This window comes from Mustela putorius, unplaced genomic scaffold, assembly GCF_011764305.1.
Source record: "Mustela putorius furo isolate JIRA1106 unplaced genomic scaffold, ASM1176430v1.1 tig00003983_pilon_pilon_pilon, whole genome shotgun sequence".
Classification (NCBI taxonomy): Eukaryota; Metazoa; Chordata; class Mammalia; order Carnivora; family Mustelidae; genus Mustela; species Mustela putorius.
This window is the reverse complement of record NW_025422123.1, coordinates 21279032-21567389: the sequence shown is the minus strand read 5'-3', so window position 1 is coordinate 21567389 and position 288358 is coordinate 21279032. Positions and strand designations below refer to the sequence as shown.

The 288358-nt window shown below is 37.0% G+C and overlaps 1 protein-coding gene across 3 annotated transcripts; it reads left to right on the top strand.

Annotated features, from left to right (window-relative positions):
* Positions 1-68216: 68216 nt before the first annotated feature.
* HMGCLL1 (3-hydroxymethyl-3-methylglutaryl-CoA lyase like 1) lies at positions 68217-280186 on the top strand. Of its 3 annotated transcripts, none has more exons than XM_004772407.3 (9): positions 68217-68683; positions 116043-116123; positions 116356-116463; positions 154146-154241; positions 159146-159294; positions 174208-174271; positions 177905-178093; positions 274363-274488; positions 278838-280186. In XM_004772407.3, the coding sequence occupies exons 1-9, from the start codon at positions 68576-68578 to the stop codon at positions 278937-278939; spliced, it is 1023 nt and encodes a 340-aa protein (XP_004772464.1). In that variant the 5' UTR covers positions 68217-68575; the 3' UTR covers positions 278940-280186. The 3 variants fall into 3 exon arrangements, with proteins under 3 accessions (XP_004772464.1, XP_044926968.1, XP_012901337.1); XM_013045883.2 differs by lacking the exon at positions 68217-68683 and adding an exon at positions 111086-111417; XM_045071033.1 differs by lacking the exons at positions 274363-274488; positions 278838-280186 and adding an exon at positions 213599-217673.
* The last annotated feature ends 8172 nt before the right edge of the window (positions 280187-288358 follow it).

The window sequence follows — 288358 nt, the reverse complement described above, 5'->3', positions numbered from 1 at the left end:
GGAGACTTTGATATGTAAATGGGAATTATCATGTTACTGACAATTCTAAAATGACCAATAAAATAAAAACGCTTTTTTTAAAAGATTTTTATTTATTTATTTACTTATTTGACAGAACAGAGATCACAAGTAGGCAGAGAGGCAGGCAGAGAGAGAGAGGGAAGCAGGCTCCCTGCTGAGCAGAGAGCACGACACGGGGCTCGATCCCAGGGTCCTGGGATCAAGACTGGGATCAAGACCTGAGCCGAAGGCAGAGACTTTAACCCGCTGAGCCACCCAGGTGCCCCAAATAAAAACATTTTATTTTATATTCAGATACAATAAAAATTAGGACACATGCACACACACACAAAAGACCTAAGTTATATCAATCAATCTTAAGAGTTTCAAAAAGAGTGATGCATGGCAGAAGAAAGGGCCAGTGACCTTTGCTACTATGTTTCCTGCCTAAATTCATTGACTACTTACTATTTCATATGATGGCTCTTTCAAATGTCTTAAGAGCATAAGATTCCAAGATAAGAAAGCTAGTCCTGACAGCCCTTAGAAAATGAGGGGTCGTTGATATTTCAGTCAATTTGAGCATTGCCACGGACACCTGAGAAGATTCATAATTTATTCTAAGATTAGAAAACGTTTTATTGTCATAGGCAGTGTTAGTATACTCAGAAAGGCTAAGAATAGGCCAGATAAAAGTGTATGTTTCCCTAGCATTTTTTTCTGTCTCTTTATAAGCCTAAAACTTATTCCTGAAACTTCCTTTAAATAGTATTCTGTATATCTTGTACTAATTCCAGTGCTTAAGTTCTACTTTATGCCTATGTTTACATGGGACTTTTGATTTTAATACTTTGATCAAAAGTACTTACTTACTTAGTGTATTATCAGATAATGTAATAAAAAATACTTGTTAGGCACAAGTAAATGTTTTTGTTCCCTTCCTGCAGAATGTATTGGCGTGATTGGATTTTCAACTTTTATGAAATTGTCTTAAGAATATTTTCACATACTAACTCATGGATTTCTTTTTTTTTTTTTCTATTTCGCAAAAAGGAGGTCATTATGTCAACTCAGCAGATGTCAAGTCTAAATTTCTCTTGCCACCATTGAAGCCTGTCTCCTCTTCCACTTGAATGACTAGAAAAAATGAACAGCTGCTGGATGTCACCCCCTTACAATAATAAGTCCTTCCTTAACTTTCTCATTTTCAGTTCAATTTAAAAACCCAGTTTTTCCTCATAGGTCCTATTATCCTTGCTAAAATTGTTGGACGCAAGCCTCCAGTCATATTACCGCTGCCCCATGTGTGTGGAGCTCCAAGTTGGGAAGAGGAGTCTCACAAGACCATACTCTATTGCGAAGGTATGATTGCCAGGCTCATCTGCATAATATTTCAGTAATTATGATAAAACATGAAGTAATAGTAACCTTATAGATTCTGTGTGATCCTTTCATTCTTTTTCATGACTTAGTAATTTTGTATTGCATATGGTTAAAATAGTTATTCTTTCCTGAGTTAACTAATATTTTTCAAAGCATTCCTGCTATTTTAGATTAGGAATCTCTTTTGTAAGTAGAGGTCAGAATTATCATAAAAAATCTTGATTTTCCCTTCATGTAGCATAACAACACTCCTTACTGATCCATTAAACTCATGGTAGCAGTCAGTATGTACAAAACATGGCCTTTAGAGATTAATTTGATAATGGTGACATGCAGCTACAGCATTTTCATCTATAGACATCATGAAATGCTAGTAACTTCTGAAGTAATCTCCTTTTCCTTCCTAACTCTCAAATTCTCAAAATTCAGGATTTCACTCTTATTCTATTTGTATTTACAGATGTAAATAGATAGATATAGATAGATACAGTATAGTCGTTAAGAGGACGGGTTTTGGGGGCGCCTGAGTGGCTCAGTGGGTTAAGCCACTGCCTTTGGCTCGGGTCATGATCTCAGGGTCCTGGGATCGAGTCCTGCATCGGGCTCTCTGCTCAGCAGGGAGCCTGCTTCCCTCTCTCTCTCTCTGCCTGCCTCTCTGTCTACTTGTGATTTCTCTCTGTCAAATAAATAAATAAAATCTTAAAAAAAAAAAAAAAGAGGACGGGTTTTGAGTTTTACCGTTGGAATTTATTTCCTCTCTGATCCATGTGAAAGTTCTGAATACTTTTAAACTTCAGTTTCTTCATCTATCAAATGGCCAACTATCGATGTCTCTCTCTATATATATAATGGAACATTACTCGGCCATCAACAAGAATGAAATCTTGCCATTTCCAACAACATGGATGGAACTAGAGGGTATTCTGCTAAGTGAAACGAGTCAGCCAGAGAAAGACAAATACCATATGATCTCACTCATATGTGGCATTTAAGAACCAAAACAGATGAACATAGAGGAAGGGAAAAACATAAAAGAGAGGGAGACAAACCATGAAACTTGTAAAGAGAACAAACGGAAGGTTGCAGGGGGAGAGGTGAGTGGGGAGATGGGGCACTTGCTGTGAGGAGCACTGAATAGTATATGTAACTGATGAATCACTATATTCTACTTCTCAAACCAATATTATACTATATGTTAACTAACTGGAATTTAAATAAAAACTTGAAACCAAAAAACAAAACAAAACAAATACCTGACCACATCATCAGAGGGTGATTGTGAGAATTAAACAGGATGATACATTGGATATACTTTGTAAAATGGGTGACCCACAGAAGCTTACAATAAATACTATCACTAGCTCTAAAATATATATTTTTTATTATTTTCACCATCTCTTAAGTGGTATCACCACCAAAACAGAGTTCTCTGGTACACACTACTTATCTCCAATTTGTAGCATATTATTAACCTTGGGAATATTTTAAAATGATTACTTTCTAATCCTATCTTCTTGTTGTTGTTGTTCATTTGCTTGTTTAATTCTCTTAATGGCTGGTTACTATTTTCCCACAAGCAATTTATTTGTACTGTATAAAGATTTGAAACATTTCTGGCTCGAGTGAACACTTTTGTGTCACATTGCATGATTTAACTTTATGTGGGTCATTTTGGATTTGTTTCCTTCTTTTTTTTCCCCTTTAAGTTTTATAATTGTGGAACATAGGGAGACGATGATCACCATATAAAACACATAATACAGGCTCAATGAACCTTGCAGGCACAAGCTGGCAGGATGCACAGATCTCTCCACAAAATATCTACTTTGCTTCTAAATAATACACTGGGGTTACATAAAGATGGGTTCCCCACTAAGCGGGGGACCCAGTTTCCTGCCTCCTTTGATATTTATATTGGAGCTGTGAGGAGGCAGATCCTCACCCAACCAAACTGGAAAACTCTGAACTTTTAAGTTGACTTTAAGGTCTTTCTGGCATGAGAATTTCTTTCTATTTGGAAAGTGACTCCCTAAAGGAATTTTGCATCTTAACATTTATATCAGCTGGGGACCTTGAAACCCACCCTGCTAAACCACCTTTCTCTCCTAGATCTCTGAGGAAGAGCCTGTGGGGTCATCTAGTAGATAAACTAAGTTGTCAATAATGATTGCCAGTTGGGAAAATTGGAAATGTTAGCCCTGCAGAAATTTTTTTTTTTTAATTCCCATGTTAGTGTGCCTGGAAGTGTTCCAGGCTAATGTGCTATATGCATTTGTGATCAACTAGCTCTTAGAGCTAAGTCAATTATTTTACTTTTAATATGCAAAGATACTAATTATTAACCCTAAGTGGAAAATTGATATAAGCTCCTATAAGGAGGTTTTACAGACAGTTGTAGTACTATACAGTTACATATGATAGCAGTTTTAGTGAGGTATTCATATGTTTCAATAGTATTCCTCATATTCAAGGCCAATGTTCAATAAGAAGACACTTAGGTAGAAGTTAATTGTGAAGTGTCTACATCTCAACTTGGTTTTGTTGTTCTTTTTTTAAATCATAAACCCTTGAACTCTGAATGAAACAGGTTTTTTTTTGTGAGGAGCAGTCTATTTGAGCCCTTTGACAGTAAAATGCAAAATGTGTTCAAGGAAAGAAAGTTTTTCGATTTGGTTAAATAAACTGATGAAGGGGGTGGTAGTGTAGGTCAGCAAGGTAGATTAAGTATAAATGATGGGGAATCTGGAATGCCAAGACAAGGCACTAAAATTTATTCTTTAGGGTAAGAATTTGAACATAAGGGGCGGCTGGGAGGCTCAGTCAGTTAAACATCTGCCTTGGGCTCAGGTCAGTCTGATGGTCCTGGGATGGAGCCCTGCTTCGGGCTCTCTGCTCAGAAAGGAGTCTGCTTCCCCCTCACACTCTCCCTTTGTGTTCTTTCTCTGTCAAATAAATAAATGAAATCTTTTTTAAAAATCTGAATAAAACAAATAAGTTTTATTTAATAAAGCAAATACATAAAATTAATTTATATTTATTCTAAAAAACATATGAAAGACCAAACTATGGAGTCTAAATTTTAGGGTATCAGAACACTTAAAAAGTAGTATGTTAGCTTATTTCTCTTTACTCTTTTCTATAAGCATATTTAAACATGACTGAGATCATATAGATTTTTTAAATTTAAGATTAATTATTGATATTTGAAAAGATAATACATCCTTAAGGTTTGAAATTCAAAACATACACTGAAAATCTCCCTCTCAACTCAACTCTCTGGCACCCAGTTCTGTCTCCCAAAGTAGTCAGGCAGGATTATCAGTTTTTGAAACCTCCTGAGCTAATCAAGAGCGCATGTCCACACAAGTACTCAGCCACACAAAATCCACATATTTCACTTTTTTCTCCACCATATCTTTTTCAACAAACACTGTATCTTAGAGATCATTCCATATCCTACGTTGAAAGCATTCTCATTTATATAGCATTCATGTGGGATTTTATTATGTGATTGTTTGTAACATATTTATGTATGTGTGTGTGTATATATATGTATGTGTGTGTATATATATATATATATATATATATGTAGTGCATATTACATATATATGTGTATATACATGTACACACCCTGTTGATAGATTGTATTGCCCAGAAGAAGTTAGTTATTGCTGCAGCTATCACTGTAGCAACAATCCGAGGTCTCAACTTCTTATGTAACAAAAGTTTAGTTTTCACTCATGCTCTGTTTATTGTTTGTTCTCTGGCTACCTAACTCCATATAGTTCTTCCTCCAAGGCTGGGGATGAAAGGCTCCCCCATTTAAATATAAATAAGTGAAAAATGTCTAGATCAAGTTTGGATATCTTCGTTGGTTTTCTGTCTACTAGCTTTATCTATTACTGAGAGAGGAGTGTTGAAGTTTTCAGCTTTCAACTACAGATTAAAGTTTCCAATTCTCCTTCCAGTTCTGTCCATTTTTGCTTTATGCCAAAGCTCTTTTGTTATGTGTTTGTAGGGGTTTTGTATTGCTGCACAACAAAGTACCGCAAACTTAGTAGCTTAAATCAGCCTCCATTTGTTACCTTGAAGTTTGTAGGTCAGGAGTCTAGGAGGGTCCCCCCCCCCCCCCTTGGTTCAAAAGAGAAGGAAAACAATTGTAATTCACCACAGGTTTGGTGATGCTTTGAATTTTCATGCATTTCCTCTACCCACATGTTGCTCTCTACTTTTCAGAATCCTCAAACTATGGTATGGCACATGCGGTTCGTCCAGATTTTCTAGTTTTGGCCAGTGATAAAGACAGAGTGGTCTGTCTATGCTTACTCCCACTTTACCCAGACCCAGAATTTGGATCTTAAATTTGGAGTTTTTAAATATATGCAATAGACGCTGACTTGGGCTGATAAAGAAGAAAAACAGGTTTTTTTGGTTTTGTTCTTAAAAATTATTGGATAAGCTACAGAATTATTGAGAATATTGAATCAGGATAGAGGCCATGCTTCGGGGATAGTGCTGCTAATCCTGTCCTAGAACCTTCTTCACCAGGGAAAAGCTGCCATAACCACAAGAGTTAATACTTACCCGGAAACTCACATTTTCCATAATTGCTACCACTGTCAGGAGGGAGTCTCCAAACTGGAGCTCAAACTAACCGGTATTCATCATGGCACCCAATGCTTTCTTGTACATTACTCACCTTGAAAGCTGTCTTGCACAGGTGAATCTAATTTATGCAAATAAAACCACATGCCTGTTTTTTTTTTTTAAAGATTTATTTATTTATTTATTTATTTGACAGAGAGAGAGATCACAAGTAGGCAGAGAGGCAGGCACAGAGAGAGAGGAAGGGAAGCAGGCTCCCTGCTGAGCAGAGAGCCCAACACGGGACTTGATCCCAGGACCCTGAGATCAAGACTTGAGCCGAAGGCAGCAGCTTAACCCACTGAGCCACCCAGGCGCCCACACATGCCTGTATTTTTAACACTGAAAAGCCAGAGAAGTGAGTTGTATGGGTAGTAACTTATTGAGGGAAACCACCTCCCCACCCCAAGCATGACTAGGATGTTTAAAGGGTGCTGGGCAACCAGAAAATGTGACTATGTTCATTGTATTTAGAGAAATTTGTAGAAGACAAAAGAAATATTGGTCTTGCTTTATTTACTAATAATATATAATGAATTGTGCTAGTAAAAGTACTAATTTGTTTTATATACCTAAAAGGTGTAATGAAATCAACTCCTATTTTTATGTGTTTTTACTATGGCAGTGAACAAAGGTGGATAAGGAAAATATACAGACACTGGTGTCTGTACTTGCCTTAGAATTCATAATACCATATATATTTTCTTTTTAGGATTCTGTGCTACAAACATACCAACAAGCTATAAGAACAAAATACAAACTGAATTCTTGCCCTCTGAAGTATTTATGTGTTAACCTGGGATGCATGTTAAGAATGCAAACTCTGAGGGCGCCTGGGTGGCTCAGTGGGTTAAGCCTCTGCCTTCAGCTCAGGTCATGATCTCAGGGTCCTGGGATGGAGCCCCATATTGGGCTCTCTGCTCAGCAGAGAGCCTACTTCCCTTCCTCTCTCTCTCTGCCTCTCTCTCTCTCTGCCTGCCTCTCTGCCTACTTGTGATCTCTGTCAAATGGATAAAATCTTAAAAAAAAAAAAAAAAGAATGCAAACTCTGAAGTAAAAAAGCCTTCTCTGTATCCTTTCTTATCACTTAAAAGCTGAGTAGCTTTAGACAAGTACTTGGCTTCTCTATGTTCAGGCTTCTTGTCCATAACATGAGGGTGATGATTTGGGTTCCAGGCTCATGAATTACTGAGGATTGTACAAGGTAAAAGCAAAGCCTGGTACATAGTAAATGCTCAGTAAATTTTAGTTTTGTTTAGTATTAGTGATGTTCATTCTTTACTATGATAGTAGCATTTATTCACATTATCTTCTGAGACACTTGAAGATATCTTCAGTGTTGACTGAAATGAAACCTTCCTGTTTGCAGCTAGGGAATATTGTGTTACTTAAGATGCACTCTGGTAAGTGATTAGTAAATTTAAAGGCTTCTCATTGTTAAACATGCCCACCTTCTTGCATGTGGTGGTTTTCGCTGGTGACTAGAAACAGGAATATCTCTACTAGAAGCCTGCTTATGTCTATCTTCAAACACAAGTCACAAAACTCTTTGAAGTTAAGAAGACAGGGCAAAGGTCAATGGAAACCCTGCTTGTGATTTTTATAACCTAGTCTGTGTAAGCACATGATATACAGAAGTCCAAAGTTTTGGCAGATGATGTTTCCAAAAATTTTGAAATGTTTAACTGGTGCAGCTTTCTCAATTGGCTGCTACCCATGCAGTAGGATTTGTTTCCTTTTGGTATAAATCAAACTTTAAGATGATAGCTCAGAGAAAATAATTTGCGTTTTATTGCTTTGGAAAGAATATCTGTGTGAGTCCTTCATGCTCCGTTAGTTAGAAAATATTAAAGTAAAATGAATGAGTCCTGTTGTGCATCTATGATAATTTGTGGCCTGGTCTCCCATAATAAAAAAATAAAAACTTGAATCTTTACAAGGCTTTAACATGTAATATTAGATGCAATAACATGTAGGGGGTTTTTTTTTTTTTTTGGGTTTTTTTTCCCCCTCTTCTTCCTTCGCATGGCAAGGAGTGAGAAAAGAGAATGTAGCTGTTTTTGCTTAAAGGTGGCCGCCCTGAGTAACTCAGGCACTTCCCAAAGTACAATAACTGATTTCTGATACTTTGAGTGGATAAAAATGTGGTTTTCCATGAAGAGGGTTAACTTATTACTGAGTACCCTGTGGGTTAATTCTTGAAAGGGGATCCTATTTCTGGCATATTGTACATTTTCAGTTAATGCTGTTTTTAGGCCTTATTTGCAAAAAGTTATTTGCATGGCTGGGTCATGTTGATTCCATTACTTTTTAGCGTACAATTGGGACTGCACAGTCTACGCTTGATTCAGAACCAAAACAGAGGGTTTATAAAAGTGCATTTCTATAGGGAGAAAGCTTGTGAGCTGAAAAGTTATGAGCATAGGGACTTTTTCCCCTCTGCCTCTTTATGTTGCTTTATTCTCAGAAGCTTACATTCTAGTCAAGGGAGCAGTAGTTTCTTGTGTGGTTATTGTGAAGCAAACTGTAGTCCTTCCTGTAGGTTTCAGTTGTATAACTAATAATTTACCAGTTTCTCCAACTTTATAATAGGTATATTGTATATACCTATTGTATCATAACAAAATAGACTTATAGCTCAGAAAAGAAACATTTCAACAACATACATCTATTTACCTTGAGAAATTTTAGAATAGGCTACAATGAGGACTTTTTAACAGCAATTTAGAAAATCTCCTCGTGTAACTAGTTCATTTAACATGAAGAGCTTTTTGCACCACAGCCGAGATTTGAGACAGATGACTTTTCAATAATGTTTTAATTCCAGTTAAAAGCCCAAGAGTCTTTCTCAACCAGAATAAAAGGAAAGGTTTCAAACTGGCCTTGGATGAGGAAGTAACTTCAACAGCTGTGACGCTGTCACGTGGGGGAATGAAGCAGATAATGTGCTAGAGAAATTACCAAGAGAGGGGGCGCTGCTTGTTTGAACACTGGAAACTCCTCCTAAATCTTATATTACCCAGTCAACTCTAATCTAACCTGTCCCTGTCCAAAATAGAAAGGAACAATCTAATTAAGAAAACGTGGGTACTTGAAAATCATCTTGTGTCTACTCTGATGAATGAAAACTCATAAATTACTCAAAGGGGTGTGTATTTTCACTTCACTGTTACACCCTTATTTTCAATAAATCCAATAACCTGACTAGAGTATATGCCCTAGTCTTCAGATATTACTTAAAAAGATACTTAACTGTTTTCAAATAGCAAACCAAAAAGAGCAAAAATATTGTGAAGGCAAAATTAACATTTTCCTGTGCAATTGAGACAAATGTCTATCCCTTAAGATAAATATTTAAAATATGTAGCAGGCAACTTCTAAGAAGCCCCCAATGAGTCCCATTTCTTTGTATTCACTCTGATATACCACCCCTCCCAGCCCCATGAGGATGTTCTGAATCTATTACCTCACTTCTAGAGAATTGCATATGGAGGAAGTGATAGATATCAATTCTTACTGTGTCATATGAAAAGACCATGGCTTTTTCTCTCTTGTTTTATCACTCTGACTCTCTCTCTCTCTTTGACACTCTTTTTCCACATCTGATCACTTAGTCAGTGAGAAGTTGCTATGTATATGGAGAGGGAGCTTGGAAGTGGATCCTTTCATTCTAGTGAAATTGTGGGATGAATCCAGGCTGGCTACAATTTGTACACATTTCATAAAAAGCCTTGAGCCACAGGTACTTAGCTAAGCCTCATCTAGATTCCTGACCCACAGAAATTATTAAATAAATGGTTGTTGTTTTAAGGTCCTGAGTTTTAAGGTAAATTGTTACATGGCAATGTATAACAAATCAGAATACTTTAATTGGTTGGGACACCTAGGTGGCTCAGTTGGTTGAGCGTCTGCCTTGGGTTCAGGTTAGGGTCTTGGGATGGAGCTCCTGAGCAGGGACCCTGCTTTTCCCCTTCCCCTCTCTCTCTGCTGCTCCCGCAGTGTGTGTTTTCTCTCTCAGTCACATAATTAGATAAAAAAATCTTTAAAAGAAATACTTAAGTTGATTGTTTAAAGATTAAACATTTTATTTTATAGACATAGTTTTAATCATATATTCATTAGTACATATATACATAATTATATATATTTTATTTTTTCTGTATATATTTGAAAAATAAGTTTCTCTCTCATCCATGCTCCCCACTGTCCTGTCCCCTTTCCCAGGGGTAACCACTGTTACTGTGTCATGTCTCTCAATAGAGACAGTCAATACATATACAAGTAGATATGATTAAATATCATTAAAAAAACACACATAGCCATCCATGTAACTATTACACATGTTGCAGTTTTAATTTACTGACATGTTTTTGAATCAAGTTATTAGGCACCTTGTTGTTTTAATGGCTACATGCCATCATTATCCATCAAATACCCAACTGATGAACATTTGATTTATAATATTTTGTTGTCACAAATGAGGCTAAAACAAGTATCTTGTATACATACCTATAGGATAACTTTGATGGAAGTGCTGTCTCCAGATATTTTCTTTAATTTTAATTAAGATATTGCTCAGCTTTCCTCTATAAACTTTGTTTCAATTTACAGAACAAGTTAAGATAGTATTCACTTCCCCACACTTTTATTAACATGGTTTTCAAACTTTTTTTTATCTTTGCTAATCTCATATGCTAATAAATAAATAGTTCATTCAGGCCTTGATATTCCTTAGGTATAATGTTACTTAGAGCTGCGGTTGACCATTTCCTAGGATATTTAAAAGCCATTTGTATTTCCTTTCCTATGAACTGTGTATATGTACCCTTCAGCCTTTTTGTTTTATTGGATCATTGATCATTTCCTTGTGATTTATAGAAACATTTCACAGATTAAAAAAAATTACATTTTGTCTACTACATATGTTCAAAAGTTTTATCCAAGTTGGTCCTTTGTTTTATATTTTATGGGCATATAGACATAGAATACTGAGGGAAATAGATCAATCATCAATAATTGGTTAATGGAAGTTAAGCTGTGCTTAGATGAGTTAACATTTATTAAGTATCTGCAAAAAGGATACACCAATGAGTAAGGATTGCTTGTTTTCTTTTGGTAATATCACTATGTACAGCTTGAGGAAAGACTTCATGCAGGTGCTGTAGTTAGTATTTAATTTTGAGAAATAATAACAACGATTACAAAGATTAAAATGTTCAGTAGAGGGTGAGGAAGGCAACCGATAGTACATTAAAAAGTAGAAAAAAGAAAAGCTAAGAGTTCGTTAAGTATACCTGGCTTTGACCCTGACTTTCTGAAACTGTGGAAACCCCTGAACTGCTTGTTAATTATGTAACAAAACTTACATAACTACTTACTAAATATTTGTTAGCCATACAGGGTATCAGGTGCATTAAAGAGATAATTCAAGTCACTAAACAATTATTTAATTGACTCTTTCCTGAACTGGGGGAGGATTTAGCCTGGATGAAAATGCTAATGGATACATTTATTTTTGAAGGAGAATTGCTCTTTCCCATGCTATTGGGCACTACAATAACCATTGAAAGTAGTGAATTAAAGGAATTACTAATTTTGCAGTCCTCTGGCATGTGGTCAGAGAGTGGTATTTCTAAAATGTGAAGGAGATTAGAGGAGATTAGTAACTATTTGATCTTGCAGCTATGTTATAAATGCCACCTCTGGGGGAAATGCTTTGGTAACTCTCTGTTTAGAGGCTATTACAGGGTAATTTACTTCCCAGCTGTATTGAAGAAGGGATTATCTGGCATAAAGTGAATGAAAAATATGTCTGTGGAACTTCAGGATAATTCCCTGTTACACAAGGAAATCAACATCTCAGAAAATGTGAAGAATTTAAATATACAAGTAAACTCATCAATGAAAAATTATACTTCACGTATACCTCTTGAACAGACAAAGGAAGATATGATAGATATTTGAGAGGTCTGGAAAAATCACCTATTTCTAATTTCATTTCCTTCCCTCTTCAATTACTTGACAACTACCAATTAAGCAATTACACTAGCTATTTTCTTCAGCATTCATTTTGACATCTAAGACATATGTTTCTGATTCTATCTCTGTAGAGTGGATTGGGAAAGGGGACGGAGGGGGAGCATGCCTGCAAGTGTGGGGGTGGGGGGAGGGGGGCAGGGAAGGAGAGGAAAGGGGAAGGGAAAGGAAGGAAAGAGAGAAAGAGAGGAAATAAACTTGCTTTTCCAGCTCTTAGAGTCATGGAGACTATAACTGAAACAATATCTTGTGAAGTCATAAACTGTTTGATTTAGGAGCTGTGTCATCTAATTCCATTATATTATTCATTTAACAAATAGTCATTTGTTCTTCCTTGCCTTTTTTCCCCCTGATTTTCTCTCTCAAGGAATGACATCCCTATTCACTCAATTAAATAAGCCAAAATCTAGAATTAACCTTATTCTCTCTCACACACAACCTATATACACCACATATGATAGATGATTTCTTCCAAATATTTTTTGTATTTGTCCAACTCATTTCTCCTGGTATCACTCAAGATCGAACTACCATTAACCTCTGCTTATTCCATTGCCTATATCTGTATTCCATAGCTTGGTTATTGTGGGTAATTCTGCAATGAATATGGGAATACAAACATCTTTTCAAAATTGTGATTTATTTTCCGTTGTGTATATATCCAGAAGAGAGATCGCTGGATCATATGGCAGTTCCACTTTTAGTTTCTTGATGAAAATCCATACTTTTCTCCATAATGTCTGTGCCAATGTACCTTTCCACCAACCGTATAAAATTTCCCTTTTGTCACATCCTCTTCAATGTTTATCATTTTTCTCTTGGGTGATAATCATTCTAACAGACGGGAGGTGATGTCTTATTGTGGTTTTGATTTGCATTTCTCTGATCATTAGTGATACTGTGATTTTTCATATACCTATTGGTGCTCGATGTGTCTTGTTTGTTGAGAAGTGTCTATTCAAGTCCTTTGCCCATTCTTTAGTCAAGTTGTTTTATTGCTATTGAGTCATTTAACTTCTTTGTATATTTTGGATATTAACCTCATCAGATATATGACTAACCTCCTCAGATACATATTTTCTCCTGTTTCGTTGGTTGTTTCTTAACTCTGTTGATTGTTTCCTTTGCTGTGCAAAAGTTTTTTCATTTAGTGCAATCTCCCTTGTCTATTTAGCTTTTTGTTTTCTGTGCTTCAGGGGTCATTTCCAAAAATTCATTGCCCAGACCAATGTCAAGGAAATTTTCCCCTATACTTTCCTGTAGTCGTTTTATAGTTTCAGGTCCTGCATTTAAGTCTCTAATCCATTTTGAATTGGTTTTTGTAAATGATGTGTGATAAGGATCCAATTTCATTCTTCTGCATGTGGACATTCACTTATTTGGGATTTATATGTATTAGGATAGGAATTGAAATCAAGAGCGTACATGAGACTAAGAAGATTAAGAAGAATGATGTCTAGAACTGAACTAAGTAACAGCAAAATTTAAGAGGTGGCCAAAGAATAACCAGGAGAAAGTTAACAGGAGTTTAACCAGGACAGGGTGGTGTAATAGGAATAGATCGTTCTGAAAAAAAGAAATTGTAAAAAATTTCAAATGTGGTTGAGAGGTCACCTAAAATGACAACTGAGAATAATTCAATGATGTAGCAAAATTGGCTGTTGACAACTTTTTAACGAGCATATTGTGGGGTAACTATTGATAATTCTTCAAGTAGCAGATTGAGGAAAAAATTGAGGTAACTGGAAAAAGCATTATGATATATTTTTTCGAATATGTTAGGATGATATTTATCAGGAAACGTGAGGTCTAGAGAGGAAATCATCTATACCCTATCGATATATGGATCATTTATCTATTTTGACAAAAAAATATTGCAGCATATGTAAATACTGGTAGGAAGAAGCCAGTAGAAACAGACTATAAAAGAGAGGACATGAGATCCAGGGTGGTGAAGGGATTTAGCTTAGAATGAGAAATTTCTCTAGTCATAACTGGAATAAAGTGAAAAGATGCATACTTATTAAGGTAAATTGTATTGGTTTTGTGAGTAAATTGTTTCGACCTCTGATTGGGTGAATTATATTTTCTCTGATTAGTAGGAGAAAAGTGTATCAACTAATTTATCAACTTATTTACTTTCCATAAATAAGTGGAAAGTAAAAATATACTGATAAAAGTATAGTAGGTTGAAAATATGTCATAAGAATTGAAAATATAGCTTATTAGGGAAATATGGAAATATCAATTAGCACAATTGATAACTCAATTTAGGCTTGGAGAGTGTAAATTTATAATAAACCTAATCTATGTGGTTTTGAAAATTTCCCTAAAAAGTGCTCAGCAGTTACGTGTGCAGATGGAAACATGTTGAACCATTTGATTCAAGGTTGGCATTTGCATATTGGACCAATGCAAGGCCTGATTTAAGGTTATGAGGACAAGAGGAGTTGATGTGGGGGCACCTGGGTGGCTCAGTGGATTAAGCCACTGCCTGTGGCTCAGGTCATGATCGCAGTGTCCTGGGATTGAGCCCCACATCGGGCTCTTTCCTTAGCAGGGAGCCTGCTTCTCTCTCTCTCTGCCTGACTCTCTGCCTACTTGTGATCTCTCTCTCTGTCAAATAAGTAAATAAAATCTTTAAAAAAAAAAAAAAAAAAAAAAGGAGTTGATGTGATTAGCCATAGAGTCTGAAGTTGGTATTGCAGGAAGTGAATCCTGAGATGAGTTGATAGGAAGAAATTTGAGGTGTTAAAAACATTTGAGATTATAAAGAATTTTAAAACAAAATAATAGGAGCAAGCCAGAGGATGGGAAGTTGTGATGATCAAAATAGATGTTTAATATTTCAGAGATGGAGCTGTCCTGGGTATTTCTGAGATAATCAGTTTTGACCATAAGGTTAAATAGAATATGGTCAAGACTCCTGGCAATGTGGAAGTCAGAGAACTAGGAAGCTGTGCTGTTGTTGATGTTGTTGATCATCCTCATTGACACTGAGATGATCTAATGGTGGGAGAACATTCAGCAAAGAGAAAGATATTGAACCCTGTGCTAAAGTCTTCAAGTTAATAGATGGCATCACAGCGGACACATGCTCATAGCCAACTTATTCTGTTGTGCAAAACACAATATATATTTATAAATAAATTGAAGGTTTAACTTTAAGACTCTACGTATTTTGAATCATACAATTTAATATTATGATAATAAATTATGATATACATTATATAATTATTATGAAACAAACACAGTTAAACAAGTGGCTATTGAAACATTTTTATTATAAACTAAGTCAATTCAAACTTCTGTCTCTTCTTTTCCTCTTCTCCTTCATAGGTTTGTGCATTGTGTGGTATTGGGGAAAGATAATTCCTAGTACTTGGTTACTAGAACTTTTTCATGTAGGATTTTGCCAAAATGTACAACCTGGGTGGGTGGCTTTATGCTGTTGTGTTGTTGGCATTTGTCCTCTCTATCTTACATGGAAATGACCAACCGTAGTGCTGCCATGCTCACTATTAAGATACTGGCCATCAGGAACCTTCATAGTTGCTGGCTATCTCTGTCAATTCAATGTAACTCTTTTGAGATGTGAAAAAATCTCAAATGTTCCTTTACAGTAAGTTTTCAGGGTACTCAGCTGATACATCTCTTGCTTAAATATGTTGTGTTTCATTTCTAATTATAACCTTTGGTGCCATGTTGAAAATGGAACCTCCCTAAGAGGTCAGGTCTTCCTAATGGGCTTCCCAGATACCCACTGAGAAGGTGTGCTCTGCTCTGGGTTTCCTTCAGCTTCATTTTGATCCTACTGGTTTGCTCTGCCTGTATCTGAGATTTGATATGAGGTACCTACCTTATATAGAGACCCTCAACAATGTTTACTTAATTTTAGTTTTCATCTTTCCTGACATTTTTTTCTTTCCGCAAGCTGAATCTTTATCTATTTCAGGTGTTCTGTGTTTTCGTCGTCCTGTTTTCATTACTTAAATTCCACCCTAAGAGAGAACCCTTTGAGCTTTTCATCATTATTTGAAGATACGTTTTTTAGTAATAAGAAAAAAAAAAACTTTCCTCTCTAAAATCCAGCTCTTAAAAGTCCACACTCTTGCAAATTCCAAATTCCAAAAAGGTTGTTTCTGCTCTGGACTTAATAAAATCTATTTAAAATTCACTTGTTTTATTAAAATTCTTTGAGTTCCATTGTTTGCTCTTATCCTACAGTAAAAGGGCCTTTAGCTTAGGGGTGTATATTGCTATACAACAAGAAAAATTCAGGGGACAAAAATCTTTATTAGCTAAAAATTTATTTTGCCCAATAGAAATGAAGAAGCTAAGGAGTATGAGCTTTAGGAAGAGAGATTCCTTCTTTTCCTTTCCTCTCCTTTCCTCTCCTTTCCTTTCTTTCTTTATTTTTCCTTCTTTCCTTCTTTTCTTCTTTACTCCCTCCCTTCCTTCATTGTTTCAAACAGGAATGGAAAAGTAATAGTATAGAATGAACTTCAGAAAACAAGTTGAATATGAATGTCATTCTTTCCCCTAGAATCATGAGTTTTTCTCCACAAAAGACTTGTTGAGAAAATGGAGATTTCAGAATAAAGCCATGGTTACTTAAAGTAAGTAAGAAAGAAATAAGGAATGTGCTAGTTGGGTTTTTTTTTTTTCATGTTTTTTAAAATATATTTTTTAATTTTTTTTTAATTTTTTATTTTTTATAATCATATATTTTTATCCCCAGGGGTACAGGTCTGTGAATCACCAGGTTTACACACTTCACAGCACTCACCAAAGCACATACCCTCCCCAATGTCCATAATACCACCCCCTTCTTCCAAACCCCTCCCCCCAGTAACCCCAGTTTGTTCTGTGAGATTAAGAGTCACTTATGGTTTGTCTCCCTCCCAATCCCATCTTGTTTCATTTATTCTTCTCGTACCCACTTAAGCCCCCATGTTGCAACACCACTTCCTCATATCAGGGAGATCATATGATAGTTGTCTTTCTCCGCTTGACTTATTTCGCTAAGCATGATACGCTCTAGTTCCATCCATGTTGTCGCAAATGGCAAGATTTCATTTCTTTTGATGGCTGCATAGTATTCCATTGTGTATATATACCACATCTTCTTGATCCATTCATCTGTTGATGGACATCTAGGTTCTTTCCATAGTTTGCCTATTGTGGACATTGCTGCTATAAACATTCGGGTACACGTGCCCCTTTGGATCACTACGTTTCTATCTTTAAGGTAAATACCCAGTAATGCAATTGCTGGGTCATAGAGCAGTTCTATTTTCAACATTTTGAGGAACCTCCATGCTGTTTTCCAGAGTGGTTGCACCAACAGTGTAGGAGGGTTCCCCTTTCTCCACATCCTCACCAGGATCTGTCATTTCCTGACTTGATTTTAGCCATTCTGACTGGTGTGAGGTGATATCTCATTATGGTTTTGATTTGTATTTCCCTGATGCATGAACAACAATAACAAATTTGCACACAAATAAATGGAAGAAGCTATTTAAGAAAATAAGTGTGAGATCTGTTTTGGAATGTCATGATCCAAGATCTACTCTTAATTTTTGTTCCCATAGCCATTTGTTCATGGATATTTCCTTGTTTTTAGGATAGTTACAGAATGTTTAGGAAGACAAAGACATTCTCTACTTCCCCAAACAGGCAGGGTTTGCAGAAAAGACTGACTTAAGTATAATTTCTGAAGGCCATAAGATTCCCCTGACCATCAACATCAACTCTATGAGTTCAAATTCTGTAAGACAGAAACAATGACAGACAAACTGCAGACCATGGTCGTCCTTGACAAACCTAATTTCGGAAACACCTGCTGAACCATTCAAGATCCTTCACCGCAAAACCTTAATACCTGTTTTCTATCTGGTGAAGAACATTGTATTCTTTATTCTTATAATGGCTTATTTTCTTAAATTTTCTTTTCTTAAATTTTTTTCTGCATAATGAACTGAAGTGTCTAAATTTTGTGTAAATCTGGAATTTTTAATGTCAAGGCATTATGATTCAAAGTCAGCTTTTTTTTCACCCTCAAATGCCTACCAGGCCTCCACTGAGTTTTGACAATGATGTCCTAATACTGATATGACAACATGGAGGGCTTCTTCTCTAAAAGAGATTCCATATGAGATAGAAAAAAAAAAAAATACACACAATGGACATTCTGTTAGAAGCATCAGAAATCTGACTGATCAAAAATTCATGCAGATTATCTTTAAAAAAAATTCATGCAGATTGACCATCAGTTTTATATTACCTATTGTTAACCAACTCATTAAGAATACTGTATCTTTTTCTTGTTCTGATATAATTTTCTTTTCTTAAGAAAATGATAGTTGAATGCGAATGCATTTTTTTTTTAAAATTACAAAGAGTTACTTTAGTCATTGTAACAGAAATGTAATTGCAAGTGAAACAAATCCTTTTTTTCTTTTGAGAAATATCACATTTTTCCATTTGGTGGTTTTTAAGTTATAGAACGGTGCATATTTATTATACTAGGTTAAATTATTCAAAGATGTACAAAAATATATTTAGTCATATGTCCCCTTCCTCTCTAATCCCTATCCCAATTCTATTTTTTCTCGGGTAACCAAGATTAACCACAGGGGTTATTCTATTATTTCAACCTCCTTGATTGAGAAAGCATATATAGTATGAGAATGCAAATTGTGTATACACACACACACACACAAACATTGTATATGTATTATACACACATATATAAAACATTTTCATCATTTGTTATTATTTATAGATATTACGTTTAATATATCTGCTATTCTGCCACTTGCTTTTCAGTTGTATATTGGTCCTTCCTGTATATCAATAGATCTAACTTCATTGTTTTGACATTCTAACTTATTAATGCATATAAATACACAAAAATAATTATACATAAGTAATGATACCTCAAGTGCTAGCTTTAAAGACATATTGAGTCTTTCTGTTTATTGTTTGCTTCCCCTCTTTCCTTCCCGTCTTCTCAATAATGAAACGTACACCAGTATGTGTATAGATTTTTCATTGTTTTTTAACCAAAAGCTTCTCAAGCTTTTTTTCTCTTTAGCTTGTTTTCTGCTCAATAATATCTTATGAAAACCTCTCCAAATAAATTGGTATAGCTCTAATTTATTTTTAATGGCTTTAGGATACTTCACAATATAGATATTCTTTAATTCTTTCAACCGTTCCTCCATTAATAAGAATTCATTTATTCTTGTCTTGCTTTATAAATAATGATAAAAAGGATATAACATAAATGTTACTTCTTTAACATTACTTAACTGCACCTAAAAAAAAAATCTTTTTTCTTTTTTTTTTTTTTTTTAGTCAGTTGAGTATCTACCTTTGACTCAGATTGTGGTCCTATGGTCCTGGGTTCATGTCCTGCATTGGGCTCCCTGCTCATTGGGAAGCCTTCTTTTCCCTCTCCTCCCTGCTCATGCTCTCTCTTGCTATTTCTGTCTCTTTCTCTCAAATAAATAAGTAAAGCCTTTTAAAAAATTGTTTAATCATAACTTTTATTCATAACTTTGTTTTTGATCATAACTTTGGATTAGGATTCCCATTATATAACCAAAAGATAAACAAAGTGTACTCATGGGAGTAAAATTTAAAATTATTTTATTCAATAATGTGTGTAATATATAAAATGTAAATTATGTGATATGATGTATTATTGTGAAATATATAATGCATAATACAGATATAATATACAAAAATATATATGATAAAGACTTAAAGAGTAGTATGTGCTTACCATTTGTTGACACAAATCACCAAAGCACAGGAGAGCTCTTCTCTACTCCTGATTGTAGTTTACATCTTTCTTTCTTCCACCTCCTCACAGTATTAGTGAAAGTTATAATCTGAGTGCAAAGTTTTTCATTTTTCTTAATTAATTTATATCTATCTTTAAATAGCCCAAGATTGGGGCGCCTGGGTGGCTCAGTGGGTAAAGCCACTGCCTTCGGCTCAGGTCATGATCTCAGGGTCCTGGGATCGAGTCCCGCATCGGGCTCTCTGCTCAGTGGGGAGCCTGCTTCCTCCTCTTTCTCTCTCTGCCTGCCTCTCTGCCTACTGGTGATCTCTCTCTGTCAAATAAATAAATAAATAATCTTAAAAAAAAATTAAAAAAATTTAAATAGCCCATGATTTATGGCTTTATATGCAAGAATAGTGCTCTATACACTCTTCTCTGCCTTGCTCTTTTGTTATACATTACATTTATACAACTCATGTTCATAGGCATTCAGTTTTAGTTTTTGGCATAGTATTCCATTGAGTAATATACAGTATGATAAATTGACCTACTCTCCTGCTGATGCAAATTTATATTCTTTACTACTTATATGTACCAAAGAGGGAAGCTGCCTGACTACATGGTATGAGTATCTTCAGTTTCGTGAGATACTGTACAGTTGCTCCTCTTTCTTTCCTCCTGCCTCTTTCTTTTCCTTCTCTTTCTTCTCCATTGTGGGTGTTGCCATTGTTTTCCTTTAACCTGACTTAGACAACTAGAGATGGAAAACTGGAAGGAAAAATAGAGCAGGGAAAGATTTTGTGATAATCTTTAACTTCACTGAATTTGTGTTCGTAATTCCTTCAATGACTAAATCTTAAAACATTTAAACCATTCTTAAAAATGAGCATGTACCACTTCACATTTCTGCCAACACTAAAAAAAAAAAAAAAAATGAGCATGAACTCTATGGGCTTATGTGTAGAAAGCCGTAAATCTGAGTTTGAGATCTGCTCTGCCATCCTTTGCTATGTATTTTTGTATGAGTTGTTGATCCCCTTTTCCCTATCAGTAAATTAGAAAAATCTAATTTTGCCTATCTCCTCCAGCAGAACTTTAGCTCTAGAAAAAAACAAAAACAAAGAACAAAAAACAGAAATGTGAGAGTTGGTTCACCACTATATTTTCGGTGTCTGGAATACTGTGCTCTCATCTAGGAGCTACTCAATAAATATTTACAGAATGAATTAAATAATTTAACAACATAGCAACTGGAAAAATCTAAGCAAGGTGCCTGGCATAGGCAAATGCCTATTAAATATTTGCTAGTCATTCTCCCACTGCTGTTGACGGTGGTGGTAGGAGTAGTAGTAGTAGTAGTAGTAGTAGTATAGTAATAGTAGTAGCAGTAGCAGTAGCAGTAGTAGTAGTAGTAAAAATATTATCAGTAAAGTAGAGGTGGTGGTAGGGCCCATGTTAATAATAGCGATGTTGCTATTGTAATAATAGTAGCTAACACTTACTGAAATTGTACTATATTCACACACATGAATAATCTGATCACTGAACAACTTTTGCACTACATATAATTTCCTTTTCAGGAATAGAAAAACTGAAGCAAAGAATGTTTTAATAATTATTACTAATTAGAATTTACAGAGTGAGGGAGCCTGGTGATGGGTATTATGGAGGGCACATATTGCATGGAGCATTGGGTATGGTACATAAACAATGCATTTTGGGACACTGAAATGAAATAAAATGAAATAAAATGGAAAAAATTTAAAAAAATAAAAAGAGCAAACACTTTGAAAATCTAAAAAAAAAAGAATTTACAGAGTGATTACATATTAATTTTAAAAACTGGTCTATCTTTCAGGTGTTGCATATACTGTCATTCTCCACAGTCTTGGGGTGCTAGAAAACATAGATTTAACATCACAGCTTACCTTAACAATACTTAGGACCATATGGTATAAATTTAATATTTATTTTGCTCCTGGCTTTGTTGCCCTGTTCCTGCTTTCCATTTATCCTAATTCCCTAAGCTATTTAATTTATCTCTTTTATTGTACATAATTTTGAAAACTACCAAGCTACCTAAAACCAAACAAAGTCAGGGACACATCAAAATAAATTTTCCTCTTGTACTATTTCCTGCTATTTGTACAAGAACCTTTCAAGTTAGGCAGACTTATCATCTACATTTTACAAATGAAGAAATAGGGTTTTCAAATGGTAATGTGAATTTCACAAGATAGTGAAGAGTGAAAATGAAAAATCCAGAGCTCAATTCACATTGAGTTTTTTTTTCTTTCTCATTTTGTTTTTGAGTTTATTTTTCAGTATCAAACTGCTTTTTGTCATTTAAGGTAGTTTGGGAAACCAAGTATCGGTAAACTTTTTTAATATGGAAAAGTTCCTATTTGGTTATTAATTTTTGTTTCTAATTTCTAGTATCACTCTGCCCTACTCTGATGTTTTTGTCTATAGTTTAGCAAAAAGGAAGTAAAAATATCAAGATCGCAATAATGACAAAATTATATCACTTTTAAGTATTGAGTTCTATGTTAAAGTTATATAGAACACGTATAAGGTGAGTTTTATCATTTCGACTTTTGGCAGTAGTATGGATAAAACAAATTATGCTTTGCAGACTTAAGCCACTGTGTACTCTTCCCTGCATGCCTTTTCACTGACTGCCCTTTGCCTCGGATTCACAAAGCCACTGTCATAACAAATGATGTAGTCCCATTTCTCTACTAGATAATTAGGACAATTATGTTGTATATATGTGTGTGCGCATGCACATGTACACCCACATCAAATTGCACAAGAAAGCCAAGGGGACAAATGTGTCTTTTGATATTCGTTCTGAGCATTCATTATTCTAGGAAGAAGACAGGAAACTGTATGATCAAATATGGTCGCTACTCAGAGGGATGTATACTAGTTCTTTGGCTGAAGCATTTAAGTGAGTATTAACAAGGAAGCTCAGAAAATAAGAACAATTTTAAAAATATGCATATTTTAAAACGAGAATGATCTTTTTATTTTTCAATTCACTTTCTTAAAGTCAATTTTCGATGTGTTTTTGTGAGAGAAGTCATTTTATTGCCACACTTCTATCAGCTATTAGGAGCAACTGAATCAGGGTTTTAAAGTTTGTATCCCTGCAGGAAACGCCTATATCGCTCTTCACCCCACGTGGGTCTGTCAAAAGTAAATAATGATATGAGGGACCCTTTTCAAGCCACTTGTTTTACAGAGCTTGTTCCCTTTTATTAAATTTGTGAAATAACTCATTACTTTGGTCTTTAAACTTTTTTTCCCCCTTATTGCTGTCCAGATTTTAAAATGATACTATTCTGTCTGTAATCGTAATGAGAAAAATACATGGGGGACCCGGTGTGACTGCAAGGTACCTCCTTTGTTTGAACTCTCTGGACGCATATTACTCCTATGTTAGTTTAACACATCCCCACAGGCAACAACTCATTGCTTAAAGTTAAGAAATATGAATCCTTACACTAAGCCATAAGCTATTTAGCTTACCAGCAATTGAATTTAAAAGATTTAGGTTGTGAGTACAGCTGTAACACTGGAAACAAAGCATTTATAGTAAGAAGGACATATGGAAATATGAATGAGCTACTACTGGCACAGTCAGGACACTGGGACCCTTTGTTCTTAGTGAGAACATGTTACTGTACAGTTTTCTTTTATTTGTATTATCCTTCAGAGTTCCACTAAGTTCTATCATTATTCCTATCTGGGTGTTTATGAATATCCTGAGCATAATATGCATAGAATTTTTTTTGACACTTCAATGTTTAAAAATGCTTAAAAGTGTTTATTTTTAATTTAAAATGTTTTCAATCTCTCTTGTCTCGCAGTCCCCCTTGAGATGGTCTAGGTCTTATCAAAGTGTGAGTGGACTCTGTGTAACGTCCTGGGTCACATCACTGATAATGTTGTGTTGTGAAAATGAAACAAGTGACCTAAAGGCAAGTGCTGTACTTGACCGTGAGATCTGCAGTCTTAGTGTTTCTGAGTGGAGTCGTCGTTCTGTCCAGGGGTGCAGTGCACTGTTGGAGGATGTCTGATTGCCTCCTATTAGACCTGTGTTTGCGTTAACTTGTAGACAGTGCTAGCAAACAAGCTGGGTTCCCACAGTAGCATCTGTGATCACTTCTCTTGACTGTTAGCAATTCCCCAGACTTTATCTCTACTTCTCTGGTTTTTATTAAACATCACCATTCTTTGTGTTCAGCAATGGCCAGGGTCAATAAGGCTAGGACAAATAATTTTTTTTTCAGAGTTTTTTCTGTCCTAGCCCTTGAACTCCCTTAAATCTCCCCCTGCCCCATTCCTCTAGTGGTATAGTAAGAAGGAAATCCTGCTGTAGCTCCTTGGCAAAAAAAGTCAAAATGATGTACCTTTTCCCTAAACTTAAGCAAAAGTGAAAACTGACTCTCTGCAGGGATGATATCTAAGTGACAACCAGCATGCATTTTGGGAAAGAAATACTTAGTCTTAGTAATTTGAGACAGTCATCAATTCAACCACAGTAAATTGAATATAATACAATACATAAAATTTAGTTCTCTGTTTTCAGCTGTATATTCCACTAAAATGAAGAGGTTTTGTTTTTTGGTTTTTTTTTTTTTTTTTTTTCTCACCCAGGACTCTTGGCTGGGCTTCGTAACAGTCAGGTCTTCGTCATCTCTAACTTGACAGTCTCTCGTTCTGTGATGTTTCAGACTAATGGATTGGCTCTACCTTGTCAACATTTCCCTTAGCTATATAATTATGTATGATTCAAAGCTAGGTCTCAGTTGTCTGTTTACTCTACTCTTAGACATGGACAGAGAGATAAATTTTACTAGAAAAAAATTCCATATATATTTCAACTTTTCTATTTTTGTTGTCATGGGCATATGATTTTATTTTATTTTTTTCTGTAAAGTGCTCACAGGTCTTGAGAATGACATGGAGACACATCTATTAGAATCAGATTATTTTGTCTATTCAGACAATATAGTGTTAGCTGTTTTGTCTAGGTCATTTTATTTCCACTTTGTAGGCACATCTAATTCTCCCTTAGGGAAGGTTTTGAGTTTTTATATTCAGAGGTTTGTTTACTTGGAGACTCAGGATGTGTGTGCCTTCCCAGATAATAAACTGTCTCAGTTATTTTTAGAATATTTAGAAATCCTCATCTTCAATTTGCCTATGTAGAATGCATTTTTCCACCCTCACATTAAGCAGTGTTTGATTTTATTCACAAAAGGCCCAATTAGGTGGTGAGCAAGGGAAGTAAAACATGTTCCAGGGACTAAAATTCTCCTCTGAGGACTCTTCCCTTTCCAGGATATGAATAATGTACCACATATGGATGAGTAATTTACTCAGTGTGCCATGAGGGTTCTCATTATTTCAACCAAGTAAGGTTTTAGAATTTGGGAAAGGTATCAACAGATTGATCTACTTGGAAAAGAGATGTGACGTGTTTACATTCATCATCATGGGCATTCAACTACTGGAATGTTGGGAAGAAGCATTTTGGTCATTTTAGAAATGTCATTTATTACTTCTGGCTACATGGATTAAGATGTTCCAAATCATTTCCCCAATTCCTCCTTGTCTTAAATTCCTGCTGGGTTCACAGTAGTAATCTTAAAGGCAGAGTGCTAAAGTCAAGTAGCAAAAGCTTACTTAAACATTCTGAGGTTTCAGAAGCATAGTTTCTCTTTTATGTCCCTTTCCTTTTCATTATTTCTGTTACCCTTGCTAGAGGTGGCCGAGCAGATGTTTTAGCAAACACTGTACACACAAGCACATTTTCAGTAAAGGTCTAAATTAATCAACTTGATTAATATCTTCTCCCTACTCTCAAGTGCCGGATGACACTTTGAATCAGGGGCACCATTTGGAATCATTTCTATTCTTGACACATTTACTTTGCTTTCTATCCTTCAGATCGGGCTTTGGTGTTATTTTTAACAACAAATTCATCTTTCAGCTAATAAAGAAAGATGGTAAAAGTATGACCAAAATGTTCAAATATAATTCTTAAATAAGCATGAAAGGGTTGACAGTAATAAGATATGAGAATATAGAATTGATTTGAGTGGAATATTTGCTAAAAGACAGGCTGAAGCAGATCTTAAAATGAGACGTGTCAATATGTGCAAATTTACTCAGAAGACATTGCCCACACCTGAGGAAACTAGCTTAAACACAAAACTTTTTTTTTTTCACTTTTATTCCTCCTTCTTAATATCCAGTCACCAAAGTTTTGGCTCTAATATCATTTCAATTTCTTTTTGATTTGTACATTCCTCTTCACTTCTTACTGTCCACAGCTTATTTTTCTTTTTAAGTTTTATTTTGTTTCAGATTTTATTTATTTATTTGTCAGGAAGAAAGAAATACAGAGAGAGCACAAGCAGGGGTGGGCAACAGGCAGAGGTAAAAGCAGGCTCCCCACTGAGCAAGGAGCCCAATGTGGGACTTGATCCCAGTGTCCTGGGATCATGATCTGAGCTGAAAGCAGACACTTAACCAACTGAGCCACCCAGGCATCCTGTGTTAATTAGTCATTTCTGAGCTTCCTAAAGATTATTGCTGTTGTACATTTTTAATCTTTTTAGTCTAAAATATCATTTGCCCAAATCACTTTATCTTCCTGGAAAACCAATTATTCCCTGATGTCTACTGTATCAAGGTTGAATTTCTCACATTACCTTTAATGTGTTGTTTTTGTCTTGCTTTTGCATGCTACACTTCCTCTACATCTGAGAAACAAATGTTTTCTGATCTTATTTTCCATTTTCTTCATATATCTACTTTCTATTTGCATAATTGGTTTCTCCATTGTTCCATGAATACAGCATTCTCATTTCCATCTTTATTTCTGAATTATGCTACTTTATTTACTTGAAATGCTCTCTTTGCCTATTCAAACACACCCTTCTTCTGAGGCTACTGAACATACATCTCTTCCATGAGCAATAAATGACTAGACCAGTTTAACCGATACTGGTTTACCTCTTTTTTTGATTCCTGTAACTCAAGGGCACACTTGGCCATATATTAGACCATAAACATTTTCATATTTACATTTGTGGTTTTGACCTTTACAAGATCAAAGAAATCCATGTAATTTCTCTATGTAATTTGGTGAGGCATAACTTTGAATCACACATGCCTTGAGGCTGGTGTAGGCTAGTGAGTCATATACTAGTGAGCAAACTGACCAACACTGTTGTCTCCTGCTTTACATTCACATTTACAGTCTTTTGTTAAGTACTACAATTTTTATTTTATGTGAAGAATAACATCCACCACAAATGCAAATCCTTGCCAATAAAGTGAGTCAGACAGGATGCTAGATGACTCTCAGAGATTTCAAAAGCCTATGTGCTTTATGTTTCTTCATTGCTTTATGTATAACTTTGTGGTCTTTCCTGCTAGTCAATAACATTCACAGGAGAACTATGAATTCATTGAGATTCTCTATCCTAACAATTTTCTAGCAGAGCCCAAAGAAGACTATATTTATGCCTTTATAATCAATCCCATATAATCAAATTATATGATCACCCATTAGGCATCCTACTTGTTATTATAAATTTTTTGTGCCCCTCTCAAGAGCTCACTATCCATTAGAATATAATAGATACTATAACATAAATATGTACAAAACTCTTTTTCTCAACTGATGTGATAGATAGGTTTCCTTAAAAGGATGAGTACTTCCCAAAAAGTTGAATGATATGATTTTGTTTAAAAAGTTGAAACAACAAGAAATTCAGGTCAAATCAAAATGGATAGGCTTGCTCATTTTTTAATATTTTTATATGCAAGAATAATAAATTTTAAACTATAAGCAAATTATATATATTAAGTGGCACATAACTTTCTATGAAATTTAAATAATTATTATTAATAATCAACTCTGTTGTAACAAAAATGTATTAAAATATGTTCATTCAATGAATAAAAATGCCGTACCATGCACAGATTATTTTAGCTTATTTTGGTTAGATGTATTATTCTCTCACTATCAGAATTCTTAAAAATAACTGACTAGAAGTTTATTTAGTCTGTTTTGAATTGCCAGTATATTCTATTGCTTTTACTAAGGTGAAATGTGAGGCAACTGGAAATGGTCCTCTAGGCTTTTTTTAAAAATTATTGTTTTAAGTGCATCCTTTCATATTATTCTTGGCTCAAATTTGTTAGGCTTTCACTGCTTTTTTATCTGGGGGTCCTCTGGGAGGTATTGATCTATTTTACTCATGTTTTGGTTAAAAATTTTAAAAACAAACAAAACCTCAATGCTTTGGGAACACAAGAGATCATAAAGGCTAATCTCAGTGGACCTGTAGCAGATTATGATAAAATAGGTGAAGAGTATGATAAACTAGGTAAGGTTAGTAGCATACTTTTCCTTAAAGTGTCCTGCCCTTTTCCTTTGTGACTCTTCCAAGCTTCCAAATTGCACAGTCAGCATCAGACCTAACATAGGAGGGTGTGGCCTGTAAACATTATTATACCAAAATTAATTTATGTATATTTTGCAACGCATTCATTTATTTATCATGCTATAATGAGAACACATGAAACAATCCCGAAGTGAATTATGAGGTGGTGCCTAGTAATGCTACAGTAATGGAAATCAATAAATTGGTACATTTTTAAATTTATAGAACAGTTTTTTGAGAGAGAGCGCATGAGTGGGGGAGGGGCAGTGAGAGAATCTTTTTTTTTTTTTTAAAGATTTTATTTATTTATTTAACAGAGGGAGATCACAAGTAGATGGAGAGGCAGGCGAGAGAGAGAAAGAGAGAGAGAGGGAAGCAGGCTCCCTGCTGAGCAGAGAGCCCAATGCGGGACTCGATCCCAGGACCCTGAGATCATGACCTGAGCCGAAGGCAGTGGCTTAACCCACTGAGCCCCCCAGGGCCCCCCCCACTTTTTTTTTTAAGATTTATTTATTTATTTAGAGAGAGAGGGAGAGAGAACATGCTTGTGTGGGGGGAGGGGCAGAAGGACAGGGAGAGAGAGAATCTCAAACAGAATCCCCACTCAGTGTGGAACCGAATATGGGGCTCAATCTCATGACCTTGAAATCATGACCTCGGCCCTAGAGTTGGATGCTGAGCCAACTAAGCCATGCAGGCACCCCTAAAACGATTGCTCTAACAACAGTCTCAAGTTGTAGTTTGAATCAGGGACTTAATGGGAAATGCACTATGCTGAGGTGTTGGAGAGGAGTGCATACGAAAGCAGGGTTCCTGGATCCCTGGAAGAGCACAGCTTCTGAAAGGCTGTCCTAACATTTTGGCCTTTTTTTTTTTTTTTTAAGATTTTTTAAATTTCTGTATTTTATAGAGAGCAACAGAGAGTGCGAGAGAGAACAAGCAGGGAAAGGCGCAGAGGGAGAGGGAAAGAACTACAAGTTGACTCACGCTGAGTCCAAGGCAGGGCTCATTCTCATGACCCTGAGATCATGACTCCAGCCAAAACCAAGAGTTGGGCGCTCAACTGACTGAGCCACCCAGGCACTCTCTAATACCTTGGCTTTTGGCAGACAACCATGACCTTAGTCCTGACAACTTTATTTTTTCCTGGGGAAAATGCTCATGTTTATAGTAGTATGAATAATTCATTATGAAGTGTCTATAAATTCCATGATTCATGGAGGAATCAAATGCATGTAACTGACCAAGTGTAAATACAGATAGCTTACAGAAACCCCCACCCTTTCCATTTTGTTTTGAATTTGAAAACAAATTTTGTATTAGAAACAAAAATCACTTTTTTGGAGATACCATTTTATAGGAAGTGTGCCTATAACACCTTTGAGCACAATCCTCTGATACTTAAATACTTTTCGTTACGAATGCTCTGTGTGATCAGCCTCATGAGATGTAAGTACAAAAGCAAGCATGGAGGTTCCTTACCAGGCCCCTCCACATGTTCTAAATGCACCCAGGATTCTTCCAGTCTCATCTTCTTGCCACAGCCCTCTCCACATCCTCCGTCCTCCTACGACACTTCGTCAGCTTGCTCTGAAGACTGCGATGGTCTCCCTCATCCCGGAATCTGCTGTTTTCTACCATTTCCTGGAATCCATATTCCCCCTCTTTTTGCTCTATCTTCTCTTTGGAGGAAATGTCTCATCTGGTAGTTTCCTGAGAGAAGTTGCATGGGCAATAAAAACTTTAAAACCTTGCACACCTGATAATGTCATTAGCTTCTTCTCACACTTGACGTAAATTCACTGGGTGTAGCATTCTAGTTAAGAATTATGTCCTGTCAGCATTTTTAAGGGGGTTAGCTTTCGGTGCTTTTTAACTTTCAGTGATCTTCAGCTTTTTAATCTCCAGTAAATTAAAAAACTACTTTAGTTACTAAAATTATGAAAAAAGTAACTAAGAAGTTACTGATTTAGCAGTTCTATAACATTCTTACTCTAGATTCTTTGCATATGAACTCTTTTTTATTTTCCTTCTCCTCTGTATTTCTACACAGTCTTTATTTCTAGAGTGGTAAGATTTCAAATTATATGCCCTATATCCATCCCTTTAAAATTATTGTACAGTAATCTGGAATATTAAGGTGCTTAACTTGTACAAAATAATCTGATATCATTTCTTTTATAATATATTCTCTTTTTTCTCTTCTCCCTTAAATGTGTATTGTTCATATTCAGATTTTAAGCTGATTCATATTTTGTTATCCTTTTCCTCCTATTTTTTAATCTCATTTTTTTTTATTCTGGCAGATTTTCTCAGTTTTTCATCTAGTGTTTCTATTCAGTTTTCTGTTTCTGCTCTCATATTTCAAATTTCCAATAACGTCTCCATTAAGATTCCGTTTCCATAAACGGAACATTTATGGATTAAAGATTATTAACTTATTTGTCAGAGGGAAAGAGAGTACAAGCAGGGGGAGCTGCAGGCAGAGGGAGAAGCAAGGGTTCCTTGGTGAGCAAGGAGACCGATTTGGGACTGGATCCAAGGACCCAGGATCATGACTCAAGCCAAATGCTCATGCTCAATCGACTGAGCCACCCAGGTGTCCCTAGAGGAAGAGGCTGAAAATCTTAATTAGGCCCTATGCCCAGCATAGAGCCTGGTGTGGTGCTCCCTCTCACAACCCTGAGAGCATGACCTGAGCCAAAATTAAGAGTCAGATATTTAACCAATTGAGCCATTCAGTGCCCCTAAAATCTTTTTAAGATTTCCCCCAAACCTCAGCTCCTCTCTACCTGTATGCAAACTTTCTAGAGGTACCAGATGCCTTACTATTTTTTGCAATCCTGCTCCAAACCTGGATTTGGATTTACTTTTCATGGTGTGGTGATCTGTATGCTTTTCAGATTTCAACACTTTTTGCTATCATGTTCTTTCTTATTTATGTGGGCTTAACTAAATTGTAATTTTTTTAGGAGGGAGTGGAGGAGGTAAACATGGTTCTCTTTTTCTTTCTTCTTTTACAACTATGTAAAAACTAAACATTTACGTATAATCTGGTGTTAGAAAACCACCATCTGTTTCTACCAAGAGCCAATCCTAAATGAAATGTGGTCTTAGTAAATGGCAAGAAAATATCGTTCATGATTATTATTTCTTTTTTTTTCATGATTATTTTTCTATTAGTAAGTTTATTCATTAGAATTTATCATAAATTTTTCCATCTAGCATTTAATAGAGAAATTGACCACATGTGGGGATATTTATTGCTGTTGCTTAGACTGAAGTATATAGATTTTATTATAAGTATCCTGAAGGTTTGTAGTTATACTTTTAAGATTAAATGCTAAGTCTATACTTATATTTTTAAGATTAAATGCATTTATGCTTATTAATCTGTAGAAATGGAAAGTAATAAAACCCACACATATTTTAGGCCAAAATGGTTTAACAACAACAACAACAATAAAAAAACCCATAATCTCCAAATCTCAAATTAATCAGAAGAAGGAACTTTAACAAAATAGAAAGATTATTAGATGGCATATAATTAAAGTTAGTTCATACCATAAAATATTTTGAAATTATGGTGTCTTAGTCAACTTCAACAGCTGTAACAAAATAACATAGACTGGGTGTTATAAGCAACAGACATTTATTTTTCATAGTTCTGGAGGCTGGTAAGTCCAGGATCAAGATACTAGCAGATTTGGTGTAGGGTGAAGGTAGTTTTCCTGGTTTGCAGGCCAGCTGCCTTCTTACCAGATCCTAGGCATATATCAGAAAGAAGGAAAGAGAGAGACAGAGGGGGATGGAGGGGAGGAAATATCTTATCTCTTCTTATAAGGGCACTGATAGCACCACAAAAATAATTTAAAAAATAGCAAGGAGGAATGTGGATATTTGAAAAACTATGACTTATTAAGGCCATATCAATATTTATCAATACTCACTATTTGTCAGAATATATTGTTTTGTTCACTAAAACAGAAACATTAGTACTTTTTGCCATGCTTAAATACAACTTTAAGAAACAGATTTATAATACTCCAGGGTTACCACAGTGTAAATTTCAGAAATGATTTTAGGTGAGACTGGAAGGAAGACAGTTATTTTTCCTTTATTTACACAGACACATTGAATTTTTTAAAAAATAAGAAAAGAGGCATTATCTTACCACGATGATTTTTTTTCTTTTTCTTTTTCTTCTTTATTTCAGTGCAATTATTTGACTGGTCTTCCTGGCTGACCTAAAATAAATTTTCTTGGGTCTGAGTTAGCTTGGAGTCCTCGTTTAAATTATTTTTCATTTTCATTACCTTTATCTGAAGAATGTTGGATTCTCTAGCAGAAATGCATAAGTGTCAGTAGGGTTTCCTTTCAGTCTGGAATGGGACAAGGGAGAAACTAAACATCCACAAACTTCTCTGGAGCCCCTGACTTATTCATCAATAAACTTAGAATTTACCTCTGACAAGGGCAGGGTGTTGACTTTCTTTGAAGATGATATATGTAACTGTACATGTAATGGTGTCCCATGAAGGAAATATTACAAGATATACTGTAAGTGTTTTGAAGGAGGATCAGAAGTTAAGTGGTAGCAGCAGATTCTAGTTGACCCAGGAAATGGTGTAGAGTAGGACGAACTCTGTAGTAATTCAAAAAACTGGGAGAATGCCAAGATTTGTATCCTCAGATGTTTACTAAGATGAATGTAAATTAATGTATACTAAGTAGGTAGAAAATGGTCTTGATGTAGCAGGAAGGGGGAATAGTATTAGCTGCTTTTCTTTTTCTTTCTTTTTTTCTTTATTTTTAAGATTTTATTTATTTATTTGACAGAGAGAGATCACAAACAGGCCGAGAGGCAGGCAGAGAGAGAGGAGGAAGCAGGCTCCCTGCTGAGCAGAGAGCCCGATGTGGGGCTCGATCCCAGGACCCTGGGATCATGACCTGAGCCGAAGGCAGCGGCTTAACCCACTGAGCCACCCAAGCGCCCCTATTAGCTGCTTTTAAAATAGCAAGTATTTTTTTTAAATATTAGTTTTCATGTGTGTGTAGAAGTCTGAATTAGGGGGCAGAAATTAATATTTCATCTCCTAAATATTAAATGACAGAGGTAGAGCTAGATTTCAGAGACTCTTATCTCTGCAGGTTGGGTACTAAATAAAGCTGATTTTTGAGGTGGAGTTTAGAATGCAGGATATTTTTTTTTTTTTTAAATATTTATTTTGGGATCAAGCAACAGGAGAAGAGTGGAAGGCAAAGAGGGAGAAGCATGAGTAGAAGGAAAAATGTGGGTCAGGCTTAGGGATGACAGAAAGCCACCCAGGCGTCCCATGCAGGATATTTTTTAAGAAATATTCTTGGGATCAACAACTGAGAAAGAAAGCAAGCATGAGTAGAAGGAAAAGTCAGGCTTAGTGACAGTTACAGCTGACCCCACAGACAGCTCTGGTACCAGATTGACCTTTGACATTATCCCCAAATGAGCTGAGAAGCTAGGCCTTTATACCCATCTTTCGAGATAGAAATATACATCATCCTTTTTTAGGACATTCTTTTAAAAATTCTTAGAAAAATCTGTGTAGCGATTAGTTTGTACTGTAGAGAAGATAAAATGAAGGACTGTGGGTTAGGAAGACCATGAAACACTGATTGGGTAATGGGAGAATATTGGACTGGAAGTCCAGGATACCTGGGTTTGCATCATGTCTCTGCCACTAACTGATTGTGAAAGCTCATGGCTCTTAGTTTCTTTTTATAAATATGAGGTGATCCATTAGATATAGAAAATATAAAAATGACTTTTTTCTACATAACTTTAATGGGTTATTTGTCCCAATATTGGAGATGTGTTACATGTATGAAAAAAATCACCAGGCTCTCTCATTTTTGCTCTAATTGTAGTATCTTTCAACCAAAGCTTTAATCAGAGAAATAAAGTTTATTCAGTACCTTGAATTCTAGTTTCTTATTTCCCTATTCCTTTCTTAACTTTCCATGAAACCTCAGCTTTACAGAGCAATAAAATATTCAAAAAGCAGCAACAGAAGTACCTGGAAAAATGACCTTTGTACTAGATGACTGGCCCTTTAATAACCTGTACCTTTTCAATCTACCCAACAAGAAAATTATAAAATGAAGACCTGATATTATTTCATCTGTTTCAGAAAAAGTAAACAGTAAAAAGGTATTTTGCTAGAGGAAAATTGCAAAGTACATATGATATTGATGAAAACATAATCCCAAGTTTTATATAATAGGAATGATTTATGAAAAAAATAGTACACTTGGAATGGATTTTTAAATCAGGAGCTTGGGGAAGTGATTGAGAGGATTGCTGCAGTGAGACCCCGGGGCACTCATTACTGCAGAAGCTGGCACTGTACAAAATTGATAAGGAGATCACCTGCCTTAAAAGATTTACTGTTAGAGTTGGTGGGAAGATTTACAATTAGAGAGTGATTGTGACCTTTTTTTTTTTTTTTAAGATTTTATTTATTTCCTTGACACAGAGTGAGAAGCAGCAAGAGAGGGAATATAAGCAGGGAGAGTGGGAAAGAGAGAAGCAGGCTTCCCGACCAGCAGGGAGCCAGATGTGGGGCTCGATCCCAGGACCCTGGGATCATGACATGAGCTGAAGGCAGATACTTAAATGACTGAACCATCCAGGCACCCCTTATTGTGACTTTTCTAAATCAAGATGGCATAATAAGTCTGTAAGATAGAATATGAAACTGAAGCAAAATTAATGCTCAAATAAAAAATAATTCTATCCATCCGAATATGAATTTTTGCCAATACTTACACAAATGTATGTGAGGTACCTACAAAGGATGTTTATTGAATATTATACTGAATAAACAGACATGTATATCCTAGACACAAGTGTGTTTAATTATGGTGCAGATACAGTGTTCCGTGTTCTGTTCTCTCTTGAATGAGAAGTGGATCTTGAGATGAAGCTGAGGGCACGTGATATTTATTGGTAAGTGTCCTTGCAATCAGTATCTGTGGAAGGAAAGGAAGGCAAGCAGGACCGAGTGGACAGGGTGCAATGGAAGCCTGACAATAACCTCTGGAGCTAATATGGCCTGTCAGAGATGACCCATCTTGGATGGGATGGCTAAGTCTTTCAACAACATCTCCACTGGCCACTGGAGATGGGCCGCCCTGGGGAGACGGGGTCAGCTCTCTCTCATAGAGGCAGTTTTTGCAAACTCTGTCAGCTGAAGGCTTTCTGCCAACAGAGTTTCTAGCAGCTGAGTCTATAACTCTTCACTGGGAGAACTGGTGTGGCAGATCTCCTTGTTTACAGCGAATATAGCGTTTTATGAGTTTAAATAGCAACACACCAATAGAAACAACAGTACCATCTTTGGCCAAATGACCTCCAAGAGGTTTAGTTTCTTCATTTTTTAAAATGATCACATCTATATACAGGATTGCTGAAAATCAATACATATAAAAGTGCTTAGAATACTCAGTGTATTGTAGCGCCTGCTGCATGAATATTCATGATTGTAAAATAGTCATGTTTATCCTTGCTTTTGGAGAGGGTAAAATCTTCATAGCTTGTATCATCCTAATAATTGTTCTATACATCTAGGTTTTCTGCCAGTTGGAATGTTTTTAAGGAAACTGTTTCATATATTATTAATTTTAAAACCGAAAAAAAGAAAAACCCTTAAAACTGCAAGCTTTCGATGTCAGTAGCCCTTGAAAATTTCATTGGTTTTTCATTTATGTTTTCAAAACATCCCTCGGGGATACATATTGCTATTTCTCCACTAATATTTTAAAACTTCCTTTGTCTCAATCAAAAGCTTTAGGAAACCAAATGCACAATCTTTGAAAATGTGGTTTTAAAATTACAAAATATAAACCTAGAAAACTTGAGCAACCCAAACATGAATTGAAACTGATCTAGAACTATAAATTCGATCTTAAGGCCTAAAATGTAGCTAGTTACATGTGTTTGCCCCGCACTTTGGCAGAGAAAGGAGGGGTATGTTTTGTTTCAAAATAGCTAAAGAAGTTAAAGAATGTGTATGATTTTCTTTTCCTCAAAGTAATTTATATGTAATATTTGTTTTCTGATGAATTGACTTAAAGGTTCCCATTTCAGGGCTTTCTTTGTCCTCAGAAAGTTTGGCAAAGAGCCCTACAGATGGAACATTCCCTGGGGGTGAAGCATGCTGCCCCTGGGTCAGCCTCCTGCTGCCCTTGACTTTTTTTTCTCCTTTAAAGAAAAAAGGGAAAAAGGTAAATTTTGGATGAGACCATTTTATTAATGACCTTTCTCCTCACCAAACACTCCAGACATCCAACAAACTACTTCTCTGTGGGAATAGATAGCAAACCCATGTAACTTCCGTATGCATTTACAGAATCAAATCAACTTAATTTTTCAAACATTGTCACTGAGAAAACCAACTTTGATACAGGAGATGATCAGGAAGCTTCTTATGCTTCAGCTCTTCAGTTTGTCCCTATTAGGAAAAAGTAGAACATTCTTGCTGGAGAAATCATAAGCTACATAAGAAATCACTAATTTTTTTTAAATAAATTTCAGACAAACATAAACATGCCATATAACTTGTGATTTTTTGAAGTCGAGCAAGCTCCTGTCCTAGTAACTTTCAGACTGGTTAGACATAATGAAAGACTGAGTTACTGATGGGCTGTAGAAAGGATACCACCAATTTTTCTGCAAGAAGACCTGTCATGGTGACAGATTTTACTAAGCTTGGCGGCATGGGCATTTTCTTTCCCCCAAATCATGAAATGAATGAGTCAAATACCGAGACCACTAGAAGAGTCTAATATTCAAAAACTCTACAATTCTATGTTGAGTAAACACAAGATAAAACAGCAAACTATCATACTTCTACCAAATTGAGAAATGAGAACCCCCAGTATGAATAGATATACACAGATAGCAAGAGTGCTCACAAATATCTCTTTATATCTTATTTATTTTTATTTTTTCTAAAGATTTACTTATTTATTTTAGAAAGAGAGAAAACGGGATGGGACAGAGGGAGAGGGAGAAGCAGATTCACCTCTGAGCAAGGAGCCTGACTCTAGACTCCATCCCAGGACCCTGAGATCATGACCTGATCAGAAATCCAGAGTTGGCTGCTCAACCAACTGACCCACCCAGGTGTCCCTCTTTATACTGTATTTAAAAATAGAGTTTATTAACTAAAATTAAAACCTAAAATACATTGTAACTTAAATGACCTGTAAATAAAGGAGTTCAAAGGACAGTCCAAGTATACTGTCAACTAGGAATGAGGGACATGATTTCAACACTTGATGCAGGAAAAGTGTAAACTTTTTTTAGTTATATAATCCTTAATTGCAACATTTGTCCTCAGATCAGCATGACTGATAACTAGTTTTATCAAGGTTTATCTAGAAAAATAGAACAATTTGCCCAAAGAAGTGGTAGACTGGAGAGTCAAGAATAATGAGTAATTAATTTTTATACTGTTTCTTCAGTCCATCTGGAATCAGCAATTTTCAGAGTTTGGTTTCTGGATCAGCAGCATCACCATTACTTGGAAATCTGTTAAAAATGCAAATTTCAAGCATACCCCCTAATCAAAAAACTGGGGTAACACCTAGCAATCAGTGTTTCAGCAGGTTCTCCATGTGCTTCTGATTCAGGCTAAAGATTTGGAACTGTTGTTTTATAGGAAATTATATGCCTTTCTAAAGAAATGCCATTCTACTAAGTTATATGCATATCTTAATTTTCATGTTTGTATTTTAGATAAAATGTACTTAGATATTAGCTGACTCATATGGTGATGCCAACCATTCATCTTTTTTCAGGATCATTTCCTAAACTATATATAAGTATTTGCTTGCTTGACCAGTTGTTGGATTTCTTTTTACTTGCTTTTATACAGAAAGAGTGCAAAACATAAACACTGAAGTACTCACACTACTTATTGAAACAGAATTCTCATAATTGTATGTGAGTGAAATAAAACCTGAAACTGAGTGCATCATAAATTGCAGATTTTTAGTCTCTGTTGGATGCTTATGGGGCCTAATCTTATTGATATTGCGTGTAGTTGTGGAAGAAAATACAAACGAGCTAAGACAATGTGTGGAATGCTGGAAATGTATCATCAAAGATTGTGATTTAAAAGAAAAGGCAATTGCAAGTTGTGTAACTTTATTAATTTATTTATTTTTTGCTTTTGGGGACTGGAAATGCTCATAAAATATATAGAAAAAGTTTTATTTTCCTTATAATTTTAGTCATTAATTATTTTTGTGTGCATGTGAATAATATTCAATCAGTTATTCTCAAACTAAATGATCTATGAAACTTTCTTGCTACCAGAGAATCAAATATAAAAGGCCAGCTTTATATTACTCTATGCTCCGCATACTTACTTTATGCTAATTTCATTATTTGACAAAGGATATTCTTTTCATGTAATTTTTGTGTATTTATATAGCAAGCCAAGACACCTAGAGACAAATGAAACACTTCTAAAGAGATGATGTATTTTATTAATAATATATTATTATTTATATTTATCCTATCTTAAAATAGAGAAACTTTCATGGAAGCCAAAAGGAAAGGTCCATAAAGGAAAAACATGAGGATTGGATTTATCTAGATTGAAAAATGTATATGGGAAAATAATTGCTAAAAGAATAACAAACATATTAAACTTAAATCATATTACTTCGGGTTTAAGACTTATTTATTTATTTTAGAAAGTGAGAGAAAGAAAGAACAAAGGTAGAGGGAGACAATCAGATTCCTGAGGGGGGATCCTGGACTGGGACCAACAAGGGGCTCAATCCCAGGCCCCTGAGATCATGACTTGAGCCGAAATCAAGAGTCAGATGCTTAACTGACTGAGCCACCCAGGTGCCCCATATTACTTACAGTGAAAATATTTATATTGTTTAATCTTTATATAAAATAAGAAATTAATAATAAAAACATCCTAGTTAAGAAATTTGGTCAAAATCAATGATTTATAGTCGTCAATTTTCTTAAATGCTAATTTATATCCAATTCACCTATTAAATCAAGAACATCTAAAAATTAGCAAACATGCTGACTTACTAAGAAAAAGAAAACAGTTTTTAGAGCTACACAGCTTGAATTTCTGTGTGGTAAACTTATTGCAAAAATGGCCACAATTCTCCATTTATTCCTATATTTACATCCTTTACAATATAATTCAGTAGGTTCAAGGAGTAAAGTCTATATTCTTACTCTATGAGTTTGTATTAAACTTAGGTCTTGGTTTGCCCGGTACAATGCAATAGAATCAATAGTATGTCAGTAACGAGACCATGTGTTTCCACCATTTCTCTTTGAAACCTTTGCAGCTACTGAGAACAAGTCAAGGCTATGCTACAGAATGGTCAGAGTCATGTGTCCCAGCCACCCCAATAGCTTCCATCAACAGTTAGCAAACCACTAATTAGACGAATGAGTGAGGCTATCCTCTAACAGCCACACCTTAGCCTTTCCATCAGCTGAATATCAATACTGAGGAAAGCCCACTTTAGATTAGCCAAGTCTGGCCAAGATCAGTAGCACCATCCAACTGACCTACAAACTCACAATTCACAACACAATTCACATTCACAAATGCACAGCACTGAGGTTTTGTTATTTATGGACATTTGGATTAATAAAAATACAAGATGCTGGGTCACCTGGGTGGCTCAATTTGTTAAGCATCTGCCTTAGGCTCAGGTCATTATCCAGCTCCACATCAGGCTCCCAGCTTAGCAAGGAGCCTGCTTCTCCCTTTCCCTCTCCCCTTCCCTGCTTGTGTATTCTGTCTTTCTCTCAAATAAATAAAATCTTTAAAAATAATGCAAGGTGCTTGGTTAAGTAGTGAATTATTTCTAACCAGCTTTGAGTATTACATTGACATAAAAGAAAATTTGTGAGAGGCATATCTATACTAAAAATTATTTCTGATTTATCTGTAATAAATTATAAGTATTTAAATTGCATACTTCTTTCTTCAACTCTCTTTCACTGATGATTTGGCTTTATTTAACAGTTTCTGGTTTTGCATAATTTGCTTTTCAGATTCCATTGAAACACAGCTCCTACAATCATAATAGCCAACTTCTTTTGTTTTTTGGTCCATTGAACATTCATTAATGGGAAAACATACTGAGCATTAGCATTATACACTGGTATACCAAACACTTGCTAGCATAAAGTTAACTCAGAGTTGATTTTCAGTTTGATTTGTTGAAGCACATACTATTTTTGGGGGGAATTACAGTTGACACACAAAGTTACATTAGTTTCAAGTATACATAGTAATTCAGCGAGTTTATACATTGTGCTATGCTCAGCCGAAGTGTAGGTACTGTATGACATCTGATGCTCTTTCAATGAGGCAACTTGCTTTTGCCTTTTTCAGGATTGTGTTACATATCCTGATAAGCAATTTTTTAAAATGTTGCCCACTAATAAGAAAAGAGTATTGCTATTATCTTCTATTCCGTTCTTCTTCAGCACTACACATAATGATTTCATATTCTCATGCTGGAAGAATATTTACTAACATCCATATAGAAGAATCAAATTCTTTAAGGGGTGAAGTCTATTTAAAAAAATAGGACAAGTACCTTAACAATTATACACTTCAAATCAGAATTTATTTTCCTATTTATAAATGATGTCTCTCTTTTAAGAAGAGCCTTGATACCTAACAGGATACATTTTTTCATTGATTCTTTCTTTAACAAATCTGAAAATTTCCTTGAAACAAGGCAGTATTTCAATAACACTGTTAACTCTTCTTTTAATTTACATAATCCTAATGTTAAAGAGAAAGTATAAGCTTCACTCAATGTCAACATTCTTGTCAACAAGAATCTAGGGGGACTTGGGACACCTGGGTGGTTCAGTCAGTTAAGCATCTGCCTTCAGCTCAGATCATGATCCCAAGGTCCTGGGATTGAGCCCTGCATTAGGCTTCCTGCTCAGTGGGGAGTCTGTTTCTCTGTCTCCTTCTGCACCCCCCACTTGTGCTCGCTTGTGTGCTCTCTCCCTCTCTATCTCAAATGAATAAATAACATTAAAAAAATAATTTGGGGGTCCTTTTCTTTAGAATTAGAACAGATTTCAGAGCTTCAAATAAATTGAGGATTCTCTCAACTGTTAAAAGAGCGCCACTAGGGTTTTGAATGTGAAGGAAGTTGATATTGAATGTCAAAATCATCATAAAAATTCTTTAATCTTTCAGTTTGAATAGAACAAATGAAATAAAAGAATAATTTTATAACATTTATTTCAATAGAATGGACATCCAATGATACTTGAGGAACATTATTAGAATATGGACAAGACAGCCCCTACTTGCCATAGGACCATTGATGTTTTGCTTCAACTTCAAATAAACACTGTCTTCACGTTATACTAACATTTACCAAATTTCTGTTTGTTTGACCTCCATTAAAAGCAGTTTTTTTCTCCATTAACTACTAAATAAGAGAACCTTCAAAGTTTTCTATTGTTTCTCAAGTCTCATTTTATAAGCAAGACATTTTCTCACACACAAAGAATATTGCTTGGGCTAAGGGAAATTTTTTTTCAGCATTATGATTGCGTATCTTTGGTTTATGCAAGTTATAGTTTAAAAAGTGAGACATATTTTTATCTCTGTAGTAGTAATTGGAGTTAGTACTTTAAAAAATTATTGCAATAGATTTTGTTTTGGTGCTTGACAATCTGCTTGCAATTTTGGAATCAGAAAATTCTTTTGATAGGAGTATGTCTAGTTCTTTGAGCTGAAAAAAGATTAACAAAAATATACAGTGGATGGCCATTTCAACTTGTTTTGTTTATCTGAATTCCTTTTCATATGAATGTTTGTTATCTCTTTCTTTGGTACTAGTTTGTTGGGGTTAATGAAGAGCATGAAATCATCCCTAATACCAGACTTCCTAAAATGTATCACAAAGCTTAGGAGGGGCTAGGGAAGGTTTCTAAAAAGGGCGAAGGCCTTTGGAATGCCTAGGCCTGCTTGACCACTCTGCCTTAGGAATGTGGTGTGATCTAAGAGATATATACTTTTTCCCTTAGGCTATGTTTAGCAAAACTGGTAGAACATGCAGATTAGCATATCGTATCTTTCCCTTAAACAGATCCTCTCAGTTCCCATAAGACCCCTTGTCACACATCAGGTGCTTGAGAAACAGTGATAAAGATTTGTGATTATCCTGAAGAACCAATAAAGGCAGGAGCAAAGAAGAGCAAAGGCTCTCATATCTGAGTATTGACCCTTGCCTTCTCTCTTTCACAGTAAAGTCTGGAGTAATCTTTCATCCGTAGGTCCAGGGATTGCTGGCCATTTCCGGCACTAGTTGAGGATCCTAACTGGAAAATATTGCTTTGTATCTGATTTTCCATCGTTATTACTATTTTTTTTTTTAGAGTTTATTTATTTATTTGACAGAGAGACAGGGGACACGGGCTGCCTGCTGAGCAGAGAGCCCAATGTGGGACTCGATTCCAGGACCTTGAGGTTCATGACCTGAGCCGAAGGCAGAGGCTTAACCCACTGAGCCACCCAGGCACCCTCATTATTAGTATTGAATTAACAAATTCATATTGTTTGAAGAGCCTCAAGTGTTCTTTTTCTTTGTTTAATAAGTGTTCACTATTCAGAAAATGTATCACAAAATTTTCTTTTTCATTTTGGGGTACAAATATATACAGATAAAAAATAGATAAGCGAGCTCTGGGCATTAGTGACATCTTCCTGGAAATCTCGGAACCATGACAGCCAAGTGGAGGCAAAAGCACTCACAGGCTGAAGTGAGAAACGATGAGGCAGAGATCCAAGGAAACCTCTAGCTTGTGCACCCACGGAAGCCACAGAAGCAGAACCACGGAAAGGTGGAGGCCAGGGATGCTGGTACAAATTGGACTGCTTGCTTACTTTCTAGAACTTGATTCAGTGGACTGCAAGGACCGCCTTTGAAAGACCCATTTGACTCACACCAAAACAATCCCTTTTGGTCCTTTGCCCTGGATGTGTGACTTTGGGATTCATTCTGTTTTCATTTGTGGCTGAGTGTACAATACATCATCACTTCTGCTGTCTTAGCTGGGAAAAAGAAGATAGATAATAGAAACCACTGCAGGAATCAAAAAGATTCCATATGATAATCTCACAGCCACACCCAATGGGTCTGTTTTTTACACGTGCAAACTCATAACCAACTAGTTAGAGTTGGAATTCCTGAGAGAGTTGCAAACTAACAATATGCGTCTTTGGTATCTGATGGAAAAAATGTTAATTTCCTATTTGCCTGCAAGAGATAGCTGTATTTTAAGATATGAATACAAAGCTAGAGTTGTGATCCTCTGTAAGGTTTAGGAAAGCCTGAGTTCAAGAACTAGTGGACTTCCAGAAGCATATATGGTTTCGATGGACTTTCAGGTGTGTTACTTCGGGTCTTAGAAGGAAGTCTGCTGTTGACTGGCTGACTGCCACATTCACCAGAATGAGGCACTGGCTGATTGGCTGTGGTCTAGACCTGTCACTGATGAGGTTGCTGACTTTCAAATGCACGGGCTATCATTCATTTGCTCACTTTCCAAAGTGAGACTGTTGGTGAGTGGCTGATTTGAGAGCATGTGAACAGATTTGAAGTTGTTGCTACTTAATGGTGGTTACTTGTCATGACTTAGAACTCTGGTCAAAACAGTCTTTTTCTTTCTTTCCTATGAGAAGAGAAAAATTCTCAGCCCTCACTCTTCATTTTCCCTTGGTTATAACTTCAGGAGAAACCATAAGGGATCATTCAGATCTTTATTAGTAAATGAAGGTATGGCTTCAACTAATCTTGGCATGTAATTTATTTAAGGACCAGTTACTGTGGCAGAAAAATAGATCTGAAATATTTTTATAGTTTTTTGACAAAAGCCAAAAGACATTAAATGTATCCTTTCAAAGTTACTCCAGGACACAGAGCAAAATCATTCAACACAAGGACATGTTCAGTTCATATGGGACACTTGGCAACCATAATGACAGTAGATAACAGACCCTTCTGCACAAGTGGGGTTTTGTTTTTGTTCTGGGGTGGTGTTTGTTTGTTTTCAGCCCTTAATTTGAACACTTCCAGTGATGACCTTACATATCCTGAATATGTAGTCTAGTTGACCACATTCTTCTTGTGGGATACCTAGCCTTCAGTACACTGAGCCTTTGTTTTCACCCACTGATCCAAATCCTAATCTTTGTAATCATGCAGAACCAGTCTAATCCTTCTTCCAGAATGGATTTCCTCAAACATTTTCTTTTAGTCATCATGACCCTTTCTGAGTTTAGTCTTATTAAGGTGAAATACCCAGATACTAAGCTCCATTTCTTTATCTTACAAGGTTAAGTCTGTAAAAAAAGAAAAAAATTTAGTTTAAAATGACTTATTTTTGTGAAGTTGTGTGGACCATAATGATTAATATTTCTATTTTCTGTACTTACAACCTGTCCCATTTATAATTTCAGCTAGCATCTCACCCTGAATTAATATTTTAAGCTTTTTATCTTGAAAATAATTACTTCATTTTACCATTACCATTGATAGTTCCTTTATGCCATTTCTCAAAGATAATGGCATAATGCAGGCAGTTTTTATTATTTTTTTTTAATTTTTTTTAATTTCCATAGAATCCAGACATGTAATTTTCTGGACCATGAGACCTGAGCTCTTACAACTTCTTCCCTTTACAACTTCTTAATATGTCTTGTATTTCAATTCCCTCTTAACAACTTCTGTATCCTTTTCAATGGCAGCTTTGAAAATCTGGGATTAATTCTTATATAAGTACTGTACTGTTATGGAAGAAACTAGGTCTTCATAGATAAAAAAAAGGCTTTAAATCATGTTTAAACATTTATTTTAATATGCCTTTAGTATTCTTGTGTTGAAAGGGAAAGTCTTATAAAGGCATTATATTTTGAACTTCATAAAAGTATGTATAATTACATTTTTTTAGAATTTCTTTATTAAAGTATTATTAACTTTATTGACATGGTGTTTGTAATGAAAGCCAAAAGTAAAAATATTTATGTTAGGTTCCAAAGATCTTACCTTATTCATAACATCTGATTGCTGTAACCTGACCTTGAGATAAAACCCAAATGAAATGTGGAAAAACAAATGATACCAACATTTTGTTGCTGATCAAGAATCATTGCATTTCACACATAACATTTTACTTTTTTTATACATGACATGTTATTTTAATATATTTTTCATTTAGCTGATAGTATATAATTTAAATATTTTCCATGTTGATAAGCCAACAACTGGCTTTAGTTACAAGCCAAGTGTATTTTAGTATTTGTCATTGATTTTCAATATCTACATAGTAAATAGAATTATTACAGTGGTTTTAAATGTTAAATGCTTAACTTGGCAGACAGTAGTTTAAAATGATGATATAAACTTTATAGTGATATAAAGTTCATGACCTAATTGCTAATAACAGATTTGAAAGAAAAATATTAAATATGTGCGTAATTTAAATACATAATGAAATGTACCTGAGATTTTACAATGCAAATCTATGAAATTTCTAAACTTTCACTGTCTTTTTATTCATACTTTTGCTAGAGACATTTTGAGTTATATCAAGTTTTCTGAACCCATGATTTTAAATAAAAATTGCACATAGGTTCTCAATATATATTCTAGTTACTATTGCCATGTAACAAGCCACCTTGAACTTAGATTTAGTTGTAAGCAACAACCATTTTATTACACTCACTGATTCTGTGGGTCAGGAATTAGGAAATGGCACAGAGGACAAATATTCCCTGTTCTACAATGTCTGGAGCCTTAGCTGGGAAGACTGAGCAATGGCTATAGCCTTGAGAAGTTGGAGCTGGGGAATTTACTTCCAAGATGGCTTCTTTTCTCACATTCTGGCAGCTGGGCTAGATCTGTTGACTGGATCACCTACACATGACCTCTCTATGTGATATGGATTCCTCAGAGATTGGAGGCTGGATTCTGAAAGGATGTTCCCAAGAGAGGCCTCCAAAGAGTAAGTGATAGAAACAAGTGAGTGATAGAATAAGAGCTGCATGGCCTTTTCTGACCAAGTCTCAGAAGTCACAACAGTTCACTGCCATTGGGTTCTATCTTCTAAAAAAAAAAAAAAGTCAAGTAAGGTTGGCTCTGAGTCAAGAGGACATAGACACCACCTCTCAGGGTAGGGTTATCAAAGAACTTATGGACAGATCTTAAAACCAGTGTTTTAAGTGTGCTCATTTTTTAAAGATTTTGAAATATCTAATGTTTGCAACAAAAAAAGTCCTAAATTGAACCCAGTGATCCCCACCTCCTGGGGTTTACATCTTTGTGTAATACTCTTTTTGTGAGTGTGGGCAGAATTTTGAACTTGCTTTTAACTGGTAAAATAAGCTGATGGAATGTCCTTCTTGCAATTATATTATATCACATGAGGTATCATCTTAGCTGACTAGAGCTAGAGATTCTGTGTGTTCAGTGAAGGATGTAGCCATGTTGGAGAAGTTCCCACATGGAAAGGAACTGTGGGTGGTCTCTAAGACATGAGAGCAGCCAGCAAAAAGCCAGGGCTTAACAATCATATAGCCTCAGAGAAATGGAGTCTACCAACAACTTAGATGAACTTGGGAGTGGATTCTTCCCCTGCTGAATATTTTGTTGAGAATATAATCCATCTACATTGATTGCATCCTTGTGAGACCCTGAGGAGAGTATGCTCTTAAGTTATGCCCAGATTCATATGGATCTGTGAGATAATAAATATGTATTGCTTTAAGTTGCTTAGTTTGTGGTAATTTGTTACACAGTGACAAAACACCAATACAATCTTATTATAGGTTTTAATCATATAGAGTAACTACATGAATTTATTGTCCAAACTGAGACTCTTTTAAATTTAAAAAATGCATTAAGGTAATTAAAATTATGTAAATTCTGAAATATTTATTTATTCACAGTATATTGATACACCTATAAAATGGCAATACTTTTAATTTTCTTTAAAGAATATATACCTATATAAAAAGAAAATGGATTTTATTCTAGTAATTATCTGAACATTTTTTAAAAAGCACTGCATTTATCCATGAACTTAATCCACTTGTTAGTCATATCTTTGCTTAATAGCATGTCCCTGATATTTTCTAAAATGTGTTTGGGAATATGCTTTTTCAACATGGACTTAACATCAAAGTTTTCCATAATATTTCTTTGTTCTTTCCTAAGTTATATGTTTTGTATAATAAAACTGAAATTTTATTGCTGTACTGGACTCTTTCATCCAAATTTTGTTTTCTTTTTTTTTTTTTTTAAGATTTTATTTATTTATTTGACAGAGAGATATCACAAGTAGGAGAGAGACAGGCAGAGAGAGAGAGGAGGAAGCAGGCTCCCCGCTGAGCCGAGAGCCCAATGCAGGACTCGATCCCAGGACCCTGAGATCATGACCTGAGCCGAAGGCAGCGGCTTAACCCACTGAGCCACCCAGGCGCCCCCCAAATTTTGTTTTCTATAATTATAATTTGCTTAAATTTTCAGAAGTTGGAGTCTTGGGCATTCCATTAATTGAACATATATATTAAAGGTTTCCAACCCATTCCAAATAAAAGGCCATCAGTTTAGAGGAATCCTTTGCAAAAAATGTTCAGTACATATTAGAAACTGAGACTGATTTGCAAAGTTGTTCACAAAGGCTCTAATATTCTAAAATAAGATCAAAGATAATCAGTGAAGAAGGTATACTTTACCATGAAGCTATGGTATTTTTTTTCAACATCAGTTCATCACAAAAGATTGTAGTTCAATGATATATTCCCTAATATGTGTAAATTTTGACATCTAGATCTTCAATTTTGATTAGTAGAATATTTCTCTAGTTTGGCTACATTCATGAATTACTGTGACATTATAGCCAATCCCAAGTACATTTTTTTTCTTTATAGGTTTTTTGTTTGTTTTTTAAAGATTTTATTTTATTTTTATTTATTTATTTGACAGAGAGAGAGAAATCACAAGTAGGCAGAGAGGCAGGCAGAGAGAGAGGGGGAAACAGGCTCCTTGCTGAGCAGAGAGCCGGATGTGGGGCTTGATCCCAGGACCCTGAGATCATGACTTGAGCTGAAGGCAGAGGTTCAACCCACTGAGCTACCCAGGTGCCCCCCACACTTTTTTTTTTTTTTTAAGTAGGAATGGTGCTTTTATTATATTGGTATGTCACACCAAAGTTTTATTTGTATTATCACAATCATAACAAAAATTATCTTCTGTGTTAGACTTTTCACAGAACTGGCAATAGCATTCACAGTCAAGTCAAATCTTACCTTGGTGGAATACATTTCAACATCTTTGCTTTGATTCCATGAATCAGATGGGAAACAAAACTTTTGCAGTAATTAACTAAGCTGTTCTTCCATTGAAATTTCTGAACACTAATAAACAGGTATGACTTACAAGTTCTCTTTCTCATGGATGAATATATTAACAACCCGATCTTTACTATTTACATGTACACACACACACACACACACACACACACACACACACACACACACACACAAATATACAGAAACAAAAGACCCAGAGTCTTAGGAAGTAAATTGGAAGATTAACTTAGGGTAGTTACTTAACTAAATGAAAAGTCATGCTTTATATATTAATATATGCCCCACCTCTACTTGTTTATGTGTTTAGAAGTTGTCTTTGGGTACAGTCTTCTTAAAATCTTGATGTTTCTGTTGTAGATTTATCTTTAGATTTTAATGTGATCAGTACAACTCCCAGGGTAGATGGTAAATAGTGAAATACATTTTGTTTTAATTAGAAGCGCATCATCAACTTTCTTGAGAAATGGAAATTCGGAACCTATTACTCTAAACCCACACTGCCGTTTTCTCATGAGATTACTATCAGAGATTTTATTACAAAATAAAAAGTATAAGTGTAAGTAAAAATCCAATGAACACTTGTAGATTTATGTTGTACAATTTTTTAAAACTCTGCAATATCCAGAGCATTCACTATAATCTATACTCTAGCAGGACTGCTCAGCCCCTGTTCCCTCAGCCTCTATTCATGTATGTTTAGCTTATGATTTTCAATATTTCCCGCTGGCCCAGAGGATTGGTATTCTGTCAGTCTCAGATATCTCACAAGACCAGGAAGGGGTCATGGAAAAACGAGCCAGCTGGGGAGACCAAGGGACCAGCAGGGGCTGGTGGGGAGATTTCTTTTTTGACCAACACCACCCAAGATCACATAGAATTAGCTGTCCCTAGCTGCTTCTCACAAAGCACATTTTATTTGATCAGCTGGCACCCTGCATGCTGTCCTTGAAAAGGAGATAATAGTTACATGTTGCATCTGGAAAAGATCAAATAAAGAAAGAGTCTTGATGCTCGTCCCCTTACAGATTTAACCACGTGTTAAAGTGAGAACTCCATTCTCAGAACAAATGTCTCACACTCTGAAAGATGAGATTATGGTTTAAGATGAGAAGCTGGAAGTCAATATAACCCATCCTAGCTTATTCTAATACAATTATTAAATAAAATTCTTTGTTAAAAATGAGAAATTCAGGAAATTCTTAATACTATATAGGTCACCAGAACAAGTATAATCTGGGACTGACCCAAGCAAACTGGAAAAGCTGTCTCACTGACAGGTGATATGAAAGACGTAGAGGACTCAGATATTTGAACTAATGAGAGGGGGAAGAAAGGAAAGAAATTAACTGTCTATATAATAGTTTACAATCATTGAATTCAGAAGCATTTTTATAATTATGAATTCATTTCTTCATAAGATGAAATTCATACCCTCTGCTGTCAAGAATTTTTTATAGATGGTACAGTTTTTAAGAGACCAAGTACATTTTCCCTACTTGTGTCAGTGCAAGATAGGTGTTCTAATTTAATTACGCTACCAAAATGATGACTAATAAAATATGTGATGATAATTCTCCCACTTTAGGAGGGTAGTATACATAAGCGATTCCATTACAGCTTTGGTGCCAAACTGCGTGGATTTAACTAAACCCACCAAACTAAATTATGTGACTTTGTCAAGTTCTTTACTCTCTCTATGGTTCTAATTCTTTGCTTCCACAATGGGGATATTAAAGATACCTACATAATGGGGTTGTTATTAAGATTAAATGAGTTAATATATAAAGTGTGGCATATAGTGTGTGGCATATAGAAATCAGTTAATAAATACAAGTTAAGCTGATTGGGAGCTGGTCCCAGGAATTCAGCTAGATAGTTATCAAACCATTCTAAATACCTACAAACTCAAGAAGAGATCGAAGAATAGCAGGAATTCTATGCACAGAAATGTGACCACGTTCTAGAAGTGGTCATTCAGAGAAGTGAATCTGAGGTGATATTTGGGAAGATAGACTGCGGGGGAGGGAGCCTCCCTCAGCTGGCTACCAGCAAGTGATTTAGGAGAGGAGCACAAAATCAGAACATTTAGAAGTCTGCTCTGCTGAGGGACATAAACTGTGATCCCTGGCACAGTTGGGCCACTACTCTTTGAGCAGGGACCCAACAAGTGACAGATATGGGGAGATTCCCCTTCCTCCCATGGAAAGAGTGACTTGGGAGCACACTGCATGAATCTGCTGGATTTGGAAACTCTAAATGGGGTTGTGTGCGAGAGACAGGAACATTCAGTCACAGGCCAGGTGAGCATGGAGTGTGGCCAGAGACCAAGAAGAGATGAGTAGTTGACTGCTTTTCTCTGAGGACTCACTGAGGAGTTGGGCCCCAAGCTCTCGATTCCTCCACACCCAGAGATTGGGAGGCCTCCATTTTCATCCTTGTCCTCTAGATCTGTACCTAAAGTTTCAAGGAACAAAAGCTGCCAAGAGCAAACCAGAGCAGATTACCTAGCCTGGCCCCTGGCAAGTGGGGTGCAATTCCACCTGGGGCAAAGACGTTTGAGAATCCCTGCAATGGACCCCACCCCCAGAAGCCAGCAAGAACACCCAGCCAGGACCATGTTTACTGATCAATGACAACAGTAAAATGTCAGCAGTAGGGGAATACAGCACATAGAATGCATGGTTTTTTTCCCCATGATTCTTTAGAATTGTAAAGTTGATTTTTAAAATTTTCATTTTTTTCTTTTTCTATTTTTTGAATTTTTTTTGTTCCTTTTTTAACCAACATCTTATCAATTCCTTTTTAATTTTTTAAAAATTTTCTTCTAACAGACCAAAATATACCATAAATCTAGTATATGGCTTTGTATTAGTCTCATACCACCTGATCATATTCTTTTTATTTCTTTCTTTCTTTTTTCAACCAACTTCTTATCTTAACAATTCCTTTTTTTAACATCCTTTTTATTTTTCATCTTTACAGTCATATACCATCCCTTCATCATATTTACCCTTATTTTTTTTTTTTACATATATGAGTTTTTCTTTCTTTAAAAGTGTGTCTCTGCTCTATTCACCAGCCTGATCATATTTTTTCCCCTTTTTTTTCCCCCTGGTTTTGCATCTCTTCTGATTTCTTCAGTGTATATTTTTCTGGGGCCATTTTTACCCTTTTAGCATTTTGTTCTCTTATGTATCTATTCTTCTCTGGACAAAATGGCAAAATGGGAAAACTCACCTCAAAAAAAATAATAATAACAAGAGGCGGTGCTGACTTCCAGGGATCTAATAATATGGACATTAGTAAAATGTCAGAACTAGAGTCAGAATGACGATTATAAAGATAAGGGCTAGGGTTAAAAAAACATAGAAGATACTAGAAAATCCCTTCCTGGAGAAATAGAAGAACTGAAATCTAACCAAGTCAAAATCAAAAAGTCTATTAATGAGGTGCAATAAAAAATGGAGGCTATAACTGTTAGGATAAATGAGGCAGAAGAGAGAATTAGTGATATGGAAGACAAAATGATGCTAAGTAAAGAAGCTGAGAAAAAGAGATAAACAACTACTAGATCACGAGGGGAGAATCTGAGAGATAAATGATACTATTGATGAAACTATTAGAATAATTGGGATGCCAGAAGAAGAAGAGAGAGAGGAGCAGAAGGTATATTAGAGCAAATCATAGCAGAGAACTTCCCTAATTTGGGGGAAGGAAACAGGCCTCAAAATCCAGAGGGACAGTGGACCCCCTTCAAAATCAATAAATTAATGTCAACACCCCATCATCTAATAGTAAAGCTTACAAGTCTCAGAGACAAAGAGAAAATCCTGAAAGTAGCTCCAGCCAAGAGGTGTGTAACCTACAATGGCAGGAACATTGATTGGCAGCAGGCCCATCCACAGAGACCTGGAAGGTGAGAAAGGACTGGCATGATATACTAAAAAAATAAAGTGGGAAACATATGCAGCCAAGATTACTGTATCCAGGAAGGCTGTCACGAAAATAGAAGGAGAAATAAAAAGCTTCCAGGACAGACAAAAACTAAAAGAAATTATGAATACCAAATGAGCCCTACAGGAAATATGCTCAGGGATCCTCTAAGCAGAGAGAACCTAAAAGTAACATAGAGCAGAAAGGAATAGAGACAATATACAGCAGCAGTCAATCTACAGGCAATACAGTGGCACTAAATTCATATCTTTCAATAGTTTCCCTGAATGTTAATGAGCTAAATGGCCTAATCAAAAGACAGAGGATATCAGATTGGATAAAAAAAAAAAAGACCCATTGATATGCTGTCTTCAAGAGACTCATTTTAGATCCAAAGACACCTCCAGATTTAAAGTGAGGTTGTAGAAAACAATTTACTATGCTAATGGTCATCAAAAGAAAGGTGGGGTGGCAATCCTTATATCACATAAATTAGATTTTAAAACAAAGACTGTAATAAGAGATGAGGAAAGACACTATATCATACTTAAGATGTCTATCCAACATCTTAAGAATCTAACAATTTTAATTGAAGATCTAACAATTTTAAATATCTATGACCCTAATGTGGGAGCAGCCAATTATATATGCCAGTTAATAACAAACTCAAAGAAAAACATCAACAATAATACAATAATAGTAGGGGACTTTAACACCCACCTTCACTGAAATGGACAGATCATCTAAGCAAAAGATCAACAAGGAAATAAAGGCTTTAAATGACACACTGGATCAGATGACTTCATAGATATACTCAGAACATTTCATCCCAAAGCCATAGAATAAATGTTCTCCTCTAGTTCACATGGAACATTCTCTAGAATAGATCATATCCTGGGTCGCAAATCAGGTCTCAACTGGTACCAAAAGATTGGGGTCATTCCCTGCATATTTTTATGACCACAATGCTTTGAAACAAGAACTCAATCACAAGAGAAAAGTTGGGAAGAACTCAAATACATGGAGGCTAAAGAGCATCTTACTAAAGAATGAATGGGTCAAACAGGAAATTAAAGAAGAATTTTTAAAAAATCATGGAAACAAATGAAAATGAAAACACAACTGTTCAAAATCCTTGGGATACAGCAAAGGCAATCCTAAGTGGAAAGTACATAGCAATATGAGACTTTTTCAAGAAACAAGAGAGGTCTCAAATACACAACCTAACCCTACACCTAAAGGAGTTGAAGAAAGAACAGCAAATAAAGCCTAAACCCAGTAGGAGAAGAGAAATAATAAAGAACAGAGCAGAAATCAATGAAATGGAAACCAAAATAACAGTAGAAGAGATCAACAAAAGTTGGAACTGATTGTTTGAAAGAATTAATAAGATTGATAAACTCCCTGGGCCAGACTTATCAAATATAGAAGAAAAAGAACCCAAATTAATGAAATCATGAATGAAAGAGGAGAGATCACAACCAACACCAAAGAAATACAAACAATCATAAGAACATATTACAAGCAAGCATATGCCAGCAAATCAGACAATCTGGAAGAAATGGATGCATTCCTAGAGACATAAAAACTGCAAAACTGAACCAGGAAGAAACAGAAAACCTGAACAGACCCATAACCAGTAAGCAATTGAAGCAGTAATCAAAAATCTCCCAACAAACAAGAACCCAGTGGCAGATGGCTTCCCAGGGAAACTCTACCAAACATTTAGAAAAGAATTAATACCTGTTCTGAAACTGTTCCAAAAAATTGAAATGAAAGGAAAACTTCCAAACTCATTTTATGAGGCTAGCATTACATTGATCCCAAAACCAGACAAAGACCCCAACAAAAAGGAGAATCACTGACCAATATTCCTGATGAACATGGATGCAAAAATCTCACCAAAGTACTAGCCAATAGGATCCAACTGTACATTACAACAATTATTCACCATGACCAAGTGTGATTTATTCCTGGACTGCAAGGGTGGTTCAACATTCACAAATCAATCAGTGTGATACAATACATTAATAAAAGGAAGAACAAGAACCTTATGACAGTCTCAAGAAATGCAGAAAAAGCATATGACAAAGTACAGTATCCTTTCTTGATCAAAACTCTTCACAGTGTAGGGATAGAGGGCATGTGCCTCAATATTATAAAAGCCATCTATGAAAATCCCACATCAAATATCATTCTCAATGGAGAAAAATTGAGAGCTTTTCCCCTAAGGTCAGGAACACCCCAGAGCTGTCCACTATCACCACTGCTATTCAACATAGTACTATAAGTCCTAGCCTCAGCAATAAAACAACAAAAAGAAATAAAAGGCATCCAAATTGGCAAAGAAGAAGTCAAACTCTCACTCTTCGCAGATGATATGATACTTTATGTGGATAAACCAAAAGATTTCAGGCCAAAACTGCTAGAACTCATACAGAAATTCAGTAAAAAAAAGTGTCAGGATATAAAATCAATGCACAGAAATCAGTTGCATTTCTATACACCAACAAGAAAGAAGAAAGAGAAATTAAGGAGTTGATTCCATTTACAATTGCACCCAAAACAATAAGATACCTAGGAATAAATCTAACCAAAGAAACAAAGAATCTGTACTCAGAAAACTATAGAATATTCATGAAAGAAATCAAGGAAGACAAAAAGAAATGGAAAAATTTTCCATGCTCATGAATTGGAAGAGTAAATATTGTGAAGATGTCTATGCTACCTAGAGCAATCTACACATTTAACGCAATCCCTATAAAAATACCATCAACACTTTTCAAAGAAATGAAACAAATAATCCTAAAATTTATATGGAACCAGAAAAGGCCCTGGATAGCCAGAGGAATGTTGGAAAAGAAAACCAAAGCTGGTGGCATCACAATTCCAGTCTTCAAGCTCTATTACAGTGCTGTCATCATCTAGACATTATGGTACTGGCACAAAAACAGATACCTGGAACAGAATAGAGAGCCCAGAAATGAACCCTCAAATCCATGGTTAACTAATCTTCAACAAAGCATAAAAGAATGTCCAATGGAAAAAGGGCCGTCTCTTCAACAAGTGGTATTGGGAAAATTGGACAGCCACATGCAGAAGAATGAAACTGGATAATTCCTTTATGCCACACACAAAAATAGACTCAAAATTAATGAAAGACCTCAATGTGAGACATGAATCCATCAAAATCTTTGAGGAGAACACAGGCAGCAACCTCTTTGACCTCAGCTGCAGCAACTTTTCCTAGAAACATTGACAAAGGCATGGGAAGCAAGGGCAAAAATGAACTATTGGGACTTCATCAAGATGTAAAGGTTTTGCACAGCAAAGGAAACAGTCAACAAAACCAAAGATGACTGACAGAATGGGAGGAGGTATTCACAAATGACATATCAGATAAAGGGCTAGTGTCCAAAAATATAAAGAACTTATCAAACTCAACACACAAAGAACAAATGATCCAATCAAGAAATGGGCAGGTGATATGAACAGGCATGTCTGCAGAGAGGGCATCCAAATGGTCAACAGACAAATGAAAAAGTGCTCAACATCACTTGGCATAAGGGAAATACAAATCCAAACGTCAATGAGCTACCACCTCACACCAATCAGAATGGCTAAAATTAACAAGTCAGGAAATGACAGGAGCCGGTGAGGATGTGGAGAAAGGGGAACCCTCCTACACTGTTGGTGGGAATGCAAGCTGGTGCAGCCACTCTGGATAACAGCATGCCTATTCTTCAAAAAGTTAAAAATAGAGCTACCCTATGAATCAGCAATTGCACTACTGGGTATTCACCCTAAAGATAACAAATGTAGTAATCTGAAGGGGCATATGCACCTGAATGTTTATAGCAGCAATGTCCACAATAGCCAAACTATAGAAAGAACTGTGATGTCCATTGGCAGATGAATAGATAAAGAATGGTATATATATATATATATATATATAATGGAATATTACACTGCTATCAAAAATTGAAATCTTGCCATTTTGCAATGGCATGGATGGAACGAGAGGGTATTATGCTGAAAGAAATAAGTCAATCAGAGAAAGACAATTATCACATGATCTCACTGATATGAGGAATTTGAGAAACAAGACTGAGGATCATAGGGGAAGGGAGGGAAAAATGAAACAAGTTGAAACCAGAAAGGGAGACAAACTATAAGAGTCTCTTAATGTCAGGAAACAAACTGATGGGTGCTACAGAGAAGGCAGGTGGGAGGGATGGGGTGGCTGGGTGATGGACACTGGGGAGAGTATGTGCTATGTTGAGCACTGTTGAGCACTGTGAATTGTATAAGACTGATGAATCACAGACCTGTACCCCTGAAACAAATAATACATTATATGTTAATATATGTTAATAAAAAAATTAAAAACATAAATGAACACAAGTTAAGTTAATGTTTTCTTACTACAGTTAACTTCCTTAGAAGCTTGGAAGGAGGGAATGCTTATCAGGTATTTAATAATAAACTAACCGTGCTTAAAACTTCGATTATTAGACTCAACTCTTTACAACATTTTATAGTCAGCATGAAACAAAACAAGGTTTTAGATCAAGAGATATCCTATTTTTTTGAAGACATGGTACTTATAGAAGCAAAACCATTATAAGTTATGCTGTATGATAGTCTTTATTTTGTGTGAAAATGTCACATCTGCCACACACAGTTAAGATAGGTACCAAAAGACATCATATTTTTGTGCACTATTATTTAGGAGAAGATAATATTTGAATGCTAAGAGACAAAGGATTCATAAAATAATTTTAAAGATTTTGTTTCACACTAATGCTAATAAAAATATATAGGACCTCAATATTTGAGTGATTATAAAGTAAAACACTCATAACTGTGGTTCTGTCAGGATGTAATCTCAGGAATCTAGTTCCTTGGACTGAGCTTTAAATCTCTGCATGGGAAATCTGGTCTTTTTTTTTTTTTTTTTTTTTTTTTAATTTATTTAAGTGGTAGAGTAGAACTTCATTAGTTCAGGAAAAAAAAAATACCATACAATATGTGGGGGAATATACTAGGTACTTCAGGGGACAGAGAAGGAAAAATAAAAAGTCACCAGAAACTGAAAAATCACAATTTCTTTGAATAGATACTTTGATAAACTTAATAGCCTGGACATAAGTTCATGGCTTAAATAACTTCTACAAAGAGAAATACTACCAATCACCACCACATGTGTCGTGCTCTCCCTGCCCGCAGAGATGACACAACACACACACACAGGTCGATGCACAAGCTCTTGTTTATTCCCTGATCGATCTTTCTCCTCCCCTTTTTCCTTCTCCTTCCCCTGCAGGGAAGTTCCCTTGCCTTATATAGGGCATAGCAGCCAATCACAGGGGTGTTCACGTGAACAGGGAGTATACAGCCAATCACAGGGGTGTTCACGTGAACAGGAGGTATCTGGGGCTCGTAGGCAGTGGTGGCATACGGTGCTCATGTGACGAGCACGAGGTCACGTCTGGCCAGGGCGGATATTTTTTAGGCTGTCCCTACTGCTCCAGCACCATCTTAGGGGCGCGTCTGGCGCCATCTTGGGGGTGTGACCCCGACAGCTCCCTCTTCTTTATTTATTTGTATGGATAAGGGACCATGCCTGTCTTAGGTTGGGACGATCAACTTGCGCCCTTACCCGTCATCAAATACTGCAGAGCATGCTGCAGCTTCTGTCTTAGGTTTGTACACCGTTATTGTCCTCATTACCTGTCATTGACTACCGGTCCAGCATGCTAAGCCATACTTGGGGTGAGCTACCATGCTCTATGGCTACCAAGGCTTGATGTACAGCCTGCCGGTCTCTGGCTAATGTGCGTTGGAGGGCCCTTATCCAACGCAGCGCCAGGAGGAGGACGAGGAGCACAATATAGCTGAGTGCAATAGTCCCAAACCAGGATTTCCCAAAAGCCACCACTGCCTGCATAGTTTGTAGGAATTGGGAGGCCGTGAGAGGGTTTACTCTCATGGCATTGATCTGCAGAATCTCCATCCGGAGGGAGGCTGTCAGATTGTGGAATTTGGCTGACCAGGTGCCGTTGAGCATCTGAGATAATTCTTGGGAGAGGTTTGCTGCTCAGGAGAGATTAGAATACAAGTTAGATGTGATGCATATGCCCGATAAGGGCTGGATACAACTGGTGGAGAGAATTTGCGACATTAGATTCATTTGTTCCTGGAGGAGATATACCCTTTGATTGAGGATCATTACGAGTGATATACAAGAGGGTTGAAAGGAAGAAGAATAGTTAAAACGAACAAAGAAGCAAAGGCTCCCAGGAAGGAGTAAGGAAGTGATGTTGTAAGCTGCTTCGGAGATGTTGGGTAGTCCCTCAGTTCTGGATACTGGTTAGCAGCGCAATATCAAATGAGCAATGACAGACAGCAACTATCCTAATCTAGGTCAGTACAACATCCAAAATACTTTGTAAACTCTTTCTTTGGTTCTTTCTGAAGATCAAATCAACACTCTTCTGATTAAACAGCATGTGAGGAGCTTAAGAGCAACTGAAGTGTTTAACAATATTTACTTATCTAACATCTTTTACCAAAAAATTGTACTAAAAATAATATTAATCATAACTCATAACTGAGAAAAGTACTAACATGAACTGGTACTAACATAAACTGAAAAGGCCAAGAACAGAAATTAGGAGTTGTGTGATACTGAATAGTAATGTGAACTGAAGACTCTGCTGCGTTGTATGGCACCAAGTATACTTTCCTTTAATAAACCCAAACTTAGGCACAAGAACTCAGTGTTAACAGGATTTCACCTTTTCTTACTATGTTTTATTTGTATTTGTACCTAATTTTTACTGAAACATAATTTATTGAAATTTAATTTTTAAAAGATACTATTTAGAAAATGGCCTTACCCAGAGAAAATTATAGTGACACATATTTTAGATATTACATTATTATGTTTAATTTAAATATTAGATTAAAAGTCTATAGTATCACATATACCAATTATTTAAGCTGTCTTTCCATTTGAGATGAAAGGCTTATGCTAAGCTATACTCCTCACCTTCCCTGTGACTAAGAGCTGAATTGTGGCAATCTGTAGCTATGAAGAGTTCTGTGTAAGTGTGTAAAGTTAAGGGACCTATAAAAGGATTGAACTCCCATCCTTAGCCACATTAGCACCGTGCTCCAACTGAGTTAACTGGTTCAAAGTGTTAGATAAGACAGTGATAACTAAAGAAATAGGAACAAAGAAAGGTTCTATTTCATCATCTTAAGGTTTCACAGAGATGATGCAGGTTTACTATTCAAATTCCCACCTCCTGAAAAACAACTTCTTAAATAACTCTCAAGAGGGGTTCCGTTAGCTTTCAAAAGTGCCCGCAAGGGGCTCTCCATTCGGAGTCTAGAAATTTCCGACCCCATTATCTTTACCTTTACAGTCGCGATCCGCGAACATACAGCTGCTGTCCCTTTGTGGTTGCTCTTCAGCAAACTTCTAACCTTTCCTTTGTGGTCGTCCTAGTGACGAATGTGCAATCCCTTTGTGGTTGCTCTTCAGCAAACTTCTAACCTTTCCTTTGTGGTCGTCCTAGTGACGAACGTGCATTATGACGAGGGGGAAAAGTACTCATGTATTGCCTTCTCTCACCTTCTCTCTAAAACGCTAAGTTTAAAAAGCTGTGCAACTTCTATTCCATGAAATCTTCCTGTTAGAACTACCACTTCTAAAAATCAAGTAAACAAAATGGAAACATTGTATTTCACTCTGACAAAACTGTTCAATGTGAGATCAATGCACATAAAATTAAAAAGTTAAATATACCTTAATATTATCAGTAAATCAGAACATATCTCAACCAGTATCAGAATTTCTACCTTCACTGTATCTTTGCTATTTTTAAATATACTCACAGTTCCCAGGTTTTGGCACCAAATGTCGCGCTCTCCCTGCCCGCAGAGATGACGCAACACACACACAGGTCGATGCACAAGCTCTTGTTTATTCCCTGGTCGATCTTTCTCCTCCCCTTTTTCCTTCTCCTTCCCCTGCGGGGAAGTTCCTTTGCCTTATATAGGGCATAACAGCCAAACACAGGGGTGTTCACGTGAACAGGAGGTATCTGGGGCTCATAGGCAGTGGTGGCATACGGTGCTCATATGAGGAGCACGAGGTCACGTGTGGCCAGGGCAGATATTTTTTAGGCTGTCCCTACTGCTCCGGCGCCATCTTGGGGGCGTGACTCCGACATACATGTGATTATCAAGATGAAGTACCCTCCTCTGCAAGTTTTCTTGAGGACCTAGAGCTTAGTCTTACACCCTGAAATAAGGCAGAGAAGATACAGATGCTGAAGTTATGAAGAGAGTTCTTTAACCTTATGTTAGCATCACGGAAAGTACTTTTAATGTCATCAAGCCTGAAAAGGCCCTCGAATTTCATACTTATGATAAGATTGATTCCTCCATACATTGTGGTAATCTCATAGAAATCAGAATTAGAAGACTGAGCCCTACAGTAAACATTATAACCTCTCTGAGCAAAGGTTTCCTTTTTTAGAAAGGGTTATGAGCAACACAATGACTATGTGTGTATGAAGAATGTCTGTTTATATTTATTCTTGAAAACCATGACATGAAAAAGGTAAGGCAAAGGGTTTGAGAGACACAAATTTGAACCCACTTCTCATACTTTCTTTTAAAAAAAATTTTTTTTTTTAAATTTGAGAGAGAGCGCACGTGCGCGCATGAGAGGAGAGAGGTCAGCAGGAGAAGCAGACTCCCTGCCGAGCAGGGAGTCTTATGTGGGACTCGATCCCAGGACTCCAGGATCCTGACCTGTGCAGAGGCAAGTCGCTTAACCAACTGAGCCACCCAGATGCCCTCTCATGCTTCCTTTTGATTTTGGTGAAGTTGTTCAAGATCGCTGAGCCTCAGTTTCTGCAGCAATTAAATGGAGATGAGAATTCATGCATATTATTAAAGTATCCAGTGGAGTGCATTGTAGGTCTTGTCACTTAATAAATACAGCCTTTCCTCCCCTGCTCATGAGAACAGGTATGACACACTTTAAAAATTCTAAATCTGTATATAAAAGCCTGACTTGCAAAATAAACACTTTAAAATTATTCTCCTTAACACCTCCAGTGGATGTATGTGTTTATGTTCATCTGTGGCAAAGCTGAAAAGGATCATTTTATCTATAATTTCCATCCTGAAGGAATCATGAACATAAAAATATCATTATATCAGGTTCTTTTATGAAGATTTCTATTTGAAGTGATTTCCATGTCTTGATAGTTCTTGGTAGTAACGTAGCCTGTTATCAATTATCTTCCGTTTGCCATCCTGCTGCCTTCACCATGATGGGCTTGGTCTGTCCAATCCTCTCAATGTGCCCTTTTTCTTTGTGCCTACTCTTATGTTCCTAACTGAAAATGGAATGTGCTCTGCTCCAATTATCAACTTACATTATTATTTGGCACTTACCAAAGACTTTTTGTTGTAGATATTTGAGTGGCATATTTCACTAGAAAATTAGAAGTCTGTGTTAAAGACTGCTTGTTCATCATTACTCCCCACACAGGTATAGTGCCCTATACTTATGCAATTAAATACTTAATGCACACTTAATGAATATGCAAATTATACTATAATTTTTTTAAATCTAGATTCTATAACTGTGGCATTTAATGTCTTACATTCATCTAATTAAAATACATCTGTTACTATATGATATTATATATGTATACATTTTAATTTTTGTTTTCTTTGGATGTCACCACTAGAATAGGAGACCCTTAAAGCCAAGAGGATATGTCACATATGTTTGTCCAAATTTGTTTTCCCACTAACTACTAAGCATCAAAAAGATCTCTTTAGTGAATTAAACTAATGTTCTATAGAAGTTGTTATATTCAGGCTTTATAGATTCCCTCCAACTGGGGCAATATCACATATTCTTAACAGTAAATTGATTTGATTTGAAAAGAGGAGAAAAGATAGAAGGTGAAGATGTATTATTGAACACATACTCTGTGCAAAGCAAAATACCAAGTGATTTGTATGTGTAATTGATATTGACTTGTTTTCTCATTCAATTCTGCTTGATAACAGATTCAAAAAATGATACTGTTCATGGGTAAGAGTTAATATAGTTTACCTGTTAAGGTCACATTTACTATGAACCATCAAAATACATCAAGTGATTGATACAAACATTTTTCAAATAGAGTCTGAGTTTGTAGGTAATGGAGTGGAAAGATACTTTATTGGCAAAAAAATTGGCAAAAATAATGGCTGCACTGTAGCCATTAATGAACTAATAATAGTCAATAAACAGTCACTGCATGTACCTTTTATTTTACAACATATCTGCAAAGGTAATGCTTTTGGATCCTTCTGAATTAGTGAAAGAAGAAAAATAGACTCCTGCATCTGGAGAAATGTGGTTTGCAGCTTTGTTCCGATTTCTGTATCTGGTGCCAGGTATTCATCACCTGGGTGGGGTGTTATTTTGGTAAAATAGATCTCATTACTTACTCTCAAAAAATGCTCTATTTCAAAACAATGCTATTGTTCATGGAACTTTGATTTTAGGGACGAAATGCCAAGAATGTTTTTAAACACACTGTTATCCTTCCCATCAGTTTAGATCAGCCAGACATAACATATGTGAGAAGTTATCTAAATTTTTCAGCAATAAAACTGAGATGATGAAAGCTTTGCTTCCCCTTAGGTATCATCCAGTGTTGGTAACGAAGTTGTTTTCATTCTTTCTTTTTTATTGTTTAAGGCTGGAGCACATTAGCCTTGTGATACTTGCCAAAGTTCTACAGCATCATTGTTTGAGACTCACCATATGTGTCTTTGATCCCTGCCCAGTAGGTACCTTGGCTACATGCCAGTTTGGCACTTATTACTATTACTATTTTGATTTTTTCACTTGCTTCTGATTTTATTCATGCTGTCATCATACAAACCCTTAAACAACCATCTTTGGGACCAAAGGGACTCACAGAATAACCTTTTTTAACTAGACCTTTCTCCCCCAAGAACTTACCATTCAAGAGGATTGATAGTGGTCAGTCTACCCCATTTTGGGTTGACTGGCCTCTGGAATACAAACCCATCCCCATTCTATTTTTGAGAGGATATATCCTTTGTTTAGGATATAGCCAATGTACAGCTATGTAATTTATTGTTGTTATTTTATATGGAGAAGAGATAGGGAGAGGGATGGGAGTGTATAAAGAGAGCATATGGCTTCTGTCTAGTTTTCTTTTTTGCAGATGCATCAAAATATAGGAACTCTACCATGAGTTTTGCAGGTTCTCCAAGTTAATGTTTTCAGTTCATTTCACCATCTCCTAGATTCTACTTTTGCATTCCTAGAGGTGAGAGGAATTCCAGGAACTGAAAAATATGTGCAAACAAAGTAATCATAAAGAAAAAAAAAATTCCAGTTAGAATTCTGGTAAGTATGGAAGACTTAGCTGATGTGAGAGATGCTGGTCCCTCCCCTCAGATACTGATACCCAGGATATACCTAGGGACTAAATATTGCCAAGAAGCCCACAAAAGGGTAGAGGTCTTTAAAGCCAGAGGTTGGGACTTTTATCGCATAGGAATGGAATATCCAATGACCATCTGAGAAAGGGAGCTAACTGAGCCAAGATCATGAGCCGTTGGGTCTCCAAAGTCAGTTCCATTTATATGAGATGGAAAAGGTTCACCTGAGCATGTGAGTGGGACGTGAAATCCCTGTTAAGAAAACTGAAGCTGAATTCCATTGTGCATGGTTTTTAAGTTTCAGGTTCATAATGTTCTTATGGTACCCTAAGCTAAGATTTTAACAAAAAATATATCCCAGAACTGTCATACCAAACTCATTGTAAATCCCCACCAAGCCAGAGTGAAGTCATTCTGTAGGGATGTATAAGTAACCCAGACAAGATACCCATTGAGGCGGGGAGCCTTGGGATACCTGGGTGGCTCAGTTGGTTAAGGCTCTGCCTTCTGCTCAGGTCATGATCCCAGGGTCCTGGGATTGAACCCCACATTGGGTTCCTTACTCAGCAAGAAGCCTACCTTTCCTTCTCCCTCTGCCTTTGTCTGCTGCTCCCTGTTTGTGTGCTTTCTCTCTCTCTGTGTGTCAAATAAATAAATAAAATCTTTTTAAAAAAGCCTTCACCAAGGATCAACTTATATTAGTAAATTACTAACAACATGAGGAAAGGCTTATATATGAAACAAAACTTTGTTAAAAACAGAAATAGAAATGGACAGAAATAAAACCATTGTGGAAGATTTCCACCAGTGGTTTGTTTTTGGAAGATTAATTAGATAATTTTTTATATAAACATTCACATGATTGTATTCTAGTTATCTACCTCCCTTTCAAAAATAAGTAAAAGGCTATGCTTTAGAAGATTATTAAAAATGATTTTGATTATATGTGCATGTAGGAATATTGCATAGCCAGTAGCATAATAGTTTGAAAGAATTTAATTCAATGTTAAATGAAAAGGACGGAATAAAAAGCAGAGACAGAAGAATGTTAATTTATTTTCTTTCTGAGAGAAAATATGTTAAAATATTTCTAGCATTAGAGCAATGGTTGAATTCATTGACATCTTCATGAATCTTTTGTGTTTCCCAAAATGTGTATAATATGGAACAAGATTCAAATGAAAGTACAGCACGGGAGAGCCCTGGAATTTTGAGAATGCAAATACTTTGAGATTTCTGCAGTTAGCAAGTTTGGAAATAGGAGATAGGACTGGAAAGATAACTAAGAGCATTCTCAAGAAAACTTGAGTGTCATTTTAATGAACTTCTCAGCAAAATTATTAGAAATCTCTAAGAATTTTAAGCTTAGAAATAGTGATCATATATATATTTTCAAAAATTGCTCCAGCTATACAATGTGATTTTAGGAATGCAAAATAAAGCAGAGAGCCAGAACCACCGTAGTGATAATAGCTAAAATTTATTGGGCACCTACTCTGTGCCAGAGACCATGTGTTCATAACATTATATATTGTAGCTCATTTAATCTTTGCAATAGCTATGTCAGGTAGGAGACTTTATCATTGCCCTCCTATACATAAGGAAACAGAAACCAAAGAACTTGCTGAAGGTCACTCAGTTTATAAGTGGTGGAACCATGCTCCCATCTCTGGTGATCTAAAACCATAGTGAGGGCTCTTTCCCTCACTGTGCTACGGTGGTGTCTTTCAAAGAGAAATGTGGCAGAAAGAAGTCAACAGGAGAATACAGAGAGACAATGGAGGGGACCAAGATGTTAATTAACATCTCTTCTTGAGAGATTGGATTTTTGGTAGCAGTTTAAGGAGTGAAGTGAGTCAAGAACAATTCAGGAAAGACAGATACATGTCAATGTTTTGAATGGGAAGTTATTTATACTCACTAGAGGAAACAGGAACTTAAACTGCTTTTAATTTGCAATGATTTTTTAGATCTTCTTACATGTGAAAGACTGAACAGCAATGAAACAGAAATAGCTTAGTTCTGATGCACAGTGATCATGAAACACCACACACTTTGTGATTTTTAGGAAGTATTTCCTATACTGCTCTGAAGAGCTCAAGTTTCTTAACCTGCATATGGGGAGAAAGAGCTACATTGCCCACCACAGGGATTTTCTGTATCTACTTTCATTTCATCCAGAGCTTTCCTGATTTGCGCTAACAGGAGTACATATTGAAATTTCATTCTAATGATAAAAAGAAAGATGTACACTAATGTAACTGTAAAAGTTTATACATTTTCAGCATTCATAATTAACTTTAATATCAAACTGTACCTTCCAGCAAAAGCCCATCTATTTTCATGCTCTTTCATTTGTGAGAGTTAACATTCTTAAGATATTTGGTCCTTATTATTGCTAATGATTTTGGTAATTACAGGAATTATAGGTTACATTTTTGATATTACAGCATTTCCATATTAAAGGCATTCAGTCTATGTCAACAAATATTTTCATATTTTAAAGGCTTTTCTGAAAACAAAACAAAACAAAACAAAAAACAAAAATAAAAACGCCCAAAACCCCACTATATTACTTCGGTGAACTATTTGGGATATGCCATTTTCTGAAGACCTTCCTATTTAGAAAACTATTCAGCAGTAAAGTTTACTTCTAGGTGTTCATAGCAAGGGAACATATAATTTTGGCTAATCTCAGAAGTCATATTTTCCAAAAATTTAAAGTTCACTATTAACTGTCAGAACTATTTCAAGTTTTAAAGGATTGACTCCATTCTGAAAGTTACCTTGTTTACTGTTGCTCAAATTGGTCCTTTTAAATTCTTTCAGAAACAATGTTTCCTATTATAGTATTACAACAGGGACAGAAAAAAAAAAAAAAAAAAGGTAATAGGCATTGGTGCAACCAGAATGCATTCATTAAGCTCTGCTAAAGACAACTTAGAATAGATTTAGCTCTGTGAATATACTCCTATAAAATAGTAACTTTCAGGAAAATAATAATTGGATTTTTTTTTTTTTTTTTATACTTTAAGAGTTTTAAAGTCATCCAGTAATTGGGCGACTTCATTTTAGCAGCTCAGGGCATGTTCTCCAAGTTAACCCTCTTGGTCAAAGCTGTGAGGTGTAAGATTCCCTTCTCCTCTTTGCCTTTTCCAGTGCTGTTCCACTAAGAAACTACATGGCTCTACATAAATACCTCTTATTCTTTGACTGCTTTATTTCTATTGCCTGCGGAAGGTGGAAGTCTCACCACTCTCCCAAGTAGTAATGATTGTTTCCTTATTCTGGGTATTAAATTCCCTGTAAGTGTGATTATATTATGTTTTACAAGACAATCTTTGGTCCTTTCATCTGGTTGTGCAACATCAGCCAGCTTCGGATTTCTATTTGCTACAGCGACAGGTAGAACTGACTGGTATGCCTGGCCATGCACGCTTGGCTGCACAAGACTGTTCTTGACGAATGTCTGTTCAGTTGCAAGCTGCTGAAATCACTGGTTCAGAGTGGGTCCAGGTGATTTAAGTGTGCCCATGAAGGAGAGGTGGTAGGGAAATGGTCCTTTCCAGGACCAACCCCCTGCACACCAAAGATTACTGCTACTTTAATATCCTAAGGATTTATGTAGCATTTTTAGTCCCAATGAATTTAGCCTTTAGGGCTTTAACAATTTGGAGCCATGCATCTCTTAAGCAACTGGATTCCAGTTCAGTACTTAACTTGTAGTAGGAGCTTAAGGACAATTTACTGACTTAACCAAGTTACCTGTGACATCTCCCCCAATGTAATACTGTTTATATTTTCTTCTTTATTAGGTTGTGTTATAAGCTTGCAAACAAGCTCAAAATATTTAAAAATAGAGCTTATTGTCATTAAGCATAAACTCAAGTGAGTTCAACGCTGGGCAAATCTACATTAAGCATGAAAGTCTGCTGCTGGAAAGGAGCAACTCACCAGCACAAAAACGCATGCGCCCTTCCTTTTATTTACACCCTTTCTCTTAAGAGCTGAATCAGGTGAGAAGTCGGAAAGTGGGGCGTGTGCAGAGAGCCCGGCACGCTCAGCGCAGTAAGGAAAATGCGCCACACCTGAACATCCTTGGGCTCAATTCCTTTTCTTCTCGGGTTACGAGTGCCGCGGGCCTTCGCCGCAGGTGCCTCCGGCACTCTTAGCCCCGGGCGCGGCCGGGAGTGCTGCCCGCTCCCCACCCTCCCGGCGCCGACGCAGTGAGCGGAGGAGCTGGGCTCGTGCAGGCCGCCTGTGGCCCGGAGGGGCGTGTTCTGGGCTGGCGCAGCTCGCTCGGCATCCCTCTCCTCCCGGCTCCTGGCGCCCTCCTATCGCCGTCTGCAGTCCCAGGCCCTGCCATGGGGAATGTGCCATCTGCGGTGAAGCACTGCCTCAGCTACCAGCAGCTTCTCCGGGAGCATCTCTGGATCGGGGATTCAGTGGCTGGGGCGCTCGACCCTGCGCAGGTACCACCTCGCGGCCCAGGGTGTCCCCACCCTTTTGTACACAGCCGGCTCTTTCCCTGTTATGTCACCACCGCACCCCAGGGCCCTCCCTGTTATGTCACCACCGCACCCCAGGGCCCTCCCTGCAGCAGTTCCGTCTTGTTTAGGCCTCACCTCTTAAAAGGTTCCCCATCCTCTCTGTGTTGTGAACATGCAGACTCGCCTCTATAGCTCAGACCCAGCAAAATCTCTACCTGTGGCCTTTTGCAGGACGCCTAACGGAAACTGCTTCTTTGTTTTTCCCTTGGAGGGGCTGCATTAGAGAATACGCGTATCTGTAAGCATTCCTCCAGGGACAGTGCCTTTAATTTTCAGTTCCTTCCCTGTACTGTGTAACAAAGGGGACAATGTGTGGCAGAAAGAGGAATGAAGCCAGCATGTAAGGCTAGGAAAACATCATAGGATGAAATTATCTAGCCTATCATTAATTATCCTTAATGTTTTTATGCTTCAACACACACTTAAACAAGCTTGAAAAAACAGCACTTTCAAAGCCAAATTGATATCCCCGTGATTCCGGAATGCCCAGTTTAATAGGCAACTTAATTGTATCCACGTGTTTGCAGCTTACTGCACTCAAACAAATGGGAGGTAAATGGAAAAAGAAATGCGCTTTTCCTTTTAAAGAGCTCAAAATGTAAAATTCCACCAAGTAGTAACAGTGACCATTGTTATGTGAATGTTAAAGCATGGGAAAAGGGAGGGGCAGTCAGTATAAGGGTTTCACTCTTTTTTTATTTTTTGCTGGATGCAAAAATGTTTATCCCTGATTCGTCTTGTAAATAATAATGGATTAATTATAATATTTCAGTGGGTAAACATAATTTGACTATGTGGCTTTGAATCAACTCTTCCAATACTAGGTACCCATTTTTCCTATAGTTTTACATTCAGCGTATTCTCAGTTTAGTGTATCAGTATGTGAAATTGTGGTCTTCGTTCTACAAATAGTAATTCAGCATTTGTGGATTCTTTCAAAACCAATCAGAAGATACATTGCTCCTCATTACTTAAAAGATGGCCATGGTCATCTGGCCTGAAGCCTTTTGCTGAAAATGCATGAGAGGGGAAGTTATTCTGATCATATGATCCCCTGTCTATTGAATTTTTCTACATTCTAATTAGACTTTTTGCTTTTATAACTTTTTTTTTTTAATATCCCTATTCAGTCTGTTATAGAATCAGGAATGCTCTTTTTATTCCCTAACTCTGAGACTTTACATGATGTTTGTTGCTGTGTTAATACTGTATTTCTCTCCCTCATGTTCTGATTTCGTGGGCCATGGGGGCAGTGATGGAAGCTTGGCTGCTACCTGAGGATGTCTGCTTTGCCCTTTTAAGATGTAGAAGCAGGGTAATCCAAAGTGACTATGAGTGTGAGAAATAGCTCTACCTTCATGAAATAGTGACTTCTTCCCCTGACTTCTTTGCCTGGGAAACTCTTTACTCATTTTTCAAACACAGTTTAAATGTCACGTCTTTTAATCAACTCTTCACTCCACCCAGAGTTAATGCCCCATTTCTGTGCTTCTATGGCATTTTATGCATCATTCTTTTTCAGTCCTGCTCATTGAATTATAGTTTTTTATATGTTGTCTTATTTGACCTCCGCACCGTTGACATCTGACACTTAACTCATTGCAACTGATCTTCGTTGGCATCTGTTTAATAGCACCTGTAAGTGCTTTAAGCCAGGTGAGTCTCTGGTTCCTTGGTCTGGCACAAGTCAGACTCTGTGACCTGTTGCTGTCCGGTAAATGACGAGTTCCTCATGACTTTGTATCCATACTCAGGGTTTCAGTTACTGTTTTATATATTTGTGTCCTCCAGATTTATATTCCTATCTCCCTCTTAGGCTACAGTGCTGATGTGCAGCGGCTCACTGGACATCATCACTTGGATATTTCAAAAGCAGTTCAAACTCACCATTTCCAAAACTGGATTCACGTTCTCCTTCCTTCAACCCCAGACTTTCCCCAGTACTTGCTATTGTGAGAAACCATCACAGTCTGTTCAGTTCTATACACCACCAGGCAAGAGCTCTTCATTTTCATTTTTCCACATCCGAAGTATCCTTAAGTCCTGCAAATTTAGCTCTTCCAGTTTCTCTGAAATCCATCTCTTTTTCCCAACTTTTGCTGCTACTACCAATTTTATTTTATTTTATTTTTATTATTTTTAAAGATTTTGTTTATTTATTTGCCAGAGAGAGAGAGAGAGAGAGAGCGCGAGCAGAGCAGGCAGTTCTGAGTGGCAGCAGAGGCAGAGGGAGAAGCAGGCTCCCCGCCGAGCAAGGAGCGCGATGTGGGACTCTATCCTAGGACGCTGGGATCATGACCTGAGCTGAAGGCAGCTGGTTAACCAACTGAGCCACCCAGGCGTCCCTACTACCAATTTTAAAATGGCATTCTCTCTCACGGTCTACTAGACAATTGCAGTCCTTCTGCAACCCCCTGTTCATGTAGCTGGTTGGGAGATGTTGTCTGTTTCGAATGGTATCCTGCTGATCCCTCGTTTTATAGCTTGGTGTGCCTTTCCATTACTTTTAGGAATGAATACCAAAACTTTCAATGTGTCTCTAAAGCATTCTCTGTTATTTTCATTGCATCTCTTTGCATCATCTTAAGGTATTGTCTTGTTCTTGCCAGGTGGCCCTCTTTGAATTCCTAACAATTCTTCCTCTGGAGTCCTGGTCTTTCTGTTTTCCCCTCTGCTGGAAAGGTTCTTTTTAATGAATTAACTTATGTTCACCCTTCAGATCTCAACTCAAATGTTACCTTCTCATCAGTTCTTTCCCAGACTCTTAAAGCAAGCAGCTCTTGTTATCCCATATGGCTCAGTGGACAGTTCTTTATATAGAATATGAATTACATATTTATTTTTGTGATTATTTGATGTGTAGTTCCCTACCAGAGTCTAGGCATCATAAAAGTATGGGAAACATCCACCATTCACAGCAACTAACAGAATGTCCGGTTAGTTTTTCATGGCCAGTAAATGCTTACTGAATGAAAACATGATTGAATGTTGATCTCATGGCTTATGGGGACCATGAAATTCCTCATAGCACTTGCCAAATCAATGATTGGTACCTTGTGGTACCCTGATAAATATTAGTTAATGCTAATGTGATGAGAATGAATACTTGATGTCAATACAGTTTGGTCTTCATGATAGAAGATGGATATTACTACTGTTTGTGTCTTACCTTTTCATCTCACGGGGGGCTAGTCAGGCTTTGATGGGGAGAAGAGTTGAAAATGGATTCTGGGTGGTGCTGATGAGACAGCATTGTGCTTAACAAGTCAATATAAAATCTGGCAGAGAGCATCGTGAGCAGGATCTCTGGAATTTGAAACAATTTGGAAACCGTTGGGACAGATAGAATACTACATTTTGAAAGAATCCTGTGCTAGGCAATGCAAGATTGGAAACCTAGATCTTTTTCTGCTACCAGTTCATTCTGTGACTTTGTGCAGGAAATATCCTGGCTAGGTCTTAAAATTTATGCATGAGAGATAATAATATATCCCTGATAAATTATGAGGATGAAAAATACTGGAGTTGTGTATGTGTAAAAATAGACACACATACATTTGAAGTCTAACAATTTATTATCCAATACAGAAGAGGTGAGTGAATAAAAGATTTATTGTACCACCACTCCACTAATTAAATTTTTGAGTCTCTAATTTTTTGCTAATGACACCGATTTTTCAGAAGATTCCTTTCATAGAGCAGGTAGTTAAAATTGATCATCCTATCATTCAAGCTATCTCTTCAGGCCTGTTTTATTTTCTATGTTTGTCTCTTTTAAAATAGGGATAAAGAAGCTGCCTTAATTGGTGTATTTCAAGATTTTGAATAAATGTAAGGTACCTGGTAAAGTAATTTCTTTTTGATTTGCCGGTGCTGCTTAAGCAGTAACTAATTTTTTTCATATATTAATATCCTGTTGTGACAATAAAATTCTCCAGGGCCTAAATTCTAATACAAACAATATTTTAAATGCAGTAGATGTATAAAAGCAAAATTGTAGATTATGTGATATTAAACATATGGTTATTGTACATTATATCCTGAATGATTTTAAGTTACATTTGCTCTCAGCAAAAATTATGGTTCAAAGAAAGTATTTGGTGTTAAAATGTTTTGAGACTTTAACTTAAATATATTTCTGCATAAATTTAACTTGAGGATAATGTGACTATATGCTTTTTAATCTGTAGCTATGCATTTGTTAGTACATTTGCTAAAAACCTTAGGATGACTGGGGAAGAATTTTCAGAAAAGAACCAATGTACCATTCCATTGTTTGTTTTTTTAAATTTGTCTCAAATGTTCTTTTTTCCCTCTTTTCATTCTATTATGCTTTTTCCCCTTTTTTTCCTTTTACAGCTTCTTTTGAGTGATATGCTTTTATTCATTTTCCCCCTACCATAACTTGTTAATTATATGCTGTTTTTACTATACTCTTAGTTGCTATCTATAAGATGTCAATACATGACCTGGACTTCTTAAAATATTATGTAAATTGGTACCTTTGCAACTTATTAAACATGCATAATATAGTATTTTAGCTCCATTACTGACTTCTGCTTTTTATATTGTTGTATATGTTAATTTTATATTTATTATCTGTATGTATACAGTTGATAGACATTTTATATTAGAATATTCTTCTTTCCTTTGGTCTTCATTCCTTTCTTCATCTGCATCTTTCCATCTGAAATTATTTTCCTTCAGCTAGAAGTAGTATTTTTTTCTATAGTCTTTAGTAAAAATAGGATTTAAGTTTTGTTTGAAATTACATTTATTTTGATAATGATGTACATAAATGCAAGTTAATATTGGCCATAAATATATATGCCATATAAAGAATTAAAATGCATGACAACAGCACAAAATGTAGATCGGTACAATGGAAGCCAGACAATGAAATGAACTATTAGTCTTATTTTTGCTTCTTTGATGATCGTCTTCTCACTGTCTTTGGTTTCCAACAGTATGACTGTGATGTGTCTAGATTTAATTTTATTTGCATTTGCCAGTGGTTTGTAGCATTTTTTGGATGTATGGGTCCATGCTTTATTGGCTTTCATAGATTTTAGAGAATTTTCAACCATTTCTCCTTAAGTATTACTTCTGTTTCCTTTTTAATCCATCCACTTGGGCTTATAATTTGAAAAATCTTTAAACTTTCCCTGTGCTCCATCTATTTCTTACATTCATTTTTGTATCTTTCATCCTTTTGCTCCACGTTCATTCTGAATATTTTCTTCTCACTTGTATTCCATTTCACTAATTCTCTCGAGTTGTAATTTGCTGCCAATCTAATTTATTGAGTTTAATTTTATATTTTTGAGTTAATGCATTTCTGTTATTTTTTAAACCACTTCTTTGTTCTTTGCCACAATTTTCCATCTTGCCATGAATTCTTGAATATTTATCAGGGTTATTTTAAGTTCCATGTCTGATAACTCCAATATTCAGATCTCTAGTGGGTCTGATTTATTTATCTTTTCTCCTCAAATACTTACTGACTTGGGGGTGTGTGTTAGATACCTGAAATGAAAATTAGAGACCTAATTTGAGACACCTCAAATTATCCTTCCCCAGAAAGGGTTCTTTTTTCCCCCTTATTTTCCTACTTCCCCTTGTTTGTCCTCCCCACCCCAACCCCACCTCTGGCAACAATCTGTTCTCTATCTGAGTTTGCTTTTTTTAGATTCCACATATAAATGATACTTCACTGTATTCGTCTCTCTCTGCCTGACTTATTTCATTAAGCATAATGCCCCTAATGTCTACCATCTTGTCACAAATGAAAGGAATTTTTTTAAAGCTAAAAAATATGTATGTGTGTCTATCTATACTACATCTTACTTTTCATTCGTCTGTTGATGGACACTAAAGTTGGCTATTATAAATGATGGTGCAGTGAACATGGGGGTGCAGGTACCTTTTCAATATAGTGATTTCCTTTCTTCTGGATACTTAGAAGTGGAATTACTGGATCATATGGCAGTTCTAGTTTTAATTTTTGGAAGACCCTCAATACTGTGTTCCAAGGGGCTGCACCAATTTACATTCCTACCAGTAGTACAGGAGGCATCGCCCCCCAACCCTCCAACATCCTTTGCAGCACTTGCTTGAATTTTTTTAAAGTAGCCATTCTAACAGTAGTGAGATGTGGAAAGGATTATTTTTAGCTTTTAGCAAATAGTAAATATAAGGATAGATTATCTTAAGCCAATCAGATGCTGAGCTGATTTGAGTTTGGACCTACTTTATTTGTGAGGCTTTGTCTTTCTCTCTTCACCCTTTTATTTTGTTGCTGTTCAGTGGTTCTAACTAAAAAGCCTAGGATGTTTACCTGGGTGTCTCCCTGTTGGGACCGAACATCAAAGTATTTTCTCCTCTGCCTTTAAGGCTTCTAAAAGCTCTGATGATCTTTTCAACTGCTGATACCAAATTGGCAAATGTTTCAAGATGAAGTCATGGTCAATGTTGGTCTTCAAATTGGCAAATGTTTCAAGATGAAGTCATGGTCAATGTTGGTCTTACCACTTTGTCTTTCTTCTGCATGGTTTATTGGCCACTTAAGTACTCACTGCCTTGGCAATTTTCTAAGGCTATCTAACAAGTGTTTTCATTAACATTTGTCTAGATTTTCTGGTTGTTCTTAGTTAGAAACTCACTCTGTACAAGCTAGTTGAAATGCTAACAATATAAGAAGGAAAATATAAAAAAACCCCAGACAATTATGCAATGTGATTGAAGTTGTAAAAATATATTAATTTACCATATTATAAAAATGTTGCAGTAGTTGTATTCCAGGTAATATACAAACTGTTTAGAGTAACTATTTACCTTCCCAGCCTTATAAGATATAACTAACATGTAACATTGTATAAGCTTAAGATGTACAGCTTTGACACACTTAGATACTGCAGGATGATTACCTCCTTAGCATTAGCTAACACGAGAGACCCATCACAGAATTACGATTTCTTTTTTATGTTAAGAATATATAATATCTATGTCCCTAGCAATTTTCAAGTATATAATGCAGTATTATTAACAATCACTATGCTATACATTAGATTTCCAGCACTTGCAGCCAAAAGTTTGTATAGGGTAATAATTTAAAGCTCAAGATTGGATGCTTTATGAGAAAGTAATACTTCATAGAAAAACAGGCTATTCCGATGGTTTTCACTATAAAGAAAAATTATAAAAGAGAAAGAAGATATTTTAAAAATAAGAAACATTGTGCTCAACTTCAATATCGGGCCTTTGAGAAGCAATGTGCTATTTACTTCTTCACTGTGACATAGTTCAGTAAAATTTACTGAATGAATCAATGAATGATTAAATGTGTAGTCCCTTCATGACATTTTGTGTCTATTGATAAAAGTTTATTTCAGATCTTTTCTTTTTCTTTTATGGACATAGAGTTGGTGGTAAACAAATTTTATTTTCATAATCTTTTGCATTGCCTTACTTCATTACTGGTTGATTCTTTCTCTTTGTTGATTCCTAATCCTTGGGAGACATCTATATATTTTATCAGTTGATTTATAAAGTACTTTGTAGATTTGCTGATCCTCTCTTCTATATGTGTATGTTTGTATCTTTGTGCATATGTATGACATGCTAACAACTCTTTTTATTTTTTGAAGAGAAAATCCTGTATTTGTTTTCTAAATTTACATTGTAATGTTTTTATCTGAATGTATAGCTCCTGTAATTTTAGTTGTCTTAAAAAAAAAAAAGTACCTTAGGACAGTTCACATCTATTTTTCTGTCATTTTGTTTTAAATTGTGTCTCTAATAAGCTAAGCTGCTTATCTGATTTGTCTCTATCCTTAATTAGGTGAATTTACCTTTAATTATGTGTGATTACATGTGACTCTTGATATGTTTATCCTATTTTCTGCTGTATCTATCAGCCTCACTCACCACTTTATATTTATCTTTGAGGCTTTTTATACTTTTTTTGGTGTCCTTATTTTAGATTTAAGTTAATACGCTTGTTTAGAACAAAAGATGTATTTCACAGAGTGAACTCATTCATCTTGAGGAAAAAGTCTGTTTCATTATTACACCATGAGTCCTCAGCTAGCATGTTACCAGGTGTATTGCTGTTCTCAAGACTCTTTGTTAACCTAAGGTATCTCACAGGTGGAAGTAGGTAAAAGTAGGGGCCTAATGACTTGTAGTACTGATGTAGATTATGATTTTATTCACGGGCAACAAAGTTAGAAAGTTGAAAATATTCGTGGTCAGAATCTTAGTAAGTGAGCAGTCACAAGCAATAATAAGTCCTATGTATGACTATGTGTATTAATGGCTCAACTAAGTAAAATCCAGTAAATTTCAGTGGAAATCTAATATTGGATAGAAGGTTCACCAGGACATTGCGTAAACTACCAAATAATGCCAAAATTGGGAGGTAAGAAAACTGGCAAACTAAGTTCTAATGGCTTCGGGATATAAAGGATACAAGTCCTCAAAAAGAGCTAAAGGACCATATGGCCAAATCACTTGGATCTCAAAGGAAGAGAAGTTTTTGTACAAATAAAGGGCTACAGTTTTCAGGAAGTGATAGCTGCAGATGCCATCCATACTTCTGGTCACTAAGCAAGTCCTAGAAAGATAAGCAGTCTCTATATGAGAGGGTTACCGGGCAGATGCTTTCTGTAGGGGTGATCAGGTCTTCATTTAAGATCAGAAGATTATGGGAATAGTCCAGTAGAGGTTGTGAATGTGGTGCAGCTTGTACAACAGAGCTGAGTTTCCAGATGGAAAAGGAAAGAACTTGAGTCTTCACATAATGAGAAAGGCAGAGAACTACTTGGGGTTCTATAGAGGAAATAGATGGTTGTTGGAAGTAATACAGGGGAAATGACTAAAGACTATACAGGATTGCAAAATAAGGTGGGTTACCCTGTGTTTGATTCCCAGTGGTCTTGGGTTGGATGTGGTTCTCTTTGGGTTCTCCACATCAGCCAAGTCCTGGCTTTATTGCCTTTCAAGAGAGTCCTCCTCTTTTGAGCATGGAGACTCCAAATCTTGGAGTCCCCTTTAATTTGAAGTGACTCATACGTACTTTTGAAAAAAGAAAAAGAAAAAAAAAAAAGCTTTCTGTCAAGTATGTTCACATGGTGATTCCCAACTCATGAATGCTGAGACCAAGAGCAGAAAGCCTGATGTTTGTGGCGTGGTCTCTGTACCGCTGGGAAGAATGCTCCCGTGCATACTTCATCACATGCATACTGCATCTAAGATGCAGCCTTCTTACTCCTTTTTCATATTTTAGTTTTTAATCAATTAAGATGCATTGTTTTGTATGAGTTTTCTATTCAGAGTACTTCTATAGTTCTAGAGCTACCACTGTGGAGGTTATCAATAGGTGCTAGGTCCTGCCTAACTGCTTTATGTACAATACTTCATTTCATACTCCCAACAACCCATTTTATAAACTGAATAATTGGGGTACAGAAAAGTAAAATAATTTGTGCATGGTCCAGCGCTAATGAATAACAGAGCTCAGAAGGAAATCCGGCAGCTCTAGTTTCAGAGTTCCCAATGTTCACTACTAGATCGATGTTTTCTCGGCTTTTCCGAGTGATAAGAATCACTTGAGGTGTTTACTAAATGTACCAGAAATTCCGATTCAGTAGCTCTGAGATAGAGCCAAACTATCACTTTGTTCCTTTTTTGTTTTGTCTTAATTTTGAAAATCCTGTGCTGGGTGAGACAGCCACCTCTCTCTCCCTGTATCTGCTTTCAGAGGGTCTGCTGTCCTATCATGTTTTCCCTAATCTATCTTTCCAGAGCTCCTGGCCACTCTCCAGGAAAGACTCCAATGAGTTTCAACTTCCCTTCTGTCCTCTTTGAGGTTGAGACTAGAGTTCTGCCTGGAATAGAATTGCATTGGATACAAAAGGAAAAACAACTTGGTTTCCAATAAATTTCCTGTTCCTTTCAATCTCCAATGCTTTCTGTCCTTGGATTTCTGTTGGCTCCTGTATTTCTTGCTTTCTCTTATTCCAGCTGGCTTTCACTTCCTTCCCTCCCCCCACTCGGTGTTCTTGTTTTTTTCATTAGCTGCAAACTCCTCCAAGTCTTCTGGCTTTCTTTATGCTTATTCACTCTGTGCTGTAACTTTCCCTGACCCTTTCTTCTCTCCTTGTCTCTCCCTTTCCAAGTTTAGCTTTTATTTTTGTTTCTTTTTTATTTTTCCTCCTCACCTAAGGGGCTAGACTGTGCAGAACCATGACTTTATGGGTCACTCTCATGGAACAGATCATGGTAAAAGAGCTAAAGCAGAATCGTGTATTTGGGGAATATTGTTTCAACAGAAATTCTGATTTGAACGTGATTGTCCAACCTGCTTGTAGCCCTACTAATAAAAGCAACATACAGAATCCCTGTTTCCTCCTGCCAGTCCCTCTATTATTAGTCTAAGTGGGAGATGCAAATTGGCTGTGGCACAGGTGAGCAGAATTTAACCTCTGGAAATACTTTGGTCAAGACTACAGGTAGAAGATTACTACATAGAAAGGCCTTAAGCAGGACTTGGGGTCTTCATTTGTATGCTTCTCTGCCTCCGGCGTCCACATTATCTTTGTGTCAGTGGATGCTTGATTTTGTTATCCTTCATGGATAGCTCCATGGTGAGGCTTTAATGAGACCATTAGGACATTTCTGAATGTTGGTATATATTCAGCCCTACAGACCCTAATCATAATTACTCAGCAGGCAGGAGTTGTCTTTAAATTACCAGAAATTTTCCATCTTCCCCTTTGGATGATCTTCCTTTTCTGAGTGATCAGAATTCATTCCGAAGCGAACACTGAGGTGCTGTTGCATTTCTTCTACATCTGACCAATTTGGCGTCAATTTTTATGTTCTTTTCTTCAGAAAGTAATACTGGTGGGGAGATCTTGTTTCCAAAACATGCATTCTGAAATCAGACTTTATATAAAGAGAATTTTATGTGAAGATAATTTAGAACATGGTTCAAGTTTTTAGATGTTTATGCTTTTAGCATAACATGTTTTATGCCTCATTTATATGAAAGTCTAGTAATAGTGTAATGGAAAGCCAAGTAGTGGGAAGGCTTGCTGAAAAATATAAAATGTAACCAAAACTGCTTTCTACATCAGTGATTAAGGAATCAGAGCTGTGCATTACAAACATGATTTTGATAAGAGGAGCTGATGTTTCCTTCCATGGTTTAGAGAGAGGAAGGGCTGCGCTTTGGCTCTCTGATGTTGGCAAGGTGCTAAGGACCCTACTGGGCAAGAAGGGGAGATAGAAACACTAGAAATTATGTCCCAACAGCACTACTCCCAAAAGCTCATTTCTTCATCCTGCTTTTAGTCTGAATCCTGCTTTTCCCCGCATTCCTTGATTGCAATTCAGTTACAAATGTAAGCCTGTAAATATGTCCTAATGCAGGAAGGTCAGTGAGGATGATAACAGGCTTTGTGTTGGAGGTAGATGGGAGGTCAAATGGGATTTGGACAGATGGGAGGCATTCCTGGTCAGAGTATGATGATTGAAGATTTTTGAGCAGGATTAATACAGTAAAATTCATTTAATTAGGAATATTTCTGTGTCTGCGTATATACATATCAACCTACATTTGTATCTTCTATCTGGTCCATTGTCTCTTACAGGGAAAAAGAATTTAAAGGCCTCAATCTTAACAATTGCCTTACTAATTGTCTTCATGTTTGATTTGAAAATGGTTGTTTAGTTTTGCAAGTGGTGAATCTTATGCCTGTTTGGCTTATGTCCCTCACCTCCCCTAACCCCAATTCCTGGATAGGGCTTAGTGGGCCCATCTTCCACTGGGAAGTAGAGTTCCCCACCAAGTATGTTTGAATGGATGGAAGTATCTCCATATTAAATATACAGTATTTTTAGTGCTAGACTGAGAGCTTCTTAACAGAAGAAACTGTATTTTATTTATCTCTCTCTTATCCAGGAGCCCTAAAGATTCAGATCTTTTTTTTTTTTTTTAAGATTTTATTTATTTATTTGACAGAGATCACAAGTAGGCAGAGAGGCAGGCAGAGAGCCCGATGCGGGGCACGATTCCAGGACCCTGAGATGATGACCTGAGCCGAAGGCAGAGGCTTTAACACACTGAGCCACCCAGGCACCCCAAGACACAGATCTTTTAAAAATGTTTCCAGAACGAAATTGTTTCTGCGTGTTAAACACATTAACACCCACAGGACAAACTTCAGGTGCTTTCAGCCATATTAACAGACTTTATGATTGACACAAGGAATATCAAAAATAGTACTTTTGTAAGCTAGAGTTAGTAGTTTTAGCTGTGCTGTATTATTTTTCACATTGGAGGATAACGTAGATTTTAAATCCACGTGCTAATTTTGTTTTGCTTTGTTTTTTCTTTCCTGGCTAAGAAGGTAGAATCTAGCTATTCATTCACTTTCCATATCTCTGTTTTTACGGAGTTAATTCACACGGTGTATAATATGCATCTTCTCGGGACTCCGTTTTATGGGAGAGGAGGGTAGGAACACTGAGGGGTATAATGATACCCTCAGGGTGAAGCAGCTTCTCTATTGCAGTGTCTAAGCCACAGTCTCTGGTTTTGGATTCAGTGTTTGGCCTGAATATCCCACTGATAGTAAGCGCATCAAATGTCACCTTACGCTCGTTAACTTTCCAAGTCACGCTTCCTTGGATTTGTGAAGTAGGGAAATGCAGATGTCAGGAAACTTCGACTACATACAAATGCCTTTAATACAAGTTTCACTCTATGAAATCAGCATTTCATAAAGCCTTCTTGGTGAACTTTATTAACAAGCAACGGGGTCTAGGAAGCTTGGCAAACAAGGAGGCAGGAAACCCCAACGAGAACATGTCTGTCAGACGTCTTTCCTTCTGGGGCTTCCTTCCAAATGTTTTTGGAGCTTGAAGGAAGTGGAGTGGCTTTCTGCCACCGCTTTCATACATCTGTAACCCACTGAGTGTTCGGAGTCTGGCATTCACTTTTTAAATTCTTTCCTCAATCTGTATTTATTTCACTGTGAAATCGAAGCTGATCACATAGGTTAATGTTGAAGTCCAAATACGAATCTTATTTTACTTAGACACAATTTCTACTTTCTGAGAATTGTGATTTAAGGACTGAGAATTCTCAGATTTTTAAAAATGCTACGGCACTGTTACAAATCTTGCATTTTATAGAACGCTGTGGACCTGGTCAAACCTAAAAAGCTGAGGGCAATTTGGAGTTCTGTTTGCCTAGGTTTTAGGGCTGTGTTTAAAAGACATTTGCAAGACCTGTGGAGAAACAGATGTAGTTATGCAGAGTTTCACTCATGAATGTCTGCTATCACTTAGTCCCCATTCCCTTATGACATGATTTTAATATTGAATATAATTCTGCTAAATGTATGCTCTAGAAAATATTGAAAGAAAAACTTGAGCTCAAGGAGATGGAACATACACCTCTGTAAGTACTCCTCTCTAGAGAGCTAGATCTCTTAAATATCTATTTGCTCTTAAAAGAATGCATACAGATATTGACCTTTTGGTGAGAAAGGAAGAGTGATAACTTGTTAAATAGAATGTCAATCATTTGTCTCAACCAAAAATTATTATTCAGGGGCAGTGGTGTCATTTTAGCATACCTGCTCTAGATTTCCAATTGATTTACCAAATGGGACAAATGAAAGAATACAGGAGATATAAAATGCTACATAAACTGTTGATAGAGTATTATTAACAAGAGTTTAGGAAATCACACAGCATCAGTATATTCTTTTTAAGATTTTATTTATTTAGTGGACGGGGAGCTCGAGAGAGCAAGAGCGAGTGCACAAGCAGGGTGGGTGGGAGAGGGAGAAGCAGTCCCTCATGTGGGGCTGGATCCCAGGGCCCTGAGATCATGACCTCAGCCTAATGCAAATGTTTAAGAGACGGAGCCACCAAGCGCCCCTCACACAGTATCAGTACTAGCAACCACTCTTTATCAGATAGGAAACTTATCCCAATGACTTTGCTAAGGGCTGAACTCTTAGATTTGCGTAAAGCAGATCCTGTTACCTCACTTTTAATAACAGGAAAGGGAGGCTCAGAAAGTTAATAAAAAACTCCTCAGGCCACATAACTAGTAGAGGCACTGGCCTTGAACCTATAACCGTTTCCAAAGCCAATACTTCTTAGGCTACATCCTCTTAGTCTGTTGAGCAGTAAGGTCTTCAATTGTAAGAAAATTGCTTTGTACTCATTTACCGTAACTTCATTTAGCATAATTAGGAAGGTTCTAGATTAATCTATCATGTTAAGGAGGGAGATTGCAGTTGGTTACAAATGACGTGAAATGATACAGCTCACCGTCCTTCATTAGTTCATTTTGAGACCGAATATTTATTTACTTTTTTAAAGATTTTGTTTGTTTCTTTGTATGTTTATTTGTCAGAGCACACAAGAAGGCAGAGTGGTAGGCAGAGGCGGAGAGAGAAGCAGGCTTCCTGCTGAGCAAGGAGCCCACTGTGGGACTCGATCCCATGATCCTGGGAGCATGACCTGAGCTGAAGGCAGAGGCTTAACTCACTGAGCCACCCGGTGTCCCAAGACTGAACACTTAAAATCCTTTTTATTAAATAATAAAAAGAATCCTTTTTATTTTAGAGAGAAGTTATTTAGACTTTTTAAAATGATGCCATCATTCCTGAATCTTTCATTACCATCCCCTTTCGCTCTGTACCTGACAGCAGCACTTCTTTTATCCCTGTACTCAGGGAAATGGTTGTATAGGATATTTCTGAGAAATATGGCCTTTCATAGATTTTCAGTAGGTAGCTTAAACTTGGGGAAAGTACAGTTGGCTTAAGGTACTACCAAAAAGTCAGAGTTTAGGTAAAATACATTGTATGCATACCAAATACTATGTGTGTAGACTTCACATATTAATTGAAAGTTCCTGGCTAAGTTCTGTTGGAAAAATCTATTTCCTTTAACCACTGCATCCTTATTCTGTTTTCTAAGAGGTCATCTAAAACCATAGTGTGTAGAGTAGAACCACGCCAAGGTACGATAAATGGAACAAAAGAAAAAATCTCAGTCACATAAAATGTGCTGAAGGGCTATTGTGAGGTTCATAAAAATCTTTATTAAGAAGACCTGGATTGTTTACAAGCATAGAAAACAAGAATTTTCTGCTTGATACTGAAGGTCAGAAAGTAAAGATGATGAAACAAATTGTATATAATTGATTATTGGATAAAAAAAGATAATGGGTGAGAAAGAAAAAAGAAATCGCATGATCACAAGACAGTTGTTCTAGCCCTATAATGTGTTCCTAAGAGACAAACCTCAAGAGATTTCCATTTGAGAAATGAGGAGCTCAGGAACCAGTCACATTATGACTGAACATTTGAGTCAAATTTACACCGTCAGGGTGCACTTATTATGGTTTTGCTGTCCTTCCATTTCTGCTCAGCATTTCTAAAAATGCCAAAGTAGGGAACATTGAGGTGGCCTGTTGCTGTCATTCCTTCTTTCTTCTCGCCACTGGGGCTGGCTTTGTTCTTTGGGGGCATTAGGTTCTAAGGCTGTAGGACTCACCTCTGAGGAAGCCACAAACCTCGTGAGTTTTGATGCCGCTCTTCTTTTACTAATGGAGGCAGAAGCAAAAGGAGACCAGCAGCTTCTTTATAAACTGTTGGAAAAGGAAAATAAAAATGATTCTTGTCATTAATTTTGTATGAACTCCTGTTTAACTGGTTCTGATGAAACCACAGGCAAAGCTTGGTGTCAAATTAGCTAATCACTCAAACTACATATAATAACTTTCTTTTGTTTTGTGATTCCCAATGTCACTGGAGACCTTATTTATTACCCAATAGGGATAAGAGAAGGTGAATGCCAAGGGCTCTTTTAGGAAATTTGAAATGTTTAAAATGTACTGAGGCAGGGTGACTGGGTGGTTCAGGGGTTTAAGCCTCTGCCTTCTGTTCAGGTCATGATCCCAGGGTCCTGGGATCGAGCCCCACATTGGGCTCCCTGCTCAGTGGGGAGCCTGCTTCCCCTTCTCTCTCTGACTACTTGTGATCTCTTTCTCTGTCAAATAAATAAATAAAATCTTAAAAAAAAAAAAAAGAAAAGAAAGAAAAAAGGACCAAGGAACACTAGACAGTAGATACATCCTTAATTCCTAGGCAGGAAAACTATGTGTGAAAAATTAAATTTGTGCCTAATCATTTGCAAAATATACGATTCTCCTAAGTGATAAAGACCACAGGAGTTCCAAACCAGAAAAAACAGAGCATATTCTTACATAATTCTTACTTGTATTACTGTTGTGGCAGAGTAAATGATATTTGGCCTAGGGCATATGTTTTATTTTTCACATTTTGGCTTTCACATCCCTATCAGAACATATTAATACTTTCAGAGAACCCTAGCTGATAACTTATTAGTTGTAATTAAACATTTGAATACTTTCTGAGTGCCGATACATTTCAATTGCTCTAATTTTCCTGAAGACAAATATTTATAGCTCAAGAGTTTGTTGTTCCTGTGAGTAGGTTTATCATCATTTGCAACCACATATACCTACTTGCTGAATATTACCCAATCCATGTCCAGACATGTCTGTGAGTATGACTGTGTATCTCCATGTATGTAGGTTTAGGTCTATGGATATATGGATGTTCGTATTTCTTATTGGTGGGTAAATGATCATATATCACATGTTTTTTGGAGTTGGAGCACTCAGGGGAAAATGATGAGCTGAACTAAGAGAGATTAAGAACTGGAACAATTGAGGGCATTTTGTATGGGGCTGATAGAAGAAAAACTAGGAGAGACCACTGAAAATTGGGCATCCAGGAGAAGCAGGAGAAGGCATCTATTGGTACGGAAGCTTCCGCAGTGCCTCTCATTTATCCCACCCACAGCCTTGTAGTTGACTGCTTGGCTTTTCCTGCTGACATCTTTGAGTGTCCTTGAGAATTGAATAGATTATCTCGAACTTTCCGATAACCACTATTCGTTATTACCACTGGTATTCTGTCACTTTGGACAGTAGGACTTCCTCTTGCCATACCAAATCTGTGTAAGTCAGCCATTGATGCTCCAACTTTTTCCCTCTACAAGGACTGAAAACAAGCCCTAGAGGCCAGATGGCCTGCTGGTGGCGGCATTAGATCTTGAGGCCTTTCCTGAACAAACACCTCCCATTCTCTCAAGCTAATCAGCATTAACCTAATGACTCTGTGCTCCTATCAGTGTGCTCTAATATACATAGATGTTACCAATATTGGTATTTCAAATACCACTGAAAATTTAATGAGCGGTAGAAAAATGTTTAAATGACTTGCAGACTTTATAAAGAGAGTTTGTAGAATTGTTTGTGATTCTAGTGTTACGGTTTACAACTGCATCCATTAATTACTCTAGCATATGCTGAGAAGACCCATTTGGAATGGTCCAGATGAGGCAAGAGAAATAATTTTCACTTAGACATGAAATAATGGTCTTTGAAAGGAAAGAGTTAGGAGGCTATGGGATTAAGATAGATATTAATATAAGGATTGTGATTTTAATTTTTGTTATTTTTACATTATATTGGCAGAGGGATTTAACTGATTTTATAGTTGATGGTGGTGGGCTCTTAAGCATGATCATATAGATTTTCTTTTAAGTTGGCTTGAGCTAGACCCATGGTTCTTAAATGATGTCCTTGCATCAATAACATCACCATTATCTGTCAGCTGGTTAGAAATGCAAAATCGTGGACCCAGTCTGACCTAATGAATAATGAGTTCTGGAGATGGGCCCAAGAAGCTGTTTTAATAAGCTCTACAGGGGATTCACATGCACATGAAAATTTGAGAAATACTGATCTAAAGGAGTTGCCCATGACTAAAGGCCATTATGATCTATACAGGAAACAGCTGGAATGAGGAGGCTTGACGTTCATCTCTGTCTTGTAAGGACCTTATTTCCAAAAACGAATATCCATTAACAGAGGTTGTAAAACAAATAAGATGGAAGTTTTAAAAAGGATTTTATAAGAATATGTTTTAATGCTATTCAAAGTTATTAGTATGCAGGTTCTAACCAATAATTTTTAGAAACATTGAATACCATTCATTTAGAATAAGCAGTTTGTTGGGATACTTGTTTACCGAATAAACTGAATAAATAATGCTGCTGAAATGAACTATTTATGTACAGAATAAAATTAAACCTTATTGAGCAACCTGATAAATTTTGATAGAGACTAGGTTTCCAAGTAGAAGCTTACTTTGCTTAGCTGGAAGGCATAAAGACTAATTAGTCATTTCATGTAACCTGTTTGTTAACAGTTCCTCTGAGGGGAAATTGAAAATAAGCCTTTATGGTTTATTTTTTAATGGAAATTGAAAAAAAGAACATTGATTTATTGCCTAAAATGGCTGATAAAGTTTGCATCCAACTTTAGCAGAAGTGTGCACATTTTTTTCTTTGTTTTGATGTTTCAGTCTGCAGATGTTAGCTGTTTTTGTGAGGAAATAATGGTGTTAGCTATGAGTTTTCTTGGAAAGAAAGAGCTTAAAAGCTTTAGAGTGCTGGAATCAGAGTCTGCACAGCCAGATGAACATGGCTGGAATGTTAGGTGAAGCCCATGGGGAGTCATTCCACAGCAGCATCTGGAAGGAAACAATAAGTGACTGGAGGGTTTACTTTTCAGGCAAATGATTAAGAAGTGATTCAATGAAGGTGTTAGGATGTGAGGGAGGGAAGGAAGCACTGAAGGTATATATACAATATGGAACGGAGGGATTATGGAGGAGACTTAACAGAATGAATCGTGGATCACAGCTGAACTTATAAAAAAAAAACTGGAATTGGAATTTGGACAGAATAGCTTATAGGTATCACATGAAATAGAACATGAGATTCACATAATACAGAGCATACTGGACATATATATGTGTGTATATATGTATATTTTGAATGGTAAAGGACAGTGATGATGTCTAGTTATTCAGAGCCACTGGGAACCATTTCTTGGAATTGGAAAGACATCCTGCATGATACCTTTATAGTCTTACTCTGATTATATTGGCACTACTTCAAAGTCCTAAGAAAACTCTGGAGTTTGTAAATAGAAGTCCAAGGCTTTGATCAATAAGTGGTTGTGATTTAGCAATTTGATACCACCTTGTTCATAATACATAATGACAGTATTACTTTAAAATGGTTTCCACAGAAATTTATTTTTACTCTTCTTATAAATGATCATATCTCCCTACCTGTTTCTCTTGTTAATGACTGTTTTCCACTCCAAAGGGTGAATGAGTGAATGAATGAATTGTTGAATATATGGAATATATGGGCTAGTCTGTTAGTTAAATGAAAAAAAATATTTTCATACATAAATAATTTCATACCTAAAGGAGCCTCACAAAAAGAGAAGCTTAAGGATAGTCAAGCAACTGAGGCTTATATGCCACCCCAAACCAATGAGAGAGGGAGTAAGCATCCGGGGCTTCAAAGACGAGAAAGACAATTGATAGGAAGATAGGAAGAGCGAAAAGTTTGGTAAAGATTTGTCATGCCGCACAGAGACAGTGGGACACAGAGAGGAATTTGGACAAACAGGCTCTGGGGTGCTTCGCCTAGCTTACCACACCTGCCCTATAATTCTTATAGTTAGAGTTCTCTCTGCTGTTAGCTGTCTTCCTGGACCAGGCTCTGAATCTATATTATTAGAGACAGTTAATGGGGAGGTAAAAAGTCTTTTGGAGTCTTTGGGTCTTGACTGGCTTCAGCTCAAAATAATCTTGTGTGTCAGAGTGACACATTTTGGGGAGACTCATTCTGAACCCCCTTCATCCCACCTATAAAACCTCACCAGGAAGTTTGACAGTCCAGAAGCTGAGTTTTTAGATTACTCCATCTCACTGAACCCGTCTCTTTCATCCTGGGAATAGGTATTTTCAGTTAAACAGTTGTTTCCTTTCAGGAGATGGTGATGCAGGTGGCCTCCCAAAGTTAAGTTTATGGTACAATCAGGTTTTTAGTAAGGGACATGTCTATGGAAACAAAGGGGAAAAAATGGTTTGTGATTAGACAAACTAATTCTAGTTTCTGAGTTCTGAAGGCAGCTAGTCGAGAAAATTTCTAGATGTCTGGTTTGAAGTAGCTTCAGTTGGAGTGAGGACAGGCAGAGGAAGTCTGATAGATAATCCTGCTTTGTAGTTTGAGTGCCTCTGGTGATCTTTCCAGGTGGTCACTCGGCAACTGGCATGAAGATTGTTTAGACACGAACTGTTGTGATTTCTCCGAAGTTCATAGCAAATTGCCCAACTTTAGCTTGCATGGCTTAGGGAAAGGGCAATTTTTGTTCTTAGTGATTCTAAGTCAGGAAATTAGGAGAAGAGTGTCAGTTTGAAGAATTGTAGCCAGCTATTGGAAAGAAAGCTGGAAGAATTCAGGATCTAGTTCAATTTATAGGTAGAAAACAAAATCTCAAAGACCATTAACAGGGCTAGAATTTGATATCCACAGTGAATCTTGGAACACTGAAAAAATTAAAAAGAAAAATTATGGCTTGAGCAATTCAATGTTTAATCTTTGCTCATATATATTTTTTACATCCTTCCTCCCTACATTATCCCTCCAGAATTTGAAAACTCTCTGGGAGTATTCTTATTTTCATGGGACTATAGTTATTTGTCTAAGTTCAGTAAGAATCTCACCTTATAGTAAGATATAATTGGAAACTTTGATCATGTTACCAAGGCTTTGATGGGACTATCCTATTTGGAGAATAACATGCATAGACTCAGGTATGATGAGACAGCTTTAAGGAGCTAAACTATGGAGCTTATAAAACCCCTTGAGAGGGGAAAAGAAAAATCAGCCTGGCAACTTGCTTACAGGGTTCCTGGTAGCCTTACCAGATAAATAAGGTCACTTAATGGCAGGAATAGAAACTTCAGTATGTTTGGGAGACCTCAAGAAGATAAGAATTAACCTCAATCTATAGGTGTTGCTGGTGAAGCCTGATGGCAAAAATCCATTGCCCTGACTTCCTTGACTCTTAAAAATTCAGTCTGAGATTTTTTAAATAAAAAGTTCCAGCAAAAGTAAGGGTGCCTAGGCAGCTCAATCAGTTGAGAGACCAACTCTTGATTCCAGCTCAGATCATGATCTCAGGGTCGTGAGACCACCCTCCACACCCACCCCTGACGCCTTGAGAGTGGAGCCTGCTTAAGCTTCTCTCTCCTTGTGCCCTTCCCTCATGTTTTCTCTCTCTGTTAAGAAAACAAAAACAAAACACAAGTTCCAGCAAAGCAGATTTAAAAGAGCCTACATGATCCATCACTATTTCTGCTATAATTACATAATCAGGCCAAATTTATTAAAAATGGACTTAATCAGTGAACAAATTAGTCTGTTTACTTTAATAAATTAAAATAGGATGATTATAGAGAAAATTATTTTTTAAAAAGATTTTATTTATTTATTTGATAGAGATCAAAAGTGGGCAGAGAGGCAGACAGAGACAGAGAGAGGGGGAAGGAGGCTCCCTGCTGAGCAGAAAGCCTGATATGGGGCTCGATCCCAGGACCCTGGGATCATGACCTGAGCCAAAGGCAGAGGCTTTAACCCACTGAGCCACCCAGATGCCCCAAGAAAATTATTATTTTTTAAATTATTATATTATATCCCATTTAATGTATATTATTATTATTTAAATTATTTAAATTATTATTACACCCTTTTGGATATCTCATAAAGATATATTCTTCTAAATTGCTGTGAGTCACAGCTTAGGAGGAGAAGTTTTCCTGTATTTGGAAAGAATCAGTAGTATTTTTTTTTTTAATTTTTACTTATTTTTTAGTTTTCAGTGTTCCAGAATTCATGGTTTCTGTACCACACCCAGTGCTCCATGCAGTATGTGCCCTCCACAATACCCACCACCAGGATCACCCAATCCCCTAGCCCGCTTGCCTCCAAAACCCTCAGTTTGTTTCTCAAGTCCACAGTCTCTCATGGTTTGTCTCCCCCTCTGATTTTAAAGATAAGGGCAGTTGCTTTAGTTCCTCAAAGAACGGGGCTGTACTTTGGATGATGAAGGTCTGACCTATCCATCCACCTACACTGGAATGTTTTCCTTTTTCTCTGGACACATTTAGCTTAGAGAAGAAGGTCTCAAATAGCCTATTAGGCTATGCATATCAGCTTCCAATAGAACCAAGATTTCTAACCACAGAGTTATTGAATTCTTTCAAATATCTTGTCATGTTTCAGCTGGGATAAACAGTAAATATTTCTGGCAGTATCCAACAACTGTGGACCCAAGAGGTGTCCTCAAGGAAGGCACAAAGGATAGCTTCACAAAATCTAGCATCACTCATAAAGATAACCAACCAAAAGAAAGAACTGACAGCCTAGTCAACAGGGTCCAGGCAGATGGAAAGTCAAGCCAGATTCTCAGGACACAAAGTGAGACAAGCAAGAAAGCAATACTGGTCCCTGGGGGAGAAAGGATCAATAACCAATAAATCTGGAATTGGAAAGGAAGGGATGTCAAATTTTATTTTCCTCTCTTGACTGGGCCTTATAGACAGGCAAGAGAGCTGAATCTGGCAAGAATCTTTGCTCTTAGCTGGCTTCTGCCAGTTTTCCTAAGGTCTCCTCTGCAGACTCTAGTATCTGTCAGAATTTGGCAAGATTTTTCATTAATTTTAATTTTAATTTCCCTTAGTTATTTAAGGGAATAATGTAGCAATTTGCCAGAAAATTCTCCAGAGTCTTGTCAACCCCAGGAGGTTAGGAAAGTCTGTATAAAACATTGAACAACTCTCATTCCTGAGTGCACAATTCGACCTTAGACCAATTCACTGTGGAGTAAAAAACTTTACTATTGCTTCCATTAGCCCCCTGAACATTGGCTTCAAGCTGATCTATTTCCTGATTATTTGCAGGAGGTTTGGGAATTGAATGAGGAGATGGGGTAGTTTTTAAGAAGGGGAGTTTACATTGGGCATAGAGCTTAATTTTTGTTATAAGCCTAATTTCTGTTCTTCTATTAAGAAAATCCCTAAGGCTAGCATTATAATTCTTGTATCTTTTTAATTTGGTCTTTCCATAGGTACCGATAAGACAGTTACTTAGGGTGTGCATTCTATTAAAATTTGTTCTGTCAAATATAGCCAATTCAAAGGATCTATCATGTGGCCATTAATGAGCAGGATCTTATTTTCTTAATAGGGACTCAAACCATAAGCCTTTTTCTGCAAGAGCCATCCCAAAGGAGAGTGTAAAAGGTGCAGCCCTCACAAAATCCAGAAAGTTCACTACAAAGGTTAGCCTAAGAAAGCAAAAGACCCTCATTGTCATAGCTGGTAAGAATGGCGTAGTGCAAATTGAGTCTGTTTTCTCATGCGAATGTGAGTTGCCTCCAGTCATGGACCCCCTAATCCGTGGCACTGGGCGGGTGCCCCTAGAGTAGGACTTTCCCAGCAGTAACAGCACAATGAAGATGGAGATGACCACGATCTTGTATGGACGGGGATCCTTTAATGACAAAATCCCCTAAAGGCTGCCACAGTTGGACAAAGAGAATGCCACCGCACCCTGGAACCCGTCCAGCTCAAGTTGGACCAAGTCTAGTTTTTGTTATCAGATCCACATCCTGTTTGGCTCTGCTGGATTCACACTGACACATGTATCTTTTGGTTGGTGGCGACTAGAGAGAATATTCTCCGTGGTTTTAAAGCCAAGCTCTCCGGACACAGAACAAGATGACAGAAGCAAAGTAACAACTATCTCTGGGGGAAGGAAATCAATAGGAAAATAAGAATACTCAAACCAAATCTTTGCCAGAGTTACTACACCCAAGAAACTAGTTCACCCAGTATTTTTTTTTCCTGGTAATTCAACTGTAAAAAGGAAAAAGGACTCACTACTCTTATTTCCACTGGACCCCGCAGGCAGAGATCTGGGAGACTGACATGGCAAGAATTCTTACCTTCTGCTGCTGCTTGTCCGAGGTCCTAGGATCTCTCAGCTGCAAAAGTCCCAGAGTAAACAGTATCCAGCTGCAGAAGGTCCCTTCATGGTCACTAATGGAAGCACCAAAAAATTTTCCTTCTCTTCCTAGGTTTTTTTGGGGGCATTGGTGTGGAGGTCTGGTCTGTTTGTCAAATTGACCTAAGACAGATTAACGGGAGAAAAATTAATTTCAAAGACACGAGAGGCTCCAAGACAGGCAAGTATGTTTACATGTCATCCTGAACCAAACAAAAGAGGGTAGGGGTCTACAGTTTCAAAGGGAAGGAAGATAATTCACAGGAAGATGGGAAGAGCAGAAGGCTGGTACAGAAGTGTGTGTGTCAGGATCTGCGGAGACCATGGGGCTTAGATACTTGAACAAACAGGTCCTGCCAAGCTCGCCTCCGCTTACCATTTCTAGCTTTCCTCTTTATCGTTATGTCCGCTGATAGCTGTCTTCTTGGGCCAGGCCCTCTGTATGAATTCTTAGAGGCAATTAATGGGGAGGTAAAATGTTCCTTCTGAGTCTTTAAGGACCTAGATTATGTTCGGGTCAAAATAATGCGCACACTTCATGTTTGTTATTCTGAACCCCTTCTTTTTTTTCATGGGAAACAAAAATAGTTTAATAAGCCCATAATTCAGTAGAATAGTTCAAATAAAAAAATATTTTCAAAGAAACTCAAACTATTTCACACCATCATAACATGATGTTATGAAAAAAGAAAAGGTTATCAATGAAGCATAAAAGCCTTTTGGAAATTAGAAATCTAATGGCTGTTCATATCGTCTGCCCATTTTTTGATATGATTGTTTTGTGTGTGTTGAGTTTCAGGAATTCTTTATAGATCTGAACCCCTTCTGATGGTAGGAAATGGTTTATTTTTCCACAGAATGCTCCTATTTATCATTAAAAACAAAATCAAGTCTTTCCTCTGAATAGAAATTTTCGTTTGTTTGTTCTTGATGCCAGATATTTGAACATTGGGAAAAGCCAGAGATTAGAGGAAATAGAAGCCAGTTTTAGGGAGGTTAATGCCCTGTTCTCCCACCAGGCCTCCCAGTGGTTATTTAAAGGTCCTTTAATTGTGCGGAGACTCTCAAGTCTCCGGCTCGACTCCACACTCAAAATCTAAGAGTTTTAGTATCCAATTATCTAATCACTATAATGCACAGTTACACATTTTCTGTAGTTTCAAATAATCCCAGGTGACTTCTTACTCAAATCTACTGTAGATGATTTGGTCATTCAGGCACCTAGGCTCCTCCGCATGGCCCTGCTCCACACTATGTTCTTGCATTTAGCTGGTGTACGGGGAAGAAAAGATCATGGGGAAGACCCCTGTATTTCTCCCCCCGCCCCACTCTGTCAGGAACACACTTTGGCTTCACTCCGTTGTCCAGAACTCACTTGAATGGTTATACCCAGGTGTGAGGGTGAGAGTGGAGTGTGCACAGTAATCTCCACCATATGGACTTGAACTTTCCTGTTAAATCTCTAGGCAGGTTCTTTTTTTTTGGATTACAAAAGAATATAATCTGGGCACATTCAGGAACAAATGACTAGGCAAATAGAGGGCTCTGTGTACAGTATTTGGTCCCACAACAAAACTTTGTCATAGAAGGTCCTGTTTAATTCTATTTAAATATCTCCCTGGTGTCTCTTCCTTCTCCAGCATAACGGCGTTCCCTTAGGCTGATCACTTCATCAAGTGGTAGTGAGAAGTCAGAACCTAAGAGGTGTCACTGCTAAAACGTGCCTTCGCGTTGGTTCAAGTGCTAGGTGAGAGGTCTGGGAGTGTCTGCCCACCCAGAATTTATTTTGGGCTACCTCAGGGTGAGGATGGCACTTTGATAACCAAGCCCATAGTCCTGACAGATGATGGACATGGTCAGGAAAATTTCGGTGTGATTTGAAGTTTGGATACTTCTGAGGATGGTTGATCCTTTGCAAGATAGAAAATTTTAAAAAATAAATAAAAGTCAGGAAGCAGCTCTGGAGGAAGTAGTGCTGAAAGCAAGTCTCCTTCTTCACGTTGCCCAGATCTGCCTATAGAAACACAGGCACAAGAAAAGGTTCAGTTTCTAGGGAGGCCCACGTATTGGGATTCAAGGATTCTTGGAGCGATGGCCTTGCTAGTTTGTGGTTCTTCTTGGTCATCTAGTCACATGGAGAGACTGAAAATTATAGGCAGGGTTAGAGCCAGGAATCTTATTGCCACTATGAAAAACTCTGTGTTCTGGGAGAGCTAGAAGGGATGTATAGTGAAATGAGGTCTGTATTCATTCAAAATAAGTTTATGCAGGGAATTTAGGTACGATGATCCTATAACTCATGGTCCCAACTTGGGTACCCTGAGGGTAAAAGAGGGTAATGTTAATTACCCCAAGGCAACAGGTGTAAACTAGGACCACTTAAAATGGATGTGTGGCTGCCTCCAAGCGTGTTAGTGCAGTCATCCGTCAATGACCCTTCAAAGTATTTAACAGCCATCCTTTTCATAAAATTTTATTCTTGTACTCTATCTGCTATTTCATTTAACTCCTGCATTAAATAAAAACTGACAGAGACCCCATTCTTTGTAAGGTTGTCCTTTACCCATTAAGTTATGAAACTGCCCGTTAGTTCTCTCTCTCTCTACTCCAGCCTGATATTTCTAGTCCTCTACCCTCTCTCATCCTTGCTGTGCCTGCTACTTTAATTTCTATGCAGATCTTACCTAATTTTTTTGTCTCTTTAAATGGAGTCTGAAACAGAACTGGGTTCTCTGGGTAGGTTCCAGCTGAATTTTGGAAATGCAGGGGGTGGTTTTAGATGGACCCAACAGGTTAAACCTTTATGTAAGTATCCTGTTGCTCCCCTTGCTCAGCTTGAGAATAGGAGGTGGTGGAATGAAGGAGATATAGTCTTAAGTACATGGAACACTTTTAAGTAAAGTGTGCATATCAGCTGTACTGTACTTAGGGAACATAATTTATTGATTTTTTTCCCCCTGCTTCCCCTTCTACGGAGAACATTTAAGCAGGGCTAGATTTCAGCTTATATGGAATGAACAAATACACACATGACGTGATTTAAGAAGGATCAGAAATTCAGCAGCCCCAGACCACCCTTTACCAGGGTGCTCACGTTTCTAACATAGAGACACCTCTGAGGTTTGCGATTCAGCGTCTCCAAAATGAAATCGGCCACCTGGAAAGGAAAGGGTAATAAAGCCAGTAGCAACCTCATCAGTTGGATTCAGAGCCCTGAGGAAGCAAAACATAAGTTTTAATTGGAATTAGGGCCAGGAGAGGTCAGTGTGTTAGAAAGTGGAGACAGGTGAGAAGTCAGAGGGAGAAACAGTCTAGAGATTAACCGAAGGCAGAGCTGGGGTTGCTGTAGGCAAGCGGCCTCAGGAAGAAGGAGGTGTGGCCAGGCCACCTAATGGAATTCTTCTGCTCCAGGCCTGCCCTGGGTTCGAAGCTCCAGACAGGGAGACAGCAGTAGTGTTCACAATGAAGGTAGAAAGGAGTTTAATGAAGAAGCAGATTTTGAATAAACTTAGCAATTTATTTTCCCCTTTATTTATTTTTGTACCTCCCCTCTCGGACGTATTCTGACTTTCTCTGCATTTTACATTGTCAGACTTCAAGGGAAAATCGGGGTATAAGTTTTTCATCTGTCCTGCCTAGCCTGGGAGTCAGGAGATATTCTCTTAGGGTGAAAGGTTGTACCTTCACGATCTCGTTTTGCCTCCCCTGCTGCTCAACTGTCCTAACCCAAGCCACTGTCCTCTGTCACCTGGGTTATTGCTGCAGACTTTTGTGGGTCTCTGAGTCTCCTGTTTTCATGCTGGCCTCTTTCAGTCTGTTCTTCATACAGTAGCCAGAGAGAGCCCAGTGAAATACACCTCAGATCCTGTCAGTCCTCTGTTTCAAAGTGCTCCAGTGGCTTTCCATCTCCCTGGGAATAAGTCTTTACGTAGGTGCTCTCTATACTACCAACACCTTTTATTTTATTTTATTTTACTACTTTATTTTGCTTCTTGCTCACTCTTCTCCATTTGACAGTAGCCTTCTGGCTCTTCCAGTTAACACACCAGATGCATTTCCCCTAGTCAACTTGGAGAACATGGCACTAGGGGTTAGAAGGCCCTTCCTCAAGGCCTCTGTATAACTTGGTACCCAGTCCCATCACCTCCTTCTGTTCTTTTCTTGAAGTCCACCTTCTTTTGTAAACTTGCAGCGTGTCTCTTGTCCCCCAAGTTCTTCCCTTTCCTTCATTTTTTTTGCTTTGTAACACTTAGAACATATTTAGTTTTATTTTTTGCTATAAAGTCTATGAAGAAGGGGTCTTTTGTCTGTTTTGTTGACTGCAGTAGGCCATGGCTTATCAAGTGAAGGGAAGAAAGAAAGTCCAGCTTATTAGTAGTCACAGAATTCCGTGGCACCCTTGGTAATTGATGCTGATAGCAATGATCACAACTCTTCCTTCTCTAACATAGGAACTCCCCTCCCGCACCTCCACCACCCCAAAGATGCTGCATTCCTGTATACTGGCAGGTGTTTGGGCCCTCAAGGTCAAGACTTTGGATATATTTTGGTCTATCATAGCCAGTAATACCAGTAGAAAATTTCAACTCTACGCCACCCTGCCCGGGAGAATCTGTACAACAGAAACATGTATATTCCCTTAGCCTTACAGTACATTCTATATTTTAGAAAAGCAGTGGTCCAGATGTTTGACCTAACTTTCTTTTGTTGAAGCTTCTTTACCACATGCAACTCCTGTTGGGTTTTTGAAAGCTTCCCTTGGACAATTCATGTGCAAATAATGCTTCCAGTTGTCTTCTTCAGTGTGTAAGGGAACACTATGTTTAGTGAATCCTTGTTAGTTTTCTAAGCCATGGTGTGAACATCCGTTATTATATGATTAACTTCTATAAATTCTGATTGAATAAATCATATCCATTTATTCCATAAGTGTTTCCTGAGCATGTTCCATATGCCAGACTCTGTTCAGAGAGCCAGGATACAGCAGTGAATTTAAACAAGTCCATACGCTCATGGCTCTTAGTCTAATGGGAAGAGACAGACAATAGATAATTAAATAGACATACTCACAGCATTTTAGGGGGTGATGAGTACTGGAAGAATAATAAAGATTAAGGGTGGTAAGATTTATGTTGTTTTGTTTTGATTTTTTTGTTGTTGTTGTTTTTATCATATTGGCTTTTCAAAGAACAAAGACAAGAAGAAAGTGAAGTAGTGAGCCCCAGAGATACATGAGGGAAGAGCAGTCCAGTGGGGAAAGTGCAGCTACACAGGTGTTCAAGGGGCTGCAGGGAATTCAGTGTGATTGGAGCAGGAGTCGAGGAGGAGTGGGAGAGGGACCCAGAAAACTAATAAGGCACAACATCTTGGAGGCCTCAGCAGCCATGGTAAAAACTTTGGATTTTTCTTTAAGGGAAATGGGAAGTCATGGAGGTGGTTGAACCAGAGGAATGATGTGATTGGTTTTATGTTTTGAAAGTATTAGTAAGGTTGCTGCCTTGAAGAGGGGGTGGCAAGAGAAGACACAGAGAAGCAGCTTACAGCACTCCTCCAGGAATCCAGGGCACAGGTGATTATTTCAAAGCTGGGACATGGCTCACTGGTTGACCTGACTGAGGGTGCATGAAGAAGAGAGGGGTCAAGGATGAGTCTATGTGCAGGCTTTAACTGTTCCCTTAATCTATTGGGACGACTAATAGAATACTATAGACTGGATGGCTTATAGACAACTAATTTATTTCTTAGTTCTTGACAATGGGAGGTCCAACATCAGGGTGCTGGCTGATCTGGTGTCGTGAGAATTCACTTCCTCATTCAGAGCGGTCTTTCTGTCTTTTCTCTTTGTCCCCATGTGGGGGACGTGTAGTGGGGGCTCTCCAGAGTCTTTCTTATAAGGGCACTAATCCCTTTTATGAGGTCTCCACTTCATGACCTAATCATCTCCCAAAGGCCTTACCTCCAAATATTATCACATTTGGGGTTGGGTTTCAACATATGAATTTGTAGGGGAAACATATGTTCAGTCTGTAGGAGCTGTTTAAAAGGAGAATATGCCACTTACGGAGATGTGGAAGCCTTTAGGAGGACAGGTTGTAGAGAGACAAAGAAGTCTAAGTGTTAGACATTACCACCTGTAGGGCCCTGCCATGGACTCCATGCCTCAAGGGGCCATGCACATTGCCCTAACTTTTTCAAAATGATCTAAGACCCCACTTTGAGGGTTTCAGTATATTTTATTGCCATATATTTTCAATGTCCCAAGTGATGAGATTTCTGAAAATTCTGATGGATTTTGAGGTCAGGAACTTCTGTATTCCATTTCCTATAGTGGTAATTAGAATAATCAGTATACTCCAAGAATGGTGACAAAATGAGTAACTGGTGGCTTTTGGGCTTTGGGAAGTGTCTCGTGCTTAAGGGTGTGGGTCAGCTTAAACCTGACCCTGTGATGTCCTCCTCTGGCTCTGTGTTCCACAAAAAGAGCTACATTGTTCTTGTTGTTTTCTTCATTTTTTTTTTTTTAAATTGGATCTTCCATACCTAAAACTATTCTTTAAGGTAGAAAGGAAGCTCCTTGGGGTGAAAGAAGAAATCTAGCTTGTGGAGAGGATAGAGGCCTTTTATTTTATTTCATTTTATTTTATTTCTTTTCAGGGACCTTTTTTGATATTCTTGCCTTGAGCATGTGAGGCCAATTAGAATTATTAATATATTTAATTTGCTTTTTAAATTCATTTTTTCCCCCCAGGAGAACATTTCCAACAAGTAAATAACTGTGACTCCTGTGTTCACTTATGGCATTATTCAGCCAGGTTTTGAATCTGAGCTCTTATTTACCCTCTTAATGAAGTGAGTGCCCCTCTCTCGCCTCTCAAAGGTTCAAACTGAGGTTGACATTGCCAAGTGGAACAGGATGGGTGGAGTTGATGGTGTCAGCCCTGGAGGTGGATAAAATTGTTGGCAGGCTCCAGAATAGGATCATGTCTCTGAAGAGTTTTGAGCTCTTTGCTGAAAGACCTTGAATAATTTCCATGTATTATTTTGATTATGACTAGAACTATATAAGGTAATCTGCTCTGCTATCGACAATGATTCCTTTCATTGTATATTTTAAACAGACCGGTACATTTTGAAGTGCTAATGAAATACCATTAAGCTATGCTTCTTCTAAAATATTCGCGTCTTCATGTTAACCTTAAGAAGGGCATGTGATAAACACCGTTCAAGTACCAACTCTTCACCAAGCTACATATTTTATATTCATATTCAGTCTTCACAATACACGTATAAGAGAAGGACCTCTTGGCTCAGAGGTGAGTCACATTCCCATTTGAAAAAGAGGATAATGAACAGTAATCAAATTATTTCCTCAAGTTTGTGCATCAAAGTGTATGGTAGAGCCAGGTCTTCTGTCTCCAGAGTTGTTTACTACTATACAGGATGGCCCTTGCACCATGGCATTTAAAAGACTTTCTAAGGGCGCCTGGGTGGCTCCGTCGTTAAGCGTCGGCCTTCTGCTCAGGTCATGATCCCACGGTCCTGGGATCGAGCCACTGGGCTCCCTGCTCCACAGGAAGCCTGCTTCTCCCTCTCCCTTTCTCTTTGCTATGTTCTCTCTCTCGCTGTGTCTCTCTCTGTCAAATAAAGAAATAAAACCTTTAAAAAAGCCTTTCTAAGATTTGCTTCGGTAGTCGTGTTAGAAAAAAAGCTACTACAATAATTTATTTTAGGAACGTTTTAACTAGGGTAACTCCATGAAAATGGATCTTCAAATCCAAACAGACTTTCTTTGACCAATTTCTAGCCTAGGGTTTTGTCTGTTAGCTACACAGATAGAATTAAGTGAATGAACAAAAACATGGCTGCCTGGGCCTGTTTGTCTGATGGCCGTTCTATGTACAGCACCACATGCGGCTTTGCTGCAACTCTTCACAGCTACTATGATCTCCATTTTATTTCAAGTGATTTTTCAAAGAGTTGTCAGTGTTTTATTTTTAATCAAACTATTGTTGACACGTTACATTAGTTTCGGGTGTACAACCCTGCACTTCAACAAGTCTGTACGTTATGCTAGGCTCAGCACAAGTGGGGATCCCATTGGTCACCCAACAATGCTATTTTAGTACCATTGACTATATTCCCTGTGCTGTAATTTTCCCTGTCACTTACTCATTCCATCACGGGAAAACTGGAACCTCCCATTTGCCTCCACCCATTTTGCCCATCCTCTCACCTCTTTCCCCTCTGGCAGCCATCAGTATGTTCTCTGTATTTAGGGGTCTGTTTCTGCTTTTTGTTTGTTTTTTAGATTCCACAGGTAGTTGAAATCCCATGATATTTCTCTTTCTTTGTCTGACTTATTTCACTTAGCAAAATACCCTCTAGGTCCATCTGTGTGGTTGTAAATGGTAAGATCTCATCCTTTTTTATGGCTGAGCGGTATTTCTGTGTGTGTAAAGAACATCTTCTTTATCCATTGTCCATCGAGGGACACTTACATTGCTTCCATATCTTGGCTACTGTAAATAATGCTGCAGTAAACATGGAGATGCTTACTTCTTTTTGAGTTCGTGTTTTCATTTTCTTTGGGTTAGTACCCAGTAGTGGAGTTACCGGATCCTTTGTTATTTCTAACTTTTTGAGGAACCTTCATACTGTTATCCGTGTTGGCTGTACCAATTTACATTTCCACCAGCAGTGCATGAGGATTCCTTCTTCTCCACATCCTTACCGTCCCATATTATTTCTCAACTTTTTTGTTTCTAGTCATTCTAATAGGTGTAAGATGATATCTCCTTGTGGTTTTCATTTGTGCTTCCCTGATGATAGTGACATTGAGTATAGTTTCACGTATCTGTTTGATATATATGTATGTATATATGTATATAGGATTTATTGGGAGAAAAAGAACGGGCTGGGGGAGAGGGGCTGTGGGAGAAACAGACTTCCCTCTTAGCAGGGAGCCCAATGCAGGACTCGATCCCAGGACCCTAGGATCGTGATCTGAGCCCAAGGCAGATGCTTAACTGACTGAGCCACCCAGATGCCCCCATTTGTATGTGTTCTTGGGAAAAATGTGTTTTCAGGTCCTCTGTCCATTTTTAATTGTATTATTACTATTTTTGGTGTTGAGGTATATTAAGTTCTATATTTATTTTGGATATTAACCCCTTATGCTCTCATTTCATAGAGGAGTAAATAAGATACAGAATAATGTGACAAGTAATGAAAGGATACTTCACTCATAAAGAGTTGGAGGCCAGAAGGGCCAGCACTCAGTTTTAGCACTGCTTGTCAGCTGCAGACCCAACAGGATGAAACTTACCTTGCAGATTGATACTAGTTTACTAGCCCACCAGGGGGAAGAAAGGTTTTCCTTTTCTTTGCCTCTCCTGAAACAGACCAGCTAGTGAAGAGATTGTTATAGATCAGCCAGGAAAAAGCTGAACTTCTGGTTTTACAACAATGGACTTTTTGTTCATAACAGCCTCCCCAATCACCATGTTCCTTTATAAAAGAGTGTTCCTTACCTTTGTTCTCCAGACTTGCGTATGGTTTTGTCATTGCTCGCTTGTCCCAAATTGCTTTTCTCTGCTATTCCTGAATAACCCTCCCCTTTTTTTCCCTAGTAAAATAACCAGGAGTTTTATTTTATTTAAGGTTAACAGTGATGATAACACTTCCACTACCCTGAATATCACAAATAGGTTTTGGGTTTGTCTGTTAGGTTCAATCATTGGTAATAGGTAACTGTAACTAGTGTCTACAGAGATAGTGGATACTAAAGCAGATGGCTGTGCTGAGAAGACCTAGGGGCCCATACCTGAACTCATTGTGAAAGACTGCCATGTTTTATTACTTTTTTCTGCCCTTGCTCTGAAATAGAGGAGTGGTGGTACGCTTGGCATTTGGGGCAATATATGCCCTAGAGACAGGATTGTATTGATTGGACTGTTTGACACTTTGAATTCTATACTGAATATTCAGCATTTTTGTTTTGTTTAGATGCCCAAGTTTAAAAAAAAAATAAACACTTAAGTCTTGGGAATTATTTGCATATTTGTAATACACTTTTGAGTATCCTTTCATACTGTTAGAACTTTATTCATTGATAGAGTGAATCAGTGTGATGTTCTGAAGAATGTCTCTGATATTTCAGATCCCTTGAAAAATATTATGAGAGATGGTAAGAGAGTTAGTATAGCCATGGGAAATTCTATGAATGTTTTCAGTTTTGTCCCAAACCAGTGGGATTGTTCATGCTCTTTCTATCAGGTATCCAAAAGAGCACATTTGCTCCATCAGTGGCCACCTACATTTACCTGAGACAGTGTTGCATCACGGAGAGGAGATCAACTGTGGGTGAGGTGGCTTTCTTTAGTTGAGGGCAGTCCCTGAAGAAAAGGCTAAATGAAATGTCACCAGCTGCCAAAACTCCGGCTTCTGGAAATGTCTCAGTCCTGAAAGGTATAGCTCAGCAGCACACCAAAACACGCACTAATAATAGGAGGCAGAATTTCCAAAGACCTAGATTCTACCTAATTTCACTAGCAAGTGGTATTATCTCTATTAGTCTCTTTTTCTGCCATCTTTAACACTCAACAGTTCATCACTCACAAATATCAAAAAACTGTTGACCTATCATGAGATAAGACACAATAAATTATTAGTGTGCTCTTTTCAAAGAACTTTTGGTGTATGTCTAGAAACTTGTAAATTCTCAGGCATTTTGATTTTTGCCCATCAAAAAACACCCACTACCGAATAGTGTTTTGATAAAGGGGCCTCATTAAGAGCTGAAAAATTTTATTTGAAGTTTGAATGGATTCTCTAGTATTACTGTGCTTAATAAAGAGTATTATAAAATTGAAGACTCAAGACACAGCTCTGATTTCATAATTTGCCATAGTTATAAAACCAACATGGCAAAACAAAAAGTCATGTAAAGTAATAATTGCTTTTTGTCAATGATGATGGCAACCCAAATTTAAATAACTGTTTAGAACAGTGAGTTGTGGCTTCTTATCCAAATAATAAGCCAAGTTTCCCCAGCAAAAGCACTGCTATACCAGCTTGGGTGTATGAACTTGAAAACTCTGACAAAATTACATATTCCAATAGTTTTCTTAAACTTTGTGGCTGTAAGGACATGCTGTTTGTATAGCTTAACATACTTATTTGCATGTTCTATTACAAGATACTATTTTCAGAAGTTTATCATCCTAAAAAAGATTTCCATGATGAAACTTGGTGTATTACATGATATATCACATTTTTTCCCCTGGAATTTGGAGTTTTTCTAAAACTCTGTTTGTGTGTGTCTGTGTGTGTGCGTGCATGTGCATGTGTATATTTTCAATTAGTCTGACTACTTTTTTATTTGTAGGAGCCAAAAACAATCTTAGTGGTTAAAAAATATATATGTATTAACAAAGTCACCAAGGAACAAGTAACTTTCCATTCTTAAAATATTTCAAGTCAAACTTTTCTCTTGGCTTTCTAATTAACACTTTTATTACTATCTTAAACTTTAATACCATGTTAATGATTATAGTAATGGAAAAGCTATAGATGTTGGCTAATTTTTCATAGTTTATTTTATTGTTAAATTGCCATGAATGCAGGAATAAATCATTTTATTTCATGAAACTAAATAATGTAAATAACAGCAACCATTTACAGAAACAAGATCTCATGCTATATCAATGCATAGCAGTTTTTCTTTTTTGAATTCTATAATCTGTCCAGTAAAAGCATTAAGATAAATTTAGAATCCTTGCATTAAAAAGCACTATTCTTGATTTCTTCACTTTGTTTCTCCTTTTAAGTTTCATTTTATTGTGTTTCTATTGATTACCATCCATGTTTCATAAACTGTTCACTGTGTTAATATTCTGTATTTTCAGTCCTCATATAATATTTAATTTATAATATAGTTATGCATTTGTACTAAAACAGTGAATGACTATTAAGTACATATCTATACATTTATTGCTTAAGGCATTTAAAGATTTATTTGAGAGAAAGAGCATGGGCAGGGGGAGGAGCAGAGGGAGAAGGAGAGAAATTACAGAAGCGGACTCTATTCTGAGTGCAGAGCCTGACTCAGGGCTCAATCCCAGGACCCTGAGATGATGACCTGAGCTGAAACCAAGAGTAGACCCCTTAACTGACTGAGCCACCCAGGTGACCCACTCAAGACACGATCTTTCAAAAATTTTATTTAAATTCAATTAATTAACATATATTATTAGTTTCTGAGGTAGACTTTAGTGATTCATCAGTTGCATCTAACACCCAGTGCTCATTACACCACGTGTCCTTAATGCCCATCACCGTTACTCCATCCCCCCAACTGACCTCCCCTCTAGCAACCCTCAGTTTGTTTCCTAGAGTTAAGAGTCTCTTATGGTTTGTCTGTCTCTGATTTTGTCTTATTTTATTTTTCCCTCCCTTCCCCTATGATCCTCTGTGTTGTTTTTTTAAAATTTTTCATATCAGTGAGATCATATGATAATTGTCCTTCTCTGACTGACTTATTCATTTAGCATAATTCCCTCTAGTTCCATTCACATCATTGCAAATGGTTAAGATTTCATCTTTTTTGATAGCAAATATTCCATTATATAGATATATCTTCTTTATCTTCTTTATCCGTTCATCTGTGGATAGACATCAGGGCTCTTTCTGTAGTTTGGCTATTGTGGACACTGGTGCTATAAACATTGTTCCTTTGGATTACTACATTTGTTATCTTTTTTTTTTAATATAATTTTTTATTTTTTATAAACATATATTTTTATCCCCAGGGGTACAGGTCTGTGAATCACACTACATTTGTTATCTTTAGGGTGAATATCCAGTAGTGTGATTGCTGGGTTATAGGGTCAAGAAATTTTTCTTATTTTTAAGATTTTATTTATTTATTTGACAGAGAGAGAGAGAGATCACAAGCAGACAGAGAGGCAGGAAGAGGGGGAGGGGGAAGCAGGCTCCCTGTTGTGCAGAGAGCCTGATGTGGGGCTTGATCCCAGAACCCTGAGATCATGACCTGAGCTGAAGGCAGAGGCTTAACCTACTGAGCCACCCAGGGCCCCTGGGTCAAGACACTTTGAAAAGTGGAATTTATTCAACTGGGAAATGAACTTAAGTGATGCAGATGTTAAAAAATTAATATTTATTTGAGGGTGCCTGGGTGGCTCAGTTGGTTAAGTGACTGCCTTCTGCTCCGGTCATGACCCGGGAGTCCTAGCATCAAGTTCTGCATCAGGCTCCCTGCTCAGCAGGAGTCGGCTTCTTCCTCTGCCACTCCCCTATCTCCCTCTCACATAAATAAATAAAATCTTAAAAAAAAAAATATTTCAAAGAGAGAGCACAAGGGGGAGTGGTAAGGGCGGGGAGAGGGAGAAGCAGGCCTCCCACTGAGGAGAAGGCAGAAGCTTAACTGACTGAGCCACCCGGGCACCCCACCTCATTTAAAAAGTTTTTAATAAGTTTGATTCTTGTAGTGTCCATTATTCTGTATTTCAATCAGCTGCATATGGCCGATAATCTTATATAATATTTTTCTGCTTTTTTGGGTAACCACTCTTATTTAAGTATTCATAAAATTTATATATTCCCAGAAGGAATTCCTATTTAATTATGTTCCCTATCTACCCTGACACCCAGCCCTAATTTTCCATTTAGTGCCTACAACAAATATTAGTATGTATACACACAGAAGAGTGTTAACATTTTTAGAGCTTGTTTTTAATCTCTGTTAAACATTGACTGTAGTTGGGAACAAGGTATTGCACAAATTCCATTTTTCCTTTTGGCTGTCAAAAATTATTAAACAGTAAGTGGATACCTTCTACCTTTTGATTTTGTAAATTAAGGTATATTGTTCATTAAGTTTGAGGTGACTTAATAGTACGTTACAAACTTATTTTTACCTTATTACAAGTAAATTCTTCTTAAACTGCTAGAGATTGCCTTTGAGTCAACAGTGGAACGTGGATATTCTGAAGGAAGGGTTTCAAATACCAGCCTTGTTGATTCAGCCCTTCATCCCGGAAAGGCACCGGAGAGAGAAATGTCTTTAGATTACTCCAGAGGACCAAGGTTTCTGTGGATATCTAGCCAATCACTGATAATGCTTTATGTCTTTCTGACTGTGTTAGGTTAAAAGGGAAATATCTAAGAAACAACAAATAGGGGAATGTGGAGGGTTTAATGTTACCAGAAAATGTACTGTGTGCATATTTCAGATGAGATGGAAAGAGTAGATTCTTTTGGAAAAGTGGACATCAAATGCTCCCTTAAAAAATTCAATTTAATTTCAAAAGAAAACCCTACAACTTCCTGATTCAGACTGCTCATCTGTGTAGTGGGAGCATTTGATTTGGCTGGTGTAGCAGTTCTCCATGGGAAGAATACCAGCTATGAAACAGGATATGTCAACATTATATAAGACTTTATTTACACATGAAATTACTCCTCAGGAAATGAAGTGAGTGGAACATATAAAATTATGTCAGGAAATTTCTACTGTGGTTGGTGGTGGTCTCTTAGCAGGGAGAAAAAGGCAGTATTTGTAGAGTGAATAGTAAGGAATCCTTTTTCACCATCAAGAGGGTTGACTGTATATATAGAAGCCTCGCATGTGTATTTTGTGTATACATATAAAAAATAAATACATGCACACACCCCATTAAGATTTCAGAGAAATCTTCATCAAAATATGCCTTCCACTTAATTTTATGTAAGATTGAAAATGTGAGTAAAGCAGCCCATTTATGTCCTGTGCTGAAGAATGGTTCATTATTTCTCAACCTTAAGCTCAATAGTTTGTGGTATATTTAATCTCATCCTAAAGAAAACTAGAAAAGGAGCCAGGGAACTTAGTTGGGTAACCTTAGAAAGTCACTTAATCTCTTACAACTCTGCCTACCTCACAGGGTAGCTTCACAGATGAAATGTAGAAAGAAAAGTGCTTTGGAATAATACAGCATCATGTAAAGGCAAGATAGTATTGCTTTTGTTATTGTTCTATGAAAGTGAACCATTAGAAATTTGATGCCAGATGTGGGCATACAGTCAGCCATATAACATCGCTTTTTGAAAGCCTTGTTCTGGATAATACAGCTTTTGTTTTTCACTGGCGTTCTCCACTAGTCCATGTTCAACAGGATACACTGAGCTCAGTAACATAGAGCTTTTAATGCTATAAAAATAAATTCAGACTATAGGCCTGTTTAAAGACTATGTTGGTAACTTGTACAGGTTTTTTTTTAATGCAACTCCTTGGAACATATAAGTCATTCATCAACTCTCATGTATTCGGTGTAAAAAAAAAATTGCTCCCCCCCCCCGCCCACGTTCACTTCCAGAAGGTAACCTGCAGATCCCTGTGCCACTGAAGTATAAGCTTGTTATGGGTAGTGGTGGTTTTTTTGGTTCATTTCCATGTATCCAGTAACTATAATAATGTTGGTGACATGTGAAGGATAAGTGAAAGGTCAGTCCTACTTGTGTATATTTTAGATATAAGCTCATTTGCTTCACCCATTCATTTATTTAAAAAACAGCATTTAAGTGTTTTTATGTGTCCACTCTGATGACTCTGATGTTTTTTGTCTTGTTTTTATTTATTTACTTATTTTTTTGTTTAAAGTAGACTACACCCAGTGTGGAGCCCATCATGGGGCTTGAACTCTTGACTCTGAGACCAAGAGTCAGATGCTGAGTTGACTGAGCCACCCAGGCACCCCTGATGACCCTGAAGGTTTATAATAAAAAAATGGGAAATGGGCAAAGTGGTAATTACAGACCTATTTTACTATAGTCTCTATAGGATCATAGAAATGAAATTACTGAATTCTCTTTCAGGAGGTCAGAAGAGTCTTGAGGACAAACTGAACCTTAGATAATGAATAAGGTTTTGTTGAGAACAATAACTAAGTATTAATTGAGGTCATAAGAATGTTGAGTTGCAATCCTCCCTGGATCTCCTGCATTTCTGTATGACATATTAGCAAGGCACTGATTAACTTTCTTTGGAAATAATTTTTCAAGGTGTTTTTCTAGCAAACAACCTTGAGAAATAGAGCAAAGGGCAGGTTTGCTTAATGCTCATTACAAAATACTGAGGTTCCCAAGCTCCTGTCATGCTTAGGGAACCAGTGCAAGGAAATGTCGATGCTCTGATGCTCTACTATTAATGCAAATAATAAAGCCTTTGTCTCGGATTCAAGAGTTGCCTATCTTCTGCTGGCACCCCTAAACTGTGGTAGGGTTGCTTATGAGCTAGCACGTAGGGTATAATCTTAGTCCTTCACAAGTTGTGACACTTTGTTAATGAGGATAAGATGTAGAGGAAAATATGACTTCTTGAATGAGGACTTTGCCAACGGATGAAAGGGATTTGAGGGAAGTCAATGGAAATTGGTAACAAACATACTGATCAGATTTTGTAGTCAATTGAGCAAAATATGGTCTTCCATTTTATTGTATGTTAATGATGAGAAATTAGGAAGACAGTGGCTGTCTAGTTTCCAGGAAGCAGGTTCAAGGGCTGAGTGGTGCCTTGGTTATGTTAACTTTCCTAGGAGCAGGGGAACGTCCTTGGCCACCTGGAAGTCCGTCTCAGGTACACCCATTGTAACAACTGGTAGTAAGATGAACACTTTGTGGGCTGAAGCTTCTCTTCCCTCTTTTCATCAAGAGTTGCTAGGAGTATTGAAGGAATAAATTTGGCCAGCATTAGGAAAAGAAACCAGGTGAATCATAAGTACTTTGATTCGTTCAGTTGGGAGTTGATAGGGTGGGGTAAGTAATGCTTGTGTTGGAGGAACAGCAGTAATGGACCTTCATACAGCCTGGCCTGTTCTGCACAAGGTCTCTGAGTCTACAGGTCCTGCCTGCTATACAGAAACTTTGGCCCTCTTGGGGACACTTGGCCAGGGTAGATAAGCTCCTATGAGGAGCCATAGATGAGTCAGCCATTGACTAATATGGGGGACCCTACTGACCTAGATCGTGTTAATAGTGCTGAAAGGCAACCTGTTGGAGAGTGAGAAGGGAGCCAAAGAATTCGAGATGAATTTTATAGTCAGCCTTGCCACTTTGCAGAAGTCCCTTAGCCAATACATTGTGACTGTATGAGGAATTAAGAGATGTTATCTTGATGATGGATCATATGCAAATCAAGTGTATGTCAGCCAGAGGGAACAAACCCTATTATCCTGCTGGACACCAACACAGTTATAGATGCAGAGTCCAGGGGTTCCCCACGTTAAAAATCAATGGTGTTCGTAATGATGATTTTGATATATAATGTAGGGCTTTGTGTGCTTTCCAAACATTGCAGGTTGATTTAATTGAGCTGGTAAGGAGCTACTGTGCTACCCAAAATTGAAAGTAAATGTGTCTTACTGATTCAGAACCCATTTCTCCCTCTGTGCCCCCAGATTATTCCCAGCATTCCTCCTTCATCTGCTTTAAGGAAAAATGATAATTAGAAATTGCCCATCTGAGTATGCTGGGGAACTTTGGGGAGAGGGAGGATTCAAATGTTTATGGCTGTCATATAAAGGATCAAAGCCCCCATCCTGCTCAGTCCCATGAGGGTGGGGAGTCCTGTTTCAATTGATGGGGTTTGGGCAGTGTCCACGGTGGGGAAAGAGAACCAGAGTAACCTTTTGAGTGAGGCTGTTGAAGCCAATACAGTGTACTGCTGTTGATTCTATATATGAACATTTGGTGAAAATTGATGTGTGATGTGTAATGTGATATGTGCCAGAGGGGATCATCTCACTTAGGAAGAGCTGCATGTCTCTATGACTGGTGATGATGCAAATTGGAACTTCTCATGAAGTCAGGTGCTCCATCTGGAGGTGCTAGTTAGGATTTTAGATCCCTCACTGCCCTGGCACAGCTACCAGATACCTTTTGAATATCAGGTATTACCTTGCTATTGGGTTCTTGTTGAAACTGGACACCTGAATGATGGAGGCCTTGTGACTGGCCTATTTCCATTTGGGGAGATCAGCTTGGACTCAATGACTAACAGGTAGGACAATCTCAGCAGGCCTCACTAATCAAATTGAGATGGCATATTCGAGCAAGTCGTCAGCCTGTCCCCTGCACAGTCTCAGCTTTACACAAAAAGTGACAGTTGCCCTCTTCTGCCCACCCCGCTACATGAAGCAGACTCAGTTCCATGGTACCCTTCTATTCACAGTGCTTTTCCTGATGCCGTGGCTTGGTTTGGGGTGATATGGCCGAGACCTGTTGATGTCCATAGGGCTACTGCAGTTGTAAAACCCCTGCTGTAGTTGCAAAGAACTAAAAATGGTTGTGGTTATTCCACCCATTCAGGAGAACTCAAGGCTATTACCATTTTTCTGGCTTACTTTGGGGTTGTGATCAATGCCCTAACCAACTTGTCTGCCATTTGGACATCCTCGGACTGACAATCAAAGATACATGTTTGGGTGCTATGAATTGTGCTGATTGAATCACCTGAGGCCCAAATTCTGCTGAGGCCCCAGAATCAAGCTGCTGATCAAGTCTCCATCACTGGAATGCCATCATTACTATCTGGATCCATCCTAGAGGTGAGCATGGCAACATGCCCACCATCAAAAGATGGGCACCAAGTAAACAGCTCTTAGTTTCTGGTGTAGAAGCCTCTACTGCGTAGGAATTATTCAGCTGATTAGGCCTAGGACACTTCAGAGGAGGGTGAGGGCCAACACTGCCATTTGCCTTCTATTGCTTATAGTTCTGTTGAGAGTAGTCTTAATTAAATGTCTCATGAGATCAGTTGAACAAATTTGGCCCCAGCCTTTGTTTGTAATTAGAGGAGCCAACATAGTGGCCTCATAATTGTGAAAATTTGCTACAAATCAAGACAGTGTAAAAATGAAGCATGGGTAGGATTGGGAAAAAATTCTCCAGGTATGTCTTGAATTTCTATGTCTATAAGCAGAGTTCCAAGTGCCTTGGTTCCAAACAATCTTTTCAAGATTTTTTGTGTTGGGAGCAGCTTTACATGATAGAGTGTCTCCTTCTGGAGCAAAGGCTAAGGGTGATCAAAATCTTAGAAGATGGAGATACAGTCTTCCTCTAAAGCAACATGTAGGCATGCTCAGAGTCAAGTATAATAATCATGATGTTTATCTTTGGCCATGGAGATAGGCTTACCACCCATTACCAGAGTTTCGAGTTCACTAGGCTTAGGATTCCTTTCCTGTAATGCAACGCATTGCTTGTGCAAGTGTTACCTTGTCTTCTTTGCTTCTCTCTGTGGGAATTGGGGCTTGGGGACCCAGCACAAACCCTGATCCCCTAGCTACTGCTATTGCTATAATAAGCTTTTTTTCTCTCACCCCGGAGTCTTGTGCCTTTCACCTGCATCCTTGGTAGGCTCACTAATTAGCTTTTAGGTGGGCTAAAATTTCAGACCCTTTCCCATTCTTCAGTTAGTAATTATAAAGATACACCTCTAATCTAAATGGTCTAAGAGAACATTTTTGTTCACATAAAACATAAAATAATTGCTTCTTATTGACACAGAATTCTTAAGCAGTGAACCAGAGAGATTGGCTCTTTAATTTTTTGTTTTGTTTTGTTAGCTTCAGGTTTGCCATACTCATTGGCATCAGGCTGACTGAAGGTGAGGGCACTTGGGGGGATGTGCATGGGATGTTTTCATGGGCCAACCCTAAAAGTAGTCTATATCTTTCACCTTTACATTCCATTGACTGGAATTTGTTCAGAAGTAACTCTGACATGGGAGAAATGCAGTCCAGTCCCTTGTCCATGAAGAAGACCAATGGGTTTGCTGAAAAGTCTTTCCCATAGACAGAAGGTATTTCCTACCAATAGAAACTTCATGTGTACAGACATTAAAGTATGGAAGACATGACTTTGGCATGGCTAAAATCAGAGGATGCCTGAAGGGCAGTATGGTAGAAGATGAGAGGCTTGTCGTGAATCCTTTCACCTTAGTCTCTGAAGGTGACTGCTGGATGCTGAAAGATTCTAATGCTGGAAAAACAAGATTAGCAAGACTTCTTAGGGAGGCTATAACAACAGACTGAGGGGAAAAAATGATTTTAATGAAGCCAGTGAAAGAAGAGGTTCACTAATATAATCAATGGGTAATTATCAGGCATAGTCTAAGTATTAGGCATTGTGCTCGATGCTGGCAATCTGCCAAACTCAAACCAGTAATAAATGGACACTTAGGTATCAGTAGCTTGTGGTGGAGAAATATCTGAGGAGAGGCATGAGGTGGGGAAAGTCACGAGATTTGTTTTGAATCACTGACTTCTGTGGGCTTGTATAGCATTTAGGTGAATTGTTTCAGTAGGCCCTGCTCACATATAGCTACAGCTCCTTAGAGAAATCCATACAGATATAGTAATGCCTCAAAAAAGACCAGAGATCATCAAGGAGAACTCGTTAACTCTTTGAGCTTACTGAACACATTTGAACTTTCTTTTGATTTCTCAGATACACTGCTAGAGGGAATACAATATTCATGCCTATAAAGACAAAAGAATAGCGTGATATTCACGAAGAAATCTAAAATAATATCAACTGAGCACATACACAGCTTTTGTTACGAGTGAGAGAGAGTGTACGTGGTGGGGTGGGATGAAGGTCTCGGTCCTTGGATTCCCCACAGGAAGATTTACGAGGAGATGCGTGCCGGAATAAAGACCACCAGAAGGAACATAGCAAGCACAAAGCAGTTTATTAAAGCAGAGGCAGACTCTCAAGGTGGGCGAGTGGTCAGTTCCATGAGGTGGAGGCAGCCCCTAGGCTGTTTATGGAATAGATATTATTGGGTCTCTCTGGTCTGGGAGGAGCAGTGAAGTGCTTTGTGGTGTTCTCTGATGGAGGCTGCTTCTAGTCACATGGGGAATTCTTCCCACAGGTTAGGAGGGGGAGTTTTGGATCCTACAAGGTTTGTACTACACACTGTCATGCCAGGCTTTCTCCATCCTGCAGTGCTGTACCCACAATGTAGATGCAGTATAATGAGTATTGAAGTTTCCCTGGGGCAAAGGTGGAAGAGGAGAGGGCATGTTCCACAACCTCTTTGGTCTGTCAGGCTCAAGGGCTCAGAAACCACAAGGTCAGGATGTGGTGCTCCCCAGCTTTTAATGTGTAGCTTATTTGTCACCATCCCTGCCTCTAGTTCATGTCTCTATCATTCTCCTTTGGGGACCTGGGACTCTGCCTCAAGGTGTTCCCTCCAGCGCTCCTATCTAGCTTCTACCTAACACTTTGAAGTGGCTGTATTGGGTAGGGGGTTCAGATTTTTTTTTTTCCTTCCAGAGTGTTCCTTCTGCTAGCTACCTACAGCAATGTTACAGAAGAGGGCTTTGGGTTCTTTTATTGCATTCAGCAAATTGTAATACCCTAGAAAACAGTGTTCCTTGTGGTGGTTAAAGCACTGCTATTTAATAAAGATGTCCTCTGCAGCCATGTATGCTCCAAGCTAATTGCTGTTACAAGTGCAGTTTCAGGAAACAATCCGTGATAATGAAAAAACACAGTTTAAGACTGGCCAGTTTTGTTTTTCGTTACTGCAATCCTAGGGCTAGAGGTGACAGCAAAGAAGAGTGAACTTCTCTTACTTACTGCGCCTTCCCCTTGCCACCTATCCTTCAGTGCTGCTTGCACTTATGACCACTGTGAATGAGACCTGGTTTCTTGCTTGCCATCCCAAGCTGAGCTTAAAGCTGAGCGGCCCCCATAACCCCATTCTTCCTCAACCCTACACCCGTCCAGCTGCATGGATTCCAACCTGCTCAGAAGGTGTAGAAATGGGAATTCTTTTTCTTTGTGGCTAATTTTTGCTTATTGGAGTGCCCAATTTCATGGAAATGTGGAGCATTTGTAGCAGGGATCATCTGGGTACATCTCTTGAGTGAGGTAATGCAGAATGTCAATAAAACAACATTGGCTATGAGCCCTAAAAGTACCAGGGAGCATTTTTAGTTGTCATAGAAACAGACTGGGTTCTGCCTCCAAACCAGCCACTTCACCAGTGTATGTCGATGACTGCCACAAGGAAAGAGTGGGAAAATACACATTGGTTAGTCCACACCCATGATTCCTGTTCAAAGGCAAAATGAAAGCCACTGGGAAGTACAGGTCTTGTTGATTTTGATGGACTCTGTCAGCGATCCCTTGAAGAAATCGATGGTAGTTACCCTCACTTAACATGGCTCGGAGAGACCAGGAGATGATTCCAATATTAACTGCAATATGATGTTTAGAAAGTTTATATTTTTCCTGTTTTAAACTAATGTCTTTCTAAATATGACATGTCCATAGTACTTGGTTTAAGGCCAGAGTTTCTAGAGTCCAGACCTCTTTCCATTCCAGATTTGACCAAAAGGTAGAACAGAGCTTTGCACTGAGCTTAGAGTTAAATGTTCCCAGTGGAATATTGAGGGTTTAGGTCCCAGTGGAGGGGCTCTGTCCTTCTGCAAGCTGTGTTCTGGTGCTGGTTGTGCCTTGTGACAAAGGAAATAAACAGCAGACCCATTTCTCCTGCCTCAGCATTCTGGGTACAGGACAGAAAACCAGGGCCGCATTCCTCATGGAGTGTGGCATCTTTGACTGTGCTCAGTAGAAGTCTGTTAATACAACAGACTTCTATTTTAATTTCATTTCTGTTTTCTAAGATTGAGAGCAAGTGAGCACCAGTGGGAGGGGCAGAGGGAAAGAGATTCCCAAGCATATTCTGTGCTAAGCACGGAGCGGGACACAGGGCTTGATCTCCTGACCCTGAGATCACGACCTGAACTGAAACCAGGCTATAATGCTTAACTGACTAAGCAAACAAGACACCCCAAAAGATAGAATTTTTAAATTAATTCTAAAAATGGTGAATTTATCATCACGTGTAGTTATTTAACAGTTTGCTCTTTAGATCCTGAGTATTTTATGTTTTCACAGTTATATTTTAAAAATTAATCTTTCCAGTTGTGACCATAATGAGACTGAATATCATTGAGCTAGAAGAAAAAAATGACTTAGTGTTGCCAATAATATAAACTTGATATTTGGGTCACAGCATTGTGTCGGTTTCTTGCTATTTTACATTTCCGGAGTAAGAATTTTACTTAACAAACTGTAATTGATTGACTTTTCAAAAAAGCGAATTTTATGTTTTCACGATTAACCTGTTTTTCTTGCCTTCTATTTTGCATTTCAGGAAACATCCCAGTTATCTGGACTCCCTGAGTATGTTAAAATAGTGGAAGTTGGACCTAGGGATGGACTGCAGAATGAAAAGGTAGTTTGATATTAGTTTTAGACAGTTTATTTCAAATGCTAAGTTAAAATATTTATTAAGATTCTAAACACTTTCATGCGTTTCATAGATTACATGATTATGTTTGTTCTGAATTGCTATTAAATGTATGCATATTAAATATAATTTGCTTTTGTTAGGAAGTTATTTTCTGTTTATGCTTCCATAGACCTTATACAAAGTACTTACAAAATAATTTTTAATGCTCTTATAGGTTATAGTTCCTACAGATATAAAAATTGAATTTATCAACCAACTTTCCCAAACTGGCTTGTCTGTAATAGAAGTGACCAGTTTTGTGTCCTCCAGATGGGTACCACAGGTATGTAAATCCGTAATTCCCTAACTGAATCTTTAATTCAACTTTTCCAAGATTTAGCAAATACTGTGATATAAATTGTGATATTAACCTGCTATAATGACTTATTTACTATGTTCTTACTCAATATTGGCTCATGCACTGAGACATGATTAAAGAAAAACCCCTATCACGAAACATCTTCTAAAAAAGTATTTGGAACTCTATCCTAAGCCTACCTGACTATATGTTATAATAAATTAAGGGATAGACAAGGCACTTAAATAGCCATTTAGGAGCTTGCCATCCACTTACTATGTTACCAACCTTGTGAATAGTCTGAATATTTTCAGGTGCTTCAGTTTTTTTGCCTGTTAGAATGGAGTATTGATGATGGCCTGATGATACTCTCTTCATATAATCTCATATTGATTAGAAAGGTCGATGTGTACTCTTTCCTTTTTGTTTTGTGTTGTGTTGGAGAGAGAGCAGGGGAGGGGCTGAGGGAGAGAGAATTATAAGCAGGCTCCATGCTCAGCTTGGGGCCAACCCAGGGCTTGCTCTCAAGACCCTGAGACAAAATCAAGAGCCGTTTGCTTAGTCAACTGAGTTACCCAGGCACCCCTACACTTTGCTTTTTTTTTCTTTGCATTTAATATTTGCTAGAGAGATCTATCTATCACAGATAAGGCAAAGTAAATTGTCTAGAATCTCCCCCCTCCTTTTTTTAAAGGTCTGTTTATTTAGAAAGAGGGGCAGAGGCAGAGGAAAAGACATTCCCAAGCTTACTCCACTCCGAATGGGGAGCAAGACACCGGGCTTGATCTCAAGAACATGAGATCATGACCTGAGCCGAAACCAAGAGTCGTATGCTTAACCCACTGCACCATTCAGGCTCTCCAGGAATCTTAAAAGAGGATAGAGCCTTACCCAGAGTTGACAGGCATGTGGCAGCAATCATGACTCCTGAGACTTGGCTCTGGACTTTGAAACGTGATTAGTTTCCTTCACTATCTGATACATGTTCTCATTCCTTAGATCCTTCTATCTCTCTCTAGCACTTAACTTCACTGACTCCTTTCTCATCCCATTTCCCTGGTTCTGTTATTCTCCATAAGTCTCTTTCATTTACTTCCCCAAGTTCTCTTTTTCTGCATCATTTCATTATAAGTTTAAGATTCCCCTAACATTCTGCCTTCAGCAATTTTCTCTAACTGTGCTCTCTCTCTCTCTCTCTCTTTAAAAATATTTTAAAAATATTTTTTTATTTGACAGAGAGAGAGATCACAAGTAGGCAGAGAGGCAGGCACAGAGTAGGGGAAGCAGACTCCCTGCCAAGCAGAGAGCCCGATGCGGGGCTCGGTCCTAGGACCCCGAGATCATGACCGGAGTCGAAGGCACAGACTTAACCCATTGAGCCACCCAGGTGCTCCTAACTGTGCTCTCTTCTTTGCCTATCCTTCCAACATCAACAGTCACCTTAAAAGGATGACAGATCTGTACTTCTGGTCCTACCTTCTCCGATAAGCTTCAGCTAGATGTGTCACTGGTACCTCAGGTTCAGCTGGGTCAAAATCAAGTTCCTTTCTAACTACCCGGCTTTATGTAAATAGCTCATCTGTTCTCTTTGGAGTCCCGGACGTCAGTACTCAAAGGTCTCTCTTACATATCTAGTCAGTTACTGACACAACAATTATTTTTCCTCAGCGTAGCTTACCTATATCTCTTCTCTTCAGTTCCCTTGGTAACATTAGTAATCCACATCCTTATTAGACAATTATTGTGGTAGTCACTTAAATGATATTCATAAGCATTATTTCGCTTTTCCCTTTATATTTTGCCTATATTTTGCCTTTTGCTTCTAAAATCTCCCTGAAATAACAAGCTTCTAAGTTCTTTCTTTCTTTTTTTTTTAAAGATTTTATTTATTGAGAGAGCACAAGAGAGAGTGGGCTAGTGGGAGGAGGGGCGGAGGGAGAGGGATAAGACTCCCTGCTGAACACAGAGCCCGACGTGGGTCTCGATCTCAGGACCTTGAGATCATGAACTGATCCAAAGCCAGACACTTAGCCGACTGAGCCACCCACACGCCCCCTCAGAGATTGCCTTTGCCCTGTTAAAAAAAAAGTCTGGGAACTAGTCTGTTATTCTAGGTTCTCATTACTTTAGCCCCTTCTTTCATTTCCAGCCTTAACTTTATTTCCTTCTTGAGGATTCTGCCAAACCGAATTGCTGCTTGTTCCCTGATTGCAAGTCCTGCCTCTGTATCTCTATAGCACCTTATCTATACTTGCTTGTGCATCTCTCAATTTCTGCATTGCTCTGCAATTACAATAGGATGATGTAATAAGACTTAAAACAGTGAAGCCTTTTAACTGCAAGACCTGGGAAGCACCAGAAGCCACACTAGCATTGCCAGTAATACATCACTTTTCACAGAGGCAGTTTTTCAAATATCAGGGTTACTTACACTTTTCCTTAAAAATCTAACTTTTCTTTAACCCAGTTGTCACTGTTTATAATCGTATATTTTTTGGTAAATATATTTTTAAAATTATTTATATATTTATTTATTTGACAGATCACAAGTAGGCAGAGAGGCTGGCAGGGGGGCAGGGGAAGAAGCAGACTCCCTGCCAAGCAGAGAGCCCAATGCAGGGCAAGGTAATGCCCTGAGCTGAAGGCAGAGGCTTAACCCATGGTGCCACCCAGGAGCCCTTTTGGTAAATATTTAAAAAATACTTGCTTTCTAGACTGTAGGAGTTATGGAGGTAGCGACCAAGTCTGTCTTGTTCAACACTGCACCCCCTTGCTTAGTGCCTAGTAAGTATGTGCTTAGTAATGAATAAAAATGAATAAAAAAGCCATCAGTCTGAAACAATAATAATGCATACTTTAAACTTTTTGGTATGGACAACTGACTCTTACTTTTGTTCATGTATTTGATCCTGTGTAATGCAGGCCATAAATCTTTTCCTTAGGAAGGCATAGATAGCTTTATGAGACTAGATGCATTTCCTTGATGTTGCCATTTCGCAAAATGGCTAGCCATTGTTATTTTACGAGCTGTCATTAATTTTACAGGAATGCGAGACTCTTTTATCATGTTTAAGTCTTCTGTTTGATTCAGTCAGTGTTCATTTCACAAATTTGATTATTATTGGAAAGAAACTGGACACTTGAAGGTAATGAAGAAAGAAGGAGAGGTCTTGGTCCTATTAATTGATGACCAACCACAATTGTAATTCAGATAATATATTTTACTAGGTTCTTTTCAAGATAGTATTTCCCAAAGGTTTTATAAAGCTGCTTACAAAATATTATTCTTTGCTAAAAGGATGCCCTTTGTCCTAGTCTATTATTACACAGCACTGGAAAATCTTTGATAGATTATTCCTGAAACTAATCTAGGACACATCCGGTGACATAGAGAAAGATTAGGCCGGGGCCCTTCCTTGAGGGCCATACTTCTTGTTTAGCTATTTAAAAGATCAAATGGTCAAAGCAAAAGGGAAGGCAGTCCATCTGTATGCAGTAATAGGGAAATGCTTTCTGGTCTCACATTAAATAGATAGGTGATGGGGCCGTAAAATAAGATGATTTATTCTGGGCTTGGTCTGGAGGTGAACTCAGGACTTAACCTATTGAGATTTAATGAACACTTCATAGTCTCAAAGTATTATTGAATAAATTATGGACTTCCTCTTGTAGCTCCTGGGGCCAGCTGTGATGAGGCAGAAGTACCTCTGGTACTATGCTACTGTCTACATTCTGCCCCAAGCTTAAGTCAGTGGCTTAACCTCTTTGAACCTAGGAAATCCCAGCAGTGCTACCTAGAGCACAGGAGTGCTGAGGGCAGTTAGGGCCAAGAGTGGCTCCCTGCACGTGAATGCCCAAAATCCAAAGCACCTGGCTCCTGACCTGCACTCAGCAGTGTTATTGGAGGGAATGCCTCACTAGCTGATAGACTGACTCACTGGATTCCACACAAGTTAACTTCCTTCTTTGTGGTCAAACGCCTTTATCTTAAAGACTAAAGTGTGTTTAGCTTAAATATTGAATCAGGAAGGCCTCATCTGAACAATTGAAGATACTTGTCCTTCAAATACTAAAGAGATGTTACATTTCACTTCTAATTTTCATGCGGTTACATGCATTCCAAACCAAAAATCAATCAGTCAGTCACAAATCGATGGGCATCTGCGTGGCTCAGTCAGTTACATATCTGCCTTTGGCACAGGTCATGATCCCAGGGTTCTGGGATAGAACCACATGTCATACTTCTTGCTAAGCAGGGAGCCTGCTCCCACCCACCCCCGGCTTGTGTACACATTCACTCTCTCTCTCTGTCAAATGACTGAATAAAATCTTGAGAAAAAAATAAATCACAAATCTGTTAAAAAAACAAAAACAAAAATGGGGGTAGGGGAGAGGCAGTGTGCTTAAATCAAAGATGATCAGACTGATCTTATGCCAGTCAATTACTACATAACATATCAAGGACTTTTCAAAGGGCAACATTGAGAATATCACATTTTTGCACTTTGATTTTTTCCATAGCTGTGTTTGGGTTTTAGATTTCAGTGAGCTTGCCTGAGCAGAGCAGTTTTTATTGTTGTGGGTGGAGGTCATCTCATCATGTAATTCTGCTGATTTTGTTGTCTTTATGCTAGCCAAAAAAGGCATTAAATTAGCAGAACTAATTCATAATGTTAATTTTTTTTTGAAATTTTATATCTTAATCACTTACTGTTGAAGAAAATGTCATGCCATCATTTAACTTAATATCTGAGATGGGACAGGACAATTTTAGTCCAACAGCTTATGTGTAATGGTCTGAAGTAATTACTGCGTTTTCTAAAGACAACGAGTGTGCCTCTAAACCCGTCGTCCATTAATTCTCTACATTTTCTTCTATTTCTTTCCCCTAAACATAGGTCATGGAAATAGTCCTCTAGTTTATGTTTAGATTGCTGCTTGTTCACTTATTCTTTTTTTAGCATTTTAAAGCATTTTTACAGTTGCCTCCCACTGTTTTGTTTGGCAGCAGCTTTCTAAGGCAGCTAGAAGAAAAGTTCCACAGTAGCAGGGTGCCATATAAAACAGGATCCCACACCTATCATCTAAATGGCCAGAGATGATAAAATACCTGCCATTAAAAAACCAAAAAAAAAAAAAAAAAAAAACCCCAAAAAAAAACCAAGAAACAAAACATGTTCTTTACAACTTATCTGGAAAAAAGTTTTCCTAAGAGTGACTTATAACATAAGAGCATTTGAAATGAATCCAGATAGCCTTTCGGTTTCTATGGAATGAACAATAATAGCAGAAAGAAAACATGTTTATAAAAATAGGCTTACTGTAATTTTGGAATGTGGCTCTTAGTAGTAGGCTATTTAAATCCTTATAATAATTTCCAAAAGTGAACAAATCTTTTTACATTCATAGTATTTAGCAATTTGGTTTTAACTATTTTCATTCACATGAGTGATTAAAGTGAGTATCATTTACTGAAAAATAAGACTACAGGAGAGCATGGGTGGTTCAGTGGGTTAAGTGTCTGCCTTTGACTCAGGTCATGATCCCAGGGTCCTGGAATCAAGCCCCAAGTCAGGCTCCCTACTCGGAGGGCAGTCTTTGCCTCTCTCTCTCCCTGAGCCCCTCCCCCTGCTCACGATTGCTCTCTCTTGCTGATTCTCTCTCTCAAATAAATAAAACCTTAAAAAAAAATAAGTAAAAGAAAACTACATAAAATGTATACAACAGTCTGTGCTTCTATAGGTCATGTGCAAAATCTCGGCAAATGCTCCCTCTTAAATTAATTTTGAACTATTGAAAAAGTTCATGATGTAGAAATAGATTTTCTCCATAAAATTAGAAATACACTTAAAAACCCTAATAATTACTGATGAATCAGTTGAACAATTAAAAATACTGCCAAAGTACAGTGTTGAGCAAAGGTAAACTTTTCCCTGCCCTCCTCTCAGTGTGTGACAGAATTCTTTATTAGTAATGAAAACAGTTACTGGATTGAACTTTCAAATACAGCTTTACATTGGTGAGATGCGGGAGGCCGTAGCTTCTGCTTCTGAGGGTCCCCCTGTTCCTCTTTCTGGCTCTGCTCTTGCTGAAAGGATGCGTGTGTGGAGAAGCAGCAAGGAAGAGGGTAATTTAGCATAGCTGTTGAGTGTGTGAGTGTGTGCATGTGTGTGCATGAGAGAGAGCCAGCAAGCATGTGCACACACACACAGCCCCCATATTATTTTGCTTATGAGGCACAGTTAACTGACAGGGTAATCATCATCTGGGAAGTGTTCCAGTGCAAGTCTCCTTTGTTGTACTTCAGGTGAGTTGGCCTCTGCCATCTCCCCAAAGGGGATGCAGGAGAGATTTACCGAGACCACAGTTCCCATTTCATGACTACAGGGAGTCCTTTTACCCAGCTTGTTCTGGGGGAGCAGCTGAAGGAGGAGCGGAATTTAACCCCGATTCTCTTCAAGGGGAGTTGCCTTAGTGCGCTTGATGCTCTGTTTAGGACACGCTTTCCTGCTGCACACTGAGACTGACTTTCACTTAATTGCCATCCCACTGCATAGTTTTGGGCCTTCCACATACCATCTCTGTAACAGAGATGTGTCTGTGTAATTACCTCAGTCCGCATTAAGTACCTGACCATCGGATCACCAGACCAGTCATTGGTGAGCTCTCCATTTCTTTTTTTCTTATCTCATGAATTGGCAGTCCGGGTGCACACACCAGCGCTGCCTGCTTATACACAGGTTTTATTATAAACGTCTGTTTGTTTTTGAGAGAGAGTACACACACATGGTGGAGAGGGGGCTGCAGAGGGAGAGAGAATCCTAAGCAGCCTGCATGCATAGCCCAGAGCCTCTCACAGGGCTTGATCCCACGACCCTGAGACCCCAATCTTAGCTGAAATCAAGAGTATCACACCTAACCTACTGGGCCACCCAAGTGCCCCAAAAGAAGTTTAAGGGTCTTTTAAAAAAATATATTTTTTTAATTTTTTTAAGCAATAGTTTCTAGCCTTTTCCCCCCCTCCAACTTATTTGAGCACATTGAATTTCTTACATGTCAAAAAATAATTGTTCAATATTTGTTCAGTATTTGATCTCAGAAGAAATAAACAAAATTCTTTAGTAAATGAGCTCCGATAGTTATTCAGAGTAGATGGGGATAAAATTGTGCTATGAAAGCTATATCCATATAGATAAATTTCATTAGCTCCTCAAGAAAATAAAAAACAAGCATATGATATTTTCTACCTCATTGTCCCCCCCGGCATTTCATGGCCTAAAGCACAGCCTCTTCAGATTGCTTCAGTACGTCCAGTGTTGTTCCACTGATCGTGTAACATGTGGCAAATATTCTATATGTGTGTGCACATGTGTATTCACGTATATGCAATTGCCACATGTCCCTGAAAGCTAGTAAAAGGAATGCTGGTCCTATTTGATTATTTGCATGAGAAGTAATCCCCAAATTCATTCTCCTGAGACAGTAACAGCTATTGTTTTTGCTCGTGGTTTCTATCAAGAATTTTGATGTGACCCAGTTGGGCACCTCTGGCTAGAGGTTTTCCACAGATGGTGGTCAGAGCTGCAACAGCAGGGCCTGGGAGGTTGGGGCAGCTGGGAGCTGGCTGGATACCTCTTTCTCCATGTGTTCTTCGATCCGCTTTCTGTGGTCTCTCTGTATAGGCAAGTTTGGATATCCTTACATTATGGCAGCTAAGACATCTAAAATGGTGGCTTAGTGTTGCAAAAGTGACTGCTCCAAAAGACAGGCAAAAACGATGTACTTTTTATAACCAAGTCTTACAAATTTCATAGTGTTACTTTTCCATAATCTATTAGCTGCGGCAACTACAAAGCCATCCTGTCTCAAAGGGAGGGGGTAGATGTCACTTTTTGTTTGGAAAGTGTCCTTCTAGAAGAGTGTGTTTTATGGGAAATACCCCTGGAGCTGTTTTTATAATCTGTGACACGTTTTTAAAAAGGATACAGTAATCTGGTTCCACATTTTTTCTTACTGATAATTAAGAATAAATATAGTCGATAGAAAAGCAGGATCTGCATTCTGAAATCCCTAAATTCCAAAAACATAAGTATTTTAGCACTGTCAGGGCTGCTGATATTTACCTCACTCCTTCCCACTCCCTTTATAAAACTCTTGTGTATCCAATGGGATTCGGGTTGGTATTTGAAAAAGAGGTTGTTGACTAGACAACAGAAGAGATGAAGGGGAAAAAGCTGTTTCCACAGCCCCTTCCAGATCTTTTTCCTCCTCGCCTCTGGTTAAGGCAGAAATGAGGTAAAAGCTGGAGAAACAGAGTCCTAGGCCTTTGTCTTCATAATCCCTTCTACCTCAAAGTGAAGCCCGCTTTTCCCTGTGTCCCAATTTCTAAATATGCTCCTGAGTGGAAGAGGAGGCCACAAGAGGGGAGAATCACCTCCTTCTGGAAGATGGGATAGAAGAAAAAAGAAAAAGCCAGAAAACAAAAGAGAAAAGTTAGAGATTGAGGTTTGACTCCATATCCCCAAATCCACACTGTCCTCCTGAAGATGGTGAGCACACAGACCTGTAGGAAATCACTATCTTCACTGTAGAATATTCTTTCGTATACCCAGAAGCTGAGCCTTTCATGTCGAGACCTGCTCAGTAGGTCCTAACTTCTGGACGGACACCTTTTCAGATGGTCTCTTGGAACCTGGTTGGCATCTCTGACCACACACATGATTCAGTTCAGTGTGCTGAATTATCTAGGCAATGTCTGCTTCCTTTTGAAAGAGCAAATTGTAGGAAGTCCTTTTTTTTCCTTTCTTTTTTTTTTAAGATTTTATTTATTTATATGACAAACAGAGATCAGAAGTAGGCAGAAGAGGCAGGCAGAGAGAGTGGAGGAAGCAGGCTCCCTGCTGAGCAGAGAGCCTGATACGGGGCTTGTTCCCAGAACCCTGAGATCAAGACCTGAGCTGAAGGCAGAGGCTTAACTCACTGAGCCACCCAGGCGCCCCTCTTTTCTTTTTTTTAAAAGCAAATGTCAATGTACTCTAGAAATGAAAAGTAGCAAATAGATTTTTTTATTACTCTTTGTGAGCAAACATCATGCATTATTTTAAGTTACTGTATTAAAATATTTCTCTAGATTTTCAGCTAAAGTTTTCTCCATTTAAGAGTAATCAGATGTATTCTGAGTGCTATACTAGTCTCTCTACAGTATGGTGTTAATTTGATTTCTATCCTATGTAAGTTTTGTTCGTATAATAGTGGGTATTACTTACTATAGCCTTACAAATAATGATGATATAAAAGCTTGCATTTCTCTGATCCAGGGTGGCTTTGCTTAATAATTTTCTATATTTTTAATCATTGACTAAACTGAATGAAATATTTTAAAGTATTTTTTTTAAATACTGCACAACTACTTTATCAGTACTCTTCTCACATGAGGCAAGCAAATTGCCTAAAACATATTCACAAACTTTTATTTTATTATTATTATTTTTTTAAAGATTTTATTTATTTATTTGAGAGACAGAAATCACAAGTAAGCAGAGAGGCAGGCAGAGAGAGAGAGAGCAGGGGAAGCAGGCTCCCTGCTGAGCAGAGAGCCCGATATGGGGCTTCAACCCAGGACTCTGGGATCATGACCTGAGCCAAAGGCAGAGTCTTAACCCCACTGAGCCACTCAGGAACCCTATATTCACAAACTTTTAAAACACCTTTTATCTCAGAAAAGAACATGGACTATAATAAAAAATAATAAATAAAAAAGTAAAAAACAAACATGGAAATATGAAAATGAGTGTTTTAGTTATAAGAGTGTAATTTACGGGCGTCTTTTTTTTTCTTTTTGAACAGGTTTAAGGTTCTACTTTGTAATAAAATTGGAAAAGATAGGAGTTACTAACATTATACATTTTACTCAGCATTCAATATCAACTTGCTCTGTAGCTAGCATGAGTTTCACTACTGTATCCAAAGCAAAACTTATATTTAAGAGCAATAATGTCAACAACTCTACTGGTTATACTTTCCTTTTTTTTTTTTTTTCATGCTAAAGGTGTAATTCAATATTTTGGGATTTTTTTTTCCTTATGAAGCCAAAGACTATAATTATACTCAAAGATTTATTATGCTCCATGTTTACTGTTTTTATGATTATTTAATTTGATCAATCATATTTTGAACAAGAAATTGGGGGGGGGGAGCGGTTTGTTCTTCAGTTTAGAAAAGGAACCATAACCAAATGTTAAAACTCTTTATCTCACCTTTTATTCACTTATATTTAATTTACTGTGTTTATCATATTTCTCTACTATTTCCCATGAAATAAAGAAACAGTTGTTCAAAGCCAATTTCTGTATCTGATTAAACTGATCTTAAAGTCTGGTCTTTTAGGACTATTGATATGCATTGACGGTTGGAAAGTCTGCATATAATATAATTGCATAAAAGCTGAATAGAAGTACATTTTGGCACAGAAAAGACTTGAGTCTATCTTTTTAATGCTCTTTTCAGCACTGCACTAGTTAGTTTGTTGGTAAACATTATCGATTTATTTTAGTGTAAACTATTCCATTGGTATGTCTCCTGACTAAACCACTTAAATGCAGTCCCTTGTAATAAGCAGAGTATGCCAAGGAATTGAAGTTCCTTTCAAAAATTGATGATCTTTGGGGCGCCTGGGTGGCTCAGTGGTTTGGGCTGCTGCCTTCGGCTCGGGTCATGATCTCAGGGTCCTGGGATTGAGCCCCGCATCGGGCTCTCTGCTCCGCAGGAAGCCTGCTTCCCTCCTCTCTCTCTCTCTCTCTCTCTCTCTCTCTGACTGCCTCTCTGCCTACTTGTGATCTCTGTCTGTCCAATAAATAAATAAAATCTTTAAAAAAAAATTGATGATCCTTGTATACTGAACAGTGAAAGCAAAAATATTACACCAATCATTTTAAAATAGATTGATTTAAAAGATATATTTTGTTAATAAGTTCATAAAGAATTGTGATTTATAATTAATTTTTAAAAAGTGAAGTTTGGGGGGCTTTGGGGTCTAATTTTTAGATGCACACATGTGAATACAGACACTCTTATCTAAAATGTCTGGTTAAATTTTTGGACCATTGTCTAAGAATAATAGGTAGTAAACAGATTTAGATAAATAAACATTCTAAAATTAACATTACATTCCAAAAATCACATTAAAGAATCGATTAAATTTCATACTTGAAAACTTTTCTGTTATACTTGAAACATTTTTTACCCATATTCACTTCTCTTGAATACTGAATTTATAAAATTACTCTGATTTTAATTATAGTTTAGAAGAGCATCTGTGAATTTTAAAATGTTTTCATTGTTAATATATAGAACATTCTTTGAAGAATGCTGTTCATTTTATAAAGGTCTTGGACAGCTTCTGGTTTGTAATTGCAAAGGTGCATTGGTTATAGTTGTTTTAAGTATTCATGTTCATGTGTGTCTTTTTAAACTGTATTATTAAGTACTTTCTGAAATACCAACATGTCAAAGCTGGTTCGTGCCAATAATTTTAGAACACTAATACAGCTTACTCTCAACCTTCACGTCCTGCTGTGATGAGACACACTAATAAATTGTAACACTACTCTCAGTTAAGACTGATGAATTTTGTTATTGAATTCATCTTACAATATGTATTAAGAAATGCATTTCTGGGGTGCCTGGGTGGCTCAGTGGGTTAAAGCCTCTGCTTTCAGCTCAGGTCATGATCCCAGCCAGGATCCTGGGATGGAGCTCCGCATCGGGCTCTCTGCTTGGCAGGGAGCCTGCTTCTTCCTCTCTCTCTCTGCCTGCCTCTCTGCCTACTTGTGATCTCTGTCTGTCAAATGAATAAATAAAATCTTTAAAAAAAAAAAAAGAAATGCATTTCTTAGTAACTGCAAAACAGTCATACTTTTCTTCAGGCCCTCAGGTTGCAGGTTTCCTGAGCTTTTAGTGATACTATTACATCTACTGTTTAGATACAGTAACATCTACTTTTTCTAATGGAATGGTAGAAAATCTGGAACCTGACTTTTACTCACTTATGATGTGATTTGGCAAAGTATTTTTTAATCTCTCTATGGCTTAGATCCTTTTTATTTATTCATTCACCCACTCATTGCTTCCCTTGTATCTATCAAGAACTGTATCAGGTTCTTTTTTGAGCTCAAAATTGACTAATGTGTATTTACTAGCAATAACCATAATATTGACACAAGGCAATTGTAAAATTAAAATGGATAATGGGAATGAAATCATTATGAACAATGAAAACTTACAGGTTTTAAATCAAATGAGTATCTGTAAATTAGTTATAATAAGATAGAACCTGGTAACCAGGACACATCAAGCAGTTGGCCATCTGTCACTCTGTCCCATATTTTAAAGTTCTGCGTTCTGTACTGTTGACAAAAAAAGAGACCTCCAGATCCGTACAGCGGCCAAATCATTGTATTTGATTATACAACTTTCACAGTGATGGCATTGCTTTTCACAGTAGTGAGACCATTTTACTATAGCCCTTAACTGCCAGTGAGCTAGTCTCCCTCTAAACACCCAGGCTTACCCTCTTCTCAGTGTGACTGTCCTCTGTGAATAGAGGTGGCTTATAGAAAGACGTGTAAGTAAAGAAGGGGAACTCCATTTAGTCAGTATAGAATGAGTAAAATTAGATACAGTATTTTAAAAATGACTTCTTCCATGCATGGAGAGTAACAATGTTGACAGTGTTATTATCAGACACAAAGGCATGATATATGAGAGGCAACACAGTTGACTGGAAAGAAAATTATGTACTGGGAGCTTTGAGACTTCTTGCCCCTACTTCAGAGTGATGTTGGGAACATGATTGTTTTGACACGGGAAGACCAGGAGGGTGGTCACGAAGGCATTGACCTGAACAAAGAATAACTAATGTGTATTTGTTATGTTTATCTTAGGAAACTGGGAATTGTTATTGAATAAAATGACTAGTTTCTCTGTCTGAAGCTTTGGTCTTCCGGTCTATAACCCACAAATCCATTGGGTAGATTAGGTTTATTTTGTAATTTAAAAATGAATATTTGTAGACATTAATGGATTATGATTAAAATGTCCTATCTTCATTTGCATAAGAGTAGGGGTCCTATGTTACTTGATTTGGTCACTCTTGAAAAGCATGTGTTCCATCCAGTACTAGGAAGTACAGAAGTCCTTAGAATACAAAGGTAATGTTGAATAAAGAAGTTCAGGAAATTATACACCAGACCAAATTAGTTTTAACGCTTCTGAACTTAAGAAGTTTTTTAAGTGTGGTGTCAGACCATTTTAGTAGTGTAGCCAAAACAGGGTATTGGGTAGGGGAGGGGGAAAAAAACTAGATGTTCAATTTTCCAGAGATTTCCTGTGTTTATTATTATAAGACTGTGATTTATTAAAACTGTCTTACTTCTTCAAGCAGACCAAAATTTCCTGTGTGCTACTGAGGCTAAGATATATGGCGTTTGTGCAAAGAGTCTGTGAATGAGACAGGGTTATAGTACCCAGGCTACAATGCTGTTCATAGCTGGATAGAGTGTTTTCACCCAGAATTGTCAGGAAGAGCTCTAGTCTCATTTTTTTCTCATTACTGAAATTACAAATGTATTACGGTTAAGAGGAGTTACTGAGTTATAGTATCTGAAACCACGTTATTTACATTTTTATAGTAATCGATGGCATGTGTTGAAGAAATTGTACATTCTGTACCCATCTTTCCTGCTACTCTGCTGCCTATGGAAAGTAATACCATCAGTTACATCTCATCTAGCTAGTAGAGATGGTAGGCAAATGCCTTCTGACATTGATTGCTTATGTTGAACTTAACGTGAATGTTGTCCTAGGTGATGGTGGTGGAGTTGAGGCAAACAAAAACAAAAAAAATCCTCCAAAACTGCTTTTAAAAATGATTCAGCAGACTATATTACTAAGCAGGGGAAAAATGAGGGTTATAAGTCCATGGATTTAACTCTGTTTCCTGGCATAATTTACAATGGTTTATTAAGCAAAGAATTTATAAACATGCATAGACTCAGAGATATTGTGGATATACCAAGAATAAGACATTCCAGACTGATCTCATTACTTTCTTGGTAGGTTTTTTTTTTTTTTTTCATGAAGTGGCAAGGGAAAGGAATATTATAAGACACCATGAATGTGTATTTCAAGAAGATCCGTAATTATCTTGTTGAGGCTAAGAGCATAGTAAGACATTTCACCAAGGCTGATAATTTCCAAACTTTTATTCTTTAATCCATGGAATTTTTCTCACCCTAGTTAAAAAAATATTAGTACCACAAAATGTGCTGTGAACAGGAAAAGTACCTTAAAATATTTGTACAGATCCCTCCCAAAGTCCTGGGAGGGACCCTAGGAATGTACTTGCTTGGTCAGATATTTCAGTGAAAGTTACAAAACTTAGATACTTTTGTGTTTTTCTTTAAAAAGCTTCCTTTCTATATTGTAGTCATTTTAGAGCCACATAACCTGCATTTGCCTCCAAGTAAAAATAAAATGGATCTTCTTTATTGAAGCAGGAGTAAGAGCCTCAAATGCACTGATTGGTCTTTCCTTGAGCAGAAGCCAGTAACAAACTTTTTTTTTTTTAATGTTACGTTAGTCACCATAGAGTACATCATTAGTGTTTTTTTTTTAAGATTTTATTTATTTGACAGACAGAGATCACAAGTAGATGGAGAGGCAGGCAGAGAGAGAGAGAGAGAGAGGGGAGAGAGAAGCAGGCTCCCTGCTGAGCAGAGAGTCCGATGCGGGACTCGATCCCAGGACCCTGAGATCATGACCTGAGCCAAAGGCAGTGGCTTAACCCACTGAGCCACCCAGGCGCCCCCATCATTAGTTTTTGATGTAGTGTTCGAAGAGTCATTGTTTACATATAATACCTAGTGCTCCATGTAATACGTGCCCTCCTTAATACTTACCACCAGGCTCACCCATTCCCCTACACCCTGACCCTCTAACGCTTGCTTCATAGAAAGAGTCTGGAAGTTTTCCTTTTGTATCTATTTTTTTTTTTTTTTTTTGAAACAGCTTCAGGAGAATAGGTATTATTTCTTCTTTGAATCTTTGGTAGAATTTTCCAGGGAATCTGTCAGGTCCTGGACTCTTGTTTTTTGGGAGGTTTTTGATCACTGCTTCAATCTCATTACTAGTTATTTGTCTATTGTCAGTTTCTTCCTGTTTCAGTCTTGGAAGTTTATAGGTTTCCAGGAATGCATCCATTTCTTCTAGGTTGCTTAACATATTGGCATATAGCTGATGATAATTTCTGGTGATTAATTGTATTTCCTTGGTGTTAGTCATGATCTCTCCCCTTTCACTCATAATTTTATTAATTTGGGTCCTTTCTCTTTTTTTTGGATTAGTCTGGCCATTGGTTTATCAATCTTATTAATTCTTTTAAAGAACTAGCTTCTAGTTTGTTGATGTGTTTTACTGTGTCTTTGGTTTCTAATTCATTGATCTCTGCTCTCATCTTAATTATTTCCCTTCTAGTGCATGAGGTAGGCTTAATTTGTTGTTAATTTTCCAGTTCTTTAACAGGTAAAGAGAGTTTGTGTATTCAGGATTTTTCTATTTTTTTTGAGTGAGATTTGGATAGCTATGTATTTCCCCCTTAGGGCCACCTTTGCCGTATCCCATAGGTTTTGGACTGATGTGTCTTCATTCTCATTGCTTTCCATGAATTGTTTATGTTCTTCTTTGATCTCCTAGTTGATCCAAACATTCTTGAGCAGAATGGTCTTTAGCTTCCAAGTGTTTGAATGTCTTCCAAACTTTTTCTTGTGATTGAGTTCCAGTTTCAAAGCACTGTGGTCTGAGAATATGCAGGAAATAATCTCAGTCTTTTGGTATTGGTTGAGACCTGATTTGTGACCTAGTATATCTATTCTGGAGAAAGTTCCATGTGCCATTGAGAAGAATGAGTATTCTGTTGTTTTAGAGTGGAATGAATGTTCTGTTCATATCTATGAGGTCCTTCTGGTCCAATCCAAAGGCAACAGCCTTTGTGATTGAATCTGTTGTGATTCTGTCTTGTTGATGGCTAGCATCTCCTGAGAAGTTTTGGGACTAGAGATTCCTGGGTCTTACAGCAGAACAGGATCAGAATCTGTATAGACGGGTCCAAAAAATCTGTACAGACGGGTCCAAAAAATAAAATACTTTTATTTAAGAAGTACCTCAGATAGTTCTGATGATGAATCTAGTTTGGGAGGCACTGGTTTAGATAATTAAACCATGCATCCCTACCCAAATTGTTTAGCTTGAGGGTAGGATCTTTCTAGGAGTTTTCCTTGATCTTTTGACACATGAAATCTTTAACAATGACTCAAATAAAAGATATAGACAATAGATTATATAGGAGTTATATTTATCAATATACCCAGTAGCTGGGTAATCTTCCTCCTCCTTAATATCTATAGTTATCTTCTACAAAAATTGTTCCTCTCACTGGGTTATTAAAAACATTTAAATAGATTATGCAAATAAGGAATTCAACACACATAAAGTAAGTGTTGGTTTTTATCCTTATCACTATCACTGCTAACAGTAAAATCTTAGAAGAATTAGTAGAGACAAAGAATCATGGTTCAAGATGGGTTGAATTCAAAATAGAATAAATGACAAGGAAGAGAAATTTCAGTTCATTTAAAAAACAATTTATTAAGTGCCTTTTATGCAAGGTCTTTAAGGAGCTAATAATTTAAGGAAAGAAACCTATAAAACAATAAATCATATAAAATGTAATGAGTAATGTTATACAGGCACATAGCTAGGGAGATAATAGAGACACATGGATCAAGTTGATTGTTGAGAATGTCTTGGGTGTTTTTAAGCTGATTATTGGATGAAATGAACTCGATGAAAATAGAAATGATTTTCAGGCAGATGTAATGGTACATGCAAAGGATCATAGAGGCAAAGTAGTTTGACATAGTATTGCAAACATTTTGCTATGGCTAGAGGATATTTGAGAGCACTAGGTGAATTATCAAGAACTAGATGAACTATTAAGGAAAAAATAGGATTCTGGAGGTCTCAAAATTTTCAAGGGCTTAGTTTCAAACTCTTCTGAAATCTCAGCAATGGGGAGAGGAGAATAGGGTTCTAGCCAAAGAATGAATAACTGTGATATAATGCTGTCCTCAGCTATTGTGGTCATGGATGTCTGATTTAATGTGACACCAGTTTTCTGGAGTTGGGGTGGTGTGACCTAACCACAGCACTCTGGACTGTGGTGATGCTCTTAGAAAGTAACAGAAAAATCTTATTCCATTGGGTCTATGTGAGCTGAAGGAGAAACTTACTCTAAAATTGTGATTCTTCACTCCAGGGTGGAGTTTCAGACTTCTCTAGACAGATCATATAAATCAGCCAACGAACTTCTCCACCATGCACATTTACAATTTATACTCTCAGAAATTTTGATTCATTGGGGCTTCCATACAATACAGAAATAGGAATTTTATAAACCATCCTAGATAATTCTGACCTAGGTAGTCTTCAGATGTTGGTGTTTGAGAAGCACTTCTCAAAGTACACTGGACCTTATAGTAAGTGCTACAGACCATGCCCATATTCCTGCTGGTGGGAATGGGTTTTCTAGGAGATCTCCAGTCATGGTTCTCAGTACGTCTATGTCTACATAGAGCATAGCTAACAAGAGGAAGGGTCTTAATTCTTTTAGTCGGATATAATTAAAATAAAATTGAGGGTTCCACAAGATCGTGGTTTGGCCATAACTTGTGTATATACATTCAGAATGAAAATAATTAAGTCCTTCCAGTCTTCACTTGTGCATTATATGGAAGATTAAAAGGGACCTAATTTGTATCCTATTATGGGAGTTTGAAAATTTACTTTCCTTACCTCTCCAAATGTCCTATGCCCCACATATGTTTTAGAGTCTCTTCTTCTCTCAATGAGTCTTCTTCTTTATGCTTTTAAGGTTCTGTATATCTCTGTTTAGTCCCCTGATTGCATATCACAGTGGATGCCTGGCTCACACCAGCAAAGATAAAGTGTATGGGTCAGGGTAAGGGAGGCATCCTGCTGACATTGACAAAGCTTTGTTTGAATGATGGTGGGGTCAAAGTTCTGACCCAATTTTTACTGTTTAGGATCTTTTTTCATTTCCATGAAACTTACCAATGTTAATCGTGCTACCCAAAGAACCCATCCTATTATAGTCTATTCTCCTTTTTCTCCTCTTCATAACTTTATTCCTATCTGATGCTTCTTGTAGTCAAATTTTAACCTTGTTGCCTCTGTCAAGGTTGCTTATCACAAATATTTGAACTAGGGAATATGCAGTTTTCCAATGAACAAACAGGTATGTATAGCTCAATTGCCTTCCTGTTCAAGGATTGTTTTTGGTAAGGTGCAAAGTATGATCTGGAACTTGAGGTCATTCAGTTTTGAGATAGATGACCAGCAGGTAGGTTTCATAACTCTAAATGAAGTAATTGTTGTGCTATTGCTAACTGGCAATATTTGGACCATTCAGGGCCATCTTTCTCATTCTGAGATCTGGGAATCACTAGGGGACACAGGCTAATCACTTTGTAGGGAACTTTCAAATTTGAAGATGTCAATTGGAGGACCCTTACTAAGAAAAAAGAGTGTGTAATGTCAAATGTAAAATTAGGTAGCAAAATTAACTATTAATTTTGAATGCGCAAAAAATCTCATGAAATTGTAAAGTTTTAAAAGTTATCAGTTATCAAAGTTACCTCAAAATTTAGGAAAAGTATTTTAAAAATTAAGAGTCTGAGGTTACATCACAATTTTTTTTTTAAATGGGAAGGAAACATCATGAGATGTGCCCTCTTAAAATTTTTCAGAGTACCATACAGTATTGCTAAATACAGACAGAATGTTGTACAACACATTCCGAAGTTAACCAGCTCTCATAGCTGAAACTCTACCCATTGAATAACAACTCCCCATTTCTCCTTCCCCCTCAGCCCCTCACAATACTATTCTCTGCTTCTATGTGTTTGACTATATTATGGATACCTCATATAAGTGGAATTATGCAGTGTTTATCATTCTACAATTGTTTCATTTAGCCTGATGTACTCAAGTTTCATCTGTGTTGTTGCATTTGGCACAATTTACTTTTTTGGTATTTTGTTGTCAGTTTATGCCACGTTTTCTTATCCATTCACTCATCCATGGAGACTTAGACTATTCCTTCCTCTTGGATATTATGAATAATGATGCTCTGACTTGGGGATGCAAATACATGTTTGAGAGTTTGATTTTTATCCTTTTTTTTAAGAGATTTTATTTTTTTATTTGACAGATCACAAGTAGGCAGAAAGGCAGGCAGAGAAAAAGGAGGAAGCAGGCTCCCTGCTGAGCAGAGAGCCCGATGCTGGGCTCCATCCCAGGACCCTGAGATTATGACCTGAGCCAAAAGCAGAGGCTTTAACCTACTGAGCCATCCAGGTGGTCCTTGATTTTAATTCTTATGGATAAATACTTAAGAGTTAGGATTGCAAGAGCATATAGTATTTCTATTTTTTATTTTTTGGCACTTTCACACATTAGTGGCTGTACCATTTTACATTTTCACCAACAGCGTACAAGAGTGCCATTTTCTTAACATCCTTCATTGCCAACACTTGTTATCTTCCATGTTTTTCATGCTAGCCATGCTAATAGGTATAAAGTAATTATCTTATTGTGGTTTTGCTTTTTGTTTCCTGATTAGTGATATTGAGCATGTTTTCATATGTCTGTTGGCCATTTGTATGTGTTCTTTGGAAATATGTCTATTCAGATTCTTTGTTCATTTTTAAATTGGGTTGTTATTTTTACTATAATGGTGGCAGCATGCCTTCTGTATTTTGGATGCTAACCTCTTAACCTATATGTGGTTTGCAAATATTTTCTCTCAATGTGTTGCCTTTCCACTCTCCAGTTTTCTTTGCTGTGCAGAAGCTTTTTAGTTTTGTGTTGTCCCACTTGTCTGTTTTTGCTTTTGTTGTCTATCATTTTGGTGTCATATATGGTAAGTCATTGCCAAGATTAGTGCTTTAAAACTTTTCTTTCTTTCCTTCCTTCCTTCCTTCCTTCCTTCCGAGTTTTACAAATCCAGGTCTTAAATTTTAGTCCATTTTGAGTTCACTTTTTGGTATGGTTTAAGATCAGGATCCAATTTCATTCTTTTACATGTTGGTATCGAATTTTTCCAGCACTATTTATTGAAGAGATTGTCTTTTCCCCATTGTGTATTTCTGGCATCTTTGTCAAAGATCAGTTGAATGTATATGCATCAGTTTATTTCTGGGCTCTCTATTCCATCGCATTAGGTTATATGTCAGTCTTCCATGCTGTTTTAGTTACTGTAGCTTTGAAATAGATTTTGAAATCAGGAAGTATAATATACCCAGCTTTATTTTTCTTTCTCAAGATTAATTTGTCTATTTGGGCTTCTTTCTGGCTTCATATAAATGTTAGGATTTTTTCTTTTATTTCAGGAAAAAATGGAATTGAAATTTTGATAGGGATTTCATCTTTAATTTATAGATCACTTTGTGTAGTGTGGACATTTTCACACACTAAATCTTGGAATCCATGAACATGGGATATTTTTCTGTTTGTTTTTAGCTTCTTTTATTTCTTTCATCAATGTTAATGTTAATAGCTTTCATGTAAAGTTCTTCCACCTCCTTGGTTAACTTAGTTCCTAAGTATTTTGTTCTTTTTGATATTACTGTAAATGAGATTGTCTTCTTAATTTCCTCTTTGGATGATTTCTTGTTAGTGTATGGAAATGCAACTGATTTTTAAATAATTTTTTTATTTAAATTTAACTTAGTTGAAATATAGTATATTACTAGTTTCAAGGATAGAATTTAGCAATTCATGAGTTGCATGTAACTCCCAGTACTTATGATGTCAAGTGCCCTCCTTAATGCCTATCACCCAGTTATCCCATCCCTCAAACAACCTCATCTCCAGGAACCCTCAGTTTGTTTACTATAGTTAAGAGTCCGTTATGGTTTGTCTCCCTCTCTGTTTTTATCTTATTTTACTTTTCCTTCCTTTTCTCTATGTTCATTTTTTTTTTCTTAAATTCCACATAGAAGTGAAATCATATGGTATTTGTCTTTCTCTCACTTATTTTGCTTAGCATAATCCCCTCTAGTTCTATCCACATTGTGGCAAATGGCAAGATCTCATTCTTTTTGATGGCTGAGTATTTTCTGTGTGTGCATTTGTGCATGCCTGTGTGTGTATACACACACTGCATCTTTTTTATCCTTTCATGTATCAGTGGACATCTGGGTTGTTTTCATAGTTTGGCTACTGTGTACATCACTGCTACAAACATTGGGGTGCACATGCCCCTTGAAATCACTATGTTTGTATCCTTTCGATAAATACCTAGTAATGCAATTGCTGGGCCATAGGGTAGCTCTATTTTTAATTTCTTGAGGAACCTCCATATTGTTGTCCAAAGTGGCTGCACCAGTTTTCGTTCTCATCAATAGTGTAAGAGGGTTTCCCTTTCTCTACATCCTCACCAACATCTACCATTTCCTGACCTCTTAATTTTAGCCATCTGACTTATCTGAGGTGGTATCTCATTGTGCTTTTGATTTGTATTTCCCTGATGCTGAGGGATGTTGAGCATTTTTTCATATGTCTTTTGGCCATTTGTATGTCTTCTTTTGGAGAAATGACTGGCCATGTCTTCTCCCCATTTCTTGACCCAATTATTTGTTTCTTTGGGTGTTGAGTTTGGTAAGTTCTTTATAGATTTTTAGATAATAACCCTTTATCTGTTAAGTCATTTGCAAATACTTTCTTCTGTTCTGCAGGTTGCCTTTTATTTGTTAACTCTCTCCTTTGCTGTGCAAAACTCTGTTTATCCTGATGAAGTCCCAGTAGTTCATTTTCACTTTTGTTTTCCTTGCCTTTGGAGATGTATCTAGCAAGAAGTTGCTGCGGCCAAGGTCAAAGAAGTTGCTGCCTGTGTTCTCATCTAGGGTTTTGATGGATTAATGTCTCACATTTAGGTCTTTCATCCATTTTGAGTTTATTTTTGTGTATGGTATGAGAAAATGGTCCAGTTTCATTCTTCTGCCTGTGGCTGTCTAATGTTCCCAACACCATTTGTTGAAGAGACTCATTTTTCCATTGGATATTCTTTCCTGCTTTGTTGAGGATTAATTGACTATAGAGTTGTGGGTCCATTTCTGGGTGATCTGTTCTGTTTCATTGATCTGTGTGTCTGTTTTTGTGCTATTGATTTTTATATGCTGATTCTGTATCCTGTAGATTTACTGAATTTGTAAATTAATTCTAAGAGGTTTTTTGTTTTTGTTTATGTGGAATCTTAGCATTTTCCACATTTCAGGTCATATTATCTATGGAGAGGGTAGGTGGTTCAGTCAGTTAAGCATCTGACTTGATACTGGCTCAGGTCATGATCTTAGGGTCATGAGATCAAGCCCCATGTTGGTCTCTGCACTCAACTCAGAGTCTGCTTGAGATTTTTTCTTCCTCTCTCTGTCCTTTCCCTTCTTGCTTGCATGCTCTTTCTCTCTTTCTTTCAAATATTTAAAGAAATAAAATCTTTAAAAAAAAAAGATCATGTCATCTGTGAACAGGAAAAATTTTACTTCTTCCTTTCCTTTGCATTTCCTTTATTTTTCTTGCCTAATTGCTTTGGCTAGGACTTATAATTCTGTGTTGAATAGGAATGGGAAGAATGGGTATCCTGTTATTCTTGATCTTAGAGGAAAGGTTTTTCACTATTGAGTATAATGATAGTTGTGGGCTCACATATGGTACTTCTTATGTCAAAGTAGTTTTATTCTATTTCTAAAGTTTTATTTGTTTGAGTTTCTATTATGAAACTGTTGAATTTTTTCAAATGCTTTTTGATGAAGCATTTTTTGGTCAAACTTTTACATATATTGAGATGATCATTTGGTTTTATCCTTGATTCTGTCATTGTGGTGTATCACATTTATTTGAGCATGCTGAATCTTTCTTGCATCCCAGGGATAAATTCCACTTGGTCATGGTTTATGATCCTTTACACATCCTATTTGGTTTGGTAGTATTTTGTGGAGGATTGTTTCCTCTGTGTTCATTAGGAATATTACCTGTAGTTTTCTTCTCTTGTAATGTCTTGTGTGGTTCTGGTATCAGGGTCTTATAAGACCAGCTTCTACTGCATGTTCTTATAAAAAGAAGTATTTCTTCCACGTGGGTTTTTTTGGAAGAATTGGTAGAAGGATTGGCATTAAGATTTCTTTAAATGGGGATAAAAATATATGTTTATAAAAAATAAAAAATTAATTAATTTAAAAAAATGTTTGATAGAACTCATGTAGTCTTGTTCTTTTTTTTGTTCAGTTTTACTGATTTGGTCTCATTGCTAGTTGTAGTCCCATTGTGATTGTCCATTGCTTCATGTTTTTTTTGACTGCATACTCTTAGTTTGCCTCTTTCTCATAATAGCACTTTGTAGTGCTATTTTCTATGGAGAAACTAGAAAGATGATTGAGTCTGTTCTCTTGTGGTGTTAAGGTTTTTTGTTTGTTTTTGTTGGGTTAGCAAAGTGTATTTCAGTTTAATAATACATTTTTGGTAATGTTTTTCTATATTGTATCTAAAACTTTGTGATGTGTAACCTTACAAATAGATACACTATTTCAGAAGAATTACCATAGTTTTGTACCCTTTACAGGGAAGATTTTTGATACATATTCTATACTGTGATTTTTATAATAGATAAAAATATGAATGATGTAATTTTATATACTGCATATTGCATTTATTTAAGATAAGAAAGAACTTTAATTTGACATTGATGAAAACTGAATCCTCCATCTACAATTTTATACATAAAATGTTTATTCAGAATTTTTATAGTCTAGCTTCTGATTCTATTCATTTTGAAACTTGTTTCTCCTCAAATATTTATGTACTTCTGGTGCCAGATATTGTAGGACATGGTGAATATGGAATTTTTGCTAAACTCTAGAACAGGGATTTTAATAGGAGGTGTAACTGAGTACTATATGTTATATATTTTATGTATTTTATTTATTTATTTAAAAGATTTTATTTATTTATTTGACAGAGAGAGATCACAAGTAGGCAGAGAGGCAGGCAGAGAGAGAGGAAGGGAAGCAGGCTTCCTGCTGAGCAGAGAGCCCAATGCGGGACTCGATCCCAGGACCCTGGAATCATGACCTGAGCTGAAGGCAGAGGCTTTAACCCACTGAGCTGCCCAGGCGCCCCTATGCCAATATTCTTGAAGAGCACAAGAATCACAAGCTCTTCCTAGAGGCAAAGTTTGTGCCTGAAAATTCAGGCACATACATACATACAGAAATATAATATAGCAATGTAAAAGAACCCAATGGTGTTCCAGTCTTTATGTGTATGAGTTGAAGACCATTACAATACCCACTATATAGATTAAAGCAGCATTTTGTATAATTTCCCTTTTGTCTTCTCTTCTCATATTTGCTCACTGCTCCAGAGCAATAAAAACATCTTGCCACCAAGACTTCTTTCTCACCCTCCATCCTATTTTCTTCCAACTTTATTGGCATTTTGATTATTTAGATTTTCTGTCTATCTTTTACTTTTCAGTTTCCCTCTTAACATCCCATGAGAAGAAATCAGGTCCAGCAGTCTTGTTAGAATAAAAGAGAGGAAACAATTTGAGGTTTTTAGTAGGTGATTGGAGTGAAGGGAGGGACAATGGGTAATGCACACCTTTTGAGGATGCTTGACTTGGTCATGTTGGCTGTACCAGGGCAGAGAGAAAAGGAACAAAAGTAGAGTTCCATATTTAGATTATAGGATCTAGTTGTAAGACATGATCAAGTAATATAATTTGGCAGATACTTCTTTGCAGATAGCACCATATAGAAGGAGTCTCTAAATATTTTTTCCTTCACATTAATTTTACATTCTACTCTAAACACTTTTGTCATTTAATAATACAGTGCTAAGTTGAATTCTTAATATTTCCACCCCATAACAGAATATAATTTCTTCACTTTCAGCAGAGCCACAGAGATGCATAATTTCCATGGTGATACAAAACAACTAAACTCCTCTTATGTATTTTGCAGTCTTGTTAGTGATTAAACTCTTATTGAGTTAAAATAATAATATAATGATTTTATATGTCATCAGTGTATGTGAGACTTCTATAAAATTTTAATAATGCAGCTCTGGAACTTAAAACCCTATACTATGTGTTATCTTTGTAATTGGATTTGTTCTGGGAAAAGGAAAAATGTTAATCAGTGGTAAGTGAATAATAGTTCTTCTAAAAATAATAAAGTCTCAGTTTTTTCCTGCAGTTTTATCTAGAATTAATTATAAATAATTATTCCACTTTATTGAAATCTCAGAAAACATATATTCATTTGGAACTGAACAAAATTTACTTAGTGAGTATTCTGTTATGTCAGTTGTTATTTGGAAGAGAGATCAAGAGTAACAGGTATTTTTACTTTCATTTGATTGGATTTAAAAATGGAAGAATTTTGTGATTTTAAAAAAATCTATAAAATCTTTCTCCAATTATCTGAAGAATCTTAATAAAAATTATGTTTTAAGTTTAGGCATATTAAACTCTTCCTTTTCAGTACATAGGAAGTTGAATTTATCATGGAAAGTAAATATATACATATATGTGAATAGTCTTGTTCTATGAATACTTTTGAAGTTTCAAGTTCTCTGAATAGTTTTGCTTCATTAAATCCTTATGAGTAATTTGCTCTGTTAAAAAACCAGAGATTCAGTTATTTACATTTAGCATAGACAAAGTGTATCTTAAATATTTGTCTCATTATTCTAGTTTAGTTTACCAAGAAAAATGCTTTCTTATCTGTGCTACATAAAACTCCAGATCACATGACATTTATATTTTGTGGTGTGGTATGTACACATATACACACACATATCTTTCCCTGCTGATCTGTGGATTCTGTGTGTATAAACTGTGTCTCCTTAATTTTTCTATGCCATGTTAAATATGTAGTAAGTGCATAAAATACTGAAATGAATTTTAAAAATTATTTTTAAGGTCTTAGGACATAATGGAAATTTAATAGTTTGTCTACAAAATATAATTGAAATGTCTAATTTTTTCTCTCATTTAGTTTATGAGAAATGCTTTGATATTGTTTACGACTTGTTCATTATCTTAAAATCCCAATGAACTCAGAAAATTTGGATGAGGACTGTATGTATTTAGGAGTGATTAGAGTATTCAGATAATGACAAAATATTAGAAAGATGTCTAAATATGTATAATGTGGAGTGTCTAAATTTACTTCATGACAGTAGCAAATGAAATCTCTATAAACTATATGACTATTATACTTTAATCTTTATGACCTTTTACATGTCTTTAATACCCTTGCAAATTGTTACATGAATATTATTATTTGAATCTATATATAAATGTGGACTCCTAAGAAACTGATTAACCAAGGTATAGCCAGTTTTGTTGGCCAGATAGTCCTAGGTATTGCCATTTCCAAACTGTGGTCAGATGATAGCAAAGTATGTTATCAACCAAATTATGGGGATTTTTGTGATCTTAAATGAAAAGTCACAGCAAAATCTTCAAAATAGGCTAAACCATATGTGGAAAGGTTTCATTAAAATGTCAAAATAGTGCTGCAAAGGAATAGTTCCATTATTGTTTGAATAATAGTTTAAAATTTAGACATTAAGATAACAGCAAGATTGAAATACGCATAAGCTTCCTAAGAGTAAAAAAAGTATTAAGGCAAGAATTTTATACCTTTCATTGAAACCTGTTTTATTTTATTCATTGTAATAAAATTATATTCTATCAGGATTTTCTAAAGCTCTTTACATAACTGTCTTTATTTATCAAATTTAGACTGAATGCTACTACTTATTAAATGACCTCTTTATACTATATATTTTTTTAAGATTTTATTTATTTATTGGATAGAGAGAGAGATCACAAGTAGGCAGAGCAGCAGGCAGAGATAGAGGGGGAAGCAGGCTTCCCACTCAACAGAGAGCCCGATGCGAGGCTCAATCCCAGGACCCTGAGATCATGACCTGGCCAAAGGCAGAGGCTTTAATCCACTGAGCCAACCAACCAGGTGCCCCTATACTGTCACTATTTTTAAAAAGGAAAAAGTACTGATTTGTTGGAATCAAATTCATGTATTATAATTTTACTATGGTATCTTCAATGATTATCAAAGTTTAGCTTTCATGACCTGGGGATTAGGTTACTATCATCTCTTTTCATTTTTCAGTTTTACTGACAAAAACACCTATTGAAATTTTTGTTAGTTTACATGTGGAATGAAATAATATCATATAGGTCAATATAACCTATATTTCTTAAAGATTAAAATGTGTTTTGTGCCCTTTTTGCTGTTTTTTGATGCACACTTTAACCAAATCTGTATATTGGTTAGAGACGCACTTTATTCATTTCTGTTATAATGGTTATATAAATTTTTCTAATAAATATTTAAACATGCTATGTTCAGTTAGGTGTAATGATTCGTAATTTCAACTAACATTCCTGTCCAGTAAGAGTGTTGTTTTAGATTTCATTACAGTGCCGTAAAACTAGTAGTAACTCTGCTTGAAATTAGGAGTGGTATTCTAATTTTTTTACTATAATTTGTGTGTGTGTATATGATTGCATGTACATTTGTGTGTGTGTATGTGAAGACAGGCAGAGAAAGGCAGACCTCACAATCTAGCATCGGACAGAAAGGCTGAATTCATAGATACATAATGAAAGACTGTGTTGAAATATGCAGAAATGCTAAGCAATTTTAAAATGCTATAAACTAATGGGGCTTACATTTTTTAATAAAGTCCTCTGTGTTGCAGGACTAGACAGTGTGTCCTATTAATTTTTTCCTGGGAACTTTTTTTTTAATTTTGTTTTTTTATTTTAATTTTTTATTTTTTATAAACATATATTTTTATCCCCAGGGGTACAGGTCTGTGAATCACCAGGTTTACACACTTCACAGCACTCACCAAAACACATACCCTCCCCAATGTCCATAATCCCACCCCCTTCTCCCAAACCCCCTCCACCCAGCAACCCTCAGTTTGTTTTGTGAGATTAAGAGTCACTTATGGTTTGTCTCCCTCCCAATCCCATCTTGTTTCATTGATTCTTCTCCTACCCACTTAAGCCCCCATGTTGCATCACCACTTCCTCTTATCAGGGAGATCATATGATAGTTGTCTTTCTCTGCTTGACTTGTTTCACTAAGCATGATACGCTCTAGTTACATTCATGTTGTCGCAAATGGCAAGATTTCATTTCTTTTGATGGCTGCATAGTATTGCATTGTGTATATATACCACATCTTCTTGATCCATTCATCTGTGGATGGACATCTAGGTTCTTTCCATAGTTTGGCTATTGTGGACATTGCTGCTATAAACATTCGGGTGCACGTGCCCCTTTGGATCACTACATTTGTATCTTTAGGGTAAATACCCAATAGTGCAATTGCTGGGTCATAGGGCAGTTCTATTTTCAACATTTTGAGGAACCTCCATGCTGTTTTCCAGAGTGGCTGCACCAGCTTGCATTCCCACCAACAGTGGAGGAGGGTTCCCCTTTCTCCGCATCCTCGCCAGCATCTGTCATTTCCTGACTTGTTGATTTTAGCCATTCTGACTGGTGTGAGGTGATATCGCATTGTAGTTTTGATTTGTATTTCCCTGATGCCGAGTGATATGGAGCACTTTTTCATGTGTCTGTTGGCCATCTGGATGTCTTCTTTGCAGAAATGTCTGTTCATGTCCTCTGCCCATTTCTTGATTGGATTCTTTGATCTTTGGGTGTTGAGTTTGCTAAGTTCTTTATAGATTCTGGACACTAGTCCTTTATCTGATATGTCGTTTGCAAATATCTTCTCCCATTCTGTCAGTTGTCTTTTGATTTTGTTAACTGTTTCCTTTGCTGTGCAAAAGCTTTTGATCTTGATGATATCCCAATAGATCACTTTTGCCCTTGCTTCCCTTGCCTTTGGCATTGTTCCTAGGAAGATGTTGCTACGGCAGAGGTCGAAGAGGTTGCTGCCTGTGTTCTCAAGGATTTTGATGGATTCCTTTTGCACATTGAGGTCCTTCATCCATTTTGAGTCTATTTTCGTGTGTGGTGTAAGGAAATGGTCCAATTTCATTTTTCTGCATGTGGCTGTCCAATTTTCCCAGCACCATTTATTGAAGAGGCTGTCTTTTTTCCATTGGACATTCTTTGCTGCTTTGTCGAAGATTAGTTGATCATAGAGTTGAGAGTCTATTTCTGGGCTCTCTCTTCTGTTCCATTGATCTATGTTTCTGCTTTTGTGCCAGTACCATGCTGTCTTGATGATGACAGCTTTGTAATAGAGCTTGAAGTCCGGAATTGTGATGCCACCAACGTTGGCTTTCTTTTTCAATATCCCTTTGGCTATTCGAGGTCTTTTCTGGTTCCATATAAATTTTAGCATTATTTGTTCCATTTCTTTGAAAAAGATGGATGGTACTTTGATAGGAATTGCATTAAATGTGTAGATTGCTTTAGGTAGCATAGACATTTTCACAATATTTCTTCTTCCAATCCAGGAGCATGGAACATTTTTCCATGTCTTTGTGTCTTCCTCAATTTCTTTCACGAGTACTTTATAGTTTTCTGAGTATAGATTCTGTGCCTCTTTGGTTAGGTTTATTCCTAGGTATCTTATGGTTTTGGATGCAATTGTAAATGGGATTGACTCCTTAATTTCTCTTTCTTCTGTCTTGCTGTTGGTGTAGAGAAATGCAACTGATTTCTGTGCATTGATTTTATATCCTGACACTTTACTGAATTCCTGTATAAGTTCTAGCAGTTTTGGAGTGGAGTCTTTTGGGTTTTCCACATATAGTATCATATCATCTGCGAAGAGTGATAATTTGACTTCTTCTTTGCCGATTTGGATACCTTTAATTTCCTTTTGTTGTCTGATTGCTGAGGCTAGGACCTCTAGTACTATGTTGAATAGCAGTGGTGATAATGGAAATGCCTGCCATGTTCCTGACCTTAGCGGAAAAGCTTTCAGTTCTTCTCCATTGAGAATGATATTTGCGGTGGGTTTTTCATAGATGGCTTTGATGATATTGAGGTATGTGCCCTCTATCCCTACACTTTGAAGAGTTTTGATCAGGAAGGGATGCTGTACTTTGTCAAATGCTTTTTCCGCATCTATTGAGAGTATCATATGGTTCTTGTTCTTTCTTTTATTGATGTGTTGTATCACATTGACTGATTTGCGGATGTTGAACCTTGCAGCCCTGGAATAAATCTCACTTGGTCGTGGTGAATAATCCTTTTAATGTACTGTTGAATCCTATTGGCTAGTATTTTGTTGAGTATTTTCGCATCTGTGTTCATCAAGGATATTGGTCTATAGCTCTCTTTTTTGGTGGGATCCTTGTCTGGTTTTGGGATCAAGGTGATGCTGGCCTCATAAAATGAGTTTGGAAGTTTTCCTTCCATTTCTATTTTTTGGAACAGTTTCAGGAGAATAGGAATTAGTTCTTCTTTAAATGTTTGGTAGAATTCCCCCGGGAAGCCGTCTGGCCCTGGGCTTTTGTTTGTTTGGAGATTTTTAATGACTGTTTCAATCTCCTTACTGGTTATGGGTCTGTTCAGGCTTTCTACTTCTTCCTGGTTCAGTTGTGGTAGTTTATATCTTTCTAGGAATGTATCCATTTCTTCCAGATTGTCAAATTTATTGCCGTAGAGTTGCTCATAGTATGTTCTTATAATAGTTTTTATGTCTTCGGTGTTAGTTGTGATCTCTCCTCTTTCATTCATGATTTTATTTATTTGGGTCTTTTCTCTTTTCTTTTTGGTAAGTCGGGCCAGGGGTTTATCAATTTTATTAATTCTTTCAAAGAACCAGCTCCTAGTTTCGTTGATTTGTTCTATTGGTTTTTTGGTTTCTATTTCATTGATTTCTGCTCTGATCTTTATGATTTCTCTTCTCCTGCTGGGCTTAGGGTTTCTTTCTTGTTCTTTCTCCAGCTCCTTTAGGTGTAGGGTTAGGTTGTGTACCTGAGACCTTTCTTGTTTCTTTAGAAAGGCTTGTACTGCTATATATTTTCCTCTCAGGACTGCCTTTGTTGTGTCCTACAGATTTTGAACCATTGTATTTTCATTATCATTTGTTTCCATGATTTTTTTCAATTCTTCTTTAATTTCCCATTCATTCTTTAGAAGGATGCTGTTTAGTCTCCATGTATTTGGGTTCTTTCCAAACTTCCTTTTGTGGTTGAGTTCTAGCTTTAGAGCCTTGTGGTCTGAAAATATGCAGGGAATGATCCCAATCTTTTGATACCAGTTGAGTCCTGATTTAGGACCGAGGATGTGATCTATTCTGGAGAATGTTCCATGTGCACTAAAGAAGAATGTGTATTCTGTTGCTTGGGGATGAAATATTCTGAATAGATCTGTGATGTCCATCTGGTCCAGTGTGTCGTTTAAGGCCTTTATTTCCTTGCTGATCTTTTGCTTGGATTATCTGTCCATTTCAGTGAGGGGAGTGTTAAAGTCCCCTACTATTATTGTATTATTGTTCATGTGTTTCTTTGATTTTGTTATTAATTGGTTTATATAGTTGGCTGCTCCCACGTTGGGGGCATAGATATTTAAAATTCTTAAATCTTCTTGTTGGACCGACCCTTTGAGTATGAAATAGTGTCCTTACTCATCTCTTATTATAGTCTTTGGCTTAAAATCTAATTGATCTGATATAAGGATTGCCACTCCTGCTTTCTTCTGATGTCCATTAGCATGGTAAATTCTTTTCCACCCCTCACTTTAAATCTTGAGGTGTCTTTGGGCTTAAAATGAGTTTCTTGGAGGCAACATATAGATGGGTTTTGCTTTTTTATCCATTCTGATAGCCTGTGTCTTTTGACAGGGGCATTTAGCCCATTAACATTCAGGGTAATTATTGAGAGATATGAATTTAGTGCCATTGTATTGCCTGTAAGGTGACTGTTACTGTATATGGTCTCTGTTCCTTTCTGATCTACCACTTGTAGGCTCTCTCTTTGATTAGAGGACCCCTTTCAATATTTCCTGTAGAGCTGGTTTGGTGTTTGCAAATTCTTTCAGTTTTTGTTTGTCCTGGAAGGTTTTAATCTCTCCTTCTATTTTCAATGATAGCCTAGCTGGATATAGTATTCTTGGCTGCATGTTTTTCTCGTTTAGTGCTCTGAAAATATCATGCCAGCTCTTTCTGGCCTGCCAGGTCTCTGTGGATAAGTCAGCTGCCAATCTAATATTTTTACCATTGTATGTTACAGACTTCTTTTCCCGGGCTGCTTTCAGGATTTTCTCTTTGTCACTGAGACTTGTAAATTTTACTATTAGGTGATCGGGTGTGGGCCTATTCTTACTGATTTTGAGGGGCGTTCTCTGAACCTCCTGAATTTTGATGCTCGTTCCCTTTGCCATATTGGGGAAATTCTCCCCAATAATTCTCTCCAGTATACCCTCTGCTCCCCTCTCTCTTTCTTCTTCTTCTGGAATCCCAATTATTCTAATGTTGTTTCGTCTTATGGTGTCACTTATCTCTCAAATTCTCCCCTCGTGGTCCAGTAGCTGTTTGTCCCTCTTTTGCTCAGCTTCTTTATTCTCTGTCATTTGGTCTTCTATATCACTAATTCTTTCTTCTGCCTCATTTATCCTAGCAGTGAGAGCCTCCATTTTTGATTGCACCTCATTAATAGCTTTTTTGATTTCAACTTGGTTAGATTTTAGTTCTTTTATTTCTCCAGAAAGGGCTTTTATATCTCTCGAGAGGGTTTCTCTAATATCTTCCATGCCTTTTTCGAGCCCGGCTCGAACCTTGAGAATTGTCATTCTGAACTCTAGATCTGACATATTACCAATGTCTGTATTGATTAGGTCCCTAGCCTTTGGTACTGCCTCTTCTTCTTTTTTTTGTGTTGAATTTTTCCGTCTTGTCATTTTGTCCTGATAAGAGTATATGAAGGGGCAAGTAAAATACTAAAAGGGTGGCAACAACCCCAGGAAAATATGCTTTAACCAAATTAGAAGAGATCCAAAATCGTGAGGGGGGAGAAAGAGGATAAAAAGAGTTCAAAAAGGAAGAAAGAAAAAAAAAAGAAAAGAATTTAAAATAAAAAGAAGACACCTAAGAAAAATATAAAAAAGAAAAAATATATATATTAGATAAACTAGTAAAAAATTGTTAAAAGAAGAAAAAGGTAACAGTTAAAAAAAAAATTTTACCCGAAGGCGAGAAAAAAAAACAAAAAATGAAAAAGAAAGAAATTAAATTAACTGCAAGACTAAAAAAAAATCACAGGTAAAAAGCCATGAGTTCTGTGCTTGGCCTTCTCCTCCTCTGGAATTCTGCTGCTCTCCTTGGTATTGAAACCGCACTCCTTGGTAGGTGAACTTGGTCTCGGCTGGATTTCTTGTTGATCTTCTGGGGGAGGGGCCTGTTGTAGTGATTCTCAAGTGTCTGCCCCAGTCGGAGTTACACCGCCCTTACACGGGGCCGGGGTGGGTATTCCGCTCGGGTTTGCTTTCAGGAGGTTTTGTTCCCTGAGCGCTTTCCGTAGAGTTCCGGAGGATGGGAAGACAAATGGCGGCCTCCTCGTCTCCGGCCTGAAGGAGCCGAGAGCCCAGGGCCGCACTCCCGTCTGCCTGACCTCCGGCCGCGCTCCGAGCTCACTGAGCCTGCGACCGGTTCAAGGTCACCCCGAGCTGCGAGCTTACTTTCGGCTCTGTCTCTGTAGCCGGCTTTCCCGTTCCAATACCCGCAAGCTCTGCGACACTCAGACACCCCCGATCCTTCTGTGACCCTGCGGGACCTGAGGCCACGCTGACCCCATGTGGGCTTTGCCCCAGGTAGCCTCGGGAGCAATGTCCCTCAGTGGAGCAGACTTTTAAAAGTCCTGATTTTGTGCGCCGTTGCTCCGCCGCTTGCCAGGATCTGGCCCCTCCCCCCGGGGTCTATCTTCCCGTCACTTTGGATTCACTTCTCTGCCTGTCCTACCTTTCAGAAAGTGGTTGTTTTTCTGTTTCCAGAATTGCTGTTCTTCTTCTCTTCGATCTGCCTATGGATTTTCAGGTGTTTGCAATCTTTAGATAAGCTATCTAGCTGATCTCCGGCTAGCTGAAGAAGTCTCAGCCTGCTACTTCTCCACCATCTTGACTCCTCCCCCTTTCCTGGAAACTTCTATTCTTAGTACCATTCCTCTAGAACTTGTTACATGATCAATTCTCAAAGCTGTCTGAGAATTGCCTCACTTGTCTCTAGACTGCCCTTTGTATCTCTCCCAGGTTGATCTTTCCAAAATACTGCATGTTTCCCAGTCTTCAGCTAATTCAATACCCACTCCCCATGGCTTTCTATTGCCTTCATGATAAATTCTGTATTTTTAGAATAACGTGAACCTAACTCAGGAACACATCATAAAGTATGGTCCCCTATCTTCATTTATAATGTATTCCCACATTATTTACCCATAATCTTCTCTAGCCAGATAATGCTTTCCTACTATAGCACCTATCTCTCTATCTTTTCCAACCCTATTGATTTTTCTGTGTTTCAGCTTTTATGGCTATGTAATGAATTACCTGAGAACTTAGTGGTGTAAATAAATATTTGCTATGTTCAAGAAATCAGAGGGTTGGAATCTGAAAAGGGCACACAGAGGAGGACACCTTGTCTCTGGTCCACAGTGTCTAGGGCTTCATCTGGGTGACTTGAATGCTGGAGGCTAAAGTCATCTGATGCTCTGTCAGTCACGAATTTCAGGGGTGATGCTGGCTCTTGCCTGGGGGCTTTACTTCCTTTGCATGTGGGTCTTTCCACTTGGGCTACTGCACATGGTGTCTCCGCAGAAGCTAATTTTTCTCACTGCATGTTAGCTGATTTCCCCATAGTGGCTCCCCGGCCACAGAGAAAGCCGTATCCTTTTCTATAACTTGGACTCTCAAGTCACATGTTATTATTTCTGCTATACTCTGTCATTGGAACAGTCACAAGTCTGCCTAGGTTTCAGTGGCAGGTAAACACAGTTCACCTCTTCATAGGGACTCTTGAGCTTCTAGAAGATTATGTGGCATTAAACATATTTTTGTGGCTACTTTTTAAATTTTATTTAAAAATTAAATAATTTTAATTTAATTAAAATTATTAAATTGAGAAAGAATCTCAGGCAGGCTCAATGCTGAGCATGGAGTATGACCCAGGGCTTAATCTCAAGACCCCGAGATCATGATCTGTGTGTAAATCAAGAGCTGGCCACTTAACCGACAGAGCCACCCAGGCGCCCCTATCTTTTTAAATTTTAATAAGTCATAGTCATGTTCTACAGTTTGTATCCTATATGTCTTGTAACTTTCCTAAACTATTTTTGGTCCTACCAAGACTCCCCCTTTCTGAACTCATTTAACCTGTGCTCTCATTTATAACCAGTATATTCCTTTGAATTGTTAGTGTTTTCCCATGTGCATATGTTTTCTCTCCCCAGCTATATTACAAATTATTTAGTGCAAGGACTTGACTTACTTGTATTTACATTTACCACAGGTCTAGTATAGGGTTTTGGACACCAGAGGTGCTTAATAAACATCTGGCTTAAAGTCAAATAAGCTCACAATGAAATTAGAGACTCAGGTTCTATGCATTGTAGATGAGCACAGTGATTAGTCTTTGTACAGAATGCAGATATCAGTGACAGATAGTGAATGTGATCCCTAAGAAGTAAGCAAGAATCATATTCTAAACAGAAGTCAATGTATTTGGATTGGATGAAAGCTTGGAGGTTTAAATGTTAGTAAGTTATGATGGCAATCAACTTTTTTTGCCTCTTAAATATATAATTTTAAATTTAAAACTCATTTAATCCATATTATATTCATTGAAAATATTAAATGTAATTCCACTGGCATTTCACTGAAAGACTGATCAGCTAATAGCAGTAAATATTGTAATACTTCATATTTTTAGAAGCATGTAATTACATTAAAAAGCATTTGTATTTTGATTAATTTTTACTTCATTTTAAAATTAAAAATAATACTTCCTTATTGTATCAAGTCAAGATGTATAGAGAAAAAGCAAGTCTTTTTTCATCTATTCCCATATTGAAGATACAGAACTTGGTTTGGTGCATGTTTTTACATCTTTCTCCCTGCTCATTTTGTATACTTTTCATTGTTTATATATTATTCCATTTATTTATTGTTCCTGTCATAATTTATTATTCCCAAATATGTAAAGTTCATGATTATGTCAATGTTAATTTGTCTATGTGATGATTATGAGGTTTGATCATCAGTTATTTGCTGTAAGAGGCTAAATTAAAGACTTTGTGGCAAACTAGTAGAGTTGTTATTTTAATTTTAAAGTTTTTTTTTTTTTTTTTTTTTTAAGATTTATTTATCTGACAGAGAGAGAGATTACAAGTAGGCAGAGAGGCAGGTAGAGAGTGAGGGGGAAACAGGCTCCGTGCTGGGCAGAGAGCCCTATATGGGGCTTGATCCCAGGACTCTGAGATCATGACCTGAGCTGAAGGTAGAGGCTTAACCCACTGAGCCACCCAGGTGCCCCTAAAGTTGATTTTTAAAGACTCATAGAAAATATACAAAAATAAAGTCTTGGAAGAATGCATTAGATTTTCTTACTATGTATTTGTTTGCATGTGTTTGCATTGTGAGAACAAATAGTGATTCGATGATAATAATGCATAGAACACAATGACTATTACTAAAATATTTATGCTAGCCAAACAATATATTTATATCTGAGCTTTGTTAAATTATTCAGACAAATGTGTAATTTTTTGGTAAATAATGTTAAATATCATAAATCGAAAGTTATTTAGACATAAAATTTTCATATGGAAGGCAAATGCATGGCATATTTCCTTTAAAACTATCCCCAATGGAAGGGTGCCTGGGTGGCTCAGTCAGTTAAACATTGGGCCGTTGGTTTCCACCCAGGTCATGATCTCAGGGTCATGGGATAGAGCTACCTGTTGGGCTCCATGCTCAGTGGGAAGGTAAGTCTTTCTGAGACACTCTCTCCCTCTCCCCGCATCCCTCCCCCTGCTCTTGTGGGTGCTTTCTCTCTCCTCCTCCTCCTCATAAATAAATAAAATCTTAAAAACAAAACCAAAATACCCTCTCCCTAATCTCAAGGATATTTTATTTGTGAGTTGGACTGTGAAATGAAAGGAAGTGACTAAAAAAACCGTCAAATGAAAGTAGGATAGTTAAGAATTGCTGAATTCTTTGTATTCAGTCAGAATTCGGTCACTTCAGAATTCAGCTGAATTCTTTGTAATTCAGAATTATTTGTAATCAGTCGTTTAGCCAGGTCCTGTGATGTGAATAAGTTAAATTCAGATCTAGTTTTGATGTACTTATGACTTTAGGAACTATACTCATCTTTAGCTATGTTGGCATAGGTTATTATTTCCAACATTAATTTATAGAGTATAAATGCATGTGTAGTTATAACCTTCCTATGAAACTAAGCACATGCTTGATAAAATATATAATGCTGAATATATGTAACTACTTTGCATTTCAGATGGCTGATCACTCTGAAGTCATGAAAGGTATTCATCAATACCCAGGAGTTCGCTATCCTGTCCTTACTCCTAATCTTCAGGGTTTTCACCGTGCTGTAAGTGTGCTACTAATTATTTTTAAATCGATATGTTTCTTACTGTTTTAAGGTCTTTACATAGTTAAAATGGTATCCTATGTAGCTTCCTTGTTACCATGTATAAATGCTATTCTGATGTAGGCACATGAATACACTGCAATCTCTAACCTCAGGATATTGTTCCACATGAATGGCCCTTCCACTTTAACCATTCAGGAATCAAAACACAAAAATACAGTAATCCACTTTGATAACATTCTCTTGAAAGTATATTTTGTGCTTCCCCCTTAAATAATATAGAATTTAACTTAAGCATTTCTCAACATAATAATTATTAATATTATTATAGTAGATCATTTTTGGCAACTTTTTTGGATCAGCTTTCCGAGGCGGGTTTTTCCCTCCCTCGAGGTGAAGCTAATTTGCAGCTGCCTCTAACAACCTTCCCTGTTCCTCTTCTGGTTGGTTTCTTCAGTCCTACGTGAATTGCGAATTTATATGCAAAAAACACAAGAAGAATCAGGGCAATTTTAAGTAAAGGCTTGAAGTGTTACACTCTTAGGTTTTACTCTAAAAGTTTGGCAGCAGCTATTTCTGGTGTTAATGTTTTTCACTTTTGTCTTTGGGACTGTGTTACATAAATTTGAGGCTGTGGCTCTTAGTTGATATGTCACTCGTGTAACTTATTAAAACCACTCTTTTTGTTGTTGTTGTTTATTTTCATATAATTTTTTTAAACCATTGTAAAGAAAGCAAGGGGCATTTTAAGAAATTGCAAAAATTGCTGTCACAGGTCTTAACAGAGTAAGGCATGTCTCCACCTTGAGAAAGATACCGAGTACACACACCCTCTCATAATTTGGAGGGGCATTTAAGGTAATGGAGTGAAACCATTGGCTTGGGAGTCAGGCACACCTCTGCTCAAAGCAGGACTTCAGAACTTTTAGTAGCCTCTGTGGGCCACAGTTTTGTCCTCTGTAAAATGGGCAAAATGATACTTCGTTTATAAGATTATGTGTTAGAGGACGCACAAAGTACACACCAGTACTGGTACATAGTAAGTGTTCAAATAAATAGAATTTTAATTTTAGAACTTAAAAATTTATCTCAGGTAGAGGACTAGAAGCCAGTATTTTTTTTTTTAATGGAGAAAAAATGACCCATTTTCTTTCTTAATATATTAATAGAGCATGAGAAAGAGAGAAGATCTTGTACAATGCCAGAGATACATTAATAAAAAGTCTTTAAAAATCCAGCTGGGAAATGAGGAAACTTGGTATTTGAAAATAAGTCACTGGAGAAGCCTGGGACAAGAATAAAAGATGGCAAAGAGGAAAAACATGGAGGATAATATATTTTTTTTTATTAAATTTATTTATTTTCAGAAAAACAGTATTCATTATTTTTTCACCACACCCAGTGCTCCATGCAATCCGTGCCCTCTATAATACCCACCACCTGATACCCCAATCTCAAAACCCCCCACCACTTCAAACCCCTCAGATTGTTTTTCAGAGTCCATAGTCTCTCATGATTCACCTCCCCTTCCAATTTATCCCAACTCCCTTCTCCTCTCTAACACCCCTTGTCCTCCATGATATTTGTTATGCTCCACAAATAAGTGAAACCATATGATAATTGACTCTCTCTGCTTGACTTATTTCACTCAGCATAATCTCTTCCAGTCCCGTCCATGTTGCTACAAAAGTTGGGTATTCATCCTTTCTGATGGAGGCATAATACTCCATAGTGTATATGGACCACATCTTCCTTATCCATTCATCCGTTGAAGGGCATCTTGGTTCTTTCCATAGTTTGGCGACCGTGGCCATTGATGCTATAAACTTTGGGGTACAGATGGCCCTTATTTTCATGACATCTGTATCTTTGGGGTAAATACCCAGGAGTGCAATTGCAGGGTCATAGGGAAGTTCTATTTTTAATTTCTTGAGGAATCTCCACACTGTTCTCCAAAGAGGCTGCACCAACTTGCATTCCCACTAACAGTGTAAGAGAGTTCCCCTTTCTCCACATCCTCTCCAACACATGTTGTTTCCTGTTTTGTTAATTTTGGCATTCTAACTGGTGTAAGGTGATATCTCAATGTGTTTTTAATTTGAATCTCCCTGATGGCTAGTGATGATGAACATTTTTTCATGTGTCTGATAGCCATTTGTATGTCTTGATTGGAGAAGTGCCTGTTCATATCTTCTTCCCATTTTTTTTTAATTTTGATATAATTTTTTATTTTTTATAAACATATATTTTTATCCCCAGGGGTACAGGTCTGTGAATCACCAGGTTTACACACTTCACAGCACTCACCAAAGCACATACCCTCCCCAATGTCCATAATACCACCCCCTTCTCCCATGCCCCCTCCCCCCAGCAACCCTCAGTTTGTTTTGTGAGATTAAGAGTCTTATGGTTTGTCTCCCTCCCAATCCCATCTTCTTTCATTTATTCTTCTCCTACCCACTTAAGCCCCCATGTTGCAACACCACTTCCTCATATCAGGGAGATCATATGATAGTTGTCTTTCTCCGCCTGACTTATTTCGCTAAGCATGATACGCTCTAGTTCCATCCATGTTGTCGCAAATGGCAAGATTTCATTTCTTTTGATGGCTGCATAGTATTCCATTGTGTATATATACCACATCTTCTGGATCCATTCATCTGTGGATGGACATCTAGGTTCTTTCCATAGTTTGGCTATTGTGGACATTGCTGCTATAAACATTCGAGTACACGTGCCCCTTTGGATCACTACATTTGTATCTTTAGGGTAAATACGCAATAGTGCAATTGCTGGGTCATAGGGCAGTTCTATTTTCAACATTTTGAGGAACCTCCATGCTGTTTTCCAGAGTGGCTGCACCAGCTTGCATTCCCACCAACAGTGGAGGAGGGTTCCCCTTTCTCCGCATCCTCGGCAGCATCTGTCATTTCCTGACTTGTTGATTTTAGCCATTCTGACTGGTGTGAGGTGATATCGCATTGTGGTTTTGATTTGTATTTCCCTGATGCCGAGTGATATGGAGCACTTTTTCATGTGTCTGTTGGCCATCTGGATGTCTTCTTTGCAGAAATGTCTGTTCATGTCCTCTGCCCATTTCTTGATTGGATTCTTTGATCTTTGGGTGTTGAGTTTGCTAAGTTCTTTATAGATTCTGGACACTAGTCCTTTATCTGATATGTCGTTTGCAAATATCTTCTCCCATTCTGTCAGTTGTCTTTTGATTTTGTTAACTGTTTCCTTTGCTGTGCAAAAGCTTTTGATCTTGATGATATCCCAATAGTTCATTTTTGCCCTTGCTTCCCTTGCCTTTGGCATTGTTCCTAGGAAGATGTTGCTGTGGCTGAGGTCGAAGAGGTTGTTGCCTGTGTTCTCAAGGATTTTGATGGATTCCTTTTGCACATTGAGGTCCTTCATCCATTTTGAGTCTATTTTCGTGTGTGGTGTAAGGAAATGGTCCAATTTCATTTTTCTGCATGTGGCTGTCCAATTTTCCCAGCACCATTTATTGAAGAGGCTGTCTTTTTTCCATTGGACATTCTTTGCTGCTTTGTCGAAGATTAGTTGATCATAGAGTTGAGAGTCTATTTCTGGGCTCTCTATTCTGTTCCATTGATCTATGTGTCTGTTTTTGTGCCAGTACCATGCTGTCTTGATGATGAGAGCTTTGTAATAGAGCTTGAAGTCCGGGATTGTGATGCCACCAACGTTGGCTTTCTTTTTCAATATCCCTTTAGCTTTTCGAGGTCTTTTCTGGTTCCATATAAATTTTAGAATATTTGTTCCATTTCTTTGAAAAAGATGGATGGTACTTTGATAGGAATTGCATTAAATGTGTAGATTGCTTTAGGTAGCATAGACATTTTCACAATATTTATTCTTCCAATCCAGGAGCATGGAACATTTTCCATTTCTTTGTGTCTTCCTCAATTTCTTTCACGAGTACTTTATAGTTATCTGAGTATAGATTCTGTGTCTCTTTGGTTAGGTTTATTCCTAGGTATCTTATGGTTTTGGATGCAATTGTAAATGGGATTGACTCCTTAATTTCTCTTTCTTCTGTCTTGCTGTTGGTGTAGAGAAATGCAACTGATTTCTGTGCATTGATTTTATATCCTGACACTTTACTGAATTCCTGTATAAGTTCTAGCAGTTTTGGAGTGGAGTCTTTTGGGTTTTCCACATATAGTATCATATCATCTGCGAAGAGTGATAATTTGACTTCTTCTTTGCCGATTTGGATGCCTTTAATTTCCTTTTGTTGTCTGATTGCTGAGGCTAGGACCTCTAGTACTATGTTGAATAGCAGTGGTGATAATGGACATCCCTGCCGTGTTCCTGAGACTGGCAAGAGGATTAAGACATTAAACACACAAGAGTATGGTTGTGGCAGTCAAGGTATGAAACAACAGAAGCTAGGTTAAGAGACAGGAAGAAAATTTCGGGCAAAGTCTAAATGATGAATTGGAAGAACATTTTTCCCTTTGGTTATCGGAAGATAAGAACAGAAAGCATTTACTATTCCCTAGTTTAATAATTGGTCTAAAAAGAATGTTTCCCATAGATATGAAAATGTTTTATTGGGGTGCTAGTATTTTTCCATAATTACAGTTAAGATATTTCTGAAGCCTACACATAATTTAGGAAAGGTAAAATTGGAACTTCATCACTGTGTTTTTTGTGCCTCAGATTTATGTTACGGTTCAGAGAGTTCTTGTGTTATCATCAAATATTTTTAAATTTGGAAAGAGCGTATGTGGCAGGATGAGCAGACTCTAATTTTAAATTCCAAGGCAAATGTTAAAGAACACAAGTATGCCTTTACTGAGTAGATAATATTTCTTCTACTGCTTATCATTTACATTTCTGAAATTACTAGCTTTTGCCTTTAAATTCTTTTTCAGGTTGCTGCTGGAGCCACTGAGATATCAGTTTTTGGTGCTGCATCTGAATCCTTTAGCAAGAAGAATATCAACTGTTCTATTGAAGAAAGTATGCAGAAGTTTGAGGAGGTTGTTAAGTCTGCAAGGCACATGAATATTCCAGTGCGAGGGTATTTATGAAATTCCACAAATGCTATTTAGTTAATATCTATCATGTAAGCTCATTTATGAGCCATGAAGACCTCATTGTACATAATATATGCAGGGTATCTTTTGTGCCTTGTATGATTGGGGCCATCACTGTGTAGTGATACGTCTTGTGCATGTCACTTAATTATTAGTGTCCAGCTTTGAAGTGTATAATGCAGCTAAGATCAGAGGCACACTTCTTATTGCAAAGCTGACATTGCCTGCAAACCTGACGTTGTTACTCATTTTATTAATACCCAAATGCACCCCTCTCTTCATCTCAGCCTACCGTGGGTTGATAAATTTGTGTAAACTCATAGTAGCATTTGGGAAGGAATTACCTAATGTGGTTTCCACAGCTTTAACATTTTTTTAAGGAACCATGATTTTCTTCAAATATTACTTTATGCAGAGCTTCAATAGAGTATGTAAAACATGAAATTGAGCCTTTGAGCTGCCCTGAGAAATTCAGCCTGTCCTTTCCCCACTCAACCCCCCCCTTAACAGCCGACTTCCCTGTTGTCTCTCTGTGACCCGAAAGCAAAGGCAAATGGGGAAGAAGGAGAGAGAGACCTGTTTTGGTTCTTGCCTTTTTCCAGAACCAGCAGTTGCAGCATAGACTGCAAAGAAGCTCAACCCCCAAGCCTATGCTCTGTGGAGTGTATAATAAATTACTGGTTACTTAGGGAAGCATTTGTTTCTAAGACATTAGCTAATTTTCTCCTGGTTTTTATGAGTATTGAGGTATGATAATCATGATATTAACAAATTAAAATGCAGAGCACTTGTAAAAGAAGCCTGAGGGGCTGTTATTGGATTTAGATGCAGGTTTACCTCCTCTGGTTGAAGTGAGCAAAATTCAGAGTGGCAAGGGAAGGTTCAGTGGTTAATGAAAAGGCAAGCGGACCTAATTTTGAGTGGCGGTACCAGAAGAGGGTTAGAAGTCACTCAAAGTCATTTGGCAAGCAAATAGAGTTAGAATACATCACAGGGAACGGTCTTGTTGGTTGGCTTACTTTTGTTACTTTCTTTTTCTTCTCTCCATAGTAATAGTTTCCAGCATGAGTTTTCAAAGATGTGGATTTTTTTTCTAAGAGTTTATTTATTTATTTGACAGAGACCACAAGTAGGCAGAGAGGCAGGCAGAGAGAGGAGGAAGCAGGCTCCCCGCTGAGCAGAGAGCCCGACTCGGGACTTGATCCCAGGGTCCTGGGATTACGACCCGAGCTGAAGACAGAGGCTTTAGCCCACTGAGCCACCCAGGTGCCCCTAAAATTGTTTCTGTTATTGAAATATATACATATCATGCATATACAAGAAAAATTTAAAAACATTTAAAACACATTTAAAAAATGTGTTTCCATAGACAGAAAATAAAGGATGTGTGATTTTAAAGCAAAAGTGAATAACCACAATCAAAAAGAAGAAATGTACTGTCATTTTCTAAATTCAAACATACAGAAGTTGTTTGTCTCTTTCCTTTGAAAGAAAGGGAAAAAGAAGACACCATTCTATTTTAATGTGATTCAATGTGGAGTGTATGTTTTACAGTGAAGTCTTCCTTATTGGAAAGTTGAAAACAATGCATAATCATAAAAGTAAACTGTGTGCAGCACTTCAAGCAGGAAGTTTGCTACTTTAAAATGGCAAGGTTTTTTTTAATGTTAAAAGATGGATGTAAACATCAATTGTATAGGGGCGCATGGGTGGCTCAGTGGGTTAAAGCCTCTGCCTTCAGCTCAGGTCATGATCCCAGGGTCCTGGGATCGAGCCCCGCATCGGGCTCTCTGCTCAGCAGGGAGCCTGCTTCCTCCTTCTCTCTCTCTGCCTGCCTCTCAGCCTACTTGTAATCTGACTGTCAAATAAATAAATGAAATCTTAAAAAAAAATCAATTGTATATTATATTTTATTATCTTAGTTTTTCTCTTTTGAGGTAGAATAGGTAATGTATTAAAGCTAATAGAAACCCTAAATTCTCTCGAATACTGATTGTTGAGCAATTAATAATAGTGTCCCATCAGCAAAGAGAGTCCTAACCATGCTACAGCTTAAAAACCTCGCCAGGCTTTGATAAGAGGAGCACAGAGTGCAAGATAGATACAAAATGACCCATGGTCCAATGCAGTTCGCAGAGTACATTGGAGACGGGCTGGAGAGCTACACAATAGACCGGTGTATGTTTGTCAATGCAGATTTTGTTCCGTGGAAGCACAACTCGTAGACTTTCTGAAACACTGTTCATTTTCAGAAAGACACCTTTCAGTACATGAGTTTGCTCTTTGCTCAGTTGAGAATTATCTTCCTCCTCCCCAAAACTTTTATAGAGTTTAAATTAGATTTTATTTTTACTGGCAATCGAGATTCTAGATACTCATTATGAAGAGTCATAGGTCATTAGTAATCATTTAAGAAAGAGTCATGCTCAACCAGTTGAAACTGAAGTAGACGCTTCAGCATGTCTTCTATGGCAACATGGCAACAGCTGCATCAACATGTACTTGATCACCATCCAGAAAATTCATGCCATCAGCTGTCAGATTTAAAGGCCATAAGGCAGCACACATTTTATAAATGCTCAGTAAAACCATTTAAATTTTTATGAAAATAGTTAACTTTCATATGGTCTAAATAGCAGCTTTTATTAAAGTTATGGGGGTTTTGTTGGATTCCCCATGTCCCCCCCCCCAACACACACATATACACATGCTTGTGTACACATATTTTATATACGCTTAGGACTTCACATAACATCTGGGATACATTGGGAAAACATACCATGCCAAATCATTGACATAAAAAGCAAAGTCAGCTAACTGCCGCTGAATATACATTATATATGAATGGACAATGAAATATCTACATTTTAGACTTCAATTTTTGCTGTGTAATTCATATGACATATATTTAAAATATGTAGGTTATTTTTCTATTATCTAAATTTTTAAAAAGTAAAAAAGGCAAGGAAAAATAGAAATCTATGAGAAATGTAATCATTTTCTCTATTTTTATCAGTGCATTTGTTGAAATAATTATCTCTTGGTTTGTCAAGATCCTTTCAAAATTGAAATGCATCAAGATATGAAGGTAGTATTCTAATATATCAGACATTTAGTTTTATTCCTTTTTGTCTGAGTATCAACTTAACCTTAAATGAAGTCATTAGAATCACATGCTCTCTCTCTCTCTGAGAATATTAATTTAAAAAAGGAAACTATCACTAAGGAGCCATTATTAATTTTACTATTAAAATGCTTAGAAATTATAAATTCACAAGGTCAGCAGTAGTACACAACAAAGAAAAGCTTTTTACATAACATTTTAAGCCACTCCTTTAAAATCATTTAAAATGAGTTGACTCAGGATTACTCAAAGCCTGAACCTACTGAAAGTTGAAAGAAGTATATTTGTAACAATTTCCTAGAAGTCAAACAAAATTATCCATCCATTGTTTAAAAAAAAACACTGCAAAATGCAAAAAACATTTTTTTAATTAACATATAATGTATTATTTGTTTCAGGGGTATGGGTCTGTGATTCATCAGTCTTACACAATTCCCTGAACTCACCATAGCACATACCCTCCCCAGTATCCATCACCCAGACTCCCCATCCCTTCCATCCAGCTCCACTCCAGCAACCTTCAGTTTATTTCCTGAGATTGAGTCTCTTATTGTTTGTCTCCCTCTCTGGTTTCGTCTTGCTTCACTTTTCCCTCCCTTCCCCTATGATCCTCTGTCTTGTTTCTCAAATTTCATATTAGTGAGATCATATAATCTTTCTCTAGTTGACTTACTTCACTTAGCATAAAAACCTCTACTTCCATCCATGTCATTGCAAATGGCAAAATTTTGTGTTTTTTTTTTTTTGATGGCTGGATAATATTCCATTATATAAATACACCATATCTTCTTTATTCAGTCATCTGTTGATGGACATCTAGGTTCTTTCTGTAGTTTGGCTATTGTGCACATTGCTGCTATAAACATTGGGGTGTACATGCCCCTTCGGATTACATTTGTTATCTTTAGGGTGAATACACAGTAGTGCAATTGCTGAGATGTAGGGTAGCTCTTTTTTCAACTTTTTGAGGAACCTCCATTCTGTTTTCCAGAGGGACTGCACCAGTTTGCATTCCCACCAACAGTATAGGAGGGTACCCCTTTTTCCACATCTTCGCCAATACCTGTTGTTTCCTGACTTGTTGATTTCAGCCGTTCTGACTGGTGTGAGGTGGTATCTCATTGACATTTTGATTTGTATTTCCCTGATGCTGAGTGATGTTGAGCAGTTCTTCATGTGTCCGTTGACCATTTGGATGTCTTCTTGCAGAAATGTCTGTTCATGTCTTCTGCCCATTTCTTTTTTTTTTTTTTAAGATTTTATTTATTTATTTGACAGAGATCACAAGTAGGCAATGAGGCAAGCAGAGAGAGAGAGAGAGGAGGAAACAGGCTCCCTGCTGCACAGAGAGCCCAATGCGGGACTCGATCCCAGGTCCCTGAGATCATGACCTGAGCCGAAGGCAGCGGCTTAACCCACTGAGCCACCCAGGCGCCCCTCTGCCCATTTCTCGATTGGATTATTTGTTCTTTGGGTGTTGAGTTTGTTAAGTTCTTTATAGATTTTGGATACTAGCCCTTTATCTGATATGTCATTTGCAAATATCCTCTCCCATTCTGTCAGTTGTCTTTTGGTTTTGTTGACTATTTCCTTTGCTGTGCAAACCCTCTTCATCTTGATGAAGTCCCAGTAGTTATTTTTGCCCTTGTTTCCCTTGCTTTTAGTGATATTTCTAGGAAGAAGTTGCTGTAGCTGAGGTCAAAGAGGTTGATGTCTGTTTTCTCAAGGATTTTGATGGACTCCTGTCTCACGTTGAGGTCTTTCATTCATTTTGAGCCTATTTTTGTGGGTGGAATAAGGAAATGGTCAAGATTTATTCTTCTTCATTTGGCTGTCCAATTTTCCCAATGCCACATGTTGAAGAGACTGTATTTTTTCCATTGGGCATTTTTTCCTTGCTTTGTTGAAGATTAGTTGACCATGGAGTTGAGAGTCCATTTCTGGGCTCTCTATTCTGTTCCAGTTATCTGTTTTTGTTCCAGTACCATACCATCCTGATGATGACAACTTTGTAATAGAGCTTGAAGACTGGAATTGTGATGCCACCAGCTTTGGTTTTCTTTTCCAACATTCCTCTGGCTATTTGGGGTCTTTTCTGTTTCCATATAAATTTTAGGATTATTTGTTCCATTTCTTTGAAAAAAGTTGGTGGTATTTTGATAGGGATGGCATTAAATGTGTAGATTTCTTTAGGTAGCATAGACATTTTTACAATAGTCTTCCAATTCATGAGCATGGGACATTGTTTCCATTTCTTTGTGTCTTCCTCAATTTCTTTCATGAATATTATATAATTTTCTGAGTATAGGTTCTTTGCCTCCTTGGTCAGATTTATTCCTAGGTATCTTCTGGTTTGGGGTGCAATTGTAAATGGAATCAACTCCTTAATTTCTCTTCTGTCTTGTCGGTGTATAGAAATACAACAGATTTCTGTGCATTGATTTTATATCCTGACATGTACTGAATTCCTGTATGAGTTCTAGTAGTTTTGGAGTGGAGTCTTTTGGGTTTTCTACATAAAGTATCATATTATCTGCAAAGAGTGAGGGTTTGACTTCTTCTTTGCTGATTTGGATGCCTTTTATTTATTTGTTGTTGTTGCTGTTGTCTGATTGCTGAGGCTAGGACTTCTAGTACTTGTTGAATAGCAGTGGTGATAGTGGACAGCCCTGTGGTGTTCCTGACCTTAGGGGAAAAGCTCTCAGTTTTTCTCCATTGATAATGATAGTTGCTGTAGGTTTTTCCATAGATGGCTTTGATGATATTGAGGTATGTACCCTCTATCCTACACTGTGAAGAGTTTTGATCAAGAAAGAATGCTGTACTTTGTCAAATGCTTTTTCTGCATCTATTGAGAGTATCATATGGTTCTTGTTCTTTCTTTTATTAATGTATTATATCACATTGATTGATTAGCAGATGTGAACCAACCTTGCAGCCCTGGAATAAATCCTACTTTGTTGTGGTGAATAATCGTTTTAATGTACTTTTGGATCCTGTTGGCTAGTATTTTGGTGAAAATTTTTTCATCCATGTACATTTGAGATACTGGTCTATAATTCTCCTTTTTGATGGGGTCTTTGTCTGGTTTTGGAATCAAAGTAATGCTGACTTCATAAAATGAGTTTGGAAGTTTTCCTTCCATTTCAATTTTTTGGAACCATTTCAGGAGAATAGGTATTAATTCTTTAAAAGTTTGATAGAATTTACCTGGGAAGCCATCTGGCCCTGGGTTTTTGTTTTTTAGGAGATTTTAGATTACTGCTTCAATTTCCTTATTTGTTATGGGTCTATTCAGGTTTTCTCTTTCTTCCTGGTTCAGTTTTGGTAGTTTACACATCTCTAAGAATGTATCTATTTTTTCCAGATAGTGTCTAATTGCTGGCATATAGTTGCTCATAATATGTTCTTATAATTGTTTGTATTTCTTTGGTGTAGGTTTACAATGCAAAAAATATTTAACTGAATTATAAGTCCTGAAATTCCTAATTCTGTAGAAAAAAGGTACAAAACAATGAGAATAAGGAGTAAAAGATGAATTAGTCATTAAGCTAATATAGATAACTACACATAACTTTTAGATACAGAAAAACAAAAAGCAGTTTTAGGATATGATTAGTGTTTTACTTTTTAAATTAGTGTTTTTGTTTTCTTTGGGTAAATAGCCATTAGCAGAATGACTGGATGGTATGGAATTACTATTTTTAATTTTTTGAGGAATCTCCACTTTGTTTTCCACAGTGCCTGCCAGTTTATATTCCCACCAGCAATGCACAAGTATTCCAATCTTTCCACCTCAGTGCTAACACTTGCTAATTTTTTTAAATCTTTTTGATAACTAGCTATTTTGAAAGGTGTGAGGTGATATCTTGTGGTATGATTTACATTTCCCTGATGATTGATAATGTTGAGAATCTTTCCATGTGTCCCTTGGCCATCTGTATGTCTTCTTTGGAAAAAATCTATTAAGGTTCTTTGCCCACTTTTTAATTGGATTATAGTTTTTTGATATTGATTTGCATAAGTTCTTTATATATTTTAGATATGAGCTCCTTATTGGTTATATCATTTGCAGATATTCTTCCCCATTTGGTAGGTTGCCTTTTCATTTTGTTGATGGTCTTCTTCACTATGCAAAGGCTTTTTATAGTCTGAATATATATATCTTTTTGCTTTTGTTTTCCTAGAGAGCATAATTTTTGCATCTTTGATCTACTGTCACCCTCACCACTTACGTTCTCCTCAGCCAGGACCAATAAAAATCAAATCTGGCTTAAAACTTCTGAGTAAGATTGTATTACGTATATCAGTGACCAGTTTTTTTGATGAAACACCAATGATATTAGACAATTCTTGTACTTAATTGTTTTTTGACTCATTGTCTAGCTCTGTATAATTTCTAACCCTTAGAATGGCAATCTTTCTGTCATGAAGTAAGGGCATAGCCCTACCCCTGAAGGTGGTCAGTTTTCCCTGGTTTTCCTTTTGAGAGATAATTTATAACACCCATATTCAAGAATTTGCAGACTGCTTGTTTGTTAGCCAAACCATTTAGGTCTTTTTGCCCATATTATATTTCTCACTCCTCCTCTCTCTGATACGACATGTCATTACCGATCTCTATCCTGAGCATGAAGGTACTAGCAATATTATTGAGCATGACAGTGACTTATTTAAGTCTCAATTTTTTAAACACACAGTGACTGACAGCATTTGTCATGACTGATATAGCAGATACTTTCCATTGGATGATCTGCCCTAATGGAATTCACTTGAAGATGTGGCACCATCTTCTAAGTGGATAGTTTATTAGTCAGGTTCCTTTCCAACCTCTGCTAAACTGAGGGCTTTGTGTTGGCCTGGAAGAAAAATGAGAAGAGCAAGTCAAAGCATCATTTACCAAAACATGGTACATAAAACTCTAAAAATGAGACATCTGTTAAAGCTATTTTGTGTCATGCATATGGTTTGAGGGTTTATACTTTATTTTTTTTTTAACCTTTCATATTATTCTGGCACTGCTGTGAATCAGAATAACACATAGCTGGCAATAGTTAATACATGTAAGCTGTGTTGGTACAGTCATGTCTAAACAGCCTTTATCTAGAGTCTTTGAGGAAAGAATGTATTTTTTCATTTCTCATGAAGTTAGCATTTGAGAGCCAAAAGAGCATCTTAGCAGAATTGCTCCTTGAGGCCAAGGGACAGCATTTATTTCTTATTATCTTCTACAGTGTTAACTGTTTGACAAACTATCACAACCCTCTTTTGGTTAGTTTATTAATGATGGAATGCTATTTTGAATTGTTTATTGATGGATGTATTTGGCATGACTGCATCAAAACAGCTTTCACATTTAAATGTCTTAATTATGTTTAATTGACATCACATGTCATCTCCTTGCTCTTGGCATTGCTTTTCTCTTCTGAGGATAGCAGTGGTTGATTATTTCCATTCAAAGTCTTTGCACCATTTATTCCAAGCCTTTCCTCATCGTTTTGACCAGAATGGTGAAAGGATGTAGGATAATTGTGGGAAGGTAGGCTTAGGTAAGGCCTCACTGTAGGTACTTTTTCGTGACTGAGTTTCACCAGGAAACATTGGCAAAGACTTGAATGCCTCCGTTTCTCTTTTATCATGATTTTGCACAATACTGATAATAGGCCTTAACAAGCACAAATAAAAATAAAACAACTTACATTTCTATCCACAGAGTTTATTGTAACACTATGCTTTTAATTTTAACACAATGAGCTTCAGTATGGTTGGCAAATCCTTTATTATTCTGTCATCGTATATAGTATTTAAAATATCCTTCTAAGTCTGAACTCATAAATATATGCTATCTTTTCTGGCTACAGGATTTAGAAATTTAATAACCTATAGGATGGGCGCCTGGGTAGCTCAGTGGATTAAAACCTCTGCCTTGGGCTCAGGTCATGATCCCGGGGTCCTGGGATCGAGCCCCGCATTGGGCTCTCTGCTTAGCAGGGAGCCTGCTTCCCTTCCTCTCTCTCTGCCTGCTTCTCTGCCTACTTGTGATCTCTGTCTGTCAAATAAATAAATAAATAAATAAATAAATCTTAAAAAAAAAAAAAAACCTATAGGAGGTTATATATTTAGAGAAAAGGTTAGGAATTGCTTAGAAAATTGTTCATGGGATTGGAAGGGAACAAACCATAAGTGACTCTTAATCTCACAAAACAAACTGAGGGTTGCTGGGGGGAGGGGGTTTGGGAGAAGGGGGTGGGTTTATGGATATTGGGGAGGGTATGTGCTTTGGTGAGTGCTGTGAAGTGTGTAAACCTGGTGATTCACAGACCTGTACCCCTGGGGATAAAAATATATGTTTATAAAAAATAAAAAATTAAAAAAAATAAAAATAAAATAATGATAAAACTTTCAAAAAAAAAAAAAGAAAGGAAATTGTTCAAATGATGAAAATGGTACCTTAACACATTTGTGGATTAATTCATTCAAGAAATATTATATGTTTTATATAATGCACTGTCTGGTGATACTGTATGGAAATGAAAATTAAAAAGTAGCTGACTTTAGAAGAGTTTCAAGCAGACTAGAAAACAATATAGAGAGAATAATTATTGTCCAAAAAAGGCAAATACATTAAGAGACATACAGACAAATCTTATTCAAGTTTTAAGTAATAGTATATTAAATTTCTGTGGGGTAATTTGGAGAAATTTAATGCAGAAGGTGTCAGTAAAATGAAGTCATTAAAGATTAGGTAAATTTATGAAAGCATAATGAGAAATGATGGCCTTTTCAGGTGGGACAGGTAATCTACAAAGAACAAAGATACAGTGAAGAGAAATCTCAAGAAATGTTTAGGTGACAGGAAAAAGTTTACTTTCACTGGAATGGGAGTTTTTGAAGCTGTGTAACTGCAGAGAAATAGAAAGTTAAGTTGAAGTTTCAAAAATTGTGGAACTTGAATACCAGGTTTATTTGGTAGACAATGGCAAGCCACTTAAAGATTTTCAAAGTATAAAACTATATAAACAGATCTATGCTGTGTCATATTATTTTGTCAATAGACATTGGTGTACAAATGAGTGATGTGAGACCAGATGCAAGGAAAGCACTTAGGAAATGTTTGCAGCTGTCCTGGAGAAGATATTCAGGGACTGTTCTGTATACTTGGGCTGGCGCTGGCAGATGTCCTGTGCTACAGAGGTTGGAAAGGAAGAACCAGCCAACCCAGGTTATTGAATATGTTCTCAAAGATGACCTTTAAGTGATCTGGCAGTACAATTTCTGAAAACAACTGTATCATTATTATTTTCTTTAATGGCAAATGCAGGGGAAACAGAAATGAGCCCGATTTTGGATATACTGAGCTTAATATATTATGTGAATATGTCAGGAAATCAATTCATAATGTTCATGAGATTTGTAGTTGTTCCTTGGGTTATCTATCTGTGTAACGATGAAAGACAGTAACTGTGGGGGGCTGAGTTGATGTTCTCTAGAGACTCCCTTTTTTATTCCCATTACAAACAAATATAACAACTTCTAAAACATATAGCCAAACTCAGAAAAGAAAGTCCTCAGATTTTATTAAAGTGTGGTAAACATGCAGGTTGATGCCACTAGCACATGGGGTATCTATTTCAGATATAATCCCTAGTGTCCTAAAAATGGGATTTTAATGTCTATATGGGGAAAAGACAGGTATTCTACTAAAATATTGATTTCAAAGTGATTATTCTTAGAGCTGGGAATCACCTTTTTGTGAATGCAAAATCAGTAGAACTTGCGATGCATTCTGGAAACCCAAATTAAGAAATTCAGGTGGAAATTTGTCCAAGAACTAATAAAGTCCACAGGGCAAGGGCCAAAGGAAGTCAGATCTTGTTTATAGGGACATTTGAATAAGTAAAGACTCTCATGGAACTCCTACTGAAACTAAATCACCATGAAAAGACACAGTGAAAGTTACAAATCCCATGATGATATGAAGTATACCCTAAGGAAAAAAAAAAGTAAAAAAAATCAGGAAAACTTTAACAGAAAAGATGGAAATAGAACAATTAGAATAGAAGATTATAAAAGGAAAGGAAAAGGAAGAACATAAAAGAACAGATCTTTATTTTTAAAAAAATGAAGCTTTTACATAAAGTAAAAAAAATAAAAAATAAAAAAATAAAAGTTCTGACACTCTCATGGTAAAATGTAGAATATTAGATCTAAACAGAGAATCCTAAAGACGATAGAGAAAAAATTACTATAAAATTGCTATAAAGGCATTACCTTTAGATAGCAAAATTTTCATCAGCAAAACAGAGACAGAGATAGTGAAATATGTTCAAATTGTAGAATAACTTAACCTAAAATTTTATACCTAGTCAAACTATTATACATTAATGAAGGGGAAATAAAATAATTTGCTGACAAAATGGTCTGCAAAACTCGAACACTGGTGAAAAAAAAAAAAAAAAAAAAAACAAACAAAAACTAAAGGACATTAAGCCAGAAGTAAGAAACTGGATAAAAAAAGAAATGGAGAGGTTGTAGTTTAGAGCTTCATCAGAGTAGAAATGATTTGTGATAGGTCTCTGAGAAAGTAACAGATAATTGAAAATAGATCAGAGGTTCCATGGTGTAGTAGTGGGGAGATTCTTGAGACAAGCTCTCAAAACTCTGTATTATCCCGCTTTTTTTTTTAATACAAGGAAATCAGTCAGGCCATCCAGGGGAGGTAATATTGCTAAAGGGTCAGTGGTTTTCAATTTTGACAAAATAATGGAGCTTTATAGATGGTTTTGAAATACTAGTGGTTGAATTTCCTCTCCTAAGTTTGTGATTTAATTGTTTTGGGGTGTATCCTAACCATCAAGGTTTTGTTTTTTAAGCTCCCAGGTGATGGGTGCAGGCAAGTTCGTGAGCCCTTCTAATAGATTGCTAGAGAAGAGCAGAAATCTAGATGTCGACTCTAGCCACTAGTCAAAGCAGATGATGTAGACTTTTTTTTTTTAAGATTTTATTTATTTATTTGACAGAGAGAGAGATCACAAGTAGGCAGAGAGGCAGGCAGAGAGAGAGAGAGAGAGGAGGAAGCAGGCTCCCTGCTGAGCAGAGAGCCTGATGCGGGACTCGATCCCAGGGCCCTGAGATCATGACCTGAGCCGAAGGCAGCGGCTTAACCCACCGAGCCACCCAGGCGCCCAATGTAGACTATTTTTGTCATGGTAGAGACTATCTCATACTCATGAAAGTATTTCATTTATTACCATCAGTAAACTTTTTCTATAAAGGACCAGACAGTAATATTTTAGGATTTTGTGGGTTAGATAATCTATGTGCAACTAATTACCTCTGCTCTTACAGTGCAGAAATAGCCATGGCTAATAGGTAAACAGACCGGCATGGCATTGTTCCAATAAAATTTTATTTGCAGGGGCGCCTGGGTGGCTCAGTGGGTTAAAACCTCTGCCTTCAACTCAGACCATGATCCCAGGGTCCTGGGATTGAGCCCCACATGGGACTCTCTGCTCTGCGGGGAGCCTGCTTCCTCCTCCTCTCTCTCTCTCTGCCTGCTTGTGATCTCTGTCAAATAAATAAATAAAATCTTTAAAAATTTTTTACTTGCAGAAGACTAATGACCAGGTTTTGGGCTGTGGGTCTTAGTTGTCAAGCTCTGCTTCTATAATATTAAAATAAATTAATGAACATAGTCGAGAACCATCACATTTGTTTTGGAGAAAGTAGCCCCATTTATGAATAGGTTAAGGGAGTGTTCACTTGCAAGGATGGAAAAGAATATATGAAGGTGAAATGCAGTGGCATATGAAGACCCAGGCAAACCTGGGAAGGAATCATAGGGAAAACTTTAATGAATAAAAATGCATGTGGCCAACTTAGTTACAGCACAAAGGAGGTAGCTATGGCCAGATAAGTTGAGAATGCAGAGGAGGTTAGTTTGCTTCTATTGTTTTGTACTTGTGTTTTCTTTCTTTTTTTTTTTTTCTTTTCTTTTTTATTTTCTACTTAAAGGGATGGCATGTAAATGCATGGCTTGGATTTTCTATTTAATCACATTTAGATATTTTGGGTTTAGAGTAAAAGTGATTATACACACATGTAGAAAATGCATATTAAAAGGGATGGGGTGGGGGATGGGTTAGCCCATTGATGGATATTAAGGAGGGCAAGTGTTGCATGGAGCACTGGGTGTTAAATGCAAATAGTCGTGGAACACTACATCAAAAACTAACGATGTACTGTATGGTGACTAACATAACATTAAAAAAATTAAAAGAAAATATTTACTTATCTGTAATCATTGTATCTGAATTGAAAATGTTTGTTCTATTTCAACCTTAGCTCCCTTTCCCAAGGGTTAGGTTTCTGTAACATTTTCTTTCTACTAGTCTTGATTAAATGTATACAGATTATTCAAACAAGATTCAATTATAGTAATTATTAGGACAGAAAAATTGATTTCCTCTCCAACATAACTTTCAAATTTTAATTGAATTAACCACTGTATTCCTTCTCTGTTCTTATTAATGCTTACTGATTTAGTAAATTGTGTATTTGTTTGAATCACAAAACACAACTTTTATTCATAATTTAATACTTTTGAAATTAGATTATATCTTTGGAATTAATGGGTATGGATTGAATCATTTTTTCCTCCAAAATCTGTTATGAAATTCATAGTGTTTCTTACAATGGACAGCATCTTAGAAGTGTGGAAATAATGGTCTTAGAGTTTATCTTCTTTTTGCCTGCACCTTTCCTCTGGCAGCCACTTCCAGCGTTCTCAAAGAGTTAACATTTCTGGAAAACTACTCTGATCTTGTCACTACATTACCTAATAATTTTGAGTAATCTCAAAGTTCAGACTTCTTGGCATGGCATTCAAGGGCCTTATTATCTAAAGCTTGTTATATTCTGGCTCAGAAAATGGCATCTCCAGCCTCATTTCCTACCACCCCCTCTCACTCATGTGAATTGCTTCACCCCTGACAATCAAACACATGATGCATTATTTTAATACAAGCATTGTAAAATCTCTGAGGAAAGTTTAATAAAATGGGATTGGTGTTGAGCTGAAAATAGCTAAAACAGGCTTTTCTAAAGCTTAATACTTTAAGATGGAAAAGTATCATTATCATTTCAGGAAAGGCTTGACTTTTTATATTAAATTGTTGAAGAAGATTATTGAATATCTTTATTTGTAGTTTTTTAAACGTAGACTAGAAACTCTTCTGTTTGGAATGATTTAGGTGTACCCACGGGAGATAAACAAGATGAACTTTGAGGTTGTGGCCAGGTTTAGGAGTTTTGGTGTGATTAATGACTGTATCTAAATGAGGCCAAAATATCCAGATGGGAGTAAAGAGAAATTCAGTTAGTCATCTACATGCTATCTCTCTCTGATTCCAAAGACCTGGATATTTAACAGTTGAATGTTTATCCTTACTTAAATAAAACTATGTAATTCAGTGATATTTTCATTCATACATGAATGTTCATATATTGCTATAGTATAAATAACTCCACAAGATAAACACCTTTTATCTTATTCCCATCTGCCATCAAATAACATGTATCAAATTGTGATTACTAGATGAAAATGTGAGTTAAATTGAAAATGTTCCAAAATTCTTTGTTTGTTGTAAGAATAATAATGAACTACTGTAACATACATTTTGATGACTTTTGAGCTATTTCTTAATTTTTATAAAATGAAAATTAGGAAATGACTTATCCATCATCTATATATTTATATGGTTCTGTATTTTAGGTATGTATCCTGTGCCCTGGGTTGTCCGTATGAAGGAACCATCACACCACAAAAAGTGACAGAAGTAAGATACTCCTGGTTTTCTGGTTCTTGGTAAAATGATATATATATTTTTTTAAAAGTGGACTGTTTTCCTTGCTGTGTGTTGATCTGCACAACAAAGTTTAAGGAGAACCATGGGATGGAAGACAAGTTTGATTACTTAACTAAGAGTTTGATTCTAACACTTAAGATGGTTATATTGGGGACAATTCTTCAAAGTTAAATAACATTTGAATCTTATGATTTGGGTGCTCACAGGTGAAGGAATAAAAATACCTGTATCATTTTTCCATGGGTAGAACTCAGTGGCCTTTCTACATTTCACCAGAATGTCAGGACAGTTTATGCACACACAGATGACCTTCACTCTGGTTGCTCGGGTGGGCTCCCTTTCTTTTTGTCCTGCATGCTTCAGCTCTTGGATCAGAGTATACACTGCTTTTGGGTACACTGCTTTGTTCCTTTGAGATCTGATAGCTCTTTCTGCTGAGATTCAAGTTGCTTTTATTAGAGAGCAATTTTGTAGCAATAGATTATAATCATTAAAGACCTGCTTATTTTTTTTTTTTTAAGATTTTATTTATTTATTTGACAAGCAGAGATCACAAGTAGGCAGAGAGGCAGGCAGAGAGAGAGAGGGGAGGAAACAGGCTCCCTGCCGAGCAGAGAGCCCGATGCCGGGCTCCATCCCAGGACCCTGGGATTGTGACTGGAGCCAAAGGCAGAGGCTTTAACCCACTGAGCCACCCAGGGTCCCCAAAGACCTGCTTGTTGAAGTTCATTTTCTACTTCCTGTTCTACTTATTGATACCAAGGAATACAAAATACTCAGTCTTTGAGACTATATTAAGCTCTCAGAAACTTGTATATGAACTATTCTAATGTGTCCCTGCTGTTAAGGCTGTTATTTTCATATATTTTGTAATGTGGTACCAAAGTAGTGAAGATAACATTGTTAGAAAACCAGAATTTAGGCAGACAAACATTCAATTTGGCTAAAGCCATTCCTCCTTTGTGCTTTCATTTGAACTTTTGAAATGTACTGCAGATTTTTTTTTCAATGAGTGCTGTCCCACAGTCTGTTTTTTTTTAAGCAAGACCTTTGCACACCATGGCAGGTACTATAAAATTTTAAAAAAAAAAAAAAAGCTTCAGTGTCATAGTCCTTCACATGCATGGGACCCTTCCAAGACTTGGTTATTAATTTGCATTCACAATTACTTATTTTTTTCTTAAAACTTCAAAAATGGTCTAACTTCAGACTCCACAAGCACTAGGATCCAACTCTACCTGTACATCAAGACCCTTGCTTTTCTGCCTTTTGCCTGGTGGAATCCATGGACGGACCACACCCACATACTCTCCATGCCTGCACCAGAATGCCTGAGGAATTGCTGAGAAGAATCATGTAACAGGCAGACTGGAGGCATTAGGTGTTGATGGCCAGCTCTCATAAATGAGCGTTCTGTGCTTTTCTATTACATTTTGTGGCCACTCACTCTCTTACTCCCTGCAGTCACCATTACAAACTGTTCACTCTGTCCAAGCTTCTAGTTCTCCTCATTTACTTCCTCCTCCCTATATACTTAACTGCTTAGAATCTTTCCTGTTGTTGACTCCTGAACACGTTCTAGTCTCTTCTGCCTGAAAGCTTCCTTTCTTAATGAAGCATCTGCATGTAGTTATTGGCGACCTATTTCTTATTCTTCTACATTTAAACTTCTTCAAAGGGCTGTCTACACTGCTGGTGTTTATTTCCTCAGGTGCCACCAGCTCTTCCTCATCCTCCAAGGTGACTTTTAGACCATTCACTTCACTGAAATCCCTCTTTGTAAGACCACTACTTAGCACTTGGGTTAAAAAAATAATGCAAGATTATATTTAGTACTCATCTTGACATCTTGGCAGGATTAGGGACTACTTATCATTTGTCCTTGAGGACACCCTTGTATTCCTTAAAGTCCCTTGATACCACACTTAGGGTTTTTCCCCAACTGTGATTAGGTTTCCTCTTTTGAAATGTCGTTGTCCTTTACTGGGCCATTAAAAAATTCCAGCATTTAATAGGCAGTAGGGAAGACTGAGAATTATGCCTTTTTTTTTTTTTTAATTCAAGTTTCCATCCAATAGTAGTCTCCTGCTTGGACTAGGGAGCCCTTCTGAGTCCCCTCTAACCTGTTTTTGATATTGTTGATAGTGCCTTTCTGAAAGATTAATATTGCCCCTACCACCACTACCTCAGTAGTCTTTTGTAGCTTTCTGTTGATCTTATGATAGAATCCTCAACCCAAATTCTTAGCTTGGCTGGTTTGCAAGGCTCTGCCTGGTTTGCCCTCAGCCTACCTCACCAGATCCATGTAGCTTCGTTTTTGCTTTCTTGCCACGCCTGCCCTTTGTATTTTTTTCCTATCGGGAATGCCCCTTGCATTTTCCATTTCAACTGTCTGAAACGTGTTTCGTGTCATGAAACATCTTGTTGTGCCCTTCTTCTCACCCTCTTCAACAAGTTAACGCTTATTTTATCTTAAGCTCTCACTCAGGCCCATCCTACTTGATAGATGGGGGTCAATTTCCTTTGCTACATGCTCTTAGAATCCTGTTTCTTTGCTCCAGAACTCTTATTTTACTTGTTTTTACACATTCTTGAGTGTAATTGATTAAGTTCAATCCTGAATTGACTCCAGGCTCCACAACAGCATAACCCATCTCAACATCCATATGCTTATTATATCTCAGCACCTAGCCAAGTGCCTGTCATAAAATGGGCACTGAAGAAATCCATAATAATGAGTTACAGTATTTTGTACATGTGCCAGATATTGTACAAAATGATTTTTATAGATCCTCATTTCATTTTCATAACCAACATGTCCTTATTAATGTCATTGTTAATATAATTTTTAAAAAATTAATAAGACTTAGAAAATATGCTAATAAGAGTATTTGTGGTGTCTGTTTTACATAAGAGACACTAAGGCTTAAAGAGGTCAGTCTTCCACCAGTATCACATGACTAGCATGCTTCACCCCTGAGATGTAAATCCAGGCTTGTCGGACTCCAGAATGCCAGTCTTTGTTCACACACCATGCTGCCTTTTTGCAAATTTGTATTGCCCTTTACAGTGACATTAGTTACACAGTGTAGAGGGAACTTGCAGTTTACCTTGCACACGTGCATCCATTTATGAGCCAGAAGAATTAAGTTAGAAATATTAAGTGATGCTACCAATCACAAAACTACTTACTGACAGAGCGGGAACTAGGATTGGTATCTCTTGATCTCTACTTTAAGGCCTTGAGAAATACAACTTCCAAAGTAAATTTGTAATGCTTCTGCTTTGATTAAAGTGTTGCGAATGTAAGGTTCCTGTATTTGAAATTGTAGCTTATAATTTCACAACCAAACTCTGTAGATAGTTAGGATTCTAAGGCAAACTTGGATGTTAGAAAAATAGAGTAATGTCTTTAAAACTTTTATATAATGCTTTGGATTTAATAAATGAGAAAAGGACCAGAAAACTAAAATAAATGTTTCCTATGGATATGTAACTGATATCAGTTGTGACTTTTACTTCTGGATGATGTTTGCTAAGGAATAACAGGGCTTGAGTCTTTCCATTTCCATTGTTTTACGAGCTCCTCCCTTTTCCCAACAGGTGTCTAAGAGACTGTATGGCATGGGCTGTTATGAGATCTCTCTGGGAGACACCATTGGAGTGGGAACTCCAGGAAGCATGAAGAGAATGTTGGAGAGCGTCATGAAAGAAATCCCACCTAGTGCTCTTGCTGTCCACTGCCATGACACATATGGACAAGCCTTAGCAAATATCCTCACGGCCCTTCAGGTATTTTGTGTTATTTGTGTGTACATGTAAAATGGGTATCCTTACTTATAAACATTAAGAGCTTTAGTGGGATAATATTTATAAATTGCTACGAATAGAGTGATCAAACGGTGTCTGCCACCTGACAAGCACTCAGGAAATATCTCTACACATTTCTTTTTTAGGGCAATGATGTCTCCTATGACTGTCAATTTGATGTGATAAAATCTGTTCTTTTTTACTGAAGGGTAATCGACATACAGTATCAGTTTTAGGTAAAACATAGTAATTCAATAATCATATAAATGTAATGATCGCCACAGCAAGTGTAGTTACTCTCTGTCACCATACAAACCTACAATAATATTGACTATGTTCTACATGCTTTTCGTGCTTATAACTGTTTTTATAACTGGAAGTTTGTACTTCTTAATACCGTTCATCTATTTCACACATTCCCTACCCTCCCCCCTTCAGGTAACCAAGAGTTTGTTCTCTGTATTTATGAGTCTATTTCTTCTTTTTCTTTGCTTGTTTGTTTGGGTTTTTAGATTCCACATATAAGAGAAATCATATACTATTTGTATTTTCCTGTCTGGCTTGTTTGCTGACCTATATTATTATACATGAAATATATGACTTTTCTATCTGGTTAATTTGCAACATTCATGTTGGTATAAATGGCAAGATTGCATTCCGTTTTGTGGCTGAGTCACTCTGCATTGTGAATGTATGTACTGCACCTTCTTTATCCTTTCGTCTGTTCATGGACACATAAATTTCTTGCATGTCTTGGTTATTGTAAATAATGCTGCCGTAAAACAGATAGGGATATATAGCTCTTTAGATTCATGTTTTTGTTTTCTTCAGGCAAATGTCCAGAAGTTGAAATACTGGGTTGTATGGCATTTCTATTCTTAATTTTTTGAGGAAATTCCACACCGTTCTCCACAGTGGCTGCATCAGTTTACATTTCCACCAACGGTGCACGAGGATTGCTTTTTCTCCACATCCTCACTAGCACTCATTATTTCTTGTCTCTTTGATACTAGCCATTCTGACAGGAGTGAGCCAGTATCTCATTTGTGGTCGTGGTTTGTATTTCTCTGATGATTACGCATACTGAGTATCTTATCATGTGTCTGTTGACCATCTGTATGTCTTCTTAAAAAAAAAAAAATCTATTCAGATTCTCTTCCTATTTGTAATTAGATTTTTTTTTTTTTTGGTGTTAAAATGTGTAAATTCTTAATATATTTGGGATGTTAATCCCCTTATCAAATGCATCAGTTACAAATATCTCCTCCAACTCAGTAGGATGCTTTTTTGTTTCATTGTTTCCTTCACTGTGACAAAGCTTTTGACATTGGTGTAGTCCCAATAGTTTAATTTTGCTTTTGTTTGCTGTGCCTGAGGAGACAAGTATAGAGAAATATTGCTAAGGCCAGGGTCTAAGAGATTACTGCCTGCATTTTATATTAAAAATTTTATGGTGTCAGGTCTCATATTCATGTTTTTAATCCAATTTGAGTTTATTTGTGTATATGGTGTAAAATAGTGGTCCAGTTTCATTCTTTTGCATGTGCCTGTTCAGCTCTCCCACACCATTTATTAAACAGATGGTCTTTTCCCTATTGGAAAAAACTTCTTTTGTATATTCTGATGTCCTCTGTCATAGATGAATTAATAAAATGATTGGTTTATTTTTGGACTGTCTGTCTTGTTCTTTTGATCTAATTTTTGATGTGTCTAATACTAGTTTAATTACTTAAGCTTTATAGTATACTTTGGAATCTGGGATTGTGATGCCTCCAGCTTTGTTCTTCTTTCTCAAGATTGCTTGACGGTTTAGGGTGTTATGTTGTTCCTTATAAATGTTAGCATTGTTTGTTGTAGTCAAGAGAAAAATGCTGTTGGTATTTTGATATGGATTGCATTGAATCTTTAGATTATTACCAGTTGTATGAACTTTTTAATGATACTAATTCTTCTAATCCATAACCATGATATAGCTTTCCACTTCTTTTTGCCATCTTCAATTTTTTTAATTAGAATCTTACAGATTTCAAACTGTAATGTCTTTTCCTGCTTGGTTAAATTTATTCCTAGGCATTTTGTTTTTCTTGATGCAATTGTAAATGGGATTGCTTACTTTCTTTTTCTTTTTTTTTTTTTAAGATTTTATTTATTTATTTGACAGAGAGAGAGAGATCACAAGTAGGCAGAGAGGCAGGCAGAGAAAGAGGAGGAAGCAGGCTCCCTGCTGAGCAGAGAGCCTGATGTGGGGCTCGATCCCATGACCCTGAGATCATGACCCGAGCTGAACACAGATGCTTTAAAAGCGTCTGAGCCACCCAGGCGCCCCAACTTACTTCATTTTTCTTTCTTCTACTTTGTTATTATGGTATAGAAATGCAACAGAATTTTTTCTTTATCAATTTTCCATCTTGAAACATTACTTTATTTTGTAACACTAACAGCATTTTGGATGTAGTCTTTAGGGTCTTATATGTAGTAACATGTCATTTACAAATAGTGACAGGTTTACTTCTTCCATAATAATCTAGATTTTTTTTTTTGTCTGATTGCCAAAGCTAAGATTTTTAGTACTATGTTGAATAAAACTGGCAAGATTGGATATCCTTGTCTCACTCCTGATCTTAACAGAAAAGTGTTCCAATTTTTACCATCGAATATGATATTAGCTGTGGGCTTGTCATATTTGGCCTTCAATATATAGAGGAATGTAACCTTTAAACCCAGTTTTTTGAGAGTTTTTATTGAGTCATGGTGAATTTCATCAAGTGCTTTATTTGCATCTATTGAGATGATAATAAGATTTTTATGCTTCATTATGTTAATATGATATATCTTGTATATTGATTTTTGGATATTGAAACATCCTTGCTTCCCTGGAATAAATCCCACTTGATTATGGTGAATGATTGTTAATGTATTATTGATTTGGTTTGATAATACTTTGTTGAGGATTTTGCATCTATGTTCATCAGAGACATTAGCCTGTAATTTTCTTTTTTAATAGTATTTTTAACTTTTGGGTTTTTTTTTTTTTTGGTATCAGGTATGTTAAGTGGTTTTGTAGAATATTGGTATCAGGTAATGTTAAGTGGTTTTGTAGAATAAATTAGGGAGCTTTCCTTCTTCTTTAATTTTTTTGTGCTAGTTTAGGAAGGATAGATATTAGCCCTTCTTTCTATGTATGGTAGAATTATCCTAGGAAGCCATCTGGTTCTAGACTTTTGTTTGTTGGGAATTTTTTGATTACTGATTCAATTTCATGGATAGTAATCAGTCTTTCAGATTTCCTATTTTCCTTTTTCAGTATAAGAAGAGTATATATTTCTAGGAATTTATTCATTTCTTTTACAATGTCCAAATGAGGGTGTTTAATATTTCATAGTAGTCTCATAATTCTTCGTATTTCTGTGGTGTTGGTTATTTACCCTCTTTCATTTCTGATTTTATTTATTTGTGTCCCCTCTCTTTTCTTGATGAATCTGGCTGTCTATTTTGCCTACTTTTTCAAAGACCCTAATCTTAATTTTGATTAACTTTTCAATTGTATTTTTAGTCTCTATTTCATTTATTTCACTCTGATTTTTATTATTTCCTTCTGCTAACTTTGGGCTTTATTCTTTTTCTAGTTTGTTTAGGCATAATATTAGATCGTGGTTTTTCTGAGATTTTTGTTGTTTCTTGAGATAGGCCCTTTCTTTCTAAACTTTTCTCTTAGAACTGCTTTTGGGGGTGCCTGAGTGACTCAGTCATGAAACGTCTGCCTTCAGCTCAGGTCATGATCCCAGGGTCCTGGGATGGAGACCCACAGTGGACTCCTGGCTTGGTGGGAAGCCTTCTTCTCCTTCTCCCACTCCTCCTGCTTATGTTGCCTCTCTCACTGTCTCTCTGTTAAATAAATAAATAAAATCTTTAAAAAAAAGAAAAGAAAAGAAAAGAAGTGCTTTTGCTATGTCCCAAAGATTTTGATACAATGTGTTTCTGTTTTCATTTGTCCCATGTAATTTTAGATTTGCTCTTTGATTTCTTTGGAGACCCACTGAATGTTCACTAGCATGTTGTTTGGCATCCACTTGTTTGTTTGTTTCTTTTTCTTTCTGTAATTTATTTCCAGTTTCATTTTTGGAAAAGATCCTCACTGTGATGTCAGTCTTCTTAAATTTATTGAGACATGTTTTATGTCCTAACATGTGATTTCTTCTGGAGAGTGTTCCATCCATTTTTGAAAGAATGTGTATCCTACCGTTTTTGGATGGAATTTCTGTGTGTATCTGTTAAGTCCATTTGGTCTAATGTGTTGTTTAAAACCAGCATTTCCTTATTGATTTTCTGTCTGGATGATCCACCCATTGATGTAAATGGGGTGGTCAGTATCCCTACTATTATTGTATTACTGCCAATTCCTCCCTTTATGTCTGTTAATATTTGTTTTATATATTTAGTTGCGCCTATGGTTGGGTGCATAGATATTTATGATTGTTATATCCTGTTCTTGGATTGATTCCTTTATCATTATGTAATGTCCCTTTTGTTTCCTGTTACAATCTTTGTTCTAAAGTCTATTTTGTGTTATATAACATTGCTATCCTAGTTTTTTTGTTTCCATTTGCATGGTAGGTCTTTTCTATCCCTTCACTTTTAGTCCATACGTATCATTAGGTCCGAAGTTAGTCTTTTATAGAGAGCTTATAGGTGGCACTTGCTTTTTTAAAATTCATTTATCTATTCATTTTATTCATTTTTTATTCATCCTATATCTTTTGATGGAACATTTAGGTTATTTACATTTAATTATTGATATGTTTATATCTATTGTCATTTGGTTAATTATTCTCAGTTGTTTTGTAGTTCTTTTTTGTTTCTTTCTTCTTCTCTTGCTCTCTTCCGTTTTGATGAGTGACCTTCCTCAGTGTTATGCTTGACTATCTTTGTCTTTAATTTTTGTGAATCTATTATAAGTCTTTGGATAGTGTTTACCATGAAGTTCATATATAATGTTCTAAGTATACAGAAGTTAATGTTAAGTGATGTTTGCTTATGTTAGAACACATGTAAAAGAATTAGATGGGTAAAAGAACTCCCTCTCCATGTTTTATGTATATGATGTTTATTTTCTATGCTTTGATTTTGTGACTCCCTTAATAATTGAAACAGAATTGATTTTGCTTTTTTTTTGTCTTCATACTAGCTTTATCCTGGATTGATTGATTCACTAGCTTTGTATGTTTACTTTACTAGTACAGTTTTTTTCCATTAATAATTTTCTAGTTATTGCCTTTTCCATTTAAAGAAATCCCTTTGAAACTTTTTATAAGGCTGGTTTAATGGTGATGAACTTTAACTTTTGTTTGTATGGGAAGCTCGTTCTCTCTCCTTCAGTTCTGAAATAACCTTGCCATGTAGTTTAGTCTTAGTCTGCAGTCTTAGTTGTAGTGTTTGTTTTTCTTTTTTTGTTTTGTTTTGTTTTTTTCTTTTTTTCTTTTCTTCTTAGTACTCTGAGTATATCATGCCACTGTCTTCTGGCCTAAAAAGTTTGTGCTGAAAAATCAGCTGATAACCTTATAGACTTTCCCTTTTATGTAATTAGTTGCTTTTCTCTTAGTGCTTTTAAGATTTTCTTTAATTGTTGACACTTCAATTATTCTGTGTCTTGGTGTAGACTTTCTTGGGTTCATCCTAGTAGTGTCTCTTTGTTCTTCCTGGACCTGGCTGTCTTTTTCATTACCCAGCTTAGGAAAAGTTTCAGCTCTTATTTCTTCAGGTAAACATTTTGTACCTTTTCCTCTCACTTCTTCTGGGATCCCTATATTGTGAACATTAGTACACTGCATGTTGTTTCAGTTTCCCTAACCTACCTCTATTTTAAAAGAAATGTTTTTGTTGTTCATCTTGGGTGCTTTCCATTACCCTTTTTTCCAGATTGCTGATCCATTCTTTTGCATCTGCTAATCTACTGTTGATAGTGGATTTTTCATTTGTTATTGTATTGCTCAGCTTTAACTGGTTCCTTTAAAAATTTTTTTTGTTGAAGTTCTTACTGAGTTCATCCATTCTCCTCTCAAGTCCAGTGGGCTTCCTTATATTAATAATTTTGAACTCTTAGGTAGATTACTTATCTCTGTTTCATTTAATTCTTTTTTTTTTTTAAAGCATCATCTTGTTCTTTTGCTTGAAGCATATTCATTGACTCCTAATTCTGTTTGACTTTCTGTGTTTGTTTCTATGAATTAGGTGGAACAGCTACCTCTCCCAGTCTTGAAGGAGTGGCGTTGTACAGAAACATCTCTTTTGTGGATTGCATGTGCCTGGAGGCTTTAGCTATCTGGCCAGAGTTGGGTAGAATTGCCTTGGGTGGTTTGTATAGGAAGTGCCCTGACAGCATGGACACAGGCAGGAGATGTTCCAGGTTTCTTTGTGCCAAGGTTGCCTTGGAAAAATGGTTAGAGCTATAGTGGGTACACGCTGAGGATGTCATATTATATGCTGTGCAGGAGCATCCTTGGTGGGACAGCTATATTTGGGGTGGCATTGGCTGGGGAGCATTATGGGGAGAACTATATCATGGGGATGGCTACAGCTGGTGTGGGCTAGGATCTTGGGGCTCAGAGTCAGCAGGCTAGCTAGAGGGCCTAGACTCTGCTCTTAGCTCAGATAAGACCTAAGTATGGAGAGAGAATGGAGACAATGGTGTCCCCCATTACCTCCAATCCCAGAGAGAGAGTTCTAGCAGATCCCCCACCATTTGACTGAATACTCTAGGGTTAGTAAATAGGCTTCCTTAACTCAAAGTCTAAGCATCCTTCAAACCACTGCTTTTTTGCTGTTCTGCAGGTCAGAGAAATCTGTGCATAGCCATAGTCCTGTCCTTCCTTGTGCATTTCATAGTATAAGGGTAGGATTTCCATTGCTACCATGCCTGCTTCTTTCCTGCCATTTGTCATATGGTCCCTCCATCCCTTGTTGTGCAGAAGCAGTTCATTCAGCCCTCAGTTCCTCTTCAGGAGAAATTGCGCCATATATGGGTATAGACTCGGTGTGTCTGTGGGAGGAAACAAGCCCAGAGTCGTCTTATGCCACCTGCTTGAGTTCCTCAGTCCCGAATTTATTCTTTTTAAAGTATTAATCCTTTTAGAGACATGTTTCTTACATGCTCTCAGCTATATAATTTAGTAAAGTATAATGGCATTTTGAGGAGAACAAAATACAAAGAGTGTTCTACTGTATTCATGTAACTAATGCTCTTGTTGATAATTTGGTGTTCTGTTATGAGAAGATATGGTGCTAAAATAATTTTGTATTTTGTTTAACATATTTTTCTGATATTGCAGGCATCAGAACCCCTGGTTTTTGTCAAGTATATGCTTTTAGATAATCAAAGTGAAGAGATCTGGAAAATTAGATGATTAAAAATTACTTACTAAATTCTAAAAACTTAACTATTTTCAATATATTTATTTAAAACAATCCATATAAAAAGTATTTAAGGGTATATCTTAAAACTAGTGTTAGTTTGTTAAACTTGGCCAAAAATAAGTTCATGTGATGTTTTCAGAACCTAAGATTTTGACAACTGGAAATAAGACTACCAGAACTTTTTTGTGAGGCTGAAAATCAACATGTAAAGCTTTATGTCATAAACCTAAAGTGTGCAGTTGTTTGGCAGAAGTTAAAAAACAAGGCGAAGATCAAGCCCTAGAAAAGGCTTATTTTGACTTTGTAGCATATGTGCACAAACCCGTATTTATCCTCTGGAAGCAGGTAAGGAATATTGTATTGAATTAGAATAGAAACTGATACCCCATGGACTTTTGGGCGTGGGAATTTTTACAATTTTCCCTTCCTAGGTATTCTAGTTTCTAAAACAATAGAGAACTAGGCATCACTTCAGGATTCTGTGTTCAGGCACAACTGTAACTTATTAAGTGTTCCTGACCAGCATGTTCCTGAAGACATCTGTCTCTCCCACCACCTCCACCCCTCTGATATGGATATTACTTTTTTTAATTTCTGTCTCTCCTCCTCCTCTTACTTCTCCCCTGTCCTTCCCTTTCTCTTTCCTTTATATATCTTCTATATGATAACACTGAGTAGTAATTTACTTGTGGAGCATATTTACTATGTAATGAACGACAGCTTAGCTATTTGGGATTCAGGGCTATAGTGCAAAATCCAGGCACCCAAATTTCTGCCTCTTGAAAATGCCAAAATGCAAAATACTGCTGATTCCCTGTTGTGATTTAATGGTTAACAAGGTATATTTGAGGAAGTAATGTTTAAAATCAGATGTAAAGTGAGGCGCCTCAGTGGCTCAGTTGTTAAGTGTCTGCCTTGGGCTCAGGTCATGATCCCAGGGTTCCCAGGGTCCTGGGATCCAGCCCCCCACAGAGCTCCCTGCTCAGCAGGGAGCCTGCTTCTCCCTCTCTCTCTGCCACTTCCCCTGCTAGTGTTGCCTTGTGCTCTCTCTCAAATGAATAAATAAAATCTTTGAAAAAAATGAAATGTAAAGCATGAAAACTAACTCCTATAAGGGGTGTGTCTGTGTGCAGGCATGTGCAACTGTGCATGCCAGTGTGTGAAAAGAGTGCTTCAAACTGATGAAACACCCCTTGCTCAAAGGACTTGGGAGAGGGGAAGATTATGTCCTAGGAACTGAGAGAAGCAAATATATTCAGAGGGAAGCGAAGCTTTATAACATATGCTGAATTAGTTGAATTGCAGAGTGTCTGGAAAGAAGTGAGGACCAAAATCCTGAGGCATTTTCTCATCCTGCAATAGCCATATAAAGGGTCAGATAACAACTCTGGGCCCAAGCACACTATAGGGAACATGGATGGGAACCTGTATGAGATAGAGAGACTCCCTCCAAGATACCACACTCTCCAAGGATGAACCTGCAAAAATTCCACCTCACAAGGGGAGAAGGCAAAAGTATTCATTATGGCTTTGGCTTCAGGTGTCAGGAATCTTATAACTCTTCTAAAAGAAAACATCTTCAACTTAAGATGAACTATTTGGCGTATGTGCGTATGTGTGTTGTGTGTGTCAAGGGAGCGAAGGGGCCAAGAAGGTGGATATTCTTTTCTTTAATTTATTTATTTGAGAGAGAGTGTGAGACCTGGAGAGAGTGAGTCCAACTGGGCAGAGGGAGGGGGGCACGCAGACTCCCCACTGAGCAGGTGACTATAACTGTATTTTCTGTTCTTGTACTATGTGCACAAGCACCAGATAACTGCGGGAGGCCGGACAGCAGAATGGAGGCTGGGGGCCAGGGAAAGCAAGATGGTGCTTCCAGCTGGTCTTATATTGCCCCATAGCTCAAGTTGTAGTCATAGTACCAGCAGGGAAAGAAGGTAACAGTGGCTTGTCTAAGCAGCAGCATGATGTAAAGCGGGGGAGGCGAGTTGAAATGAACAAGTGAGGAAATGGTCGAAAAGCAGAGATCTGCCGGGGAAGCTAAAAGTTGACATATAAAGTTCTGTCTCTTTTGCCATCCATTTCTGTACAGTTGGATAAGTCAGTGAGGGCATAAGAAAGAACCTACACTGCTGCTCTCTTTGAAACAGAGTGTGGCTGAGACCATCTTTAATGTTGTGGAGCTTGGATGTTCCTGGACGGAGCTGGACATGGCTCTGGACTGTCCACGTAGACACATGAGTGCTGGTCCCCAGCAGCAGCAAGTAAGGCTGAGTTCTCCGGGGTCCTTTTCTTGTTCCCCCCATCCCCAATAACAATAGCCACGACAGCAAAATGACCAGCTTTACCTTTAGTAGGGGAGAAAAAATATCTTGGAAAAAACTGCCAGTGTTTAAATAGAAGGGAATCAGAGAAAGTTCCGCTTCATTATGAATGGGGCTAACCTTGGCCTCAGGAAGCGGTGGCCATACTTCATTTTTTAAATGGAATCTTTGAAGTGGCTTCTAGAAAAATTGGTGGTGGATGTGGAATGGATATCATTTGTTTTAATTTAGGGCTTGAGAAATGGTTTACAGAGCTCTAAACTGGAAGTTAATATTAAGGCAAGGAGACGTATAATAAGTGGAAACTTGGCCACAATGGTAGGAAACAAATGAGAGTTATAAATGGAACATCCCCCTCAGTCTGGAAAGCACATCCTAATCGTGGAGTAGAGAGATCTTTCTTGGGCTCCCAGGTCTTATTCTACTTTTTTATTACTTGAACATATGACTTCTTCAATTGTACATAATTGTATGGATGTCAAAAATACATAGTTATCAGCTATTTAATATAGAGAAGTAATTCTGAGACTAGAGTTTTAAGTGTGGGATATGTATAAGCACTCAAAACTGAAAGAGCAAGAAAATGAGGTGACAAAACATACAACATTTTAGTAATGGAAGAAACGTACATGAACCAATATACTTGTCTTAATTTTTTATGTAAAAGTTGACTTTCACCCTTCTCGTGGTCCCAAGTACCTGGGTAAAACATAAGTGAACAAATTATTTGATCTACTTAATACCAGACAATTGCACAATGTATATTTTTTTCTCATCCAAATGATTTGTCTTCATAACTGGGTAAGAATGGAGTAAAACAGTACCACAAACAACAGTATGTGCTAATTGGTAGCATGGAGACAAGACATAATAGGCAATATTTAAATTTCTCCCAAAGAAATACTTTGCCTTTTTTTTTTCTTAAATGTAATAGACTCTTAGTTAATGTCTTTCTTCCTAATATTTTCCACATGTTTATTCTCCTTTAGAAAAACCTAATTATTTTCCTAATGTTCATATCAAAGCATTCATTTTTATATTGGGTCTTAGTAAACCATATTTAAATGCTAGCAAAGAGCAAAATTTTTAAAGATTTTAATTCTTTATTTGACAAGGGAGGGGCATATAGAAGGAGAGGGAGAGGCAGGATCCCAGCTGAACAAGGAGCCGAATGTGGGGCTGGATTCTAGGATCTTAGGATCATAGGATCGTTACCTGAGCCGAAGGTAGATAGTGAACCAATTGAGCCACCCAAGTGCCCTACAGATATTTTGTATGTGGTTTATTTTTGAGGTTCACAAGGAAGATTTTTCAAAATTCCAAACACTGGCCATGGAAACTTGTTTTCATTTCTGCATCGATAGAGTGCATACAATGATGTCTCCCTCTTTAAATTCTGCAGAATTGAGATGAGAGGTAGAGTTTCTAGACTGATTGCCTTGATAACACTACATTTAATACTATTATCATAGTCATGGCAATTAAAACTACCAATAACGGGCGCCTGGGTGGCTCAGTGGGTTAAAGCCTCTGCCTTCGGTTCAGGTCATGATCCCAGGATCCTGGGATCGAGGCCCACATCAGGCTCTCTGCTCAGCTGGGAACCTGCTTCCTCCTCTCTCTCTGCCTGCCTCTCTGCCTACTTGTGATATCTGTCTGTCAAATAAATAAAATCTTTAAAAAAAAAACTACCAATAACAATAGTAATAATAACTTATCACTCAATTTATTTGTGAGTAGACCCAGAGACATAAAAAATTGCATTAAAAATGTGTTGTGTATATACATGCATTAGATGCAGTTTTTAAATATGAATAAAGATCTAAATAGGTATCAATGAGCAAGAAAGAAAATAAAATGGTTAAAATCAGATGCCCCTACAGAGGTTTACTAAACGGTTTCATCAATAAATATTTATTTTATCAGACGCTCTTGTAGATGTTAGATTCAGATGCTAAAGTCCCTGAACAGTACTTCTGTAAAGAAAATTGTTTTAGTCTAACTCTGTATTTTTAAAACTTTTTGATTATATTTTTTCTACACAATTAACTTTCTCCAACACAGTATTCTGTTGGGATATATTTTCATGGAAGGTAGGATAATGTGTAAATTATTTTAAAAAAATAAATAAAAGAGGACAAGAAGTCCAGCAAAAGTATAGCATTGTCCAACTTTCAAGTGTGTACCAGCAGGGCTCCTGAGCCACACAAGTCAGTGGGAAAAAGATGAACAAAGTGCCTTCCTATTTTTTTTAAGTGTTTGGATTGCTTATATCAGTGATGAAAAATGGCTAAATATTTGAATAATGTTGCTTTCTTTTGTTTATCACCAATATCTTTTTATTAGTATAAACTTCTCTCTGGTTTTAGCAAAAGGTGTCAATTGTTTTTTTTTTTTTTCAGAGATAACAATTTTTATCTATTTCTACAAATCTACAGTTATCTTTTTAATATTTTTATTTATTTGTCAGAGAGGGTGAGAGAAAGCCCAAGCAGGGGGAGCAACAAGAAGAGCAGGTAGAGGGAGAAGCGGGCTCCTGGTGGGACCGTATCTCTGGTCCCTGGGATCATGACTGGAGCCAAAGGCAGATGCTTAACCGACTGAGGCACCCAGGTGTCCTTCCACAGGTATTTAAAAGAGGGGGAAAAACTGTTTCTGAGCTAGATGGCATTTTAAACTGGCATTTAAGAATATAAATAAGCTTATGGAAATATAAAATACATGAATTCTATACATGAATTCATGAATATATGAATAAAAGCATATAAAATACATGAATTCTATTGTCATGTGCTAAAAATGAAAGTATTTAATCTTTATGCAATGGATTATGCTTAGATCATAAGCTTGAAGCTCACCACAAAAGAAAAATGTCCAAAAATGTTCTGTCTGTCCTACAGTAATGCATCCATGCTGATTAAAGAGGCAAATGTTATAAAAATTGATTATCAGGGGTTTTTTTCTATTTAGAAAAGATTCTATGAGACTATAAAGAAAAACACTGAATTCATCAGCAGAATCTTTTTTATTTTTAATCATGGCTTAACTTTGCAAAAAAAAAAAATCATTGTTTCTTCAGCTATATCAGAATCTGTCCTTTACATCTGATTGACACTCTGGGATAAAGGGATATATGTGTAGAGAACACTATTTAAACCTTGTGATCTTTCCCACCAGTCTCAGCTCTCAGGATCCAGGAAAATCCCTAACACACATTAGACCATCTTTCTTGGGACCCAGAGGCTGAGTGGGTTGGAGGGTGCAGTCCTGGAGAACAGGTGTGAACAGAAAAGTAGAATGAAGAATGGTGCAGCTTGGAGTAGAAAGTGGAGAGTGGACCTACGTGATGTCTTCTCAGTCCCCATGAGCCTGAATGTGGTCTGTTGGCTTCATTTTCTTGAAATTACTTAGTGTTCTCCCAGTGGGTATGCTTTTTTTTTTCCACTGGAGACTTGCAAACAATATTATGCTAAGGCACTGAGTTTTCCATTGCCTACAAATTATGATACTGGGAAAGTTTCACATTTTTCTAGATTCCCATTTCCTCATATGAAAAACATCTGCCACCATAGAAGATAAAGAACATGTTCATATCTCTTTCATTAAATTTTCATCAATTCATAGCAGATATGGTTAATCAAAATATCTTGTTTTCTCTTAGAAATTTTGATTTTGTTAGCACGACCATTTTATTCCAAAAATCAGATTAACGGATGTCTCTTTGTCTTTACCCTGAGTACTCCAAGTAAGACAGAAATCCTCAGCTGAAGTTGTAATTTCATTTCCTTTCCACATAATAATGCAAGTTTTGAATCAGGAGGGCAGACTCATCCTGGTAAATATTTTTATCGGTTTCTAAAACATAGCCATTCTTAATTTAAAATGAATCATTGTTGCTGTTACCACCTTCAGGGAAAAACATAACATCTATTCATAAAATTATTTTCTTCCCACTCTAGTCTTTCTTCTCCTTAGACTTCGGCTTTTATATTGTTGGTAGCTCTTTGGGCCAGGATATGATATGATTCTTCTCTTGGCATAAGAGATGGAAACTTCAAAACTCACTATCTTTTCAAGCACCTCTCTTATTCATTCTGTAAATGTCTCATCTTATTGTTTCAATCTAGTGTTCAAGATCTTGTTTTCAACCAAGTACTCATCACATCTCTCTCAACACATATGGTTTCAATTTGGAAATCTTGTTGTTTTGCCCTATTTGTATAAAAACACATTCAGGTTTTCATTTTCTAATTTTTTCCAAGTTTTTTTTCTTTTTCCCTCAATTTTTTTTTTTTTTTGTCTCTTGGGAAGTTCATATTTACAAGGAAACTGTATATACCACATATAATTTTGCCACTAAATGTAATGTGAACACTCATTTTCCTTTAGAATATTGGTGTGAAGTTGATCAGTTTGATAATCATGTAAAGTAGTATTCTCTTGACTCGTATTTGGCTTATTGTAATGTAACCAGTTAATGGTTAGATGCCCAGCACTGCAAACAAAAACAAGAACAAACACAGAAAATTGGAACCACTGATAATTCTACTAAGCCAAACTCAAGAATCCCTCAGCTTTATTGTTTGAACAACTTTCTCATAGGTTGCCAGATATTTCTAGCTCTGAGCTTGGAATAGGTGGGAGTAATATATGTTATCAATATGGTTGTTAGATCACACTGGCTCATTTTTATAAAACCACGTCTCACTGTAGCATACCAAACTTGGTTTTAGTGCTCTCAGTAAAAGTTAGATTCAGTAATAATGGAGGTAGAGAAGCTTAATAAGTTCATGTCAAATGTGAGATCTTGAATTAGAAGCTACAAAGTTTTTTCCTTATTATTGATAAATTTCTTTAATATAGAGCAGAACATAAAATGGAAATTATGCATATCAATTGTGAACCTTTAGAATTATTTTATAATTTATTCTAAAATGTTCACTTAACCAAAAATTTGTCTACCTTCCATGGGACCGTGTCTCTATTAGGTATGACAGAGAAAAAAAAAAGCAGATGCAATACCATCACTTTACTCAATAATATTTTCATCATTCAAAATAGTGAAATCATGTCAAATTGTTTAGTTAATATTATTTTCACCTAGGTGACAAATTTAGGTTCTACAGACTCCTATTTTTAAAAATATGTGTAAATAATAATAACTAAAAATTAGGTTGTGGATACACATTTCTAAAGACTTCTCAAGTAAAATATATTTTGTAATTGTCTTTCTGTGGTTTTACTGAGATAAAACTGAAATCACTGTAAGTTTCAGCTATACCACATAATCACCCTTAATTAATTTTGAAATTATTGCCATGATCAGCTTAGTTAGCATCCATCATCTCATACAGATGCAATAAAAAGAAAATGCAAGACAGGAATACAAAACTCTCCTTGATATGAGAACTCCGAATTTAACACCATCCCTGTGTGTCGTACAACGATCGCAACTATAGTCATCCCGTTGTACGTTACATCCCAAGTGTTTATGGATCTTATAACTGGAAACTGGTACTTTTTGGTACCCTTTAACCACTTTACTCCCAGTCCCCTCCCTCTACCAGGGTTCTGTTAACCAAAAATAGGATCTTTTTTTTCTTAGTTTGGTGGGAAGTTTTGTTCTTTGGGGTCCACATACAAGTGAGATCATACAGCAGTTTTCTTACTCTGTCTGATTTATTTCACCTAGCTCAGTGCTCTCAAGGTCCAAACATGTCAGCAGAATGCGCAAGATTTCCTCATTTTTTATGGCTGTATATACATACCACAGCTTCTTCCCTTCATCTGAAAGTGGATACATTATTTTCCTGTCTTAGCTATTTTAAATAATGCTGCAGTGAACATAGGATGCACATAACTTTTCAATATAGGTTTCTTTTGGATCTGTTCATAGAACTGGAAATTTCTGGGCCATAGAGTAGTTTTATTTTTTTGAGGATTATCCATTTTGTTTTTCATAGTGGCCATGCTTGTTTACAATTCCACCAATAGTACCTAAGAGTTCCCTCTCCTCCTCCTCGCAGAATTTGTAATCTCCGTCTTTTTGATGATGACCATTATAGAGGTGCAAGGTGATAACTCATTGTCATCCCTTCTTCATCTCTTTAGGACAGACTTGGCTGGTATAGATTGATTGACAGGTTTTTCCTTAAAAAAAAAAAAAAGATTTGAGAGAGAGCATGAGTGGGAGGAGGAGAGGGAGAGAGAATCTAAAGCAGACTCCATGCTGAGCACAGAGCTAAATGTGGGGTTCAATTTCATGAGCATGAGATCATAACCTTTGCAGAACCAAGTCAGACACTTTACAGACTGCACCACACAGGAATCCAGACAGTTTTTGTTTCAGTACTTGAGTATATCCTTTCATTCTCTCCCGACCTGAAAAGTTTCCATCAAGAAACCAATGATAGGGGCACCTGGGTGGCTCAGAGGGTTAAGGCCTCTGTCCTCGGCTCTGGTCATGGTCCCAGGGTACTAGGATCAAGCCCCACATCCGGCTCTCTGCTCAGCAGGGAGGCTGCTTCCTCATCTCTCTGCCTGCCTCTCTGCCTATTTGTGATCTCTGTCTGTCAAATAAATAAATAAAATCTTAAAAAAAAAAAAAAGCTAATTATAATCTTATGTGGGTTCCTTGCTAATTTCAACCCTCTTTTTTGTCTGACTTTTTAAAATATAGTTGATACAAAATGTTCAGCTAGACATAAAACACTACTATAACACTGTTGACAATATTCCCTATGCTGTACCTTTTGTCCCTGGGACTTATTCATTCCATAACTGGACTCTATGTCCCATTCCCTTTCATTAATTTTGCCCATCGCCCTCCCTTCCCTCCCCTCTGGAAACCATCAGCTTATTATATATTTATGAGTCTGTTTCGGATTTTCGTTTGTTTGCTTTTTTAAAAAAATTTTCACATGTAAGTGAAATAATATTATATTTGACCTTCTTTGACTTTACTACACTTAGCCTAATATCCTCCAGGGGCATCCGTGTTGTTGCAAATGACAAGAGCTTCATTTTTTTGTGGCTGAATGATATTCCTGTGTGAGTGTGTATGTATCACTTCTTTTTATCTCTTCATCTATTGATGAGCACCTTGATTGCTTCTATATCTTGCTATTATGGATAACAATGCAGTGATAATAGGAGTGTATATATGCTGGTAGATACCCAGGAGTGGAATTACTGGATCATATAGTATTACTATTTTCATCTTTCTGTGGAAACCCCATACTGTTTTCCAGAGTGACTGCACTAGTTTACATCCTCAACAACAGGGCACACTGTTCCTTTCACTTCACATCCTCACCAAACGCCTGTTACTTTTTGTCTTTAGGATTCTAGTCATTCTGATTGGTCTGAAATCGTATCTCATTGTGAATTGGATTTGCATTTCCCTGATGATTGGTAATATTGAGCATCTTTTCATGTGACTGCTGGCTATGTTTATGTCTTCCTTAGAAAAATGTCTATTCAACTGTTTTGTCCATTTTTAATGAGATTATTATTATTACTTGGTTTTGAGTTGTATATATTCTTTATTTTAGATATTTATGACTTACTAGTCATTTGTGGATATTTTCATTTTCATTGCCATTTATGGATATTTTCTCCTGTTCATGGGTTGCCTTGTTATTTTTACGATGGTTTCCTTTGCTGTGCAAAAGCTTTGTAATTTGGTATAGTCAAAATAACTTATTTTGTCTTTTGTTTCTCTTGCTTGAGGAGACATATCTAGGAAAATGTGACAAGGTCAATGTCAGAGAAATTACTGCCAATGTTTTCTTGAGGATTTTTATGTTTTTTTGAGGATTGTTATGGTTTCAGGTCTCACATTTAGGTATTTAATCCATTTTAGTTTATTTGGGGGCATGATAGGAGAAAGTGGTCTAGTTTCATTTTTTTGCTTGTAGATATCTAGTTTTCTCAGCACCACATATCAGGAAGACTATCCTTTCCTCATTGTACATTCTTGCCTCCTTTCTTAAGGATTAATTGATCATATAAGAGTTGGTTTACTTCAGGGCTCTCTATTCAGTTGTCCTGATGTGTGTCTGTTTTTGTGCCAGTACCATACTGTTTACTGTGACTTTGTGGTATATCTTGAAATCTGAGTTTGTGACATTCCAGTTTTTTTGTTCTTCTTTTCAAAATTGCTTTGGCTATTTGGGATCATGTGTGGTTCTCTATAAATTTGAGTAATACTCTAGTTCTGTGAAAAATGCCGTTAGTATTTTGATAGGGATCCCATTGAATCTGTAGATAGCTTCCGGTAGTGTGGACATTTAACAGTATTAAATTTTTCCAGTTCATAAGCATGGAAAATTTTGACATTTGTTTGTGCAGTCTTCAATTTCTTTTATCAACTTTTATAGTTTTTAGAGGACTTTCACCTCCTTGGTTAAGTGTATTCCTAGGTTTTTGTATTTTTTTTTTTTTTTGGTGGAATTACAAATAGAATTGTCTTAATTTCTCTTTCTACTACTTCATTATTAATGTATAGAAACACAAAAACTTTGCATATTAATTTTGTATCCTACAATTTTACTGAATTCACTTATTCTAATTGTTTTTTGGTGAAGTGTTTAGGCTTTTCTGTGCATAATATCATGTCATTAGCAAATAATAACAGTTGAACTTCCTGCCATTTGGATGTCTTTTTTACTTATGTGATTGCTGTGGCTAGAATTCAGTACTATGTTGAGAAAAGTAGAGAGCAGATATCCCTATCTTTTTACTGATCTTAGAGCAAAATAGTTATTGAGTATAATGCTAGCTGTGGGTTTTTCATGTATGGCCTTTATTATGTTGAGACATATCCCCACTCAATCCAGTTTGTTGACAGGTTTTATCATGACCTGATAAAATTTTGTGAAGTGATGTGAAATTTTGTCAAGTGCTTTTTTTCTGTATAAATTGAGATGATCGTCTCATTGTTATCCTTCCTTTTGTTGTTTATCACATTGATTAATTTGCAAGTATTGAACCATCCTTGTATCCCTGGAATAAATTCCATTTGATTGTGATGGATAATACTTTTACCATATTATAGAATATGGCTTGATATTTTTTTGAGGATTTTGCATCTATGTTCATCAGTAATATTGGCCAGTAGGTTTCTATTTTTGTAGTCTTTATTTGCTTTTGGTGTCAGGGTAACTCTGGCTTTGTAGAATATATATGGAAGCTTTTCTTCCTATTTAGTTTGTTGGAATAGTTAGAGAGATAAATATTAACTCTTCTTTAACGTTTGATAAAAATTCACCCGTGAATCTGTCTGGTCCTGGACTTTAGCTTGTTTGGAGTTTTTTGAGTACTGATTCAATTTTGTTGCTACTATCTGGTCTGTTAAGATTTTTATTTCTTTCTGACTCAGTTTTGGAAGACTGCCTGTTTCTAGAAATGTATCTATTTTTCCTAGGTTATCCAATGTATTGACATATAATTTTTGGTAGTATTTTTTATAATCCTTTGTATTGCTGTGGTGTCAGTTGTTACTTCTTTTGTATATCTGATTTTATTCATTTGAATTCTGTCTTTTTTCTTGGGTATGGCTAAAGATTAAGCAATTTTGTTTGTCTTTTCAAAGAAGCAGTTCTTGGTTACATCAGTCATTTCCATTCTTTTTTGTTTGTTTCATCTTTCATTTGTTTCTTCTCTGATCTTTATTATTTCCTTCCTTGTGCTAATCTTAGGCTTTTATGTTTCTCATTTTCTAGGTCCTTTAAGCATAAATTCAGATAGTTTATTTCAAATTTTTCTTGTTTCTTCAGGTAGGCCTGTATTGCTATAAACTTCCTTTTTGCTGCATTCCAAAGATTTGGGGCCATTGTCTTTTCATTTTTCACACCATCATGATCAGAAAAGATGCATATTATTTAAATCTTAAATTTATTGAGGCTTGTTTGTGGCCCAAAGTGGAGAATGTTCCATGTGCACTTGAAAGAGTGTATATTCTGCTGTTCTTGTATTGAATTTCTCTGTTAAGTCCATCTCTGCTAATGTGTCCTTCAAAGACATCATTTCTTTATTGATTCTGTCTGATCTATCCATTGATATAAATGGGGTATTAAAGCCCCCTACTATTATTATATTACCATCAACTTCTCCCTTTATGTCTGTTAATATTTGCTTATATATTTAGGTGTTCCATTGTTGGGTGCATAGATATTTACCTTGGATTGACCCCTTCTGTTTTTCATTACAGTCCTTATTTTAAATTGTTTTGTGTGATATGAATATTGCTACCTTGGCTCCTCCCCCCACTTTTATTTGCATGGAATGTCTCTTTTTATCCCTTAACTTTCAGTCTGTGTGTGTATGTGTATTTAGGTCTGAAGTGATTCTCTTCTTGGAAGCATATGGTTAATCTTGTTTTTGGAAACCCATTCTGCCACCTTGTATCTTTTAATTGGAGCGTTCACACTGTTTTCATGTAGAGTAAGTATTGTTAGGTATGTACTTATTGCCATTTTGTTAATTGTTTTATGGTTGTTTGTAGTTCTTTTCTGTTCTTCTGTTGATCTCTTTCCTTATGATTGATGATTTTCTGTAGTTTCTGTAGTGTTAGTCCTGACTTTCTCCTTATTTTTAAATGTATCTACTATAGGTTTTCAGTTTGTGGTTATCATGAAGTTCATACATTGCACCCTAAGTTTAAAACAGTGTATATTAAATTGAAGGTCACTTAATTTTAAACATATTCTAAAAGAACAGTTTTTACTCCCCAATCCATGTTTTATGTATGTGTTGTCATATTTTGTGTCTATTTTTCATAATTTTCTTCTGATTATGGTCTTTTCTTTTCCACTTAAAGAGGTCTCTCTCATCCCTGGAAGTCTGGTTTAGAAGTGATAAATTCGTTTAACTCTTGTTTGCCTGGGAACCATATATCCCTTCAATTCTGAATGGTAACCTTGCCAGGCAGATATTTTTGGTTGTAGGTTTTTTTCCTTTCAGCTCTTTGAATATATCATGCTACTCCCTCTGTCCTGCAAAGTTTCTATTGAAAAATCAGCTGATAACCTTATGGAGTTTCCTTTATACTTTTTGCATCTTTCTTGCTTTTAAAATTCTCTCTTTATCTTTAACCTTTGGCATTTTAATCATTATAAGTTTCATGTGGACCTCCTTGGATTAATCTTATTTGGAACTGTCTGTGCTTCCTGAACATGGATGTCTGTTTCCTCCCCCAGGTCAGGTATACCTTTTCAAATAAGTTTTCTGTCCCTTTCTCCCTCTTCTCTCCTTCTGAGATCCCTATAATGTGAGTGTTTGTTTGCTTGATATTAATGAAGATCTTTAAGCTCTCTTCTTTTTTTTAATTATACTTTTTCTTCTTCTTCTTTTTTTTTTTTTTTAAGATTTTATTCATTAAGTGGAGAGAGAGAAAGAGAGTGCACACTAGTTGGGGAGAGGGGCAGAAGGAAAGGGAGAACCAGGCTGGCTCCCCACTAAGAAGGGAGCACAATGTGGGGCTCGATCCCAGGACCCTGAGATCATGACCTGAGCCAAAGCCTGATGTTCAACTCACAAAGCCACAGAGGCGCCCCTAATTATTATTTATTTTATTCAACATAAGTGCTGTTGTCCAGCTCAACTATTTGTTCTTCTGTATCTACTAAACTTTTGTTTTCTTTTAGTATATTTTTCATATTGGTTTTTATATTTTTCAACTCTTATTGGTTCTTTTCTATATTTGATGCCCCTTGGTTGAAGTTCTCAGTGAGTTCTTCTGCTCTTCTCTCCATTCCTCTGAGCCTCTTTTTGTTATTTTAAAATCTTTATCAGATATATTGCTTATCTCCATTTTATTTACTTCCTTTTCTCAGGTTTTTTCCTGTTCTTTCATTTGGAGATTTGTCTATTTCCCTATTTTGCTTGGCTTTCTGTGTTTCTGTGAATTAGAATAAGTTCTTGACCTAAACTTGAAGGAATGGTTTTATGTATGGTCACCCCCTGAAGTAGACAGTTTGCCTGGTGTCTCTAGCTGGCTAGAGCTTTATCTCTCATGAGTTCAGGCCCCCAAGGCACTCAGTGTTGGGGCTACCATTATGGGATGGCCACAGCTGAACTGGGCATGGCTTGGGGGCACTTCACCAGACTCTCTGTGGAGATGGAACCCTGACTAAATAGCTGAAGCTAAAGCAGGTGTACGCTTATGTATCCTTGTGCTCTCTGCAGCAAGGGCATCTTGGCAGGACTGTTGAAGCTGAAGGTCAAGCTGGGATGACCTAGATTTCTCAGTACAGGGGGTGACCTGGTGGAGACCTAAAATCAAGGTGGGCACCAACTGGGCTTTCCAGGGTACACCATGCATGGGACACCTTTGTTGTGTGAGGAGACATGAACCTGCAGGTCTTGGAGCACTGTGCACCAGAGGTACCCTAGGAAGGTATCTGGAGCCAAGGTGGTATGAGCCTGCAGTGTGCCAGTGTGCTTTATGCCAGTATTCTCTTGGTGTGATAGATGGAGCTACAGTGAGTGCTGACCAGAAGGTATCTGGAGCCAAGGTGCTATGAGCCTGCAGTGTGCCAGTGTGCTTTATGCCAGTATTCTCTTGGTGTGATAGATGGAGCTACAGTGAGTGCTGACCAGTGTCCTGGTGTGTGTCATGCTAGGGCCAGCTCAGTGGGATGGCTATGTCTGGTGTCGTTTAGGGGCTCAGGTGCCTAGACCATGTTCCCATCCACTCTGTCATTGTGGAGAGGAATCTTAAATCTCGCCTCTTAAATCTAGAGAGTATTCTAGTGACTTGCTATTTTGAAGGATTCTAGTGCTCTTCCCTTTATATTCTGTTTGCTCTTTTAAATCACAGCTTTTGCTTTTGCTTTTATGGCTGCTTCTGCTTTTTTCTTCTTTCTTCTTCCTTCTTCTTCTTCTTCTTTTTTTTTTTTTTTCCTGTGCCTCAGTATGTCCAGGGCTAGTATGGGCTAGCGGCCCAGGACTCACTGAGGGGGCTGGTCAGTTAAGGCACCTGGAACCTTGCTTCCTTCTGTGCTATTAAGTTGTAGAGGGAACTTGAACCATGGAGCTGTCCAGCCCTTCAGACCCAGAGAGGTTTGTAGGGTTCTAGGTCTGGTTGTTTTGCATTATAGTTGCCCTTTTAAACCATGGCTTTTTTTTTTCTGTGCCATGGAACAGACAGATCTACTCAACTCTCTCATTACCAGCTCTCCCTACTGTAGTTTGCGGTGTTGGGGTTCAGGGTTCCCTTCACTACATGTTTCCATCTCCCTTGCTGTTCTCTATGTGGTCTCTATCTTTTGTTGTGTAGAAGCTGTTCAGTCAGCACTCCCTTCTTCCTCAGGAGGAATTACATTATAAATAGGTATAGATTTGCCATGTTCACGGAGGTGGTGAGTTCATGGTCTTCTTATCTGACCGTCTTGGACTGGGATTCCCATCTTTGACTTTTGACAATTTAATATGTATCTCCATGTAGCATTATTTGGGCTAAAAGTATTTGGATCTCACGGGCTTCTTTGACCTGGTTATGTACTTTTCTCCCCATGTTTGGGAAGTTTTCAACCAGTACTGTTTTAAATATACTTTTTGTCCTTTTGATTATCTCCTGGAATTCCTATGAGAATATGGTTCTTTTTTTTTTTTTTTTCATTGTATCTCATAAGTTCTTTCAACTTTCTTTGTTCTTTCATTTTGCTTCTCTGGATAATTTCAAATGTCCTATCTAGGAGTTGTGGATTCTTCAGTCTGCAAGGTTGAGCCTGCTTTTAGAACTCACTTTGGAATGCACTTATGGTATTTTTCAGCTTGAGTGTTTCTGTTTGTTGTTTGGTGGTTTCTATTTAACTTCTCATTTTGTTCATGTACCATTTTCCTAATTTTGTTTAGTTGTCTGTGTGTTCTTACAGTTCACTAAATTTCTTCTAGAGGACTCTTCTGAATTATCAGACAATTCATAGGTTTCCATTTCTTTACAGTTATTGAAGCTTTATTAATTTCCTTTCACAGTGTCCTATTTACCTGATTTTTTCATGGTCCTTGAGTCCTTATGCTATTATGTGCACATCGGAGTAAGCAATCTCCTCCCAACTTTGCAGGTTTGCATATGGGAGATAGTTCTTCACTATTCAGTTAAGTTTGAGTTTCTGGGTAATATTCTTGGGTAGATGGGGCTTGCCACTAGGGTCTATTTTTGGAAAAAGCAACTATTTGAGCTCAGAGGTCAGGGTTGGGGGGATGCCATTGATTGAAAACAGTTGGAAACTACTTATGTATGGTTCTATGTCCAAATGGGTAAGATGGCTCTATGGTTACGAGGATTCTTTGCTCAGGCTTTCTAAATAGTTGTGATTGACTAGTATATTTACTAGTAACTGGGGGAATGGATTAGCTTCCCTGCTGTGACAGGGTTCTTTGTGATCTTAGATGACCTGTGTTCCTTGTTCCCTGACCCAGCAGAGCCACTGGCTTTACTTTGTGGTTGATGAGCTCTGTCTCCTGTCAGCTCAAGCACTGATCAGTTACATAATATCCAGGTATTCTTATCAGACTTTCTGATCAGATAGGGTTAGGAGCTGTGCTCTGTAGTGGGTAGAGCTATGACAGCTCTCCTGCCTGGGGAGAACAGGTAGGGTGATGTCAGAAGCTACACCCAGCAGTGGGTGAGGCTATGAATTAAGTCCTCATCTGGATGTATCATGGGAACCCTCCATGCTTGGTACTGGCTTTGCTCTATAGAGGGTTAGAGAAGTATCTATAGATAGGTGTGTGTATATAGATATATAGATATAGATATGTAATTTGAACAGTGAAGAGCTCTAAGTAGTGGGGAGAATGCATACAAGAGTAGATTTGGTTACTGTCAGACCTTGGAGAGTTTCCTGTATGAGCAGAGGGAATTTCCAGTTTCACAGAAAACCAAAGGTGGCAATATATGCACCAAACATGGAAGAGCTTTTTTATTTTGTTATACTTTTACTGTCAATAGACAGCTATGTTTGCAAGTCAGACAAGTTGATTAATGCCTTGTTTTATTGTGGAAGATGAACGGATATGATTCTGGGTGATGCAGAGATGAGAAGACAAAGTTACAGAGACCAGAGACACAGTAGGGCAAAACCTATTACAATAGTCCCTTCTGATAAATGATTAGGGGGAAACAGAATGAAGGACACATAAGAAAAATGTTATTTCAATGCAGACTCAGTGGGACTAGGAATTGCCCATTTATTTATTTATAGGTGAGAGTTGTTCAGGAAATCAGAGTAATAACTCCAAGACTGCAAGTATAAAAAACAGGGGATTAGGATATTTAATCTTTCTAAGATATTGTCAACTTTATGAGAAAAAATGAAATGTTCTGTTAATGATAGTCATCTGTATTTTATGAATTTATATTTGACATGACCACAACAAAATAATTCTTCAGGGCTGCCTCAATCTTTAAGGCAAATAGAATTTTAGAATGCCTGTCCACCTAATAATTTAACAGTACAGTCAAAACTAAATTTTGCATTTATTATTTTATTATTTAAAACAGGTTTAAAGGGGCATATTATTGTTTTTCTTCCCAGTTTTATTGAGATACAATTCAATGTATGAGTTTCAAGTGTAAAGAATAAACATTTGACTACTTATTTTGTGAAATTATCACAGTAACAAGTTTCCATAACATCTAACACCTCATATAGACGTGATAAGAAATGAAAAAAAAAAAAAGTTAATCTTTTAACAGATTACTTTAAAGTTTCTGTGTATTTATTAGAGATAGAGAGAGGACAAGCCACAGGAGAGGCAGAGGGAGAAGCAGACTACCTGCTGAGCAGGGTATCCAATGTGGGGCTTGATACCAGGACCCTGGGATCATGACCTGAGCCAAAAACAGACACTTAAATGACTGAGCTGCCCAGGTACCCCTAACAATTTTCATATAAGACAGTTGGGAGTATAATTATCATGTTGTGTATTCTATCACTAGTACTTATTTATAACTAGCAGTTGACATCTTTGACCACCTTGCTCCAGTTCCTTCTCCATCCACTTCTGGTAACCAAAATCCTGATCTCTCTAGGGTTTTGTGTATATGTGTGTGGTGTGTGGGTTTTAAATTTGGAGTGTAGATTTAAATGGCATAATTCAGTATTTGCCTTTGTCTAACTTATTTTGTTTGGCATAATTTCTTCAAGGTCCATTTATGTTGTTACAAATGACATGATTTTTTTTTTTTTTGTTGCTGAAGAGTATTCCATGGGTGTGTGTGTGTGTGTGTGTGTGTGTACACACACATATGAAAACATCTTTAACCATTCATCCATCAATGGACACTTAGGTTGTTTTCACGTCTTGACTATGATAAATAATGCTTCATTGAACATGATGTACAGATATCTATTTGAGTTACAGTGTTCCCATTTCCTTTGGATATAGCCCCAGAAGTGAAATTGCTAGATAACACGGTAGTTCTCTTTGTAGTTTTTGTTTGTTTTATGAACCTCTGTACTATTATCTTTTGTGGCTGCACCAGTTTATAATCCCACCAACAGTGTACAAGATTTCACTTTTTCCTCATTTTTACCAGGACTTTTTTCATGTCCTTTCAATTTTAGCCATTTTAAGAGGCATGAGGTAATATTTCATTGTGGTTTTAATTTGTGTTTCCCTACTGATGAGTGATGTGAAAATCTTTTCATATGCTTCTTGGTCATTTGCATTGTGTCTTTGGAAAAATGCCTACTCAGATCTTTTGCCCATATTTTTTAAAGTAGGCTCCATGCCCAGTGTGGAGCCCAACATGAGGCATGCCCTCACAACCCCAAAATCAAGGCCTGAGCTGGGATCAAGAGTCAGATGCCCCCTTTTGCCCATTTTTTAATTGGATTTTTATTTTGTGGCTGTTGAGTTGTATGAATTCTATACATAATTAGGATATTAATCTCTTACCAGTTAATGATTTACAAATTTTTTTCTCATTCTGTAGATTTTTTTCATATTTTTTTTCTATACAGAAGCTTTTTAGTTTGATGTAGTCCTAACTTTTTGTTTATTTATGCTTTAGGTGTGATAAACAAATAATCATTGCCAGAGTCATGTCAAGGAGTTTTTACTGTTTTCTTCTGGAGGTTTCATAGTTTCAGATCTTACATTTTAGACAGTAACTCATTTCAAATGAATTTTTGTGAGTAGTATAAAAAAGGGTCTAGTTACATTTTTTATATGTAAATATCCAGTTTTATCCCCACCATTTATTGAAGATGATCTTTTCTCCATTGTCAAATACTAAACATACCACTTAAGGTTATTTTCTGAGCTTTAGATTTTGTTGCATTGATCCTTTCTAATGCCAGTACCATACTGTTTTGATTACTATAATTTTGTAGAATAGTGCAAAGTCTGATGCCTTCCACTTTGTTCTTCCTTCTCAGTTTTGAATCTTCTGTGGTTCTATATATATATATCTATCTATATGGACTGTTTTTTCTCTACCTATGGAAAAAGTACAATTGGAATCTTGATAGGGATTGCATCAAATTTCTAGATGGCTTTTGGTATTGCTGACATTTTTTTTTTAATTGTGGTTAATCCCTTACTCTGCCATTTTATTAATTTTTTATTTTTTATAAACATATTTTTATCCCCAGGGGTACAGGTCTGTGAATCACCAGGTTTACATACTTCACAGCACTCACCCAAGCACATACACTCCCCAATGTCCATAATCCCACCCCCTTCTCCCAAACCCCCTCCACCCAGCAACCCTCAGTTTCTTTTGTGAGATTAAGAGTCACTTATGGTTTCTCTCCCTCCCAATCCCATCTTGTTTCATTGATTCTTCTCGTACCCACTTGAGCCCCCATGTTGCATCACCACTTCCTCATATCAGGGAGATCATATGATAGTTGTCTTTCTCTGCTTGACTTATTTCGCTAAGCATGATACGCTCTAGTTCCATCCATGTTGTCGCAAATGGCAAGATTTCATTTCTTTTGATGGCTGCATAGTATTCCATTGTGTATATATACCACTTCTTCTTGATCCATTCATCTGTTGATGGACATCTAGGTTCTTTCCATAGTTTGGCTATTGTGGACATTGCTGCTATAAACATTCGGGTGCATGTGCCCCTTTGGATCACTACGTTTGTATCTTTAGGGTAAATACCCAATAGTGCAATTGCTGGGTCATAGGGCAGTCCTATTTTCAACATTTTGAGGAACCTCCATGCTGCTTTCCAGAGTGGCTGCACCAGCTTGCCTTCCCACTAACAGTGTAGGAGGTTTCCCCTTTCTCCGCAACCTCGCCAGCATCTGTCATTTCCTGACTTGTTGATTTTAGCCATTCTGACTGGTGTGAGGTGATATCTCATTGTGGTTTTGATTTGTATTTCCCTGATGCCGAGTGATATGGAGCACTTTTTCATGTGTCTGTTGGCCATCTGGATGTCTTCTTTGCAGAAATGTCTGCTCATGTCCTCTGCCCATTTCATGATTGGATTATTTGTTCTCTGGGTGTTGAGTTTGCTAAGTTCTTTATAGATTCTGGACACTAGTCCTTTATCTGATATGTCGTTTGCAAATATCTTCTCCCATTCTGTCAGTTGTCTTTTGATTTTGTTAACTCTTTCCTTTGCTGTGCAAAAGCTTTTGATCTTGATGAAATCCCAATAGTTCATTTTTTCCCTTGCTTCCCTTGCCTTTTGCGTTGTTCCAAGGAAGATGTTGCTGCGGCTGAGGTCGAAGAGGTTGCTGCCTGTGTTCTCGTCAAGGATTTTGATGGATTCCTTTCGCACATTGAGGTCCTTCATCCATTTTGAGTCTATTTTTGTGTGTGGTGTAAGGAAATGGTCCAATTTCATTTTTCTGCATGTGGCTGTCCAATTTTCCCAGCACCATTTATTGAAGAGGCTGTCTTTTTTCCATTGGACATTCTTTCCTGCTTTGTCGAAGATTAGTTGACTGTAGAGTTGAGGGTCTATTTCTGGGCTCTCTATTCTGTTCCATTGATCTATGTGTCTGTCTTTGTGCCAGTACCATGCTGTCTTGATGATGACAGCTTTGTAATAGAGCTTGAAGTCCGGAATTGTGATGCCACCAACGTTGGCTTTCTTTTTCAATATCCCTTTAGCTATTCGAGGTCTTTTCTGGTTCCATATAAATTTTAGCATTATTTGTTCCATTTCTTTGAAAAAGATGGATGGTACTTTGATAGGAATTGCGTTAAATGTGTAGATTGCTTTAGGTAGCATAGACATTTTCACAATATTTATTCTTCCAATCCAGGAGCATGGAACATTTTTCCATTTCTTTGTGTCTTCCTCAATTTCTTTCATGAGTACTTTATAGTTTTCTGAGTATAAATTCTGTGTGTCTTTAGTTAGGTTTATTCCTACGTATCTTATGGTTTTGGATGCAATTGTAAATGGATTGACTCCTTAATTTCTCTTTCTTCTGTCTTGCTGTTGGTGTAGAGAAATGCGACTGATTTCTGTGCATTGATTTTATATCCTGACACTTTACTGAATTCCTGTATAAGTTCTAGCAGTTTGGGAGTGGAGTCTTTTGGGTTTTCCACATATAGTATCATATCATCTGCGAAGAGTGATAATTTGACTTCTTCTTTGCCGATTTGGATGCCTTTAATTTCCTTTTGTTGTCTGATTGCTGAGGCTAGGACCTCTAGTACTATGTTGAATAGCATTGGTGATAATGGACATCCCTGCCATGTTCCTGACCTAAGCGGAAAAGCTTTCAGTTTTTCTCCATTGAGAATGATATTTGCGGTGGGTTTTTCATAGATGGCTTTGATGATATTGAGGTATGTGCCCTCTATCCCTACACTTTGAAGAGTTTTGATCAGGAAGGGATATTGTACTTTGTCAAATGCTTTTTCAGCATCTATTGAGAGTATCATATGGTTCTTGTTCTTTCTTTTATTGATGTGTTGTATCACATTGACTGATTTGCGGATGTTGAACCAACCTTGCAGCCCTGGAATAAATCCCACTTGGTCGTGGTGAATAATCCTTTTAATGTACTGTTGAATCCTATTGGCTAGTATTTTGTTGAGTATTTTCGCATCTGTGTTCATCAAGGATATTGGTCTATAGCTCTCTTTTTTGGTGGGATCCTTGTCTGGTTTTGGGATCAAGGTGATGCTGGCCTCATAAAATGAGTTTGGAAGTTTTCCTTCCATTTCTATTTTTTGGAACAGTTTCAGGAGAATAGGAATTAGTTCTTCTTTAAATGTTTGTTAGAATTCCCCCGGGAAGCCGTCTGGCCCTGGGCTTTTGTTTGTTTCGAGATTTTTAATGACTGTTTCAATCTCCTTACTGGTTATGGGTCTGTTCAGGCTTTCTACTTCTTCCTGGTTCAGTTGTGGTAGTTTATATCTTTCTAGGAATGCATCCATTTCTTCCAGATTGTCAAATTTATTGCCGTAGAGTTGCTCATAGTATGTTCTTATAATAGTTTTTATGTCTTTGGTGTTAGTTGTGATCTCTCCTCTTTCATTCATGATTTTATTTATTTGGGTCTTTTCTCTTTTCTTTTTGATAAGTCGGGCCAGGGGTTTATCAATTTTATTAATTCTTTCAAAGAACCAGCTCCTAGTTTCGTTGATTTGTTCTATTGGTTTTTTGGTTTCTATTTCATTGATTTCTGCTCTGATCTTTATGATTTCTCTTCTCCTGCTGGGCTTAGGGTTTCTTTCTTGTTCTTTCTCCAGCTCCTTTAGGTGTAGGGTTAGGTTGTGTACCTGAGACCTTTCTTGTTTCTTTAGAAAGGCTTGTACTGCTATATATTTTCCTCTCAGGACTGCCTTTGTTGTGTCCTACAGATTTTGAACCATTGTATTTTCATTATCATTTGTTTCCATGATTTTTTTCAATTCTTCTTTAATTTCCCATTCATTCTTTAGAAGGATGCTGTTTAGTCTCCATGTATTTGGGTTCTTTCCAAACTTCCTTTTGTGGTTGAGTTCTAGCTTTAGAGCCTTGTGGTCTGAAAATATGCAGGGAATGATCCCAATCTTTTGATACCGGTTGAGTCCTGATTTAGGACCGAGGATGTGATCTATTCTGGAGAATGTTCCATGTGCACTAAAGAAGAATGTGTATTCTGTTGCTTTGGGATGAAATATTCTGAATAGATCTGTGATGTCCATCTGGTCCAGTGTGTCGTTTAAGGCCTTTATTTCCTTGCTGATCTTTTGCTTGGATGATCTGTCCATTTCAGTGATGGGAGTGTTAAAGTCCCCTACTATTATTGTATTATTGTTCATGTGTTTCTTTGATTTTGTTATTAATTGGTTTATATAGTTGGCTGCTCCCACGTTGGGGGCATAGATATTTAAAATTGTTAAATCTTCTTGTTGGACCGACCCTTTGAGTATGATATAGTGTCCTTCCTCATCTCTTATTATAGTCTTTGGCTTAAAATCTAATTGATCTGATAAAAGGATTGCCACTCCTGCTTTCTTCTGATGTCCATTAGCATGGTAAATTCTTTTCCACCCCTCACTTTAAATCTTGAGGTGTCTTCGGGCTTAAAATGAGTTTCTTGGAGGCAACATATAGATGGATTTTGTTTTTTTATCCATTCTGATACCCTGTGTCTTTTGACAGGGGCATTTAGCCCATTAACATTCAGGGTAACTATTGAGAGATATGAATTTATTGCCATTGTATTGCCTGTAAGGTGACTGTTACTGTTTATGGTCTCTGTTCCTTTCTGATCTACCACTTGTAGGCTCTCTCTTAGAGGACCCTCTGCTTAGAGGACCCCTTTCAATATTTCCTGTAGAGCTGGTTTGGTGTTTGCAAATTCTTTCAGTTTTTGTTTGTCCTGGAAGGTTTTAATCTCTCCTTCTATTTTCAATGATAGCCTAGCTGGATATAGTATTCTTGGCTGCATGTTTTTCTCGTTTAGTGCTCTGAAAATATCATGCCAGCTCTTTCTGGCCTGCCAGGTCTCTGTGGATAAGTCAGCTGCCAATCTAATATTTTTACCATTGTATGTTACAGACTTCTTTTCCCGGGCTGCTTTCAGGATTTTTTCTTTGTCACTGAGACTTGTAAATTTTACTATTAGGTGACGGGGTGTGGGCATATTCTTATTGATTTTGAGGGGCGTACTCTGAACCTCCTGAATTTTGATGCTCGTTCCCTTTGCCATATTGGGGAAATTCTCCCCAATAATTCTCTCCAGTATACCTTCTGCTCCCCTCTCTCTTTCTTCTTCTGGAATCCCAATTATTCTAATGTTGTTTCGTCTTATGGTGTCACTTATCTCTCGAATTCTCCCCTCGTGGTCCAGTAGCTGTTTGTCCCTCTTTTGCTCAGCTTCTTTATTCTCGGTCATTTGGTCTTCTATATCACTAATTCTTTCTTCTGCCTCATTTATCCTAGCAGTGAGAGCCTCCATTTTTGATTGCACCTCATTAGTAGCTTTTTTGATTTCAACTTGGTTAGATTTTAGTTCTTTTATTTCTCCATAAAGGGCTTTTATATCTCTCGAGAGGGTTTCTCTAATATCTTCCATGCCTTTTTTGAGCCCGGCTAGAACCTTGAGAATTGTGATTCTGAACTCTAGATCTGACATATTACCAATGTCTGTATTGATTAGGTTCCTAGCCTTTGGTACTGCCTCTTGTTCTTTTTTTTGTGTTGAATTTTTCCGTCTTGTCATTTTGTCCAGATAAGGGTATATGAAGGGGCAAGTAAAATACTAAAAGGTTGGCAAGAAATCCAGGAAAATATGCTTTAACCAAATTAGAAGAGATCCAAAATCGTGATGGGGGAGAAAGGGGATAAAAAGAGGTTCAAAAAGGAAGAAAGAAAAAAGAAAAAAAAAGAAAAGAAAAGAATTAAAAAAAAGAAAACACCTAAGAAAAATGTAAAAAAGAATAAATATATATATTAGATAAACTAGTAAAAAATCGTTAAAAAAGAAAAAGGTAACAGTTAAAAAAAAATTTTACCCGAAGGCGAGAAAAAAAAACAACAAAAAATGAAAAAGAAAAAAATTAAATTAACCGCAAGACTAAAAAAAAATCACAGGTAAAAAGCCATGAATTCCGTGCTTGGCTTTTTCCTCCTCTGGAATTCTACTGCTCTCCTTGTTATTGAAACCGCACTCCTTGGTAGGTGAACTTGGTCTCGGCTGGATTTCTTGTTGATCTTCTGGGGGAGGGGCCTGTTGTAGTGATTCTCAAGTGTCTGCCCCAGGCGGAATTATACCGCCCTTACCCGGGACCGGGGTGAGTAATCCGCTCGGGTTTGCTTTCAGGAGGTTTTGTTCCCTGAGCGCTTTCCATAGAGCTCCCGAGGACGGGAATACAAATGGCGGCCTCCTGGTCTCCGGCCCAGAGGAGCCGAGAGCCTAGGGCCACACTCCTCAGTGCGCCCTCAGAGAACAGCGCCCAGTTACTCCCGTCTGCCTGACCTCCGGCAGCGCTCCGAGCTCATCGAGCCTGCGACCGGTTCAAGGTCACCCCGAGCTGCGAGCTTACTGTCGGCTCTGTCTCTGTAGCCGGCTTTCCCGTTCCAATACCCGTAAGCTCTGCGACACTCAGACACCCCCGATCCTTCTGTGACCCTGCGGGACCTGAGGCCACGCTGACCCCGCGTGGGCTTCGCTCCGGTTTAGCCTCTGGAGCGATGTCCCTCAGCGGAACAGACTTTTAAAAGTCCTGATTTTGTGCGCGGTTGCTCCGCCGCTTGCCGGGAGCCAGCCCTTCCCCCCGGAGTCTGTCTTCCCGTCGCTTTGGATTCACTTCTCCGCGGGTCCTACCTTTCAGAAAGTGATTGTTTTTCTGTTTCCAGAATTGCTGTTCTTCTTGTCTTCCATCTGCCGATGGATTTTCGGGTGTTTGCAATCTTTAGATAAGCTATCTAGCTGATCTCTGGCTAGCTGAAGTAGTCTCCTCCCCTCGGTATTGTTTACATTTTAATAGTATTCTTCCAATCTATGAACACAAGATACTTTCCATTTATTTGTGGTTCCTTCAGTTTCTTTCATCAGTGTTTTCAGAGTAATTTCTTGATTTCTTGGTTAAATTTATTTGATGGTATTAAAAATGGGATCAATTTCTTTATTTCTTTTCTAGATAATTCATTGCTGTAACAGTTTTGTGGTTGAGTCTTTAGGATGATCAGTACAGAAAACTATGTCATCTGCAAGTAGAAACAATTTTACTTCTTTTTCTTCTTCTTTTATTTAATTCTTATGGCTTTCATTTTGTTGCCTGATTTATCTTGTAAGGACTTCCAGTACTATGTTGAATAGGAGTGAGGAGAGTGGACACCTTTTGCCTTAGTCCTGATTTTAGAGGACAAGCTTTCAACCTTTCTCCCCTGAGTACAATTTTTTTTTTTTAATTATGAATGAGTGTTCATTGGGTACTTTTCCTGCATCTACTGTGATGATGATTGGATTCCTTCCTTTCATTATAGTAATGTGATTTAAGTAATGTAGACGTTCAACCATCTTTGTACCCCAGAGGCAATACCCACTTGACTGTAGTGAACGATCCAGTTAATGGGCTGCTCAATTAATTTTATTTTAGTATTTTATTTTGGCATCTATATTCATCATGAATACTGGTGTGTGGTTTTCTAGTAGTGTCCTTCTCTGGCTGTGGTGTCAAGGTAATATTGGCCTTGTAAAATAAATGGGACTGTTCTCTGAAGGACTGGTATTAAATTTTTAAGTATTCATAAATATCACTATCAAAGACATCTCTTGGGCTTTCTTTTGTTGGAAGAATTTTTACGTCTTGGTAGGTTATATGTTTCTAAAAATTCTTCCATTGCTTCTACTTTGCCCAGTTGGCATATAGTTGATCATAGTAGCATTTTACCTTCTGTTTCTCTGGTATCAGTTGTAAGGATTTTTTAATTTTTTTCTCCTTAGTTTAGATAAAGCTTCCTCAACTTTAACTTTTCAAAGAATCCTGAATTTCCTCTCTTCTTTTTCTTTCTTCCCGTTTTCTAACTTTGGGTTCAGTTTGTTTTCTTATTGTAGTTCCTTTGCTTTGCTTGAAATACATTTTCTCTCTCTTCACTCTTATTGTATGTGTCTTTAAGGGCTAATGGGGGGTCTCATGTAGGTGGCATATTAATATGTCTTATTTTAATCAATTCAGCTATTTTATGTCTTTACATAAAAATGGAAGAAACTCTCTGATCTAAAGTAATCACTAATAGGTAAAGATGGTGACATCTGCTTTTGAAGCTATTGTTATTGAATTCTTCAGTTCTGAGATTTTGTTTGTTTCTTTGTGAAACTTCTCATTGTTTTCCTAGTTATGATCATTTGTATATATGCTCTTATAGTTCACTAAACTTCTTAAAAGCATTATTCTGAAGTCTTTGACAATACTACATAGATCTCTATTTCATTAGAGTTGTTGGAGCTTTATTAGTTTCTTTTAGTGGTATCTTTGCCTGATTTTTGCATTTTTAAAAAATATTTATTCATTTGACAGAGAGATCACAAGTAGGCAGAGAGTCAGGCAGAGAGAGAGGGGGAAGCCGGCTCCCTAACGAGCAGAGAGCCCCATGTGGGACTCGATCCCAGGACCCTGAGATCATGACCTGAGCCAAAGGCAGCAGCCTAATCCACTGAGCCACCCAGGTGCCCCGTGATTTTTGCATTTTAATAAGAAGGCTGCTTTTCTAAACTTTGCAGACTTGCTTTGTCATAAATAATATAGCACCCATCAGTTTGGGTTCTTAAAGTGTCTGCTGGTAATGTCCTTGGGTTTAGTGTTCATGTCTATTTTGCAGAGTCAATTGTTCAAGCTTGCCATCAGTGATTGGAGTTGTACCATTGGGTAAGTGCAGTTTGATTTGGACCTTTGGCTTGGTTCCCTGCCCCAATGAGGCTGAAGGATGGTCTCACTGGTTTGGTAGGTTCTCTGGTCAGGTTACTGGATGGTTGTGACTGGGTACTGTAATCAGCTTTAGAGGGTGCTATAACTTGTGTTTCCAGCCGCGTTGGAGCAACAGGACAACAACATGTTGTTGCGCAGCTTTCAGGCGCTCCCATCAGCCCTTCTGGTCAACTGGGGCCAGGCTGGGCTACAGCACGTTTGGCAGTTATTTAGCTCCCTGATCTGGGCAAACCAAGCTCAAGGATTGGTAACGCTCTTTGAGGGTTGGGATCACACAGGCATTCAACTGATCTCCCTGGTCCTAATGGACCATTGATTTGGTTCTGCCCTTAGCTAGTGGAGATGCTGCCTGTATGAATGTATTCTGCCAAGACTAGAGTGTTGACTGTTACAAGCCACTACACCTTTCTCTGTCACATGCAGGTTTTCTTTCCTCAATCAATACAGTGCAAGAACCCCAGTAGGATGTCACCCAGCCAGATGCACCGTGAGGCTTCCCCACCCCCCCTTGGAGGCACCTTTTTTTCCCTGGGGAGACCTCTCAGCATGGTCCTATACTTACCTAGGAGAGTGGCAGTGCAGTCTCCTTGTAGCTACTTTCTAATGCAGTATGCCTTTGTCCCTTAGGTCTCATTCCCCTGTTCTAGGATTGTCTTAGGGGGTGTGTTGTCCATGAGTAGTTGTTCTTATGGGGGAAAGCAAAGTCAGGAACAATGGATATTGCCTTCTAGGTGATGTCATTCCTCCTATAGGTTGGGTTTTAACACCCCAAACCATTATTTTTAAATATTTGGAAGCTATAGCTAAGCACAGGGAAAAATTCTGTACTTATAATTTCACCATGTAGGGGAAATTATTACATATGTAAGACTTATTTTAATAATTAATCGTATACACACATAATTAATGTTTTTGATCATGTATTAAGCTAAAAAACCTGTACCTCATGATCCCTACTGCACCCCTACACATACTTAGAGGCAATTTGAGGGTTAAGAATTGATTTTGGGTGAGAGGTAAACTTGGAAGTAATTAGCTGTCGATAATATTTAAATCCAAGGGTATGCATAAGATAATAGAGAAGAAATGAGGACAAAAGCTGAACTACCAAACTATTATATCAGTAGATCAAAGCAGATATTGAAGAAACTGAGAAATAGTATCTCATGAGGTGGAAGAAAATCAAGTTACTCTTGATTCCTAAACTTTCAAGGAAAAAGTATTTCAAAGAGAAGAGGGAATCAATGGTCTTAAGTGCTGGATAGAGGAATACTGCATATCGATAACATTATCTTTTCTTAATGGCTTCTGCCTTTGGAATTGTGCTTAGAAGAACCTTTAAATTATATAATCTGCTTACCTGTCTTTTCTTTGCCTTCATTTCTTATATTCCAATATTTTATCCAGTTGCACTGTATTTTAATTTATGGTAAAAGAATTTTTAATGTAGTTATTATACAACTTCTTTCCTCACCAATAGACAATGTTAAGCTATGACAAATGCTAGATTTTTATACTTTTTTCTCTCCCACCTAAGGCAACTGTGGCTTACTTACCAAGGTTAGATTAGTTGCCCAAAGGCACCAACTTGAAAGGTAATAGAATTAGGATAACAAGTTAGGTTATCTTGTCTCTTCCTGTCAGTTTTTCTGTTTTATTTCATGCAAGTGTCATACCTTTAATTACTGTGACTTTTTATTAGAGATTTAATCTAATATGGCACAACCCCTGTATTTAGTCTTTTTATCAAACCTTTATTTTTAAATATTTGTCTCATTTAACTAAATTTATCTAAAAATCTCATCCTTCAAATATCCATTGAAGACATAAATTTAGAGAGGAGCGACATAAGAATATTATCTCTCCATTCAATAAATTGGTCTATTTTACTTTTTTTCATGTTATAATTTATATAAAAATGAAATAGGTTATTTCAGTAGATGGCTTACAAATTTAGATTTCTAACCCTGGATGAGAATTGTTTAAATATATGCTTATGTTTTTCTTCCTGATTTTGGGTTGCTTCTTTCTTATATTTTTTCCATCTTTTTCTCCATGAGGCTCATTTCCTCATTAATTTTGGGGGGAAAAACTTTCCTTACAGGATATGGAAAATGTTTACAACATCCATTTCCTGAGGTAAAAAGTTGAGGTTTGAAAAGGATGCTTTCAGAATTAGATTCCCTTTACTTTGATCTCATAATAACTATAGATAACTAAATAAAGGTCATATTTCTTAGTAAAATGTTTCCAATTCAGTAAACATTCTTAAAGGAAACATTTGTTTCAATATCCAAAACCCACTGTTTTCACTCAAAGTCTAAATTAAAAGAATACTGTTTCTATTCTGTAAGGAAAGAAAATCCTATTTATTTTTCTACATAGACATTTTGGAACACTTCCCCTTGAAAATACACAAGACTTTATGGGTACCAGACCTTCAAGCGAAATATATTAGCATTCACATCAACTCTAAGAAGGCCAACAGTTATCCATAGTGTATCTATTAAAAAGAAAGGGAGATACTGAAACTAAGCAAGGTATTTTAATTAAAATATAGCTTTCTGAATTTGATCCTAGTTTACTTTTGACTCATTTTTTTTTAATATAAAGGTATAGAATTTACCAAGAGTTAAGGATCACCAGAGTGTGTGAGATTATATTAATTCAAAATAATGTGATTTAGGAATGTTACTATGTTTGCCAATGTGGTGTTTGGTTATTAAAAATCATGGTATTTACTGCAGGCTAAAGAAACAAATGGTATGTTCCCATCTGAAATCCTAGGTGAGTGTGTTCTTTTGTGGCATGGGTTGGAAGATGTGACTGTATTACAAAAAAGTTAAAGTAAAAACATAGAAGTGACATTAGGGAAGAGGCAGACGAAGAGTAGCCTCTCTTGGCCATTTGGCCTGAGAAGTAAATTGAAAAAAAAAAAAAAAAAAAGACATTTGTAATGAAATAATATTGAAGGGAACAACAATACATATAATATTAGATGAGCTGTTAATTATATTAACTACTTACCTTCTTAAAATTTTAGGTGCTTGAGAATTTGCTAAGTTGCTTGTCAAAGTGACTTTATATTCTTGCCTGACAGAAATAGGCTGGACCAAAGTTACAGGTAGCCCCTGCAAAGGGGATGCCCCCTAAAATCTGGTTTGCTTCTTGTATCTCACTTACTTGTTTTTCATCCCTGCAAGAATTTGAGTTATAGTGGTTGCTGGGTTTAAGACATAAAAATACTGGGACCTCTTCCTAAGCCAGGTTTCAATCAGAGTCTGTGGTCTTAGAAATTCTAGATCAGATTAATTGGAATTATAGGTTAAAATGAATCCTGTTGAACTACAGTCAGCTAAAGCAAATGAAAGTAGTAGATCTATACACATGTACGTTTATAATTATCTCTGTGTATTGTTTTAACCTTCAGACTTTTACACAAATGATTTCCTTTAGTTGAAAAAAAAATTACCTTTAAATATTTCAAGTGAGTTTCTACACTGTATGGAGATCTTGTCCTAATACAAAACTGGATGGGTATGGGGAACCAGCATAGATATAAAGTGTAAGATTATAGGAGAATCACTTGTGGTTATATAAATGAAAAAGTTAAGATGAGAGCAACAGGGAATTTATAATTTTATATTCAATGAAAATTCAAAGGAGATTTATTAAGACTTTGTATTTCAATACATATGCTGCACTCAAATGTAATATAAGGAAAAGTGTTCTGTTTTAAGTGTTGTCAGAGGTTGTGACTAAGAACAATAGGGGTGGCAAATTGTTCTCAGCAGACAGTAGAGGCTCCCATGCAGAATGTGGAAAGGCTGGTAAAGAGCTTTATAAAAAAGCCCAAGCCTGGGGAGAATAGGACTTGATCTTTAAGATGGAAGGATGTATGGGTGATTTTGAGAGTCCCTTCATTTTGGTTTATAGTCAAAGCCACATTCAATTCCTTGTTAGTAGATCTAAAATGTCCTCAGGTCTTAATTTGTCTTATTTTTTCCTTATCTTCTATCTCCCAAAAAAAAAAAAATTGTATAGGACATATTGGTGAAGAATAAATTTCTAGAGAAATATTTCTCCATCAATATGAAGTTATATATTTATCATGAAAAGAAATTGAAGTGAAATTCTCTTTCCCTCAGTATAGTTCTATGTGAGAATAACCTGGAAAAGACTTGGTTTACAGGGTTGACATCACCAAGATGTTGACATAGTGCTACTTGTGAGAAAAAGTGAAGTCAGAAGTAACAACTATTCAGGGACAAGGCACTACTCAGAGAATTGTAGAACACAGGAGTAAGTCTGAAGTACCACCTTGCACCTGAGAGACCAACACAACATGAGAAGGGTAAGATGAACAGATACATATAAGCACATTTCCCTTTTCCTGGGCTACACAGAACCATGTAATAAGTCTCCCCTCTGCCTCTCATTCCTCCAGTGGGAAGAGAGAGCCCAGGTGTCACATCCAGCCACTGCCTTTTCCACCACTGTGGGTACATCTACTGATTTCACCTCAGAGTTTTCAAGGGATACTGCAGGGCTCAACCTTTGGGAATCTAATTGTTCTGAGGGGAAGGAAGAAAGGGCTCCCAAAAAACAGTACTTGATTCTTGACAGGGTAATTTATATCCACACAATCCAAGTACGAATCCACACTAGTAGTTTTGTTCATCTTCAGATCCAAGTTGGTGGTGGACTCTAACCAGAGAGCTTAGTGAGGTGGAAGTCTTCCTAGTTTGCTTGCCCCTGAAGGCTGGTCTGTCCCTGCCTAGCCAGAAGAGCTGAGTCATAACCCCACCAATTCCTGATTGATTTATGACCCCTCCCAACTAGAAATCATGTTCAGGAAATTTTGAGAACCTGGAGTGTGCCATCATAGACCACCTAGTGTGGAGTGTAGCCTAAGTGCCCCCTGACAGGAAGAATGAGAACACCTGAAAACTGTAGTCAGGCAGGTGGACAGACCTCCTTGCACACACAGCAAAGCCAGTGGCTCTATTCTTGCATACACATCTGCTTGTGTCAAGACCACAGACACTTCAAAAACACAAATGTAAGATACCAAAATTTGTGGGTCACAGCAAAGGCAGTTCATAATGGTAAATATCCTAATTTTACAATTCAAGCAACCAGAACAAATTAAGCCCTAATGAACAAAATAGGGAATGAAGAGACAAGTCCATAGATATTTTCTATGAAGAGCTGGTTCTTTGAAAGGTAAATGAATTGGCAGACCTTAAGAAAGGAAAGAAATGTCAACCACCAATAATGGGTTAGAAACGACTATGAACAATTGTATACCAACAAATTGGACAGCCTGGAAGAAATAGATAAATTCCTAAAGACATATAACCAACCAAGACTTAATCACAATGAATTATAAGATCTGAACAGCCCTACTGCTACTACTAAGGAAATTGAACCAATAATTAGAAACCTCTCAACAAACAAAAGTCCAAGAACAGACTGCTTTGAGTAAGAAGTCATACTAGCCCTTCTCAAAATCTTCCCAAAACTATAAAAAAGGGAATGCTTCCAAACTCATGAGGCTAGCAGTCTTAGGCAGCCAAAATAAAAAACAAACAAACAAAACAACTACAGGCCATATCCCTGATAAATTTAGATGCAAAAATCCTCAACAAAGATTAGCCCACATTTAACACATGAAAAAGCTCATATAGCTATTCAAGTGGAATGTATTCCAGAGTTGCAAGGATGGTTCAACGTTCATGAGTCCATCAACATGATATACCATGTTAACAAAAAGAATGATAAGTCATATGATCATCTCCATAGATGCAGAAAAGGCCTTTAACAAAACAAAGTCCATTTATAATACTAATTCTCAACAAAGCCTGGGTAGAGGAAAGAGCACTCAACAAAGACCAGATATGACAAGTCTGCAACTAACATGATACTTGATGAAAAGCTGAAAGTTTTTTCTCTAAAATCAGAAAAAAGACAAAGATGTTCACTCTTTCCACTTCTATTTAACATAGTACTGGATGTCTTAGCCAGTGTAGTAAGGCCAGAATAAGAAATAAAAGGGATCCAAAGTGGAAAGGATGAAGGTAAAGTGTCACTGTTTGTGGATGACATACCACATATTGAAAAGCCTAGAGACTGAACCAAAAAAACCTCTTAGAAATAATAAACAAGTTCAATAAAGTTGCAGTAAATTTATCTAAGGAAGTTAAAGGCTGATACACTGAAAACTCTAAGATACTGATCAAAGAAATTGAAGAAGATAAATATAATTGGAAATATAGTCCTGTTCATGGATTAGAAAAATTAATATTGGTAAAATGTCCATATTATGCAAAGCAATCTACAGATTTATTGTAATCACTATTAAAGTTCCAATGGCATTTTTCCATAAAACAGTTTTAAGATTTATATAGTACTACAACTGGTAAAATCACTAGATAAAAATATGGGCGTTCCTCAAAAAGTTAAAAAGAGAACTAATTATAATCCAGCAATCACACTATTATTTTCCCCAAGAATGCAAAAACACTAATTCGAAGGGATACATGCATCTCTATGTTTATAGCAGCATTACCTAGGATAGCCAAGATAAGGAAGCAGCCCAGTGTCCACCGATTGATGAACTGATAAAGGTGATATATATGTTGTGTGTGTTTATACATACACACAGGAATACTATTCAGCCAAAAGAGTGAAATCCCACCATTTGCAATAACGTGGATGGAGACAGACAGTAGAATGCTAAGTGAAGTCAGAGAAAGAACGGGTACCATATGATTTCACTCATCTGTGGAATTTAAGAAACAAATGAGCAAAGGGGGGAGAGAGAGAGAGAAACCAAAATACAGATTCTTAATTGTAGATAACTGATGGCTACCAGAAGGGAAGTGAGTGGGAGAATGGTTTTAATAGGTGATGGGGGTTAGGGAGTACACGTAATAAGTCTTGATTGATAAGCATTGAGTCATTATGAAACTGTAGAAACTCTATTTTGTACGCTTGAAACCAGTGTAATACATGCAGTTAATTGTGATTAAAATAAAAACTTTAAAAAAGACCCCAAATATTCCAAGTAATCTTGAAAGAACAAAGGCAGAGGAATAATACTCTGTTATTTCAGAATGTATTATAAACCTACAGTAATTAAAACAGTGGTATTGGCATAAAAATAAATGAATAGCTCAATGGAACAGAAGAGCAGCCAGAAATAAACCTGCAAATACAAGGTCAATTGATTTTTGGCAGAGGAGCCAGACATATGCAATAGGGAAAGGATAATCTTTATGATAAATGGTGTTGGGAAAATAAGATTGCCACATGCCACAGAATGAAACTAAACTAGAATGACACCATAAAACTTCTAGAAGAAAACATGGTGGTAATTTGGCACATCCATTATAGAAAGTGGTATGGAGGTACCTCAACAAAATTAAAATTAGAGGGGCGCCTGGGTGGCTCAGTGGGTTGAGCCACTGCCTTCGGCTTGGTTCATGATCTCAGGGTCCTGGGATCGAGCCCTGCATCGGGCTCTCTGCTCAGTAGGGAGCCTGCTTTCTCCTCTGCCTCTCTGCCTACCTGTAATCTCTCTTTGTCAAGTGAATAAAATCTTTAAAAAAAAAAATTAAAATTAGAACTACCATTTGATCCAGCAATTTCATTTTGAAATGGAAGTTATTTGAATGAGATGAAAATACTAATTTAAAAAATGATACATGAACCATCATATTTACTGAATCATTATTTACAATTGTTAAATATCGAAACAAGTGCCCACTGATTAATAAAGATGTTTATACAATAGAATATTTAGCCATAAAAAATGAAATTGTGCCATTTGCAGCAAGGGTGGATTTCAAGGGCATTTGTTAAGTGAAATAAGTCAGGTAGAGATAAATGCTGTATGATCTTTCTTATATCTAGAATGTAAAAAAAAAAAAAAAAAAAAAAAAAAAAAAACCCTCATAGATACAGAGAATATATTGGTGGTTGTCGGGGGTTCCTGAACTATTTTTTTAATAGAATAATTTATAATAAAAAATATGACACCTTTTATCCATTTCAAAAATATTTTTAGAAAGAAAATTCAACAAAAAGCTTTAGCAGCCTTGAAGCCACTTCTTCCACTGTACCCAGGCTAGAAAATCAATTTTTGCCCCACTTATTGCTGACAGCAGCCTTCAGCCCTTCCAACCAGGGAACTGTATCAGAGTGCATAGAGCGCTGCAGGGCCCATCCAACAACCCTGCCTACAGTGGCACTTAAGAAGAGAACACAGCTGTGGCTTTCCTTAGCTGCAGAGAAAAACTGGTGGCCTCACTTGACCAGGATATTCAGTGTACCTTTTTGTCTGATTAGAGCCCCCATATAATAACCCATTATAAGCCCTGGGTCTTCTCTTGCTTTCCTCCCATGCAGGGAAGCTAATTCATAGCCCCAGATAATACTGACTAGACTACCCAGTCATGAACATCATCTAATAAGTTTGACTAGAGAATTAAGGAAACTGATGAATGAACCAATTTATAGCCTCATTTGGGTATGGAACCAAGCCAGCAGCCCTATCCAACTGTTTTCAGCCAGTGGTACACTCACCCTGAACTTCAAGCATGACCATTTGACTCACCCTAAAATAGACATAGTAGTAGATCCCATTTGGTCAAGGACTTTACAGTTAAACATAGAACCAAAACTGAACAAACTGTTGGAGAACTGTCTCTGACAAAGAGAACCTGCAAAGTTTGGAAGATGAGACCACTTAGGTGCTCAAACAACAGTATTACAAATCAAGGATCATGAAAATGGAGATAAATTTGACACAAAGGAAATTTAAAAAGCTGTAACAGCTGATCCTAAAGAAATTAAGACCTATGAATTCTCAATTCAAAATAATCATTGTAAACTTTTGTGAACTACAAGAACACTAATTAGGAAAACAATATATGAGCTAAATGAGAAGTTCAAGAAACTACCCCCACACACAAAAACCTAGAGCTAAGAAATAAAATAAATGAAAGGATATGTTCTTTAGATTCAAAAGCTGATTTGATCATACAGAAGGAAGAATAGGTGACCTGAAAGACAGGACATTTGAAATTATTCAGACATCAGAGGAGTAAAAGGAAAAAAAAAAAGAAGAAGAAAGCCTAGGTGCTTATGAACACAATGAAAAGAAACAATATTTGCCGTAGGAATTCTGGGAGGTGAAGATAAAGATAAAAATGACAGAAAATATATTTAAAACAATATAGACTAAAAGATTCTCAAACCTTGTAAGGGAAACAGGCATCCAGATTTAAGAGGCCCAAAACACTCCAAATAGAGTGACCTGAATAAGGCTATACCAAGACATATTACAATTAACTTATCAAAAATCAAAAAATTCTAAAACAACAAGAGAAAAGGGGAAGTTACATAATAGGGAAGCCTCATAATAAGACTGTCAATAGATTTCTCAATAAAAACTTTTCAGCCCAGAGGAAAATGAGATGATATATTCAAAATATTGAAAAAAATCAACCAATATTTCTATACATGGGAAAGCTTTCCTTCAGAGATTTAGGAGGGATAAAAGTTTTACAAACAAAACAAAGTTGAGGGACTTCTAGTCCTGCCTACAAGAAAAGTTATAGAGGGGAAATAAAAAGGGTGTTAATTAAGTCATAAAAATATCAGGGCTATTAAAGTTACTGGTAATAGAAATAGGTAGTCAAAGTTGGATTCTGTAGTGTGGTAATGGTGGTATATAATTCACTTACAACGTGATTTAAATAATGCTTAAAAATGTAGTTATGGGGATGCCTGGGTGGCTCAGTTGGTTGGACGACTGCCTTCAGCTCAGGTCATGATCCCGGAGTCCCGGGATCGAATCCCACATTGGGCTCCCAGCACCATGGGGAGTCTACTTCTCCCTCTGACCTCCTCGCTCATGCTCTCTCTCTCACTGTCTCTCTCTCTCTCAAATAAATAAATAAAATCTTAAAAAAAATGTAGTTACGGTTATTTTTACTATAATAATATTGCACAATATAAAATATGTAAATTCTAACACCATTAAACTAAAAGTGTGCAGAAAGGAGAAATGAAAGTGAAAAGTAAAGTAATTCCATTGCAATTAAGTTGTTATTACTTTAAAATAGAGGGTTAGAGTTTTAAGATATCTAACATAGACTCATTACAACCACATAGAAAGACTAGTAGTAATAACATGTGTTAAAGAAGTCAAAGTATACTGATACCACAAGGTATCAAAACACAAAAAAGGGACAGTGGGCTAAGAAAAAGGAACAGTGGGCTAAGAAAAAGGAACAATAGATTCACAAAAAAGCAGAAAACAATAAACCAAATTTTAATAATAAATCCTAAATGTATTAAATTTTTCAATCAAAAGACATAGAGTGACTAAATGGAAAACAAAATGGAAAACATGATCCAACAATATGCTGCCAATAGGAGACTCCCTTTAGCCTTAAAAACAAACAGACTAAAAACAAAATAATGGAAAAATCTCATTTTCAGTGTTAACCACAAAAAAGCAGAGGGAGATAGATAAAATCTTTAAAAATAGGAAAAAGGTACAAAAAGGCCATGCGTCAATCAAGAAGATGTGACTACTAAATATTTATGTGCCCTACATCAGAGCACCTAAATATATAAAGCATAAACTAAGGGAACTAAAAGAAAAATTAGATAGGAATACAATAATAGTTGGAGATTTTAATACCCCACTCTCAACAATGAGTATTGTATCCAGACAGAGAATCAATAAGGAAACAGCAGATTTGAACATTATCATCCAAATGGGCCTAATAGACTTATGTAGAATATATATATCTGATAATAGGAGACTATAGACATATCTCTGACATATTTGGGGTTTTGTTCCAGGTCACCACAATAAAGTGATTATTGCAAAAATGATGATTGCATCTAATGATTTTGTTGGTTTCCCGGTACAGTGCATATGAAAGTTATGCTTACATTATATGTGTACACTATTTACACAGTATATAGCCTAAGAAATGTTCAATAGCATGATGTCTAAAAAATGTACATACCTAAACTAAATATTTTGTTGCTAAAAAAAAATGCTAAGCATCATCTGAGCTTTCAGGGAGTCATAATCTAATGACAGGTCACCATAACAAAGTACTAATGAGAAAGTTGAAATATGGAAAGAATTACCAAAATTATAACACATACCAACTGAGAAAATGCTGTTGAAATAATGATGCTAGTATGTTATGTAACTCAGGGTTAACACACACCTTTAATCTGTAAAACATATAGAGTACCTGTGAAGTAAATAAAGCTCAATAAAAGGAGGTATGCCTATATACATTTTTCTCAAGTTCACATCAATCATTAACTAGGAGTGTCCATATGTCAGGCCACCAAACAAGTTTCAGCAAATTCAGGAACACTGAAATCATACCAACTATCTTCTCTGACTAGATGGTATGTATGGAACAGGAAATCTATAAAAAGAGCAAAACTGACAGCACCAGTCATTGACTGTAACTGCAGGAGAGACCTTGAGCCAGAAGCAGCCAGGAATGACCTTCCCAAATAATGACCCAGAGAGAATCAAATGATTGCGCTCTTCCAAGTTGTTGAAGTTTGGGATGATTTGTCACACAGCAAAAAAAAAAAAAAAAGCAAAACAAAATTTCAAGAATACTTGTATATGAAGCAACTTTCTCTTAAGCAACCAATGGATAAAAGAAGAAATGAAAGGGTAAATTAAAAAGTATCTTGAGACAAAAATGGAAACACCACATACCAAAATGTATAAGATGCAACAAAGCAGTTCCAAGAGGATAGTTGATAACAATAAACACCTACAATAAGAAGCAAGAAAGATCCCAAGTAACCAACTAATCTTATCCCTTAAAAAGTAGAACAAATTGAGCTCATGATTAGCAGAAGCAGAAAAAAAAAAAATGAGAATAAAGCAGATAGAAATAAAAAAGAGAACAGAAAAGCAAGAGAAAAGTTTGACCAATCCAAGAAATCAGTTCTTTGAAAATATAAACTTGAGAAACTTTTATTTGGACTAACTAAAGAGAAAATAGAACAATTACCAACAAAATTATAAATGAGAAATGGGACATTACAACAGCTAACATAAAAATATAAAGGATCACAAAAGGCTACCCTTATCAACATATGCCCACAACCTGGACAGCCTAGAAGGAATGGTGTAAAATTCTTAGAAACCTAGAGCTTACAAGAATGAATGAGAAAGAAATTTAAAAATCTAATAAGAGACTGAGTTACTAGTAAGGAGATTGAATCAATAATCAAAAACTTCTCAACAGAGGAAAGCCCAGGACCAGATGGCTTCACTGACTGATGAATTTTGTCCAACACCTATATAATTTATACCACTTCTCAATTTTTTTAAAATGATAAGCAGGGAACATTTCTAAACTCATTTTATAAGGCCAGAATTTCCCAGATTTCAAACCCAGCAAAAAGACGCGGCTAAGGAAACTACAGATCAATATTTTTGATCAATATGGATATAAAAATTCTCAATAAAATACTAACAAATTGAATTCAGTGCATTTAAAATCACATACCATAATCAAGTGGGTATAATTCCTGGGATACAAGGACAGTTCAATAACCACAAATCAATCAACAGGATACATTAATAGAATAAAAAAGAATTGCATGGTCATCACAAAAGAAACTTGAAAAGCATTGGACAGAATTCAACATCCATTCATGATTAAAGGCACTTAACAAATTAGGATATAAAGGACAAATTTCAATGTAATAAAGGTTGTGTATGATATGTCCCCAGACAGCATACTCAACAGACAAAAGTTGAAAGCTTTTCCCTAAGATTGATGTGATTCCCACTCACCACTCCTATTCAACACAGTATTGGAAGTCCTTTCCAGAGCAATTAGTTAAGATGCAACATGGGGGCTTAAGTGGGTAGGAGAAGAATCAATGAAACAAGATGGGATTGGGAGGGAGAAAAACCATAAGTGACTCTTAATCTCACAAAACAAACTGAGGGTTGCTGGGGGGAGGGGGGTTGGAAGAAGGGGGGTGGGGTTATGGACATTGGGGAGGGTATGTGCTTTGGTGAGTGCTGTGAAGTGTGCAAACCTGGCGATTCACAGACCTCTACCCCTGGGGATAAAAATATATGTTTATAAAAAATAAAAAATACATAATAATTACATATGAAAATTATAAAGGAAGAAGTAAAACTGTCTCTATTTGTAGGTGGTATGATTTTATATGTTGAAAATCCCAAGTCTCCACAAAAATCAAATCCACTAAAGTTATAGGATGCAAAATTAACATACAATTAACAGTAGCATTTGATACACTAATAGCAAATTATCTGAAAAAGAGTAATGATGTACTATATGTTGGCTAATTGAACTTAAAAAAGAAGGGGAAGAACAACAACAACAACAAAAAACAAGACTGAAGTCCTCACAATGCCAGATTTGAAAAAGAACTACAAAGCTGAGTAATCAAAACAATGCTGCTGGCACAATAATGGACACATAGATCAGTGGAACAAAATAGCCCAGAAATAAACCCATACTTACATGATCAATTAATCTACAGCAAAGATGTCAAGAATATACAATAGGCAAAAGACAGTCTCTGTAGTATATTGTGATGAAGAAACCGAATACATACCAAAAGAATGACAATGGACCACTTTCTTACACCATATAGAAAAATAAACTCAAAGTGAATTAAAGACCTAAATGTGATACCTAAAGCCATACAAGTGCTAGAAAAAAACAAAGGCAGTTATGTCTTCGACATCAGCCTCAGCGACATTTTTCTAGTATGTCTCCTAAGGCAAAGGAAACAAAACCAAAAATAAACTAGTAGGACTATAGCAATATAAAAACTTTTGCACAGTGAAGCAAACCATAAAAATTGATAAGGGAATCTAACGAATGGGAGAAGACATTAATAAATTATATTTGATAAAGGGATAATATCTAAAATAAACTTTTACATCTCAAAACCAAATAATAATCCACTTGAAAAGTGGGCAGAGGATCTGAATAGACCTTTTTCAAAGAAGACAAGCAGATGACCAACAGACATTAGGGAAATAGGAATCTAAACCACAATGAGATACTACTTTATGCTTGTCAGAATAGCCATCTTCAAAAAGACAACAGATAACAAGTGCTGGTGAGGATGTGGAGAAAAGGGAACCCTTTTGCCCCATTGCTGGGATTATAAACTGGTATAGTCACTATAGAAAAGAGTACTCTCAAAAAATTAAAAATTGAACCACTTTATGATCCAGCACTTTCACTTCTGGGAATACATCTAAAGAAATGAAAACAGTGATCTGAAATATGCAAACTACTCATTCAATGAGGTTTTCTTTCTTTTTTCCATTTCTGATAATTTATTACATTCTATGAATTCTCATTTAACCTAACTTTTCAGATATGTTGGTATAACCTTTTCATCCACAACCCCACATGCACAGCAGTGTTCACCACAGTCATGATATGGAAGCAGCTGAAGTGTTCATTGACAGATGTGTGGACCAAGAAGTTTGTAATATATAATGTGAAATATTCAGCCACAAAAAAGAAGTTCTTCCATTTGTAACAACATGATACACTTTGAGGACATTATGTTAAGTGAAATAAGGCAGACAAAGAGAAAGGGAATACTGTATAACCTCTCTTATATATCGAATTTAATAAAAAAATACCTGTAGGAAAAAAACAAGCTCATAAAAAAAGGATCACTTTTGTGGTTATCAGAAGTGAGGAAAGGAGAGAAGAGAAATTGGGGAACTATCTTCAGAATGAGTAAGCTTCAAGTTAAAAAAATTAAATAGGTACTGATGATGGGTATAGCATCAGGATTTTATATCTATATCTATATTTATATCTATATATATCTTATTCTTTTTTTGCTTTTCCTTTTTAATGTGTCTATATGAGATGATAGATGCTAATTAACCTTATTGTTGTAATCATTTCCAATATATGTAAATCAAGCCATTATGCTCTACACCTTAAACTTACACAGTTATGTATATTAATTATATCTCAATTTAACAAGATGTCATCTCAAATGCAAATTTTCATTCCACAAAAGACAAAGAGAATGACTGGCATTGCAATGGTGCCTCACGAGTGATTTGAGAGAAATCTAACCAAATATGTAAAAAGTTTAAACATCTATGTGATTACTAACCTAGATTCATGCATGTTTTTATATTTCCTTTGAACAATATTTTCATCTTCAAGAACTGTTTGGGTTATATGAAATATTTTGGTAATGACTCTCATTTTTTAAAATAAATACATGAATTCTTTTTTTTTAAAGATTTTATTTGTTAGACAGAGATCACAAGTAGGCAGAAAGGCAGGCAGAGAGATAGGAGGAAGCAGGCTCTCCATGGAGCAGAGAGCCCGATGCGGGGCTCAATGACCCTGGGATCATGACCTGAGCCAAGGGCAGAGGCTTTAACCCACTGAGCCACCCAGGCGCCCCATGACTCTCATTTTTAAAACATATTTGTTCTTTTATAATCCATTCACCCAAAGATGTTTCTACTCTGTAAATTTTTAAGACTTCACTCTATCATGTCTCAGATAAATCCCCAAGTTAATTCATATCTACTAGTTTTTCATTTGTTCTTTTCTTTCTCTCCTATTCTAAATTCATGTGGAAATGTTGCTATGTTTCTTCCTAAATTCTATAAATAGTTCATTAGTTCATGAGCTTCTTCACAGCTCACTTCTGATGTCATAGAAGAGATGAGAAGATGGAATGTACAATGTTACAGTAAACAAAACATAGTAAGAAAAGGTTATGCCAACATATTTGAAAAATTAGATGAAAAGAAAATTCATACATGATATAAATTATCTGAAATGGAAAAAAGAAATAGATCTGCATTGAAATAGTAGTTCACATTTTTTCCACAGAGAAAACATCAGACTCAGATGCTTTTATGGGTAAATTATATCGAACACAAAGTAAGAGAGTAGTTTATGTATTACACAAACATTTTCAGACAATATTGAAATACGTAACCTACCCAATTTCTTTTTACTACTTAAGGTTTTATTTATTTATTTGACAGAGAGGGAGAGAGAGAGAGAGCACAAGCAGGGGCAATGGGAAAAAAAGCAGCAGGCTCCCTGATGAGCAGAGAGCCAAGGTGGGGCTCAGTCCCAGGACCCTGGGATCATGACCTGAGTCAAAGGCAGGCACATAACAAACTGAGCCTAACCCAGGTACCCAAAGACAGCAAAATAATGAGGCAAAGATAGGCATATGAACCAAATGACAAAATAGAAAGCTTTTAAAAGAGAGACTCAAGTACTTGATTTGTAATAAAAGCATCAATACAATTTAGTGGGGAAAACATGATGTTTTCAGTAAATGGTGCTTGTTCAATTAGGTATCCACATAGAGAAAAAAAATCTTAACCCCTGCCTCACACTGTACACAAAATCAAGTACTGATGTCTTCTAAATCTAAATGTGGAAGTAAATAGCATGAGAGAAAATGATTTGTATACACAGATTTATTACATAATAAAGAGATAAGAAGATAGAAAAATATCAATAAGCAAACAACCTTAAAATGAGAATTTTCTGTCCATAAAAAAGACAAATTATAAAGCCCTGGTATCAGCTCCACATGTAAAGAGCTTGAAATCATCATCCTCATCTGTAAAATAAGAAAAAAAAAAAAAGTCAATTTTTTTGGACCCATTAGAGAACAGATTGCAAGGCAAGCTTCCATCCTGAAATCTGGAGATAGACAAATCCAGAGATGCACAGCTAAGATTTCTTTACTGTTAGGTGCATTTAAATGATATTTCTTGACAAACTGCTGGAGGCTAAGCATGGATAAACAGGAGGTGAGGAGCCAGTCTCAAAGGAGTCATCATAATTTCTTGAGTTTTACCTCAAGGAACCCCATCAAGTTCTAACATCTTCCTGTGGGTTATACAAGGAGAGTGGAAGAATGTTCACTATACAATATTATCAAAGATTCTACCTTCAAAGGACTATTCTCTAGGGAGAAGGCCTTACCAGAACCTTATCCCAGCTAGAGAAGGATACCCATCCCACTCTAGTCCCTGCCAAACTTCGTGTCTTTCTAACAGGGTAGGGGGGGAAATGATACTGCTGGAGAAATATTTGTGAAGGTCACCTCCACATAGGCTCACTAAAAGTCTGAGAATCTTAAGATTATAAGATGCCTCCCTTCCCCTATACCTTATCATCACACCAATAAGTCCTCAGTATACTCACCCTGAATTAAAGCTGAAAAGGCTACAAGATATAAACTCTCTTTAAGGGGGAATACTTATGGAATTCCTTGACAAAATCAAGGAAACTAGAGAAATTTGAAGCCTCTGATTATTACAGTTACAACAAACATTCACAACAACCTAACTCCTTGCTAGACTAACAAAGCCTCGCACTTGTTTAGCTTATTTTCCTTAGTTTCTGTCATCAGATACAACATGTCTGGCTTTCAACAACAGCAACAAAAAATCACAAAAGCAGCCAAAAGCCAGGAAGAAAACAGAAAACAAAGTCTAAAGGCACAAAACACAGAACCAGACTCAGATATAATACAGATATTAGAACATTCAGACTGGGAATTTAAAGTGACTATAATTACAGTGTTAAGCACTTTAAGGGCTAAAGTAGAAACATGAAAATAAAAAGAGTTGTGAATATAGCAGAGAGATGGAAACTCTAAGAAGGAATTAAAAGGAAATTCAGATATGGACCCTCAACTCTATGGTCAAATAATCTTCGACAAAACAGGAAAAAATATACAATGGAAAAAAGACAGTCTCTTCAATAAATGGTGCTGGGAAAACTGGGCAGCTATATATAGAAGAATGAAACTCGACCATTCTCTTACACCGTACACAAAGATAAACTCAAAATGGATAAAAGACCTCAATGTGAGACAGGAATCCATCAGAATCCTAGAGGAGAACATATGCAGTAATCTCTTCGATATTAGCCACAGCAACTTCTTTCAAGGTATGTCTCCAAAGGCAAAGGAAACAAAAGCGAAAATAAACGTTTGGGACTTCATCAAAATCAAAAGCTGCACAGCAAAGGAAACAGTCAAGAAAACAAAGAGGCAACCCACGGAATGGGAGAAAATATCTGCAAATGACAGTACAGACAAAAGTTTGATATCCAGGATCTATAAAGAACTCCTCAAACTCAACACACACAAAACAGATAATCATATCAAAAAATGGGCAGAAGACATGAACAGACACTTCTCCAATGAAGACATACAAATGGCTATCAGACACATGAAAAAATGTTCATCATCACTAGCCCTCAGAGAGATTCAAATTAAAACCACATTGAGATATCACACCAGTTAGAATGGCCAAAATTAGCAAGACAGGAAACAACATGAGTTGGAGGGAATGTGAGAAAGGGGAACCCTCTTACACTGTTGGTGGGAATGCAAGTTGGTGCAGCCTCTCTGGAGAACAGTGTGGAGATCCCTCAAGAAATTAAAAATAGAACTTCCCTATGACCCTGCCATTGCACTACTGGGTATTTACCCCATCTTACAGGATACAGATGGAGTGAAAAGAAGGGCCATCTGTACCCCAATGTTTAGAGCAGCAATGGCCATGGTCGCCAAACTGTGGAAAGAACCAAAATGCCCTTCAACAGACGAATGGATAAGGAAGATGTGGTCCATATACACTATGGGGTATTATGCCTCCATCAGAAAGGATGAATACCCAACTTTTGTAGCAACATAGACAGGACTGGAAGAGATGATCCTGAGTGAAATAAGTCAAGCAGAGAGAGTCAATTATCATATGGTTTCACTTATTTGTGGAGCATAACAAATAGCATGGAGGACATGGGGAGTTAGAGAGGAGAAGGGAGTTGGGGGAAATTGGAAGGGGAGATGAACCATGAGAGACTATGGACTCTGAAAAACAATCTGAGGGGTTTGAAGTGGCGGGGGGGGGGTGGGAGGTTGGGGGAACCAGTTGGTGGGTATTAGAGAGGGCACAGAATGCATGGAGCACTGGATGTGGTGCAAAAATAATGAATAGTGTTATGCTGAAAATAAATAAAAAAATTTAAAAAATAAAATACAAATAAAAGGAAATTCAAGGGGGGGAAAGGGAACAGAAATGAAAAATGAGATGAATTCATTCATAGCCAAGGAGAGAATCAGTGAGCTTAAAAATATGTCAAAAGAAGCCTCATTAAACTAAAATGCAAAGGGAAAAATCATGGGAAAAAATAAAAACTGATTATAAATCAACTGTGGGACAACTTTAAAAAGTGTAACCTGTGTTATTAGAGTACCAGAAGGAGAAGAAGAAGAGAACAGAATAGAAGGAATATCTGAAGTATCTGAGGATATTTCAAAATTAATGGCAGACACCAAACCAAAGATCCAAGAAACACAGAGAACACCAAGCAGAATAAATATAAAAGTATCTATGCCTAGGCATATCATATTCAAATTGCAGAAAACTAAAGATAGAGAAAATCTTTTTAAAAAGCCAGAGGAAAATAAACATCTTACTTGTATAGAAACAAAATAATTACATTGGATTTCTCGTTAGAAACCATGCCAGCAACAGGAAAATCAGGTGAAATATTTAAAATGTTGAAGGAAAAAACCCACAATTCTAGCATTCTGTATTCAAAAGAATTAATTCTTCAAAGGTGGTAGGGAAACAAATGCTTTTTCAGACAAAAACTGATAGATTTCATTGTCAATAAATTGCCCTACTAGAACTGTGAAAGATATTCTTCATAGATAAGGTAAATTATGTGTGTCTGAAAAATCAGATCTACATAAGAAAGAAAGAGCAGATGCAATAAAGGAAAGTAAAATACAATTATTTTATTTGAAATACTCTTAATACATCTAACAGACATCCGTTTGTTCCAAGTAATAATAGTTATGAGGTATCGAGTAATTTTAACCTAAGGATAAATGAGATGAGTGACAGCAGTGTTACAAGGGATGGGAGGGAGGAATGGGGAATACTCTGTTATAAGGTACCAGCACTACACATAAATGCTATTGGATTACTTGAAGGTGAATTTAGACTTTAAAAATGTCTATGGGAAAACCTAGGGGAAATCACTAAAAACTTTTTAAAGAATTATATGCAACTAATGAATTGTTGAACACTACATCAGAAACTAATGATGTAGTATGTTGGCTAATTGAACATAATAATTTTTTTAAATACTCAAACCTATACTGATTTAAAAAAAAAAATTATAATTGATATACTAAGAGATACAATAGAGTCATATAAAATGTTCTGTTAAAACAAGAGAAGACTGAAAAAGATGGGAGAAATTAAAAAATTCAATGAATTAAACACATTTACAAACATGGTGTTTATTAATCTACCCATAATCTCAGTCATTTCAAATATATTTGTATATGTGTGTGTGTGTATGTGTATATATATATATATATTCTGTATATACATTTATACCTATAACATTAATGCACCAATGTGAAGACAGAGATTGTCAGAGTGGATAAGAAGTAAGACCTAACTATTTGTTGTATACCAGGAATCTCCTTTAAACATGAATACTCATGTATACATACCATACTAAAACCAATTAAATGAGAGGTGGGGTAGCAATATTAATTTCAGACAAAGCAGACTTAACAACAAGGAAAATTACCAGGGATAAATAAGCTTATTAATAATGATAAAAGGATAAGAATCCAAAAAGAAATAACAGTTGCAGGTGTAGATGCATCTAACAGCACAGCATCAAAATTTGAAGCAAAACTGATAGAAGTGAAACAAGAAATAGACAAGTTCCCTATTATAGTTGGAGACTTTGACATACCTGTTCCAGTAATTTATAGCTCAAGCAACAGAAAATGAGTAAGGTAGAGTTGATCTAAATAGCACTATCAACTAATTTATTTTAATTGACATTTGCAGGATATTTCACCCCAAAAGAGCGGGATACATACTAATAAAATATGTTATTAATAGGAGTAACTAGCTATGGTAATTGGAAAGTTAATATGGTAATTATAGGTACTATATTCACATTTTACAGAAAATCTAAAGCTGCCCTAAAATATTAAGTTTATTAAAACAAAAAGATGCATTATGAAAGTGATTTAAAAAAAAACAAGCCACAGTGTGCGGAAAGATATTTGTAATCATATATTTGACAAAGGAATAGTAATACTGACTACATATAGAAAATCTGTAAAAAAAGAAATCCTGGCCTGTATGGCTCAGTCAGTTAAGCATCTGCCTTCAGCTCAGATCATAGGGATCAAGCCACTTATCAGTTCCCTGCTCAGCAGGAGGTTTGCTTTTCTCCCTCGCCCTCTGTCCCTTCTCCCCACGCATGCACTCTTGCTCTCTCTGAGATAAATAAATAAAATCTCAAAAAAAAAAAAAAAAGAAAGAAAAAAATGAGCTGAAGAAACATTTTACAATAGAAAGTTTACTAATGGTCATTACTCAACTCAATACTCAGAGAAACATAAATTAAAGCAACAATGAGATACCACTGGATAGCCACAAGACTTACTAAAATTATGAGGTCTGGTAGATACTGGGAAGATGACCCTTGAACACTTGAACAGATGACATTCTTACACAGTGCTGGTGGGAGTTTAAGTTGATATTACCACTTTTTAACATACGCGTACTTTAAAACTCAGCAATGGCATTCCTAAATATATACCAGCAGATATGTATGTGTATACTCATCAAAAAAATATGTTCAAGAATTTTCACACTAATACGCTTTGTAATAGCCCAAATTGGAAGTGACTCAAATGTACGTTAGCAATAGAAGTTATATAGATGGAATCGACATCTGTCATTTATGAAAATTAACAAACACTGCTACATACAACATGTTTGAATTTTAAGAAAACTTGATGAGCAAGAGGAGTCGGACATAATATTTATTATATTACATTTACAGAACATTCAAAAACACATAAAACTCATCCATAGTGATAGATATTGAGATGGCAATAGCATAACGTGGGAGGGGCAGTGTCAGGGGCATGTCTTGGACTGGTAATATTCTAGTTCCTGATATGGGTGGGCTTATGAACTATACATTTTTTTGATTGATCTGTACACTTATGATTTGTGCTCTTCTCTATGTATGTTGTACTTAAAGAGTTTCCTTAAAAAAACAAAAACAAAACAAAACCGCTAAAATGAAAGAAACAAGTAGGAAAATGGTCAAAGGACTCCATTAGGAAGTACACATTAAAGGGAACAAAAATGCCATATAAACATAAAATATATATTCAACATGTTATTAATCAGAAAAAAGCAAATGAAAATAAGCAATTCCATTTTATGCTTAGTATACTGCCAAATGTCTCAAAGTCAGACATATCCAGGGTTGGATATCCAGAATATCCAGTGCTGGTAATGATGTCTACTTACAGAAAATCTCACATATTTTTAATGGTAATATGGGGTGATACAACCACTTTTGAATAAGGTTGGCTCTTCATAGTAATTTTGAACATGTACATACCCTATGATCCAGGAATTCATCCTGAGATAAAAATCTCATGTACATGTACAGCAGGAGACACAGCAAAAGAGACTCTAGCAAATTGTTAATGATAAAAACTCATGCAGCCCCAATTTCCATCTCAAATGAATTGGGTAGAATAGGGCGTATTCACATAGTGAAATACGCCATAAAAATGAATATCTAGAGCTTTGTGCAATTATAAGATTCATCTCAAAAAACTAATTATGGGTGGAAAAAAAGCAAATTATTGAGGAATAGCTAAAGCAATATTTCAATTATGTAAATTTCAAAAATAGACAAAATTAGCAATCACATTACTTTGTAACACTATAAAGAGAAACAGTGATTTGCAGAATTTTCTGCAAAGAAGCCTTTGCAGGGGGATTAAAAAATATTGGTGATGCTCTGTTTCTTAAACTGTGCAGTAAAAAGTATGTTCATTTTTTATGTTTTAAACTGTATGTCCACTTTATGCTTTTTACATTAACGATGACAAATTAAATGCTAAAGAAAGAAAGAATGAAATATGTCAGCATAACCACATTTGGACTTTTGGCCTTGAAATCCTGAACCAAAGCTAGCAATGAAAATATAAAACATTATTGTGTTCACTTCTACAGTTATTTTACAAAGTGTCATCCACTATCTTTCAGCCTGTGGTCTTTTGAGAACACAGTGGAGGGACCTATAGGGTAAATCACCAGGACTATTTACACAACAAAAAATGTGGCTGGTAAAATATTCTCTACTGATGTTCCTGAAACCAGAGACCAGAAATTCACAGTGGAAATGAGACCCTTTACTTTTCTTGTGCCAACATAAGCAACAATTATAGCGTCATGTGAGAAAAGTTATAAGAAATATTGCTTGGTTTCAGTGGTTCAACAAAGTCAGCAGATTTCTGTAATTGTGGCAGACTGGACCCAAAAACTTTACAGTCTTCAACAAGGAATGGCTCTTAGACATTAAACTGATTCCTGATAAAACAACCCTGAGGTCATGAGAAGGCTACTCTGCCAATTTCATTTCACCGTGGGACCCACTGACATCTGGTTCAGCTGCGGAAGCTGGAAAACTTCTTTAAAATTCTCTTGACAGTAAAAATGGACATGTGGAAAACATTCTAATCTGTTAATCTTTGGTGCTCCTGAAAAAGGGACATTTGGCTTTATACTTCATGATAATATATATGAAACATCCAGATCTAGTTATAAATAACTTAATGGCGTTTGAATAAAGAATAGAATTTTCATTTCCCAAACGTGCTAAAAGATGGACATACACCTGCATCACCCCCATGAAGTAAGAAGACCCCTGCATTATTTGTTTATGCTTTGGTTTAGTAATTTGCCCCCTTTTCGGGTTCCATTTGGCCAGTGACAATTGCAAACAGTAGCAAGGGTTTTTTCCTCCCCTTCTGTCTGTCCTTCCCTCTCTGCTAACTAGCTCTCAAGAGCTTCCCCTGCTCTTGCATTGTGTATTTCAAATAATCAAAGGAGTAAGACAGTACAACTATTTTCGTCTGTATATTTCCATGTTCTCAGCAAGCTTTAGGGTCACTGCATAAATGACTGGCTTTAAGATCAACGGACTGCAGAAGCTGCCTCTGTCTTGCAGTGTCTAGAAGATATACAGAATCGTAGTAAAACATAACGAGGATTTGGACTTGTTATTCCTCACTTCAGCTTCCCTGTGGATTCTGCCCACTGCTCCTTCCTTCATGTAGCGTATTCCCTTGCTTCAAGTTGCTGTTGGATGGTTTTGGCTTTTGTCATTTTAAGTCTTTTGAAAACTTTTTTCCCCCAGTTTTGTTTTTGTTTTTTTGTTTTTTTTTTTTAATTTCCACTAAGTTCCTCATTTCAGCATTAATATCTTCGTCCCAGTTTCAAAATACTAATACTAAAATACTTAAATCATGAAGTGAAACTCATAAAATGAATTAGAGAATAAAGGAAATGCACAATTAAATATAGGTCTGTAAATACATGCTATTCAAGAGGTTTGCTTTCTCTATCCTCAAACATCTTGTGTGGTCCCTAATCAATATAAATATGCAAATACATAAATACATCATTTAAAAATAAAGCACAGCTGTTGCTTCTCCTAAGCCAACTCATTTTTTTTTTTTTTTTTTTTTTTTTAATCTACGGTATCTTAGCTCCTGAGTGGGAGAATACAGAGCACTAGTGACCAGCAGAGCCTCTGGATTCTAAATGTTTAAGTTCTAACTGATGCTGCAGCTGGGGGAAAATTACTTAAGTTCCCCATTCCCCATGTTTCCAGACCTGTAAATTTGGGATATCAGTAGTACCTACTCATGAGAAGTTGTGAGGAATAAATGAGTGTGAATACATATTAATAATTGATAGTGTTATCTTTTGTCACTCCTCATATTTGCTCCATTTCTCACCTAACAGGCAGCCTAGCCTTCATACCAGGATCAGGAATATCATTCAATCATTACACCTTTCCACTGGAAGGTTGGCTTCTTCTCTAAATCTGTGTCTGGGGTAGGTAGTTAACTAGGTGTGGCAACATTGCATTATAAAAGAACTTTCCTGTGTTCCTTAAAAATTCATCAAACATCTGTTGAGCATATTTTATAAGATACTGTAAGAGAAATTAAGAAAACAATTCCATTTACACATCACCAGAAAGAATAAAATACCTAAGAATAAACTTAACCAAGGAGATGAAAAAAATCTCTATTATGAAAACTATAAAACATTGACTAAAGAAATTGAAAATAATGCAAATGGAAAGTTATTCTATGTTCATGGATTGGAAAAATTAATATCATTAAAATATCCTCACTGCCCAAAGCCCTCTATAGGCTTGATGCAATCTCCATCAAAATACCAACAGAATTTTTCACAGAACTAGAGCAAATAATACTAGAATTGATATGGAACTGCAGAAGAACCCAAATAGCCAAAACCTGAAAAGGAAGAACAAAGGTAGAGGTATCACAATGCCAGATTACAGGATTTACTATAAAACTAAAGTAATCAAAATAGTTTGGTACTGGCACAGAAATGGATGCATAGATTAATGGAACAGAACAGAGAACTCAGAAATAAACCCACACTTGGTCAATTAATTTATAACAAAGGAGGCAAGAATATGCAATGGGGACAAGACAGTCTCTACAATAAATAGTGCTGGGAAAACTGGACAGTTCCATGCAAAGGAATGAAATGGGACCACTTTCTCGTATCACACACAAATATAAATTCAAAATAGATTAGAGACCTAGTTATAAGACATGAAGTCATAAAAATCCTCAAAGAAAACTAACTGCAATCTCTTTGGCATCCACCTTACCATCATTCTTCTAGATATGTCTCCTCAGGTAAGGGAAACAAAAGCAAAAATAGAGTATTTGAACTGTACCAAAATAAAAAGCTATAGCACAGTGAAGGAAACCATCAACAAAATAATACGGCTACCAACAGACACATGATAAAGTGCTTCACATCACTCAGCTCTCCACATCACTCACTCAGGGAAATACAAATCAAACCACAATGAGATACCACCTCACACCAGTCAGAATGGCTAAAATTAAGAAGTCAGGAAATGACAGATGTTGGTGAGAATATGGAGAAAGGGGAACCCTCTTATACTGTTGGTGGGAATGCAAGCTGGCATAGCCACTCTGGAAAACAGTATGGAGATTCCTCAAAAAGTTGAAAATAGAGATATCCTACAACCCAGCAATCACACTACTGGGTATTTACACAAAAGATACAAGTGTGATGATCCAAAGAGGCACATGTATCTGAATGTTTATAGCAGCAATGTCCACAATACCCAAACTATGGAAAGAACCTAGACGTCCATCAACAGATAAATGGATAAAAGAAATCGTGGTATATATAGACAATGGAATACTATATAACCATCAAAAGAAATGAAATCTTGCCATTTGCAATGACGTGGATGGAACAAATGGAGCAAATATGAGGAGTGACAAAAGATAACACTATCAATTATTAATATGTATTCACACTCATTTATTCCTCACAACTTCTCATGAGTAGGTACTACTGATATCCCAAATTTACAGGTCTGGAAACATGGGGAATGGGGAACTTAAGTAATTTTCCCCCAACTGCAGCATCAGTTAGAACTTAAACATTTAGAATCCAGAGGCTCTGCTGGTCACTAGTGCTCTGTATTCTCCCACTCAGGAGCTAAGATACCGTAGATAAAAATAAAAAAAAAAAAAATGAGTTGGCTTAGGAGAAGCAACAGCTGTGCTTTATTTTTAAATGATGTATTTATGTATTTGCATATTTTGCTGAGCAAAATAAATCAAAGAAAGAAAATTATCATATAATCTCTCTGATATGAGGAATTTGAGAGGGGTTATTGGGGAATAGGGAAGGAAAAAATGAAACAAGATGAAACCAGAGAGGGAGACAAACCATAAGAGACTCTTAATCTCATGAAACAAACTAAGGGTTGCTGAGGGGTCGGGGGTAAAGAGAGAGTGGTTGGGTTATGAACATTGAGGAGAGTATGTGCTATGGTGAGTGCTGTGAAATGTATAAGCCTGGTGATTCACAGATCTGTACCCCTGGGGCAAATAATGTATTATATGTTAATAAAAAAATAAAAAGTGAATAATAATATGGCTATCTACTGAATGGGAGAAAATATTCACAAATGATATATTTGACAAGGAGTTAATATCCAATATACTTAGGGAATTTTACAACACCAAAAAAAAAAAAGCAATAATCCAATTAAAAAATTGGCAAAGGACCTGAACAGACCTTTTCCAAAGACAACATATACCAATGGACACATGAAAAGATGCTCAATGTGACCAATTAAATGCACATCAAAATGACAATAACCCATCGCTGTAGAGTAAAAAAGACCCTCATATGTTGTTGGTGAGAATTCAAGTTGTTGCAACCACTGTGGAAAACAGAATGGAGATTTCTTGAAAAAAATAAAATAGTAATAATAATAATTAAAAAAAAAAGACCCAGTAATTCCACTACTGAATATTTACCCAGAGAAAACAAAAGCACTGATTTAAAATGAAATATGTAGTCCTATGTTTATTATAGAATTATTTTCAATAGCAAAGATGTGGGATCAGTCTAAGCATCCATTAACAGATGAATGGATACAGAAGATAGACTATTACTCATCCAACAAAGAGAATGAGCAACATGGGTGGGGGTTATATGGTATAAAGCTAAGTAATGTAAGTCAGAGAAATTAATACTGTAGGCAACCTAAAAAACTAACAAACCAAATAACAGTCTCTTAGATACAGCGAACTGATATTTGCCAGAAAGGAGGTGAGTGGGGATATGAGCAAAAGAGATAAAGGAGATTGGGATACAAACTTCTCGTTATAAAATAAATAAGTCATAGAGATGAAAAGTACAGTGTAGGGAATATAGTTGATAATGTAATAATGTTATATGGTGACAGAGGATGACTATACTCATTGTGATGACCCGTAACAGAACTGTTAATGAGGTTCTACCCCTCAAACTAATATGATTTTGTATATTAATTACATATATAACATATTATATAATATGTTAATTATACTTTAGTATGTTAATATTAATATGCTAATATGTTAAGTATACCTTTATGAAAATATATTGTACTTCACTAGGTAGTAAAATTGGTTATCGCACTTAATTATCTATCTGTGAGAGGGCATTAGATCATTCATTTTCTAATAGTTTCAAAATAATAATATTCAAAATAAGTAATAACTGAATCCATTGTTACCTAACAAAGACGATAAGAACTCACACTCTTAAAGTCTTTAGTGACTCCCTGCCCTTTTCAGTCCTCCAAATAGATCTCAAATCCCTCGTTAGGCTGCCTTAGGCCTGCCACCACAGCCTTACGACCGGTCACCTACTCTTCACTCAAATCCTCTGAACTGGAGGCCTTCAAATAGGCTGTTCTTTATGGAATATTTTTTCGACTATCTCTGGACAATCTCTATTGGTCTTTTAAGTCACACTTTACAAAGAGTTCCTTAACAGGTATTTCTGGACTGTGCTCCTATACCATATGTTAAACCCCCAGCTCTGTTGCTATTCGCACAGTATTTCCACTGATGATTTCTTTCTTTAAATTTCAGCTTGAGGTATAATTGACCAAAAATATACTTAGAGTGTACATCATAGTGCTCTGATATGTATGTATACTTTATGAAAGGATTCCCCCCATACATCCACTACCTCACATACCATTTTTTAAAAATTTTGGTGAGAACATAAATTCTACTGTCTTAGCACATTTTACTTACACAATTCAGTGTTACCAACTGTAGTCACCATGTTTTATGTTAGATCCTCAGAACTCACTCATAGCTAAAAATTTGTGACCTTCATCTAACTTCTATTTCTCTTACCTGCCCCCACCTCTGGTAACCACTTTCCTTCTCTTTATAAGCATGGGGGCTTTTTGTTTGTTTGGCATGTGTGTGTGTGTGTGTGTGTGTGTGTGTGTATTTTAAGATTCTACATATAAGTGATATGCAGTATTTGGCTTTCTCTGTCTGATTTGTTTCACTTAGCATAATGACCTCAAGGTCCATCCATATTACTAGGAATAAGAGGATTTCCTTCTTTCTCATGGCTGAAGAATATTTCATTGCATATATATGCCACATTTTTTTATACATTTATCAGTTCATGGACATTTAGATTATTTCCATATCTTTAACTATTGTTGATAATTATTGTTCACTGTCATTAATTATCAGGAAAATACAAGTCAATCCATGATAAGATATAACCTCATACCTGTTAGAATGGCTACTGTCAAAAAACAAGAGGTCATAAATACTGGTGAGGTTATGGAACAAAGGGAACCCTGGCACTGTTGGTGAGAATGTAAATTGGTTTAGCCTCTGTGGAAAATAGTACCTCAAAAAAATTGAAAACAGAACTACCATATGATCTGGTAATCCTACTTCTGGGTATAAATCCAAAGGAAATGAAAACAGTATTGAAGAAATATCTACACCTCCATTTGTTTGTTCGTTTGTTTTCAAGATTTTATTTGTGAGAGGGAGAGAGAGAGAATGCACACAAGCAGGGGAAGTGGCAGGCAGAACAGAAGGAGGGAGAAACAGCATCCCTGCTAAGCAAGGAACCTGATGTGGGACTCCATCCCAAGACCCTGGGATCATGTCCTGAGTTGGATTCAATCCCAGGACCTTGGGATCATAACCTGAGCTGAAGGCAGATCTTAACCAATGAAGCCACCCAGGCACCCCCACACCTCCATGTTTATTGCAGCACTATACACTGCTTACTTACATGTCAGAGTCCCACTTACCAGTGAGGAAAAAGACTGTGTATCATGGTTAGTCATAATTTTTAGCACAAAGACTAGCACATAATAATATGCTTAATGTTCAGTACCTATCTTCAGAGTAACTAAATATTGCTAAGTATATACAGTTTCCACAGAAACAATTTATTTCTTACATCAGTGATAAGGAATTTTTTTTACTTTATTTCTACTGAAATTTCTACTGAATTACCTGATACTCCAGTACCTAAGGATACAAGAAGAACAGAACATATGAACTTAATGGGGGAATACTTGGGAAGTCTATGAAATGATTAAAAATTCAGAAGCTGACTTTGGTTCATTTGTTTAGGTCTGCTGATTTTCCTTAAGTGAACTCTGGTTGAATTATTTAATTCACTTTTAGTTGGTGTTAGATATAAGGTAGAGCAGGAATTAGGTAATGTTCATTCAGGTAGCATGACAACTTAATACTAGATGTCTATACAAAAGAAATCTGAAATGACTCTTGCTTGATACATTTGCAAAAAAAATTCACAAAGAGAAAATAAATTCTAAAAAAGATACTCCATATTGAATGTAGGCTGTATATTTGAACTATAGGCATGGAAATCCATAAAATAAATGATTTCTTACATGTGTGTAAGAAATTCTTAAAATGAGATCTTTATTAGTTGAAGGCATAGTTTTATTCAAAAAATGTAGTTTTGTAAAAGAAGCAGTCTTTCAGATGAGGAAAAATTACTTCATATATAGGAAAACTTTCAGGTTGAAAAGACCTTGTGGTAAGAACAAGGAAGTTACAGTGTGAGGGAATCTACATGAAGTTTTATGTTGTTGAAATACGAACTTCAAGACAATGGTACCATAAAGAAAATGGTGATGTAAATATAATATGAGACAATGATTTAAAAAAAAAAAAAAGGCTGCACAACATATCCTGATGCCAAAACATGAAGGTCCTCACCTGCATGGGCAAGAATCTTGGATTTCACCCAGTAGGTGATGGAGAGCCACAAAGGATTTTAAGCAGGGAAATGATATTAAAACTTTAGGTTTGTATTTTAGAAAAATCTTTCTGGCAGATCTGTAGAGGAACAGATCAATGTAATGAACATAGGACAAGGCAGATCATGTTCTCTTTCAGTGAACAAAGCAGGAGTTATTAATGGCGTAGTGCATAGGGCATATCCTGTACTGAGTAGGAGAAGAGGGCTGTTGGAAATTTATTTAGAAGCTGATATTAGTAGACCTCATGATTGGCTGAAAATGGAAGGGAAGAAAGAGAAAGAAAGGGGAGGGGGAGATGCATAGCTGATTTTCATGGTTTCTGCAGGAGTGACTGGAGACTCAATGATCAAACCACTGTTCTGTAGATACATTTAAACTGCTATGTTCCTCCAGCGGGAACAGTGTGCCTAAAATATGGAAGAAGCAGTTGGTGGAAACAGAGGAGTTAAAGCACAAGAGCCATTTCAGGGCTCCTGGGTGGCTTGGTCCTTAAGTGTCTGCCTTTGCCTCGGGTCATGAGTCCAAGGTCCTAGAATCCAGCCCCGCATTGGGTTCCCTACTCAGCCGGGAGCTTGCTTCACCTTCTCCCTCTGCCTGCCACCCCCACTACTTGTATGCTCGCCCTCTCTCTCTCTTAAAAAAACACATGAATTCTTTCTTTTTTTTTTTTTAAAGATTTTATTTATTTATCAGAGAGAGAGAAAGAGGAAGTGAGCACAGGCAGACAGAGTGGCAGACAGAGGGCAGAGGCAGAGGGAGAAGCAGACTCCCTGCTGAGCAAGGAGCCCGATGTGGGACTCGATCCGAGGGCACGGGGATCATGACCCGAGCCGAAGACAGCCGCCCAACCAGCTGAGCCACCCAGGCGTCCCAACACATGAATTCTTTAAACAGAAAGAAAGAAAGAAGAAAGAAAGGAAGGAAAGGAAGGAAGGAAGGGCCAAACAAGCGAGCAAGAACCAGAGCCATTTCAGGTTGTCAGAATTGCTCAAGAAATGGAACTTCATCCTTTATTTCTATGGCACTTGTGACAAAGCTCTTGTTCTTGATTTTGTGTCTCATTCCCTTGAGCTACCACTATTCTCAACATTCATCCCTCATAAGCTTCCTACAAAATTGTTTCCTTCCTGCTTGGCTAGTGATATTGACTCTTGATAAGTCAAAATAATTTAGTCCTTCAGGCATAATTTCACTCAAATTTCTGCCCCACTAACCATTAAGATTTATGGAGTAGGGTTCTAGGGCCCTCGATACTGAACCTCCAAAGGTCTACAAATAGATTCTGTATTCAAGAATCTTACAGTCTGGCATACTTTCTTTCATCCAGCTTTTACGTTCACCTTATTGTATCTTGGGAAAATTATTCACTTTGTTAAAAAGAAAACTACAGACCCAAGATGGCATCACTTAGGTTAAGGCCACAAGTCAGTAAATCAAGATTTAATACCTAACTTAACTGCACTTTCAACCCCTGAGGAATGTAACCTTTAACCAGTCAACATGGGACTTTCCTGGTCAGCCCTAGGAGATTTACTGATAGACCCCTTCTATTCTCCTTAGGAGGGTGACCTTGCTTCGAACAATGGGTTCTTTACTAATAATTTCATTTTTTCTACTCCCTCTTTACATTTAAAAACTCTTTTCTATAGCCCTTTGAACCTCCCCTCTACTTGCTAGAAGGGATACTGCCTGATTCATTAATCGAGTTAAGTAAATCCAGTTGGATCTTTAAAATTTACTTTGCTGAGTTGTTACTTATAACTTCCATTACTGATGGCAGTACACCATAGAGATTAAGTGCCGTGGTTCTGGAGCCAGACCAACTTTAAAACATGCATGGGCATAAATGCAAATATAAAAAAAGAAAGTTTTAAGAACACAGATTTTAAACTGTTATAAAATCGAAAAACTGTTATAAAATTGTTACAAAATCAAAAAAATGAATACAACATGACCAGTTATTATGAACTGAATGTGTGTGCCCACCCTCTTCCCTCCCCCAGCCAAGTCACATGCTGAAATCCTAAAACCCATGTTCTATTTTTAGGTGACGGGAAAATTTGGGGGAGGGTAATTAGTTCATAAGAACTCTCATGAGTAGGACAGCGTTCTTCTGAGAAGAAATTAGTTGGTTTTTCTCTTGATCATGTAAGAATACAACTTGAAGACAGCCATATGCAAATCAGGAAAAGGGACCTCACCAGACATCAGATCTGTTGACACCTTGATGCTGGATTTCCCAGTCCCCAGAATTGTGAGGCTCAAATGGCTGTTTTGTGAGCCATGCAGTTTATAGTATTGTTATAATAGCCCAAACTGACTGCAACACCAAGGTTTATACCAGGAATGAATGAAGATTGGTTCAATATCAGACACCTTCCTTAGCTCATGAGTATTATCTACCAAAACTTTACAATGAATATTTTACTAAATGATTAATTTTTTTAATTGAGCCTTTTTCTGAAAAAAAAAAAAACCTGTCAATGTGTTAGCACTGTAATAAATGTAATAACATAAGGAAAAGAAATAAAAAGTAATTAGAACTTAAAAATCAGGGTTATCTGTGTGGTTTAGTCAGATAAGTGTCTGCCTTCAGCTCAAGTCATGCTCGAAGGGTTCTGGGATTGAGCCCCACATCTGGCTTCCTGATTAGCAGTGAGTCCTGAGTCCAGTTCTCCCTCTCCCCCTGCTCCTTCTTTCACTTGTGTTTTATCTCGTGCTCTCTCTCATACATAAGGGAAATATCTTTGAAAACTTAAAAAATCTGCTGTATTTTTAAATGGCTGGTTATAATAATATAATATATATTCTCTTGGATTTTCGTGTAGACAGTTCTATCATTTGTAATAGCTATTGTGTGGTAGTGGGGATGGGAATATATATAGTAGTAAGAGGATTCAGCAAAGTTTCAGGCTAAAAAATATCCAAAATAACAGTGCTCCTACACAGAATAGTTACCAATCAAAATATAACAAACTAAATAAAATATTCAAGTTAGCAATAAAAGAACTATAAAGTACTAGAAGAAACCAAATATGTATTAAAACCAAATATATACTAAACCTTTGATGTAAAAACCTATACATATTAAAAATGATACTAGGAATAACAAAGGGGTGGGAAGATGGGGGAATTGGGTGATGGGCAGTAAGGAGAGCACATGATGACCACTGGGTGCTACATGCAACTGATGAATTATTGACCTCTGCATCTGAAACCAATGATGTACTATATGTTGACTAAATGAATTTAAGTTTTAAAAATAAAAAAAAGAAAAATACAAAGAAATGAGAACAAATAACTAGATATATAATGTTCACAGAGGAGAGAATTCAGTATCTTAAAAATGGTAAAACCATACTGAGATACCACATTACACCACTTAAAATGGCCAAAATTAGCAAGACAGGAAACAACATGTGTTGGAGGGGATGTGGAGAAAGGGGAACCCTCTTACACTGTTGGTGGGAATGCAAGTTGGTGCAGCCACTTTAGAGAACAGTGTGGAGATTCCTCAAGAAGTTAAAAATAGAGCTTCCCTATGACCCTGCCATTGCACTACTGGGTATTTTCCCCAAAGATACAGATGGAGTGAAAAGAAGGGCCATCTGTACCCCAATGTTTAGAGCAACAATGGCTACAGTTGCCAAACTGTGGAAAGAACCAAGATGCCCTTCAATGGACGAATGAATAAGGAAGATGTGGTCCATATACACTATGGAGTATTATGCTTCCATCAGAAAGGATGAATACCCAACTTTCGTAGCAACATGGACGGGACTGGAAGAGATCATGCTGAGTGAAATAAGTCAAGCAGAGAGAGTCAATTATCGTATGGTTTCACTTATTTGTGGAGCATAACAAATATCATGGAGGACAAGTGAGAGGAGAAGGGAGTTGAGGGAAATTGGAAGGGGAGGTGAACCATGAGAGACTATGGACTCTGAAAAACAATCTGAGGGTTCTGAAGGGGCGGGGAGTAGGAGGTTGGGAGAACCAGGTGGTGGGTATTAGGGAGGGCACATATTGCATGGAGCGCTGGGTGTGGTGCAAAAACAATGAATACTGTTACGCTGAAAATAAATTAAAAAAAAATGGTAAATGTCCCAATATTGATTTCTAAAGTTTATATTCTTTGAAATGATCCTAACAGCTTTGGTCATGAAACTTAAAAACAAAATCTATGAATATTATGTGTGATATACCCAAACAACCTCAAGCTCAATGGTGAAAAGTTGCAAGTTTTTCCTCTAAGATTAGGAACAAGACAGGAGTGGCCTCCCCCGCACCCCCTTACCAGTTCTATTCAACATAGTTCTAGAAGTCCTAGCCAGAGCATTCAGACAGGAAATAAAAGACATCAAAGAAAGAAGCAAAACTGTCTTTGTTTACAGATGATACTGTCTTATATACGGAAAATCTCAATCTCCACCAAAACACTACTAGAATTAATGAATGAATTCAGTAAAGCTGCATACGCAAAAATCAATAGATAATAATTGGGTTTCTATACATTAACAACCAATCATCCAAAAAATAAGGAAACCAATCCCATACAGAGTATCATCAGAACCATTAAAATACTTGGGAATAAATTTTACCCACGAGCTGGAAGATCTTGAAGACTTTGATGAAAGGAATTGAACAAAACACAACAAATGGAAAGATATCCTGTGGTCATGGATTGGAAGAATTCATATTGTTACAATGTCTATATTACCCAAATCCATTTACAAATTCAATGCAACCCCTATAAACGTTCCAGTGGCATTATTCAAGGAAATTGTGTGTGTGTGTGTGTATATATATATATATATATATATTTTTTTTTTTTTCTCCTAAAAAGGCCCCAAAGAACCAAAGGAGTCTTGAGAAGCAAGAACAAAGCTGGAGGCATCATGCTCCTTGATTTCAAAATCGAATACACAGCTATACTACAAAACTAAACAGAATGTTTCTGGCATAAAAATAGACATATAGACCAATGGAACAGTACTGAGAGCCCAGAAATAAGTTCTTACATATGTGTTCAACTAATATTTGCAAGAGAGCCAAGAATCCTCAATGGGGAAAAGATAGTCTCTTTCATAAATGATGTTGGGAACTGGATTAACCACATACAGAAGAATGAAACTGGACTCCTATCTTATACCACTCACAAAAATTAACTCGAAATGGATGAAACTCTTAGACCTGAAACCCTAAAACCGCTGAGGAAAACATAGGGAAAATGTTCCTTTACATGGGTCTTGGAAGCAATTTCCTAGATATGACATCAAAAGCACAAGCTACAAAAGCAAAAATAAACTACAAGAGGGTAATGGGACTACATCAAACCAAAAGCCTTCTGCACATCAAAAGAAACAATCAGGAAAGTAAAGAGGCAACCTGTGGAATAGGAGAAAATATTTGCAAGTCACATATCTGATAAGGTATTGATACCTAAAATGTATGAAGAACTCCTGCAACTCAAGAGCAAAACAACAAAAAATAGGCAAAAAGGGGTGCCTGGGTGGCTCAGTTGGTCAAGATATGACTTTGGCTCAGGTCATGATCCCAGAGTCCTAGGATGGAGGCCCGTGTTGGGCTCCTTGCTCTGTAGAGAGCCTGCTTCTCCCTCTCCCTCTCCCTCTCCCATCTGTGCTCCCTCTCTCACTCTATTTTAAATAAAATCTTTTAAAACACGAGCAAAAGAACTGAGCAAATATTTTTCCAAAGAAGACATACAGATGGTCGACAGATACATAGAAAGGTGCTCAACATCACTGATCATCAGGAAAATACAAATTAAAACCACAAGATATTACCTCATACACATTAGAATGGCTGTCGTCAATGCCCAGCCGGTTGGTCTGCCAGGTGGGCAAGAAACTACTCCATCTGGGCTACAGCAAGCCCTGTGGTCTCTGAGAGGCACTGCTGGATACCTATGTACAGCAGGGCAGGAGCTGCCACAGCACTGGCCGGTGGGCCCTCAACCCCAGCTTAGTGCCCAGCTTCCAGCTGACCCTCATGTCGGTGTCTGAACTATTGCCTCTGGCCTAGGAGCCAGGGGCTATTCAGCTCTACCATCACTCCTTTCATCTCCGCCTTCAGCCAGTCCCTGACCCTGAGCATGGCCTTCTGAATCATCAAGAAAAATCTGTATAGTTCCTAACAACTGTTTTTTGAGAAATATTGAACTTGGACCTGGGGACCAACCTTACCCATATGGCAGAGACAACTGAATTTTAGGGGTGGACTTTGGCAGGCAGGAACTGAGGGATTGGTGCTTGTTAGAAAATGGACAACAGCCACCTGAGGGGAAGAAGATGGAGATAGAGGGAACGTTGTGTTTCCTAGGAAGCTCACTGGGGTGTGCAGGTAGCTTCCAGTTGGGGGCACATGCTCCCTAGTGCTATAGCATAAAGCACAGGCTTAGAGGACAACCGGGCTTCTGGCTGGATGTATATGTAGCAGGTGCCTTATTGTTACTGTCAGTAAGACAGCAGTGGTATGACAGAGCCAGGAGAGTGTCTGGGCTACACTGGCCCCTGCAAGGGGTGTGTGCTTCTGGTCATGGCCCCAGAACGATGGGGAGGTCATAAAAGTGGTTTGTGTGTCTCATGGTCTTAAGGGACCCAATGTGTTTCTTCTTTGTTTTTGTAGCTTTTGTGTTTTGTGTTTTTTGTTTTTTGTTTTTTTTTTGATCAGAGCTTCACTACTTACCTGTCCTAGGCAGCTATCTTACAGAGGCATGATCTAAGAGGAAGAAGGGGAGGATGTTGTGATTACTCAGGGATCTTGGACACCTGAAGGAAAAATACAGTGGAGGGCTGCCTTGGGCTTGTTCCCTGATGTACCCAAGAGTTGAGCTGTGAGAGGATGGGGCTGATTGAGGTAGGGGCTAAACCCCTCCCCCAGACGAGTGCCATCAGGGTCTCCCACCCAGAACTGTTCACATGAACTTACTTGCTATTTGTGAATATACTTGGTATCCGAGTATTAAGACCTATGCAATATATTTTTTCTTTTCTAATAAAAAAATTTTTTTAAGGCCTATCTGTACCCCATGTTCATTGCAGCATTATTTACAATAACCAAGATAGAGAAACAACCTAAGTGCCCTTTGGTGGATGAAGATGTGGTGTGGACACACATGTACATTCTGCCATGGGAAAGGAAATCTTGTTTATGACAGCAACTTAGATGCACTTTCTATACTGAGATAAATCAGAGAAAGACAAATTCTGTATGTTATCACTTATATGTGAAAGCTTAAAAAAAAAAAAAAGGTGTACTCAGAGAAGCACAGTAAATGGGACTGGCAGGGTAGAGGAAATAGAGACATATTGGTTAAATGGTACAGACCTTCAGTTATAAAACTAATAAGTTCCTCGGATCTAATATACAGCATGGCGAACTGTAGCCAACAGTACTGTATTATATACCTGAAAGTTGTTAACTGAGTACATCTTAAATATTCTCACCACTCACAAAAGATGGTAATTATATGACCAGATGGTGGTATTAGCTAATGCCATGGTGGTAATTATTTTGCAATATATAAATGTATGAAATTGACATGCCGTATACCTTAAACTTACATAATCTTACATGTCAACTGTCTTTCAATAAAGCTAATAAGAAAGAGCAAAACAAACAGGCTGTAGAAGGCAGAATAAAAAAGACAAGTTTTAAAATAAGAGAACCTGCCTTACCAAATTCTAATCAGGAAAACACTTCATTATGACAAAGCAGCTTCCAGGACTGATTTCATGGGGCCCTTAGGCCAGTTTACAATGCTTGGGAAAATGCTCAATACTTAATTCTAAAACGCTAGAAAGTAGGAGAGGGTGTCGGTTTTACCTGTAGAAATCCACACAGAGGAAACATTATTTTGTTGTTAGTCTTCACTAGGTTGTTAATGTGAGTGAGTTTGAGTCACAATTCAAACTGAATGTCAGACTTAGCTATTGCCATTTTATTTGTGTTGGGAGAACTTTGTTTTAGGTTATACCTATTAAAAATATCCTTTGGATGTCTATCTGGATGGATATATAGAGGCCTAGCAGTAGAGTCCTTTTGCTTTCTTAAGCTCAAAAAAACTTAAATCACTAAGTCACATTATCAGCGTTATGGCTGAAGAATAAGACTTTTATGTCTTCTTTTTTTAATTGGATTTCTGCAACTAAAGAGTCTAATATTTTTGTATATAAAACCAGTGAATAATCTTCATGAAAATCTAATGACATAGGTGTAATTTTTTCAGTGGCTATCACATGCTAGCAATTAACAATTTCTCTTGGAATTTAACTTTAATATTGGTCATAGTCATTGTTTCTAGAAACGTGTATCTTGACAGAAATCTTAATCCTAGATAATTGTACAAGAGTCTCATTACCAATATTTAAAGCATATAAAAAAAGGAATGACACTCTAATCAAAATAAGGCATTTTAGTCTGAAAAGCTTTATTTAGTTCCTGATTTCCACCTGTTTTGTATTCTCATTTTTTAAAAATGATCCTGTACCTATAGAGTATGGCCCTGGAGGTGAGACTCCAAACAATCAAAAGACTTTGGAATATTTTATACTGAAAGCATGTCCCATGTGTTCTCTCAGGAAAGCAGAAGTATGTGGAGTAGAAAAATGAACAGCTCAATCAGAAACAGAACAAAAGACAAAGCTCACTTTCTTTTAGTGATGGTTCCATCTGGAGAGGTGCCAAGGGGTTACTATATTTAGGGAACAAAAGTAGGTATTTTTTTATTTGAAATATTAGAAAATCTACAGTTCACCTAGGGTTTCAAACCAAGATTTTTCTGTTTCTATTGTTATATTTTGAGATATCAGTCTGAGTTTATTTTATCTTATAGAAACACTTTGAAAACTATGTTCTAACATATTTTTTCTGGAATTTTCTCTGTAAAAGTTCTAAAGCAAGGAAATTAAGGCACAGCCATAAATAAATTATAAATTATAACATTTCTTTCACATTTGCTTTAAAAGAGTTGTATTTTTTTTTTTTTTTTTTTTTTTTTTACATTGCAAAGGCCATTTTTTCCCCACTTATCTTTCTCACTCTTCTGAGGTAAAGGCTGTATGGACTCAGCACCCCAACCCTAACATAATGTTTTTGTGAATATTGACACATACTGTTCCACATGGGAAGAGATTCTTTGTGTCTTCCATTTGCTTTCATAAACTGTGTTTTAATTGTGATGGAGTCATTACTTGGTGTATATGTTTCGCACTACTTCTGAAAAGCCTATTGGCTGAAATATACAGTCCCAATATGAGATCTGAGCATCTAAGCCATGCCTATAGCAAAGGAAGTTTGTATAATTGGTTTGGTCTTAGGTGGTATTCAAAATAATCCTTAGCCCATTTTATAGGAGCTTATCCAAGTACAGCTAAAGATGACTGGCATTTTCAGTGATCATTTGCACCATCTACTTTAGATTTTTTTTTTAAATATTTTATTTATTCACTTGACAGAGATTGCAAGTAGGCAGAGAGGCAGGCAGGAGGGGTGGGGAAGCAGGCTCCCCACTAAGCAGAGAGCCCAATGCTGGGCTTGATCCCAGAACTCTGGGATCATGACCTGAGCCTAAGGCAGAGGTTTTAACCCACTGAGCCACCCAGGTGCCCCTCCTTTAGATTTTTTAAAGAATTTTTAAGGTTCTATTGGCACAGTGTTATGGATTACATTTTTGAAACATAAATCTCTAGATGAAATTAAAATCATATAGTTGTAAATCCAGATACAGAAGTTGAAGGTAGATATGTGTGGGAGAGAGGAGAGCTCTAGTAGTCATGGAGCCTAGGCAAGAGGGAGAGGAGAGGAGGAGAAAGCTATGTTGCAGTATAAGTGAGGAAGAGAAAAAGAAACCCAGAAATTTACCAGGGGAGTATCCATGATTAGCACAGGAAGAATGGAAATAATTTTGGATATGGTTGCAACAGATAAAAGTGAAAATTTTGAGGACAACGTGACAAGGTCCCAAGACAGCAGATTGCCTCTTTTGAGAAAAAAAGTTAACTCATGTTTTAGAAAAAAAGCATAGAGAAGCATAACAGCCATTCTTATTCCATCTGTTTGAAAATTTCTAAGGTAAGTTTTCCTATAGTCTAATTTGTTGACTAATTTCAACAGAGGTTTCCATCAGTCATGCTCCAAAGGCCCCGTAATAATGCATATATTGCATGTCTGATAGGAGCAATGTTTGTCTTGATTTGTTGTATTTGTCATTCATATGGATCACAATGAATCACATAAACCTTTTGCCCAGTTAGTAAATAGCCATTTACATTTTTACTAATTTTGCTACTATTTAACCTTCCTCTCTCAAGTTATAAGTAGGATGGTTTCATTATTGGTGTGTTTTAGGGTAGTTTTGCCCAGCTATGTGTTTTGCAGAGGCCAGTCTGGCATTGACTATTTTGAGTACTTCTTCAATTTATTTAAGTCCATAGTCTGATCAAGTACATATACATTTAAAATACAAAGTATTGTTTTGTAGAACATTGGTCTAATTTTATGGTAGTATTTTTTGAAGTTCTGATAAAATGATAGTTACCTTCTCTTATTCAAAGGATGGTTTTAGTTTTAAATGAAGTACCAAAATACATTGGTTTTCTTTAAGTGAATTTACTAGTCAAAGTAACACAAAGGAAGAAATTGTATTCTTGTTCTTACCATGTGCCAAGTATTCTAACCAACAGTGTACTTCAAATGTGGCAAATATTTGACTATTTGATTTTAGTCCACTTCCTACCCTACATCCCCAACCTTTGATTACCAGATGTTGACACACTAGCTAGCTAAAACCTTTTCAAAAGCAGTACTATTTGGTAGATATAGTATTATTTGGAGAATGACAGTATGATTTGTGCTTTTTTTTTTTTGAAACTTTTAAAATACTGTACATGTGTCACTCACAGTTGGAGATTTTGGAAAGCCAAGGAATGTGTTCCACATGTTTCCTTTTTTGACTCTCCAAAAAACAATTTACTCTCAAAAAAAAAAAATCTTTACTACCTTAAAGAATGTCTGGATGACTAAAAAATACAATGGGTCATTATTCTTTAAGATGTTTATACTGCTTGCCGACAAAGCACCACAGAATAATTTTACAAATTAGATTTGTGGGTTTTTTTTTTTTCTCTTTCTTTTTCTCCATATTCAGGGCACAGAGTTAAATGATTTTGGTTCCAAGTTCTGTAGCAGCACCCTAAGGGCAAAAGTCTTAATAAAACACATTAAGTTGTTTCTCATGAAAAGAGATTACATCTTACATTTTATGTCTCATAGAAATTTCCTACTTAATGTTACTTGGTCACATAAATGTTTAAATGTTGCTAGTGTTTTACTAATACAAAAATGGTAACATTAAAACTTACCTTCATCTTAAATTTCAGAAATGTCTAGATTAAAAAATACCCAACAATGTGCAGAAACATGGGCTACACTGCTTACTCGTAACAATGGAACATTTTTCCTCCCTTGGGTAAAAGTGATAAGTGGATTCAATACATTTCTTTTAGAAAAGTGTTTTGCCCATGGATCAGATCAATATATTCACTTTTGAATGTGTGTCTTTTTTGTGCTTATATGACCTATAAAACATTTGGAACTGTGAGTTAGGAAAAGAATTACATGTATATTGAGAAGCAGAATGATTTATAGTACATTCAGTACGCTATTCTCTTAATGTTAAATATGCCATTTTAACTCTTATGTATCTTATCACTAGAATAATATATTAAAAGCACGAAATATGTTCGCCGACTCACCCAACACTTACAGACTGCCTGTCTACCATGCACAAACCTGTGTTATGAATGTCTGACGTTCAGCAGGTATGAGCACCCTGAATGACATTTTATTGAAACTTTATAGGGAGGTCATAAACATCCCTCATTTCCTTTATAGTTAGGGGAGTAACTGTGAACTCTGTCCTTCCTCTTTTTTTAAAGACTCTTTGTCTGTACTCTACGAGTAGGACTTCAAAGGGGACTATTTCAACAACTCACTTTTCAAATATGGAAAGTGAGACCCAAAGAAGTAAGGTGACCTTTCCCAACTCAAATACCAGTTAATGAAGAACTAAAAGCAAAACCAAAGTCCATGTCTATTGTGTTCCCCCAAACCTTGTCTGGTGTGAAATGATGTTTATCAGTATGTGGTTGGTGAAGGGGACAAAAACTTGAGTAAAATTAAACTTGAGTGCTTCTCTGACTCTTAATTGTCATTTGTTTCTGATAAAGTGAAAGTGAGTTATTTGTGTACATAAATCATTCACCTTTGAATTAGATACCAACTTGACAGAGATATGTTTGGTTTTACATATATTGCAATAAGTAACTAGCACATTTTGCATAGATAACTGTACAATGCTATGCTTCGTTTTGTATAAAGTTTTGGATTTCTCTTATCCTTTGTGAGATATGATGCCTGGAAGAGTGCCACCTCTGTAAAATTTCAAATACAGCTCTACTTTAGAGAAGCATGCACACATTTGTTACATGGCTTACAAACTTTGATATAAATTCCTTCTGGACATGTGAGATGATGTGAGTAATTGATACAAGATTAGACACGGGCCTGAAACACTGAGCCAGAACAGACATATTTCTATGAAGAACTGCAGCAGTACCTACAGATGTCTTTTGGACATAAATGTAAAGAAGATTCTAAGAGTTCTAAATTAAACATGAATTATGTGAGATGGCTGAAATATATACACATACATACCCACCAAAAGCAACATATAGATATCTCCTTCTATACTTATATATAGCTATCTTAACCATAGTCAATAATGTAGCATTTAACTGAAAGTTAAAAAGTATTTGTGTGTACATATCATAATCCTCTATTTAAAAATCCATCCTACTAAGCATCTAGATTTATAATATTGCATGTAATCTTTGTTTTTGTCCCCATAGTGAGTTGTACATAGAAACCACCTAATAAATATGCTTTAATAAATAGTAAATGAATAATATTTCAGATACATCTACAAAATTTCTCTACATAGTGGGACGAATTGAGCTAATGTTAATGTCAAAAAACAGGAAACTGTTATTAACAAGTTTAGTCATTGGTGTTGTTTTTAGTTCTTTTTAAAGTATTCCTAAGTCCAAGTGCCGCACTCTGTAAAATCATCCTACTCCACAAAGCCAGATTCAGACGTCATTTCCTCCATGCATCGTGCTCTGATTAACTAGGGGCCTGAAATAACTCCATTCCTCCTTGAACTCTTATAATATTTTCATAATTGACCTGAATTAGTATTTCTCACAGTCTTCTTTCTATATGTTCACATAGACATTGTAGCTTTTCCACTAGATCATAAGTTTTTCTATCAAGGACTGTCCCTTGAATATACTGGTATCCAAAAACTTTTCAACATTGGTTGATTGATTCTTTAGCTTTTATAAAGCTGAATATGTTCATAAGAGCTATCATTTCATACTAATCCAACAAAAGAGGAGGTCTCCCTGTGAAATCAGAACTTGTTCAACTAATAGACATTTATGAAATTCTTATTACATTGTCTAGTAAGAAACTAAATCTCCCATAGTCAATTACAGAAGACTTTTGTTCAAGTAAACATGTTTTATTTGACAGGAAAGCATTAACATGACTTTGGTTAATTTGTTAATAGCCTCATGAGCTTTGGCCTGTAACATAGTCCCTTGCCTACTGTGGTTTCCTCATCCAAAACATTGTGGCCTATCAAACAGGAAAGTGCCCCACGATGTTTTTCATTCTGTTCCTGCCATCGAATAAAATGCTGTTTGAGACTCCTATTTGCCACACTAATGATACTGACCTTATCAAAATATACTTTCCACAAGATCTGTCCCTGCCACACATCTGGTATTATTTTCTAACACTATCTTCCTGTTCCCACTACTGCAGTCATTGTGGTCTCTTTACTGCTCTCAAAACACCAAGTGTCATCCCTTTTCAAGGCATTTGTCCTTTGTTCATTTTGCCTTACAGTTATTTCACAGAAGTACTTAAGTTCAGTTTCCTACTTCAGCTGGATCCCAGCTCAAATACTCCTTTGTCAAGCAATGCTCCTTGGAGGAGTGGTATAAATTGGCATCTTTTCCCTGTCACTTGTTTCCTGAATTATTCTTACCTTGTCGTTTAACCACCTTAAATGTTTTTCTCCTCCACTGGAAAGTTGGCTCCATAAGAGCACAAATTTTGTGCATGTTCTTTCCCATGACTTGAAACCTGGCACCAAGAGCATAGGAACTCAACAAATGTTTGTGTACTGGTGGGACCAATAGTTGCCATTATAGAGCATTACGTGATGTTTTAACTTTTCTAAAAACAAAGACAAAGCGAGTTGTGTGAGTGCTAAACACTAATCTTTTTATGGTACTGAAATTTAAATGGAATATACTGAGTGACTTCTACCAAAGGAATTTGGTGAACAGTCCTTGTTTGATTTGTGAAAATAACACCTTCCTTCTTCTAAGAAACTGCTCCCCACAAGTCGAACCATGTAGTTCTTACGAAGGCATACAAATGGTAGCACTTTCCCTTTGTGCATGTGCGTGCGTGCGCGCATACCCACACACACAGACACACACACACACACACACACACACACACATATACCCAACACTCCTCCTAAGTGGATGATATGGTAGACTCATGGCTCTAGTTCAAGAAACCTTTGGCTTCAATATCCCATCCAGAGATGGACATGTGACTCAAGGTGGCTCAACAAAGATCCCTTCCCCAATAGTTTCCTGGCTGGAGCTCATGAAAAATGTACTCACTTTTCTTATTTAAAATCCTGTGACCAGGGACACCTGCGTGGCTGAGTGGGTTAAGCCTCTGCCTTCAGTTCAGGTCATGATCCCAGAGTCCTGGGATCAAGCCCTGCATCAGGCTCTCTGCTCATCAGGGAGCCTGCTTCCCTCTCTCTCTCTCTGCCTGCCTCTCTTCCTACTTGTGATCTCTCCCTCTCTGTCAAATAAATAAATAAAATCTTAAAAAATAAAATAAAATCCTGTGACCTTTGGCAAAACAGACATAAAAAAATAAAGTCAACACAGAAAAGAAATGATGAAGCATGGGTGGTGAAGACAGAGGAAAGGAGAGAAAGGAAGGTGGGAAGGTGAAGAGAGAAGGAGGAAGAGAAGGGAAGAGACAGAATGAAAGAGAAAGCTTCCAGTCTTATCCAAGATTAGCTCCAAACTCTTCCCATAATCCACTTAAGTGAGCCACTAGATTTCCTCTCTTTTTTTTCCCCCTTAGTTCAACCCAATTTTCCACAGGACAGAATCTAGTAAAATTAATGAATGATATCTCCAACAGAAGGTTTTAAGATACATGTTGGGGGAAAATCCTGTATCACGACTTATTTTTTAGTGTTTTTTTAATGACTTTCAGTAAATACAAGAAAATAACCTTAAACTGGGATTCAGGGAAGCTATCTCTGCCGGATTCTGAGCTGATGAGATCCTGGTATATGTTGTTCTGATAAACTAAATTGGTGTAAGTCTAGAATTCAGATCCTTAGAAGAAAAAGGTCTCTATACTCCTAAAAAGGTCTTCCTTTAATATTTTCTCAATTTACCTTTGGTAGGAACTTGATAGAAGCAAATTCAGACTGAACTCCATGAAAGGGATGCTTGGGTCTTTCAAGGTCCAGCTGGAAAATAGGAGCCATGTAAGCAACTGAATCCAGGAAACTCTGCACAGGGGACTGGAGAACCATAAAACTAAACATTAGGCAGCAAAGCAACCCAGAAATTAGCAGTGTCTGGATTAGGGCAAGGAAACAAGGTGCCTAGGGCACATCATTTAGGGAGCACTCATTCTCAGGTGCTGACTGTACTTGCTGTACTCTGAATATGAGTGCCTCTTTATAGCTTGCCTCTCAGTGCCCTCACTTTTAACTCCTGAGATGAGCAGGAGCAGGAAACCACCTGAAGACCACAAAGAAAAAAGACATTGTTACAGGAATCACCAGGAAGAAGTTGGAACTGCGGTGGGCCTGTCCATGGTCAACATTTAGAGCCACTGAGAAAACAGGCTCTGCTAGAAATAGCACCTGAAACAGAAAGGGGGAATATTCTGGTTTTCCCTCCAACAGAGCCTTCTGATGGCTGAACCAGTTGGAATCTATCTCATTTTGGAGTTGGGACTGCACAGGCAGTCCCCTATGTTAAAAAACAGAAAAGAGACAGACAAGAATGACCTCTCACAACAATCAAACACTTGACCATCACAGGGCTATGCACTTGGGAAATCAGAGATACAGGTGGCAGCTTTCTTGTAGTTGTGAAAGTTGAGGAGTCTTACTTTATTCTTGCATGAACAGGATATTTGGCCTTATCTATCAGCTCCCCCCACCCCGTGGTTAATATTGTTATTTTCCTATATATTTCATAGGTGAGTTTTCTTTTTCTCTGAATGTTATCTAGCCAAGTGAGGGAATAGTACTTGGATTCAGATATAAGAATTCTTATCTGCTTCTCTATTTTCACTTTTAACTAAGGGTGGCATTGAATTTTAGGTTCTTGGAAGTATTAAAACAAATTCTAAAATATGTTACATGTCATATGGAAGCTTTTGTAATTCTAGTGGTATTGGGCAACCTTGCCACAAATACCAAATATGCGTGGGTTTGAGACTTTCAAGAGAATATGCAAGAATTCTTTTTTCTATAAGCTATGTTTTATAGGTCTTTTTCTTGGCTATTAGCTCTGGAGTCTGAAGTTGTATGCCATCTAGAAGATTACTGCATGTGGCCTTCTCAAGAAGTTGCTGTGTTTTTACTTAGAATTTACCTGTTGTGTTCAGATGCCAAGGAATGGACCTACCACAGGAATGTGTAACTACAAGTCACAATAGCAGCAGCACTTCATATTTTAATGTTGTCTATGTTTATAATTTTATGACAAAATTAGATGTTACTGAGTAAGCTAAGTAAAACATGCATTTATAGACAGACTTAGGATTGGATAAAATTCCTACGGGGCATCAAAGACAAGAGCTTCACTCACTGTAGAAGGGATTCTTTCTACAACTTTTAGATTGTCTTAATAGTTTCAGTGACAGAGAGATCATTATTTTGATATCTAATCACTTAAGTTTAGGCAGCATTGAATGGCTACAGAGTTATCTCTCATAATCAAGCAAAATCGACCTCTGTCAATTTTCCTCTGGAATCATATGGAGTATGTCTACTTTCTTGACCACATAATGACCTTGAACTCTGTTAACTGCAACTATTATCTACCTCTGAATCTTATCAAAGATCAATACCCACAATTGCCTCAACCATTGATTATATCATATTTTCCAAATATGTTAGTTTGCTCCAAGGCTGCTTCACCTCCTATATATGTAAATGTAATTATACTTACTTTTGTTTTCCTACTTTCTTTGAGTTAACTGGCTTCAACTGGAGGAAAATCTATTTTGATTTCATGTGTACTTAGCTTTCCCACTTTTCAAGCTATGCTTACTACTTAGAAAAATTAACACATTATCATAAATACCTTGTGAGATATTCTGACCTATTGTGTGTTTAGAGTAAGCAAGGTTTCTGGTGAGTCATTTATAAATCAGATTGGGCATACCAGGGTGGCTCACTCAGTTAAGCAACACACTCTTAATTTTGGCTTAGGTCATGATCTCAGGGTTGTGAGATCAAGTCCTGTGCTGGGCTCTACAATCATTGTTTAAGATTCTCTTTCTCCCTTCCCCTCTCCTCTACCTCTCTTGAAGCAGAAAGACAGAAAGAAAGAAGAAAGAAGGAAAGAAAGGAAGAAAAAAGGAAAGAAAGAAAGAAAAAAAAGGAAAGAAAGGGAGGAAGGAAGGAAGGAAGAAAGGGAAAGAGAAAGAAAGGAAGAAAGAAAAATCAAACTGAACTTGAACTATTTGACATGAACAATAAGGTCGGAGTGGTAATATTCTTGTAGTGATGTAATACTGTGAAATGCTTAAAACTTTCTATGTAAATGACAATGTTCAGTTTAATGCCCTAAATATTTCCTAATTAATGGCTGAATAATATGTTAATCAGCTTAGCCATTTCCATTTAAAATTCTGTGTCTCAATTTTCCCCTGCCCCCTCTTTGCCGCTTGTTCTTATGCTCGTGCTTAGTGTGAAGGAAGTTTGAGTATCCATCTACCATTAGCCAGGGGTTACCTAGTCTGATGGCCACGTTTAAGTGTCCTGTTGTCTTTGAGGCTGCCTTGGGTCCCACTTGCCAGGCTCCTTATTTTACCTTTGCTACCGTGGTATCTCAGCCAACTGGATGGGAGTTTTGAGTCTTGTACATTCTCCATCATACACATTTGGAATCAGGACCAGCCCCCTGTATTCTAGGGCTCCCCTAAACCTATCTGGAATTTTTATCACCCATTCCCCCAACCACACCCTTGGTACTCAGCAGAGAGGAGAAGTCTTCAACTCAGGGACCTAGGAAACACATTGTTATATCTTTATAAATTATTTCACTACCCCGTGGAGGCCAGTTCTTTGGGTTATAAGAATGCTTAACCATGAATTTGAACATTACCAAAGCTATGGATCACCCCAGATGTAAATGAGAAGAAGTAGGTATGCAATGTAAGATCAAAAATTAAAGCTAGTTTTGAATAAGCAGGGATGCTTTAAGAAACAACATGTTAAATATCCCTTTTTTTTTTTATCTGTAATGGTTTCCAAGAAAGCAACTTCTACCTTCCACTAGAGTTGATCCTACGTCCCATTCCAGTTAATGGATCATCTTAGTTATTAAGCTAGAAATCTCTGTTTTTGTCGATGACACCTCTTTCTTCCATTATTACTCATTCATTTAGACACAATTTTACCTCATAAATGTCAAATTTGTTCCTTAACAAAAATCTTTTCCCCCTTCTGCTTCACTTTAAATACTCATCACCAGTGACTTCATGCATTGCACCAATTTTCTAACAAGTACTTCTACTTACAGATTTCTCAACCTTCTATCCATCTCAATTATTGCTCCCCTGTTAAAAAAATTTGAGTAAAGCAAATGCTGATGATGTCATGATTGTTCATGAACTGTAAGTAACTCTTTATTTCTTAGGGAATAAAGTTCATCCCCCAGAGACAAGCTTTAAGGGCCTATCATGATCTGGAGCTGTACTCCTTCCACACCTCAACAGCCCCTACAATACAAGTCACATTAAAATAGTTTCAGTCCATCCTTGGCCTGTTCATCATATGTGCCTTTTCTCAAGCTGTTCCCTCTCTGTAGAATATCTTTTCCCTTACCATCCCCCACTTGTCAACATCCTTCAAGGTCCAAAGCAGAGCCAAACTATTCATCAACCTTTTCACCCTGCCCCTCCCTCCTTGCTCTACTACAAAATATAGAAATGGTCTCACTGGTGTTTCTGAATAGCTCTGTTTGTAATTTTCATAATAGCTACCACACTCTACTTTGCATTATCGTTCTCTGTACTTATGAATCTCTTCCCTGCCAGGTCATTAACTTAATGATGTGTTAGTTACTACTCTTTGTTTCCAAGTAACAGTAGCCAACTCAAGCTACCTTAAGCAAAAAGGAGACTTTGTTATGAGGATACAGGGATGTCCCATGGAAACCTCTTAGAGAAGTATACACACAAGTCAAGAGCAGAGATTTGGATTTTCCACCTGATCCTGCATCTCACCTTACATCACTTACCAAATATGTAACACCACGCATCATCATACTAAATGTTCTGTGGCTCGGTTTTCTCATTTAGAAAATGAGGATGATAATAGTACCTACTTCCAGGTTTTATTGTGTGGTTTAAGGCACTTGGCATAGCTCTAAATAAATGTTACTTCAAAAACAAAGGGAGGAAATGAAGCTGGACCTCAGAAAGATTAAAAGTCGTCTGGAATCCAGGTGACATTTCTAATTCAGTGATGCTTCCTTTTCCCTCTTACTGCAGACTCAATTTCTCTACTTCCCATTGCTTGTGGAAAAAGTTGCTTGTCCATACCTCATATGCTGTACATCTCACTTTTTAGAAAGGTGGATTCTGTCTTTGTTTCTGTTCTAAATTCTGGCCAAGGGGGCTGTGATTAGCCCAACTTAGGCCCATCAATTGCACTGAGGATTAATGAGAAATCACTGAACAAACAGGTTCCAAGAACCCATCTTTATAAGAAGGCAGTACTAAGAGAAGGAGGTTGAGGGAGAAAACAAAGAAGGTACTGAACCACTGAACTGTTTCATTTTAGTATCCTCCTTATGCAGTTCTGTATTTCCAGTTGAATTGTATCAAGTTCCTTTATTACCATGTATTGTTATACTTGCCCACAGGCCTTGCTTTTGCATTCATTGTTCTTTTAGGTATGCTATTTGTTCAATTCTTTCAGAAATATTTGCGTGATAACTCATCATGTTCTGAGTGCTACGCCATATGTGGATCCTAGAACAGAGTGAGATAGAGGAACTCTCTTGCCCTCATGTAGTTTGTATATGTTACCTGCTATTTTTGACTCCCAGCCTCCTACCAAAATTTGGTCCTCCCACTAACCCAAGCCCTCCTTGGTTTGTAATAACACTGTAACACCTAATTCTTATTAGGCATCGCTGCGCTCTCATTCTGTAACTTTTCACTTAATATTTACTTGCATATTTACACTATTGCATAGACCTCCCACTAACATTAATTTGTAATTGAAGTTATTTACCTCCTACCAGTGAAATTCCAAAAACATGAAGGTCGACGTTCTAGATCCATCTATAGAATAATGGCTTCTGTGACTTTTAGTAGCCCCACTAGGAACTCGGGGGCTTAGTTCCCTTTAAATCAATTAATCAGTCATAAGGAAAATTGACTAAATTATCTAGCTGTAGAAATCTGGGACTTATAGATTCTTATTAAAATGTCATTTACACGTGTATAGGTACAATTTTTTAATTATTTACATGGTGTTATTTATTGTTCTGTTCCCATTCCTTCCTCCTCATTATGCCTCTCCCTCTGTGCACACATCTAAGAGTGTGGTAAGTGGAAGGTAGGGCTGTTCCAAGAGAAGCTAGTGTCAGGGATCTAGAAATGATATAATTTCTGAACTTCCAGCAGATTAGCTCAGTTACTGTGTTTCTGAGAGTATTGATCATTTATTGCCCTGAAGAGTTCATGGTCTGTGTTCCTTTAATATATCTTCATACCTCATCCATCCTCTCCTCTCAACCTACTTCAAAGGATAGTTTTCTCCACTAATTTCTAGCTCAACCCAGGTTTCTGCCCTAATCCCAAACCCATCCGCATTCTCCAAGGTTGTTTTCTCTGTGAATTTTCTCTTCCGTGTAGGGTATCATTCTTTACTTCCATTTACTTACCTCTATCCCTTAAAGCTTCCCAGTTACAGGTCTCAAATATCTTCCTTACGTCTCCATTCTTATACACCCAACTGTGCCCCGGTTTTCTTCTTTATCACCATGTGCCTTCTGACCCTGTACTTGACACATACTTGTTAGAGCCAACATTTGCTGAGTGTTATGTGCCAGCCTATGTGATGAGCACTTTCATGGAAGATTCCACTGAGTCTTCAACAAGCCCACGATTCAATACTGTTATATTCATCTTACAGTTGGTGGGACAGAGAAATAACATCAACATCACACAGTTAACAAGTGGCAGAACAGGTCCAAATACAAGTGTCCTGAAACTGATTTTTTAAGCATTAGGTTGTATGTCCTCGGTTTGTTTTTCAATTAATTGCCAGCTCTTCCTGTCTGATCTCTGCTGAAACCATCCAACTAAAAATTTGTCAACTTTATAAATACAGCAGACTTTTCTCAGCTACTTTCCTTAAGTGGGAGAAGTATTCATCACTGTGGTATAAGTATTTAGAGAAATCTTGTGGCACCTGGGTGGCTCAGTTGGTTAAGTGTCTGACTCTTGATCTTGGCTCAGGTCATGATCTCAGGGTCATGAGATCTAGCCCCATGTCAGACTCTATACTGAGCATGGAGCCAGCTTGAGATTTTCTCTTACCCTCCTCTTTCTCTCTCTCTCTCTCTCAAAAAAAAAAAAAAAAAAAGAGAAAGTTTTCCTACTCTGGCTTGTGACATTGTACCTCCTGAACTCCTTGTCTCTTTCACTAACTCACCTTCTTTCCTCTACCTCCAAAAGGTGATTGTTAACTAAATACTAGAATTCGAATCTCTGATATTCTTATTCCTGTCAAGTTTCTTCAGAGAAAAAGTGGAATAAATCAAGATAACTTTTTAAATCTTAATTGCTCTAAAAGGCAACTGCCTAAAGCAAAAAGAAGAGCAACACTTCATGGGCATGTAAATGTATTATGGGTATATAAAAGTAAAGGTAGGGAAACTATAGCACAAAGAGCAGTTGGATGGAATTGAGAATATATTGTTGTAAAGTCTTTCCATACATGTGGAATGGATACGTGAAGGTAGACCTATTTAAATTTATGTTTTAAACCATAAAGTAACTACTGAACAATGTAAAGAGGTAGAAGTATTAAGTCAGTAGAAGAGAGAAAATGGAAGAATTAAAAAAAAATACTCAACAAAAGATAGAAAAGAGGACAAAAAAAGAATAGAAAATAGCTGGAAAAGGTGAATTTTAATCTGTCTCATCAGTTGGTGTATTAGTTCTAATTGACTGATAAAACTGAACACCCCAAAATGAATAACAGCTCAAACACATGTTTAGTGAGGGGCAAGCATCCATGTTTTTGTCAGTGGGTATCTCTCCTCCACGTAATTCATGGGCCCAGGCTCCTCCCATTTTTTGGCTTACCATTCTCTAAGGTCTTGTTGTCATCTGCATTTGACTATTGACAAAATTTCTGAGAAGAAATAATTTAAAAATGGCTTGTATCTCTCTGCTTATGCATCATTGGCTAGTTTACAGTCATGTAACCACATGTAAGTTAAAGGGCAATTTGATTATGCCACCTAGCTAAATCCCAGAAGAAGAGGAAACAATTTTTTTTTTCTGAAGAGCCAGCACTATCTGCCGTAGATCAACAGGTAAATCAGAAGGCTATTTTCAAACTTTATTATGCATAAAAGTCATCTTGGAGTAGGAAATAATGCAAGTACTTTGACTTTATGAGAAAAAAAAAATCAGTTTTGGGGATAGACAACAGAAATCTGCCTTTTTTTTTTTTTTAAGATTTTATTTTTATTTGTCAGAGAGAGAGAGGGAGAGAGAGTGAGCACAGGCAGACAGAGTGGTAGGCAGAGACAGAGGGAGAAGCAGGCTCCCTGCCGAGCAAGGAGCCCGATGTGGGACTTGATCCCAGGACGCTGGGATCATGACATGAGGCAAAGGCAGCTGCTTAACCAACTGAGCCACCCAGGTGCCCCAGAAATCTGCGTTTTTAAACTAGGACTGAAGTAACTCTGATACTTAGGTGGTCCCATTTTGAGCAATATGGTGCAACGCAAGATGGCACCACTGCGCACTGGACCAGGATGTACCGACACCCTTGAGAACCAGTTCTTCCCCAGAAGAACCAGAGTTTCTTCCCACTCAACTATGTTCTGGGGAGTAGCAGCTTCTGCAGAATTTAGAAAGTGTTAGAAATGTAGAAATGCAGAAGCTCAGGTCCCACCTCAGACATCATAAATGCTTATTCTTTTGTTTGGGTTTCTTGTAGATTTTACATATAAGTGAAATCATATGGTTTTGTCTTTCTCTGTCCCATTTACTTCACTTCATGTAATACCCTCTAGTCAGACATTGTAAGTGGAATCTTATGCTCAGTCACGTTTGAGGGAGGCTGGCTTAATTATTTTGTGCCAGTAGGTTAGAGGGAATAGGTGGTTACTGAAGAAGTGCAGTTTAGGAGTAAAAGCCTCTCAAGAACAGGCAGAAGTAGAGGATTCCTAGAGGAACCATCTCTAGAATTTGGACTGAAACCAGGAAATAAGAAAGGCCGGTATGGTTCTGGGATATTGTTTTGGCAGAAGACGGGGATGATGAGGAAACAAGAGTACACATGACATGTGTGGTATGTATTTATTAGGATAAAAAAAATTCTTAGAAACATAAACAATGCCAAGCATGGTTGGCATCCTCTCCTATCTTCCAGTTTCTTAAGATTTTATTTGACAGAGAGAGAAAAAGGAAGCACAGAGGGAGAGGAAGAATCAAGTTTCCTGCTGAGCAGGTACACTGCTGTGGGGCTCCATCTCAGGAGCATAATGTATAATTCTATACAATTACAAACTCATTAAAAATATTTAATGATTTCATAGTAGTCTATCTTATATAATCTGTTAACTATTTCCCTATTATTGGACATTAACTTATGGCCTTTTTTCTCCAATTATAAATCATGCTACAAAGACTATCTGTCCTTGAACAATAACCTATAATTAAAGTTTCTGGCTATTTTCTTGAGATAGCTTCCTAGGAAAAAATCCTTTGGGCAATCAGCATTACTTTCTCAAAAGCCTCTTATCAGTACATTGTGTAGAGACTTTTCAGAAAGTTGAAAACAGAATCTTAAGAAAAGGGAAGCCTTTTGATTGGTCAATGTTCTCTTCCTAATTCATACCTTGCCTCCTGGTGTTATTATATGGATTAAATGAAACAATGCACGGGAAGTGTTTAGTCAGGTGCCTGGCAGACAGTCAATGTTAATGAAATGTTAACAATTAACACTGGACAGTAGAGCCCAGCTATCTGCATTCTTCCTCTGTCTTAACACTGTTTGAAGCAGGAGATGGTGCTTATCTTCCTGGAGCCTCAGTCTCCTCATCAGTAAAATGGGCATGGGTTCCTACGCATTTCACCCTAATTCTGCATGGCTTTATCATATGTAAGGCCTAAAGCACAGGATCTGTGACAAAATAAACATTCAATAAATGTTCATTAATAGTCTATTATTTCCTCTTACTGAAATTAAGAATTCCTTTTTTAATCTGTTTCCTTACCCCCACGTCTATGTACACAGTCCCATTTCTATCTCCATTTGAAATATACTAAATGAGGCAAAGAATATAATCTATCTCATTATGTGTACTAAGGCAGAGAAGAGTGAAACATGTAGGAAAACCTTCTCAAAGAGGAAGGAGGTTACATGACACTGTCCCATTAGCTTAGTTATCCCCCAACAGCAGTATATATGCCTGTCATTATTTACATACCAATTTGGTATATACCTCACTTAATTTAAACCCTGGGCTTAATTCATGTATGCTAACTGTTCATTATCAGAAATTTACATAATATGTTACATCCCTAGTACCCATGAATGCAAATAGTGTTTATTTCTCAGGTGGTAGCCTAACTCCATATACAGTAACCGTTTGGAGTGGTGGGCTTAGTGGCAAGAGTACCCTGTTCCATTAGTGTTATCTGGCCTGATGACTGGAAGACCAGTAGCACCATATGCCTGGGTAATCGCAATCCTCTGTTGGAGGGTATACTGGCTTAGAAATGGCTGAGGAGGGACGCCTGGGTGGCTCAGTTGGTTAAGCAGCTGCCTTCGGCTCAGGTCATGATCCCAGCGTCCTGGGATCGAGTCCCACATCGGGCTCCTTGCTCAGCAGGGAGCCTGCTTCTCCCTCTGCCTCTGCCTGCCATTCTGTCTGCCTGTGCTCGCTCTCTCCCCCCCTCTCTCTGATAAATAAATAAAATCTTTGAAAAAAAAAAAAAAGAAAAGAAAGAAATGGCTGAGGAGACAACTACTAGAAAAAGGAGTATATTTTTAATATTTATCCCATATGAACATTTGCCTTGTCTCCCAAGGAACTGAAATCCAAAAATGAGTACCTTACACCATCAGAAAGATCTCCTTTTAAATTAAATCTAACATTATAGATTCTTTTAAAGAAAAAGTTGATCTTAGAGGGGAAAGAAAGTAGATGTCATTTCAAAACTTAACATATCAAAATTTTATGTGTTCCTTAATATTTTAGTATCCACAATACCTAAAACTTGATATTTCATTAAACATTTTGAAATCATGAAAATATGGGACATTATAAGCTTTGCAAAATGATTTGACTTAAGGATTTCTCATTTTCTTTGGGAAATAGGTTCTTACAGCACTAAGAAAAAGTCAACTTGTACTTTTCGTTAGCATATCATCATGGTCCAGGCATCTAAGCACTACACAAGATTAATTCTACACAGAGCTCACCTAAGATTGTAGCACAGAACGATAGGCTCGTGGTTTATCTACAATTTACCATTTTCCAGAAAAAGTGGCTATTATTATTTTATTCATTTTTCTCAGCCCCTAAATCCAAGCGTGTAAATAGAGAGCTCAAGAAGACAGAGCATATGTAACTAAGCAAGTTAATCATTTCCTGGGAACTGGATTAGTAGCTTTAATCTTGAGCTTGGAGGAAAGTGGGAGCCAAGGATACCACCACACTTTGAGTTCTGGGTTTGTTTTAGTTTAGGCAGGACTACCATTTCCCTTAGCTCTGAAGAAAATGGTTTCTTGTTTATTTATTTATTTATTTATTTATTATTTATCAGAGAGAGAGGGCGGGGGGAGAGAGCGAGCACAGGCAGACAGAGTGGCAGGCAGAGGCAGAGGGAGAAGCAGGCTCCCTGCTGAGCAAGGAGCCCGATGTGGGACTCGATCCCAGGACGCTGGGATCATGACATGAGCCGAAGGCAGCTGCTCAACCACCTGAGCCACCCAGGCATCCCGGTTTCTAGTTTAATAACAATATGCTACTTCTCAGTGACAAAATATATAATTTTGATTTCTAATGCTAAACTCCCTGAGCTACAGGATTTTGTATGGATTCCAAGTCCCTGGTGCGAAGAATGCACTTCATAAACGTGTTCACGTCAAAGGATGACTAATAAAAAATATATTAAACCACAGTTTTTATTCTATACCATTAGTCAAAGTTTCCTCATTTCCTTATACAAAGTTATTTGTATAATATAAAGCTATTTATTTACATGTTTGTCATTTGGAGCAGCTGAACACAGTGGGGTCAAATGCTTGGCTTTAACTCTGATTTTGAAGCGACATTGCCACCTTGTGGTTTTTTGTCTAAAGACGTACTTTCCTTCAAAACAAGCAAGTGCTTTGTTTTTCAATCTATGGTGCAAAAAGCCTGCTCTCATGCACGCACACGCACGCGCGCACGGGCACACACACACACACGTGCACACAGACCCATACCCCTGGGAATGTGAAAGCCTGAAAATAGTGGTTTGTGTTTGGAGACACAGAAAAAGGAGTATCTACAAAACATTTTCTAATGAAGACACCCTAGGAAGATCACTTAGTTGTAAAATAATGACGTTAATCAAGAAAATGAGTCTTGGATTCATTTATGTTCATTCTCCTTTCCATACTGTTATTCTACTACAGGTGAAAGTTTATAGAAACTTTTTATGCTTTATATATAATTAGAATTCACTGTGAAAGAATTGGAAAATAAAGACAATTAAAATAAATTAAAATTAAATAAATTAAAATTAAAAATTAATTAATTAATTATGTGCTATAAACACAACACCCAGTGATCACCGCTATTAACTGTTTTGGTCTACCATTAAAAAAAATTTTTTTTTTTTTTAAACCTTATAGGCCTTGATGTAGGTATCTTAAGTCTCAAAGGGAAATATAAAAGAATGGTTCAAGAAACACAGTCCCTTTGGTATGACAAGGAGACACAGGAACCAACTAAAAGAACTGCTAAAAACCAACCTGATCCCCAAAATATATAAAGTAATATTAGATTCTAAACCAAACTAAAAAAAAATACCTTGAGTCCCTACCGATAAAAAATAATGTTTGAATAAACAGAGGAGAATATACATGTCCAAACGGGAGCATTCCAAGTGATCTCTGTAGAAATCTCTACCTCTAACTGTGAGCACACAGTCACTTTTCTCCAGAGAGTACAGTATGGAAAGAGGGGAGTAGAGGCTTCCTTACTTCAGTACCCTGACAAACACTACCTCAGCCAGGTGACCAAAGTGCTTATCAGTCATAAATCTTGTTGACAGCATGTGCACCCTTGATATGATGTATTGAGAACAGCATTTCACCTCTGTGGCTTGCCTTGAAGTATTTCAGAATTCTAGTCTAGCCATTAGAAAAATATCAGACAAACCCAAATTGAAGGACAGACAAGAACATTAAGTTCAAAATAAGGAAATTGGAATCACGTATGGACTATAATACCATTCTGATACTGGTCCCTCAGCTGGGACAGGTTCATCATAATCATGCAAGATAATGTAACAATATGGGAAGCTAGGTGCATTATATATGGGGATGCTCTGTTCTCCAACAATTTCCTGAAGATCTGAAGCTCTTCTATAATAAAAAGTTCATCAAAAAGAAAAACAAGGGGCTCCTGGGTGGCTCAGATGGTTAAACCTCTGCCTTTGGCTCAGGTCATGATCTCAGAGTCCTGGAATTGAGTTCCACATCAGGCTCTCTGCTCAGCAGGAAGACTGCTTCCTGCCACCACCCCCGAACCCGGCTCTCTGACTGCTTGTGATCTCTCAATTTGTCAAATAAATAATAAAATCTTTAAAAATATATATTAAAAAGAAAAACAAAAAGAAGTGGGATCCCCAGATTGGCAGTGAGTGCAGCATCTGCAATCTTGTGAAAAACTCAGATTCTCAAGACTGAGCACAGGTCTTGTGAGACTGACTCTGGAGATGTAGCCACCATGTAGGGTTCCGATCCTGTGAATGCAAACAGCTGACCTAACATGCTGCCTAAAATCTCTGCTTTCAGGGGCTTCTCATTTTAGCAGAAGTCATGTTACTTTTTTTTTCTTTTAATATCCGGAAGCTGAGTGACCAGATTATGCCTCTTGGTAGCTTCTGATCATCCAACTATCACCCTTTACGGAGATAGGACATCCCTGCCTCTCTTCTCCAGTCTTCTCCAGTCCTCTGATTTTCAGGGCTCCTTTCAGGCCCCACTGTAATCATGTCCTCAAGGACATTCGAGCTCACACATATCCTCTACCTCTGATATCCCCACACACATGACCTGTAACAATCTGCATGTTTCCAGAAGCCATAAATCCCAGTGTAAATTTCCGGGAGACAGAGGTGACCTTGGGCCAATTTTGTGATCCTGCTGTACTTGAGTTTCTTCATCTGTGATTTGGAATGATAGAAGGAGATCTACCTTATTGGTCTTTTTGTGAAGATTAGGAGTTACTACTCACAAGATGTTAGGAATAATCCCAGCCCTTAATGAGGACTCAGTAAGTGTGAGATGGTGCTGGTAGCTCTCTGCTTCTCCCAAAGCAGCAGGGTTGGGTATGCAAAATAATGGCTCAGTAAAGAACAAGTGAATTGAAAGGATGAATTAAGCCCTCAAAAATCCTATTTCAAACACAGCGACCCTACCACTACCACCAGTCGTCCAAGGCACCTTGACTTTGAGTTAGAGTGTTGGAAGTGTTTTGTGCTTACATAACAGTATTAGGGTCCAATTGGAAAATTGGTTGGAGAATCTATACAACCTGGGAATGAATTCGTCTTACTTCAAGCTTCACCCCCTACAGTTGTGTGGTTATCAACGAATAACACCACTTCAATTTTGATCTAAGATTATTCTACTTCCTGAGATCCCTTGAGTTTCTGTTAGCCTAAAAGACAAGATTAGGTAGAAAAGAAATGAGCACCCTGGGGACTTTTCTAGCAGCAGGTGAGTAAGCGAGTATGTTTGGATAACGGGTTTAGATTTTGCTTATTTGCTCTTTGGAACAGGTTAAATAGAAATTCAACAATTTACGTGCCTTGAATAGACAAGCCCTGAGTGTTCTGGTTTGTTTTCCAGATGGGGATTAATGTGGTGGACTCAGCAGTATCCGGATTAGGTGGCTGCCCTTATGCAAAGGGTGCTTCTGGGAACGTAGCCACTGAGGATTTGATATATATGCTTAATGGCTTGGGGCTCAACACGGTAAGTCACTTAACATATTTTAATATTCATGTATGCCTTTCAGATACAAGTGGGAATGTGTCTCAGATTTGGGAAGCAATTTTGAGGTCAAAGTTTTACTACCCTTTTGCTGTTTGCTAAAATGCACAGTGGGAAAATACAGTAAAAATTCTTTAGGGGGCTTTATAAAGTAACTTATTGCTGTAGCTCCATCATCAATAATGCTACCATTTCACATTTTTATAGTGCTTCATGACCTCCGAAGTACTTTTTCATGTATCATCTGATTTGATTTCACAAACTGAGTGAGAGCCTGTGTCTCTGCCTTTAGGATTGTTGTTTTGGCGCTTTGGTTTGGGATGGATGTTTTCCTAGGAAGAAACAGATCTTGATTTTCTTGCAGTGACAACTAGGGCTTCTCTAAAAGAGCCCGGGGCACTATTGGAATGGTCAGAAAAGAGAGTTTAACACTACTTAGCATGGGAGACACTGGGCAGCAAGAACTGTCTCTTAAGTAAAAGTTCCTGGAAAGTCACATCCTCTATGGCATCCACATAATTTAGTACTTTGTTTGCCACATGCTTGTTAACATTACTTACTAGTCTTTAAGGCAGATTTGGGGAGGAAGGGAGCAAAAATATAGAAGAAAAAAGTTCACAGATGATTAGAAGTTCAAAATATTTTTCTGAGATGTCAAAGCATCCTCTGGATTACAACATGAAAGCTTCTCTCTCTTCACTATACTTACATGAAAGCTCCTGCAGTACCATTTACCTGTAGTTTCCATTTCCATACCATTTTATTTCTCACTCCTGGCTCTTGTGTCCATCACCACTCAGATGGCCTTACTCCCCACACTCAGTTTCACCTGGAGAGTGAGCTGCTCCCAACCACTGAAGTCTTCTCGTGTCTCCCTGCCTAACCCCCAGGCTCCTGCTATTGGGTTCCTTACCTTATGACTTCCATGCCAACCTGTGTGCTTCTACCTCTGAACCTAACCTGAGGTGGTCTCTGGACCTTATTTCTGTGCTTAGCTTTCCCTGCAGCCAGGGAGCAATTACAGCTATGTGCCTTACCTAGAGATGCTCAATAACATTCACTGAGAGATGGGCGTCACTTGGGATAAACATCAAAAACTACTGCCTGGGGGCACCTGGGTGGCTCAGTGGGTTAAGCCTCTGCCTTCAGCTCAGATCATCTCAGGGTCCTGGGATCGAGCCCCGAGTGGGGCTCTCTGCTCAGTGCTGAGCCTGCATCCCTCCCTCTCTCTGCCTGCCTCTCTGCCTACTTGTGATCTCTCTCTGTATGTCAAATAAATAACTAAAATCTTAAAAAAAAAAAAAAAAAAAAAAAAAAAAAACACTACTGCCTGTCTTTCCTGGTTAGGAGTAACTATTATTTCATTTACAGTAGCTTAATCATTTCTGGTAGAATTGTATGGCCATGACAAAAACTGAGGCAAATTAGATTATTTCTTGGAGGTTTAGATGAGTGAATTGATCTCAGCTGATGCTTTGATGCATATTATATATCGGGTCCTGTTCTAGAACTTGAGGACTAAAATGCACATAAACCATGGCTTCATTCCTAAGAATTCAAAATTTAAGGAGAGAATGGTTACGTGGGGTAGGATCTAAAATTCAACGAGCTACCTAGACTAGCAAGCCAAGATTCTCTGTAGAATCTAATGTTACTATGGCTACCATGCCAAGTCACTTACCAAGAGCCACTGATTTGACGTGCAAGATATTTTGGTTGTTTGTTCTTTAATACCCATGCTGTAGCTATGTCGGCACAATTCCCTAATTCTTTCCTGGGTATTCAATTCTCCACCCTGGTGTGTAGAACTTCTGACTTGCCTTTAAATTCATTTTCCATGTTACCATCAGAGGATATCATCCAAAATACAAATAAGAATATCCCTTGTTTCCGCTTGAGCTGTCACCAGTGGATTCTTTTTTTTTTTTTTTAAGATTTTTTTTAATTTATTTATTAGACAGAGAGAGATCACAAGTAGGCAGCGAGGCAGGCAGAGAGAGAGAGGAGGAAGCAGGCTCCCCGCTGAGCACAGAGCCCGATGTGGGACTCGATTCCAGGACCCCGAGATCATGACCTGAGCCGAAGGCAGCGGCTTAACCCACTGAGCCACCCAGGCGCCCCTCACCAGTGGATTCTTACTTCCTATAAGGCAAAGCTGTGTTCTCTCACCTAATATGGCCTATTCATGCCTTTTCAGGTCATCTTTGCCCATCATCTACATACAGCATGGCATTTTTTTTTTTTTTAAGATATTTTGTACTGTTCTTCTGCCTGCATTGCCCCCTCTGTCCCCTTTCTCTATAACTCATACTCCCCAAGCAAGACTCAGGTCAGAATTTACCCTTCCTCACACCCTTTCCAAACACACTCCTCTCTACTTTCTTTTCCTCATTGGGTTTACTGCCCCATCGTCAGCTCTCATACTCATCTGGGCATATCTCCATCAGTGATTTTAATTGTAATACAGGAACCACCCCCCCAACAGGGGTCCATATCACCTGCTTGATGCTCTTACAGTCTGAGGATAGAAATCTCATTTTACATGGGGTTTTTGAAAACCCAGAACATATCATAGTACATGAGACATATTTAAGCACCTCGCAAATGATTCAATAATAAGTGCAATGTTACTATATAATGATATCTTTTAGGTAAATTGATAAAGGCAAAAGGGATTTTTTTTTTAACATAAAATGTCTGCAAATCCCAGTGCATACTTATCAATGGAATTCTTGGAAAGCAAAGAACACTGGTGACTAATATCTTTCTAGAATCCTTTGCTGGTATAATTCAAAAATGATAGGCACATGTTGCTAATTAGTCATAAAACTTAAATAGGATTCCATTTAAGATGTCAACTAAGAAGTGCTTAACATATACCTATATATATAGGTATAGGTATAGCTATATATAGGTATAGGTATAGCTGTATACCTATATATATAGGTATATGTTAAGCACTTCTTAGTTGTGTATATATATATATACACATATATATTATATAATATATATAACATATATAACAAAAACATATCTATATATAGGTATAGCACTTCTTAGTTGTATATATATGTGTGTGTGTGTGTATATATATATACATAGTTGTATATATATGCGTATATATAGGTATAGCACTTCTTAGCTGTATAGATATACATATATATTATATATTATATAACATATATATATATATAACATATACAACAAAACATATACCTATATATATATAGCTATATGTTATATAGGTATATGATAAGCATCTCTATGCTATATAGGTATATGTTAGCACTTCTTAGTTGACATCTTAAATGGATATATATATCCATTTATATATATATAACATATATTCTACCTATAGCTGTTCCCAGGACAGAACAATCTCAAATCAAAGCAAATGTTGAGACCTGAAGAACAACTTTTTATTGTCTCTTTTAAGAAAATGACAGACTTACATAAATATTAAGAACTACTTAATAGTAAGGAAGCCTGAGTCTGTTCAGTTTTAAGTCAACATTGTTTCTATTCCATGGTAAGGCAAGACATAGGAGTTTATGAAATGCTACCTGAGGGCAAATCTCTGGCTAATCCACCTAATGCTCTACCTCCCCTATAGTGACAGCTGAGGTGCAGAGTGGAGACCTCGATGGGGATCTTTGGTTACACGGAGATGAGGAGCATGCCCTGAACTTGGCCTTCATACCCAACTGCTTATCTGTCTTTCATGGATTTACCTAAGCTTTTGTTGATCCTGTTTATGCTTTCAAACAGTACAACTTCTCAGACAAACACGTTCCAGATGTGTACTAATACTGCTCCATTTTATTTGACCTACAACTACTTCCCTCAATATCATACCGGTAGTGTTTCTGAATACCATTAAAATTATACATATACATTGCTCATAGGCTTATCAGGTTGTTTCTTTATATAGTAAAAAGGTTCTTTCTTAAGTCATTATCTATGAACTCCTCCAAACCCTACTAATTTTAATTGCTCGCCACTGGTATTTTGTAGATTGTTTCTAGTTCTGTTATTGTCCTTCCTAGAATTCAGATACCACCCCGAATTACATGGATTTTTTTCAGGAATGGCTAGCCTATGATTTTATTTAAAAGTCAAATTCAAGATATGCTTTAATAAAGCATAAAAATTTAAAATCTGCGGATTGTGTGATTCATGAAGAAGACGACAAATGTTACTCTCAAATCAACAAGGAGTAACATTTTGTTTAATAATTTCAAATTGTTAATTAACTACTAATAAAATGGAAAGAAATCTGTTTTGTCTTCTTTCTCCCTAATCCACCTGGTATCCCTTCTTTCCCTTAACAGGGTGTGAATCTTTACAAAGTGATGGAAGCTGGGGACTTTATTTGCAAAGCTGTGAATAAAACCACAAACTCTAAAGTAGCACAAGCCTCCTTCAGTACTTGACTTGGATGAACCTGTGACTCAAGGCTGAGAAGATCCATTTCAGCTACAGATACTCATCTGAAAATCATTACTGTCAACTTGTTCTGAAATGTGAAGTAATAGACAAGAGTGGGAAAAATATAATTTTAAAGAATATTACTGGATGGATTACAAAATCGGTGGAAAGCAATACCAATCATTGGTAAATTGCAAGCTGAAGCTATATAATACAATTTGTAGACCTGCTTTTGAACTTGGAGAAAAGTCTACTCTTTTGCTCTTATAGAAATAACTTTTTAATTTAGTAGATGTGAAAATTGACTTCAGATTTCCCTAAGTATCAAATACTGTGTTAATACTTAATCAAGCTGGCTTAGCACAGTATACATATTGTCAGTAGTTTATGAGCTCCTGCATAGTGTGCAAAGTGTGTGGCCTTGATATGCATTATGCCTCTGGATCTTAACTTTCCATTTGCCAAGTCAGTTAAATTATGGACCAAGCGCCAAATCTCCATCTGACCGTACATAACTTTTAGCAATAGAACTTTTATATTTCTAGTATGGTTAACATCTGTTAACTATTTCAATGACTTTATCTTGTTCCAAGAGGCTGTGGTCAATGGCAAGACGCCATATCCTGGAAACATTACAACCTCCCATGTTTGTTATATGTATCCAGTTTACCATATTTTCTCTTTCATCAGTAAAAACCAGGATGGTGTTACTCAACTATTGAAAAATATAAGGTCTGACTTTCATCTCAATGTCTCAGTTGCAGTGCTAAGAATAGATTGATACATATATTATAATCCACTTTGGTAATTTTCAGATCACATCCAAATTGCCAAAGAAAAGGTCACTGTAACCCTGAGAATATTAAGGCAGTTTTTAATTGAAAAACAAACAAAACAAAGAACAAAAATGAAAACAACTGTTTTCCATTGATTCAGGTCTACTTTGATTAAATCACATCATTTTTTTGGTTGATGTTATGGTTATTTTTAATGTTGAAATGACTGAGATTTTATTACAATGATGTAATAGACATCATTATCAGAAATAACAAAAATTAGTATGTCCAAGTTGAGAAGAGCAGGAAGACTACATTAAAAAAAAAAAAAAAACATTTCTTTAACCTATGCAAATCACAAGGGGACAGAATTATTAAATGAAGGTCTGAACCATCAGTTCTATTATTTATGTAGACTTCTCCAGTAATACTTAGTGATCTTATCTTTGAATAAATTTGAATATAACTTTAAATATGAAAGTGAGCATTGTGGACTGTCTATTAAATATTCACAACTATTGAAATAAAAAGAAATTCAAGAAAATATGAGAAGTAATGATTATAACTCAGTTAACTTTAAAGACATTCGTAATAAGAATCACAAGGAAAGCATATTGGTAATTGACAAAAGTACACTAAATTCCCACAGAAGAGGCTAACTCATCAGGTTGTGATGGGTGTTGGAGCAGGAACTTGTTATCCTGAGTACTGAGTAGTCACTGCATTTGGGTTCATGTTGTCGGGGGACAGTGCAGGGAGCAAACAAAATCATCATTCTTTATGGATCTACCTGTTACATCTCCCTGTGAGTCTCTCCACCAAGAACACAGCCCTGTGTACTGGGACAGTAAAGGGATACCTGCCCTAGAGTGCACAGCAAGATGCATACCCCATCTTCTGTGGACACTGGATCTTTCTTTCTTATGGAACTGTGAGATTCTTAGTTTTAAGCTACCTGCAAAATGATCTGTTGGTGCATACTGCTTATAGAAACAGCTAGGATTTGTTGTTTTGAAACACAAACCATGGACTCTCCAGAAGGCAGAGCAAGTGATCCAAAACCCCCGGTGCAGCTTAGCACACACTTAGCTCACAGCTCAGTCTACAGATTCATTTCCGAGAATACCTCAATGTTTCCTCTTCACACTCACCACAAGAAAGTTGATGTTTTAGTTATCGGTTACCCTTTCCCTACCCAAACCATCTAAACCTTTCTGCTAGATTGGAGTTTCATTTCTGGTTTGGGGGCAGGCGGGTGGGGGGAGAAATCACTTAAGCACATAAAACCATCCAAAGTCCACAGGCAGAATCTCCCCAAAGCCACATTTCAACTAACCAGGAAACCTTGTAATCACTGTAGGACCCACCCCAGCAACCCACACATAAACCCATACCAGAGTTAGCCTTGGGGAAAGGCTTAAGAATGGCAAAGCAATTATGACCTTTACTGAAATACTTATCAAAACAATCTTTTATGACATCTGCCCTTAGGGAAAATATCCTGTGTTCTAGAATATGTGACATATTTAATCATAAGTTTATGTTTGATGACCTATTATAGATGAAAACGAAAATGATGTCCTCCGAAAACTATAAATTTTCCAAGTTCCAGATTCATGAAATTCACCAAGCAAATAAATGGTAACGGACTAGGACCTTCTGAGAGAATGTAGGATGCCGCTTTATGTTATTCTGATTACTCTAACATTTACTTCCTTCTTAGCTGTTCTTCTATGGCTACTCAGTTCTGGATATGTGCATCCCATACCTCCAAAATGATCGACTCCAGATATGAGAGTGACAGGTTATACAACATTGAATAAGTGAGCCACAAATATCATCCCTATCAGAATGGTCAAGAGGAGATAAAATGAAGGCCTGGGCAACAGCCAGAAATCTGAATGGAAGTCATAGGCCGGTGAGGAGTTGCTGTGAATACCAATAACCATTTGCCAATTGCTTTTGTAAGCTAGAAAATATAAGTTTTGTACCATGTGGGGTAGACCCAGAAGTTAAAAGAATAGTTTAGGAGACAGGGAAAAAGGGAGGAAGATTTTGGGCAAGGAGGGAGGCAGGGAGGAAAGGTGAAGAATGGAGGGGGAGGGGGAAATTTGGTGGCGGAAAAGGGCTGGAGAGAGGGGTGAGAAGCTGTTTGCCCTGAGCAGACCCAAAGGAAGGCACACACTGCTATGATGGAGTCCATCTGTTAGCTGCTATAAATTGCAAATAAAAAGCCTTGGGGCGCCTAGGTGGCTCAGTGGGTTAAGCCGCTGCCTTCGGATCAGGTCATGATCTCAGGATCCTGGGATCGAGTCCCGCATTGAGCTCTCTGCTCAGTGGGGAGCCTGCTTCCTCCTCTCTCTCTGCCTGCCTCTCTGCCTAATTGTGATCTCCATCTGTCAAATAAATAAATAAAATCTTAAAAAAAAAAAAGCCTTAATTGATAAGCTTTGGAAACAAAATTCTCTTCAATAGTTAAGAAATACTGCTTTTCCACCATCACTTTATTCAGAAGCTCAGTATGTTCCAAATAAGAAGTTTCTCTGCATTGTCCTCTCTGTCTCAGGGTTCTGGCTCATGGTCAGGCCCCTGCTCCCCAGTGTCACAAGATAGTGTGTACACTTCCCAGCCTCACCATATTCGATTTTTTACTGCTTTTCCAATCACTTGTATTCAGACGATGTGCCAAATAAGAAGTAGAACTTGTTTTTCCCAGCATTATGTTTTTCAATGAGAAGAACATTACATGCCCCTCCTTAAACTTTAACTTAAGACAGGAATAATACATTAAGATAGACCAACTAAGGTGGAACAAATGTAGTGTCTAGTAAAGGTTACTGAGAAGGAAAAATAATAGAAATGAGTTTAAATCAGACATTTGGGAATTTAAGTAAGAAAACCATTCTACCTGAACTGTCTTAAATATATTTCTTAATTTTTTTCCTGAGCCCTTAGTCATTCGTTAGGATTTGTCTTATAATGGTTTGACAACAAAGCTTATTGAAAATCCTTAAAAAAAAGTACATTGAATGAACTCTAAAATGGATGCATATATGTACCAAAAAGGTTAAGACATGTTACAGAAACTAATTTGTCAGAAATATTTTTAAAGCAGGAATTAAGCCATCCAGATTGATACAAAAGTGATAATATTAAAAACCTTCTTGGGTTGGAAGAAAAGCATAGCTACTTTAAGAATTGCTTATAGTTCCTCTCTGTATCTCCCTTTGTGAATGTGTGTATCCCACTATTTGTCTGTATCTCTGTGTGTCTCTATCTCTCTCCTTGTATCTGTGTCTCTGTGTGTACCTCTGTGTCTCTCTGTATTTCTGTGTGTGTCTCTGTATCTATGTGTATCTGTGTGTGTGTGTGTGTCTTTCTCTGTGTATCTGTCTCTCCAGGTCTCTTTCTCTGTACCTCTTTCTGTGTCTGTGTGTGTCTCTGTGTGTGTCATATATAACATGGATATAGCCCTCCGTTCTCCGTGGCTGACACAAACTTACTGTCTGTGGTCTCCATTCAGGCTGTCCATTTGATCCATCAGTGGAAGGAGGATGGAAGTGGGGGTGTAGATAATCATACAGATGCCTGGACTTCACCTCCAAAGACTTGATTTAGTTGGTGTGGACTACGATTTCAAGCACACCAGATGATTTGTATTTTCTTTTTTCCTTTTTTTTCCTCTCTCTCTTTTTAAAATGTATACAAGGCAGTTGCATGTGAAGCCAGAATTTAAATCTCTACTCTAGGACAGTGCTTTTCAAAATGTGGTTCTAGGGGGCACCTGGGTGGCTCAATTGGTTCAATGTCTGACTGTTGACTTGGCTCAGGTCATGATCTCAGGGTCCTGAGATGGAATCCTGCACTAGGCTCCACCATACTAGGTGGGCAGTCTGCTTAAGGATTTTTCTCTCTCTGCCTCTGCCCCTCCCCCTAACTTGCGGTCACACTTGCTTTCTCTAAAATGGAAAAAAAAAATCTTAGAAATAAATAAAATAAAATGTGGCTTTAGGATGAGCAGCATCAGCAACAAGGCTTACATCTTTCTTAGAAGCTTTATTCAGAAAAATGTGAGTCATTTAAGAGTCGACTCACAAACTCCAGATCATTAATGTGTTTATACTCCTGATATCAGGGGAAGGAATAGAGTACCAATACATTAGCATGTGGTTACAATTTAACAGAAATGCAAATTCTTGGGCACCAAGCCAATCAGAAGCTGTGTTTTTACAGACTCTCCAAGGCATTCTCAGGTACCCTAAAGTTTGAGAACACTGCTCTAGAGTGAATTTCTTTCCACAACAGTGATTTACTACCCTTTTAATTGAGGGGGAAAATGGGCCAGAGTCAGTTTATTACAAGTTCCTCATTCACACAGCAAAAGCATCCTCTCAAATTAACTCCTACAACCTAAACAACCATATTATCACATTTATCACATTTGCAATGTGATAAAGTCTTATAAGGTCTAAGCAGAATATGCAAAACCTATCAATGTCTCCTGTCACATTCCTCCCCTTTACTGTTTCCCAGCTCCATAAAATGCAAGTTCCATGTTAACAGGGTCATCATCAGAATTGTTCCAGGAGACTCGGATCTGAGATAAATTCCAACAGATTTCTGTATATGATATTCTTCAAGATTATTACAAGTATAAAAGTAAAATAGAGTGAGTGCTAGGGAGTATTTGGGATAGTTATAAAGGAAGACTAGACATAATGCCTCAGTTGAGGGAAGAAGACATTGTCAACAAACTAGTTTGCCCAAGGAGAGAAAGGGTGTAATGGACTTACTATATATCCATCAGTCTTGAGTCTTATGGTAGCATCTGACTATTACTCAATGGCTATACAACCTTGGTCAGTTTGCCTAGTAACTTTAAACTTCAAACTTCAGTTCCCTTCATCTGTAAAACTTAAAGAGTAGTCCTTGTTTATAGAGCTCCTTGATTTCATGCAATACTTACAAGTGTTTGACAAAGTACTGGACACCTAGTAAGCGGTCAGTAAATGTTAACTATTATTATTTTTATGATCCCTTTCTATGGACGTGCCTTACAGTGGAATTCCATTATGAGTTGTTTAGCTCTCAGGCTCTTATAAAAGATCACCCTTCATTCTGTTCCGTGTAAAGTATGCATTGTCTTGAAGAGCTTTTCGTGATCCCAGAAGAGACTGTTCACCATCAAACCCCAGAACCATATAATCTTAAATTGATAAAGTCTTATGCTTTACTTATTATGTTACATCATTGAGTTATGCATTCTGAACTAATTTCTTTCTGCATTTCCTGTAACTATAATTTTAGTAAGAACTTATTATGAAATTTTTACAGAGTAAACTATTTTACTGAGTAAATCTGTTTGAAGAATATCACAGTAGGCTCAGTCTCCATGTCAGACATCACCTAAAGGCAAGAATTTCATGAAAATTATCTGTTTGTCCTATTCTTTAGACAGTTGGACATGAGAGCAGGTAGATTTGATGTTCACTGCTACATGAGTTGCCAGTATTCAACTGGTGGGCTATCTAGCTAGGCAGGCTTTGGTTTCTTCTTGTTCTATAGAATACTATTCTACATGCTTCTTTTATGAAGCTTTGTTGTTGAAGAGAGCTTTTCTCTGCTTCGATGGGAGTCAGCTCTCTTCTGTCCTGAACCATAGTATCAAGCTTACATGGCATATGGAAAGGATTATACTCTTCTAAGAATTGAGAAGAAATAAATACCTCAGAACTTCTGAGAACCCTCACCTAAACATGCCTTTCTCCAGCTAGTTCTTTAAAGCCCCTGTCATTGATAAAGTTGACCATCATATCACAAGTAGCCAGACCATTATCCTGAAGCATCTGAATTCTAAAAAACTGCTTCCCAGTCAGGGTTTCTCAGTGACCTCTGTATTTGTATGTGAATGAAAATGTATTGGGTTATTGGGCAGACAATCAGAAAGCATTCTGCAAGGCCAGCAACACTGTAAGAAAACACTGTTTACTGTTCCTAGGAGCTTCATCTAGTGCCACTGGATCATGTGGGAGTCAGCTGATAAAAATCAATATTCTGAATGTGTGTATACACCAAAGGAGAGGGGAAGAATTGAAATTGAAATACCAGAAAATTTTTTTGAGAATAGTTAATTTGAAAATAATTAGTTTGTTAGATTTTGTTGCGAGAAAACAAGGTATGCTCTCCATAAAAACTTTCTATATTCTCATTTTAAAACATTGGAAAGTGACTATTTTAGTTTGTCTAAAAACTAGTTCATCTAAAAAACTAGTTTGTTTCAATAGTTTTCTTTTTGAAATGCATTTGTTAAAAACCTAAAAATCTTATTCTGTTAAGTATACAAGAATCACTGATAAACATTAGGAAAGCAACATATTTTATTGAATCTCAATAAAACTTTTTCTAAAAATTAGAAGATGGGATTTAAAACCTAGGTCATGGTTTTATAAACATAGTCCCCAATTTACTTCTATTTAGGTTTATTTGACCTTATAGCTTTCCTCCCTTCCTCCAGCATTGGTAAGATATAACTGACAAACATTGTATAAGTTTAAGGTACACATATGTTGATTTAATACCCTTACATACTGCAAAGTCATTACTAACACAATAGTTAGCTAACACATTCACCATGTTATATAATTACCAATACTTTATAGTGGTGATAATATTTATCATTTGCTCTCTTAGCAATTGTCAAGTATATTATATGGTATTATTAACTATAATCATCATACTAGAATGGTGTTAATGGGACTAGGGTTGAAGAAAATGGGCAAATTTTGGTCAAAGAGTACAATGTTCTAGTTATATGATGACTAAATTCTAGGGATATAACATCTGGCTCTTTTTTACAGAAGTCTGTACACTCAGATACCTATCACATCTATGTATAAAGAAAAGCCTATCTATGGACCTGTCTTTAAGCAAAAAGCAGTACGTCTTGGGTTTGTCATCTCTTAAGGTCTTCATGCATGTTGAAGATCAGAGACATTCAGATTAGAATTATGAGCAATAAGAAGGGAGAATTATTTGATAACAAATGTTAGAAATGTGTGGAAGTAGATGTGTTTCTGTAAGGGGTTTACATATGTAAAGAGCAACACAGACACTGCCATGCTCTTAGTCTGCTTCTGCCTCCTGGTGGGTTATCACTCAGATGAGGAGACACTATTCCCTGGACTCACTGGACTCTAACAGTATACCACTATCATTAAATATTTTGTATGTGCAGGAAAGGTTGCACTGATATTGTTAACAAAGATAGTATCTACCATATTTTATTTTTACCTTTTATTAGTAGTTATTCAACTATCTACCTTCAACTATCTACATTATTAACTAAGTCTCTATCCAAATGATATTCAGTTATCTAAAACTTGATGCAAGAGGTATTTTCAACTTTCTAGATAATTCAAAAGAATGGGATTATTTTTTCCAGAACAATTTCATCGAACCATAAATAAACACATTAACATAACTGGCAGAATGTCTGAATAGGTGCCTAGAGTTTCAGGTCAGCAGTTTTGAAGGGGTATCATTGATTTCTATCTTTAAGTTGTTTGTTTAAGAAATATTTTTATATCTCACACCTTGAATACAGTACCACTTACCTATATGAATTAGGGATAGGCTGTTAAAGATGCAGGATTTTCCAAGCTGAGTGAAAATTTCCACTTTACATCACAACTATCAAAAGAATCAACATTTCTGTAGAAAGTATTATTGCCATGGTCAGGAATTTATTCTCCAGTTTTATTTTTTTAAAAGATTTTTATTTGAGAGAGGAGTGAGAGAGAGCATGAGAGGGGAGAAGGTCAGAGAGAGCAGCAGACTCCCCATGGAGCTTGGACCCTGATGCAGGACTCAATCCTCGCACTCCAGGATCATGACCTGAGCTGAAGGCAGTCACTTAACCAACTGAGCCACCCAGGCACCCTCTTCTCCAGTTTTAGGAACTCTTCACAACATACAAGGCCATTCCCAATATGGATTTCATCTACCATTCAGGTTTACCTTTGTTATCTTCTACTTCCTACCCTCCACAACCTCTGTTCAAACACCCTCAAAATCAAATACTACTCCTCAATGTTCTGCCTCTCCTCATGATCATGTCTTGGCTTCTGATAACTTCTCCCTTGGGTAGCTACTATTCCTCCAGCATATTCCTACTGGAATTTGTTAATACTTAATCACTGTTCAGTGTGATTATTTGCTATGTACCCATTTGACTGGACTGTGAACTTCTGAAATTCAGTCTGTCTCATATGCACTTACATATCCCCAGTCACTCTCACAATATCTAACAAATTGTAGGATCTCATGAGTAGAAGTTGCAAGAATAAATGAATTGACATACTTTTATCTTAATAATATGGGGATTTATTATTAACTTTATTCATTTTTTTTCTTTTAGTCTTTTAGTTCATTAGTTAGCAGTCTATTACTGAAATGTAAGCCCTGCCCTCAGTACACTAAGACTGTGTTCTTTGGGGAAACTGAGTTTATCTTCCTAATTTGAAAGAACTCTCACTCTTAAGTCACCTCTTGGCATATTCTATTTTCCTACTATTTAAAAATCTGTCAAGATGGAGAAGCTCAGCAGAATCTCAGTTCATATCCAAGATATATTTGATGTGTGAACCACT

Bases quoted from the DNA above. Each gene is read 5' to 3' on its own strand.
- HMGCLL1 (XM_004772407.3), top strand. From the start codon at position 68,576: ATGGGGAATGTGCCATCTGCGGTGAAGCACTGCCTCAGCTACCAGCAG. The intron at 68,684-116,042 runs GTACCACCTCGC...TTTGCATTTCAG, and splicing joins GGGCGCTCGACCCTGCGCAG to GAAACATCCCAGTTATCTGG. The intron at 178,094-274,362 runs GTATTTTGTGTT...TTTGTTTTCCAG, and splicing joins ATATCCTCACGGCCCTTCAG to ATGGGGATTAATGTGGTGGA.